The sequence below is a fragment of the Schistocerca nitens genome, chromosome 9 (genome assembly GCF_023898315.1).
Source record: "Schistocerca nitens isolate TAMUIC-IGC-003100 chromosome 9, iqSchNite1.1, whole genome shotgun sequence".
Classification (NCBI taxonomy): domain Eukaryota; kingdom Metazoa; phylum Arthropoda; class Insecta; order Orthoptera; family Acrididae; genus Schistocerca; species Schistocerca nitens.
In genome coordinates, this window is record NC_064622.1 from 3,527,963 (window position 1) to 3,816,320 (window position 288,358).

The following is a 288,358-nucleotide window of genomic DNA, read 5'->3' on the forward strand; positions in this document are numbered from 1 at the left end:
TAAAACATTTCACACCTGCTGTAAACACTGTTTGCCTCTCGCATACCCGTGTTGCCATGTCTATTTCCTCACATCGAATTGTCAGCTGAATGGCCAAATACAAATCTTTCGGAGTCGCTTCACCCACTTTCCGTTACATATGCGCCGGTAACCCTCTCAAAAATACATCAAGTGCCCTTTGCCCGGCCTCCTGAAACATAACACTATTCGCTTCATCGCTCTGACCCATCTAGTAAGTACTCTCATTAATTTCCCTTATCATGTCCACAAATTTCTCCACCGTCTGCCCCTGTCTCTTTGACATTGTACTTAAACTCCCTCTAAAGTACCGAGCGCTATTCTGTTTTTTGTACCTTTGTAAAAGCCCTTCCTTTAACTGCTTAGACTGCCCTGCCCTCCTTAAGGCCTCAGAACACCTTACATATGCTTTCGCATCACCTATTAATCTAATCTTGGCTATATGTAACAACTGCTCATCAGACGAACCATTCATAACCGCTGAAGTCTCCAAGTCCTCCACAAACGAACGCACATCCTCAGATGCCTTGCCAGAAAGCGGAATAATCAAACTCGCTGCGGCTGGATCAGTCTCCTGCACCCTAGGCAACAACGACTGATCAGATGCAGTTTCCCGCTCACCTCTAGATGTTAATTCATTTCTCAGCTGCGTATTGTCTGCTGTCAATTGTGCTATTTCTTCCAACAAAATCGGTACCGCTTCTGGTTCCGACAAACCTCGCTTTCCTGACTTTGCCATTGTGTTGCTTTCGTTACCAGTTAGTCCCGAAACAAAACATTTAAGTACAAGACTAACCTGACTCCACACACCTCAGTATCATCATACTCGGTAATATAATACTCAAACCAATACGAAACTAATTAAATGCCACCAAAAAAGTAATAAATCTTATTGCCTCAAATACACTAACACCTATTCTGACAAAAAAAAATAATATGCCTACACAAAACATCTAAAATTGTCTGCCATAAGCCATACTCAAAAACACACAAAGGCAAGCAAATGTCCAATACTCAAAAGAAAACTGGTCAAAACTCACGTCTTGTGAATGTAATGTGGGCGGTGGGCTCGAACGTCGTACCGGACAGATGACGTCCGCTATTCTGACACCAAATGTACTGGGAACTTCTGCCACCGAATGTAACAGCAACACCAAATGTAGTGGGAAGAGGTACAAGGCACCGTATTAAAACTCATCTAAGCTGTCCAAGTGATTTATGGTTTCCAACTACAGTGCCCCCATTCCCCTCGATCTGCGTCACTGGCTCCCGCAATGCTGAGGACACGACTTCGCTGTCTGTGAAACGGCTTGGCGCGGAATGGCTGCCTCAGTGACCTGTGCACGGACTCTGTGTCGGCCTTCTACACCAGTGGAGTTGCAGTGTCGCCAAGATGCCGGCAGTCTAATGAGTGGTCTGCGTCCCTGCTGACACAGCACCCCTCGGTGTGAGTTGCAGGCGGCCAGCTGTGCCCTCCTCACTGGCGTGGCTGAGATTGCGGTGACAACAAGCGCCCCCGCGATCCGCCGTTCGAATCAGCGGCCCTCGCCTCGTGATTAGAGATGGGGGATCCGCTCCTGAACTGTTTTATAGAGTTGAATCTTTCAAAGGAGTGAACAATCAGTGATTCAGAAAAAAAGAACGGTAGCTCCAAACGTTTCCCACAGCAGAGAGAGAGACGGAGCATATCAGCAGCGCCTCTGCTGGTCAGAGCACAGTGCACGCCACACAACACAGCCAGCGCCGGCCTCTGCCCTGCTTCTGCCTTGGCTGCCTGCATTGTGCAGTGCCCCATTGGATTTTGTGTTTCACATATCCCGTGCCATCTCTGTGCTTCCTCTGCCGCGTGCAGTGTCTGGCGCACCTTAGCATCGCACTCCGTCGGCGATCGTTTCAGTCGCACGTCCTGCCCTCTGGGCAGTTGATGCGGGCAACAGGACAGAGAGCCTCCTAGCGGAGAACATAAGAACTACTTGCAACAACCTGCTCGCAAGAGAGCGGACGATTTGTCTCGGAGCGGGTGACTGGTGGCCGCTCACCGCTCCCCCCACCCTCGGAACTCGCCCGCTCAACGCTCACCCCACCGTTCTCGACTCTAGCCAGAGCGTTGAGCAAAGCAACTCAGGTGTCACTCTGGTCTCTGCGGTCTTAGCTCACGCAGCAATACAGCTCGCGGCTCGACCAGCTTGACTCAGCGCCTCTGCATCGGAGTTCGTCTATACTGGATATTGTTCTTCGTACTAATACCGATGTGTATATTACATAATTATGTTATGTATACATCATTTGTTTTTATTTTATTTTTATTTGTTTAAAGTGATCAGATGAGGTTCCTGACGACTCCTCTTACTATAGGATTTTTTATTATGGACACTCGAATTTTCACTTTAATTACGAGCGAACCAATAAACGTATCGCAAAACGTGATACACCAATATTTTCCTTGTTTTATTCTGCATAAGGCTATATGCAGCTCTTTGGTCTTACAGTCAAATTTATATTTTTTTTCTAATTGTAGTACGGATTTTGCGATTTTGGACGTCTTAGGAAGGAAATGTTCACTTTAAAAATATATGGCTTGGGATATATTTGTACGAGGTTAATGAAATTTTAATACATTATAGCCAAATACATTGTTAATGTAAATCTCAAGTTACAAAATTTTCCGATCACCCAAAAAACCACGATAGTGCAAAATAAATCGATAGTCAAAAACTTTGTCATATCGTGGAAATTTCAATAAACAATACAAAATTCTTACTCATTATCTGTGTTACTTCAAAATAGGATCAAATAAGATCAAAATACAGGTATACTGCTGGAATAAACCAAGTTTAAAGGGCAATCTGCCTTCCATTTATTTTCTATTGTGAATGAGTGGTGAGTCATGAAAAAGACCTAGTTCATTTCAGGGAGTGAACAGTTCGGATCCGATCTCTGAAAAGAACAGTTTTGCCCATCTCTACTCGTGATGCCTCTGGCGTGTGTTGGAAGCCAGGACGACTGCCCGTGGCAGTAATCCGTGGAGCGGCCCACCTCTGGCTGGCTACTGACCACGCGTTGGCCACAGAGGGTCGAACCAGCGACCCACCGTGGACTGGAACGTTGGCGCCCCATCTGCTGCTGCGTGTAGCTGGTGGCGTGACACGCCCCGCCGTCCAGGAGGGCCGCCACGCTTGAATGAATCTCATTAGAATCCCGTACCTATTTATACATGGTTCTGCGCCTCTGTTTTGCCATACGCGTCGCTTCGCGTCACTTACTCGTAACATGCTACGTTGGCCGCTGTGCCCCTTCTGTCTGTGATTAGCGACATGCAAAACTGCTACGTATACTCTTTCAGCAACTTGATGGCCCTGTGGCCTCTATTCGACTTCGCAACTGTTGGTATGCGTAACTCACTGCAATCCGGCCCGCACTTGGCTGTAACTTGTGCTCAGAATACTGCACAAAACTAACTTTCCCTATCCTAAACGGTGGTGCCACTACAAAACTATACCACAATTGTATTCTAACCTCGACTGTAGGATACAGGTCAGGAGTGAGGGCACACAGGCTCACGAGGGTCATGCCCACCATTGCCGTAAGAAGGGTGCAGCGAAATACGCTCGTGCGTTCTGTAGGGGGCATACAGGACAATTCTGGGAGGGGGGGGGGGGGGGAGCACTACTAGCATTTATGGGACTTTGTCCCCTTAATATAAAAATTAGAGAACAGGCGGCATGGTACTTGGTGAAAAAAGAGATAAGGGACAAAATAGTTGAAATAATGGGGATTCAAGTAGAGGATAAAATTGGAAATAAAAGAAGGTGGAGGAGTTATGGCAGAAACAGTGGAATAATGATGAAACGGGTCGAAGAACGTATGGGTTGCTGCCCAACATTAAGGAGCATTTACAGCTGAAATACATCAAGCCATCAAGAGGACTGCTAGGCTTTCTTACTGGACATGGACCCTATCCGGCATACCTATGCCGGTTTGGAAAGCGGGCTACATCAACGTCTGACTGTGATGCCGTACAGGGCACCCCGGACCATGTGGTGTCTGAGGGCCCCCGTCTTCAATGACGTAGCAGCACAACTAAGACAACAACTTCCACATCACGACATGTACCAGCTGCTAACGAAATAAACTTGCTAACGAAATATCGAGCAGAGTTCTAACAGAGTTTCAAAGGAACAATCAATAATAATTTAGAGCCCAATTCAGATTTCGTGCACCTGTCCTGTTCCGCTTCACGGCTGGGATCCGCCACGTCTCGCACTAAGGGGAGGGGCACATTCCAACCGATCACGACACGCACCAGAAATGACAACAGGAATTAGAATTAGGTTAGATGTAGGATAGGATAATCCCACTAGGATAGAACTGCAGCGATTCCAACATTTTGGGCCAGCCCGGTGCCTGGGGCATGCCCACTGGGATTAGCTCGGTGGGCACGGCCGATAACGTGGCTTTATAACACGCTGGCACACCTGTAACGCTGCAGGTAGTGTAGATTATTTAAGCATAGACAAAGTAGCATATAAAGAAACACACCAGTAGTGAAGTAACCATAAGAAACATAGCAATAAAAGAAACATGTAGCATAAGGTAACATTAGAACTTAGTAATGCCCATAGTGGAAATAGAAGTAGCACTAACACTCCTGTAGTAACAAAATAAGATCAGCTGCAGTATATGTAACATAAATATAAATTAGGACCCACTAATGTATTTAGGTGGCCGGCCGCTGGTGGCCGAGCGGTTCTGGCGCTACAGTCTGGAACCGCGCGACCGCTACGGTCACAGGTTCGAATCCTGCCTCGGGCATGGATGTGTGTGTTGTCCTTAGGTTAGTTAGGTTTAAGTAGTTCTAAGTTCTAGGGGACTTATGACCTCAGCAGTTGAGTCCCATAGTGCTCAGAGCCATTTGAACCATTTTGTATTTAGGTGGTGGGTTGAACATCAATCTTGTATATGAAGTCTTCACGGGTTGTCAGCCGAGTAGCGTCGTCGTCTCGTAGCAAACTTCGCCTGAAGATGATGAAGACGCATTCCATCGAAACGTTGCTGCGAGACGACGACGCTACTCGGCTGACAACCCGTGTAGACTTCATATATGAAATTAGAGGAGAAAGCCTGCACTCACATATGAATCTTGTAGTTTCTGAATAAAGAATTTAAAAAAAGAGAGAGGAGCGTATTTATCAGTTTGAAGTTTGTGGCAAGTTCCTATGGAACTAAATTGCTGAGGTCGTGGGTCCCTAGACTTACGCACTACTTAATCTAACTTAAACTAAATCACGCTAAGGACAATACACAGACATATGCCCGAGGGAGGACTCGAACCTCCGACGGGCCTGTAGCTTGAGATATTATGACACTCATTTGGTTATTAATGAGAATAATATTAATTAGTGTGTTTCACCAACGATTAGACTGTCTTGTCCGAAGTGTAAATTACCTGTCTTCGTATACGAGATGGTCTACTGAGCTTTGCAGTGAACAACTGCCCGTTGTCACAGGTGTGAAGAGATGGCAAGTTTCCTCCCCTTATCGGGAGCTTTTACATAATTGTCGACCGCCCCAAATAATAACTTCACTCCTTGTTTTATACCGCGAAATCCTTCGCACGACAGCAGCTTGTTGACGTAGTTCCGCAGCCGACCACCAGAGCGCTGCCCCGATCACGTAGCTCGTCGTTAGATCGACAGCGCGAAGATCCTGCGTCACGCGAAGATGACGACGCTCGCATCTGTCCTTCAGAAGCCACGAAATCCACGATACCTTCATTTCTCAACTTCCAGTATTCAAAGGGTTCGTAAGATTTTCACAGGTACTCTTTCGAAAATTTCGTTATAATACAACATGTAAGTTCATTCTGCGTATTCCAGCAGGTGCATTCTACTGGAATATGCACAGTCGTAAGATCGTTCCTTCACCATCCGAGCGGACCTCCAAGTACTCATGGCGTATGATCTATTATTGAGGCACTTATATTAGGACAGCGACAATCTTGTCTTTGTGACGCAAAGGTAATTACTCTGTCTCGCCGCTTAAGGACGATTAATACGACTAATGAGGAATTTGAGGAATGTAGGCTCCGTATGTCGAAGTTACCTCCCTATCCGAGTGAAAAGGTGACTTACAAGAACGCCATAGGTACAAACAAATGATGAAGGAATACTTATTGTACAACTTAAACATTCAATGTATTAGGCTGAATTTTACGCTCAGTACCATTGATACCAAGTCTCACAAACCTTCTGAGTTACCTTTGTAAACAGTTAACGATCCTATACTCAAATCTATATGTAGGCAGCAGAGTAACGGATATTAACTGATCGTGAAAAGGATCGGAATGCTACTAAAATTGCTTTAGAAGTAACTACTCGAAGTTACTGAAATCTGATAACGGAGATCTTTTCTCCTCATTATATACTGTGTTATTGTTGTTGTTATGTTGCTGCTGCTGCTTCCTTGCCTACAGTCTGAAGACCGTTTCGATGCAACTCTCTGATGGGAATGTCAGCAGCTACATACAATCTCCTAGCGCCTACGTTGTACGCTACCCACACTGCGTCACGACGGAGCTGGATGCATACGATGTAGGCGTACTCCACGAGGACACTTGTTCTACAGCGCAGTCTAACTTCACTACACTACATTTAAACAAACCTTCAAAAACACGAAACCTTTTCTATTTTTACTATAGCGATGAGCTTGAGAAATGGGTGCAGGCTATTGTTCATCCTCTGCAAATTTGTTCAAGGACGAATTATTAGTGATAGTGCCAAGTTTTCCGCCTACCGTACAAGCTCTAATATTATATAGCTTCTCCATTCTAGAGGTATGGAAGTGCACTACAGTTAAAGGACTAGTCATCCCACGCTTTTCAGTATGCCAGGGCGCTGCACCTGGCGCCATATTGTGAATCACACTCTGTAATACGACTTCCCTAGTTTCATCACAATGAACCGTGTCTTCGTGGAACTCTCAGTTACACGTCAAATGAATAGCCCAGCGTTCATGTGCGATGCGAAGGTCCCTATTCTTGTGGCGTTAAATAACACGGGTGGCAGGCGGTCAACATCACAAATGGTGTTGTACAGCGAAGAACAGGAAGCTTTACGCACAGTGGAAGAAATCTAGGAACAGTCATTTAAGATCACCAGTTAAAAGTAATTTCGTTGACGAGTACAATTATTATACGATGAAGTTTGTTAAACTTGCAAACCGAAGGAATGATCGCACTAAAGAATACGAACTAGTTGGTTCTGTACAATAATACACCAGCAACGAGTGATTAAGACGAGAAAGTCTACATACATCTGGCCCAAAAACGGCATCGGCTTGTCGTGAGGAACGGAAAGGCGTGTTTTGCACCAGGCTATGCCAATGAAGAGCCAGCAAACGAAGAGGAAACGTGTAAACACTTGCCAGTACGACTCTGTCGTTAAAAGGTATGTACAGTATACGTACGCGACTAATTCGAAAAGGGGTATAATGATCGCGCATCTAAATTGTAGATTGTACAACGCTGAGGCACTAATGCAAGTGCGTAACCAGTAACAGCAGTAACCAGCAACGAGCGGGTACTGCGCTAAACTATTTGACAGACACAGGATGACCGTCTTACGGCACGCACGACCACAAGAGAACGTGCACAATTTTGGTTCGACATCAGAGCACAGCAACTGGTACGGTTGTGTCTATGTCATAGTTAGATGCCTAACGCGCGTGCTGCCCTCTCTTGCCGCGCGTGTTCGAGTAATTCTTGACATTGACCGTTCGGCTCATTAATTCACCTACCGAACAGAAATTTTGCGACAGTATTTCTTTTAGCTATAATTATTTCAGTAACTCTTATTATTCTCTTCCGATCCACGTGGTACCCCTTCTCGTTGGCACAGTACGTGAATGATAGCACAAACCTTTCGAACAACCATACTAAATTTTACAGTAATTAAGTAGGCGGAATAAGTTGTCCTAGAAGGCATGTTGTTGTTAACCTCCCCCTCATTTATCGACTTTAAATTGAATCTTCGGAACGACAGCCTTTTCAAAATTTTATTCCAATTGTTTAGGCACATGCTTACACGGTCATATATTTCTAACACTGTCGATAGAAGGGAAGGGGGACGTTAAAAGTACGCGAACAAATGACCAACTTTCCCGTTTCGGATATGCTCGTTCCGACGCGCCAGGTCATAACAATCTGTCCTTTGTCAAAGTCGCTTAGGATTTCCCGATTTGCAGCCGGTATCGTCACTATAATGATTACCAAGAGTCATTTAAGCTCTCGGTGGGCAGTGTTAATAATGTTTTGGCTCATCAGTGTAATTGGTAATAACACAAATTTGCAGCATCGATGATGTTTCTTTTGAGCCATACCTCATAAACGACATTTTCCTTGGAGTATACGTCCGTTACGCATGCAAAGCGTTGATTAATTTACATCAAACTTTTTAGAACACACAGTTAGTCATTTTGGAAAAAAGTAGTAGCGCACTAAAACAGATTCATTCTATTTCGAAAGTCTGGCAAAGGCCTTGCCGCAGTGGTAACACCGGTTTCCGTTAGACTGCCGAAGCTAAGAGCTGTCGGGCTATCGGGCTGTCGGGCTGGGCTAGCACTTGGGTAGGTGACAGTCCGCGTCTTGCCGAGCGCTGATGGCAAGCAGAGTGCACGCAGCCCTTGCGAGGCCAGTTGAAGAGCTACTTGAACTGAGAAGAAGCGGTTTTGGCCACGAAAGCTGACTATGGCCGGAAGAGACGCGTGCTGAACGCATGCCCCTTCATATCTGCATCCGGCGAAGGATAACACGACACTCGGCCCGTACCGTTGGGCCTTCCGAGGCCTGGGCGGACAAAGTTTATTTCACAAGCCCGTATCTTCGAATAGAATGAAGATAGAAACTTAGGATGAATTTTAACTTTCGTAAATTAGCACGATTTGTAAGTTGCCGATTCATCTGGTTAGCAGACGGCGCCTTTCTGGCGCCGCTAGCTTGCTTGTCCGTTCTTTACATTACGTGCGCAGAGTAGAAACAGGAATAATGCAACAACAACAGCCGTTTCGCGTTCTCCTTTTCGACAGATGCAGTTCTGTTACAACTGTGACGTGCCATTTAAGTCACACGGGACCACACGTCGAATTTCGTAAGTCAAGTACGAATCTTGCAATTTTTTTTTTTGGCGGGAATTTATGGAGGACTGTCTATTTGGCTACTCTTCCAGCAACTTTGTTTGATCTGCGCCGCGGCATAGCAGCAGCAGCAGTGAAGGCAGTAGCACCAGACCTGCTCACAGAAGTAACGGACGAGATTCCTTATCGTCTGCACGTTTGTTGTGTGTCCGATGGAGGGGGGGGGGGGGGGCGCATTTATCATTTATGATGGGTAAATGTATTACTGACACTAAACGTAATTGACAGTGTTACCCCAAGGCTACATGTTGTCATTTAGCTGGCCTGTTACAAGAGCGGTATAATGATACGTAAGATACAAGGTTCATATACGAATAAGTGACACACTTATCAAGTTACTTATGAGGTATAACATATTTTTATTACGCTGACCTACGTTTGCGACTATGTTTCTCACTTCACGCCAATGAATCGTTTATTAATATCACAAATAACGGATTGTTCATTTCAGGTAGAATTACGAAATCACGATGCATGAATTAGTTCAAATGGTTCAAATGGCTCTGAGCACTATGGGACTTAATATCTTAGGTCATCAGTCCCCTAGAACTTAAAACTACTTAAACCTAACTAACCCAAGAACATCACACACATCCATGCCCGAGGCAGGATTCGAACCTGCGACCGCAGCAGTCCCGCGGTTCCGGACTGCAGCGCCTAGAACCGCACGGCCACCGCGGCCGGCCCCATGAATTAGTATACGATCGACCAAGCTCAACACATCGATTGCGTAAATTTATTTCTACAACTAAAGATATCTAGATAATTCTAAAATGAAGTACCTACCTCACAACCAGTAGTGACTGAATGAACATACAGGGAGTGGACAACAGATTAACATGCCTTACGGAGTACCAGTTGGCATTCAAAATATATTACATGCGTTCCCTAATGCATAAATACAGGTCGTGTATGGTTTCCAAGACGATGTTGCGCCATTCTTCCTGCAAAATTGTGACAACATCAGGTAACAACACTAGAGATCGAAAGCAATCACGCACACTTGTGTTCAAAGTAGAGCAAAAAGGTTCAGTTATGTTGAGATGAGGTGACTGGTGACCAGGGGAAGTGCGATAGTTCATCCTCATTCCCAATTCCCAATAAACCAGTCCTGCACTAATGTGTGAACATTGGCCCTGTCGCCTTGGAAGTCAGCAACACCACCGGGGAAAAAATATTGTACCATAGGGTCGGCGCACCATCGAAAATGGTCACATAATCCTTATCACTAAAGCAACCTTACAGTGTAACTGTGGAGACCATGGAATACCGCGATGTGGTTGCCCAAACCATCGCCGAACCCCTGGCATGTTTCGCTCTTGTGACGTAAACTCAGCCAGAAGTTGGAAACTGTAAAAACAAGACTCATCCGACCAAATGACTTCCTTCCACTGCTCCATAGTCCTGGTTTTATTACTTCGGCAACACCTTTTCCTGCTACCAGCAGTAGCATAACTGATGAGGGGTTTTCGAATTCCAGCTCGCCCTCCACTTCCCTTTTTATGCAGCTCCCTTCGTGATGATGTGGCGCTAATAGGTTTGGCGAGTGAGACCTTTTTTTCCCCTTCGTCACTATCCTCTTCAACGATCGTATGTCACGATCACGCAAGACACCCTTTCGTCCGCGTTGTGCCTCATCGGTTGATTTATTTGCGCTTTCCTATTATTCGGCACAGAACTTGGATATGCTACCTCTTGAAACACCTAACATTTTGGCTACTTTAGTTACGAAAGCACCCACCATACGACCACCAACAATTTTCCCCATGTTCGAATCCAAGTTGCCCAAACAAAATGCACTCACAACTACACATAACATTATTCTGACCTCGGCTGATACTTGAAACGTTTCGAGCACATTGTATCGGTGCCTTTCGTGCTCAAATACGCATTTCTCGCGGCGTTACCGCATTTTTGTTCAACCCCTGTATCGAACAAATGTAACTTCCGCAACATTTTTTCCTGTGGGTCATTATAAACTACGGACGCAAGTTCTTTTCACCAAGATGAAGAGAATCGTGAAGAATATCTCTCAAAAATCGTATGTAATTACAGTTATTGCCTGAGTTTCTCTTACTGTTACTGAGATAATAGCACGCATTTGATAGGACGACGGTTCCATCCCGCGTCCGGCGATCCAGGTTTATGTTTTCCGTGATTTCCGTACATCGCTTCAGACAAATGCCGGGACCTTTCCTTTGAAAGGGCACAGCCGACTTCCTTTCCTTTGCTTGACACCATCCGAGTTTTCTCCCCCTCTCTAATGACCTCGACGTCGACTGGGCGTTAATTCCAATCTTCCTTGCAAGTGAAAAATAAGCGTAAATAGACTCATATGTTCCATTAGTTTCCCATTCTACGTGAATAACACGGGAATCACCGAAAATTATTATAAAATCAGTTTAATTTTTTTATTTTTAAATGATATCATGAATTTTTATTTTTGCGCTGCAAAAGTGCACAAATTATTGAATTTAATGTAGAAACACTCAGGAAGTTTGGCTCTGAGCACTATGGGACTTAACTTCTGAGGTCATCAGTCGCCTAGAACTTAGAACTAATTAAACCTAACTAGCCTAAGGACATCACACACATCCATGCCCGAGGCAGGATTCGAACCTGCGACCGTAGCGGTCGCGCGGTTCCAGACTGTAGCGCCTAGATCCGCTACCTTAACAATTGTGCTTGAAAATCCTAGAGCTTGCACTGATGGCTGACGAGCGTTATGTACGGCATGGCTTAGTGGTCCCTTGTTAACGCTACTTCGTTTGATGCTGGTTCTGGGCGTGGTGCCTAGTCTGTTGTTCCCGTAATTCTTGAGACAACGGGCAGCCTTACTGATACGTAAATTTTAATTCTTTAAGTGGCTCAGGAAGTAACTCATTTAATGGAATTTTATGTAAGGTTTTAACTTGTTTTTAACTTTGTTAGTGTCTTGCAACTTTATTTTGGTCACTAGTAAATTTCGCCAACGTAACGATCTTTTGGCTTGTATTTGCAATCATTTTCTGGAATTTTAAGTTATCTGAGCAATTCAGTGTTTAAAAGAACTGTGTTTTCTTCTGTAATGCTTGTTTTATTAAGTCCAGTGAGGACGTTATCAGTTAAAGGTACAATTAATATGCTGCTTATCGTCCGGGAAATTTTACCTGTAATAAATGTGTTTTAAAGCATTACGCGTTTATTAGCTAATCCAGCCCATCACCACTCCCCCACCTACCTTCTGGCTATCGCGGTATTTCAACAATATTTAACAAACAGAAATAAATCTTTGCGAATAGTTGGAATTCCTCGTGCAAAACAGACCTATTTAGGGACATGAGATTTTCTAGGAATTACAGATGACAGGAAGAAATTAGTAAGTCGCATTCCAACGTACATGGGTAGTTTCACAATATGTCAGGCCCATTTCGCGAACCTCCACGTCGTGCGTAATCATTGGTGGTCGATCCGGGTGCGCCGAAAGCGCGAAGACGGTGATGGCTGGTGCCGGGTGGTACCGGCGGAACCGGCGGAACGCGAGCGAATCTTCGTGCTCCGGGACCGGAACGCCATTCCTGCAGCTATGAATCATCAACACCTCGTTAAACCCACTGGTTTTTTTTATCATCCAGTTAACCCCACTCCACCCTTAAACTCAACAGGAAACGTCCAATAACTAATGTTTCTCGAATAATTTCTCGAGAATATCTGTAAATCAAACACTAGCATATGAGGTGGAATTTCTGTGATAGTATCTCCGTCTGTGCCACTGGCTGGACAGAAGCTCACCTCGGAGGTTTTTCCCAGAACCAGCTCCCAGCTATAGGTGAGCACTGGTATGCAACAAAGGTAGGCTAGAAATGTCTGCCGATATAATAGGGAAGTGCACAGTGACCACGGAGAATGATAAATCCATTAGAGATTCCCCTCTGCCAGCTGCATACTACAAGAAACGAAATCGGCTCTGTGAATTGTGACGTTTTCTGTGTCGTATGATATGAAATCTACATATGTTTCTTACAGTCTGCTAGTAAACAGTGAGGTCAGATGCATATCTATTCTGGAAAGTATGCACTGACTACTCTCTGTTTGCCGTACAGTAATAGTATCTGAAAGCTATAATTGAAGTACAGATACAGAGGTCGAGTAAGGGCTTAATTATCGTATGGCAGTGAAACTTGGTAGATATTCTAATGCGTTAATACGGAACCGATTTACGCCAGAAAAAAATAATTCCAATTTCGGCCACCAGGTGGAAATCTGGGTCTTTGAATGCAAGAAACACCTACGGAAATGTTACCATATGAAACGGGTTAGGAACGGGACGTAGGCTGAAAGGTCAGATAAGTGAGAAAGTATAATTTTCATTTTATTATTAATCTCCGCATCTACAGTTTGTTCAGTATGAACGTCGGAGACGTCGACGAGATACTTCATCCGTAAAACGACGAGGTCAAGAGTTGCTCGCAGCAGTCTGTGTGAAATCTGGGCAACGAGTTGCTGTATATTGGCCTTCAGATCAGGTAGAGACCGAACGTGCCTCAGGTAAACGCAGTCTTTTGGATACACCCAGAGCCAAAAATCACATGGACTCAGATCAGGCGATCCTGCGGGCCATACATCTGGAAAACCTCTGGATATGACACATTCGTGGAAGGTTGCATTGAGCAGGTCTTTCACTGGGCCGACGAGAAGAGGTGTTGCCCCATCTTGCACGTCAACACTGGTTTGTGGTTTCCACACTGATGCTCTCTTCCATAGCAGGAATCACATGCTGTACAACGAGGCCTTGATAACGTGCAGACGTCACAGTCACCTCACAGGCCCTCTGGGGAGGGGGAAGGGGGCGGGAGTGTGTTCTCTTCAAAGAAGAACAGACTTGAATGAAGATGCTTATGAATCCACAACACCCAGCCACATACGGCGAGTGTAATGGCTCTTCATGCACAGTAAGTGGTTTAACGGTGCCCCAAATTCACTGCACCCTGTAGTGTAAAATGAGCCTCGTCACTCCATTGAATATTTTCGGGTCACGGGTCATCAACTTCTGTCCGTGCCAGAAACCGAAGAGCAAATTCAAAACGTTGCCGCGGATCATGAGGCTTCAGTTGTGCACTTGTACGGATACCAGTGTAAAATAGACTGCAAAACCTTCCGTACTGTTGACGACGGGAGGGACGAACTGTCGCCACACTGCAGGAGGACTAACACTTCGCGGGGCACGGGCCGCACGGTCAGTTGCAGCAGCGGCACAGAACGCCTTCCTCTTCTGGGTGTCACACCAACCTCACGCGTGTTTTCCACTCTCATTATCATTTCCTTTGAACCATTTAATGGCATTGGGCCTCTCCTCCGACCTCTCACTCCGCGGTACTCTCTCAATTTCACTAACAGCGGACGGCCTCTCTTCTCGATAGCCACACTGTCTAGTCACGTTACGGCCTGTCAAATAACAACGCACACGTCGTACAAACAGAGTACAGCGCCAGATTTGCACCTGGTGGCCAAACTCGGAATTACTTTTCCAAGCGCAAATCGGTTCCGCATTAACATATTACCATATATACCAAGATTCGTTACCGTATGATAATTGCAGGCCATAAGGGGTCTCCGTGAGTAGCGACACTTCAATTGTAACCCCCCGGTACGTCGTCCCGAGGCTAGCTGTGTGTGCATCGTCACCGTGATTCGTTTCTCTCCCTCTTCTCTCCTTCACCTTTGCTTCAAATAGGTGAATGACTTCCTGTCTGCAATCTTTTCGATGACTCGTTTACACCTGACCTGTCCAGACAAACACATGTGCTCGCGTGAATATTTACGGCTGTATTTTGCCAATACTGAGAGCGGTTTCACTCCTCAAGTTGCCATGATGGTCCTCATCGCTTTTTGTGTCATACTGAATAATTTTACATTGTCTTAGACGTCATCTTCGAATTCTCTCTATATATCTACGTTAATCAATCTGATACACAAAATGAGAGCAGAAACAGCCATGGGAAAGGCGTTCATACTTGTAAATTTGGAAACAAAATGCAATTTACGAAATTTTCAAAAGACCGAAACAATTTCTGTCAGTCAGCGCATCAAAATGATCAACTGATTCTCTCTTTGGTTAGAAAGATGTTGAAGAGGAAGATGAAAAAAAGGCAGAAATTTGAAATTTTGTCCTCTTCATTCTGTTTTATCTCGAAATAACTCTTTCACAGTTACAGATTATTATGTAAAGTAAGTCATATTTGGACATTCTTTCGATCGCAGAAAACATACAAAAAAATCACTGGATGATCAAGGAATCACAAGTAACGGTAGTTTGTGTGTCGATGTTGCGACAGAACTCGATTCTCTTATATCCGTGTATCCTAGATGCCTTGAGTAAACACAGACTGAAGAGAAGTTCGCGCACTCTCAGTCTGCAGCGCGATTTCTCACATACTAATGATCATGATGATGATGTCCCATACTCCGAGGAGCTTTGGGGACGATGCGGGAGACCCGCACCGCCTACTAGGAAAGGTCCTAGCGGAGTTGGTTTGCCATTGCCTTCCACCGACCGTAATGGGGATGAATGATGATGAAGACGAAAACAACAACACCCAGTCATCACGAGGCAGGGAAAATCACTGACCCTGCCGGGAATCGAACCCGGGAGTCCGTGCGCGGGAAGCGAGAATTCTACCGCAAGACGACGAGCTGCGGACTAGCAACACAAAATTTAGTCCTGCGTATATTTCTGGCTGTAAATGGACGTTTAAGATTGGCAATCTAGCAACGCTGTAGTCACATGTACGATAACTGTCTATGTCAGCATGTAGCAGGAGTGCAGTGCAGTTGGTGCACTGGGTAATGTTTTGGGTTAGCATGCAGGAGGTCAAGGGTTCGAGGCTCTTTCGGGGCGTATTGGCCTGTATTTGCTAAATGCAGCCTGTGTGGTACAGTGTGTCATAATATTCATACGGCGATTACAGTGGATCTTCTACGAAACATTTACACTTACATGCTACACACACAGAAATAAAGGTACAATCGTTTCCTCCGGTCAGCTTTTAAAGAAGCCTTTTGCACGTCGTCGACGCGAATTGTTTCACACCAACTGCATCTACTACATTCCAAACCCGTTTTCTATGTACCCTCCCCCAATGATCCCATCGATTAGTACCAACAATTATTATTGCCACGTTCACGTCCATTACATTTCTTTTAGGTCTTACGTCACCAGTGGGGCTAGCAACGTGCTTTGCAAATAATTTCCAAACATGTACTATGTAAATGTCGGATACATGGGGCTTAAGAAAGGGCGCATACCACAGTATTATATGGCGGAATGAAATTGGCAAATAAAAAGACACACGCCTCGACACAGAACAAAACCCTCGACCTGCTGCGTGTTAACCCAAAACGCTGTCAACTGCGCAGCACAGCGCCTACCTGCTGACAGCGACTGTTACCGTACGTGTGACGACAGTGCTGCCAAATTTCCAATCTCTAACGTCCATTTACTGCCGGAAATATGCGCAGGACGAAGTTCTGTGACAGGCACTTTTGTACTGCAAGTATGGGAGGAATCGCCCTGCGTAGTCCGAATGCGCGAATTTGTATTCACCCTATACATTTCGTTAATTCGATCATGAAGGCTGCACACACCGAAATTAAGTTTTAGGCTTATTTCTTGGACTCTGGAGAGTCTCCTGCAAAGTTCCCTACTGCGATTCAGTAAAGGAAACGCGCACTTCCGGAATATCAGACCACGTAATGGATTCAACTGAAGTCTAGCAAGCAAACATCGTCAGTATCAAACGAGCATCAGATGCGCCGCAGGGAAGTGTGTCAGAACCGCGCGTCGGCACCGCTGTGGGACGTAGTTGTCACTGGAAGAACACTAAGAGCTATTAATTCACGACGGAATTATCTTCCAGAGTTCTTGTTTCACCGAAGGATTACAACATTTGGTCCCATAACACCTTACAACAAAAATACCGTCCAGACATTCATAATTAATGCGATGGAATGTCACTTCTGGATTTTCCGCGCAATATCTGTCTCCATATGTTCGTATTCAACGTGTAAAAGGCATCTTGCAAGTGCTTGACGCGTAGGTGGCTCATAATTAGACCGTTTCTTCTGAAAGTATCTCTCCGCTATTTGGAATCTGATAGTCAAAGCGGTACACTTGCTGCATACTGTGCTGTAGCCAATACTTTCTTCAACTTCTTATACATGGAAACGGCGGACGATGGCATGGGAAATGGTAGAGGGCGTGGACGCCTCTGGTGACCATGACGTGCTCTTTGATCTAGAAGGCGTAGACTCAACAGAAACTGAGAAAGCCAGGCTTACTTAGCACCACAGAACAATATGGTTAAAGAAATAGCTGATAAATCGAATGCGTTCCATAATGTAACCGAAAAACCATCTCGCTGCTCAGTTGAACGCCTGGGACAAGTTTTGCTGCATAAAAAATTCTCAGTAACTTTAGTATTAGGTTTTATCACTGGCCCCTAAGTATACGATTCATCAAAGAAAATTGTTTTAAGACCCAAAGTGATTTTCATCATGGTCGTGAAAACGATCCAAGCTACACTTGCATCTGCTTACGTATCAGGCGGCACCGCTCCTGAATATAAGCGAAATGAACGGTACGCAGGAGGATTAGAAAGTATGATTCGCCGAAGGCTACGAAGTCGCCTGTGGACATCACTAGAAGTTGCTTCTGGTTAGAAAGTAGCGCCACTGCATTCTCTGCATATACGAGGGCTATCCACAAAGTACATTACGTTTTGGAATTAAAAATAAATAAAGTATTGGAAATTTTTTTAATTATATACAGATGAAAGCCACACTTAAATACTACTTTTCTACATAGTTGCCATTTAAATTAAGGCACTTATCGTAGCGATGGACGAGCTTGGAAATTCCTTCGTCGTAAAATTCGGCCGCCTGCGCCTTCAACCACGTGGTTACCTCTTCCTGAAGCTGTGCGTCGTCATCAAAACGCTGCATCGCCAACCACTTCTTCATTGCTGGGAATAAGTGGAAGTCGCTCGGTGCCAGGTTGGGACTGTACGGCGGATGAGGAAACAACTCCCACTTAAAAGATTCGAGAATTTCACGAGTGGCATTTGCCGTGTGGGCCCGGGCGTTGTCGTGAATCGGCTAGATCTTTTGAGCCAAACTTTCCCCTGCGCTTGTTTTGTATTGCTCTTCTGAGGTTGTGCAGAGTTTGGCAATACCTTTGAGAGTTTATTGTAATGCCTCTTTCCAGGAAATCCACAAAAATCACACCTTTTCTGTCCCAAAAGACAGTCGCCATCACCTTCCTTGCCGACATTGTCTGCATGCATTTCTTGGGTTTTTGGGGGGCAATTTGTGTGCCCCCACTGCATTGACTGCAATTTTGTCTCGCAGTTCACATGCTTAGCCCATGTTTCGTCACCAGTAACGATGCAATCGAGTAATTAGTCGCCATCTTTCTCGTAAGCGTCCAAAAACGTTAACGCTGCAGCCATTCGCTGATTTTTGTGAATCTCTGTCAAGATTTTTGGCATCCATCTTGCACAAAACTTGTGGTAACCAAGCTTTTCGGTAATGATTTCGTGCAACAAACTTCGTGAAATTTGTGGAAAACTCATAGAAAGTTCCGTTATTGTGAAATTACGGTTTTCACCGACCGCGGCATCGACTTTTTCGACAAGTTCGGCAGAGACTATGCTGGGTCTTCCACTTCGCTCTTCGTCGTGAACGTTAGTTCGGCCATTTTTAAATTTTATGACCCATTGACGCACTCCACCTTCAGCGATTATGTTGTCCCCATACACTTCACAAAGCTGCCGATAGATTTCTATCGGTGTACAGTTTTTTGCAGTCAGAAACCTTATCACAGCACGCACTTCACACTTCGCGGCATTTTCAATTAACGCTGACATTTCAAACTGTCACAGCAACGCAACGGAGTACAGCACGAACCTCTCACTAGCACGGCAGGGTGGCGACTGAGCGGCGGAATGCCATGACACCGAGATGGCCGCGCTAGCCCCGCCGCTAACGGACACAAACGAAAACGTTATGTACTTTGTGGATAGCCCTCGTAATATGCGTACTTACTTAGATTTACACCTGCGGTAACATTCAGCCAGGCGTCTAAGGAAAGTGGTTGAAGAACGGTGAAACCGCGAGTCGGCCCAAACGGTGATGCACTGTCGCGCTTCATCACAGAACGTGAAGGTCAGCAGCAATCTGAGGCAGGTATGACGACAGAGCACACAACCCTGGTATAGGCCTACGTGTTCTGGAGCACAATGTTCACTGCACACTGTCCAACATACGCCTCCAACGACTTCGTCAGTTACGAATACAGTGCGCATGCGCTCATCGAGATTCGACCGTGGATCAGTGGAACCGTATCGGCTGTCGAGCGTTCGGATATAGCGTCATGCACACAACGCCTGCTCGAAACATGGACCGCGCCACAGACTCCGGGCTATGAGAGCAGTTTTGTGGTATCCGCGACATTCACCTGGGCTTCCATGCGACCTGTGATAATAATCGAAGACAGTGTCAGATATGGAGTACGTTGACGTTGCTGACCTCTCGGATCGCTTCATGCTTCGTATCTTCCTCTACGGCGATGGTGTCTTCCAGTCCTCCGGATCTGATTCGGATGGAACACTTCTAAGACACTATCGATCGTGAGCTCTGCTTCTACAAATCACCGGCGCGTAATTTTCACAAGTATTGCGGAAATTTTGACTTAGTAGTATTCTTCAGTGCATTGCCTCTGACTGCATCATATTTTCTTCTCATCCCGTGGGAGCTTCCTAGTATGGATCCCTTTTGCTTGTAGTATTGTTGCACGTAGTCGAGTGTAAACGGTATCTTTTGTGGTCCGTTGGCGCTGTTACGGACTCTGGTCTCTGTTTCTCCAACAAGACGACTGTCACACGGGACGGTTGGTTTCTGTGATTTTGAAGTCCTTTGCATCAGCAAGGCGGCGCACTTCGACATTAATGGAGCAGGCAGAGGCCTTGTTCTTCTGACTTTAGTGTGCGTGTGGTGTACGCGACCTTGAATATGTCTCCACGTAACAGTAGACAGTAGACCACTTGTATTATAGCTCAACCAGTCCTTTCGGAAGGTCTAGAATACGGGCGATAAACCAAGTTTTTCATAGAAAATATATGTTTATTACCTTTAACTTTCTTGTCAATAATAGGTTTCTTGTTGAGTTTGCCTTAGCTAGTACTGTTGTAGAACTTTTTCACCAGTTGTACACTACCTTTTCCTTTGTTTTTGCATGTTGGCTTATACATGCACTCAGACGGTTTTGTATTTCTCTTTTATTACGTACCAAGACCGCTGAAATTTTCTTGTGTTTGTCCCTATGGCAATCAGCACAGTTTTCGTAGGATTTATCGCTGCACCCGGTACTCTTTCGTATAGATTTAAATCTTCCTTTAGCTTGCCCAAGTCTTGGACATTTATAGTGAATATCGCTAGATCATTCACGCAAGCTTTAAAAACTGTGCGTGAGTTTTCCACACACAGATCCATGCGGAATGAGGATGTTTTCGCAAAGTAATGAAACCAGCGAGGTGACAAATGGTGCAACACATAATGTGCATTTTACTGAGCATTGATAGGAAAAGTACCAGTCGTTTCTCCGCTGATGAACACTCAAGAACAGGAATTTGTCAGCAGATTAAAGACTGAAGCTCTAAATTTCTTTTTCTAGTCCTAAATCGTGCATGAGTGTCATGAGATATTCATGGCTGAACCTGTCGAATGCTTTTTTTAAAGTCTATTGATATTATTGCCGTGGGGTGTGCGGCTGGCTGTTGCATATCCAATCGAGTCGCGGGCACAAGTGTGATTCACACTACTAGTATTTTTCATGGCGCTCCTGAGGTGCTCGGCAACACATCGGGTTTTATAGTCGCAGTGTAGAAGTGTGATTGGTCGAAGATTTTCCGTTTCGTAGTTATTTTGACTTTTGGGATTAGGACAACTCGACCTTCGTGGAATTGTGTTGGGACGTATGTTCCATTTGCGATTCCGTTGGGGATCTTTCAGGCTGTCCCAGTATTCCAAGTAGAATTCCACTGGCAGGTCGTCTGTTCCGGGTAGTGAAAAATGAAATGATCGTATGGAATTGTTGGCCGGGAGGCCCCATTCGGGGGATTTCGGCCGCCGTATTGCAAGTCCTCTTTAGTTGACGCCACTTGATCGTCTTGGACTCATGAAGGTCGTCGTCAGTGTAACGTTGGTCAGATGGCATCTGCCAGTTTCCTTAACTATTCGCGGCACGTGGCGCAGCAGACAAGCATCGCGTTCTTTTCATTTTCCTCTGGAAATTTTCTGTAAGACATTATCGTATTTCATGTTAAATGGCGTGTTGTGTTTCGATGCTATCCTCGTTCCGCTTGCATAACTCGGTGTTTTCCTTCTGTCGTTCCGTAGTTCTCTCGCGATATATTTTGTGTATCGATACGCCTTCTACGTCAAAAGAACCTAGCGGTAGACTTCTCAGTGCCATCCTCTGTGTGCGTGATTCTTTTATACGTAAATATTTCGCTTTGTTCTCGATTATTTGTGTCAACATAACTGCGTTTGCTTGTTTACCGCGCGTCGCAGGCACTACATGCAGAACTGCGAAGTGCTTCTTCGCCAGAAAGCTTTTCCTGTGCTGTAGCTGAGACTAGCTCTTGTCGTGTTGGCGGCATCGCACAAAAGACCACCGCATCAAAGTACTGCTGTACGTCACTTTTTTCTGCAAACTCTGTTCCCACAAAATGAAAATCGTACTACGAGGACTAGAGTCTTGGAGATGTTGCCTGGTTAGTTTCTCGACTCCCTGGCGGGGGTATTTCGCTACGCTAGGGAGATGTACGCGGCAGAAGTACGGTGGTCTGTGGAACTGGCTGTTTGGTGGGAACAGGACCGTGATATGTAGAGACTGCCGATTCTGCTTCGTCGTCGTGGGTAATGGAAGTTCATCTCTGTGTGGCGTGGGCGGAGCTTCCAACAGGTGTCCACGAGGTACAATTTGTGCACCAGAGTCTGCAGTTCGCGACATTGGTTTGCCATGAGGACCTGGTCTTCTTCCGATAGCACACAGTCTCCTCGCTCCAATGTGGCTTTAGAACAGTTCGCAAAATTTCTGTACTGACGAAACGACCGCGCGCTTATCTGTTCTCTGCACCTGACGGCGCAGAAATGTTAACAAGGCGCGTGTTGTGATGGTGCAAGCAGTTTCTCGTCCACTAGGTGAAGCAGTTACATGTGCGACTTGTAGGTGGGGTTTGACTAAAATATAGGTTCCATATTTTGTTTCACGGTCTGTACTTAAGTGAGCGCAACGGACCAATATCTTTTTATTGCCATCATTTGTTCCCGCCCGTAATAACAAGACGTCTGTTCTGGTATAGACGATGAAGTCTGCTAGTGCTAATACCTTACAATGCGCTGTTCTTTTGTATATGTTTACTGAAAGGATAGAACACCCGTGAGGTTCAATTGGAGGCTGCTTTAAAATCTTGCATCACAACTTTACAGAGAAAATACAGGGTGTTACAAAAAGGTACGGCCAAACTTTCAGGAAACATTCCTCACACACAATGAAAGAAAATATGTTATGTGGACATGTGCCCGGAAACGCTTACTTTCCATGTTATAGCTCATTTAATTACTTCTCTTCAAATCACATTCATCATGGAATGGAAACACACAGCAACAGAACGTACCAGCGTGACTTCAAACACTTTGTTACAGGAAATGTTCAAAATGTCCTCCGTTAGCGAGGGTACATGCATCCACCCTCCGTCACATGGAATCCCTGATGCGCTGATGCAGCCCTGGAGAATAGCGTATTGTATCACAGCCGTCCACAATACGAGCACGAAGAGTCTCTACATTTGGTACCGTGGTTGCGTAGACAAGAGCTTTCAAATGCCCCCGTAAATGAAAGTCAAGAGGGTTGGGTCAGGAGAGCGTGGAGGCCATGGAATTGGTCCGCCTCTACCAATCCATCTGTCACCGAATCTGTTGTTGAGAAGCGTACGAACACTTCGACTGAAATGTGCAGGAGCTCCATCGTGCATGAACCACATGTTGTGTCGTACTTGTAAAGGCACATGTTCTAGCAGCACAGGTACAGTATCCCGTATGAAATCATGATAACGTGCTCCTTTGAGCATAGGTGGAAGAACATGGGGCCCAATCAAGACATCACCAACAATGCCTGCCATAACGTTCACAGAAAATCTGTGTTGATGACGTGATTGCACAATTGCGTGCGGATTCTCGTCAGCCCACACATGTTAATTGTGAAAATTTACAATTTGATCACGTTGGAATGAAGCCTCATCCGTAAACAGAACATTTGCACTGAAATGAGGATTGACACATTGTTGGATGAACCATTCGCAGAAGTGTAGCCGTGGAGGCCAATCAGCTGCTGATAGTACCTGCACACGCTGTACATGGTACGGAAACAACCCGTAGCACTCTCCATACAGTGACGTGGTCAACGTTACCTTGTACAGCAGCAACTTCTCTGACGCTGACATTAGGGTTATCGTCAACTGCACGAAGAATTGCCTAGTCCATTGCAGGTGTCCTAGTCGTTCTAGGTCTTCCGCATTCGCGAGTCGTAGGCTGGAATGTTCAGTGTTCCCTAAGACGCCGATCAATTGCTTCGAACGTCTTCCTGTCGGGACACCTTCGTTCCGTAAATATGTCTCGATACAATCGTACCGCGCCACGGCTATTGCCCGTGCTAATCCATACATCAAATGGGCATCTGCCAACTCCGCATTTGTAAACATTGCACTCACTGCAAAGCCACGTTCATGATGAACACTAACCTGTTGATGCTACGTACTGATGTGCTTGATGTTAGTACTGTAGAGCAATGAGTCGCATGTCAACACAAGCACCGAAGTCAACATTACCTTCCTTCAATTGGGCCAACTGGCGGTGAATCGAGGAAGTACAGTACATACTGACGAAACTAAAATGAGCTGTAACATGGAAATTAAGCGTTTCCGGACACATGTCCACATAACATCTTTTCTTTATTTGTGCATGAGGAATGTTTCCTGAAAGTTTGGCCGTACCTTCTTGTAACACCCTGTATATTAAAATCTGAGTTAATCTCGGCTGTTTGTTTGTTCACTCTTAGTAGTTACATTTTCGATCTGAGATGGTTGTAATTAATCCACGTATGTTATTCAAAGTAAAACTAAAACCATGTAAAACGCTACACTACACAACATAAATGAGTCCATATGTTGGCCGCGCGGCAACCCCGCGCGGTCTGGGGCGTCTTCTGAAGATCCGTGCAGCTCCCCCTGTCGGAGGTTCGAGTCCTCCCTCGGGCATGGGTGTGTGTGTGTGTGTGTGTGTGTTATCATCATAAGTTAGTTTAAGTCAGATTAAGTAGTCCGTAAGCTTAGGGACCGATGACCTCAGCAGTTTGATCCCATAAGACCTTACCACAAATTTTCATTCCCGTATGTTGATTTATAGAACGACTGTAACTGTGAGATGTGAAATCGCTTTCAGGTTTAAGTGTTTGAATACTCTTTTGGGTCGTCTGCTCAGACGTATTTTTTTGGAGTCTCCCTATAATGGCTCTGAGCACTATGGGACTCAACTGCTGAGGTTATTAGTCCCCTAGAACTTAGTTAAACCTAACTAACCTAAGGACATCACAAACATCCATGCCCGAGGCAGGATTCGAACCTGCGACCGTAGCGGTCTTGCGGTTCCAGACTGCAGCGCGGAGTCTCCCTGTCGGCGGTGCGTGTCTCATTCTGTGACGCGCAGCAGGTTGTCGAGAGGGACGCCTTTATCTTTATTCGACTGACAAGCGACTCGGCCAGTTTGCGCTTTGTACTCTGCGCTACCGCCTCGAGCTGCGCAGTTAATGTTTTTCTCTCGTCCTTGTTTCTTACGTCTCCTGCTTCCCGCTGTCCGTGTAGATCTTTCACACTGTCACGTTGGTTTGCTGTTTTCGTCTGCAATTATTTTGGACACTTCCGTGGCGTCTACGGCTTTAACAGCGGGGCTGAAGGTTTGGGCGTCGCTCGACTGCCTGGGGGCTCATCTGCTCGCAGCGGTGCAGCCGTCTGCTGCGTTGTCTGTTGTCGTGCGCACCGTCAGTGGGCACTTGGAGGGACCGCGCTGTGGCGGAAGTGTGTTCGGTTTTCCTTGCGCTGCCGTCGCTGTGTCGGTCGGCTGCCCATCTGCGATTCCTGGGGCTGGTGGGACGCGCCACTGCCTCGTATGTTGTTGCAGTGTCGCGAGAAAGTTGTACTGGCTTTCTTTTCACACGATTTCCAAGTACATGGTCGGGCGAATTACTAGGACTTGCTGACAAGTAATGGCTTCAAATCTTTTTATGCGAAATCTCGTTAGCTTTTTAAATAAACACAAACGTAAGTAAAATAACGATCTTCATTCTTCACGCCTACATATTTATTTCTCGGCATAGTCACCCCGGTGACTAATATTTTTCTCCTTACGAGAGAGCAGTTTCTTGATACCGTCACTACAGAGTGTCTGACTCTGTTCGACGGAGCCAGAACGTCACCTCAGCTTGCTCCGCTTCATCATTATCAAAGTGAAGACGTCGAAGATGTTGTGTAAGTTCTAGAAACAGATCGTATGGGGCGAAGTCGGGACTGTATGGAGGATGATCGATGCGAGCGAACCGAGGGCATCGGGTTGTTGCAGACGTCGCAGCGCTCGTGTGAGTTCTGGCACTCCCATGCTGGAAGAAATGGTTCTCCAGGTATGGACGGTCTCTTAGAATTCGAAACTCAGAGCACGCCGTTTCTCACGCATCGGCACAGTAACGTTACACGCCACGCAGAGACAAAGCGTGTTAATAATATTGGTTTTATTTAAAAAGCTTTAACAGTTTTCACATAAAAAATTTGGACATAAATCGTACATATTGCAGTCCATGGCACGAAATGATAACCATATGTCCGGCCATAGTTAGGAACACGTGGATATGTCTTTTTTTTTCTTTTTCAAATCTATACTAATGTCCCTGACGCCGTTGTCTCCTTTATACCTAATTGCAGCATCCTGTATTTCATTGTTTACCGAAAATACTTTTCCAGACTGTGCTAAGTAGTCGCAGTTGTTTAATTCGCACTTCGAGCGAGAAGTTGGAAAACCTCACAGTTATAATTCCTTATGCAGCATGTAATACAGGCACGTCACAGAGAGAACCGTCAGAATGTCGAACTTGCCTCTTTCCGCCGTTATGTGCCACCACTCTTTCACAAGTCGTCTTTTCCAGTCTCCATAAATCCCGTATTTTGCACGAAACCCAGCTGGAGTCCTGATATGTTATACTCTGCTACCTTGAATTGCAGATTTATCCATTCGCGAAATCGTAGGCAGACTGGCGGGCCGCGCTCCTATTGAATACTTGTTATCTTGACGCAGGAGTCCGTGGTACTTACTGAATGTCTGCAAACAGAGCGCGCGATGGCCGCCCCAGCAGTCACCTTACAGCAGCCCTGCAAAACCAGCTGTCGCCCCAGCGAAACGTGGAGACGGTACAGTACAGCGCCCGTGGTCCAGCACTTCCCCAGTCAACGCAAATAATCCGAGACTTTTACAGCAGCAGACTTTGATGTCGACTTTCACAGAACGGCCATTGCGCAAATGATTGTAATGGCAGTTCACTGTATGGATGAAAGACGTACAAACTTCTGCTTGTGCCAGGTAGAATCCTTTCCAAAATGACAGTGTTATTTTCAATGCTTTTACAGCCGGTAGGCTCACAACTCACAAATATTTCGCACTAGATTTACTCCTAAAGTCCTTTTAACTCTTAGTATATATATTACTCATTCCTCATTAATCTGCGTACAACGGCGAAAGACCAAATCAATAGGGTATTTTATTTAAGCCTTGCAGCACAGTGTCATAAAAAGGAACAAAGGCGCGGTTTCGCAGCAAGAACAGAGGCAGATAAGAAATTTGGAAATTGGTAAGGTCTTATGGGACCAAACTGCTGAGGTCATAGGTCCCTAAGCTTACGCACTACTTAATCTAAACTTACGCTACGGACAATACACACACACACACACACACACACACATACACACACACACACACACACCCATGCCCGAGGGAAGACTCGAACCTCCGACGGGGTGGGGGGGGGCGAGGGGGGGGGGAGGAGAGATCAGAGCTCGATGTCTGGCGAGATCGTGTCCATCGTACTGACGCTGTCCTGGCTCAGACCGTGAAGGAATTCCGGCAACCACGCTGAAGGAATCCGGCCGACAAAAGCAGAAGTTTTTTTTAGGAAACCCAAGGCCATATTAAGCCAGGAATGTTTCATGCACTTCTGAACTACGCTTCTACGTTTCCCATACGAGCCGAACCATCACCACCACCTGAGCTGTAGAAGTATTGGTAGGGGTCGTGGTCGTGGTCGTGGTCGTGGTGGTGCAGGTAGTGCTGGAGGAAGTGTTCGGTGTTTGGTGACCTATAGAGATCTTGGTGTCGGTCAGTAGCTGTTGTTTCTGTTGTGGATTCCAGAAACGGGAGCACTGCAGCCGGGACTGGACTGGACCGGACTGGAGTTGTCTGAAGGTCTGGGCCGCTGCTCTGGCGCTAAGATGCGGCGGCGGCAGCGAGGCCGACACGGAAAGCGAGGGTCTCGCCACACTCCGAGTACGTTCAACATTTCTCTCACGCCACAATTGGCAGGTTCTGCGAGGTTTAATTACCAGAAATGCAACTACACGCAACGTTTCGCTTCCTTGAAGATCAAGATTTAGAGTTGTAGCACGGGCGGATGAGTGGGACTGAGGGAAAAGCTAGAAGATTTCTCGCAGGTCGAAGAAACGAACGCTGTCCACTCGGCAAAATCCCGCGAAGTCTCTCCGCTTGGTGATGTTCGCTACTGCTTATGAGTCATAGTATCTGTGGGCGTTACACGGAAGTGCAACGTGTTCGTGTAACGTAACTGCATGGCTTGAATTTTTGCTTCTGTACAGATCTCTTGAAACCACGCTGAACAAGCTATTGTTACATGGCCGAATCGCGTTATTACAACGACCACCTTAGTTAATGTTTTTTTCTTCCTTAATATTAACTCTACACAACGTACCTCATGACTTGCGTCACCTGTCGCGCACTGACGAAGTAGCTACGTAAGGCAGTCAGCGTGCATATCGTTAACTGCTGTTATGGTTGAAATAAACGAACTATCACGACTACAAAAAAGGGTAATCATAGGCCATTAAAACTTGTGAACTTTTTGTGTACCTCTGTGTGCAATTGAAACTTCTTAATTTAATTCTGAAACTGCTGAGTGAAACTGAAGTACTGTATCTTTGCTTGTATTTATGTTTTCATATCTGACCTACAGAATCTGCCCTGACTAACAGAACTCAAACTTTGCCTATTCATTAATTACCCACAATAGTCAACGGTAACGCGATCTGATTGCTTTAAAATTAACTCAAAAGAATGGCCCTGAATTAGAAAAAATACTAATAATGACCCATACATATGTCACTTATCTCACAGAAAATCTTCATGACACGAACTACAGCAATGCCACAAGCACCAATACTGCCAGCTACATAACAGATTGTAACTACTGAAAGCTCTAACTACTAATAGGCATGTGGTTAGCAAAGGAAAGATGTTGTTGCAGAGCAAACAATGTGTTGAGCAGACTTATACCTTAATCATGTGACAACCAGTTAAAAAAAAACGCATACACACTCAGACCGTCCGCTCGCGCAAATACTGCAAACCTCCAACACTGCTAATTATTAACCTCTAACCTCCATCACTGCTGACTACTCACTCCCACCTTCCATCACTGCTGCCTGTTCACCTCCAAGTGCGAGTCCGACCAGCCACAGAGTGTCTCTTACAGAGTTATCAATGCAGAGCGCTACATAGCGCTGCCAACATACAAACACACAAACAGCCTACTTACATAATGTATATCGTTGGTGAAGCAGTCCCTCTTGTAAAACTGTCGTGAAAACTGTGAAGCGCGTAGTACTGTGGACATGAGGCGAGCGTTGACTATGACTCCTGAGGATATACTGAAATGCTACGGTATGAGAAGTAATCGTAAAAATAAATCAGAATTTAGCCCAACTTGTGTCTGCACCAACAGCTATGTGGCCCAGACTCCTGCATAGTGCCTGCTGTGCGGAATTCGCCCTGCAGTGTTCGCGAATTGCGCTTCGTAACTGTCACGCCCTAGTCAGCCCGTTACACATTTGCCGCGAGTACCTCCGGATCGCTGCCTACGTGTAACATTCCTGCGAATATCTGGACATCCCCGTGGTCACTTCCGTGGATTTCTGAAATTACTGGAAAAGTGTCTGTAGTGCCTGTAGGTAGCAGTTTCTCATTCTTGATGGTTTTTGTCTGAGGTGGCATTCCGCTGTGGGAAAGATGGAACCTGGCGGTTATGTATACCTGAGGCAGGAATCCAACAGGTTCGCAGTTCTTAACTTGGAGCTCATCTGGAAGACAATTATAGTACGCACAAAAATTGATTAAAATCTGGAGACTGCCACAAAACCCACACAAAAAGTCGTGCAAGTGCGTTCGCGCCGCAAGCATCTTTAGCATTCTCACTACCACATGGGATGGTGACCTCCACAAACAGTTCTTGTGTCTGCGGAGTCACTGTCAAATGAGTGACCTTTCCAAGAGAATGGTGACTGAAAGCCTGTCTTCATGCGTTACCGCCCGGAATCGACATTTCTGTGATAGTATCTGCACTTCAGATTTATTTAGAGCATTGTGATTGTGAACAGTTCCTCGCCATTTGCGAACCGCCCCCGTGAAATGTTCAACATGTCTCAGAAAGACAGACCATTGTTCCAGTGTTTGTGCCCCAAGACTTAACTGGAAGTAAAACATGGCGACTGCCTGGAATTACACGTTGCTAGTTTAAGACGGTGAATATGGAGCTCAGCTGAGATCTGTAAGTGCTTTTTAGGACGCATTTTACAACATTCAGTCCAAAAACACGTACAATGGGAACAAAAAATCTTTACCTATTACACCATAACCACAAAACACATAACGTAACATAAACCTGAAGCATCGATACCACATGGACTTAAATGTGCAGGTACGGAACGTCAATGAGAGGAAGACAATAGACAAGGGGAGAAAGAATTCTGAAACGTAATGGAATTTGTAAACCTCGAAGGTGAATGTATATAATTCACGACAGTTAAAAATAACAAGAAAACTAAAAACGTTGGAAAAACAGGGCGTCGTCCACACATTAAAAAAACGGAATATGACGCAGAAGCAGTGTACGATGAAAATCACCAAATTTTTAATCTTTTGTCTGGAAGTCACGAACGTATGAAACTTTAAACAGTGTCAACGTTACAGTTAGTGAGAAAACTGGCGTACAGAGAGAGAAAATATGGACGACATTCAAACTGGAAATGACATGATAATCCAGAAAATTAATTTTTTCTAAATATAAATAGCAACAGTATCAAAACCAGGAAGAGGTAAAATATGAAGTTCATCGCGGCGATTTTCTATATTACTCAGTCGCTTATCGCTTTTAGAGAAAAGCAGCAATTTCGATTTCTACGTTTAATAAAGGAAATTACGGAATAAAAAAAAATAGATTATTTCAGAAGACTTATTTTGAGTTGTTTTAACATTGAGGTTAAGCTGGCGTTGAAAAAAAAACTGACGTAAGCGAAAACCGATTATTTCGGCAACAACCGCCGTCCCTAGTTTCGGTGTACGTCTCGGGCAGCGGGAGTAATTACAGGACTGCTCCGTGTAGGGACGGAGTCCTCCGATATACTTTCCAGTCCTGTAAAAGCATTTCGACGTGGGCTCGTCTTTCAAGGCGATAAAACAGGATCACGGTGTGCTCAACTCGTGAACTTGCTGCAGGAGGCAGTAACCAGGAGAAGGGAACAAACTGCACTACCTGATGACATGAGTCTGACTCGAGGTATTCGGTACCGGTCGAAACTTGCCGTGTGGCATCGCAGGAACCCTCTCATGCTACGAATCATCTCTGGAGGACCGCCGTCGAAGGCTTGAGCAGCAGCGCCTCGACCACTTTGTGGGTAGTATACCAAGGAGGATCCAAGGACGTCACAATGGACATGGCGGATGGGCATGATGTTGTTTGTAACCCAGCAGCCAATACTGATTCAACATTTTAGCAGCTCCCTTAATTTTGTTTTTTGTCTTTTATTAAAGTTATTTTTATTTTCGGAATTACAAATGCCACGTATCAGGAGCATTTTAATTGTGAAGTAGATACAAAAAAAAGGAAAAAATGAAGAAGAAACGGCGCAGGAACAACGTTTCTTTAATATCTGTCCAAGAAGAACGAACAGCTTCATGGACCATACACAAAGGAACCAAAGCGTGTTGAAATATAATGAACATGATGAACATGCTGTAATCAGTTAGTTTCGGAGTTCGACTCTTCTCAACTTCAACATAAATTATTCGTGGAAACATGATGTAATTAAACCGAAATAATAAAATTACGGGAAGCTCCAGTTATGTGGGAAGCTCCCAACTAGACCTTTAAGTCACGTTACAGTGAGGTGACAAAAGTCAGGGGACACCTTCCAGTATCGGTTCACACGGTCTTTTCCCAGCCGTAGAGCGGCGACTCCACGTGGCAACGACTCGACGAGTCGTTGGAAGACCCTCCACAAATATTCAGCCACGCCGCCTCTAAAACCGTCCGTAACTGCGGAAGTGTTACCGCTGCGGAACTGACCTTTCGATTATAGCCCATAATGTTCGATGGTATTCACGTCAGGTGATCTGGGTCGCCAAATGATCAGCTCGAACTGTCCAGAATGTTCTGACATGGCGCAGCGCCATCCATAAAAATTCCATCGTTGTTTGGGGAACATGACGTCCACGGATGGCTGCATATAGACTACAAGTAGCCGAACGTAACTGTTTCATTTGAATCAGAGGACTCAGTCTACTCCATGTAAACACAGCCCACGCCATTATGCAGCCATTATCAACAGTGTCTTGCGGGACTGCTACGGTCGCAGGTTCGAATCCTGCCTCGGGATGGGTGTGTGTGATGTCCTTAGGTTGGTTAGGTTTAAGTAGTTCTAAGTTCTAGGGGACTTATGACCTAAGATGTTGAGTCCCATAGTGCTCAGAGCCATTCAACAGTGTCTTGTTGATAGCTCGAGTACATGACTTCGTGGGGTCTGCGCCACACTCTAAACTTACCATCAGCTCTTACCGACTGAAATCGGGGCACATATGACCAGGTGACGGTTTTCCAGTCGTCTAGGGTCCTACCGTCACGGTCACGAGACCGGCAGACGATGCCGCAGGCGATGCCCCGCTGTTAGCAAAGGCACTCCTCGCGTCGGTCGTCTGCTGCCACAGGCCGTTAACAAAACATTTCGCCCTAACGGACACGTTCGCCGTACGCCCCACACTGATTTCTGCGGTCATTTCACGCAGTATTAATTGTCTGTTACCACTGCAACTCCACGCAAACGCCACTGCTCTCGGTGGTTAAGTGAAGACCGGGGGCTACTGCGTTGTCCTTGGTGACAGGTGATGTCTGGAATTTGGAATTCTCGGCACATTCTGCACACTGTGGAACTCTGAATACGGCATTCCCTAACGATTTCGGAAATGGAAGGTCCCGTGCGTCTACCTGCAAGTACCATTCTCTGCTCAAAAGTTTGTTAATTCCCATCGTGCGGGCACAGTCATGTCAGAAATAATTTAAAACGAATCACCAGAGTGCAGATGACGGATGAGCCGATGTACTGCCCTCTTACACCTCGGGGTACAAACGATAATACCGCCACCTGTGTGTGTGTGTGTGTGTGTGTGTGTGTGTGTGTGTGTGTGTGTGTGTGTGTGTCTGTGTGTGTGTGTGTGTGTGTGTGTGTGTGTTCACATCGCTCTCCCACGACTCTTGTCACGCCAATGTATATGGAGCATGTTCCTTCCTCCTTCCCACAACGCTCAAACTGCTGTGAACAGGAAGAATGCCTCGTGCACCTGTCCTCGAAGTAATGCGCAAATATTTGCTATTAAACATTTCTCCGCCTACTGGACCCCTGCTTAGTCCAGACTTGATGGATACAAAAAGAAAAATCGAGGAAGAGACAGTGGAACAAACATACGAGTAAGTCAATTTAAAAAGCAAACACGCGCACGCCTCCATAACTCAGGTAACTGGTGACACCGCGGGGCTGACTCACGATACACCGCTGTCTTGGAGCTGTTTGTATTGTAAACAGGTGTGAATGCGTGTCTGAGTGGCGGGGCGGGACAGTAGCCGCTGCAGTCGAGTGCCGGACCCTGGACCCTGCGACTGCAGCGTCACGCTGGGTGGGCGACACACGAAGACACAGTCCATACTCTCACCTCGCTGCCGACGAAATATAGCTAAACTATCCCGAATAACGAGATTTCGGCGACAGCGCGGGAAGAGCACGGTGAAAAGTGGGTAGTGTGTGTGTGTGTGTGTGTGTGTGTGTGAGAGAGAGAGAGAGAGAGAGAGAGAGAGAGTGAGTAGAAGCAAAAAACCGCGCCCGGCTAGCCGCGCGGTCTAACGCGGTGCTTCCCGAGCGGGAAGGCGTTCCGGTCCTCGGCCCGAGTCCGCCCGGCTGATTAGTGTCGAGGTCCGCTGTGTCGGCCAGCCTGTGGACAGTTTTTAAGGCGTTTTTCCAGCTGCCTTGGCGAATTCGTGCTCGTTCCCCTTCTTCCGCCTCAGATACACTATGTCGGCGATTGCTGCGCAAACACTGTCTCCACGTACGCGTACATCACAATTACTCGACCACGCAAACACTTGGGGTTACAGTCGTCTGGTTATGAGATGTTCCCGGGGTTTGTATGGGGGGTTATCCACTGGGGGCTCAACCGCACAGTAACTCTGGGTTCGGAGAGGGGCGGCGGTGGGGTGGGTGGCATTACTCAGTCAAAAGAGCAACTGGAGGACAACAGTGCATTAAAGGAAGCAGTCCTCGAGTCCTCGATAAATAGGTTATTAGGTTACCGTTGTACAAGCTGTTCAACTGCTCTTGGCTAAAAAATCTAAAGCGAAACAGAACAATGAGACCACACTTCTTGTGAGAAGTTCATTGTTATTTATTTGCTGTCACGTGTGATCTCAGCTATGTCTTCTTTCATTTACTCAACTCTTGACAGCACAATAAATGGTGTCTTACGTTCCTTCGTCTGCGCTCTTTTCCTTCCAAGTCACACGTTACAAGAGAACTTGCTGAAAACTTTAACTAGTTTCATAGCGTTAGAGGGATACACATTTACTTATTTTTAATAATTTATTTATGTATTTAATAATAAATAAATATGTATCATGAAGATGTGGTTCTAACGCCTTGAACCCAGTCGTTTCATAAATAAATATTTAGCACACACCTGAAGCGGTCTACCCCATCATGATAGAACTTTACAGTTGTGGATGCCGACAATACAAAATTTTCTGCGAGAGAAAACTTTCGGTATTTGCAGTCAACACGGTTTACATTGTTCAGCAACGTTAAATACGCAGGTTACTACCTTAGCAGAATTCTAAAACAAAACGTAAATTTTTTCATATGCAGACTTGTTGAGAAACGCTGCTGCAATGCATATAAAAATATTAACTTAGGAAACAGCATAGAGGTAAGAGTTTACCTTAACTCTTTATTTAAAGACGCACCACCATCATTTACGGACTGTGAAAGGTTTTAAGCGGTCGTCTCGTGGACCCTGGAATCACGATGTACCGGTTGGGCGTCATAGTTTGCGATGTGGTCCACAGGCACCAGGAATTCGCTGAATACCACACTTGATGTCGCTGGATTTACTGAACCGTCCTTTCCTTGCAATCGTTGCTGAGCAGTTACGGCTGATTTAGACAGAGCCGGTTCCATAATATTTTTACGTACAGCCGAATTATCGTTTGGTGCCCCTAATCCCCCGTACAACTTTGACCGTGTCATATTTTGTTACAGTGGTACGCATTGTTTGTACATCTTGCACTTGGTCGCCCCTGGCGCCTCTGTCAATTTCGAGACCCAAGCGACTAACTGCGATGCGTCCTGTCACTAATTGCGATACGTCCTGCATAAAAACCTTGAACAGTAGAAAAATCAGATACCAGACAGAGATCCATAGAAAGAAGGCTCGGCACACCTCGTCACGGAATCCTTTAGTCGGCTCAGCTTGGCGCCCCAAGCAGCGGCTTATGGCTTGGGCCTTCAACCGGCCCTGCATTTTGAAATGACTGTCTGGTATAACATACATGAATACAACTACGAAAATACTATTACTTGTTTAGCCGAAATAATAGAAGGCGAACTTTCACAATATATTTCACCAAATGGTCTAGTATGCAATAAAACGGAACGCAATCTCAAGGGCCTGTAATATTTTCTTCTACGCCTTCGTCAGTCTCCAAGTCACATATGTTACATATGTGTATTTCTTTAAAAAGAAAGACGCTGTTGTCACCTCTCCGTGGTGCTCAACGCCCCTCTTGTAGCGTCTGCAACTGGAGTTTGTTGGGCATCTCTGTAACGCTCTCACGCCGACTAAACGACCCCGTGAAGAAACATGCCGCTTTTCCTGTGTGTTCTCTATCTCGTCTATCAGTATTACCTAGTAAGTGTCCCAGACTGACGAAAAATATTCACGAACCGGTGGAACAAGCGCCTTATAAGCCACTTCTTTAGTGGGTGAACTACATTTCCTTAACATTCTTTCGCTGAATCTCACTCTGGCATTTGCTTTCCCTACTATTTGTTGTTTCATGTGGTCATTCCACTTAACGCTGCTCTGGATAGTTCCTCCTAGACATTTTACGGTAGATTCGGTTTTCAGGATTTTTGTCACCCATGGTGTAGTTGTACTGTAGTGCCATTCTTTTCCTGTACATGCGCAATGTGTTACACTTATTTATGTTCACGGTCTACTGCCAAAACCTGCACCATTCATCAGGCCTCTGTAGGTCGTCAGCAAATCGATACTGTTCTCCGCTGTTGCTACTTTGTTACCGACAACCGCGTCGTCTACGAACAGCCTTAAACAGCTTCCGACGCCTTCTCCTAGGTCGTTTACATACACTGTAAACAGTAGTAGTTCAAATGGCTCTAAGCACTATTGGACTTAACATCTCAGGTCATCAGTCCCCTAGACTTAGAACTACTTAAACCTAACTAACCTAAGGACATCACACACAGCCATGCCCGAGGCAGGATTCGAAGGTGCGACCGTAGCAGCGGCGCGGTTCCAGACTGTAGTGCCTAGAACCGCTCGGCCACAACGGCCGGCAAACAGTACTAGTCCTATCACACTTCCTTGGGGTACTCCCCAAATTACCTTCACATCTGTTCATTTTGTTCACTTAAGAACGACTTGTTGAGTTCTATTTGGTGGTTATAATTAAACTTTCCCTATTTAACACTTTATATAACACAGAAGCTAATTACCGTACGAGTAACAAACTTGGTAGCATTAATGTCCAGAGTATGGGGTGTATGAATTCCATGCGTCATAGCGCCACCGTCCGCTTCCAAATACGGCCACCAGGTGCTGTGATGAGTCACCGTGATTCACAGTCTCACACACCTGACCTGTCGCAGTGCACTTGTTGACATGTCAACATGAGCTTGGGCACAAGGAGCAGGGCATTACTGGTGAAGCTCTGTTATCAAAACGACAGTAATGCTGCAGCTGCACTTGCAGAATATCGCCGGCTGAAAGGGTTACGGAAGGGTCCTCTCTCTCTGTCCATCTGCTGTGCGGAGTATGATGATGAAGTTCGAATCAACTGGAGAACTGGGCGTCGCTCCGTGTGAAGAGGCCGGCGACCGGCTGCACCACAGGTGGTTGATGAGATCGGTCTTGCTAGGGCAGACAACGCTGCGTGCAATTCTCGATCGTGAGGCAGTGCGCGTGCCGTGCCACGACAGTCGAACATCCCGTGGATCACTCTACGGAAGGTGCTATGAACCACTCTCAAATGGTATCCATAGAAGATCCATATCGTACAGAAGCTTGCACCAGAGGACGCACAACGGCGTGTTGACGTCGCTCTCCACTTTCTCGCAAGAACTGAAGTTGACGAGCGCTGGCCCTCGGCCATCCTATGGACAGACGAAGCTCATTTATCTCAGACGGGTGAGGTGAACGCACAGAATTTGCCGAATGTGGGGATCTTCACCTCCAGTCAGTGTGCATGAAGTTCCCCCGTATGGTGAACGTGTCATCGTATGGTGTGGTTTCACGGCTACGTTCAACGTTGGCCGATTCTTTTTTGAACAGGTTGGCGCTCAAGGACCAAACACGTGTAGTGTGACTGGTCAGCGTTGCTGCGATAAGCTTCGCCCTCTAGGAGAGACACGTATTGAATCCAGCAGTTTTCGTGCAAGATGGGGCCCCACCGCACATCGCTCGTCAGGTTTCCCTGCTTCTCCGAAACACATTTGGAAACGATCGAATTGTCAACCGATCGTTTCCAAATGCTTGGCCGGCACTATCAGCTGATCTCACTCCCTGTAATTTCTGGTTGTGGGGCTACCTGAAGGACAGGGTTTACCAGGGGTACATTCACACAGGTTCTGGTCTGAAGCGCGGCATATCAAGAGAGGCAGCCATGCTTCTTTCCGCTGTGCAGAATGCAATCCTACGCTTTCAGACTCCTCCGAATACTAATGGGTGTCATATTGAGCGTCTTTTGTAACAATAATGGTACCGGTATGTAATGGTATGAAGTAAGTAGCAGCACATTAAAATTTTTGAACTGAAATGATTCGACATTATTTCTCTTCCCCATGTCCTTGACATTAATGCTACGAACTTTTGTCCTCGTATGGAAATTACTTTCTGTGTTATAACGTGTTAAATAGGGAAAGTTTATTTATAACCACCCGGTATTTGCATGGAAGCCTTGAATGCTTTACAGTCCTTACGTCGTGTAGCCGCTTTTAGTTTCCTGGTGAGGACATGACTAAACACTCTGTCCTGATTGTAACAACGAATCAAATATGTGCCTTCTGTGCATCAATTGGTTTCGTCTCTGTAAGTTCGCATCAGGTGACAGTAACTGTATGAAGAGTCAGGATGTTTTCGAAAACAAAAGCAATTTGTTCGTTTTTTAGGTATTTTGAACTATAAGGTGTTTAGAGGGAGCTCTAATATTCTACACTCCTGGAAATTGAAATAAGAACACCGTGAATTCATTGTCCCAGGAAGGGGAAACTTTATTGACATATTCCTGGGGTCAGATACATCACATGATCACACTGACAGAACCACAGGCACATAGACACAGGCAACAGAGCATGCACAATGTCGGCACTAGTACAGTGTATATCCACCTTTCGCAGCAATGCAGGCTGCTATTCTCCCATGGAGACGATCGTAGAGATGCTGGATGTAGTCCTGTGGAACGGCTTGCCATGCCATTTCCACCTGGCGCCTCAGTTGGACCAGCGTTCGTGCTGGACATGCAGACCGCGTGAGACGACGCTTCATCCAGTCTCAAACATGCTCAATGGGGGACAGATCCGGAGATCTTGCTGGCCAGGGTAGTTGACTTACACCTTCTAGAGCACGTTGGGTGGCACGGGATACATGCGGACATGCATTGTCCTGTTGGAACAGCAAGTTCCCTCGCCGGTCTAGGAATGGTAGAACGATGGGTTCGATGACGGTTTGGATGTACCGTGCACTATTCAGTGTCCCCTCGACGATCACCAGTGGTGTACGGCCAGTGTAGGAGATCGCTCCCCACACCATGATGCCGGGTGTTGGCCCTGTGTGCCTCGGTCGTATGCAGTCCTGATTGTGGCGCTCACCTGCACGGCGCCAAACACGCATACGACCATCATTGGCACCAAGGCAGAAGCGACTCTCATCGCTGAAGACGACACGTCTCCATTCGTCCCTCCATTCACGCCTGTCGCGACACCACTGGAGGCGGGCTGCACGATGTTGGGGCGTGAGCGGAAGACGGCCTAACGGTGTGCGGGACCGTAGCCCAGCTTCATGGAGACGGTTGCGAATGGTCCTCGCCGATACCCCAGGAGCAACAGTGTCCCTAATTTGCTGGGAAGTGGCGGTGCGGTCCCCTACGGCACTGCGTAGGATCCTACGGTCTTCGCGTGCATCCGTGCGTCGCTGCGGTCCGGTCCCAGGTCGACGGGCAGGTGCACCTTCCGCCGACCACTGGCGACAACATCGATGTACTGTGGAGACCTCACACCCCACGTGTTGAGCAATTCGGCGGTACGTCCACCCGGCCTCCCGCATGCCCACTATACGCCCTCGCTCAAAGTCCGTCAACTGCACATACGGTTCACGTCCACGCTGTCGCGGCATGCTACCAGTGTTAAAGACTGCGATGGAGCTCCGTATGCCACGGCAACACGGCAAACTGGCTGACACTGACGGCGGCGGTGCACAAATGCTGCGGAGCTAGCGCCATTCGACGGCCAACACCGCGGTTGCTGGTGTGTCCGCTGTGCCGTGCGTGTGATCATTGCTTGTACAGCCCTCTCGCAGTGTCCGGAGCAAGTATGGTGGGTCTGACACACCGGTGTCAATGTGTTCTTTTTTCCATTTCCAGGAGTGTAATATTCTCTACACTACAGAATAAGTGCTCATTTAGTCCATCAGGACAATGCAGCGACAGATCCTTTCCCAGGTAGCACTGGGTCTGTATTTGGCGACAGCCTATAGTTTCACGCTGCAGTGGCACCGTTTTCATAATTTTTAGGTGTTTAATACTGAGCTTTCGGAGTTCTATATATATTACAGTTACTTTCTAATATAAATGGTATCCGCTTTGAACATATCCCAAGGTTTTGGTGAAAAACACCAATTTTTAACATTCAGTATTTCAGTCTTATTATCGCAATTAAATGCACTGATTACCAATATAAACATCGGTTGGCAGAAATTTAAAATCTCTGAGGAAAGTGTGTAATCGATCCGACATACGACCAACCACTTTGCGAACCAGCGAACAGCGAACTAGCAACCACTGCTTCCTTGCTGGAACGTGATCGTGTCGTACAGGCGGCAGCCAAATAAACCAAACACAAGTTTATCTCATAATCCTAGTCAGTTATATGCGTTTGATTCGTAATTGTTGTTTCGATAGTGTGTTAGCTAGACGGCGGCCACAGCAAAAGCGACACCGTGACAACAGCGTGCGTTTACAGTACGTAGCTCCTCATTGGTGATTGCGGTAGAAACGAGCTACAGGAGTGGCAGAATTTACGTTGTCTTCTCACCCGCCGCTTTGACTTGAAGGGAACATTAAGTCACGAAACGACAACATCACGTTTTAAAAGCGGCTGGTTCACTTTATACGTGAAGTTGACACTACAGCACTGAATTTTGGTTTAGAAGATACGAAGGACCGTCCACTCTGACGAATGTCAGGATTTCATCGAAGCACGCTGAAACTAGAGTAGTTGGTCGTTTGATATAACAGCATCCAAATCAAAATTTATAATGGATGGCGATGATTAAACTTATACGGTATATCTTATACATTAGTCAGAAAAAATAGAAAGAGTGTCGTACAAGCATTGAGACAACATTTACTTGCTTCAGAAAACATGAAGCAAAAACATTTCCTTCAAGGCACTACATACTACCCTTCAGGTCATCGTTTGCGTTCTCTCTCTAATTGTGAAATAATGCAAAACAGACTGGCAGAGAAGCCTTGACGTGACCCGATGCTGAAGTTTCGTGCCACTCATTTGCTTCCCAGGTTATTGCGAATGCTCTGCGGGATGTTTTGATGCGACGTGACTAGACGCCGGGTGTGAGTCGACCTTCAGTGGAATGTCCCCCTGGCATTACATTTGCGAACTTCCGACTTGTGGCACGCAGCAGCAGTACGTCTACTTGAGCCCCACGCTGTGCAAGTCTGTGGTGGTGGTGGTAGAAGAGGCGGCTGCGCGCTTTCCAGACGGGTCGCGCTGCCAGCTAGAGCCGCGGTGGGCAGTGCCTCAGTGCCTCTCCGGCAGCGGCAGTGGGCGCCTCTGCACCAGGGCGGGTCGGCTACGTCGGCGACATGACAGGTGGGTGTAGGCGGCAGGTGCTCCGCTGGCGTGGGTGCCCGGCGCCGTAACTCAACTTACACTGGTCTCCTCGGCTATGTAAATACAAATCTTGCGTGCGGTGGTTGCGAAAACAAGGCAGCGTGTGGAGGAGCGAAAGTCAAGAGCTGCATATGCGAAGTGTGGTGGTACGACTGTAATTCGAAATGCATTTTCGGTTTCTTTATAACTGTTACCTGAGTGTGTCGAAACACGACAGACGGACCAAACAGCAAAGACGTAAGCTAAACACAGCCCTCTGAAATTATCGATACAGTGGTATTTTTGTACAGTTCATAGAAGGCGGCGGACTTCCACCTGTCATGAACTTCACTACACCTCTGAGGTCAGCGACTGTCGTCACTGCAGTGTTATAGTGTGAACTACTACTATACAGCGCGTTCCAGTGCTTGAGAAAGGTCACCAGCGAAGCGTTAAACATATGACATCACGGTGTCGAGTAGATGCGATACCTGTCGCCTATAATTGTACCTTTCACCGATGCACATGTAATATAAAGTGCTGTTGAGATTAAGAGACGTTAGCTTCCGCCTAGGAGATACGGTAGTATAGGCCTATACCTATTGCCAGCCTCATGCATAAAAGAGATGCGCCCGTAATAAAATTTTTCTAACTAATTATTTTGACGATATAGTTCACTAGTCTCTTATTTTTCCGCTTTTCTCCTTCCACATAGTCTGCACCTTGTCTGAAAGTAGACTTGCCCGTACGGAGGGCAGACAGCCGAAACAGTTTGTGCTTGTCTTGAATAGCTCTCAAATCTTCCTGTAGCATCCCCAAGTAAGCAAAATTTATTTTTCGACAAGACTATCAGCACTACATCAGTGTACGCCTATTTTCACTATTTTTCTGCTGGGGAAAATCACCAGAAAATGAGTTCTAAAATTTTATATACTCTGAAACTGACGCTCGACCTCTTATTACCGGACCTCAGCGACATCAACTAAGACATGAAAATATTCTGAGGGACAAAATTGTCTGAATCATCGAGATTATTTTCCTGTCACACTTCTTATTACCAGTTACCGAGAGCATACATATCACATTACTGAAGGCGGTTTCATATGCAACTTCTACAATTTCTTTGAACTCACTTTGTTGTGCGTGCGGGAAAGAATTTAATTGCAAAAGAAACTGAATTCCGCCCGAACAGATCACGAAGGACCAATGTTACCGACCGGCCGCCGTGTCATCCTCAGCCCACTGGATGCGGACTGGAGAGGCATGTGGACAGGACGCCGCTCTCCCGGCCGTATGTCAGCTTACGAGCGCCCAGCCGCTTCATCTGACTCAACTAGCTCCTCAGTTTGCCTCACAAGGGCTGAGTGCACCCCGCTTACGAACGACGCTCGGCAGACCTGATGGTCACCCATCCAAGTGCTAGCCCAGCCCGACAGCACTTCGGTGATCTGACGGAAATGGTGTTACCTCTAAGCGATTTTGTATATGTCTAGTCATTAAAATTACTGGCTGAAACAAAATATTTACTGCTATACCAATCAAAATTTTTTCCTCAAAAACTGCCGCTAGCTAGTCAAAATTTACGCCATTGATGACGTACACCGACTCTCTAACAAACACCAGAGTAATCGGCAGTTCCGTACACCGCTCATGAACAGTCATAGCGAAAGAAATATTCTTTCAGTATACACTAACTTTTCCGTACTTACGTAAAACGTTACCCACAATAAAATAAAAGCAGTCAACTTTTGAAACTCCAGTAGACTGCCGTTGCACCTTTTACATCATCCGTTTAATACGAAACGCTTTCTGCATTTACTCAAGAAGAGGATTCCAGCAAATTGCTGCCGACCTGCTAATTGCGCCTCCTTCGCGAGAAGCGGCGACAGAGCTGAGGCACTCGTGACTCGCCCGCTGGACGAGCGGCGGCGGAGAATTCCAGCGCGGCGCTGCGTTCGCAAAACGCACGACGCTCCAGCCGGCCTTCCTACGCGCTCGCCTTCCGCCAAGACTTTCTCCCTGGAGGAGGCGTGCCCGCCGCCGTCGTTCGCCGGCGCTGCGCAGAAGAGGAAAGTGTGCGGCCTGGCGGCGGATTGCAGCCGCCGGCGACGCACGGTCACCACGGCTGTCGTTTACCCGACCGTGTGGGCGCCACAGTGAAGCTCCGGCGTCGTTAATTCCTAAGCGGCATCACGAAGTTCTTACTTCCTGTCTTATACAATGTACGACTTACAATAGTAGTAGTAGCGGACACGTGGATGAACTACCCCGCTACATTGACAGGATACAAGCGTTAACACTATCCGCTATACGGAAATTTCTGCGTTTCGCGGTACGAATCGCCAGTCACGAAGGTGTGAAGCACAGTTGCTTCAAAAGAGAAGGGATCCATGTTATAGGAATACGACATTGCAGTGGCTGTGTTATTCAGATTACGATGCGAAGTTCCTTTGATTTGCTAAGACGTAGGCGGGCGCCATCAAATCTCCTAATTCAGGTATAGTTTACCGACGCCCGAAGTTACGTAGTTTTTACTAGTTATTCCCTTAGAAATGAGTATGTCTGACAATTATTTTACATTGCGAATACTTTTAATCGTTAATCGCTGATTTACGAGTTACAAGATTTATACGCTTATGCAGTCTTCTCCAGCCTTGAGTTCCATAAATCAAAGTGCAAATATATTTGGTAGTGAATGCCTCTCCTCACTTGTTCAGTTGTACTGTGACGGTTTACTACCTAAGGTAGTCAAGTGCCTATAGCTATATACAACTTTCTAGTAATTTTCCAGAAACCTTTTTCCTTTCGTTTCAAGCAGACCATCTCATGACGACTCTCTAAGAGAAAGCGGTTATGACAGCATTTGTGTGACCAGATGTTGGTCAAACAATAAAGATGTGGCTTTTGAATAAATTTCTTCAGTCAGATATGCCATTCTGCTACTCGTTCCTCATCGCTCTTTCGTAGTTCACACCTTGGAACAAAGTATTCCCCGTAGAAACTTTAGCGATAGTTATCTGACATACTGTAATGCTGAGCAAAACTTGAGGATGAAACTGATTTTCGCAATATGTGTCGCTGCCAAGCAACGTAGTTCGATTAAACTTTAAGCATACTTAGAAAGAACTGATACGGTAGAGCACAGAAGGTAACTGAAAGAAATACGCAGTGAGTCCAACAGAAAGGACACTTTTATTGGAAGACAATAATTACATTAAAGTCACCGCAATTTATGATGGACACCGAGACATTACAAAAGGCCATATAAGTTTTTAATAGGGTGTGTGGTCACCATGGACGGCAATGCATGCTCCTCAGCGTGCTCACAAGCTGGTCACAGGGTTGGTAGGGAGTTGTTGGGGTAGAGCGTCCGATTCCTCCACCAGCGTGGTTGATAACTTTTGGGTACTGGTTGGTGCATATGCACCTATTGCAATACGTCTCAACGTCCCATCCCGTACGTGCTCGATGGGATTTAAGTCGGTGTAATGGGCAACTAAGTCCATTCACCGAATATCCTCTCGTTCCAAGAGCTCGTCGACCTGTGCACTTAGATTCGGTCGCACATTCTCATCCATAAAAATGGAGTCAGGGCCGAACGCACCCCTAAAAAACGGGCATAGGAAAGGAGAATACTGTCACAATGAAGTCGATCAGTGAATGTACCGTGTTCAAGGATTTAGAGGTCAGTACGCCCATTCCTCTCCACGTAAGGCCTGGACCACCAAAACTGTGATATTCGAGAATGCTCGACTTACCCTCATATGGTGAGAGATGGAAACACGTGAAATACCCAAGAAAGGACTGTAAAGGATTCAAGGCTTCTGATAGAGTCTTTACGTTACACCTATTTCAGAATATGACTGCTGATGTTATTTATGAGTACTTTGAGTGAACGTTTCTGAACTAGTTTCATATTCTGAGCTGTTATGATAGACGATGGCGTTTATTTAAATCAGTGGGAAAATCTTTATCCACTAGGTTCGAATTTCAAGTCCCGGCAGTTTCTAACATCAATTAGGCTCGAGATTTCCCCAAGGTCTCTGCACCTGCACTACGCAGTAGGATCTCCAGTCACGCAAAGAGAGACGGTGAGTCACGACACGACACTAGCACTTGGTGTAACAAAGCGAAAATCACACAGTAATTTCTTGTGGAGCAAGGAAAAGAATCCTTTTCGTTTCACAGAAAATCGTTGAATAATTAACAGACTTCTAAACACATTTCTCAGTAAGAGGTAATTGTCATTCGTCCTCAAGCTTCAATAAGTCAACTAGTTTATTATCGACAGAATGACTGCGCTGTAAAACATTTTGGAGTTATTTGAACGACGTTAAATGTCGCAGCGCGAGGTAGCCGTGCGGTCCAGGGCGCCTTGCCACGGTTCACGCGGCTCCCCACGTCGGAGGTTCGAGTCCTCCCTTGGGCATGGGTGTGTGTTGTCCTTAGTGTAAGTTAGTTTACGTTAGATTAAGTAGTGTTTAAGCCTAGAGACCGATGACCTCAGCAGTCTGGTCAAAAAAAACCTAGTGCATTTTGGTGCAGATTCTTCATAAACGGCTACCTCTGTGTTAAGTTTTTTCCCTCCCAGGGCAACGGATTACGCTATACGTGTAATAAGATACGAGTTTTACCCCACAACTATAATTGCAAGTAGTTGTGCTCATGCAGTGCTTAGATAAGTCAGCCAAAAGCGACATTTTCGCCGAAATAGTGATTCTTTGGAAATGAGTATCGATGGAAGAGGCGAAAATATAAGGTTGGTGCATAAGTTCGTAGCGTTTTTGTTTTACTTGTTTTTATTGAGGTTGCTATGGGTTTATTTACCGATTGCCATTTCTTATTTGTAGCTCATTGTTTCTATTTGAGTTTACGTATTGTCATTTTGTCATTCGGAGATAGCGATTGGAGCTGTGGCAAGTGGAAAATCGGAACATTTCCGACATTTTCTTCTGTTTGAGTGCAATACAGGGGTGACAGCAAATGAAGCAGCCAGAAACATTTGTGTCATGCTTAGGGTAAAAATGAAATGATGTATGGCATTTATTGGCCGGGATATCACCTTAGGGATTCGGCAGCCGTGTTGAAAGTTGACGCCGTATTTAGTTGACGCGGCTTCGACGACTTGCGTGTCAATGATTATGGACACACAACATCCAGTCCTCTGCCGGGAATCGAACCCGGACCACCTTGCGTGGTAGGCGATAACGCTACCGCTGCGCTACGGAGGCGGACATGTATAGGGTAACGCCTTTGCACAGGGCATGGCAAGAAAATGGTTTTCTCGTTTTACGGAAGATAGTTTAGACATCAGTGACCCTCCATGTTCAGGAAGACCTTCGGGGTTTGATGAAGATCACTTAAACGGATTAATCCACAAGGGTCCACGTCACGTTACTCTAAAACTGGCAATGGCAATGTTAGTATCCCTCGATCGTGCGACTTTTGCGTGGAATGAGGAAGGTTCAAAAATCGGGTGTATGTGTACCACATGCTGTAAACCAAAATCACGAAAATCAGCGGGTGGCCGTAAGTGCGTTCGTGAACAACGCCGACCATTTCTATCTTGTATCGTTAGCGGTGACGAGAAATGACCACGCTAACATAAGGAATGGATGCGTACAAATAAAGCAGGAACTCCCCGTACAAAGAACTGAGTGCATCCAATAAAAGATAAAGATATGCATCTGGTGGAAATGCTTCCCCGAGATATAACCATCACTGCTGAAATTTATCAACTAAGACGTCTTGCAGACGCAATCCAAGAATAATGACGAGGAAGACTGTGCGCGAAATGAGGCCACTCCGCGATAATGCCCGAACGCATTCTGCTAGACTGACAAAACAAAAACCACCAACAGGAGTTGCGTCGGGAAGTCATTCTGCACCTTATTCACTTGATCTTGCGCCCTCAGATTTTCACCTTTCCCGCTCTGCATCGAACAACCTTCAGTGAACTCTCTCTTTCCGGATGAAAATGCGCTCCGAACACTGCTCGACGAGTTCTTCGCTTCAAAACCACCTGATTTCCACAGTCGCGGAGTCGGAAAGTTACCACAGCATTGGCAGACATGCAAATAGTGAAGGAGAATATTTTATTGATGCCTAAAGTCTCTGTTATGTGCATCTGTTGAGTTTATTAAAACAGAAAAACGCTACGAACTTATGCAGTAACCCAATAAATCACAAATGAAGCAAGACGTGACGAACACAACGAAAAAATTAAATAAAGCTCTCTTTCTCTCTTTCTTTCTGTTTTTCTAAACAGTATCTATAGGACTTACAGTTTTCTTGGTTACATTCGACCACCCCACGTTACACTCCTGGATGAAGCTCCTCTTGGCCTAGTGCCAGGTTCTGAGCAGCTCGCTACCTTTAGCTTGCCCTGCCACATCCCGGCGAGGTGGCACGCTTCACTGGTGCAGCCCTGCTGCAGAGCGCACAGTGGCGGGACCTGTTGCGGCCGGCAGAGACTGCGCCCGCTCGCTCGCTCGCTGGCGCCCTTGACCGCCGTCGCGGCCCATTACGGCGGCCAGCGGAGCAGGGATCCCCGCCAACACTGTGTCATGGGCCCGCCGGCCAGCTCAGACGCAGCCTGCCACAATTTTTACGTTCGTGCCTCAACTCCTGGCGTTACATTCACTGCTCCACAGGCACGACGTAACTGTAGCACGTTCACGAGTCGAGGACGTTTCTTGTATTTCATAAACTTTTCAAGAGATCGAAAAAAAAAAGGTGCATGACAGTACGTAAGATGGGCAGTATGTTTCTATGAGCTTAACACTCCTTCGCTCTTGCAGAAGAAGGAAGAGACCACCATACTGTCGCTTTCTCTGCCACCTTCACCAATTTTGCAGCCTTCTCAATTTGTTCCAGTTCCCAAAAATCGATATAAATAAAAATCTCAGACTCTCGAAAGTCCGAAAGTTCTTCATGGTTTTCTTTGAAATTTTGACACAACTTTGCATTCGAATATTTAAGAGTTTTTATATACTGGAACACAATCTGTTAAACACGTACTATGTAAGTAATAGAAGGGGGAAACGTTTCAAAATGTAAATGCTGGTTTGTTCAAAATCGTTTATCTGTGAAAGTGCTTGACCGGTTGCTTTGAAATTTTGACAACGTTGAATTCTAATACGGGCGTGTTTTTACGTGTCCAATTCTTTAACATATGTGTATTTTAATACATATGTGAAATATATGTAATACATAAAGGGAAAATATTGTTTCCAAGAATCTCAAAATGTACCTTTCCGATTGATTGCATATTTTTACATGTTAATGTAACAAACGTTTGGACTAATATAGTCAATATACTTTTTAATACATATACATAACTGTTAGCGAACAACGAAGTTGTACTTACGGTTTATTGGTTCATGATTAGAATACTACAACAGAATCTGAATATGCAATAACAATAAACAAAGAGCAAGGTCAGGGAAAGGGGAAAGAGGAAAGAGGAATTGGACAGAGGAGTGGGAGGAAATGGACATAGAAAACGGGAAGGAGGAAGTAGACAGAGAGAGAGAGAGAGAGAGAGGGGGGGGGGCAGCAGGAGATCGATGGTGAGGGGGGGGGAGGGGGGAAGAGAAGAAGGACAGAGAGAGGGAGCAGGTGATAGGTAAAGAAAGAAGGAGGGGAGACATACAGAGGACAAGGAGAGAAGGAGATTAGGACGTATATCCAAGTCCCATACATATTAGAAACGTGTGCTTTCTTTCTTTCTTTCCCATTTAAGCAGATTGAGCCACAGCGAAATGTGCCCGCGTGCGGCTCACTCTCCTCTTGACTCTAGAGCTAAGACACTAAGACGGGCACAACATTCCCACGTACCTGATGTGTTCTCATTTGTGCTTCCAATAACTGAAACCTACGGTGTCAAAGACCTTTACCTTCAAGTGCATGCATCTCCGTTGGGAGGCATTTCCGGCCATACGTCCACACGGCCTTTTTAGCGCCTTGTCCTCTCAGTGGCCGTCTCCTGCAGTTTTTTCCCACTCAGCACACCCGGGCTGTATACGAGAGCTTGGACGGCCGCGCCTCGCTGCCCAGGGACGGGTTTATCGGACGCCTGTGGCGGCGGAGCGACCGGATCGGAGCACTTTCTCCGCTGACCCTCGCGAGAAAGCCGCGTGCGATATTCACCGGCCCCCACCACTCACGCGTCCCAGGCACCTACCTCGCCACTTGTCCGCGGAACCAGAGCGCCACTTTCACGACCACACGACCACCTGACCACTACCCGACCGTGGTGCCTCCACTTGCTGGCAGCGAAATCGCCGATTAAGCCGTCCCTTTAACGTGTTTCTTTCGTTGTAGACGTAATGGAAGTCGCTTGTAGTAAGACGTACGTAATCTTTTTTTTGCACTGCTTAGCAGTTAAGTCGTCCTCCACAAAGCACGCCTTAGCATGTAGCCATCCTCACACGAAACACTGCCTCGAAAGATGAAGTGGTTTCCAGTGTCATTAGTAAACATTCGTAAGCTGCTTCTACACGGTAGCCAACTGAACTAATTACACTGGCACAAAAACTACGGGGATTAATTGAATCAAAATGTCATGATCAATGAAAAGCAGTATCTGATTAACAAGACAGAAAGAGTCGAACCTGGATCTCTAACTTTTTGCCAGAACTCGCCTTAATCGTGAGGCTACCTGAGCACCCTCTGGCGACTCTCAATGTCACTAATGGTTCCTCCCCTCGCTTGCGAACAAACACACACACATGGCTCGCCATTCCGGTCCATCAGAAATTTTGGAATTTTATGGTAAGGTCCTATGGGACCAGACTGCTGAGGTCACGCGTCCCTAGGCTTTCTCACTACTTAATCTAACTTAAACTACCTTACGCTACGGACAACACACACACACCCTTGCCCGAGGGGGACTCGAACCTCCGACGGGAGGGGCCGCGCGAACCGTGGCAAGGCGCTTCAGACCCGCGGGTCTATCAGAGGAACGCACATAACGCAGTATCGTGGGTCACATTCTCAAGGGATTCATTGCAATTGATTGAAATCACTAAAATGAAATGTATGCAGTCAGTAGAAACTAAATCAGTGTCGTCTGTCGACATCGAATTAACAGGAATACACAAGCGACAAACAAAGTTTATTCATGTTTTTATCGAATGGATAAGGGGATTGCTTGCGAAAAGCAAGATATCTGCATTCGAGTCTTGGCTTTTTACAAATTTTCGTTAGCCGCCACGTATGTATCACATCGATGTTGCTCCTGGAAAATAATTCACATGTAGTAGGTCCATTAGCGTTACTTACTACTGACGAGGGAACGGGCGCTTATGACCGCAGCTGGTTTGCGACCTAAAGCGACAACCAACAAACTGACGATGGGAAGAAGATGGTGGAGAACGCTTCAAGGTAATTTATGATGCCGGCGAGAGAGCAGCGAAGAAAGAAGAAGAAGAAGAAGAAGAAGAAGAAAAAGAAGAAAAAGAAAAAAAAGAGGCCAACTTTTGAACATTTGCGACAACCTAAAAGTATGTGTCCGGCCTGGAATTGATCACGGATCTCTTTTTGCTCGAGGGCAATATACTACCAAACATAAACGCTAATCATACATGTCTCATCAAAAACCTCTGTGCTTGAGACATGTTTTCCTAAATATCTGCCCAGTTCTTAAACAACGTGTAAAGCCTATTTATATAATCAATGGAGATGATTCTGCCACCCCTTGTGTAACGTATACGAAGAAGATTATATTTGTAAGCACAAGTTACTGGGCACACACTCTAAGAAGACCTTCACTGACGCGGGTGACGGGATTAGCAGAATTGAATGAAACCTGTTAATCTCCAGAGGCGTTTTTTACTAATCGCTGACAACTTCAGCTACCAGGAAAAGCACTATTTACTGTGTCTAAAATCTCAATACATTGCGGAGACTCACAAACTCGATTTACGCACAAAGTCTACGCTTTCGTAGTCTCTGACACAACTGGGCACTGTGTTGCCTGCTGACTGAAGCTGGCAGCTACCAAAGAGACGTCAGCACTGACCGACGCCATTTCACTTCCTGCCCGCCGCGAATTCGTGTTTCGTGCCTCAACCACTGCGCTCTTGTAAGTGAAAAAGAATTTCCCGGCAAATCCGCAGATGATCTGGAACCGTGACGTGAGGATTGTTGGCACCGCAAGTGTGAGCGAGCGTTCCATTGCTGCCAGCCGCTTCTGGAACAGCCGCCACGAAAGAGAGCGGATGACGTCACCGCGTTTCTTCGTCGCACACTGTACGCATGGCGACTATTTCATGCTCCATCACAAAAGCACCATTTATTTTACCATGAATTTAGCCTCCCCGATTAAAAATTTCGATTCCAGCGTCCTTCTCTAACACTAGAATGAAACATGCGACTTGTCGTTAAAGCCAGTTTTCGGAACTGGTAGAAAATAAATTTATTTGCCGATTTAGCTCTTCACACAATTGTGTAACGTGTATAATTTTTAGTAATTTTGGTTCTCTGGCAATCAGCCATTCTTTGTGATTTACTGTGAGTCGGTTTCCTACTTTTATTTTCAATTATTCTACGCTGTCAGATAGTTTTTTCCCTGATAAACAGTTTGCGTTTAAATGGTCAACGCTTCGTTTACTTGTTGACGAGTATCTACCAAGCTGTTTAACGATAGTGCACAAAAATGACTGAAGGTCGAATTTTCATTCTCAAACTGTCGTCCCGAACGATGATATTAGCTTCACTATTCTCGTTGTAGACCGAGTATTATTAAACAGCCCAGGCAATGCCTATGACGTCTACTCGCCGAGCACAAGTTTCTTATGACAGTTCAGTATGCTACGAAGAGTGACGTTATCTGCTCAAATAGTTATATACTTTCAGGAATGTCTTCCATACTGCCGTTTGTCTACGTGAACTGTTTCAGAATAGAGGTGAAGTTGAGACTCGGCATTCTGGTATGTATTTTGCGAATCTAAAACGTAATTCGACGGCTTCTCAACTGACCAAACTACGTTCCGAAAGCTCATTCCGACTGTGACGTTCGGCTTCCACACTGTTACGTCGCTGAAAGACTAATTCTCACCACCGTATTATGGGATTTCGATGAACTTTTACCTTACGGGAGAGCGAATATTTACGACATTTTCTTCGATACGGTGTTTTAAACGAGTTACATAAAACAAAAAATAGTCAGTCAACTGTGGGTAGGCTTCACTCTCACCGGTCAGGACTTTCCTCAAAGAGTGACACAGTCGGCGCAATAAATCGCAGTAGCCTCAGAGCAACTTTCCCCCTATTAGCAATTCCACTGGACCCCGTTAGCAGCCATGACTGACACATGAACACAGTTCTGCCCCCCGTAGATCCCGTTTATGGGCTTACTTTCTTGTCTGGATTATAACGAGCATATCAGTCGTCCTCCACTGATGCCGTGATGGAATTTTGTCCTGAAGCCCCCCCCCCCCCCCCCCCCCCACGTTCTGTACATTCTCGGATGGTAGTATGAATACTGGCTGATAATCGCATGTATGATTTTTTGAAATTTTAAAATTTTGTAAGATGCAAATCCATCTCTTGGTTTTGCGAGGATACCAGGCTCTCTGTTCATTGAATATCTCTCGGACCCGTACACTTTAAAGTGTTGGCGCCTTACAGCTGCGACGAGGTGCAGCGTAAACGCGATGCGCACGGAATATACGTCTTTTCATATCTTACTGCTACGTAACGCGTTTAGATAGACAGGAAGAGTCCAAGTTTTATCTTAGTTCACTTGATCATGTACCGACAATTTATTTAAAACTACAATAATTACTACAAATCTATTTGATTAACAGAGCAATAATTTAGCACTGTATTAATGTAAAAACCATTTTCAGTATACTCTGTTCCTATCAAATAATATAACGATATCACTTTCAGATTCGTATAAAATTATGCACTACAAATAAATAAGAACTATAAAATAAGTCATCTCGCTATCGTATTGGGAATTGACGTTACAATATTAAAATAAACATAATTATTTCTACTCACCTTCTTCGATTCAACTAGCAAGTGTTACAGCAGAAATAACGCTAGACGCAATGAAAGTCTGAAGCCATAATACGAATTTTCCCAGTGCACTAAAATATCGAGAGTCTGCAGGCGTAATTTTTAATCCACGGAGTGTTTTTCCAGATAATTTGTCGTGCCACAACTCCGTGAGCATTTGACAGCAAATCATTTCATCAGTGCATCATTGCATTGAACTGCTAATATTTCACATTGTGTTGATGTGAGTCTCTTACTATATCCTACATTTTTATTATATAAATGAAGGTGGAGGGGGAGAAAGGAAAGGGAAGGGAGGGGAAGTAAATAATGATATCACCTGCACAGGGACTTTTTCGGCAAAAAGCAACGACGAGTGAAAGTGTGTACCGGATCGGGACTTGAACCCGTGATCAGCTGCGTAGCAGGCAGCTCCGTTAGCCACTGCGCCACCCGGACACACAGTGTTTGCCTCAGACGCGCGGCCCGGTCTGCCGACCCTCCTACCTAGTGTCACATATCCGCGGTCCCCGTCCATGTCCCCCACGCTCGCTACTCTGAGGTCGGACGTCGTTGTGCATCAGCACTGAACGTAGTGGATTAACTTCCCGCCGAGGCGAATCCATTCTATGAATAGGAGGTGTCTGTTTTTTTTAGACATGTGCGAAACAACAGACACCACACATTCATATAATCCTACATTTTTGACAATACATGATGGATCACATTTTGGCCTCAAAAAGTGGTCATTTTACATAGCATTATGGCTGATAACCGCGAAGTGTCCTATGTCCAATAAGACTGCAGTCTACTTTCCCGGTATGTTACTCAAAATGGCTCTGAGCACTATGGGACTTAACTTCTGAGGTCATTAGTCCCCTAGAACTTAGAACTACTTAAACCTAACTAACCTAAGGACATCACACACATCCATGCCCGAGGCAGGATTCGAACCTGCAACCGTAGCAGTCGTGCAGTTCCTGGTTTTATGAAAACCATCTGACGACGACTTGGTAACACGTCGAAAGCGGCACTGATATCATCTTTGTGAGCGAGGCTGTGTACCCTACGACAAAACGTTGCCCTGTGGCGCTTCCACCGGCCTACGCATCGCACCATTATGCCAGGGCAAAATAGCGGGATGGTTCATTAAGACAAGGGCATGGCAGGATTCCTTCACCTGTCCGAGCTTATGCTCAGTCTGTAATGACGTCCTTATGGTGACCACAGAGCAACGCATTATACTATTCACATATTGCGATCTATTTGGGACTTGGCTGGTTGGTTCAATGATTAAAGGGACCAAACTACTAGGTCTTCAGCCCCTTTTCTGCAGACTGGTCTACAGGACTGTAGATCAGACATAGCCTATTGCACAAAACACAGGGGAAGAAAACTCGAAGGTCTACCAGAGGTCAAAGAAGGCGAGACAACGAATAAAAAGAGTGAAGGGAGACAAAGGAAGAAGAGCAAGCAAGGTGCCCCATTCAGGGAGTGGCTCCCAAAAGCTGAGTCCAATGAGGGGCATATATCCCCCAGCCCCCACCACTTACTAGAGGTAGACCACTCAGAAATTGCCTAGGAAAGACTAGCAACATGGACAGCCACAGAGAGACAGAAGACTAACAAGTCGAATACACTAAGAGAGAAGGGGGAAGACTGTTAAAGTGTCAGGATTCGCGACGAAGGGAAAGCAGTGGGCATCTGTTGAGGTGAAGAAGTCAAACATGTTATAAGAGCATGGTTGTTTAACGCAGTAAGAAAGAAAGGCAGGCCTAGAGAAGCCGCCGAAACTGAAGGGCGACTGCCCAAGACAGCAGGAGAGGACAGCGTCTGGTCGGGTCGGCAGCTGCCAGCGGAAGAGAGCGGACGGCGTGTCCGCCCCCGGCGGCTGGCCGCGGTTCCACCCCACGCGACAGCCTCCAACCCTCCCTATTGGACAGCCGAGTTGTAGACGCGCAGTTCGGTAGCGTTACCTCGTCAGCAACACTTCAGCTGCTCATGGTTCAACACGTGAGTTTCAAAGTGGTTCTGTCCGGTTTTGTACAACGTGACTGATACGCTGCAACTAGCCGCCAGGCAGAAGGCACTGACGAACATCAAGTGAAAAATAAAAACAAATTTTTATACTATTAAATCCATTCAGTAACGGCCCCCACTGTACAAGACTAAAAGACAAGGTAGGGTAAGGACTGGGCTGGACTACCAAGCCCTGACAGCTGCAGCTGTTCTGGGAAGAGGACGCAACCTAGTGTTCTGTCAATCCCTCAACGGACCGATAAGGATAAGTGGTCCTCCCTTAAAGAGAGTGGTGAAAGGCCCGTTCACGAGCAAAACATAAGACTGAGCCAGCCGCTGAGGTATTGGCTCCTAACACCAGTGGAAAGAAGTCAGGGTGATTAAGAGTACGCCACAGGGTGGCTAGGTTGAGACAGTTCAGCATAATGTGGCCCAACGTCAAACAGGAAGCACAACGACAGTGGGATGCGTCCTTGCAATGCAGGAGGTGACCATGAGTCAACCAAGTATAGCCAATGAGGACCCAGCAAACAACAGTCGAGTCCTTGCAAGAGGCCTGCATGGAGGACCTCCAGAGATTCGTACTCTCCTTTACCGCCCATATTCCAGATTTCTAAAACTTTACAGCGTAGTACCAACTGGAGATCTGTTTCCGGAATCTCAAGAGTCGGTTTCCTGTTAGCCAATTTGGCCAGCGAGTTCATTCTCCAGTATAGCGACATGGCTTGGCGTCCAGATCCAGGTTACTGAGTATCCACATTGTTCAAGGGTATACAGGGAATCCTGGACAGCAATGACCAGGCGATGGTGAGGACAACAGTGATCAAGACTTGTAAACTGCTCAAGGAATCACTGTAGATGAGAAAGAACCCACCGGTGCAGGAACAGATATGCTCAAGAGCACAAGAGATGGTTGCCAACTCTGCAGTGAAAACACAAGAGCCATCTGGCAAGGAGCACAATTCAGTACATCTCGTGTGTGTATAAGTAAATCCTAAAGGACCAGCAACCATCGAGCCATCAGTGTAGACTACGTCTGAACCTCAGGATGCACCAAGGATGGAGAAAAATCGGTGGCAGAGGGCTTTGAGATGAGTCGAGTCTTTCAGACCATGTGAGAGGTCAAGATGAAGCCATGGACTAGGGATGCACCACAGTGACGAATGTGAGTGGGCCCAGAGAAGAGGTGGAAGATGTTATAACTGAAGTTCAGAGAGAATGGACCAGCTGCAGATTTCAACCATAATCCCTCATCTGGGCTGCTGTTACAGGAGATGGATTTCCATGTTTGGAAAGAGGAGATGATAGTTTGGATGCTTAGGGGAACTGCAAATGTGGGTAGCATAATTGACAAACAGCAGCTGGTGCCTGATCCACAATCAAGGGACTCCAGCCTGCATGAGGAAGCTGTTCACAGGGCTAGTATGTAAGACTCCTGTTGGAAGTTGAACCCACAGTGGATTCAATACGTGCAATGCTCATTGTGATGCTGAACCATATGCCAGACTTCTGTAATCAAGATGAAATTGTATCACAGCTTTGAAAAGCTGCAGAGGGATAGTGCATCTGAACACCAGCTCGTGTTACTCAGGTGCTAAGTGTATTAAGGTGCAGCCAGCACTTTTGCTTGAGCTCGTGAAGATGGGGAATTCATGTCAACCGAGACTCAAAGACAAGTCCTAAAAAGTGATAAGTCTTCACCACACTGAGTAGTTAGTTGTCGATTTAAAGTTCTGGTTGTGTATGAACACAAGTCTTGGTGGCCAAAAACCAAAAGACATGGATGAGGGCCCAGCCCTGCATCTTTCGTGTGGCACCTTGTAGTCAATATTCAGCAACACCCACACTAGGTGAGCAATAGTAGAGGTAAAAGTCATCAGCACACAAGGAGGGTGATACACAGGACCCCACAGCTGCTGCTAGATCATTGATGGCTACTAGAAAGAGAGCACTCAGTACTGAGCCCTGTGGGGCACTATTCTCTTGGATAGGGGTGGGGGTACTGTGGGGAGCACCAACTCAAACCTGGAAAGTACAGTGGATTAAAATTGGGAATTGACCCAAGAGACCCCAACCATATAAGGTAGCAAGGACGTGGTGTCACCATATGGTGTCATAAGACTTTTGCATGTTGAAGAAGGCAGCTGTCGCCATGTGGTGTAATAAGACTTTTACAGGTTGAAGAAGACAGCTATAAGGTGTTGACATCAGGTAAAAGGATGGCAGACACCAGGTAAACCAGATTATCAGTAGTGGAACAGCTTTAGTCAAAACCAGTCTGGGATGGAACCAGAAGACCCCAAGGCTCAAGGAGCCAAAGCAGCCGCTGGCCCACCATGCATTCAAGCAAATTACAGAGAACATTTTTGAGGTTCACTGGGCGATAAATATCCAATCTAGAGGGTGTTACCCGGTTTCAGTACTGGGACGATGATGCTTTCTCGCCAATGAAATGGAAAGTCCCACTCACTCTAGCTGCTTTTAAAGAGGGCAAGGATATGACGCTGACAATCCATCGATACGTGCTGATCATTTGGTTGTGGATGCTGTCCAGCCGTGGGGCTGTACGAGGGCAGTGCACTAGGACACTAATTCCCACTCACTGAATGGAATGCTATATAGCTACAGGTGGCTTGTAGTAAAAATTAATTGCTTTCACTCCACCCACTGTTTTAGGACATGAAAGGCACGTTGTTAATTTTCAAATGCTGAGGCTTGAGCATAATGCAGAGCAAATGGTGATGGCATCTTGGTCAGTGTAGTTAGCCCCAGGTATACCTGCAGGAGTCTGGTATCCCTTGAGACATTTACAAACCTGCAAAGGAGAGGTGTATGGTCTGTTGGTTGAAACATAGTGTTCCCAGCATTCTCACTTCCATTGTTTTATGAGGTAGCAGACCCAGACACAAAGCCACTTAAAGGCAATAGGGTGTTCCATCGACGGGTGCCCCTTACGATGTTGGAGAGCCCACCTACAAGCTCTGGTGGCCTCTGTGATTTATGACGACCATCATGGTACTGTCTTCCATTGAAGTTGGTCCAACGAAAAGGGGATCACTAAATCAGATGCTGAAAGAATGGCTGTAGTTGAACTCTGGACTGCCTCATTGGTGTTTCCATGTGGTGGGGAGCCAAGGGCGACAGCAGAGGCAAAAATCACCTCAGACAGCACTGTTGCTAGCCAATATGGGCAGCTGTCTAGGGTAATGATGCTGAGGGAGAGACAGGAAGATCAGAAACTGGTCACTACCACAGAGGGTATTGTGGACACTCCAGTGGATGGATGGGAGAAGACAAGGGTTGCAGATGGAAAGGTCAATGGCAAAGAGAAAGTTCTGTGTACCACACTCAAGTGTGTGGGGGCACCAGCATTCAAGAGGCAAAGCTCAAGTTGTGCCTGTAGGTATCTGAGGTCCTTACCATGGCCAGTAATTGTGGTTCCATCCCACAAGGGTTATGGGCATTGAAGTCACCCAAGACTAGGGAAGGTGGGCAAAGGTGATAAGTCAAGCAAACAATATGTTCCGTGACACTTCCCCATCAGGAAGGAGGTAAACATTGCAGATGGCAATGTCTTTAAACGCCCTTACCCAAATAGCTACAGCCCCCAAAGGTATATTAAGAGGCAAACTCCGCTAGACACCCTGTCAGAGGTACCATGATTCTTATATCACCGGTATCCACGAAGGGCCCTGGTCCACATTGCTGGAAACCAAGTCTTGTGAAGGGCAATACAGAAGGCAGAAGGAGTGATTAAAAGATGTCATAGCTCAGACAGGTGGTGGAATAAACCACTACAGCTACACTGTAGAATAATGTTGTCAATGTACTGTGAGGCCATGAAGGGACCAAGGAGACTACTTCTGCCACTGGTTGAGGGGTTATGGCCTCAATACACATAAGTTCTGGGTTCCATTGTGTGGTATGAACTGAGGCTTCAAGGGCCGCTGAAATCTTCATCTCGGTAACGGGAGTGGAACAGGCGCGATCTGGTGATGTGGGGCCACCAGAACGTCATTCTTCTTGGAGGACTTTTTTTTCCTTTTCTCTTCTTTGAGGATTTCAATTATTGTGAGGGCTTCTCTAATTCAGTTTCAAGCAAAGATGATGATTGTGAAGTCCTGAAACCAGCAGCCTGTGACTCCTTCAGCCACTGGCTGGTGTCGATTTGTAGACTAATGTAAACCTTTGAAGGAAGTGTCCTCAGGGACCTCTTCCTGGCGAGAGGAGCCACAGGGAGGTGATTTGTATCTGGCTTTGAGGTGGGGACCAATGTCCCTGGTAGGTAGGAAGCTGACGATCCCAAAGTAGGTATGGCGGAAGCAGCAAGAAGGGAGCCCCCAACCATTACAGGGTTGAACAGCCCTGAGGGCCCACTGTAGGAGGTGCAATGTGCAGGAGTACCGTCGCCAAAGGGGCCGAAGTCGTCGTAGCTGTAGCGTATGACACCATTTGACATGCTGGGTGGAGCCACTTGTACTTCTTCTTGGCCTCTTCATAAGTCAGTGTATCGAAACTTTTGTGTTTTCTTCTCTCTCTGGAAAACAATGCAGTCTGATTAGCAAGGGAAATGGCAATTCCACAGTTGACCCAGATGGGGAGAAGGACACAAGGATAGTTTGTGTGCAGCGCTCAGCCAAAATCTCTACAGATGGGGCTAGCTTTGCAACACGAAGACATTTGCCTGAATTTCAAACACTTGAAGCACCACATGGGGGGGGGGGGGGGGGGGGGGAGCACAGCATTCGGTTTCACATCGCATCTATATACCATCACCATGGCCTTTTCAGGCAATGAATCGCTCTCAAAGACCAAGTTGAGGGCACTGATAGCAACACTATTGTCATTGGCCCCCTATGTACTCGACAGACAAAGTGTACACCTCATGCTTCAAGTCGGCACCTAGCTCATCATCAGGTGCCAAAAGCGGATTTACCACATTCGACAGTCATTGGTATGTCACCTAGCTTGTTACAAGCAAGCAGCGCCCTTGACTGGGCAGGAGATGTTATTTTGATCAAAACTGATCCACTTTTCATTTGAGAGACCGCTGCCACTTTCCCGAACTTGTCTTCTAAGTTCTGCACAAAGAATAAGGGCTTTGTGGCGAAGAAGGAATCACCATCAGTCCTTGAGCAAATAAAGTATTGCGGGGAGTACTTCTCTGCTTACTGCTTAGCCCTGTGTTCCTCCCATGGTGTACCCAGAAAAGGGAACATTTCAGGATTTTATCTCTCTGCATTCAATGAGGACTTTCCTTCCATAGAGACTGCTGGGGCTGTATGGCCATCAGTGGGAGATAACTTCATCCGCTTCATCAGCAACTCATCCATGATGGCACCACCTCGTCTGAACGGGGCTCTCTCCGTGGGCACCATCAAGTCTCTTCAGCAGTGGCTACCTGGCCAGTAGTCTGTTGCTCAGAGTCCCCTTGCCCCAGTCACGATGGTGCACGCTCTCCTTGGCGTACAAGGCAAGTTTCCAGCTCTGCGTGCTTAGAGGGCTAGCACTGTAGAGTTACTTGCCGACGCCCAGCCCCCACGATGGTATGGGTTTCGACGTATTGCCCTATTTAAGGCAAGGGTGCAAAGATGGAAAGGCACAAAGGCACCGCATTGGGCGACCTTTCCTGCATGATCCACGCTTCTGGAGAATTTTGAAAATTGGTGGCACTCAATAATGGGTACAATCTGCTTATTTAATGGAAAGTTGTAGGAAACGCCGGAAGTGGAAACTCGAGTTACAAGTCATAAACCAGGTCCAAGCAGGGTCTGCACCAAGAAAACCACCCAATGGAGAGGCAGAGGGGAAAGGGATACCAGAAGTACAAGTTTACAGCATGGGAAGGTAAGTAATGTTGCAAAGACCGGGGCGCCGTGCAGCGAAGCGCACGCACTCAAAAGAGGAGCTGTGAGCCACCTTGGGTGTGGGGGTTGCGATTTGGTTGCATCCGGTAATGTTGCTCTGTTGCGCAAATGGCTATGATATACAACATCAAAGCATCCTGTGAAAGCGCATGTCTTAATGAATTTTCGCCACCTTGAGTGCCTACCAAAGTAAAGGTGATGTTCTTTTATAGCTCTTGTAGAATTTAATGGAACGACACAAACCGGGTGTCAATACGTTCCTCCACATCAAACTACGCAGTACGCTATGTTGATAGGCACAACTCGAGTTGCGCACTACCAAAACTACGTTTCTGTAGTTTTCGTGCACTCCATAAGTGACGTAGTAAACGGTAAGATTACAGGTAGCATTGGTAGAACTGGTAGGGAAAGAAACATAACTGAATGTGTACGACAGAGAATGAGAGCCGGTAGGTTGTTTTGCACGTAATTACAACCACACATCATTCAGTGTTAGCCAATTGTGTATTTTATATCCTTACAGATTATAAATTAGGTGACTGCGTGATTTCTGCGCTTTTATGAAACCAAAGCAATTACTTTTGACGCAAGTACTGCTTACATGCACAAACATGGAATATTCTGTCGGATCTTGGAGGAAAACAGCCATAGTAATAACTGTAATACAAAGTATTACTGTGGCAATAATTTGTAATCAAGTTATTAATATAGAAAGATTTATATATAATTATTATCGTTATTTTGTACTCAATAGAAAGTTCTTAGTCACGATCGAAGGCCAGACTTTCCTGTTGTTACTGGTCAATACGAAAGTTGTAGAATAGCACACACGTATCTTCGACGAAATATTTAAGCGATATTCGATATATTTTTGTTTTGCGGTTTTGTTTCCTTATTTTACCTTTCTGTTGAGAAAAATTGGGTTTTATAGTGCTATATGATTGTTTTCAGTGGAACAACACTCTGTTTCACGTTGCCAGTCAACAATTTTCGAATAAAACCTGAGTTACATCTGCAGCTACATAACTGCTCTGTAAGTCACATTTAAGTGCCTGGCAGAGAGTTGATCGAACCACTTTCACACTAATTCTCTGTTATTCCACTCTCGAACATCGTGCAGAAAGAACACCTATATTTTTCCGTGCGAGCTCTGATTTACCACGCTTTAATATGGTGATCGTTTCTCCTTACGTAGGTTGAGTCCACAAATTATTTTCCATTCGGAGGAGAAACTTGGTGATTGAAATTTCGTGAGAATATCCCGCTGCAACGAAAAACGAGTTTGTTTTAATGACTTTCACCCCAAATCCTGTATCGTGTCCGTGACACTCCGTCTCCTGTGTCTCGATAACACAAAATGTGCAGCAATTCTTTGAACTTTCTCAATGTTCCCCCGTAATCCCGTCTGGTAAGAATCCCACACCGCGCAGTAGTTCTCGAAAAGAGAACAATCGTACTGTTGGCAGTGTCTTCATTAGATTACACATTGACAATTGCACTATAAATACTGTTTATTCTTAAGTAACAGACAGGAGCGTAACTATGTAGAACATTTTCTAGACCGTTCTTGGGTAATCTAGTAAGGCGATGATCGCATACGCAAACAAAGCAATCGAAATGAGGTAAGACCCGTAGGTAAGAAACACACGTAACGTACAGGTAGCGCGGCTATGATCTTAACTGACTAAAGCTACTAGGAAAATTACCGTGGTCTACGCTAACTTGTGGTAGTCTACAGTAATTCTACAACTCTGGCCACACTGCAAGGCGCTTGCAGACACATCATTACATTACTGCAGCGTCACAGCGGATCACTGCTGTACATGAGATCGAAGGAAGACATACGACTTGTACGTAGAGTATGCCTATGTCTCAAAATTTGTACGGAAAAGTCGGAAGCGGAAGGTCTAATGCAAACAAGTAATCGATCATGGAGGAAAAAGAGTAATGATAATGAGGAAAAGGGTAAAGGATACGTAAGTAGTGAAACAGTTTGATAGATTTTTTAGCTTCCAGGACGAAGAATAACTTCAGTACGCTATAGAAATATACGACTCCGCAATGTAAAGAAGGTGGTGACGAAGACGAGGCATGTGGAAGTGAAAGAAGGAAATGGACAGATGTGAAACAGAAAGAAATGTTTCAGGTTTTGACATAAATGTGTAACTTTTCTAGGTCTCGTATACAGTACAAATCACCTGTACTGGTGCATATGCCTTACCAACGAGCTGGCCATTCTTACGCTGGGCCAGGTACAAGAGACGGGCTGTTTTACTCGCCGTGTTTGGTCAGACTGTTAGCACCTTCCACGTGTTGACTTGTGGGCCCCGTGACGTGTTGGACTGCTTGCTCGTGACTGGCCAGTATGAATGAGATACAAGTTTGCCTCTAGAGAGAACAACTTGGTGTTAACATCTGCGGTACTTTTCCCCAGTAGTGAAGTGAATGCTGATTATCTTCTAGGTAAGAACGATGGAACACTAATCAGTCGTAAAGATGCGAATGATGTGAGCAATTAAGTGTAACCCACTTCGAACATGACTATGTCCAAGATCTCTCAAATTATTTACCGTACTGACTCGAATGCTGGCGTCGGAACTAGTTCCACTCATTGTAATTCCCCCCCTCCTCCCCCCCCCCCTCCTCAGCCCCTCATCACCCTGCGTCTTTCACTAACAGCGCGAACGGAGAACGTCTGTCTGGCAGCCTCTGCGCACGCCTAAGTGTGTCTAATTTTACAGTCACGCTCATTAGGCAATTTTCGGTGTTTGATACGTCACTTGAAACCTCTCGAAAGAAGTGTTCTCAGGATTTTGTTGAGCATGGCAGTCTCGCTGAGACTGTAGAGACCCGCGACGAATTGCGCAACACTGCTGTCAGTCTCCCACATTGTCTATTCCGTTAACTTGCTGGGCGCTGCAGGTTGCAGGCAAAATCCGAGTTCCCGGTCACAGTCATAGCCAGACGCAGACACACACAAGTGCCCCTTCAATAGGTCTTACTAAGACAATGCTACATCACTTACATTTGAAGGAAGGTCAGAGCTCAATAATTTCACTGAGAACTTACTTCTGAATACATTGTGGGAGTGAACAAATATTTAATATCAAAAACAGTCTTGATCACAATTTATTTATTAAGGTGACAGGAATCAGTACTGATTTACCACCAGAAGGAGGTTCTTACTCATTGGTCTGAAGATGACCACAGTAGTGGTCGAAACCGGTCACCGCAATAAATAAATTGTGATCAAGACTGTTTTTGATAGGAAATAAATCATTGAGAACTGTCCAGGATTTGGTAAGACAGGGTTGAAGAGGGGGAAGTTACCCAACGAAATCGCCCTGACTCTGTAGTATTCACCACGACCGACTCACAACACGGAGCTCCTCTTCCGGCTCCGTTGCAGTTAAGTACTGGGGTGTCGCACGTCGACGGTATCTAGGAAATTGCTTTCTTTAATTTCAGAAACACACAAGGTGAGCGAGGATTCCGCTGACAAACTCTCAAACGTGTTAGTATGGGCAAAAACAAGAAAAAAAGTCTAGTGAACATGCATACCCTAAGAGCTATGTGCACTTGTTCAGTGGAAGACATGTGTTTCACAGTGACGAAGATGGGCAAGTACTCGTAGCTCTTCAGGTAAGCATTTATAGTGCACGTCTACTTGACATTTTTTCCTTGGTTGGTCCACACAGTCAGCTCTGAAACTTTGCCGATGGGGTTCGGGTTCATCCTATATATTCCATTTCCATGAACGTTGGAATAATCACAAAGGACATACCATGTTTTCATAATTTTATTTTTCTTGTATTTACAGTTGTCATTTCAGACTTTGGTTTGCAGTACTCCGAAGTCGTTCGTAATTCCCACTGGAATAAACATTAAGGACCATTATTCCTAGCGTGTTCCGTACGGATACTGAAGTCTGTGTGTTTTGAGTCGTTTTCAGTGTCATATATCAACTGGCTGTCACCATATTACAATCCAGTATTACCTTACTACTTCGTACCCCAAATTATTACATCAGCGTCCTTTTCTTAGCTGTCGGCACTGATATGTTACTAGGAGAACAATTTTAAACATGTGATAATTTAATTTTTCTTGTACATGTAAATTGTCAGAGAACGTTAATTTATGTGAATACACTCGACTGTTCAAACGTCAAAGCTATCTACTGTGGACTGACGATCGTTTTATTTGTCTAAATTAACTAGCTTCTTACTAATTAAACCAAATATGTCTGCACTTATTCCTTTTCAGTTCTGTTGTGATTCGCATTATGTTTTACATTATTAAATATTATCACAGGAATGAACTGTACGTGTAATATCTGTCATATTGGCAGAAATTGTACACGCACTACGATTCGGCACCAGTGCCTTTAATCTGGGCATAGTGACTTGAACACGTTGTTGGGTATAATATTATTTGAAATATCATTAAGGGTACGGTGAAGTGTTAAAAAGTGGTTGTTTAATTTGGAAAAGCAGTACTGGTATAGCAAACTTCAGTGTGAAAGTGGAGTTAAATTTAACTGCTGATATGAGCGTGGTTCGGTTTTTAAGTTACGAATGGACTAAGTAAATAGTATAAACTGTTACTTTTTCAAAGCAACCTCTTTCACCTAAAATCAAAGAACTTTGTAGAAGTGAAGGGAGCCGGCCGCGGTGGTCTTGCGGTTCTAGGCGCTGCAGTCCGGAACCGCGGGACTGCTACGGTCGCAGGTTCGAATCCTGCCTCGGGCTTGGATGTGTGTGATGTCCTTAGGTTAGTTAGGTTTAAGTAGTTCTAAGTTCTAGGGGACTGATGACCTAAGATGTTAAGTCCCATAGTGCTCAGAGCCATTTTTTTTTAAGTGAAGGGAACAGACACACGTTTTCGTTTTAGGCAACACGGACAGGTTTCGTAAGAACCGTGTTCTCTCTTTTAACCATCTCTTACCCACGCCTGATCACCGCGAAGGATGTCAATTAAGAATCAGCAAAATACAGGGATAGTGAGGTCCCGACGTTACTTTTCCGAAATTGGTCAGCCGCAGGAACCGGGTACCCACTTGAAGTATACCCCACCGTTTCAGACTAAAAGGGATAGACCGCAGGTCAGATGTCCTTGGTGTATTTCGTTTTCGTTTTATTGGCATTAGGGCGTGGTCCAAGGTATGCTTCTGTACCGAACTTATGGACCCCTAATGCTGGGTGTATCATCAGACTTCCGTAGCATTACGAGACGAAACGTCAGCGACATTTACAGCGTAGTCCATTGATCGTGAGCGGGCCAAATATCTCACGAAGTAAGTGTCAAACGAAAAAACTACAAAGAACGAAACTTGTGTAGCTTGAAGGGGGAAACGAGATGGCGCTATGGTTGGCCCGCTAGGTGGCGCTGCCATAGTTCAAACGGATATCAACTGCGCTTCCCCCTTCAAGGTAGACGAGTTTCGTTCTTTGCAATTCTTTCGTTTGATGTTTATTTCGTGAGATATTTGGCCAGGTCACTATCAATGGACCACCCTGTATACGTCTTGGAGCACGGCCTGATGCCAATAAAAGAACAACAAGGACACAAATACCGCCCGAGAGGGCAGGCATCCTATCAGCAGCTGAAACATTTGGAACAGCGTCACAGGAAACCGCCATCTCAGAGCCCCCGCCCCCCGCCCCCGTCACGTTATGTAAACGCCGCCCGCAGCATGTGCCGGGTGTTTGCGCGGCTGTGGCCCCGTTTTTTCTCCTCTCCGGAGTCCACCTGCAGGCCGTGCCGCTGCCGGCGCGGGTTGCGCAACAGGTGCGGCGGATGTCTGCGCGTGCCTCTGCCCCTGCGCCTGCCCTCCCCGTCTGCCAGACGCTTTCGCGCCGCGCCGCTTGGTACGCACGCGCCACGCGCCACACGCCACGCGGCCGCAAGCTCGCGTGACGCACGCAAGGGCGCGCGCCGCTTTGCGTCACCGCGCGAGCCGGCGCAGGCGTAGAAATCACGGGCGGACTCCGAACGGGGCTATCGGGACAACTCCCGTATCGCGGCGTTAACGTAATTGTTGCGAGCGTATTCTTTCACGGAATAAACGGCGTACGGCCCCCCAGGTTAGCTGAAACCATCACACTTCACGTCCTCCTACTGTCGAGAAGCGCTACGAATCCCGGAGACGGCAAGCGTGATGGCCCGGAAGAGCGATCTATCACCCTTTCGTCGGGTCAGCCAAACAGCATCATGAACACTTACTTCAGTGCGGCAACAACATTGACACGCGATGGAAGTGTGGTCCCAAGAGTACGACTTTTTCTTTAATGAGTTTGTTTGACCTCCGTTACACACCATTTAGCTAACTCAGTTTATAATAAAAACATTACAAATACACGGCCCAGGCTGGCCGGAGTGACCGAGCGGTTCTAGGCACTACAGTCTGGAACCGCGCGACCGCTGCGGTCGCAGGTTCGAATCCTGCCTCGAGCATGGGTGTTTGTGATGTCCTTAGGTTAGTTGGGTTTAAGTAGTTCTAAGTTCTAGGGGACTGATGACCATAGCAGTTAAGTCCCATAGTGCTCAGAGCCATACACGGCCCAGTCACACTAATGTCACCACGGTCACACACTGCAGCTGACAGCATTAGCAATGGAGGATGTACACTCCTGGAAATTGAAATAAGAACACCGTGAATTCATTGTCCCAGGAAGGGGAAACTTTATTGACACATTCCTGGGGTCAGATACATCACATGATCACACTGACAGAACCACAGGCACATAGACACAGGCAACAGAGCATGCACAATTTCGGCACTAGTACAGTGTATATCCACCTTTCGCAGCAATGCAGGCTGCTATTCTCCCATGGAGACGATCGTAGAGATGCTGGATGTAGTCCTGTGGAACGGCTTGCCATGCCATTTCCACCTGGCGCCTCAGTTGGACCAGCGTTCGTGCTGGACGTGCAGACCGCGTGAGACGACGCTTCATCCAGTCCCAAACATGCTCAATGGGGGACAGATCCGGAGATCTTGCTGGCCAGGGTAGTTGACTTACACCTTCTAGAGCACGTTGGGTGGCACGGGATACATGCGGACGTGCATTGTCCTGTTGGAACAGCAAGTTCCCTTGCCGGTCTAGGAATGGTAGAACGATGGGTTCGATGACGGTTTGGATGTACCGTGCACTATTCAGTGTCCCCTCGACGATCACCAGTGGTGTACGGCCAGTGTAGGAGATCGCTCCCCACACCATGATGCCGGGTGTTGGCCCTGTGTGCCTCGGTCGTATGCAGTCCTGATTGTGGCGCTCACCTGCACGGCGCCAAACACGCATACGACCATCATTGGCACCAAGGCAGAAGCGACTCTCATCGCTAAAGAGGACACGTCTCCATTCGTCCCTCCATTCACGCCTGTCGCGACACCACTGGAGGCGGGCTGCACGATGTTGGGGCGTGAGCGGAAGACGGCCTAACGGTGTGCGGGACCGTAGCCCAGCTTCATGGAGACGGTTGCGAATGGTCCTCGCCGATACCCCAGGAGCAACAGTGTCCCTAATTTGCTGGGAAGTGGCGGTGCGGTCCCCTACGGCACTGCGTAGGATCCTACGGTCTTGGTGTGCATCCGTGCGTCGCTGCGGTCCGGTCCCAGGTCGACGGGCACGTGCACCTTCCGCCGACCACTGGCGACAACATCGATGTACTGTGGAGACCTCACGCCCCACGTGTTGAGCAATTCGGCGGTACGTCCACCCGGCCTCCCGCATGCCCACTATACGCCCTCGCTCAAAATCCGTCAACTGTACATACGGTTCACGTCCACGCTGACGCGGCATGCTACCAATGTTAAAGACTGCGATGGAGCTCCGTATGCCACGGCAAACTGGCTGACACTGACGGCGGCGGTGCACAAATGCTGGCAGCTAGCGCCATTCGACGGCCAACACCGCGGTTCCTGGTGTGTCCGCTGTGCCGTGCGTGTGATCATTGCTTGTACAGCCCTCTCGCAGTGTCCGGAGCAAGTATGGTGGGTCTGACACACCGGTGTCAATGTGTTCTTTTTTCCATTTCCAGGAGTGTATAAAGAGCGACGGGGGACGCGGAATACCGAGCAGTCATCGTACTGCGGAAACACAGCGATTCATCTGACGTCCAAAAGGGCACTGTCAGGGGTGGAACCATTTCCGAAACGGCTGAGTATGTAACCTGTTCGCATCGTCATGTGGTTGAAGTAAACCGTGTGCCGAAAAATGGCACCGAGGTAACTTTGGTCCACCAGGGGCCATTGATGACAGTGGTGAATGACTGCTGCAGAGGTCTGTGCGGGTGAACAGAGGTGCCACTACTGAGCACCTGACCGCCCAGAGGAAAGAAGGGTCTGTCAACGGTGTCTCCTGAACGGACGTTGCTGTGTACGGGCCTCCGCAGACCGTGGAACCGTGCTGACCGCTGTGCATCCACGACGAAGACTGGCATTTGCACGCCAGCGCCGCAACTGCACGTCCACCGGGAGGCGAGACGTCGCCTTCCCAAGTGAGTCACGTTTTATGCTCCATCGGAGGGATAGCCGTTGGAGTGTACGGTGTGAAACGTGTGAAAGCAAACACCTTGCAACAACTGTCTGTGCGGTTACAGTCTTCGGAAGATTTTCGTGGCACTTCGTGGGTGATCTCGTCATTATGGAAGGCACGATGGGTCAACACACGTACATGCAGTCTGTTTCTTCTCGGCACGATGGCATCTACCAGCAGAACAATGCAACCTGTCACACAGCATCCACTCACTGTACGTGCGTGTTTAGAAGAGCACCAGCATGAGTTTCAGTACTCTCCTCGGCACCAAATCTCCCGCATTTAAAGCCAATAGAGAATGTGTGGGACCACCTAGGAACCTGGCGCAGCTGTTGGCGGTACTAGAGTCTGCATGTCTCCTGCACACCCCTGCCTGCACCTTCCAGAAGCTCGCTGTCAATCCTCTTGCGCGTCTCGCAGCGGTTAAGGCAGCAAAAGGTGGTTGGTTATTCACGCTTTTGGCAAGTGCTCACGATAAATGTGACTGCACAGAGTATAATCTATGCATTTTTTTGGTTTAGCTAGTCAATGTCCGTCGTAGTGTAGCATCGATAGTTGCATCTTGACACTTCCGGAACACAAAACATTAATTATAATTTTGTAGATGTTTATTTCGGATGCAAATAAGAGAGGATTGACCGACGTTGGGAGCGTTGTATCGTTGTTGTTGTTGTTGTTGATCAAACATGTTAGGAACACAGACATGGCTTCTTGATATTTCGAGTACTGGAATGAAACACGATCTGGGTCTCCGTACGTCCGCAACAGTCGTAGGCAACGAAGTGAATTATTTGCAGTCGAAATAATCGATGATTTATTCTGCTTATCGTAGAGATAGTTTTTAGGCGGCCTTTAATGAACCACGACAAGTCGGTTCAGAATTTGTGGCTAGATTTGATGACATTCACTTCCTTTGATCCACGAACTCTAAGATCATTCCACTTGCTTCGTATCGAGCGCTCTTTTCTGAGCGAAAGTCTACATTCTGCCTAGTGACGTTTCGTTCCGCACAGCTTGTTTAGCGAGTCGTCTGCTTTTCCATTTCCTTTGACCTCCCAATGGGCTTTAATCCACAAGAAGTAATTTACTTTTGTCTTCGTGGGTCTTCGTACCACATATATCGAATTATGAGAAGATGTTCTTTAGCAGCGTTCGAGAATTTAGTCCTAGATAGCGCTTGGGGTACACTCTTGCAGTCTTAGAGAATTAAGAAGGATGAGTAATGCAGGTAATTGCAACACTGAGTCGCTTTCAAAACCGCACAGTCTCAGCGAGGTAAATCGAGATGTTTGCTGGGTACTGAATTTTTTTTTTGATATGTGAAGCTGATGACAAAGTAGGATACCTTGTTTCGTTTGCGCCGGCATTCTTTGAACAGTCTGTGTATATGTGAATAACATGGATCTCACATTCCTTGAACCAAGCTGGGGACCACACGGTATTCTCTTCAACAATTCGCAGTTACGCTGCGTGTAGCGTAACTGTACTGAACGAACGGTACACGAACACTTCTGTCACCGTCACGCCCGCCACTTCGTATTCGCGATACGTTCGGCGCTCACTCACAAAGAGAATCAATTCTGTTAAATGCCGAGAAACCCTACTGTTGCACCCACGTGTCATAGTTGTGAACGCATATGAAGACGTCCTTCGCAAACTAAAGCGCATGCATGCTTAATATTAAACAGTTGTCTGTGTTAATCCCGGACACTTTCTCTTTGGTCCGCTACATGGTGTGAATCGCAAGTGAAGGGAGGGAGGAAGGTGTAATGCCAACTGGTGACGGTAACTGTGGACATGGTTCAATATTACACTGAAAAATGGCTTTTTTTTTTACAGCACAATTGTAATTCCTATTAAAAAAGTGTCGACAGTGTCTCGGTTAACTTCAACTCCGAACCCTCCAAATCACGCCTAGTGTCAGTACCACCGAAACATGCGTGAAGACCTGAACGAAACTACGAGGATTGGAACTTAAATAGTGGCAACTATCTATTCACAACCGATACAAAAGAGTTACATGTTTGCACCTGTTACTGTCCTTCAAAGTAGTCACCAGCGTTGTGTAGAACCCGTTGTCAGCGATGTGGAAGGCGTAGTATACCGTTAGCAGAGCCTGTTCTGTTGATGGTGCGAATGGAGCGGTCTACTGCCTGTCGAATCTCTGGAACAGTTCTGAAGCGAATGCCACGAAGACAATATTGAAACGCCAGTCTGACGAATGGCGTCATTATGAGTCGCCGCGAAAGTCGAAAGTGCGTCAGAGCCCCAGTATGGTGAAAGATATGGTGATTCTCGTGTACGACTGTGATGGTGTTATGCTAACGAAGTAAGTTCCTCCACGGCAGACCGTCAGTGCACGGTATTACTGTTCGTTTTTGGAGCATCACCTGCGACCAGCTTTGTGAAAGAAGTGGCGATACTTTCCGGGCAACCCACCCATCATTTTCCACGACAATGGGCGAGAGTATACAGGGTGAGTCACCTAACATTACCGCTGGATATATTTCGTAAACCACATCAAACACTGACGAATCGATTCCACAGACCGAACGTGAGGAGAGGGGCTAGTGTAATTGCCTAATACAAACCATAAAAAAATGCACGGAAGTATGTTTTTTAACACAAACCTACGTTTTTTTTAAATGGAACCCCGTTAGTTTTGTTAGCACATCTGCACATATAAACAAATACGTAATCAGTTCCGTTTGTTGCATTGTAAAATGTTAATTACATCCGGAGATATTGTAACCTAAAGTTTACGCTTGAGTACCACTCCTCCGCTGTTCGATCGTGTGTATCGGAGAGCACCGAATTACGTAGGGATCCAAAGGGAACGGTGATGGACGTTATGTACAGAAGAGACTGGAACAGCACATTACGTCCACATGCTAACACCTTTTCATTGGTCTTTTTCACTGACGCACATGTACATTACCATGAGGGGCGAGGTACACGTACACACGTGGTTTCCGTTTTCAATTACGGAGTGGAATAGAGTGTGTCCCGACATGTCAGGCCAATAGATGTTCAATGTGGTGGCCATCATTTGCTGCACACAATTGCAATCTCTGGCGTAATGAATGTCGTAGACGCCGCAGTACATCTGGTGTAATGTCGTCGCAGGCTGCCACAATACGTTGTTTCATATCCTCTGGAGTTGTAGGCACATCACGGTACACATTCTCCTTTAACGTACCCCACAGAAAGAAGTCCAGAGGTGTAAGATCAGGAGAACGGGCTGGCCAATTTATGCGTCCTCCACGTCCTATGAAACGCCCGTCGAACATCCTGTCAAGGGTCAGCCTAGTGTTAATTGCGGAATGTGCAGGTGCACAATCATGCTGATACCACATACGTCGACGCGTTTCCAGTGGGACATTTTCGAGCAACGTTGGCAGATCATTCTGTAGAAACGCGATGTATGTTGCAGCTGTTTGGGCCCCTGCAATGAAGTGAGGACCAATGAGGTGGCCGCCAATGATTCCGCACCATACATTTACAGACCACGGTCGCTGTCGCTCTACCTGTCTGAGCCAGCGAGGATTGTCCACGGACCAGTAATGCATGTTCCGTAGATTCACTGCCCCCGTGGTTTGTGAAACCCGTTTCATCGGTAAACAGGTAGAACTGCAACGTATTCTCTGTTAATGCCCATTGACAAAATTGCACTCGATGATTAAAGTCATCACCATGTAATTGCTGATGTAGCGACACATGAAACGGGTGAAAGCGGTGACGATGCAGTATGCGCATGACACTACTTTGACTCAGTCGACCGGCTCTCGCAATGTCCCGTGTACTCATGTGGGGGTTCATGGCAACAGCAGCTAACACACCAACTGCACCCGCTTCTCCCGTGACGGGCCTGTTACGGACCCGTTTGCGTGCTACGACCATACCTGTTGCATACAGTTGGCGATAGATGTTTTGCAATGTGCGGCACGTTGGATGCTCTCTGTCCGAGTACCGTTCTGCATACACCCTGCAGGCTTCAGCTGCATTTCGTCGACACTCGCCATAGATGAGTATCATCTCCGCCTTTTCAGAGTTCGAATACACCACGGTCACAGTTCCTACAACACTACACTATCACAGACGTCTGGTAACACGGTGTACTACAGTTGGTCTGCGTGCGGAGACGAATGCAGAATAACAATAGCAGCAAGCGCTACATGCGGACACTGCGACAGCTAGACCAAAACACAACAGTGCACTACAGCCACACTCGTAAACACGGTCGTCATCGTAAACATGTCCCTGCCGATGCTGCTCGCCGACCGTGCCCGTGTTTGTTACAACAAGCAACTGAACGTCAGAGGTTTCAAGCGTCAACTTAAGGTAATTAACATTTTACAATGCAACAAACGGCACTGATTACGTATTTGTTTATATGTTCAGATGTGCTAACAAAACTAACGTGGTTCCACTAAAAAAACGTAGGTTTGTGTTAAAAAACATACTTCCGTGCATTTTTTTTTTATGGTTTGTATTAACCAATTACACTAGCCCCTCTCCTCACGTTCGGTCTGTGGAATCGGTTCGTCAGTATTTGATGTGGTTGACAAAATATATCCAGAGGTAACGTTAGGTGACTCACCCTGTATAGCGCAAGCTGTGGCTGCTCTGTTTGGTCGATGGGACTGGGAAGTACTGTACCATCCACAATACTCCACGGACGTAAGTCCTTGTGACTGTTGTTTGATTCCGAAGATGAAGGAACCACATTCGCTTCATAACTGTTCCAGAGATAGGACAGGCAGTAGACCGCTCCATTCGCACCATCAACAGAACAGGCTCTGCTGACTGTATACTACGCCTTCCACATCGCTGGCAACTGGTTCTGCACAACTCTAGAGACTACTTTGAAGGACAGTAACAGGTGCAAACATTTAATTCTTTTCTATCGGTTGTGAATAAATAGTTGCCACTATTTAAGTTCCAACCCTCGTATGACAGACAATCAAATGAAAATGAGACATGGAAAAAAGTAAGTAAACTGTTTACTATTTCAAAAGCAGTCGGTATAATTGTTAATATATTTATCCCATTGTGAGACAAGGCGGTCAGTGTCTTCGTGGGAAACTGCTTTCGATTGCCTACGTAATCATTATTGTACTGAGGCGCGCACCTCTCCGTCCAAGGCAAATCGAGGGCCACGAATGTGTTTCCTCAGGGATCCAAAATTATGGAAGTGGAGAGATCGTTACTGTATGTAGGATATGTAACGGTTTCCCTGCGAAACTTCTGCAGCGTAGTCGAAACAATCTTGGCAAGGTGTGGTCATCGATTTGGTAGTCTGGTTACAATCATGGTTCCGTAGGGAACCGCAAACATTTTTCCATGAAGTCATCGACCATCTTGTCACAACGGTAGCATAAACGTATTGATAGTTATGGTGATTATTTTCGAAATAATGAACAGTTTAGTTAATTTATGTCCATCTGTCTACTTTTCATTTGCTGCCCCTTGTATCTCTGAATAATGGTTGATATGGAATTCCCGATTAATATTTTTTCAGTTTTTCCGGATATCGATCCTTAACGCACGTTAACTCTCTTGGATTCTCGATAAATTGTTTTAATATCTCGGAGGCCCATCCGGGAGCCTGATGCGCAGATTGCGTGTTGGGATTTCGCGAGCCGCCCTCCTCCCTTCTCCCCTCCCGACAACCAGTCCAGCAGCCTCTGCGGCGACGTTCGTCACTTTCACCGCCAGTCTCATTTCGGAAACCAGCCACGAAGCCTAATTTTCGTAATTAACGAGTGAAAGTGGCGATGCTGCGTTCCTCGAAACACAAACATATTGCCTGGACACGAAACTAACGGAAATGTAGCGCTAAATTATTTGCATCATCTGCAATGGTACTGACTACAAACTACACACTGCATCCCAGTAAACGCTTTTCTTCGCAGTGTTGCAACAGACTAATTCTTATTTCACTGATAGTTTTGTTCAGAATGCTGGATCCGGAGTGTAGTTTCAGAGTGAACCGTGTGATCAGAATTGAACTTAACAACGCACAAAGTAGTGTAGCATGCACAAAGCGGTATCTATCAGCCAAGGGTCACTTCCATTACTTGCGGATCATAGAGCTGTTGTGAACTAGTAACAACGGAACAGATGACTGCATTTAGTTTTCTCATCGGAACAGTACACGACTTACTCTGCACAAAACGATATTATGGTTAATCCGTCTCATTATTTCGTATAACTACCAGAAAAAAAAGCTAACGGTCTTTGTAATATCACTACAAATAGGCCTCGTGACTCGTGAGTACAGTACGGTGATTCACTGGATTGTACCAATCCCATTGTTCATTTGAGACATGTTTGGTCTGTGTATACTCACTGTTATTTTTAGGTACTGAGAGGTTAATAGTTTGAAGTGGTTGTGTACCGCACCAGTGACTGTAAAGAGCACGCGGAAGTTTGTGAACAAACTGAAAGCAGTCGCGGGCGATATAGTAAACAGTGGAAAAAAAAGTTGTACTTCGACAGTGCAGACAAACACAATACGTACAAGTCCATTTTACTGCTCATTTAACTCATGGTTCTGCCGTGAGGAAAATCTGTTACAGTGTTTCCTGTCTCAAAATGACACGCTTATCATCCTCCACCATCCCAGAGAGTGTATAGTATTTATCATAATCACGAAAACACCCCAAGCAATCTTTTGTTCGTATTATTCGTGTTTCTGCGTATTCGATTTCTTTATTATCTTATTTGAAGCACTTATACGCTTGGTTTTTATCGATGTGACCTAATCTACAAACGACACAAACCTTTTAAGTTGGTTCGCACACTCGAGAGTCTACAGAATCTTAGCATATTTCTGCAGTCTCCTCCTCGGTACTACTTCGAGAGTAAACGACCAGTGCAGTCTTGTGATGAGGCAATCGGAAGAAATGAGTCTGCACGATACTCAAGCAGAAGACGTAGTTTCCATTTCGCTTCGCTAAGACAGTTTACTGTGACGGGAACTCAGTTATTATGCACAAGTCGTAGCGAATGTATAATCACACAGCGGTAACCGCAAACAAGATGTTTCCAGCGTTATTCTCTTTACACTGTATAATGCAAATAATTCGAGTGAGAAACCTTAAGTATCTGTACATTTACGATACTCCGTCCAGACACTACCTTTCGCCATTATGTCATGCCAAAGCTTACCTCTTCATGTCTTCATAAGAAATACTAAACAAGAACAAGTTTCTCCTTACCACACGTATTAGGTACTTGCGATCAATGTAGTCAATTGCTGCAGAACTTTCTTGCTAGAAGAAAGTAATCGTCTCTCAAACTTTATCAACACATAAACGCTGTCCACGAGTGATCTCATCTGGCCCGCCGCTGTGGCCGAGCGGTTCTAGGCGCTTCAGTCCGGAACCGCGCAGCTGCTACGGTCGCAGGTTCGAATCCTTCCTCGTGCATGGATGTGTGTGTGATGTCCTGAGGTCAAGTTAGGTTTAAGTAGTTCCAAGTCTGGGGGAATGATGACCTCTGATGTTAAGTCCCATAGTGCTCAGAGCCATTTGAACCATTTTTTTTATCTCATATGATGTGATCTGTCCCTAGCGAACTGACAGAAAATAAAGGCGTCCTCCATTGAACTGTCTCAGACCGTCTCCCTTCTATGGGAACCATAAAGGTATGGCAGTGAAATATATCTGCTTTCCCTTTTACTCATTCAAGCAAATATGCATGAGTTGGAAACGCCACCCGTTTCTTATACTGAACACAAAATGTTCCTCTCGAAATGTCTTCTACCTAATCCGCTTTTCGACACCTTTGCTGCGATCTTCATCAGGATCGTTTGTGTTCCCGGTTAGCTGAACACTGTGCCAGAATGTTGCAAAAGAAGAACTGGGTTTAGATTTTACAGGGACTGAAGCTCACACAGGCATATTCGGAAATGAACTTCCCGCTGCCGAAAGAGGCATCCAGATTACAAGAGGAAGTTAGCTACATCAAACGTCCCAACACCTTCGTGGACCAAATATCACGAAACGTAGCTCTGGCAGAAAGAGAGAAAGAATGACAACAGACTACAAAAGAAATTATGCATGGGGGCTTAATTAAAATAAATGCAAATAATTTTAATTTTTTGGTTTAGTAGCTGTCTGTCCGATTACGAAGTCTCGTAAACGGTTGGCCCTGACTAGTATTATTACGCAATCTGACTGCATAGAACAGCAACAAAGAATGCAATGGAAATTTTCATTAACACAATTAATTAATTAAGTCCCCAGCAACTATAAAACCTACGAAACCGAAGCACAAGTGTAACTGTTCTGTGTGTGGGAGTATGACTCAACGTACGCATCTGGCACGGTTCTTCTTCAACAACACAAGAAATTTTAAATATCATTTATACTGAATTAATTAAAGGAAATAGAAATACCATAATTACTCAAGAAAACCAGAATAACAGTCTAATCCCAGAACACAAGCCAGATGCTTTGTTGACTGAACCTGTAATGAAGCATTATTTACGACATTAAATAATGAAAAATAAATCAAGTTTCGTTACCTTCATATATTAACCAAAATCACTCTAATCATTACAATATATCTCCACACCGTTTCGCTATTACCACATCTCAACAAGAACTTTTCAGTATCACATCTCAGCAAGCACTCTCTACTAGCACATCTCAACAAGCACTCTCTGCTACGAGTTCTTAACAAGCACACTACCACGAGCTCTCCCCAAGCACTGACTACTACGACATCTCAATAATCACTGCCAGTGGAGGCGGCGGAAGAATACTCTCTAGCGCGATCTCTGGCGCTGTGGCTCAGTGTAGCCACCTTTCAATTATTACAAAAAAATATTTCCCAACGGCGTAAGAAAGACTGGAGATAAGATTACCGACCTCTTCCAGTTTCCTAGCTATTAACGGGACACGACCATCGATTGAGAATAACCAACGACGCCACGTGTAGATCTAGTTGAGGTAACCAAGCTGTAGACCAGATGTTACTACAGTGTAGGAATTTGGACAGACAGAGAAACGTACAACTGAAAATTTTAGTAATGAAAGGGAGATTGGACAACGGCAAGAATGCAACTGGTATAGCTCTTTTTAGATGTGTGTGAATTCCTAAGGGACCAAACTGCTGAGGTCATCGGCCCCTAGACTTACACACTACTTAAACTAACTTACGCTAAGGACAACACACACACACACTCACACGCATGCCCGAGGGAGGACTCGAACCTCCGCAGTCCGCGACATCATGGCGCCTCAGTCAGCGCGGCAACTCCACGCGGGAAAGCTCTTTTTAAAATACTTCAACAGAATTTACAAATGTAAGAATTTCAATCACCAATCGGTAAACGAGCTCTGTACTAATTTTAATGCAGGAGCCAATGTAAAAGAAATTATGTAACAGTTAAATTACGTTTTTGTGTGTACAACAAAAGTCGTAACTAAGTAAACCAACACATGCAGTATTACTATATGTAATACAGCTTGTTAATAGTAATAACAAATGTCACACTCAGATACAGTTCTTGTGTTGACTTCTGACCTTTCCTCTCAGCCACCAAACAACTAAATCGGACAGCTATCCACACGTTCACAATGTAGACCACGTTCGGAAGAACGGGCAAGTTTCTTTGTGTTTATGGTGACTGTCGCAAAATTATTAGGGCTGCAGTGCGATTTTACGCTGAACGGTATCCTGATCGCGCCAAACACTTGCGATCTGTCTTTGCGAGGACTATAAAAAAATCAATAAACTGTGAGTTTAAGGGATAAAGTACGTCAACAAAAAGTAAAAGTAACTGATGAGAGAAATGCAACCAACATTTCAACAGCGTAACGCAGAAATTCACACGCCACTACGTGGCAGCGTGAATGTGCGAGACACATCAGGGAAAGGAGTGTCTTAAGAATACATCCCAACGCATTTCATTCCTTTCATGTTAGTTCCATGAACAACCTCGTGACAAAAGCTTTCAGAATCGGTTACACTTTTCTCTACAGTGTTTACGATATGTGCAAAGTGGTGTGCGTTTCTATGCAGGATCTGTTGACGCATGAAGCAATTTTTACAAACTATTGGTAAATTAATGTTCGGAATATACACTACTGCTCAGTCAAAAATCCCTCACTAGGTGACAGAAGTGGATAAACACCGCTGTCGCGCCGGGTAGCCGTGCGGTCTCAGGCGCCTTGTCACGATCCTCGCGGCTGCCAACGTCGGAGGTTCGAGGTTCGAGTCCTCCCTGGGCGCGCGTGTGTGTGTGTGTGTGTGTGTGTGTGTGTGTGTGTGTGTGTGTGTGTGTGTCGTTCTTAGAGTAAGTTAGTTTAAGTTAGATCAAGTAGTGTGTAAGCCTAGGGACCGATGACCTCAGCAGTTTGGTCCCCTATGACCTTACCACAATTTTTTTTTTTAAACAACGGCCTTGGTCTTTCAGGGAATGGTTTTTGAAGAAGCGCATCATTGGTCCCTACTGTGAAGGTACTTATCGGCTACTGCTGAGATATTCTTCTAAACAGAATTCCTTACGAGCACACCAGCAGCGTCTCTACCTGCGGTTACTCGTACTTTACGTACTGCGGCTATGCACGGCACTGTTTAGAAAGAATAGCTCGATGTGGTCACAGGATCGAGCCTCGCGCGTCCGCTTTCATGCCCCGCAGACAATTCGCTGCAGTTGTGATCTTGTGCTCGAATAGTCTATGCATTGGCTAGAATTGCGAGTTAATAAAATACACAGAAATACGAAATGAAAGTTAAACGAATATTTTATAATAAAGTATTGTATTCCCACTCTGGAGCACATTCAGACCTCTCGAAATACACAAAGGAGCCAAAGAAACTGGCACACCTGCATAATATCGTGTAGGGTCCCCGCGAGCAGGCACAAGTGCCTCAACACGACGTCGCATGGACTCGACTAAGGTCTGAAGTAGTGCTGGAGGCAGCTGACACCACGAATCTTGCAGGGCTTTCCATAAATCCGTAAAAGTACGAGAGGGTGGAGATCTCTTGTGAACAGCACGTTGCAAGGCATCCCAGATATGCTCAATAATGTTCATGTCTCGAAGTTTGGTGGCCAGCGGAAGTGTTTAAACTCAGAAGGGTGCTCCTGGAGCCACTCTGTAGCAATTCTGGACGTGTCGGGTGTCGCATTGTCCTGCTGGAATTTCCCAAGTCCGTCGGAATGCACAACGGACATCAATGGATGTAGGTGATCAGACAGGATGCTTACGTACGTGTCACCTGTCAGAGTCGTATCTAGACGTATCAGGGGTCCCAGCTGCACACGCCCCACACCACTACAGAGCCTCCGCGAGCTTGAACAGTCCCCTGCTGACATGCAGGGTCCATGGATTCATGAGGTTGTCTCCATACCTGTACACGTGCATCCGCTCGATACAATTTGAAACGAGACTCGTGCGACCAGGCAACATGTTTCCTTTCATCAACAGTCCAATGTCGATGTTGACAGGCCCAGTCGAGGCGTAAAAGCTTTGTGTCGTGCAGTCATCAACGGTGCATGAGTAGGTCCTCGGCTCCGAAAGCACTATCGATTATGTATCGTTGAATGGTTCGCACGCTGACACTTGTTGATGGCCCAGCACTGAAATCTGGAGCAATTTGGGGAAGGGTTGCACTTCTGTCACGTTGAACGATTCTCTTCAGTCGTCTTTGGTCCCATTCTTACAGGTTCTTTTTCCGGTCACAGCGATGTCGGACATCTGATGTTTTATCGGATTTTGATATTCACGGTAGACTCGTGAAATGATCGTACGGGAAAATCCCCACGTCATCGCTACCTCGGAGATGCTGTGTCCCATCGCTCGTGCGCCGACTATGCCACCACGTTCAAACTCAGTTAAATCTTGATAAACTGCAATATAGGGGCTCCCGATCGCAGTGCCGTATTCTGCCTGTTTACATATCTCGTGTATTTGAATACGCATGCCTAGATTAGTTTATTTGGCTCTTGAGTGTATTAAGTCCGTTCAGAACTTAAAGTACGGTAGCGTCCGTTCACCGTCCAGAATCACACTCCTACATGTTCGAATATCACTTGTTACACTGGCGTGTCTGCCTCCTTCCAGAACTCGCGTAGAATTGTTCAGAATCCCTCCCTTGATCTCTTCATTAGATAAAGTCCCGATCTCCACTTGTCTCCCGTAGTGTTCCACTAGTATCTGCTTTTCCATTGGCTGATTTTCCATTGGCTGAAGGCTGTCCCCCACAAAAAGTACATCACCTTTATGTTCTACAGATATCATCATTTGACTCAACGACTTCCCAGACTAAACTAATATATTACACCAATATTTAAATAAAGAAACGTTATAAACATTGCGCCACACTCAGATGATTCACAATAAATATAGGTTTGTCCGTATCAAAATAAGCCAGCATTCTTGTGCAGGTGCACTCACGAAAATGTGAATATATTGTCATTAAATATTGTTTAAACCATTATTTAGGCCTGTTTGTCAAATGCATCTTTTGGCACTCTTATGAAGTGGTGTCAGCCAACAGATGTCACTAACGACCTCCTAAATTATCATGTTTTTGTGTTCTAAATTGTAATTAATATTTAAATAAAGTTACTAGCAAAACACAAATTGATCATTAAATAAACACACAAGTATGACAGAATATGAGGTATTCGTGCTGTATTTATTTGCTGTTGTAATATATGATGTTCTGAAAAACGTCTGCGTAATGGAAAGATATAAAAAACGTAGTAAATCAAGAAATATAATAGATACAGGTATGTACCTTTCAGCGATGATAGGTATAGTGCAATGCTATCGCCTGAGATAACGTTATGATGAAATCGCGCGAAGTGTTTAAAAGTTGTGAAGTTGTCGATTCGCCGCGAAGTATTAACTTCTGTAGTGTTAAAGATATTAAAATTATGCTGTGTCGCTGGCTGCACCTCATTTTTCTGAGATCGCAGATGTATTCAGATTTGCTTTACTACTTGAGTAGGGAATAGTACAGATTTTGAAGATCTGTGAGAAGCCATCTTTCAGCCTGTCTGGCACTCCGCCACTTCTTGGAGGAGGAATGACTCCTGCACGGGGGCCATACGAGCGACAGCCGGCCAGATTCCCAGCTCTGGAATTTACCCATTTCCGGTGACGCAGCCCGCCTCTGTACCTCGACTCGTCGCGCCCTGAGCCCTCAACCAGCTACCGTTCAGCCGCACAACGGTTTCACCTCTCTTCATACCACTTGCACGTGACCAAGTCGCTCGCCTAGCAGTAATGTTACATTATTTTACTGATGGGACAGTGAACTATCAGAAGTATCTACAGCTGTGCGAAAATTAAAACAAACAGAGATACAAGGAAACACTGACAACTTCCAAATTCACAAATGCCGTATAACACGGGCCCGCACAGATGAAATTGAAAGTGGGTATTTTATGTCGGGACTCGCTTCGTAGCGTTGTTATCTTGTTACTCTTTCATCAAGAACCACACAATATGTCGTTCAAATCCTTTTCAAAGGTTGTTACCAATGCACAAAAAACGGTATATGGCCCCATTCGGGGAACAACACAAAATCGAGGTCAAAATTCGGCGGCTGTAACAGTGACATATATATTTTCCACATTGTCCGCGAACGCTGCACCTCCGCCAAATACAACTGTGTCGGTCGCACTCGGCCTGGAATCTCACAGAGTGGAGAAGAACTGTCTTCAGTAACAACGAGTCCCGCTTCGAATTGAGGCTAGATGACCAGCGAAGACAAGCCTGCAGACGCGGTAGGATAGCAAAAAAACTGTCGTCCGCCATTACGGCCCGACGACATCGACTGATGGTCTGGGGCGCCACTTCCATTCGGAGCAGCAGGACCGCTTCGGTCGTCATCCGCCGCACCCTTACAGTACAGCGGTACGGCGACGATATTCTTCGCCCTCTTTTGTCGCCCTTCATGGCAAGCCATCCCGAGCTTACATTTCAGCAAGATAACGCCCGCCCGCAAACGGCGCTAGTACTTTTCTTCGTGCTTGCCAACGCCACCTTGGCCATCGCGACCGCCGGATCCCTCCCCAACTGAGTATGTTTCGAACATTACCGGCAGGTAGAGGTCTGCGCGGATGCGGATATCCGCGGTATTTGTTACTTGGCGGATAAAATCGCTACCGGCGTGGATATCCGCGGGTCATCTGCGGGTAATGAGCAAGGCATCTGCCCAGTACGGAGTCCAAACGGAAAACATGAACAAATCAGACACCTCAGACTGTAATCAAATCAAACGCAAAATAACTCTCTCTAACTCATTGACAGAGGAAGAAGACGACGTCTATTATTGCCCTTACGCCAGAGATTGTAGTGTTCATAACAATGATATTCGAAACAGTAATACCGACCTTGAACAGGCCACAGCGCCGGCAGACATCACGAATGCCACACAAAAAGCCGCAGCAACAACCGCAACAAAAGTCTGCGGAGGGTCTGGCAACAGAGGCGATAGTGCGCATAACATACCAAAAGCTGTTATGTCTGTCACAGGTAGCGTAGACGAGCAGTCAAGTGGGAACGAAATCACGTCATATCAATGCAGAATGGAGGCACAAACAACCGACACATCTGATACACATCAAGACTGCACAAACGAAACACACACAAAAAACAAACGAATCATCGCAGCCTTTAGGAAACTAAAACCGCATAGGAAACCCAAACAGCCTAAGAGAGTCCCGAAAGTGAAAGCGTGTGACGACCAATCGCGGCAATCGCAGGCTGCGTCAAAACCTAGTGATACGAAAGTGCATTCCCCTGATGATACCAACACCTTCGCAGCCTCCCAACCAACAACCTCAATGCCGACGCCCAAGGAAACCCCCACAACAACCAACGAGGAAGTCAACCCAGCGCCCCCCGCAGAGGTGCACAACAACGCCACTACACCATCACGACACGTCACGGCTGCAGAGACGCCAACACACGCCATCGACACCGATAGTTTTAGTTACGACAAGCTAGATATAAATGTAAAATTAAGTAGGCTAGAAAAAAGAGACATCTTAGAGACGGCACAGCGGATGCTCATCCGCACCCTACACCCGTACGGCCAATCTGTTTGTTTCCGTACATCAGAGCAAACCGATAGACTGATTCTCAAAACGGAGAATATTCCAACAGATCCAGACAGCCTACTAGACCTGCTCATGCAGGTGTGCGCCCGCAGGGAGGAACCATTCGATATGGACAAGCTTTACAAGGATCACGTAAGGGCTCATGGGAGAACATACTTCGATTACAGTCAAACTGGCAGCAAGTGCTACGCCACAGTTAAACGCCCAAACTGCTAATAGCACAGCTTAATGCTATGCGGAGTATACTTGTAAATTCGGAGCTCCCACGGGTCCTACGTGAACTAAAAAGTGACATTCTGTGCATACAGGAGCCCTACACTAGACAAGGGCATATCCCCAACTTTCCTCCAAGTGCGGTGACAGTTGCGGAGGGGACAGGCTGCATGGCATCTGTCATAATCCTAAACAAAGAAATACATCCAGTCAAAATTACAGAACTCTGTTCCGAGCACCTAGTTACAGTTGAAGTCACACACAAGGGGGATACTTGGATCATCGCGTCGCTGTACGCCAAATTCTGTCATTGCATCAAACCATACGCAGACCTCATCAGAGATGTTGCGCAATACGCTGGCAACAAAAAACTTCTCATCTGTGCAGACATAAATGCCAGATCAACCCTGTGGCATTCAGACAGAACTGACGACAGAGGTAGAATAATAAACGACATCATCCAAGAAAACAGACTACACGTACTCAACAAGGAAGGACATCACCCGACTCACATCGGACACAACGGTCATTCATCAAACATAGACATCACCCTCGTTAATAATGCCGCCATCAACCACGTACGAGACTGGACCGTACATGACCAGATCACTGCTAGCGACCACAACATCATCACACTAACCTTAAGTGGCACACCAAACGTCAACACAGAAACACTACCAAAAAGACTATTATTTGACAAAACAGACTGGGACAGGGTCAGACAAAAAAATACATGAGCACATACCGCAAGACATCACCGGCAGTGTTGATTACAGAGCACACATGCTGACAGATATGATCACACACACACAGAACACCTGCATACCCACACAAAGAATGACAAAACACCAAAATATTCCCTGGACTACACAATTAACACGACTCAAACAAGACTCAAAACGTAAACGTAAACTTTACCAACGAGCAATTTCAGATAGAGAAAGACAATTACGACTACACGACTACCGGCTTGCCAAGGATAAATATAAACTTGAGCTGAATAAGACCAGGAAAGACCATTGGAACAGCCATGTAGCAGCACAAACACAACTAAACATTTGGGGGGAACCATACAAAATCGTGACAGAGAAAATTAAGAGCCCACTGGTTCTGGGAACGCTGCGACAGGAGGATGGTGAGATGACTAAGGGCTGGAGACGCACAGCGGAGTTCCTGCTGAGCAAACTCCTGCCCGACGACATCGCATACACAGACACACCACAACATGCAGCACTGAGACGCGAAGTAGGCACAGTATACACCACACCAACCGTCACCTGTCCATTTGCGCAGGAAGAAGTGGCGACAGCGATCTCAGAACTCAAAAACAAAAAGGCGCCTGGACCGGATGGTATCCACTCTGAGGTACTGAAACAAATTGCACCGCAGATCACCCCGTTTCTCACAACGTTGTTAAACGATGCATTAAGGCTGGGCCGTGTGCCTGCAGTGTGGAAGACCTCGAAGGCGGTTATCATAAAAAAGGCTCCAGACAAAGACCCATCAGACCCCAAGTCATACAGACCAATTTGCCTTATCAATACACTCGGTAAAGTACAAGAAAAACTACTCTGCAAAAGACTACAAGCACACCGAACACTACGGGGACTGACACCACACCAATACGGCTTCAGGGAAGGGAAATCTATAGACGACGCAATTAACAGAGCACTCCAAATAGTACACGACACACCCTCCAAATACACACTTGCAATTATGATAGACATCTCAGGTGCCTTCGACAACCTCTGGTGGCCGGCCTTGTTCAAGAGGCTCAGACACCTGCAGGTACCGGAGTCTCTGTATAATAGTTTCATGGACTACTGCAGAGACAGAACGGTCGTTTGGCAAATGGACAACCAGAAAGTGATTAAACGAATTACAAAAGGCTGTCCACAAGGGTCGATCTGCGGCCCCATCTTCTGGGACATAGTTATAGAACCGCTCCTACAGTTACTAGAGGAGCACATCTTGACAGATGGAGCTGTCGCTTATGCTGATGATCTACTCGTCGTAGTTTCAGCAAATAACCGTGCCCAGCTAGAAGAAAGAGCCAATGGAACACTTAGGACAATAACCCAATGGTGCACAGATAATAAATTAAAGATAGCAGGAAACAAAACAACTTATACATTGCTAAAGGGTATCCTGCGCAGGAACCCAATAGTCAAAATCGGGGACACAAACATAAAAAGACTAGCAGTCACACGCTATCTAGGAGTATACATTGATGAACGATTGAACTTCCACGAACACATGCGAATATGCACAAACAAAGCAGAAAAGATACTACACAAACTGGCTAGGCTAAATTCGGAACAATTCAGACTACCCCTGTCAGTGACACGAACATACCATTGCGCTCTCTTCGAGTCAGTACTATGCTTTGCTGCCAGTACGTGGGCCCACAGGTTAAATCTCTCAACCAACAGAACCATTGTACGTCGAGGCCAAAGAAGTGTTCTACTTCGACTAACAGGGGCATTTAACACAACATCAAATGACGCACTATGTGTCGTCATGGGAATTTTCCCCATAGATATCACCATCAGGTACCGCGCAGCAATGTACTGGCTTAGGATGGGGAGAATAGACCAGGTTCGGCAGATCACTGGTGTACCGATTGAGACAACACGCCAACTCAGAGCATGGCGAGTGGATACCTGGCAGAGCGAGTGGGCCAACAGCGATAAGGGCCGCCGTGTCTACAACTTCTTCCCTGACATCCGGGAAAGACTAAAACTAAAACATATTGATCCCAGCCGCGGTATGGTACATTTCATCACAGGACATGGCCCTTATCCCACGCACCTGTACCGCGTGAGTCTGCAGCAGACTAATAGATGCACATGCGGGGAAGAAGGTTCCCCTGAACATACTGTCTTCTTCTGCGGACAACGCACGAACATAAGACACACAGTACACATAAATCGCCTGAACACACAGAACGAACTACATGCCATAATACGCGACCCGGAAAGGTGGACTGAACTCAACAAACTAACGGACGAAATCTCGAAGATCCAACAAATAGAATACTTGCGCAACAGACCCTACCGAAGGCAAGTCGGTCCAAACAGACGTCACGATGCCCAGGGGGATACAGATATGATTAGCACCACGAGTGATGAAGAAGAAACAGATACAGACCAGGGCACCAACACAGATATTGAAGCGTCCAGTGCGGATGATCCATAGTGTCAACCAAGTCAAATTCAAAGAACAGAGTGGAACAACCGACAAGAGGTGCACAAGTCACACACAATCCTAAAAACAGATTGCACCGTATATATAAATAGTTAACAGCATCTCCATGTCCAATAAGAGCTTAAAGCTAGGTACCTCTACAAGGGACCTACACCTTCCGTTAAGAGGCAGCGCACAGTCTGTATGGAAGTATCTTAATTGTGGTCCCTCTCTTTTGAGCCCAACCCGACGGATACGTATGGTAGATCGGGGAAAACCACCGCTCAGGCTGTGTTGCTGGCGGGGCCGGAAGGTGCTAACTGCCACACCAAGTATCATTGTAAGTCTCATTGGCTCAGTGTGAACTGTTTGTACAACCAACCTACACAGCCTATACCTCAACCTCCACTATACTAAGAACTTCTCATCTGAAGCTTAAAGTTGGGCACCTCTTCAAGGGACCCACGCCCCCCTGGTAGGAGGCGGCGCACGTCCTGGATGGAAGGATCTTAATTGTGGTTCCTCTCTTTTGAGCCCAACCCGACGGATACCTATGGTAGATCGGGGAAAACCACCGTTCAGGTCGTGTTGTCGGCGGGGCCGGGAGGTGCTCGCGCCTGATGTACTCTACTAGGAGCCTTGCAGGCTGAACACAAACCGTTAGCGTCATTACCTTATTACTTTTACCACGAGTACCCTTTCATTAGCAACTTTGAGCCAAGCACAAAATCAGTTACCTCTCTATTGTATACCGTAAATAGTTTAGCCGGCTGGACATGGAGGTCTTAGTCTTAGTTTCTAGCTTTAACGTACCCTAATCTCTTCTAGTTAAGGTAGTTTTCAGGATGGTAGATGTTAAAAGCATGGTGAGCAACGGCCAGCGTCTTGAGGGTCATTCCAAGACCCGGGCCGCCGCCCACAACCAGGTGACGGGCCATATTATACCTATAACTTCTCTATTCAGTTCTCTTCCTTCCTTCTTTCTAAATATTTAATTTCGTTTTGTTTATTAATATCTTACTTGATTTTGTATTAGTTATAAGTTTTTCTAATGCTGCACAAAAAAAAAATCAAATGGATCTAAACAGAGCCCGCCTCCACGTGGCGGGACACGGGCAACGGTGTGAGTGGGGACGGGAGCCGGTGTGGTGTTACTTTCAGTCACTGCGGACCCCGGACCCAGTCACAGCGGCTAAGTGGCAATATACGACCCACCATAAGAAATTAGACGGTGGGTCATAAAATATAAGCAGCTAGTGAAAAAAAAAAAAAAAAGTACGTATGTTGCAATGTTTGTTGAAAACTTCAAGAGCGGATGTCTGTTGTCCTCAGGCCCTGGCTACGACCGACGTAGCTGTACCCAAGAGACCTGCACCTAATCCGTTTCCGAGACCGTGTCTTTTGTGTGGCCTGTGAAGTGCTCTCTGGGTGGCAAACCTGCCCACTGTCTACCAGACAGGTGCCCGTTGCAATTTTCCGCTGACTTCAGTTAGCGTTTTGCAGTGACCCAGTGACAACGTGCATCGTATCAAATATCAGTGAGAGTTCTTTTTTCAAATGATCACCATATCGATGGATACAATTTCGTGTAAGGTGAAAAAAGGTGATTTTTGATTAGTGAAGGAAAAAAAATTGAAATCGCCAATTTGGAAAAAGTTCGCATACGTATTTGATGGCAACGAAAAGATAATAGATATTGTGGCTTGTTTTGCATGTAAAAAAGTATATTCCTACACTGGACACGAAAGTGGAACTTCAAATTTGCTAAAACATTCGTGTGAGGCTCGACAAAGTAGCATAATTACTTATTTAAATAGGAAGAGGGACGTGAAAGTTCTTGAAGTTCCGCCATATTTGAAGCCAGCCGCGACAGAAAAACTTATCAATCTTGTCAGCAAAGACATTTTACCATTCGAAGTTGCGTGTGGATCTGGGTTTCTCGAGACGGCACAGTTTGTTATTGATGTGGGGGCCAAGTACGGTGCAGTGAGTGCTGAGGAACTGCTACCTCATCCAACCACACCTAATTTCTATAACCACTGATTTTGTTGTCACTCTTCGGAAGACGAGTTATTTCTTCCAGACAACGTCAATTGTTGCTGGCAGTTTAACTTTTTCACAGGTGCGCCAGCGTTTTGCAGTGTAGGCCCAATACCGTAAATATTTTCACCTGGAAATGAAGAGGACTGAACGCGTAAGCTATAATATAATCATCAGCTGACATGAATGACTTCAAAATTTGACACATCCAAGCAGTGAGCACAAAAAAACTGTCGGTAAATGATGCAATGTGCTAGTAACAGTTTAAAACCATCGTCATTTTCAGCTGCCTTGGAACAAGAACAGCCAAATATAATTGTTTCTATACACGTATTTTCATCATTTAATACTATTACATTGAATTTTATTTTTTTAAATAGCGTTTCCAATCTCACGAGATCCGAGCCGCTACTGTGTGTGCTCCGGAGCGTCAATGCTTTCCTGTTAGGAATGGTGTGCTTTAGAGTAGGTACAGAGCATTTCCTGTGATTTAAGGAGGCAAAAGTAGTTAAGTTGTCGCAGAAATGGCACCCTAACAATAACTATGTCATTACATAACATAATTATAAGTACAACTGTCTATTACTACTAATTACTGATTCAAAACTTAAATATATGCGGATGCGGATAAGGAACTTGCGGATGCGGATTAATTGCTGCGGTTTAGGACCTTGCGGATGCGGCTGGGGATGCGGGTTGCACTTTTCTTATCCGCGCAGACCTCTACCGGCAGGGCCCTGCCATGAGCTCGGGATTTGGACGATCTCACGCGCCAACTGAAGATAATTTGGCACGACATCACTCAGGAGGAGATCAAACAACTCCGTTAATCAGTGTCAATCCGAACAGCTTCTTTGATAATCGTCAGAAGTGGACCAACGCATTTTTGACTTATTTTCTGAACCTCTTTCTCTTGAATAAATCATCTATTTTTTCTGAAATTTTAATCACTTGTTCGTTTGTACTTGTACATCGCATCTACAGATTACCGTCCCATTCGCATAATTCTTTTGTTGTGAGTCTTTTTTTTTGTCTTAGAATGCATTTAACCCTGTTTGAAGGCACTGCTGCTGCGTATACGCAACGCAGCGCAACTCCGATGCGGGATATAAGCGCCGACTTGATGGCAGGTGCTTGTTGTGACACTCGTGTCTTTCCGACGTGCGTGCGGTAAATGCGGAAAAGTCAACTATGGTGACGTTGTTACCAAATGCGTCCAAACAGGACCATCGCGCTGCTGTTCTTCTCTTGGCTGCTCAAGTACAAAGCCTGGTAGTCATCCATCGGAGAATGAAGAATGTGTGTGGTGCAGCGTGCCTGTCGAACCCCACCGTATTGGGAATGCTGCTGCTTCATGAAAACGCACGCCTCCATATTGCTTATGTCGTAACGCAGAAGTTACATCAACTCGACAGTGAGACATTCGAACACCCGCCCAACAGTCCTCATCTGTCTCTCTCCATCCCTTCGGTCCCTTAAAATAGGCCTCGTAAGGTCGACGATTCCTCTTGACGAAGCTGTGCAGGAGGCATTTACAGACTTCTTCACGCAGTAAGACACGGTGTTTGACCAAACTGTTATCTTCAACATGGTGTGTCGCTGGGATGATTGTCTCAATGCTCACGGTGATTTTCCCTGATTAGGATACCGATACTGGACTGTACGGCCCTCGAATGGGAAATATTTGATCTCCCCCTTATTTTTGGCGTATCCTGCCGCAGAAACCTCATCTTGGATGTATGTCATATCGCAAATCTGTTAATTAATAAGACAATTACAAGTTGGGCAACACGATACCTTTTACCGTTGATCAAATCTGTGTTGCAAGAACAAAACGCTTTTCGTTTCTCGCGTACGCAGCACTGCGTTATGTCGACAGCTTCCTTAATTTCGGTGCCTCATCTTTTTCTTCTCCGTTTTGTAACCCTAAAATCTACAGTTATTCGAAAATTCCATTTCTCCAACTGTTGGACTGTAGCTACATCTTTAGTAGTCTTATGTCTTTTCAGTCAGTCCATCCTATTTTCGGTTGTTCCGAATGTTTCGTTTCTTTCATTCACATTCTCTACAAGCCGCGCAACTGCTCCTTAGTGACGCTGCAGAGGGAGAGAAACTGCGAATATGACTCAGCCAGACCCGACATCAAGTAATCACACAGCAGCTTTCACCAACGAGTCAAATGAGCAACGAAGGGGAAGTTGCTGACAGTATGTGCAGGAAGTGATGCCGGACACACGCGCATGGCTATTTGTTGGCTGTAAAAAGTACTGTCCGTACACAGCGCGCCATGGGACGACAAGGCTGAGAAGTATTGTAATTACATTCTCTGAACTTTTTACCTGGTTCTCATACAACACAGACTTGCTTCACAACTTCAGTTGCTTGAAATGATTTATTAATCAGTGGAGTCCAAAAACATTTGTAAAAACGGAAGATTGTGACGACGTTTCTTTGCCGTTTGTTGAAAGACAAAAGTCGCATTGACAACTCAAGACCTCAATACCACTACAACGTCATTTCTGTACGTTTTACATGAAGATCTCCTAAATAATTGGTTAATATATGCCAGATCAGAAATCGAAAGGCCCGGGGTTCAGTCCACGGGCAGTCCCATTCACTATTGCTTTTTTCCCTTATGACGATGATTTTTAAATGTGAAAAAATGCCAAGTTGCAGAGTAGTACGGTGTCCACATTAAACTGTTGGTCCCACGGTGTCTAGCTGGTAAGCCAATTCAAGGGTCAGAAGAAGGGGCATTGCATATCATTTGCAACACAACAGACCACAGAATGCAGACGCTAACTGTAACTAAGAGAAACATACGAAAACTAAATCGGAATGGTCGGACAGTGATTTAAGCCCAGCTCCTCGAGGAATTCCAAACCAGTGTTTTGGTACTGCTCCACCTACATCTCTTCTAACTGAAATGCGTAGCTGTTGCACTTTCACTGAACACGTGCATTGAGCGCTCGGGTCATTTTGCATCTCAATTTCAAGCTGAAAAAGAGTAAAGTGATACTCACGGAAAACTTATTCCATTCGTCGTTCGCAATGCTGAACTTCTCATCAGCGTCGCAGGAGGAAAAGAACAGAACGAACAGCCATTCAAAGGGTGTTGTATCTTACTCTGCGTGAGACGAACCGTGTACTGTTTGCTGCCATGTACTCTTTTGAGATGTGATCACGACGACACAATCACAAAAACTTTCTGAAATACAGACAGGCGCTGTAGGTGCCAGGGACACCGCGGTGGCGACTTTCTTAAATGAAATGCAATCTGTAAAGGCAGCAACATGAGTTGCAGTGATCTTGACTGACCATTAAATATTTGGTGTTCCTTCCATATAGTATCGCCCACGTAAACTGACAGTATTAGAATCAGAATTTAAGAGAGCTTTGCAAGACTTCAAATCAAATAAGGCAGAAGGGGTCGCTAACATTTCATCAGAATTTCTAAAATCATTGAGGGAAGTGGCAACAAAACGACCATTCACGTTGGTGTGTAGAATGTAAGAGGTCTGACAATATACCGTCTGACTCTTGGAAAAATATCATCCACACAATTCCGAAGACGGCAAGAGGTGACAAGTGCGACAGTTATCGCACAGTCAGCTTAACAGCTCATGCATCCAAGATGCTGAGAAGAACGATATACAGAAGAATGGAAAAGAAACTAGAAGATGTGTTAGACGACGATCAGTTTGGCTTTTGGATAGGTAAAAGCACCAGAGAGGCAATTCTGACGTTGCGGTTGATATTGGAAGTAAGACGAAAGAAAAATCAAGACACATTCATGGGTACTGTCGACCTAGACAAGGCGCTCGACGATGTAAAATTGTGCAAAATGTTCGAAATTCTGAGAAAAATAGGGATAGGCTATAGGGAGAGACGGGTAACATACAATATGTACAAGAACCAAGAGCGAATAATCAGAGTGGACGAACAAGAACGAAATGCTCGGATAAAAAAGGGTATAAGACAGGGATGTTGTCTTCCGCCCCCTAATGCTCAATCTGTGCATCGAAGAAGCAATAATAGAAACAAAAGAAAGATTCAGGAGGGGAATTAAAATTCAAGGTAAAAGGATATCAATGATACGATTCGCTGATGGCATTGCTTTCAAATGGCTCTGAGCGCTATGGGACTTAACATCTGAGGTCATCAGTCCCCTACAACTTAGAACTACTTAAACCTAACTAACCTAAGGACATCACATACATCCATGCCCGAGGCAGGACTCGAACCTGCGACCGTAGCAGTCGCGCGGTTCCGGACTGTAACGCCTAGAAGATGGCATTGCTATCCTGGGTAAAAGTAAAGACGAATTACGTAATCAGCTGAATGGAATGGGCAGTCTATTGAGCGCAGAATATGGATTGAGAGTAAATCGAAGAAAGACGAAAGTAATGAGTAGCAGCAGAAATGAGAACAGCGAGAAACTTAACATCAGGATTGTTGGTCACGAAATAGAGGAAGTTAAAGAATTCTGCTGCCTAGGCAGAAAAATAAGCAATGACGGATGGAGCGAGGAGGACATCAAAAACAGACTAGCACTGGCAAAAAGGGCATTCCTGGACAGGACAAGTCTACTAGTACCAAACATAGGTCTTAATATGAGAAAGAAAATTTTTAGAATGTTCGTTTGGAGCGCATCATTGCATTGCAGTGAAACATGGTCTGTGGGTGAACCGGAACAGAAGAGCGTCGAAGCATTTGAGATGTGGTTCTACGGACGCCTGTGAGCCGAGGATGACACCGCTGCCGGTCGGTATCGTTGGGTCTTCATGGCCTGTTCAGGCCGAGTTTAGTTTTTTCCCTACAGCATCACATCTGCGAAAGTATGGATGCTTCAATTGTTTAGTTATTAAATGTTATGCCAAATAATATCGAGAGGGAATGTTTGCTGAAATATTTATATGTTGTTTTCTATAGACAAAAGCCACTAAATATGCCAGACAGACTACTACTTTTTCGGAATTCACTTTTCTGCATTTGGAGTTGTCACCTGGACTACACCCTTATTTATTTTCTACGTAGCTTGCAATGAGTTATTACCGACTACAGCTAAACCTTTCGGTGCGGTATCGTGTTCATTCTGCGCGAACCTTAAGAAAAGAAATGCACAGTTTTAAAAAACCTTCGCACAGAGTTAGTAAAAAGGACACCAGGTCACACGATAAAAGTCGTGGATACGAACAGTCGCCGCGCGGGATTAGCCGAGCGGTCTAGGGCGCTGCCAGTCATGGACTGTGCGGCTGGCCCCGGCGGAGGTTCGAGTCCTCCCTCGGGCATGGGTGTGTGTGTTTGTCCTTAGGATAATTTAGGTTAAGTAGTGTGTAAGCTTAGGGACTGATGACCTTAGCAGTTAAGTCCCGTAAGATTTCACACACACTTTTTTTACGAACAGTCGTGGTCTGTTTTCGGAAGCATCGTTTAGGAAACCTCTATAAATCTAATTCAACAAGACCATGGGAGGATCTGAAGAGGCTTCTCCAACATCCGCCTTCGCTCAGTCAATTACTGTGCCACTCACTCTGTGAGATTTATTGGCGTCAGCAGGCAATCAGCTTACGAGTTGTTCAACAAAAAATGGAAATATATCGATTCTATTCTATTACAAGGGTTGAAATCATGACCTAAATTAAGAACTTGTATAGTTTTATTGGAGAGGTGTCTGGTTCTATCAACAATCATACACTCGGTATATACAATTCAACGTAGCTTTTACAAAGTGACATCTTATTCTGACACGTAATCTCGGTTCAGTAAGGTCCTCATGAACATCGTATACGGAAAAGGCATCTATAGATCCTAAGTGCTACGAGATTTTGTTAGCAATTAACCAGTAACAGCCTCCGCCATGTACTGTAAGCTGACGTACGAGACAGGAATAGACGAGGACGTAACGTAATCCCAAGATTAAATGTGGCAGGGAGACATACCCAAAGAATCCAGGTGATTCTCAAACAATCCGCCATCAAACCGTTACGTAAAACGTCAACATGCGCGAGAGCTGATTGCGGAAGCAGATCGCTTTCTCGGGAAGCTGAAAGCGAGAGCTGATGGAAGCAGGTGAACATGTGGCCAGGTTTTCGGCAGGCACAGGCCGACATCAGACACCGTCTGGTGAAATCTGGAGCAGGCGTGCACCCGGAAACATCGGACCGAACGCAACCGAAGACCTTACGGAGTATGCTTGCTCTTTTCTTCCCAGTTCATTAAAACTGTTTTCCTTTTCCTTTACCGTCACAACGCGCACATCGGACTTTACTTGAAACAGGCTTCAGTTCGAAAACAACACTTCCTCACAAGCACAATGAAGTGATCAGCTGTCCTCAAACGAGATGTCGGCAGAAGAAATTTTTGCCAGCTGGCAGGCAGCGTATTAAAGATTGCTGATTATCATACCGTGTGTATATATACCGAATTAAATTAGGAACTTCTCTGCAAAGCCGCATGCACTGTGTGCATGTTAACATTGTTGACGGCGACCCGTATGGTACCGGATGGCGCCGTCGAACTCAAACGACATTCTTAGTGCCACTCAAGAACAGAGGTCCACGTGCTGACTCATCTTACCATTCACATCATTATTCCTAGGAACACAGTAAACCACAGGGTTGGGCAAATAAAAGTGCGGCCGAGTGTATACGATTTGTGGCAGTATTAACTGAGGAGGGAAAGACCTACAATTACTTCCAACAGGATGGAGCGACTGCCCATACTGTAGTGTCACCGCCAGACACCACACTTGCTAGGTGGTAGCCTTTAAATCGGCCGCGGTCCATTAGTATACGTCGGACCCGCGTGTCGCCACTGTCAGTAATTGCAGACCGAGCGCCACCACACGGCAGGTCTAGAGAGACGTCCTGGCACTCGCCCCAGTTGTACAGCCGACTTTGCTAGCGATGCTACACTGACGAAGACTCTCTCATTTGCCGAGAAGATAGTTAGCATAGCCTTCAGATAAGTCAATTGCTACGACCTAGCAAGGCGCCGTATTCAATTGATATTTATTATATGAAACATGTATCATCAAGAGCAATGTTCTACAATTATGGATTAAAGTTATTCCAGAAGCTACGTACTTTTCTTTATAGCATTCATTACGTATCCTGTTTCAGACCTCACGCCAGCCTGCGTGAGTTTAAGCGCGTGCCTTTCGGCTTCCTTTGATTGTGTCTAGGCTGTCTTGTCTAGACACAACACATACAGCCGACCGAACCCTGGAACACATTTACACTATCTTCACGCCTGACATAGTTGTTAGCAGAAGTCATTTTGCCCACGGCCCTAGCTAATCGCCAAGGTCACTTGATCTATCAATCTGCGATTACTCTGTGTGGGGAGCCCTCAAGTCTCAGGTGTATGCAACAACCGTAATAGTCTTCAAGAACTGTAGCAGAACATTTCGGATGACACTGCGGCAATTCCAGCAGTTCAGCTTCGTTCCGCCTTCAGCATCTTGCTGACCAGGGCTCGAAAGTGTCCAGAGATGAATGGTGGTCACTTTCAACATCTGCTGTAGTCGGGTTAGCACCTGTATTTCCTTTCGTCTGCTGTTCTTCTTTCAACTCTGGAACGCTGTTCTCTGGGCATTTTTAATTGACCCATCCTGTATATTGCATTGTGCAAGAACCAACACGGACCGTCATTTACTCAATAGAGTTCCTTCTCTTGACAGAATAGCAGGTCAGAGGAAGCTAAGAACAAATCATCTGCATTAGGTCGCTAGGTAGCAACAGCAAAGCGGGGTTTCTCCATTGACCCAAAGACTCATTACCTGAGTATGGATCGGTCTCTCATATTACTTTGCACGTGGTACATATATTTGGTCTGAAGTTTTAAAAATATATTTTGCATCGGAAGTAATACATTATCTCGAGTTACGAAACAATATGAACTTCCTTGAGACATGACCTCTTCAAGAGAAAAATTTCCCCTCCAGTGAACGCATTTCCAAGTTGGGGCAAAGATGTATTCGCGAGGATACAAATAGATGTTCAAAGCGTAGTTTGCTAAGTTCTGCAATGGCAGAAGCAGATATGCGCTTATGTTCAGTGTTGGGATGGCTCAGAATTTTTTTCCTTCCATCAAGTGAAATTACTTTTTTTTAAAAAAATTTCATTTTTAGTTCAGTGAACTATTAACCATAAGAAGAACAAGCGGTCGCTATTCTCTTTTCAATAAATTGGTAAATGAAAACTGAAAACAGATATCGGTGAAATGCTACATTGTTGCAATTCGTAGTTTAGCGCGTAAACGGATGCAAGTACCCATTGGCGTACTGTGATGTGGATTTAAAGTTCAAATTATGTTTAGAGTTAATTCAAATGCCGTGAGAAGAAAAATCACACGCTACGTTTTTTGCTGTCATTTTGAGAGGAAAAACGGCCGAAGTGTCAGCCGGAGCGCATCAAACACTTATCGTAAGAGTAACTGCAATCGAGTTCATACTGTCTGCATCCGTATACCTACATGTACATTTACAATCCGCAAGCCACCTCGGTGCCGGGTACTCTGTGCATCACTGTCACTCTCCCGCCCCCCCCCCCTGCCCCCCCCCTCCACCGCCCCTCTCCTGTTCCAGTCGCGAAAGGCGAGCTGGAGGAAGGAATGTTGGCAAGCCTCCGAGCTGGAATTTTTCTAATTTCACCTTGATCGTCTTCACGCGAGAAATGCGCCATGCACTTAAATGTGAAGTGTAGAGTAATCACGGAGACGAAGAAGCAATATATTGGTCCCGTTTCCTAGGAAACTATGCTCTCTGAATTTTAACAGGAAAACCGCACTCTGATGTAGAAAGTCTCTCTTCTTGTGTCCGCCACTGGAATGTCATCTCGGCGATAGTTTCGCGTTTACTAAATGAACCTTCTAAACATATTAATCAGCGGATATGCTAAATTAACTTCCTCTATCTGTACTGAAAATATTCGGATGACAGTCCAAATCAGTCTTTCTTGGGAAAAATTTTTCGATTGACTGATGATACTTGTTGCTGGCAGCAGTAAGGCCCAATTAACTCAAGGTTGCATTCCGCGCTGCTCGCTTCCGTCTCGGCAGCGTCAGTTATATGTTAACAGTGATACACAGTAGTATGGGTAGGTTTACTGAATAAGAAGTGGCTGATATGCCTCTCGTGTACGGGTTTACTGAATGCATTGGAAGGACAGCACAATGGCGCTATGTTCAGCTCAGTGCTTCGTGAGACGGATGTTCAATTACTCCGCGTTTTCTGTCGTACGGTTTGGTGACTGCAAATTACGGGTTTCTTCCACCGCTGTGAAGGTGGTTTCACAGTAAGTAAACTGCGATCAGTCCGAAGACTGGTTTGAACACAACAGAGCTTTGCTAGGCGTGGTCCTCTTGTAGGCGGTATGCCGTTGGCACCATCCGAAGTTTGAACCGATTTATCCAGCAGGTTGTAGGCGGAGCTACAGCTTAACGTGGCCTCCAAATCACGATGCAGTTCGGAATACTTCAGATCAACAAACATTGCCAGAGGACAAGTAAGTGATTGATATAAATCCTAGTAGTGACCGGGCACTGAGAATGAGAACCTTGGATCCAGAGTCTGGCACTTATCCACTGAACCACCGCGGACACACGCCAACGACGGCAACTCCAGAAACGAAACGGGCAAATCGTAATCACGTGTTATTACTCTGTAACCAGCCACCGGAGGCCACAGACCGCTTATACCAAAATACTCAGAAAACACCGCTGAACAACCTCAGTAATTTTGGCGGTGGAGTATACAGGGTGTTACAAAAAGGTACGGCCAAACTTTCGGGAAACATTCCTCACACACAAATAAAGAAGTTATGTGGACGTGTGTCCGGAACCGCTTAATTTCCATGTTACAGCTCATTTTAGTTTCGTCCACCTACGCTCAATGGAGCACGTTATCATGATTTCATACGGGATATTCTACCTGTGCTGCTAGAACATGTGCCTTTACAAGTACGACACAACATGTGGTTCATGCGCGATGGAGCTACTGCACATTTCAGTCGAAGTGTTCGTACGCTTCTCAACAACAGATTCGGTGACCGATGGATTGGTAGAGGCGGACCAATTCCATGGCCTCCACGCTCTCCTGACCTCAACCCTCTTGACTTTCATTTATGGGGGCATTTGAAAGCTCTTGTCTGCGCAACCCCGGTACCAAATGTAGAGACTCTTCGTGCTCGTATTGTGGACGGCTGTGATACAATACGCCATTCTGCAGGGCTGCATCAGCGCATCAGGGATTCCATGCTACGGAGGGTGGATGCATGTATCCTCGCCAACGGAGGACATTTTGAACATTTCCTGTAACAAAGTGTTTGAAGTCACGCTGGTACGTTCTGTTGCAGTGTGTTTCCATTCCATGATTAATGTGATTTGAAGAGAAGTAATAAAATGAGCTCTAACATGGAAAGTAAGCGTTTCCGGACACACGTCCACATAACATATTTTCTTTCTTTGTGTGTGAGGAATGTTTCCTGAAAGTTTGGCCGTACCTTTTTGTAACACCCTGTATAACCAACATTACCGTATTTTTGACTACTACATACTGAAAATATCCCTCAACATCTGCCGGCAGGGGTGGCCAAGCGGTTCTAGGCGCTTCAGTCTGGAACCGCGCGACCGCTAGGGTCGCAGGTTCGAATCCTGCCTCGGGCATGGATGTGTGTGATGTCCTTAGGTTAGTTAGGTTTAAGTAGTTCTAAGTTCTAGGGGACTGATGGCCTCAGATGTTAAGTCCCATAGTGCTCAGAGCCATTTGAACCTGAACATCTTCCGTAATTTTGTTGGTGGAGTATATATATCGATCATCACCATGTCTTTAACTACTACATATTGTATAGTATGAAAATCCGCAACTCGTGTTTCCACAAACTTACAAACAGTTAGTGGTAAAATGTTGCCGGATCCTGTTTTTCCTTTCAATGTAAGTTATTCCTCAGCCACGGAGGTCATCCTCCATTATCCTGGACAAAATAACGTAAATTCAGTAACCTGGTGACGAGACACACCGTTCGATGCAGCAAAGCCACGGTAACAGTTTTCAAGCTCTTGGCGGTCCTACTCGGTCGTTTCGCACGACTCAGCAGTGCAGTGCAGTGCAACAGCTGTGCCGGCTCCGAGGTTCGCTGCGCGCACACGCAACGCACTAGGCCAAGGTCGGCCAAGGCCTGCCGCCGCCCCCGCCTCCGCACCGACCTGTGATGTGAGCACAACAGGTGCTGCCTCCACCCCCACCAGCGCGCCGCCTGTGTGCGCTAAGTGTTAGCGGCCGACAGTTAAAAGCCCGGGGCCGAGGGGGCAACAGCCGAGCTCTGCCGTGGGAGCAGCGGTAACTGCTGGTTACCTGCCGGCCGCCCTCCTTACTGTCAGCACTAAACGTTATCTACTTTACCATTATGTAGCGGTTGAACTGCTCGATTCAGTTATAGGCTGCCAGAACTACTTGCATTTACTGCTATGCCCCAAGCAGCTGCGACACCCTCTTTACTTTTGAAGACTTGAGTCTTATGTCTGAAATAGGTTTCGGGCAGACACAGACGTACTATGGTTCGAAACAAAATGCATTTCTTTCTAGAATGATTCTCTTGTTTCACTCGGACACCAGACGTATGTCGAGTGTTCGGAAATTTCCGTTACGAACCTCTACGACTTGTAGAGAGAAGTAAGTACACAATGTTTGGAATAAAACCCATGTCCGCGAGGTCATCCAACAAAGCGTCAGATTTACAGGTCCCTGCGCCTGTAAATGTATATATGAACAGGATGATTCCGTGATGATGTTACAAACTTTCCAACTAAACGCCCATAACAGCAGACTTGTGATACAGGAGTTACGTAAGGAAGTGGAGGAGAGGAGACTGGATCTGGTCTGTCTGCAAGAGCCGTACTCCCTAAATGGAAAATTAGTTCTCACACCTGCAACCTGGCAAGTCATAAGCAAAGGAGAAGACCCCAGATCGGCAATAATCATAACAAATAAACTACTAAGAGCCATAGTTCTAACACAGTTCACTACCAGCCACTGCAACGTCGTGGAGCTGCAGTCTCCATCTGGAACCATTATTCTCATCAACATGTATTTTCAATATGGAGATGACATTGAAAGACATCTGGCACATCTTACCACAGTTATCACGGCGTTGCGGGGGCGAAAAGTAATTGTTACTGCGGACATAAACGCGAAATCCCCCCTATGGTACAGCGGCACCAGGGACTCAAATGGAGAAAAGGCAGAAGAGGTCATTATGGCCTTGCAGCTGGTAGTGGTAAACATGCCTGGCAACCCTCCGACCTACGTGGCGGGAGGAGGCCAAGGCACAAACATTGATGTGACCTTGGCTACGCCTAATGCTGCGCATTTAATCCATCAGTGGGAAGTGGTAGAGAACGCCACCACGAGCGATCACAATCTTATCACTTTCAGCGTGGGAGATGAGGAGAGCCGCTGGGCCATGGGGTGGTAGGTGCAATATAACTACAGAAGAGCCGACTGGGAGAAACTTGCTAGGGAGTGCGACATTCCTGCACTACCAGAAGGTGACGGACACCTGGACATTGACGTTGACAACAGAGCTGAGGAACTGACGACAGCATTAACTCGAGCGGTAAAGGCTGCTGTACCTACTAGGAGGAAGGCCGTGGCGGCCTCTCCGTCACCATGGTCAGCTGAACTAGAGGAGATGCGTCGGTCTGTTAGACGGCTCAGGAGGCACTACCAGCGCAGTGTCGTCTGGCTAGAAAGACAGCGATGGCTGCAGCTATACCGGGAAGCGAAAGACAATTTTCACAAGCACTTACGTGAAGTAAGAACTAAAAGTTGGGAACACTTTGTTCTAAACCAACTTGCCTTAGACCCCTGGGGAGTTCCCTATAAGCTTGTCCGGGAAAAAACCCGCTCTCCGATGGAGCTCTCAACCGTCAGGCGGGGGGATGGGATGACGGAGTCTTGGCAGGAAACTGCTGAGGTCCTTCTCGAGTCCCTGCTGCCTGATGACACAGCGGATGGGGAGACAGATGAACAACGGCAGCTGCGAGAGAACTATAATAATAATGAGTATGAAAACGATACGGCAGTCTACCCTTTCTCCGAAGAAGAGGTGGCTGCCCACATAAAATCCCTGAAGATAGGGAAAGCTCCCGGGCCAGATGGCATTGTGGCGGAGGTGGTGCAATTTCTGGCCCCCCAGATAGTTGCCCCTCTGACTCACCTATATAACGAGTGTCTCAGACAGCAAAAGTTCCCTCGAATCTGGAAGAGGGCAAATGTAGTTATTATCAAAAAAGGAACGGATAAAGACCCAGCAGAAGCAAAATCCTACCGACCAATCTGCTTGCTTGATCTGCTTGGGAAGGTTCTGGAGAGACTGCTGGCTAACAGACTGGCTGCGCACCGAGTGCTGTGCGGGATGAGCAGCAGGCAGTTCGGCTTTAGGCCTGGGCGATCGGCATCTGATGCAATCGCCCTGGTGGCTGAGGTCTGTGGCTCTACCCCGCAAAAGTACGTTGTCGGCATCATGGTGGACATAAGTGGCGCCTTCGACAACCTGTGGTGGCCTTCGCTCTTCTCCTGTTTACGGGAGAAGGAGTGTCCAGGGCCGCTATACGGCTGTCTGAGGAGCTATTGTGAGGATCGGGAGGTTTGGCTGTCATCCCCTAGCACAAGGGTTAGGAAAACAATCACTAAGGGATGTCCCCAGGGCTCCGTACTAGGTCCCCTGTTTTGGGACATCCACATGGAACCCTTATTAGACCAATTACAGCAAAGTGATGAAGTGCTAGAGGTGATAGCCTACGCTGATGACCTCCTCCTACTGGTCGGCGGCCGAAGCCGAGAAGACTTAGAGCCTAGGATTGAACGAACAATAGAAACACTGCAACTTTGGTGCCGTAATACAAAAATGACGATTTCACCAGCTAAGTCCACATATCTCCTTCTAAAGGGACAACTTGTTCGAAATCCAACAGTCAGAATAGAGGGCTCACCAGTTCTTAGGCGACGTGAGACTCGATACCTCGGCATCATCATTGATGAAAGGTGGTCATTTGGCAGGCACATTGAAACTGTAACTCAGAGAGCTTTACAAGTACTCAACAACCTCATCTCCATCGGACATAAACGCTTCCATCTCCCACCACATCTCATCAAACTATATCACAACAGCATACTCACCTCCATAGTGGGTTACGGTTCGGGAATCTGGGCACACAGGCTCACGAGGGTGGTGCCCGCCATGACAGTGAGAAGTGTGCAGAGGAATATGATTATGAGATCAGTGGGGGCATACAGGACCACACCGGGAGGAGCCCTGTTAGTAATAATGGGGCTCTGCCCCTTAGATATCAAAATTCGGGAGCAAGCCGCTTGGTTTTGGGCAAAAAAGGGGAACTTGCAGAAAATAGAGGAAATTCTAGGAAGTAGGAGTGAAAACAAAATTGAGATTAGGCTAAGAGGGGATCAGTTGTGGCAGCAGTCATGGGAAGGCGAAGAAACTGGACGTAGAACCTATGACTTATTGCCAGATGTGAGGGAAAGAATGGGAATGCCATATTTCGAACCAACCAGGGGACTGATTCACTTTCTCACTGGACATGGACCCTACTCGACATATCTATGTCGATTTGGGATAAAGGCGACACCTGCGTGTGACTGTGGTGTTCCGGAGGGTACTCCTGATCATGTAGTCTACGAGTGCCCCCTTTTCAATGATGTGGCCTCAGACTTGCGTGACCAACTACCTCATACAGACACGTACAGACTGCTGAGACAACAAGACACGTTTCAGACTATCAACAACCTGGCTAACGCGGTATCACAGAAAGTCTTAAAGGACTACCTGAGAGAACCAAATTAGCATTCAGTAAAGACCTAATCAAACACTGATAGAGTCAAGCACCCTATTCCCAAACCGCCTGGCTGCGGACAGGCCGACCTTGTAGTTTGGAATCCGCCGTGACTCGGGATAGGGGGAGTGGGGTGCAATCCCACGGATTAGACAACGCACCTAAATTGACCTTAGGATAAGTTAGTTGTAGGACCTAGATTATAGATACTAACCTTAGAAACCTGCAGCGACTAACTCCATGGCCAGCCCAGTGTCAGGGGCATGCTCATTGGGGTTAGCTCAATGAGCAAGGCCTTATAGTAGGTTTATATTTTTCAGCTGACACATCTGTAAGCTGCAGGCTTTAGTGACTAGTTTATAGTTAATCAGTTAGGTTACCACATAGTACTCACACACCATACTAATTTGCCCATTGTAGTTTCACATACTTTGTCTACTAACTAGTTACTAAATTACACTTAGAATAGCTGCAACCCACATAAATGTAACATACCTTGGCCCACTAATCATATAAGGCAGTGGGCTACTTTGTATAATTAATATGTATTTTGGAAATAAAGAATTTAAAAAAAAACTTTCTAGGATGATACATTTATTCTAACGTATCAGTTTCAGATAAGGGCCCAAGCAATTTAGACGAACGAGTCGGAAGCTATCCGCGAAAAACGTTCTGGTATCTCTGACAGTGTGCTGGTACTGATGTTGCTGAAACTCTAGGGTATGCAACTTTCAGAGGTGGCATTATGGACGAAGACAAGAAAAAAGTCTGCTAAAGATAGGCTCTAAAATCCATGCCTGAGGACCTATAAGTATTTGTTCATCTTCGCTACTGTGAAACGCTTCTCCTCTATTGAACAAGTGCTAATTTATGCATTTTAGAGCGCATAGTTCCTGAATATTTTATACTGTTTTGGTAAGTACTACCACCTCTGAAAGTTACCTACCCTACAATCTCAGCAACATCAGTACCGGTACACCTCGGAGACACTGTCAGAGTGTCAGAACGGTTTTCGCTTGTAACTTTCGACTCGTTCGTTTCCAGTACAGGAACCGCTACTTCAAATTGATAAATTTATCTTTCTCCATCAACCTAGAAAGTATGTATAGTCATCACGCTGCATGTATATACATTTGCAGGCGCCGGCACCTGCAACTTTGATGCTCTGTAACGGCGTTGGACGAAACTTCCGGCCTCGGTTCCCTGTTCAAAATATTACGCACCAATTCGCCTTTACAAGTCCTAGAAGTTTGTAACGGGAATTTCCGAACACCCTATATAAGGGACACTGAAATGAAAACGAGACAGATGGATAAAAGTTAGTCAGCTAATTATTCTTCAGGCTTTCCCCGCGATCTGTTGACATATTTCATGTTTCGGCTATTCTGATATCAGCGTCGTTCTTGCTCGATATTCCGACAACATAACTCGGTATCTTCATCAGATGCTGCGCATTTATTCTCAAGTAGCACCTGATGAACATAACGAGTTATGCTAGCGAAATACAGTGCAAGAACGACTCTAATATACGGCAGAATACCCGACACCTCAAACGTGTCAGTAAGTAAGCTGTTTATTGTTTCAAAAGTAATCGCCGAAACTGTTAACACGTCTGCGGTTGTCTACATGTTCATATGTCGCCGAGGTTGTATCAATTACGATGCAGGAGTTTCGTTGGGAACTCCTTACACATACTCCAAAGAGTTGACATCTCTCACCATTTGATTTCCATATTCGTGGTGGTCTGCAGAGAAGGAAAAAGAAGAAGCAGCAGAAGAAATACATCCGTGGCCGTGGATTTGCATAGGACGAAGTGGTGCACGCCTGGGCACAAACATGGTTCCGTAGGCAGCCGCAAACATTTTTCCATGAAGGCACTGACCGTCTTGTCTCACAGTGGTATAAATGTATTAACAGTTAGGCAGATTACTTTTGAAATATTAAAAAGTGTGCTTGCTTTTTTTCCCCATTTGTCTCATTTGACTGCCCCTTGTATGTGATGTTCTTACAACAAAATTAAATTACCACATGGTAGAATGGTATTTGTAAGTGATGTCATATTATTCTAATAGTAATTAACTTTTCCACTTACCAAATAGCTGAAGGGATTACGACACAACGACAGTGAATCAGGATTGGTCAGCAACGCTCTCGAACCCAAGATCCAGACGCTAAATATTCTGTCATCAGATGATGACAGTATCAGTCCCCCCCCCCCCCCATTCGCCCCCCTACCGTCCCCTCCTTCTCCCGTCCATGGAACACTCAGGAGTAAATCTTTGTGAATGCAAAAATGCACCTACTGCAGAGAATCGAATGTAGTACAACGCCCTGAGCAAACATCAGAACCAGACCATGTTGGCTCACAACACCCACAAACGAAATACAGTAAGCAATAACTTAAGTGTTACTCTCGTAATTACAGCTTCAAGTATTTTTCGTGTGTTAACAGTATCTGAGTTAGATAAAATTTTGCATACAGCTCCTCGTACATACGGTTACATACATACACTGTCTGCGAACCACCGTGAACTGCATTGCAAAACGCACAGCATGGTACCACATGTTTGAGTTTCTTCCCGTTCAATCGCGTACGACTAATTAAATTTATCTGTGCCTGCTGTAGTTAGCCTAAAATAGTCCACACGGTGCCTAAGGGAGCGGTTCATAAGATTATAAAAAATACCTTTCGATTATTCACTTAATATGGTTCTTCAACTTTCGTACGTAGGTTTTCCCGGGATAATTTATATCCATTTTCAGGAGTCTGCCAAATCTGATTTTTCATCATTTCCATTTAGCTCTCCGTTATTGAAAGAAACTAATTAGCATTTTTGCCGCCCTTCTCTGTATACGTTTAATATTCCCCTCACAGTCCCATTCGGTATGGGTGCCAGAAGTGATTTGTCAACAGTTTTCTCTGTAAACTGGCGGCATTTTCCCAATATCCTGCCACTGAATCTAAGTCTGCCACCTACCTGACCTACGATTGAGCCCAATAGCGTGTCAGATTTCCTTTTGCACGGCGCTGTGCGGCAACATGGACTCAACAAGTCGTTGGAGGTCCTCTGCATCTACATCTGCGTCTGCATGCACACTCCGCAAGCCACCGTACGGTGCGTGGCGGGGGGTAGCTTGTACCACAACTAGTCATTCCCTTTCCTGTCCCACTCGCAGAGGCCGGTCGGTGTGTCCGTGCGGTTCTAGACGCTTCAGTCTGGAACCGCGTGACCGCTACGGTCGCAGGTTCGAATCCTGCCTCGGGCATGGATGTTTGTGATGTCCTTAGGTTAGTTAGGTTTAAGTAGTTCTAAGTTGACCACAGGTGTTAAGTCCCATAGTGCTCAGAGCCACTTTTGAACCACTCGCAGATACAGCGAGGGAAAACGACTGTCAATATGCCTCCGTACGAGTCCTAATTTCTATTATCTTGTTTTCGTGGTCCCTAACGCAAAATGTATGTTCGCGGCAGTAGGATCGTTCTGCAGTCCGCTTCAAACGCCGGTTCTCTAAACTTTTTCAGTAGCGTTCCTGGAAATGAAAATCATCTTCCCTCCAGGATCTCTCTCTTGAGTTCCCGAAGCATATCCATAAATCTTGCATGCTAGTCGAACCTACTGGTAACAATTCTAGCAACTCGCCTTTGAATTGCTTCGATGTCTTCTTTCAAGCCGACCTGGTACGAATCCCAAACACTCCAGCGTACTGTTTTTACGGATGATCCACACTTTCTTAGAATTCTCCCGATAAATCCAAGTCAACCATTCGCCATCCCCAGCACACTTCTCGCATCCTCGTTCCGTTTCATATCGCTTCGCAACGTTACGCCCAGATATTTAAACGACTTAACTGTGTTTCGTACGCCCCTGGTAGCTAAATGGTCAGGGTGGCGGACTGTCAGTCCTCTGGGTCCGGGTTCGATTTTCTGCAGGGTCGGGGAATTTTCTCCGCCCAGGGACTCGGTGTTGTGCTGTCATCATCATCATCATCATCATCATCCTATCATCGTCATCGACTGCAGGTCGCCAAAGTGGCGTCAACTTGAAAGACCGGCACCCGGCGAACGGTCTGCCCGACGGGGGGCCCTAGCCATACGCATAAATAAATAAATAAAATAAACTGTGTTACGGAGGACACTAATAATGCTGTATACGAAGATACGGGTTTGTGTTTCTGTTCATCCGCATTAACTTACATTTTACTAAATTTAGAGGTACCTGCCATTAATCACACCAACTAGAAGTCTTGTCCACGTCTTCCTACAGTCACCCAACGACGACACCTTCCCACACACCACAGCATCATCAGCGAACAACCGCAGATTGCTGCCCATTCTGTCTGCCAGATCTTTTATGTCTAGAGAAAATAGCAACCGTCCCATAACACTTACCTGATGTTTCCCCTGTCTCCGATGGACACACTGTGTTCTGTTACTTACGAAGTCTTAGAGCCCTGTCACATATCTGGGAGCCTAGTCCGCACGCACGCACCTTCGTTAACAGTCTGCAGTGGGGTAACACGTCGAATGCTTTTCGGAAATGTAGAAATATGCAATTTGTCCTGTTGCCCTTCATCCATAGTTCGCAAATATCATGTGAGAAAAGAACAAGCAGTGTTCAGCGAGAGCGATGCTTTCTAAACCCGATCTGATTCGTTGACATCAGCTTTTCGGTCTCTAGGAAATTTATTATTTTCGAACACAGAATATGCTCTAGAATTCTGCAGGAAACCAACGTGAAGAATACTGGTCTGTAATTTTGCGGGTCCGTTCTTTCACCTTTCTTATATACAGGGGTCACCTGCGCATTTTTCCAATCGCTTGGCGCTTTGTATTGGTCGAGAGATTCTCGATAAATGCAGATTAAGTAAGGGGCCAATAACGTAGAGAACTCTTTGTCTAAACCGAATTGGGATTCCATTCAGACCTGGCGACTCATTTGTTTTCAAGTCTTTCAGTTGTTCCTCTACGCCAGAGATGTTTATTACTATGTATTCCGTACGGGACACTTTGCGATGGTCAAACGACGGTACGTTTGTACGATTCTCCTGCGTGGACGACGTGGAAATTAAATCTTCGGTCTTCCTTTTGCTGTCTTCTGTTGCCAAACGAAACTGGTCAACGAGTGACTGGACGGACGCCTTAGACCCGCTTATCGATTTAACACAAGTCCAGAGTATCTTCGGGTTCTCCGACAGATCTTTAGCCAAGGTAATGACGGTCGTAGGTGCTCTATGCGTCACGCGTAGATCTTGTCACAGACGCACGAACCTCTACTAATCTTTGCCTGTCGTCATTTGCGCGTCCTCTTTTGAACCGAGAGTGCAACAGCCTTTATTTCCTTCGAATTTCGTTGCTAAACCAAGACGGGTATTTTCCGTTCTTAATTCATTTACTAGGCACACACTTGTCCAGAGCACGATTTACAATCTGTTTAAAGTTTGCCATAATTCCGCTACGCCCATCATTATGGAAGTAAATGATTGCCGTTCATTGCCTGAGATGCTAACAACCGTTTATCCGCTCTTTCTAGCAGAAACATTCTCCTAGTGCTCTCGACTGATTTATTAACTTTTGTAACCATAGTTGCTATGACGACATCATGATCTCTAATCCCCTATCTATACCGACACCATCGATAACGCCCGGCGTATTTGTAGCTAAAAGGTCCAAGATACTTCCATCGCGTGTGAGCTGCCGAAATACCTGCTCGAGAGAGTTTTCAGAAAATGTGTTCATATGCACTTCACAAGACTGTCTGTCTGTAGCCCCTCCAACGATTTCGTCTCAATCTATACTCGTTAGGTTAAAGTCACCACCAACTAGTATTGCATGATCTGAGTATTTATGTACGACTGACCACAGACCTTCTTTGAATGACTCTAGAACTGTCACACCGGAGTCAGGTGGTCGGTGGAAACATCCAACAATTAACTTGGTTTCATCAAGACCTGTTATGCTACCACACTCAATTTCAACCTAAGGGATACTCGGTGCATATGCGTATCTCGCAATGTATTATATACCTGTGCTCAGTGTTAGAAAAGAGACAAAGTGTAAAATACGTGAATCAGGTAGGAATCAGTACGCCGTACGTACGTGAGGTTGTCCGTTTCCAGTCTCGCAGAAGAGAGGCAAATCCAACATTCTGGCAGCAGCTGTGTTTCTCGTGATCATTTTTTGTGGTAATCCTGAGTTACCTAACCAATAGACATCGGTTAGTCTTTTGCGCAACTGGTGCCTACTTTATTTCTCTCTCGAATCTAGTCCAACGTGCGCTTTCACTAGTCTCGAAAGGAAACTATTACGTCCAGAGCGTTTCTCATTCACTATCTCGCCCCACCCAGGCTAAATAAAGGACTTGTAGTAAAATACGACACACGCACAAAACAGGAGCTCTCGCGTTCCTGCTGTGGCGTACAGACGATGCTAACCCGGAAGCCAGACGCGTGTTCCGTACGAGAACGTCGACACACACACACACACACACACACACACACACACACACACACACACACACGGGCCACTGCCTTTTGAGACAGAAAGGGGCCTGTCTCGTCCAGTATACGCAACGAGGTACGTCAGTCACTACAGCAGTCTATAGTGAATGACCGACACGACATATTGAGTTCCACTATGATTTTGCCGCAGGTAATGCTGTTCAACGCACGACGTAAAAATAAGAGAAGCTATGTGTTTCGTTGAGAGATGCCTGATAATCCTCTTCACAGCTTTAATACTGTTCCCAGCGACTACCAACTCTTCCTAATAATACGAAAAGAAATACCTATACAATGTGACAAATTTCTCAGTATATTCGTGAAAATTTGTATCGTGAATGGTAATATTGAAATTAAATTTAAAGAATTCGAAAGAATTTGGATCTAAGGTGCAGGTGTAATTTTGGTCCCCTCGCCAACAATGGAAATATCACGTGGGACTGGATGCGTCTCTACGGTCTCTTCAGCAAATCCGCAATGAAATTCAGAGTCACACATGCCACAGAAACAATTGGTGTCGCTGGAACTGCCCGAACACGCTAACGTTGTTTGTATTTACAGCAGTGCAGGGCGAAGTATTTAGGTCCATAACAGTTGTTTACAGAGACTCTGTCTGAAATTTTGTCTACTCTATTCGTATCGAATTTTGATAATTACAGTTTTTCCGTATCTTTCATACATTGCTACATTTTAACAAAGTGCAAAAATTTTCAAACTTTTTCAAATTAAATGACTCGTTCCTTTTTGAGCATTTGCGAATAATCAGTTCAAAATTGGTTCAAATGGCTGCGAGCACTATGGGCTTAACTTCTGGGGTCATCAGTCCCCTAGAACTTAGAACTACTTGAACCTAACTAACCTAAGGACATCACAAACATCCATGCCCGAGGCAGGATTCGAACCTGCGACCGTAGCGGTCGCGCGGTTCCAGACTGTAGCGCCTAGAACCGCTCGGCCACACCGGACGGCAATAATCAGTCTCAAAGACATAATATTGTTAACGTCAGTGGATTCAGTTTGCGCACATGCAGTTAGTGACGAAAGACCGACATGGATATTGAAGAGGTACGAATACAAACGTTCATCCTTTCTCTTTAAGGAATGCAGGAAAAAAGATTGGGTTTTAACGCCCGTCGACATCAAGGTCATTAGAGACGGTCCTCCCTCTTTTAAAGAGACCAAGATGACTTTTTTTTGTCTGTATCACTTCCTGTATAAAACAATTTCGAACTTTTTCACGCGTCAACTTAGGGTAAAACTTCGAGCTTTCGACGATTACCTCCATTGTCTTCTTCAGGAATGAACGTTGCTGTGGTGGCTTTATATATCACATAGACGGCTTGTCACTGTAATTACGTAATTCTGTCGCAGATGGCGTCGACGTCTGCGCTGGTGGCGCCACCGCTCCCGCAGTAGCGTAAACATTCCGACGAATATCTCTGCCTCTCCTCGCTTCCATGCCCTGCCAAGACTGTATCAGCGGCCACAGTTGAAGCTCTCAGTCTTATTTCTGCAGCCTCTTTAATTGCAGGATCCCAGCAGTTTGGACAGTCAGCTGCTCCTGATGAAGGCGATGTTGCTAATCGTCTAAAGCTCAAAGTTTAAAGGTTTCAACCTGAATTGACGCGGCAAGAAGTCCGAGAATGATTTATACAACAGAGCCGTCGCGAAAGACTTCGTTCTCACGTGTCAGCTCCTAGTCCTCGTACCATCAAACCTTTGCTGTACAGATATTGTTCATATTCAGGACTGTTTTTCTTTTAATACTTCGATGTCAATTGCGAGAATGTTCTGTCCGTAACGACGGAGTGACCCTGTACCACTTCCAGCCATGTAACACGACCTACGGATCATCGTCCCGCAGGTCCTGCCGGAGCCTAGTAACGAGTGTCACGCCTTGTCAATGACTGTAGGCTCCAAACCGGAGAGAAACGGGTGCTCAGTGAATGCGGTGCTGTCTCAACCAGTTTCTGAAGGGAACTGCATGCAGTGGAGTGTGGTACTGCGTAAATGGTCATTACTGACAGCTACACACAAAACTGCACGTCTTCGTTGAGCCACATCACTCAGAAACTGGATAGAAGCCGACTGAGGGAATGTAGTGGGTATGATCCCATTTCCAACGATTCAAGGCGTGGACTGCACGGCCGACTCAATGATCAGCGACCACGCGAGGTAGCCGTGCAGTCTGGGGCGCCTTGCCACGGTCCGCGCGGCTGCCCCCGTCGGAGGTTCGAGTCCTCCGTCGGGCATGGGTCTGTGTGTCGTCCTTAGCGTAAGTTAGTTTTAGTTAGGTTAAGTAGCCTAGGGACCGACTACCTGAGCAGTTTGGTGCCATAGTCCTTACCACAAGCCGGCCGCTGGTGTCCGAGCGGTTCTAGGCGCTTCAGTCTGGAACGCGCAACCGCTACGGTCGCCGGTTTGAATCCTACCTCGGGCATGGATGTGTGTGATGTCCTTAGGTTAGTTAGGTTTAAGTAGTTCCAAGTTCTAGGGGACTGATGACCTCAGAAGTTAAGTCCCATAGTGCTCAGAGCCAAGCCCGTACCACAAATTTCCAAATTTCCAATGATGAGTTGTTTTATGATGTTTCGTTCAATGGCATACTGCCACTCATACAGATTACGCGATCCAGGATGTTTATGTCTCTATTCTCGGTGATTAAGGGTTGCCCTCCTTGCAGCCCCGATCACAGGGCTGCGCGCATACGTTGCTGGTTTGACGGACACTCAGGCACGATCTCGCATCTCGACTGCGCCGCTACTTCACCGGATGTTAATTCCATAGAGAATGTCTAGCACTGTTTTGAGTACAGGGTGAAATGCAGCAGTTAACAGCTCCAAAGTTTCGTGCCCCTGTAAGATCTAATCAACCACAACAGACTTCAGCTAGATGTGACGTAACAGAAGAAACTTTAGAGCAATCTTCGTCGCGGAATCCAGACCATTATCCAGGCTAGAGCCGACGTTACACGGTATTAGTGTGGCGAATGCTGGAGAGTCGCACTACATTTACACTTTAAGGGAACAAAAAAACACTACGAGGGAATCACCTTAATAGGACGAAAATCGGTAATTGTGGTGTACGTGAACAGACAAACAAATGTCTAGAATTTCAGAAAAAAATTGGATGATTTATTCGAGAGAAAGAGCTTCATAAATTGAGAAAGTCAAAAACGCATTCCCCCACTTCCCGCCCTTATGCACGCAGTTATTCGGCTTGGCATTGATTGATAGGGACGTCCGGTGTCCTCCTGCGGGATTATGGTGCGAAATTCCGCCCAACTGGCGCGTTACATCGTCAAAATGGCGAGCTGTTTGGAGGGCCCTGCCCCAGCTGCTCCAGGCGTTCTCAACTGAAGAGAGATCCGGAGACCTCGCCGGCCAACGTAGGGTTTGGCAAGCACGAAGGCAAGCGAGCAGTAGGAAGTCTCGCCGTGCGCGGAGAGGCACTGTCTTGCTAGAATGTAAGCTCAGGATGGCCTGCCACGAAGGGCAACAGAGTGGGGCGTAGAATATCGTCAACATAGCGGCGTCTCCGAGAGTACTGCTGCGGTCGACGCCCAAAGGCGTTCTGCTGTGAAAAATGGGATCCCAGACGGCCGCTCGTGGTTCTCGGCCTGTGTGAGGGACGACAGCGTGCTACCTCGCAGCTGTCCGGGGCGTCTCGAGACATCCTCACCCACTGCACTGGAGTGGGATTATCTTGAGTGATGAGTCCCGCTGCGAACTCAGCCCCGATGATCATCGAAAATGTGTGTGGAGGCGCAGTGGACGACGGCGGCGGGGTAACGAGCTGACTGTCGCCCGCCATACGGCCCGACAGACAGGAGTCAAGCTCTGGGGCGCCATTTCATTTCATTTCATAGGATGACCTACGTGGTTGTCATCGGCGGCACCCTTGCAGCACAGCTCTATGTCGACGATATTCTACACCCCGTTCTGTTTCCCTTCATGGGAAACCGTTCACGGCTTAACTTTCACTAATACAATCCTCTCCCGCATATGGTGTGAGTTTCTACTATTTGTCTTCGTGGTTACCAATCCCTACCTTGGCCAGCAAGATCACCGGATCCCTCCCCAGTTGACACTGTTTAGACCAATAAGGTCAGGGCCCTGCAACCCTGTCTAGATTTTGAGGAGCTAGCGCACTAACTGGACAGAACGTGGCACGCTGTCCCTCAGGAGAATGTCCCGAGAGCTCCAGCAATCACTGCCAAGCCGAGTAACTTCTTCCATATGGGCCAAAAGTAGACCAACGCGTTACTCACTTCTGACCTGCCCAATCTGTAAAGCGCTTCCTCTTGAGTAAATCGTCCATTTTTTCTAAAATTGTAATCGTTTGTTTGTCTGTACTGTCCGATTCGGACAACTCCTTCGTGTTGTGTCGTTTTTACTTTTACAGTGCCATTTGTTAGCGAATTAAGCTATAAATAAGTGAAGACCGTGCCTTCCGATTTTCGCCGAGTCATCGAGACGAGTGTGAGACGGGAATTACATAAATTCTTTCCTCCGTAAAGGAGTAATTTTAGGCAAGAGAAATTTTAATGTAATGCACTTCACATTTAATCGTTGGTGGTCGCCAAGACGCGGTGACAAAAAGTTCTTTAGCTTGATGAAAGACGCGAGGAGCGTCCTGGAAGGTTGTTCACGGGTAGGACCAGTCAGGTGATGGCAACCTAACAGATCTGGAGAGTTCTCATGAGCAACAGAAAATGGTGCCTACCCTGACAGTCTTCTGCTGTTTCCTTACGGGACAGAGTTGTTAAACAGTACTCAGTCGGATAAGTGATCCACAGTTTCGTCGCTGCCCCGTACCAGGCAGTACCTGGTGTCCGCCTAAATCACAGAGGACTTGGCAGGCGGCAGTCAGCAGCCGTCAGCACCACATGAAGACGTGCTTCTCACTACAGGCTACGTAACGCTCCATCGTGCTCCACTATTGCTATCTCTATTGCTCAACTAAGTTCACTGATTGCATTTTTTTAAAAACTTTTCTTTTAACTGATTCTTGACAACCTGTAAGATTGACTTTCAACAGAAGTACACCTTTTCTTCCCTATTCCTCTGCTTAATATTCGACTTATGTCGCTTTGTAAATCCTGGATTAAGAGCATATCGCAATTATGGAATGGAATTTGAGATCTCACTACCGTTTCGATTGTGGTACTGTCCTTCCCGTTCATCTATAGCCCCAGATTAGCTTAGATTATTTAGTGTTGAATGACCATCACCACGGTATGCCAGTTGTTAGTGAAAGCGGTGGCCAGGCGAGGCGCAACACCGCATCAGGATTATTATCTTTTGTCATGTGTGCTTAAGTAAACGGATCTGCGTGCGGCGTGACGAGAAATGTCACATTAGCTCAGTCAGTTGACAGGTCCGAGGAAGGCAATGACATTGGAGGGCTATTTTTTTTTCCGCCTCCGATAGAAAACAACAGTGAAATGGAAACCAAATTGAAAATCGAAAATGGTTTATTTGCAGCGTTTAGCCACACCTCGTAAGTACTTCTGTCTTAGTGTCGTACCAACTTTCCAATACCCTCGTCATAGAAAGCAGCTGCCTACGATTTCTGCCAATTCCCTATGTTGTCTGTGCCAAAATGCTTTCCTCACGGCCAACGGTTCACGTGAGCAGATACGAACATCAGGGGGACCCAAGTCAGAGCTGTATGGTGGTTCATCAAACACTGCCCATCGAAAACACTGCAGGAGCACATTCATTGCCGTTGAAGGGTGCGGGCGGAAACGTCGTGAACGAAGCCCACGACAGTTACGTCATGTGGGCCGCATCACATCAGGCAAAACCCCTCAGCAGAACTTCACAGTTGGAGGGAGAGACTATTTTGTAGGCATCCTCATGCGCTCACTTTGCGCTTAGATCCGAAAAGAGCGCCGTGACGCGATAGACAGCCATACTAAAGTCACTGTGACACTGATCTACGTGAAGCTTCACCAGACTTCGGGATTTATCGAAGGTGAAAAAAAAAGCCCTCTTATTACATGCGAAAAAGTCATATGTAACAAAAGTCATCAGGTAGAGGACAGGTTCAGTAACTTAAGGTAGCAGTTTTAATACGTAAATGGAAGTTATTACATGTACTAACATTCTACTAACTACTACGTCCCAGCAGAAAATGACAGTAATGGCTCGACTGTCTAAAGCTGCAGTTTTAATCTTGTCATCTTATTATGAGGCCCCACATGCGACAACACCTCTTACTATGAGGAGCACTCAATAAGTAATGCAACACATTTTTTTCTGAAAACAGGTTCGTTTTATTGACGATTCCAATACACCATATTATTTGCCTCTCTTTTGGGTGCAAAACCCTGTTTTTCAACCATGATCTCCGTTCAATGTGACGGCCTTACGCCACCGTACTGGGAGGCCTGTATGTGCGCATTGTACCAGTCCACTGGTCAACGTCGGAGCCAACGCCTTGCTGTACGAATAACCTGCCCATCATCCATGTACTGCTTCCTGCGGACTGCACCCTCCATTGCTCATTCTGCTCAGATGGTACTTCCTTGCCCCTTATGGTGTCCTGTTAGGCGGCGAGGCCCAGCGAGCAGGCACCTTTGTGTACCAATTGGTGGAAGAGCGTGTCAGCACTAGCTACAGGGGCTTCCAGTTGAGCAGCGAGGTGTTTGTTTGTGATCCGTCGATTACCTCGAATGAGGTGTCCGCACATTGTAACACTGCCGGAGTCGCAGCTTTCGGCGTCCAGCCGGCAGGCGGCAGATCCAACAGCTTTCTGCGACGTTGTTGCGATGGCGGCAGGCGCCTCTCCCAACGACTCTCCGTGCTTTTGTTCACCACTAGGTCTTCATAGACATTCCGCAAGCGCCTATGAGTATCTGCGATCCTCTGGTTTTCCGCCAAAAGGAGCTCAATGACAGCTCTCTGCTTGGATCGCAACTCTGTTGATGGCGCCATTTTTAAGGTTACGTACAGCGCCGCCACTCATCGGCACTTCTTGAAACCGTAGCAGCTGAAGCGGGCGGATTCCACACTGTTCCACAGCAAAATCCGCATTCTTTTCAAACGAAACTGGCCGGTGAAAACATGAGTTGCATTACTAATTGAAGGCCCCTCGTGTTTGTCTGCCACTGAGAAGGTTCTGAGACGCTGGCTCTGTCCTGGTGCAGGGCTGGCGGCAGCGCTGGTGGCGGCGGCGGCGGCGGCGGTGGTGGCCGCCCAGGGGCAGGAGCCGAGCATCCTGGAGGCGGCGCTGCGCACGCTCCAGCAGGGCACGCGCCACTGGAACACGGAGCCGCGCGACGTGCCCGACGCGCAGCTGCTGGACGAGTACGACTTCGTGGTGGTGGGCGCGGGCACGGCCGGCTGCGCGGTCGCCGCCCGCCTCTCCGAGGTGCCGCACTGGTCCGTGCTGCTGGTGGAGGCCGGCCGCCACGAGAACTTCGTCATGGACATCCCCATAGCCGCCAACCTGCTGCAGGTAGCGTGCCGCGCCGAGCCGTGCCGTCTGGCGCCGCTGTCCAGCGCTTCACTGCCCTCTGCGACGGATATTGTGCCCGCCAGGGAAAGAGGTTGTCTGCAGCCTGCACGCAACGCGCTGCTCTTTAGCTAATCACGCTAAATACAGGGTGTTACAAAAAGGTACGGCCAAACTTTCGGGAAACATTCCTCACACACAAATAAAGAAAAGATGTTATGTGGACATGTGTCCGGAAACGCTTAATTTCCATGTTACAGCTCATTTTAGTTTCGTCCACCTACCCTCAATGGAGCACGTTATCATGATTTCATACGGGATACTCTACCTGTGCTGCTAGAACATGTACCTTTACAAGTACGACACAACATGTGGTTCGTGCACGATGGAGCTACTGCACATTTCAGTCGAAGTGTTCGTACGCTTCTCAACAACAGATTCGGTGACCGATGGATTGGTAGAGGCGGACCAATTCCGTGGCCTCCACGCTCTCCTGACCTCAACCCTCTTGACTTGCATTTATGGGGGCATTTGAAAGCCCTTGTCTGCGCAACCCCGGTACCAAATGTAGAGACTCTTCGTGCTCGTATTGTGGACGGCTGTGATACAATACGCCATTTTCCAGGGCTGCATCAGCGCATTGGGGATTTCATGCGACGGAGGGTGGATGCATGTATAATCGCTAACGGAGGACATTTTGAACATTTCCTGTAACTAAGTGTTTGAAGTCACGTTGCTACGTTCTGTTGCTGTGTGTCTCCATTCCATGATTAATATGATTTGAAGACAAGTAAAAAAAATGAGCTCTAACATGGAAAGTAAGCGTTTCCGGACATATGTCCGCCTAACGTATTTTCTTTCTTTGTGTCTGAGGAATGTTTCCTGAAAGTTTGGCGGTACTTTTTGAAACACCCTGTATACTGCCAGAAAAAAAATTAGTGCACCTGGAAAGAAGACGTTGATTTTCATCTGATGACGGCATACCCACCTCAGGGATAGCAGATGTACTGATAATTGTTTCAAAGTCGTGCACCAACACAGCGTAGTAGCATGATTACCAGAGCGCCATTTCTGTCTGCCCTTTAACAGGGAATGCTCACAGGCAGAAGACTCATTTTGGTGCAAACGTGTGAGGCGGGCAGGCAAGCATGGCACGGAGACGCATTTGTGCTTCCTGCAGCCAACTGAGCCATTTCTTAAAGTTGAACTGCTGCGAATGATGGCCTTCCGAGTGGCGGATGGTCCCATCAGAGAACTGCCTCACAAGTTGGACGTACTACGTCGTAACGATGCTGCTATCAGTGGTCACGTGAGCTTTTCTGATCTGCAGATGAGGTTCTGGTCGTTCACACAGCACAAACGCACACCAGGACCGTCGCATTGCAAGGGGAGCAGTGGCAGATCGTACAGCAAGCACAGCACACATAAGAGGGCTCGTGACGTGTTAACACGAACTGTAGAGAAGCGGTCATTAACAGGGAGATTACGGCCACGCACACCTCGGCTCCGTCTTCGACCCAGGCCATTGCATCGACGTGCCCGGCTCGACTGCTGGCGTTAGAGCATCGCTTGGAAGGTGGTACGGCGAGCCGCGGTCTTCTGCGATAGAAGCAGATTCTGCCCGTGCGCAAGTGACGGTCGTTTGCGCGTACGATGTAGAGCTGGTGAGCGCTGATTCGTAGAGTACATTCCTCCAACAGACATTGGTCACACCGCAGGCCTAATGGTCTGAGGTGCGATGAGCTACAACTGTTCTTCACCTTTATTGTTTCTGGAGGGGACGCTAACCAGCATTTGGTATGTGAAGAATATTGTTAGATCTGATCTTTTGCCTTTGTTGGAGCAGGAAGGTGACATGTTGTTCCAACAGGATAATGCTCGCCCACACACTGCCCGTGAAACTGAACGTGCTCTGCAAGCCGTGAAGCAGCTTCCCTGGCCAGCACAATTGCCAGACATACCTCCAATAGAGCGTGTGAGAGATATGACGCGACAGGATGCGACTCGTCAACCGACAACTCTTAAAGAACTATGTGGACAGATTCAGGAGGCGTGCGACATCATATCCCAGGACAGTGCCCGCTATCTGTACGATCGGCTGGATGCGAAAGTCAGTCCCTGCATTGCCGCATGAGGAGACTACAACACTTACTAATACGCGTCTTTCACCTGGTACCTCAGAACTGGTTGTGCTATTGATCTGTAAATGCAGTCATTGCATGTATGCCATACGCACCGTTGCAACATAAATCTTGAGTGAATTGAAAACTTCTAAAAGAGTTAACCAATTTTTTTCTGACAGTGTAGATAGTGGTCGAAGCACACGAGACCTGCCCCAAACTGAGTAATTCCCTCGTGACGGGCAATATTTTCCAACGTTGCGGAGAAACTACTGACTCAAGGAAGTAAGCAGTACCTTACGGAAGCGTCATTAGCCTAATAGAAATGCCAGCATTCTGCTCTTCAGTCAGACTGCGTGTAAGCACTAATTGTTAAATAATTTCGTGCTGCGGTCTGGAGCTCGCGAAATCGAGAACTCAGGAAGCAGCTCCCGTGGGCTGTAGAGGTCATGCGCCCTCTGGTGCGGACATACAGGTTGGACAAAAACATGAAAACATCACATTACGTGCCCAATACGGTGTAGCGAAACCACTGGCATTCAAAACAGCTCCTAGTTGTTTCGGAATCGATAAATACGGTTATTGTATGCCTTCAAACTGAATCTCACACCATTCTTCCTGCAAAATAGTGGCAAGCTCAGGTAAAAATGATGGAGGTGGATAGCGATCACGTACCGTTGTCTGCAAACTGGACCATAAAGGCTCAATAATATGCTCAGAAAACCAGTCCTGGACGACATGAACTGTGTAGACACGCGCCCTGTCGTCTTCCAATACAGCATCATCATTGGGCAACAAACGTAGTACGTTGGGATGGATTTGATCACCCAAAATGGTCAAATAATCCTTGACAGTAATGCGACCTTGCAGCACGACGGTGTCCTTCGTTGAACACCGACATACGGCTGCGAAAATCGTCACCGGACCCTTGTCATGATGCATTCTTGAAACGTGAACTCGGCTAGAACCCAGAAACAGCGAGAAACAAAACTCATACGACTAAATTACGTTCTTCCATTGCTCCATATTCCAGCTTTTGTGGCTTCGGCACCACAGTTTTCCGTTACGGGCATTTGCATCACTGATAAATGGTTTCGGAATTGCAGCTAGACCTGCAGTTCCTTGATTATGGAGCTCTTTACACGTCCTTTCGGTGCCGACAGGATTCTCGAGTGCGACAGTCAGCTCTGCACTGACTTTCGCTGCTGTGTCCACTTTTCTTCGTCACAATCTTCTCGAACGACCGTCTGTCACGACCATTCAGCACACACTTTCGCCCGCGTTGTGACTTGCTGGAAGCTCCTCTTCTGTTCTCCTTGTATGCGGCATAAATCTTCGATTGTTGTTGAAGCACCTGACACTCCGGCTGCCATGGTTACGGAAGCAGCCACCAAAGGAGCGCGAACAATTTTCCCCAAGTACCGAACCGCTCATCTCCGACATGAAGCAACACAACTACGCAGCACATCGTTCTGACCGCGACTGATACTTCCGAGGCACTGAGGATGTTGCACAGCGCAACCTGCAGGCTACTCTAGCATCTGCATTTTCTTACAAGAATGCATTTCTCGCCGAGCTCCCGTATTTCTGTCCAACCGATCTAACGCTTTCGTAGTGAACTTAGGAACTCTGGAGCTGGTGATCTTGAGGGATGAATAAGGTTACTGAGTGCAATACGGAAGAGAGAGACAATTCGCAGTGTGAATTTCTATTCTGGCGCTTTCGTGCCTTTCTCGGCGACTGTTTGGGCTGTTTGTAAGGGTGGACGTTTTCAGTAAATAGAGAGACCTCACAGCATAGCGTGGAGCCGTTAGCTGGCTGAAGGCGATACTGGATTAGCTAGCGTTAATTCATGCCAATCAAATTCATTTATTTTCGTATTAAGTTGCGAATGTTGTTCTATGTGCATCTTTCCCTCTTGAGTTTGAAGTGCATTCCAGCTTGTTGCTGTGCTGATTAATGGCGAGAGTGGCCAGCCCGTTGAAGGCGGTAAGTAGAACTGTTAGCGGTCAACACCCCGTAGCTGCCAATTTTCTGCATGTATAGTTAGTTATCTGGTGCTGCTTGACCGTATCCAGTCAGTGACACGGGGTGTATTTCCTGGCAGGCTTAAATCTGCTGTACTAACACCCGTCTATAAAAGTGGAAAAAGCAAACCGCCTCTAAATACAGACCTGTTTAACACAGTGCAGCGTTTTCTAAAATTATTTAAAAAATACTGTCTCATTTATCTGAGAATTTCCTGATGGCCTCAGTTTGACTTTCGTATAGGATGTTACGCACAGGAAGCAATAAAGCAATAAGAATATCCTCTTTTATATAAGTGTAAGTGTGTGTGTGTGTGTGTGTGTGTGTGTGTGTGTGTGTGTGTGTGTGTGTGTGTGTGTGATGCTGCCAACATCTTTAATTACGTAGATTCTGAAATTCTACTTTCCAAACTAAGGTACAGCGGAATTATTGGCATTCCTCTGGCATAGATGAGGACCTCCTAACAGAAAACCAACAACCTTTTTCAACAAGTGCAGTAAACGAATTACACCAACCCCAGGAAGGGGTAACATGGTATGTGGGGTCCCACAGAGATCAGTACATTGTCTACTCTTCTGCTTAACGGACATAAATTATATTTCAGTGACTTTCAAGAATGGTCAAGCGAGAAACGATACCAGGTTGTCTAGGATCAAGGGACACGTTATCATCGTGAAGAGCCGCTGCAATGTTTGTAATTTCAGCAAATTTTTTTGCAGCTTTCATTCGTGGCTTGCTCTCGACACGCTGAGGAAGAGTACCGTGGTTCTTTAATAATGGCGAGAAAATCCCTGTCTTGAAACACTTGAGTAACACTCCTAGCGAGGAAAGCAAATGTTAGTCTTGCAGAAAAATATACAGCGACCTGGGAACTAGGCCCCGGACGCGACAGCGGAAATATTCAGCTGCTGCACCTGCGAGCAGTCGGCTACTTCTCAGCCACGTGGGAGAGCAGCCAGGTTGCGCGACCGCTGCGACGTACACGAGTGTTACGTACCAACCTTCTACACGCGCAAGTCAACCATATTCGATATTCTACCAACTCGGGCACTGTTTTTAAGCGATTTTCTGCACAGAGTTACTCCAATATACAGCTTGAGTCCCATTACATTTTCATATGAACGATGTGAAGCATGTAGAAAAAAAAAAAGAACGCACTTAACAATAATCACATTGCACACAAACAGATATTTGTGCACGACTTAAGCTGGTGCACTGTCAGGCGCCAACGCTGTCAGAAAATGTGCTTCAACAACACGTCGAAGAAGGCGCAAGAATATCATCATTAGATCGATACTGGAAGGAAATGCATGAAAGTCACCTGGAATAATGAGTTGCGATACTCGTTGTCACAGTTCACTGTAAGGGTAATAATACGTCGAAAGGGGGCATGCGATGTGATTTCACTGATTACGAAATTGAGTGCTGTATCGGGTGGGAAGGATGGCAAATCCATTGTCTTCTTCCCTGAGGTGACCTGGCCCACAAATGCTGTAACTGGTCTCTGTGTATTTATTGTACAGCTTTAAAAGTAAACAGAAGAATCTACAACCAAATGGAAATGTTCAAATGTGACAACCAGTCCAGAGCACTCTGAGCCACTTGGCGCAGAGTCCTCACAGATCACCGTCAAATGCCTGAAGTGGGCACTTGTCAACTGCGAACAGAAAGCCCACTTCTTGAAGGTGTAACCGCACCTCCCTTGACCGCTGTAATGCATCTCAGCCTTGAGCAGGTTTGCTGCGATAGTTGGAATTCCTCAACCTTCTCTGCTGGATCTTGAACCAGGTGTGCACTACTGGCTGGATGTTCATTCCACTTGGAGGTCACTTCGAGAGAACTCATAATTTCTGAGTCAGCCAAAAGTGGTTTGCGGAATTTCAGACGAGCTGTTGGTAGATCTCGTAAAACATCGTACAAGGGAGAGTTCTTATGAGATGTGACCTTCTTGAGCAAGATTATCTTAGCAGCTTTCCTCCGTAGATCTTCTGGAGCAGTATTAGCTAGAACAGGTAATCTTTATATGAGGGTAGATCTCACAGTCCTATTGTCAACACTCATGGCTTCATTAAGGTGCAGATCAATCTTAGTTGTGTGGGTACTGTTTTCCCCACTCAGAAACGCAATATTCGCCAGCAGAATACACAAGAGCGAGTGCAACACAAAGTAGAGTACTGCTTCTGCCAATCTTGCGCAGTAGATTCACTCTTGAGCCAAATTTTTTAGTGAAATGGATACATTGTTGTCGAATGTCAAGGACTGGTCCAAAGTGATCCCTATATGTACTGGGTTGTAGTTATGCACTGCTCCGATTCCGTCGAATGTCGCATGTACGTTCTTTGAGCTTATTTGTTATTTAGATGGAACGCATTAACCTCACTTTTATTTGGGTTAGGATGAAGTTTCCATTTACTGAAGTAGCTATTCGACTTCGTCACATCACTTGCCAGCACACTCGCCCAGTGCACAATATCTTTATTGAGGAAGGCTGACGGTAGGTCATCAACATACGGATTTTTACAGAGTCCGTGCTGGACATGTCATGGATGTAGAGGTCAGAGTGTAGACCATTATTTACTGTCCACCGTCTAGTAGCTTATCCATTCAGTAACACCTTAAAGCGCGCTCTGACAAGAGAGCATGTTGTTCACTAGAAACGTCAGCTTTTGGCATGGGATGATTTCAGTAAACTTCAGTAAACTTCGACACCAATTTCTCCCGTCACACAGTGTCATAGGCTATTGTAAGATTCTCAAAAACTGTAGCTGATTTGAGACCTCGTTGAAATCCAGCTACTGCTACAGCTGTCAATGTTAAGACCTCGTCGCAGGAGCTCCGGTGTTTTCTGAAGCCATTTGTTCGACGAGGATCAAAGGCTGCTTGATTGCGATTTAGAATTAGCCATGATAGTACGTGATAGGTCATGCTGAGCAGCGATAGCGGTCGATACTGAGAAGCACGGGTTCAGTCTTTATCTGGTTTCAGGATGGCAATTACCTTAGACTGTTCGAAAAGCTTCGGTAATTTTCCAGCTCTCGGAATCTCCTGAAAATTCAGTGGGTCACAATTTTATTTTATTTAAGAAACCCTGGAAATGAGCCATAAAAGCGAACAACATTATTTACTAATTCTGAAACGTATTCGCCAATTGCGATTTACTAGAAAAATACGAAAACTTACGGCAGTCCATGACTCAAACCCGGAATCTCTTCTTGCACCGCGAGAGCGCCTTAACCACTTCGAATCTCCGAGCATGCCTCCAGGACAATACTAAACTTCCATAGGTCATAGTGTCTACACTCCACAGTGCTCGCACATAATAATTCATGCGATTCCCGCACAGGGAGACATATTGTGTTTCTCGTCAGATTGCCTTTCTTTGACATGACACACACTAGTGTAGCGTCTGTGTATTTAAGAGAGTCCATTTAGTTCGGTGCATGCGTGTCCAAAGGAAGAGACACCACTGAGGATTGACAGCATTATTAAATTACAGAAAGTATTAGCAAATTGCGCATGCGATTATGCAACAGCTACGCAATTTAATAGAAACTTATGAAAATTTTCACGTGTGTCATTAGCACATAACCAACGGTAGTTCAGACACCTCAATTTCGATAATTATCTGTGTACAAATTTTAATGCACTTATAGCGCAATAAGGCTAAATTTTGTAAAATTGGTGCATACACGTTACGATTATCTACTTGCAAAATTTAATTAGAAGTCAGTTACAACAAAAGGTATATTATTTCAACTAAATAACTGCGCACAATTACGCTTCAATTTATGTGTAGTATAACCGCATTCGGAATTCACAAATAATTTGCATAATTTAACATGGCCTTTGTTCCTTTGGACATGCATGCGTGTCCGAATGAATCCTGCATCGACAGATACCGTTAAATACAGAGACAGCGCTGCTGAAATTCATTACCCATTAGTGTATTCAAGGCTATATGAAATTCCTCAATACAGAACTCCCACGAGTAGCCTGGATCTAATTTTAGATGGGAACTCTAAATGCAGAATTCATTTTTCACAATTCGTGTGTGCGCTTCGTCTATTTTAACTTTCGACAGCATTGGCATTCACATGTGTAACTGTGCTTGACAACCCTGGGTCTGTACTTGCTTATACTGCTTCTGGCTTTCTCGCTAGAATGTGTGAAGCTGAATCCTTTCCTCTTGAGAGCACTCTAGGTGCCACTAACGATTGTGCCATTGTGATGTTCCTGATAACACACCGCATTCTCGGTATCGTGGAACCTGACACTCAGGCTGTTCCCACACATGTTCTGTAGGGGACACATCTGGAGATCTTGCTGGCCCCGGAAGTACCTCGGCATCCCGCAGACATTTCATAGAGGCACGTACCTTGTGTGGGCAAGCGTTGACGTGTTGAAAAATGGCACCACGAAACCCGTCGCGTGAAGATGCAGGATGTCCGTAATGCATACACCTCACCACTCCTGGTAAGAAAACTAAACACAGAGAACCCTAAAGCATTCTGGTGACCGTTCTAGCTGTCAAAAAGAATTGCAGCTGTAAATATTTGCGTATTTTGCGATGGCGTGTACGTGTACTAAGTTATAATAACTTTCGACCTTTCCCACGGATGCTTCACTTTTATTTGGTCAGGCAGCGTATGTGTGCCGCTGCGAGGGATGGAGGGAAAGAGGGAGGAAGATTAGGGTTTAACGTCCCGTCGATATAAAGGATATTCGAGCAGAAGTTCGGAATGGTTGAAGAGTGGGGAAGGAAATCGGCTGGGCCCTTTCGAAGTAAAACATCTCTGTATTTGCCTGGAGCGATTTAGGGAAAATCTCGGGAAACCCAAATCTGGATGGTCGTCCCCCGAATGCGAGCCCAGTGTGCTAACCACTGCGCCACCTCGTTCGGTTAACACTGCATTGCGTTAGCCAGCAGGCCACTGTACAGGCAGGTGGTGTACGTAATTTTATGCGGCCTACATTGACATGAGGTGGGTTGGGGCCCACAGGGCGTCTGCCATCGTCTCTTGCCGGCGAACAACACTGACTCGATGAACCCTCTGCCAGGCACTTAAATGTGATTTGCAGAGTATCCATGAAGATGTACATTCACATTTCTTTGTCCATCGAACGCACCCCACTGACGACCTGTACTTTCAGCGCATTATCGGATTGATCTGGTAACACTCCATGGACATGAGGCGTCACAGTCCCCGTGCCCCCCGTCTCTCTCTCTCTCTCTCTCTCTCTCTCTCTCTCTCTCTCTCTCACACACACACACACACACACACAGTATATATATATATACTGTGTGAGTGTGTGTGTGTGTGTGTGTGTGTGTGTGTGTGTGAGAGAGAGAGAGAGAGAGAGAGAGAGAGAGAGAGAGAGAGAGAGAGAGAGAGAGAGAGAGACGGGGATTGTGAGGCTGTTGCGGAGTTAAGAGTCAAGTTGGCTCTTCAACGCATGCTGTGTCTCGTCAAGTCTTTCCCATTATACCTTGGATCTATCGTGAGAGTTTTAGAAGTCGCTTCGCGTTCCTGGGTAGGTATGTCTAATTCAGCTATCGATGAATGTAATGGCATCTCGGGAAAGACTACAATATACCACCGTCAGCCCAAAAAGTTTCGAGACCGGTGTAATAAAAAAAATAGAGAAAAATTAAGAAGCGTTTTTAAGGCTCCAGGTGTTCTCCCTCAAATACAACGCACAGAACGTTCATGCAACCATGTGAAACTTCTAGAAAAATCTTCCAATGAAATGTTGTTCATCTTGCCTGTCACATTCGCACCCTCTTCGATCTTGGCGAACCATCAGAGATCCTGTCTGCACGTTGTCGTTTCATAATAGGTTCTTATTGGTATCATCAAGTCTCGTTACCTGTGATGTTTTTTTTTTCCACAAAACATATGTTCGAGTGCTTATAACTGGTTAGTCGAATGCACTTTTTTACGGTTACGGTTGTTAGTTCGAGCTGTCAAATGGTTCAAATGGCTCTGAGCACTATGGGACTCAACTGCTGAGGTCATCAGTCCCCTAGAACTTAGAACTACTTAAACCTAACTAACCTAAGGACAACACACACATCCATGCCCGAGGCAGGATTCGAACCTGCGACCGTAGCGGTCGCGCGGTTCCAGACTGTAGCGCCAGAACAGCTCGGCCACCAGTGGCCGGCCTGTTCGAGCTGTCACAGTACTTACTGCAATGACGTCAATTTATACGCCAGAAATAAAATCAGTCTCAGAACTTTTTGGACGGACGGTGTAGTTGCTTGGAAAGACAGGAAATGTTTGCCACCATTCTTGTTGATTAATTCACGATTTAATCCTTTACTTCTCCCTGTATGGATAACAACAGAAGAATTCATAACTTTCCAAGGTACGTACAAACGTTCACTGGCTGTTGCTGTATGTAACGGTGGGAGCGGTCGTGCAACAGCCATATGGGTTTGTTAGGTTAAAAGCGCAGCCGCTTTTCTCGTCAGAAGGGGATTCTGTCCAGCGAGTTGGTCCAACTCGTGACGTGCGATTCTGGGTCAGCTACTACCTACCTGTAATTGCTCTAACATATTTCCAATAGCAAATTTCTTTAGACATGTGGATACGTGGAGGTCAGAAGGGCCAAATATCGTTAGTATTGTGGCTGTTCCAACAATTCGAACACGAAATCTCTCACTTACCGTTGTCAAAATACTCTTGTGGTAAGTGCTTTGTACTGATCAAATAGGATTTTTGCATTGTAGGATGTCTTTTTGACATCTGCCGAGAAACTGATGAAGATTACGCTGCGTGACTAACAAGAGGAATCCCTTTTGCAACCCTGTAATCATTGGCTATAATCTAGCAGACCTCTTTTCTGTGTAGCACACTATCCTGAGCCCACTGTCGAAACTGGTGCTTAGTTTCTCTCGCGAAGCAGCACAATCACGCCGCATTTACAGAAAGAAATTGCGTCACAAAATCAGTTGGTTTTCATTTTGCAAAACACTGCGGAGGAGGTCCTTTTAGTGTTTCCTGTTGCCAGCATTCAACAAATGCGTTTTACATATTGTATGAAGCTTTTCTACATATATCAGCTTTTTTCACACTTCATTCGCCATGTAAGAAGTAGACCACTCTCCTTTGACAGTCTTACTGCGTCAGTTTATCACATAATCATGCCATGTCCCACAGCAGCAACATAATGGACGTTATCTCGCTATTTTTACTTGTTTTCTTTTTCTGTTTGGGAGAATCAAATGGTTCAAATGGCTCTGAGCACTATGGGACTCAACTGCTGAGGTCATTAGTCCCCTAGAACTTAGAACTAGTTAAACCTAACCTAAGGACATCACAAACATCCATGCCCGAGGCAGGATTCGAACCTGCGACCGTAGCGGTCTTGCGGTTCTAGACTGCAGCGCCTTTAACCGCACGGCCACTTCGGCCGGCTTGGGAGAATCCTTGAGCTATATGATGATCGAAAAATGTGCGGCTGCGTTTGAATTCTCACTAGTTTTTTAAGGGCTGAAATACGAAGGACCATAATCATTGATCATTACGAACTGTGCAGAAATTTTCGTTGACGGTGTACCCTTCAAAACAAAGAATCCCAAACATCAGCGTATTCCGGTTTATCTATTTGAACGAAAACACCAAGACACTACTTCAGAAAGCCGTACTAACAAAAATATCCCGCAGATCAAGTTTTCAAATTGCGCAGGGTGTACCGAGATAAGAAATATATTTCACTGATGTGAAAGTTGTCTCTATGCTAGGCAGACCGAGCGAGGTGGCGCAGTGGTTAGCACACTGGACTCGCTTTCGGGAGGACGACGGTTCAATCCCGTCTCCGGCCATCCTGATTTAGATTTCCCTAAATCGCTTCAGGCAAATGCCGGGATGGTTCCTTTGAAAAAGGGCACGGCCGATTTCCTTCCCCATCCTTCCCTCACCCGAGCTTGCGCTCCGTCTCTAATGACCTCGTTGTCGACGGGACGTTAAACACTAATCTCCTCCTCCTCTGTGCTAGGCAGAGAAATTCTCTCACGTTTTAGCCAGTCGGTATCCCACTTGCGAGACAAGCTGTGTGCGTGAGTGCGCGTTTCCATGTTCGTGTTCATACACATAGTAGTGTGAGAAAATACTAGGGAGTAATTTATTAGTTCGTTTGGTCGTCTGCTGTTTTATTCTCTCCCCCCCCCCCCCCCCGGCCGTCTCTCTCTCTCTCTCTCTCTCTCGCTCTCTCTCACATACACACAAACAGACATGCACAGTCACAGTCCATTCACCTTCCCGTCGGGAGTCCCCATCCAAGGCTCCAACAGACAAAGCGTAGCCGACGCCCAGTGGACTGAAATTTCCATCTGCCCAACGCCTGCGGGCGAACCATTCATTTCTACGGCCGTGTCATCCGCGCGAGGAACGGCCACGTCTGAAAGTGAAAAGGCCGCAGAAAGCGCCAGTGGAATTCTCCTGCTGCTTATTCGGAGGGCCGCTCGCGCAGTGTGGCCATCTTGTCCCAGGGAAAGTAGAGAAAATCTGTAGGTAGCAGGTCTGCGCGGAAGTAAAACCAGGCGAATGTGGTTTTTCAATAGGAGAGAGCAACTTCCGTGTTTACTTTCAATAAAGGTGGCCACATGTTAACATCATTTAGGAAATGCAGCTGCACATAGTGGCTAATCCAGACCCTAACTGAGCTTGGACTGCTATTTTGGAGAAACAATGTTCAAATCCTTGTATAACGATTGCAGCGATTTTTCTTGATCATTTGAGACGAATACCTTGGCTCCTTAAACAAATCAATTTCCTCCTTTTAGTTCGATCTTTAATTCAGTCTCCGCTGACCTCGACGTTGACGGGATGTTAAACACCAATCCTCTCTCCTAGTCAGGTCTGCCATTTTGAAATAGCATAAACAGTGGAAGCTCGAACGTCAAATACACGGACGAAGCGAAACTAATAGCTCCTGTAAGCCCCTCAATTGTGTCAGGCGTGACAAACGGGGATGGATTATCACCAGCTGTGTGTCATCTGGCACTCGAGAAAATATAAGTAGCAAGTGACAAATATAATTACGACGGCATTTATTTGGGCTACAGACACTTCGCGTATTAGACTAAGCAAATAATTTTCTTTTGGGCTGCGACACAGTTCCAGGGTGAATGACGTCACGCAGGTATCTAACGTAGCAGTGAAAAGCTGCTGGCAGGATCACTTCGACCCATACTTGTACATGGTCTTCGTTTTGTTCACCTTTCATGGCCGACGACCTTCTCCATGTTCCGTAAACTATTCTCTAGTCTTACAATGAGACTACACTTTCCATCCTCAAACGAAACTATGAGACTGATTGTTTCATGAAATGATCTGTTGTCCTGTTTCAGTATTGTCTCTCTGAGAGAAAGTTACACCAACTGCAGCGGTGCAAACCATCCAGTACCATATTATTACGGTTTCTGTAACATCACGTGCGGTAAAACAAAGTTTTTTTTTCTTTCTTTCTTTCCTTTTGGTGTCCAGAAATATTTCGATATCTGTGTACCAATTTATTTAGGATTCGCCTTATTTTTGAAGTTTCACATGATTTGAACATCATCAACGTCCATGCCCAAAGACAGTCGGAGTCCACCTATTCCAAGACAGTGCTTCCCATTCCCACATCCGCCCGGGGCAAGCGGTTCCGCCGGTCACCTGACAGCAGTGAATGTCCCCAGTGTCCCGTGATGCCTCAGGAGAGACGCGTCATCTTCCGCTGTATTTTCAGACATTAGATCTGGTCTACTGCCTTCTCCCGTTCGTACTAAAAGGCTACGACGGAGTGCCTAGCAGAATATTTAAGTACTGTGCTGCACATGTTAGCCCTGTACTTAGCATTATTTGTAATTTTTCCTTTAGGAATGGTCAGTTACCTGAACGATTAAAGTACTCAGTAGTAAAGCCGCTTTTTCAAAAGGGTGGAAGGGATAATACAGACAATCTTAGACCTATTTCTATGCCATCAGTGTCTGCTAAAGTTATTGAAAAGGCTGTATATGTAAGGATAATTGCCGGCCGAAGTGGCCGAGCGGTTCTAGACGCTTCAGTCTGGAATCGCGCGACCGCTACGGTCGCAGGTTCGAATCCTGCCTCGGGCATGGATGTGTGTGATGTGCTTAGGTTAGTCAGGTTTAAGTAGTTCTGAGTTCTAGGGGACTGATGACCGCAGATGTTAAGTCCCATACTGATCAGAGCCATTTGAACCATTTTTTGTAAGGATATTTGATCATTTTATATCACACGATTTGCTATCAGTACAGTTCGGCTTTAGAAGTCGTTTAAGAACTCAAAATGCTACATTCTCTTTTCTCTGTGAGGTACTGGACGGGTTAAACAAAAGGTTTCGAACGCTAGGCATATTGTTTTAATGAACTAAGGCGTTACATTGTGTTGATCACAAAATGTTGCTCAAGAAGTTGGACCATTACGGGATACGGGGAGTAGCTCAGAATTGGTTCACCTCTTACTGTAGCAACAGACAGCAAAAGGTCATTATTCACAATGTTGAGAATGGCTGTGATGTGGTGTCTGAGTGGGGTAGAGTCAAGTGGGAAGTGTCCCATGGATCAGTGTTGGGGCCACTCCTGTTCCTCATTTATATAAATGATATGCCCTCTAGTATTACGGGTAACTAAAATATTTCTGTTTGCTGATGACACTAGCTTGGTAGTAAAGGATGTTGTGTGCAACATTGGCTCGGCTTCAAATAGTGCAGTACGTGACCTCAGTTCATGTCTTGAAGAAAATAAACTAACGTTAAATCAGAGTAAGACTCAGTTTTTACAGTTTCTAATACACAATTCAACAAAACCTGACGTTTTAATTTCACAGATTGGGCATATGATTAGTGAAATTGAACAGTTATAATTTCTAGGTGTTAAGATAGATAGAAAACTTTCGTGGAAAGCCCACGTTCAGGATCTTGTTCAAAGACTTAATCCTGCCATTTTTAGTATTCGAACGGTTTCTGAAGTGAGCGATCGTTCGACACGAAAATTAGTCTACTTTGCTTATTTTCATTCGCTTATGTCGTATATTATTATATTTTAGGGTAACTCTTCCCGTTCTAAAAGGATATTTTTGGCCCAGATACGGGAGGTTCGGGCAACAAATGGTTCATGAACGTCTTGTCGACCCCTGTTCACGAGTCTGGGTATTTTGGCATTGGCCTATATATTCCTTACTGTCATTTCTGGTTCTGCTGCATCCATTTTCAATAAGCTCCCACTCGAAGTCAAAAATCTTAGCAGTAATCCACAGCGCTTTCAAATCTAAACTGAAGAGTTTCCTCATGGCTCACTCCTCCTATTCTGTCGAGGAGTTCCTTGAAAAATTAAGCTGATTCTTGTTGTAGTGTGTATTGCGTTTACTTAAACTTATGGACTGACTTTTTTCGGGTTCATAAAATTTTACTTTTATTTGTTATTACTTTTATGTTGTAATTTAATGTGCTGCTCCTCAGTTTGGTCCTACGGAAATTGACGTGTAAATAAAATAGTCTCTCCGACCGCTGACATGCTTATCGAGAATCGTTTTCGGTGGCTTCGTCGTCTGCCACGATAGCAAATCAGGCGCGGCATGTTGAAAGACTGGACAGCATGCAAAGCCGCTTTGCCCCGTTCACGATTACAGACACTACACTTCCTACGGAACGGCATCGACAAGGCAGTTTTACTCTTACCTCCGCTATACAGATGGCGATTTCCTACGGTCAGAACAGCACTGAGAAATAGTTTCTGATAGGGAAAGAATACCGCGAACCATTCAAGTCATAAGATTGGTACTAAGCTTTTTGGAGTAGTTTACTTACTCCTTACTATGTTAAGAACATATTTTCAGATGATGGACCAAATACTGAGATTTCCAGGAATGATACTGTAATAGGATCCTCAACTATGAAAGAAGAAATCGAAAAAGCCTTCCTCTCCAGTCATTAACCATCAGGTTGGATACCAGCAGCTCGTCATGCATTTCTGCCTTCGATCTTCCTCTTGAGAGGGGTATAGATGGTGCATCTGGTGTTCTTCATGCTTCTGTTGATGTACTCTAGTCTCCCTTCTACTGTTCCTTCAATGAAAGCTTTTGATGATGCCATCATGTCTCAGCAGACGGCTCACCCGTGTGTTGTTTGATGAGCTTCAGGAGACAAGATTTCCCTTCCTCCACTCTGTAAAGCCCCTCTTCTTTTCATGCCTGCCCAGGAAATCTTCAGCATTCTGCGGTAGCACCACATATCGAAGGCGGTTATTTTATGTTTTGTGCTTCTCTGGCTGACCATGTTTCACTTTCGTACAGCTTAGAACTCCAAAGAAACGTCTTTATGAGGTCTTTCCTGAGATGTTTGTATATGCTTTTACATGTGAAAAGGTTTTTTCTCTTCTAAAAAGCAGCTTTTTTTCAGTGGATTCGGCTTGCACTGTCCTTCCTTGATCTTCCGTCCGATGTAATTTTACTCCCGTTGTAAGCAAAGGATTTGACAATCTCCAGTCGCTCATTGTTAAGTGGTCATGTGCAATTTTGGGCGATTTTTTTTCTTTTACCCTCGGCAATTTTCATATTGTAAGAAGAGCTGAGTATGGTTTTCATCTGGAACGCTTTTAATTGTTCTGCATCTTCACTTAACACGATGATATCATAAGCAAATCTCAGCATGACTCTTTTCTCACCATGAATTCCAATTTCTCCTACAGCTCCTACTTTCTCCCTAGCTTCACCTGTTCCCCTCTGAATATAACCACTGAACAAGACAGGAGAGAGTGAGCAGAACTATCGTACACCCTTCCTACTAGAGTCTCCTTCTCCGTGTTTTCCACATTTTATCACAGCCACCTGTTCTCTGTACAGTCTTCGCACCACACTTTTGTCCTTATACTTTACGCCAGTCTCTCTCTTTCAGCATCTTCAAAACTGTCGCCAGTCTCACCTGTCAAATCCTATTTCTAAGTCGATGAAAAGCCATTTTCAGTCTTTCCTCGAGTTTTAATTGTAAGCACGGTACTGCTTCTCTTGTTCCTACACCTTTGCTTCTCAGGTGCATTCTTTGGTATTGGTACTGTGATGCGTTTTTTATAAAGTCTGTTGGGAGCTTCCTGGTTTCGTATACAGCTTATATGAGACAGAACTGCTTTGTCGATGCTCTCCTCCAGCAGTTCTGCTGGTGTGTCATCAACTCCAGCAGCTTTCCTAGATTTTAGCTGCCTGGCTGCAAGGCCAAACACTTCGCGCAAAGTACAGTCTCTTCTTTCGGATCGACTTTCTAGCGTTCTCCAGTTCCACACCTTAATTATTTTCTGCACACAGTTTTTTCACGGGATTGTTTCCACCTTCTTGCTATTCTTTCTGCTCATGTAATATTGGTCCATCTTCATTCTGAACTCCACTGAATTTTATTAGTCTGCTTCCAAAGAACTGTTTAACTGATTTATACGCACATTCCAGTTATTCCTGCCTCAATCATTTCATTCACCTTTTTGCATTCCAATAAAGTTGAGTCTCACTTAACCAAAAAGTAATTAAGCAACAGGGTCTGACGAAATCTCGATGGAACGGATTAAACTTTTAGATGAAGAAGCTGCATCTACATCTACACTCCGCAAGCCACCTGACGGTGGGTGGCGGAGCGTACCTTGAGTACTTCTATCGGTTCTCCCTTCTATTCCAGTCTCGTATTGTTAGTGGAATGAAAGATTGTTGGTGAGCCTCTGTGTGGGCTCTAATCTCTCTGATTTTATACTCATCGTCTCTAAGCGAGATATACGTAGGAAGGAGCAATATACTGCTTGACTCCTCGGTGAGGGTATGTTCTCGAAACTTCAACAAAAGCCCGTAACGAGCTACTGAGCGTCTCTCTTGCAGAGTCTTGACATATAATTTTATATATATGTACACTCCTGGAAATGGAAAAAAGAACACATTGACACCGGTGTGTCAGACCCACCATACTTGCTCCGGACACTGCGAGAGGGCTGTACAAGCAATGATCACACGCACGGCACAGCGGACACACCAGGAACCGCGGTGTTGGCCGTCGAATGGCGCTAGCTGCGCAGCATTTGTGCACCGCCGCCGTCAGTGTCAGCCAGTTTGCCGTGGCATACGGAGCTCCATCGCAGTCTTTAACACTGGTAGCATGCCGCGACAGCGTGGACGTGAACCGTATGTGCAGTTGACGGACTTTGAGCGAGGGCGTATAGTGGGCATGCGGGAGGCCGGGTGGACGTACCGCCGAATTGCTCAACACGTGGGGCGTGAGGTCTCCACAGTCGGCGGAAGGTGCACGTGCCCGTCGACCTGGGACCGGACCGCAGCGACGCACGGATGCACGCCAAGACCGTAGGATCCTACGCAGTGCCGTACGGGACCGCACCGCCACTTCCCAGCAAATTAGGGACACTGTTGCTCCTGGGGTATCGGCGAGGACCATTCGCAACCGTCTCCATGAAGCTGGGCTACGGTTCCGCACACCGTTAGGCCGTCTTCCGCTCACGCCCCAACATCGTGCAGCCCGCCTCCAGTGGTGTCGCGACAGGCGTGAATGGAGGGACGAATGGAGACGTGTCGTCTTCAGCGATGAGAGTCGCTTCTGCCTTGGTGCCAATGATGGTCGTCTGCGTGTTTGGCGCCGTGCAGGTGAGCGCCACAGTCAGGACTGCATACGACCGAGGCACACAGGGCCAACACCCGGCATCATGGTGTGGGGAGCGATCTCCTACACTGGCCGTACACCACTGGTGATCGTCGAGGGGACACTGAATAGTGCACGGTACATCCAAACCGTCATCGAACCCATCGTTCTACCATTCCTAGACCGGCAAGGGAACTTGCTGTTCCAACAGGACAATGCACGTCCGCATGTATCCCGTGCCACCCAACGTGCTCTAGAAGGTGTAAGTCAACTACCCTGGCCAGCAAGATCTCCGGATCTGTCCCCCATTGAGCATGTTTGGGACTGGATGAAGCGTCGTCTCACGCGGTCTGCACGTCCAGCACGAACGCTGGTCCAACTGAGGCGCCAGGTGGAAATGGCATGGCAAGCCGTTCCACAGGACTACATCCAGCATCTCTACGATCGTCTACATGGGAGAATAGCAGCCTGCATTGCTGCGAAAGGTGGATATACACTGTACTAGTGCCGACATTGTGCATGCTCTGTTGCCTGTGTCTATGTGCCTGTGGTTCTGTCAGTGTGATCATGTGATGTATCTGACCCCAGGAATGTGTCAATAAAGTTTCCCCTTCCTGGGACAATGAATTCACGGTGTTCTTATTTCAATTTCCAGGAGTGTATATAAATTTTCGGTGCCTATAGTGTCACGTCATTCAGTGTCACACAAATTTTTATTTTTAAAGGGGATCACTTAAGACTATTTCCATGGGTTCGCCCCTCAAATTTCTCCCTCATATCACAAAATTGTCGTCTGATGTAGTACAAACTGAAAAAATAAATTCCTTTTAAAGCACAGTTTCGTATTAAATTTATATTAAAAACCTTACCTGTGTCACAGAACAAATCCTACATCGAGAATACTTTACACAAGTTTAAGGGAAGAAATGCTTCCGATAATTACAGTATTTTAAGAACCTCAAAAGATAAACAGACTGAAATGAACAAACAGTACATGAGACTATGTAAATCAATTCAACTGTAAAAAGCTAATTAGCATATTTTTAGCAAAATGAGAAATATGCAAAAGTGAAATGCGAAAATGAGCACTTCTCAATTGGGAGTAAATCAAAACAATCAGAATGGCGGAAAGAGAGCACAATAACATGAGCCATAAACGAATAAGAGCTAAGCAACTAAGCAAATAAGAGAATAGGCAGAAATGAGATGCCAACAAAATGAGAGCTGGCCGAACTCCGTCGGCACTTGTATACGGTCGCGCTGGTTGCGGCACACGTACGCAACACGCGCGCCCGCGACCGCAATGCACTCTCAGCGCTCGCGGCGGCGTCTAGCGGCCCGTACGCAAGTTGTGCGATTGCTGTCGCAGGTCGACCCTTAGTCTATGGTGTTACAGTCTTCCACTGGAGTTTATCTATCATTTCCGTAACGCTTTCGCGATTATTAAATGATCCTGTAACGAAGCGCGCTGCTCTCCGTTGGATCTTCTCTACCTCTTCTATCAACCCTATCTGGTACGGATCCCACACCGGTGAGCAGTATTCAAGCAGTGGGCGAACAAGTGTACTGTAACCTACTTCCTTTGTTTTCGGATTCTTCCAATGAATCTCAGTTGGCATCTGCTTTACCAACGAGTAATTTTATATGGTCATTCCATTTTAGATCACTCCTAATGCCTACTCCCAGATAATTTATGGAATTAACTGCTTCCAGTTGCTGACCTGCTATATTACAGCTAAATGATAAATGATCTTTCTATGTATTCGCAGCACAGTACACTTGTCTACATTGAGATTCAATTGCCATTCCCTGCACCATGCGTCAATTCGTTGCAGATCCTCCTGCATTTCAGTACAATTTTCCATTGTTACAATCTCTCGATATACTACAGCATCATCTGCAAAAAGCCTCAGTGAACTTCTGATGTCATCCACAGGGTCATTTATATATATTCTGAATAGCAACGGTCCTACGACACAGCCCTGCGGCACACTTGAAATCACTCTTACTTCGGAAGACTTCTCTCCATTGACAATGACAAGCTGCGTTCTGTTATCTAGGAACTCTTCAATCCAATCACACAATTGGTCTGATATTCCATATGCTCTAACTTTGTTCATTAAACGACTGTGGGGAACTGTATCAGACGCCTTGTGGAAGTCAAGAAACACGCCATCTACCTGGGAACCCGTGTCTATGACCCTCTGAGTCTCGTGGACGAATAGCGCGAGCTGGGTTTCACACCATCGTCTTTTTCGAAACCCATGCCGATTCCTACAAATGGTTCAAATGGCTCTGAGCACTATGGGACTTAACTGCTGTGGTCACCAGTCCCCTAGAACTCAGAACTACTTAAACCTAACTAACCTAACGACATTACACACATCCATGCCCGAGGCAGGATTCGAAGCTGCGACCGTAGCGGTCGTGCGGTTCCAGACTGTAGCACCTAGAACCGCTCGGCCACTCCGGCCGGCGCTGATTCCTACAGAGTAGATTTCTAGTCTCCAGGAAAGTCATTATACTCTAACATAATATGTGTTCCAAAATTCTACAACTGATCGACGTTAGAGATATAGGTCTATAGTTCTGCACATCTGCTCGGCGTCCCTTCTTGAAAACGGGGATGACCTGTGCCCTTTTCCAGTCTTTTGGAACGCTACGCTCTTCTAGAGACTCTGTGTAAAATCGAACTGGTATCCCATCAGGTCCAGCGGCCTTTCCTCTATTGAGCGATTTTAATTGTTTATCTATCCCTCTGTCGTCTATTTCGATATCTACCATTTTGTCATCTGTGCGACGATCTAGAGAAGGAACTACAGTGCAGTCTTCCTCTGTGAAACAGCTTTGGAAAAAGACATTTAGTATTTCGGCCTTTAGTCTGTCATCATCTGTTTCAGTACCATTTTGGTCACAGAGTGTCTGGACATTTTGTTTTGATCCACCTACCGCTTTGACATAAGACCAAAATTTCTTACTATTTTCTGCCAAGTCAGTACACAGAACTATACTTTCGAATTCATTGAACGCCTCTCGCATAGCCCTCCTCACACTACATTTCGCTTCGCTTAACTTTTGTTTGTCTGCAAGGCTTTGGCTATGTTTATGTTTGCTGTGAAGTTCCCTTTGCTTCCGTAGCAGTTTTCTAACTCGGTTGTTGTACCACGGTGGCTCTTTTCCATCTCTTACGAGCTTGCTTGGCACATATTCATCTAATGCATATTGTACGATGGTTTTGAACTTTGTCCACTGATCCTCAACACTATCTGTACTTGAGACAAAACTTTTGTGTTGAGCCGTCGGGTACTCTGTAATCTGGTTTTTGTCACTGTTGCAAAACAGAAAAATCTTCATACCTTCTTTAATATTTCTATTTACGGCTGAAATCATCGATGTTGTAACCGCTTTATGGTCGCTGATTCCCTGTTCTGCGTTAACTGTTTCAAATAGTTAGGGTCTGTTTTCACCAAGGTCTAATAGGTTATCGCCTCGGTTCTCTGTTTAACTGTCAAGGTAGTTTACAGATAATGCACTTGAAAACATTTCACTCGATTCTTTGTCCCTGCCACCCGTTATAAGCGTTTCAGTCTCCCAGTCTATATGTGGTAAATTAAAATCTCCACCCAGAATTATAACTTTGTCGGGAAATCTACTCGAAATATTTTCCAAATTTTCCTTCAAGTGTTCTGCCACAAGAGCTGCTGAGCCAGGGGATCTGGCTATTAGAGCTTTACACTAACTTTTTAACAAAATTTACTATACAGATCATTACACTGCTTAATGGTTATCAACTTTCATTTTCTAAAAAAAAAATTAAAAAAGAAATTTAAAAATGTGAAGATGATAGGCTCATTAGACCTAAGAGCCACTCCCTTAAAATATCTCTGAAAGTCATACGTTAATGTTTATGGGAAAAATGTGAGAAATTCATTGGTATAGGAAAGGTTGCGGTATAAACAGAGCAATACCAGCACTACATGTTTCGTGGGAAACCGTTACGATCGGGATAAAAATGTAGGTCTCTGTTTTATTGATCATGGAAAACCTTTCGATAGAGTAAATCATCGTAAACTTATCAAAATTCTCAAAAGAATGAACAGATCAGCTGTATAAAGAATAGGTATGGTAATCAGGCAGTACAGATGAACTTCAATAATGAGGTCACCGACTTGGTTAATGTCTATGGAGGGGCCCGACATGGAAACATTCTCCCACCCCTGTTATTCAATCTGTACTCAGGAAGTACTTTTCTGGAAGCACTTGTTGATGTACAAAGGGGCACAATGGTTAATGGAGTCTTCAGCAACAGCATCTGCTAAGCTGGTCATACAGTAGAGATCGCTGATAATTTACATTATCTTCAAGAACTCGTCAACATAGTAGGAAACTGTAGTAGTAATGTGGGTCTGAATATCAATACAAAAAGACGAATCTTACGACGGTCATGCTTGACTCCTTTACAAACGCATATCTACGGTTCAATGACACCTTAATACAAAGATTAGACAGGTTTAAGTAGGTGGCCGGCCGAAGTGGCCGCGCGGTTCTGGCGCTGCAGTCTGGAACCGCGAGACCGCTACGGTCGCAGGTTCGAATCCTGCCTCGGGCATGGATGTGTGTGATGTCCTTAGGTTAGTTAGGTTTAACTAGTTCTAAGTTCTAGGGGACTAATGACCTCAGCAGTTGAGTCCCATAGTGCTGAGAGCCATTTGATTTGTTTAAGTAGGTTGGAGCGTGGCTCTGTGAAGATTGGGAATGGGATGCGGAGATAAAATGTCACATAGGGAACACACGATACGCTTTCGTAAGAGCATTGTTACAGGTGCAAACCTATACCTAAACCCTGGGGGTTCGATTTGGAAGATGCTTCATATAGTCCATGCTTCTATGTGGTTGTGAAGAATGAACACTAAATAAGACAGCGTGCTGGAATGTAAAGCCTCTGATATTTTTGTCAAAACTCGGAACGTTTTTTAAATAAAAAAAGTTATTAACATTCTTCATCTTTATTCTTCGAGTCTACACATTTATTTTTCACCATTGTGCCTCTGGTGACAAAAAAATGTCTTCCAAAGAGAGGCCAGTTTGTTGATACCGTCGATGTAGAATGTTTGCCTTTGTTGACTGATCCACTACCTAACCTCTGCTTGCATCGCTTCACCACTATCAAAGTGAAGTCCTCGAAGGTGTTCTGTAAGTTTTGTAAACAGATGAAAATCGGATTGGGCCAACTCGGGAGTCTGTGGAGTATGATCTACGACAGAGAACCGAAGCGCTCGTGTGCGGTCACATACTGTTCCCCTCAATAAAAGTTTGTTCCATGTGTGGACGAACACTTACAAGGGAACCTCCCCATCGCACCCCCCTCAGATTTAGTTATAAGTTGGCAGAGTGGATAGGCCTTGAAAAACTGAACACAGATCAATCGAGAAAACCGGAAGACGTTGTGTGGAACTATGAAAAAAATAAGCAAAATATACAAACTGAGTAGTCCACGCGCGAGATAGGCAACATCAAGGAAACTGGGAGCTAATGAGCGCCATGGTCCCGTGGTTAGCGTGAGCAGCTGCGGAACGAGAGATCCTTGGTTCAAGTCTTAATCCGAGTGAAAAGTTTACTTTCTTTATTTTCGCAAAGTTCTGATCTCTTCGTTCGTTCATTGACGTCTCTGTTCCCTGTAATAAGTTTAGTGACTGTGCTTTGCGACCGCACCGCAAAACCGTGCGATTAGTAGACGAAAGGACGTGCCTCTCCAATGGGAACCGAAAACACGTGTTCGAAAGGCCATAAGTCAACCGATTCCTCCACAGGAAAACACGTCTGATATATCCTATACGACACTGGTGACGGCATGTGCATCACATTACAGGAATATGTTGTCGACCAACCTAACTTGTACACTTGGCATATAGGTAAAAAGGTTCTTCTACCTTGCCCTATTTAGGTTTTCTTGTGGATGTGATAATCACTCCCAAAAGACGGACAGATAATAATTGTCTGAAAACAAACAATTAAACTTTTCACTCGAGGGAAGACTTGAATCAAGGACCTCTCGTTTCGCAGCTGCTCACGCTAACCACGGGACCACGGCGCTCCTGACCTTACACTATCCTTGAGTTGCATATCTTGCACATTGGACTACTCAGTTTGTATATTTTGCTTATTTTTTTCACAGTTCCACACACCTTCTTCCTGTTTTCTCGATTGATCTGTGTTCAGTTTTTCAAGGCCTACCCACTGTGCCAACTTATAACTAAATCTGAAGGGGGTGCGATGGGGAGCTTCCCTTGTTAGAATTCGAAACTCAATTACAGCACATTGTTTTTCAGTACGAGATAGTTACCTTAAACACTACGGTTATAGAAGACATGGGAAAGCGATATGCACAAATACAGATGGCGTTAGTATCGCGAACACGAAATATAAAAGTGCAGCGGGTTGGCGGAGCTGCCATTTGCATTCAGGTGGTTCACGCGAAACGGTTTCCGACGTGATTATGGCCGCACGACGCGAATTAACAGACTTTGATCGTGGAAGGGCAGTTGAGAACACCAAATTTCAGGCATTACCTCTCACCAAAGACAACGCAGTGGCAGACGGCCTTCACTTATAAAGACCGAGAGCAGCGGCGTTTGCGTAGAGTTGTCGGTGCTGACAGACAAGCAACACTGCCTGAAATAACAGCAGAAATCGATGTGGGATGTAGGGCGAACACGACCGTTAGCACAGTGCAGGGAAATGTGGCGTTAAAGGGCTGTGGCAGCAGGTGAGTTGACGGACGCGGGTGCCTCTGCTAACAGCACGACACCGCCTGCAGCGCCTCTCCTGGGCATATCGGTCGAACCCTAGACGACTGGGAAACCGTAGCCCGGTCAGATGAGTCCCGCTCTAACTTCGTAAGAGCTGACAGCAAGGTGTGAGTGCGGCGCAGTTTCCACGAAGCCGTGGACCCAAGTTGTCAACGAGACACTGTGCTAGCTGGTGGTGGCTCCATCGTAGTCAGGGCCACGTTTACATGGAACCGTCTCGTCTGGTCCAACTGAACCGCTCATTGACTGAAAATTGTTATGTTTCCTTTTCATATTGAAAATGGTTATGTTCCCTTTTCATGTTCCCCAACTACGATGGAATTTTTATGTTTGACAGTGCTCCATGTCATCGAGCCAACCCGATCGGTTTGAAGTGCGTTCTCCAATATTCGAGCAAATTATTTGGCCATCCGGATCACCCGACACGAATTCCATCGAACAATAATGATAAGGAATGGGGAGGTCAGTTCGAGTGCAAAAACCCTGCTTCGGTCTACTTTCGCAATTATGGACGCTACAGAGCCACCGTGGCTCAATAGTTCTTCACGGGACTTCCAATGACTTGTTGAGTCGAGTTACTCCACAACGCCGGGCGAAAGAGAGTCCGATTCGATATCAGGAGTTGTCCCATGACTTTTGTCACCTGTGTGTACACCATCACGTTACACGCTGTAATTCGGAGCCCTCTAGCGGTTGTCGGGTGCAAATGTCTTGACATGAAGAGTTTTTTTATTTAAAAAGTTTTAAGAGTTTTTACATAAAAAATTCGGAGAAATTACTTTTCAGCACGACCTTGTACGTGAACAATAAATATGTCCGAGGCCTTTCAAATCTGCATTTAATGTACTGTAGAATTCTTAAAATACCGCGGGAACCGAGAATAACTTCACCAAAGTATTGAAAAAAACACACAAACAGAAAAAAACGGTAACAAAGTTAGGGTATAACTTAAAAGAAGGACAACTGCATACATAGGACGTAACTTCTGAACATCAAACTTCCATTGTCGATAATAGAAGGGAACATCGAAGACAAAAAAAGAAAAAGGCGAAGAAGGATACCTTGGTTAGATAACATAATGCACTAGACAGGATTACCATTCCAGATCAACTACTACATACTGCGGTTCATATAATGATACATCGCGTGGTCGTCAGCATCCATTAAAGGACAAGCAGAAGAAATTACACATTTCCTCTTAGATGTAGCCGGCCGAAGTGGCCGTGCGGTTAAAGGCGCTGCAATCTGGAACCGCAAGACCGCTACGGTCGCAGGTTCGAATCCTGCCTCGGGCATGGATGTTTGTGATGTCCTTAGGTTAGTTAGGTTTAACTAGTTCTAAGTTCTAGGGGACTAATGACCTCAGCAGTTGAGTCCCATAGTGCTCAGAGCCATTTTTGAACCTCTTAGATGAGACCAGGAAGTAAGTTATCTTGTGACGCTAAATAGAAGCATAAACAAACTGAATGCACTGTGAGAGAGCAAACTATTGTGAATTAGCTACGTGATTCTAGAAGGTTAAACATATCGTTCCGCTTCTGTCAGGTATGTAACTCAAAGAGGTCAACCATTTTCATACGGGCTTAATTCGGCACTAAGACTTAATGTATCATCATGTATAGATTTGTCAAATGCTGATCGAATAGGCAGCTGTAAAACATCAATATTTCTCAGAAACTGGAGAAACTGCAGTGCAACTTGAAGCTGTTGCAACTCTAGATTCGTGGCGCGGTTTATTCAGGCAGTGCTGCACTTCTGAGCAAAACTTAATGTCCGTTACAGAAATGTTGTACCTGTAGAACCAACCGGCGAAATGCGCGGCGCCGGTTCGTAGATAAACATACGACGCTGTGAGCCTATCGTGATGCGTAACGTGTTTACCACGTAGTTCGGGCTATTCCTAGTCTTGGCTTATAGCAGGAACCTGTCAGCCAAGACGGTGCCTGCCGACTGGACTAAAGCATCGGCTTGCGGAAGCATCTCGTTAAGAAGTCGCCGACGCCGTCAATGACTTTAAATAGTGGAGCTAAGAGCACAGCTTTCTCGCTGGAGCAGGTTTCGCAACATCTCTGTGCCAGCATTGGGAAGTGTAGGAAGCAATGCGCTGATCACAGCACGGTGACAGGTCGCTAGACAAGTTCTCAAAGCACAATTCCCTCCAATACTTTACATAAATGCGTGATACTTCCACAGTATCAAACGAAGAAAACTTTTCAAACCGGTGTGGCCGTGCGGTTCTAGGCGCTTCAATCTGGGACCGCGTGACCGCTACGGTCGCAGGTTCGAATCCTGCCTCGGGCATGGATGTGTGTAATGTTCTTAGGTTAGTTAGGTTTAAGTAGTTCTAAGTTCTGGGGGACTGATGACCACGGATGTTAAGTCCCATAGTGCTCAGAGCTATTTTTATGGCTAGGATGTAATGCCTTTCCCGCAAGGTGTTTGACGCACCTCTGATACGATTTTCGTGGTGCCGTAGCTGTCATAAAACGTCGTTTAAACCAACTCGAGTAATGTAAATTTGCCCGTGGCGAAGGACCACAGGAAGTAGGAAATCAAACGCAGAGCTGAACAGTGGGTTTGTCAGCTAAATGTGGTACCTGCGAACCAAGCGTGGCCAGTTGTCAACTCCATCTGCTTTGCCAAATGTTGTAACAGTTCATCCCTACAGCATAGTTTTCATGACAGACACAATATTTAGTTGCTGCCTAGTAGATCATTCGCACGTTTTTCCGTTGTGTGATACCGGATTCAGGTACATTCGGGTCGTTACAGTTGCAAAATGCACGTCTGTAAGTCAGTTTTTAATGCTGAGATGAAAAGGTCAGCTTATAATATGACCTGTCATTTCATTTGATTGGTTTTATTTCTACATTCTTACAGACAAGTACTGATCATATGGGCAAGCGTATTTAATAATGTATTCAATGACGTGTGCTGACGGCATATTTTCATAGGACGTCCGTCAGATCACTTCATTATTTGGTGTGAAATTTTAGTTACATGTATTTCTGGATAATGATGACGATGATGATGGTGATGTTTGGTTTGTGGGGCGGTCAACTGAGCGGTTATCAGCACCCTTACAAATTCCCAACCTTAGCTCTGCCCAATCTCGCCAGTTTCATGAGTGATAATGAAATGATAAGGACAACACACACACACACCCAGTCATCTCGATGTATTTCTGGGGAAGACATGTTTACATCCTTCGAAACCGTCGTGAATAAAATCACCTTTTCTCGCAACTGGTTGGCAGCTTTGGATCCATTTATTATTATTATTTCTTTCCTTTCTCAGACGTTATGTCTGGTTAAAAATGGAAAGTGACGCGGACCTTGATCAAGCGTGACTTCCTTTTAACTGTAAGGTATATGTTACATTGCATTTAGGAACTTTCGGATAACTGAACATGTATCAATAATTACAGATTTCTGTAGTTGTATGTATACGTTTGGATGTAGCCGTATTGCGTTGATGTACTGGTGGATATTGTGTGGTATGACTCCTGTAGTTGATAGTATAATTGGTATGTCAACTTTATCCTGATGCCACATGTCCTTGACTTCCTCGGCCAGTTGGATGTATTTTTCAATTTCTTTTCCTGTTTTCTTCTGTATATTTGTTGTATTGGGTATGGATATTTCGATTAGATGTGTTAATTTCTTCTTTTTATTGGTGAGTATGATGTCAGGTTTGTTATGTGGTGTTGTTTTATCTGTTAAAAAGGTTCCGTTCCAGTATAATTTGTATTCATCATTCTCCAGTACATTTTGTGGTGCATACTTGTATGTGCGAATGTGTTGTTTTATTAGTTTATGTTGTATGGCAAGTTGTTGATGTATTATTTTTGCTACATTGTCATGTCTTCTGGGGTATTCTGTACTTGCTAGTATTGTACATCCGCTTGTGATGTGATCTACTGTTTCTATTTGTTGTTTGCAAAGTCTGCATTTATCTGTTGTGGTATTGGGATCTTTAATAATATGCTTGCTGTAATATCTGGTGTTTATTGTTTGATCCTGTATTGCAATCATGAATCCTTCCGTCTCACTGTATATATTGCCTTTTCTTAGCCATGTGTTGGATGCGTCTTGATCGATGTGTGGCTGTGTTAGATGATACGGGTGCTTGCCATGTAGTGTTTTCTTTTTTCCAATTCACTTTCTTCGTATCTGTTGATGTTATGTGATCTAAAGGGTTGTAGTGTGTATATTTAGTGTAGTGATTGCTCCTACATAAACCAGTAGTTGTAACTCTTCCATAGTTGTGTATTCATTTATTTTGTTGTGTATGATTGTGTTGATAGTTTTTATTGTTGTTTCGACTTGTGGGCTATTTGGCGGTCTATGCAAGAATGGTCTAATGTCTGTATTTGTGTCTTTGTATTCTATATATATCAGCTGAAATTTTTCTTCTATATCTAACATGTGTGTCACTTCATGTTCTATTTGTGCTTTTGCTGGTGGCTGTCTTAAGATTTCGTTTTCCTCTGATTGTTTAATTGATGCGTGTTGTTCTTTGTTTGTTTGCTCTGGGATGTTTGAGTCCATTACTGTATTTTCTTCTTCTTCTAATTGCACATTATTTTGTTCCAGTATTTGTAGTACCTGTTGTTTGATGTTTTCTAATTCTGACTGGGGTATCCTGTTATTTTTTATTATTACACGGATCTGATCAGCTAGTTAAAAATTTTAATTCCGGGTATCTGGTAATAAATGTTGTGTATACTTGTGATCTGTGACCGAGCGAGGTGGCGCAGTGGTAAGACACTGGACTCGCATTCGGGAGGACGACGGTTCAATCCCGCGTCGGGCCATCCTGATTTAGGTTTTCCGTGATTTCCCTAAATCACTCCAGGCAAATGCCGGGATGGTTCCTCTGAAAGGGCACGGCCGACTTCCTTCCCCATCCTTCCCTAATCCGATGAGACTGATGACCACGCTGTCTGGTCTCCTTCCCCAAAACCAACCAACCAACTTGTGATCTGTATCCAGTTGTGTTGGTTCCTAGGTTTGTTGCTTGGTAATAACAGAACATGAGGTGTCGATTAACTTCATCTGACCATCTCATCCTCTGTCTTTGTTTTCCTTCTAGGGTGATTACAGGAAGCATATCCTGCAAAACACCTCTATTTGGATTTAAATCATTTTCCAGTTGGCTAGCAGTGTCATTACCATTGTGGGCGGGCATAGGGTTCAAGCGTCGTCCCCGACCATGACGGCGCTTGTCCGAGGCTTCTTTAGTTCTGTCCTGAACCAAGTAATCACACTAAAAGGGGGGTTAGCCCTATTAGTGGTTTGTTCTTTCCGTCGCCTTTTACGACTGGCAGAACATACCGGAGGCCTATTTTTTTCCCGGGCCTCCACGGGGTATTATTATTATTATTATTATTATTATTATTGTACTTCATTTTTCGTTTTGTCCATTTAAGGAGCGCGTTTGAACTTGCCTTGATGGTTTCCGTCCTCAACATTTCTTCTTGATGCCACTACAGGTTTTTATTCTTTTCTTCTGGCCATTAGTTGCCAGTCTTCTTCTGAAGCTTCCAAAATCTCGACGATTTGTTATGTTTTCTTCTCTGATGTCCACGTCTCGTAAATCTTGCGCAATTTCTTCTAACCAGTTGAGAAGGGGAGAGTCCCTGCAATTTAATGCGACTGTATGCTAAGAAATGCATGTAACGACCGCGAATCACACCAAATTTGACAGATGCCAATGGAACGGCACTTCAAGATCATGAGCTGTCCGAGAATGAGTATCGCCAGCACTGTCCATGAATCATTTGCCTACTTCCGGTGGGGCTGGTTGTTCTCTTACTGTCCTTAAATAATCAGTCCACCTAACTGGATAGGTTTCAGGTTGTCTGCCCCTTCACTCTGCGATGGTAGATGATGATTTAGCCGACAAAAGCAGTGTTTGACGAAAATTCGTCTAAATACCTACCACACAAAGGCCACATTAACTCTAGTCCATGGACAGTAGCTGAAAGTTATTTAAACTATTGAGCGTTCAGGATTCTTTCATGACTCGTTTGAAACAATGTCTAAAATTTCCTTGATCTTGGTTTATTGTCTTTAAAACACGGAAAGTAGCTACCAGGTCCATATTTAATTTCCGACATAAATTACGCAATGGTATCGACTGTCTCTGTTACAAGTTCACACCTGAAAGCAGCCAGAAGACATTTAGTTCGACCTGATATATTGAATGTCCTCAACTGTCACTGACCCACGGCTACTTGCGAGTTAACACATTCAGTCGTTCAGTAGGTTTCTTGTAAAGAAGAACCCGCAGTAATGTCTCGTAAACCGCGGGAAACACCCCACGTGGAGTTTATATACGACATGAAATGTTTACACACAAATATCTTCTTAAATGAATCACTCACAAGTGTCAAAGTTTCACAAAATATTCAACACTGTAGTCGCTTTTCTTCTGCGATACGAGAACCAATCAAACGCACGAAGTTTTTCATTTTGGTACAAATTTGATCAGCGAGGTTTAAAACGGGAAAACGGCTACCGAGCGACTATATTGACTCATAGATCTGAGGCAGAAAGCCCCATTCAAAAGCGAGGAGAATGTAGAATTCCTATTGGCTAATATGTTAAGCAGCCAATCAGATCATCTCGAACACATCTATACTCGCAATATTCCTAATGTCAGCCAATCAGACTACCGCAAGTAATTTAGACTAGAAATTTCGTAATTCAGAAACTAAATAAAATTTAATGAAAAAAACACGATTTCTTTTCAGAAAATAAATCACTAATAAATTTAGTAATCTGGCTGCCTTTTACAATGTCAAGCTCACTCGGACATATGTTACAAATTCTCCTATTACACAACAAATTTCTCACGCATACATTTACATAGTTTTAATAAAATATCACATTCTCACTTTACGTATGTCCTCCATTCACTCTCTCGTTCTCGTCAAAACTCTCACACAACCAAAACACGATGAAATAATTTTCCAAATCTGTTGTAATGAAACTAAAGAAAATTAGATTATATGAACCTATTCTCTTGGTTGTAGTTTCAGTTGATGCTGTGGATGAATGCATTAGAGTCCCGAACTCAGTTTCACAATGCCAACACGATTATTACGTGTTTTACTTAAAAAATTATATCTCCGAAAGTATTGGAGTTAATGATTTGAAATTTTAACAATATGGTTGTGTTTGGTATACTAAGTGTGAGAAAGATCGCTTAATATTTAATAGTACTTCTTCAGATTCACTGAGAGTATGCATAACGTATTGCACGCAGAATATGTGAAGTAGACGGCTCGCTCGGGCCAATAGCCAGCGTCAGCTGCGCCAGCGTGAGAACCAAAATCAGCTCCACGGCAAGCTACGCTTTCAATGCAAGGCGACAGCTCGTAATAATTTGCTTCTTTACATACTGACAGGTTTCAGATAGATTATATGATGGTAAGACAGAGATTTAGGAAACTGGTTTTAAATTGTAAGATCTTTCGAGGGGCAGATGTGGACTCTGAGCTCAATCTATTGGTTCTGAACTGTAGATTAAAACTGAAGAAATTGCATAACGGTGGAAATTTAAGGAGATGGGACCTGGATAAACTGACAGAATCAGAGGTTGCAGGGAGTTTCAGGGAGAGCATTAGGGAACAATTGACAGGAATGGGGGAAAGAAATACAGAAGAAGAATGGGTAGCTTTGAGGGATGAAGTATTGAAGGCAGCAGAGGATCAAGTAGGTAAAAAGACGAGGACTCATAGAAATCCTTGGGTAACAGAAGAGATACTGAATTTAATTGATGAAAGGAGAAAATATAAAAATGCAGTAAATGAAGCAGGCAAAAAGGAATACAAACGTCTCAAAAATGAGATCGACAGGAAGTGCAAAATGGCTAAGCAGGGATGGCTAGAGGAAAAATTTAAGGATGTAGAGGCTTATCTAACTAGGGGTAAGATAGATACTGCCTACAGCAAAATTAAAGAGACATTTGCAGAAAAGAGAACCACTTGTATGAATATCAGATGGAAACCCAGTTCTAACCAAAGAAGGGAAAGCAGAAAGGTGGAAGGAGTATATAGAGGGTCTATACAAGGGCGATGTAGTTGAGGACAATATTATGGAAACGGAAGAGGATGCAGATGAAGATGAAATGGGAGATATGACACTGCGTGAAGAGTTTGACAGAGCACCGAAAGACCTAAGTCGAAACAAGGCCCCGGGAGTAGAAAACATTCCATTAGAACTACTGACAGCCTTGGGAGAGCCAGAGAATATAATAATTCCAATCCCAAAGAAAGCACGTGTTGACAGATGTGAAAATTACCGAACTATCAGTTTAATAAGCCACGGCTGCAAAATACTAACACGAATTCTTTACAGACGAATGGTAGAAGCCGACCTCGGGGCAGATCAGTTTGGATTCCGTAAAAATGTTGGAACACGTGAGGCAATACTGACCCTACGACGTATCTTAGAAGAAAGATTAAGGAAAGGGAAACCTACGTTTCTAGCATTTGTAGACTTAGAGAAAGCTTTTGACAATGTTGATGGAATACTCTTTCGAATTCTGAAGGTGGCAGGGGTAAAATACAGCGAGCGAAAGGCCTTTTACAATTTGTACAGACACCAGAAGGTAGTTATAAAGAGTCGAGGGGCATGAAAGGAAAGCTGTGGTTGGGAAGGGAGTGAGACAGGGTTGTAGCCTCTCCCCGATGTTACTGAGCGAGCAGTAAAGGGAAAAAAAGAAAACTTTGAAGTAGGAATTAAAATCCATGGGGAAGAAGTAAAAATTTTGAGGTTCGCCGATGACATTGTAATTCTGTCAGAGACAGCAAAGGACCTGGAAGAGGACCTGTCTTGAAAGGAGGATATAAGATGAACATCAGCAAAAGCAAGACAAGGAAAATGGAATGTAGTCAAATTTAGTCGTGTGGAATTAGATTAGGAAATGAGACGCTTAAAGTAGTAAAGGAGTTTTGCTATTTGGGGAGAAAAATAACTGATGATGGTCGAAGTAGAGAGGATATAAAATGTAGACTGGCAATGGCAAGGAAAGCGTTTCTGAAGAAGAGAAATTTGTTAAAATCGAGCATAGATTTAAGTGTCAGGAAGTCGTTTCTGAAGGTATTTGTATGGAGTGTAGCCATGTATGGAAGTGAAACATGCACGATAAATAGTTTGGACAAGAAGAGAATAGAAGCTTTCGAAATGTGGTGCTACAGAAGAATGTGGAAGATTAGGTGGGTAGATCACATAACTAATGAAGTATTGAACAGAATTGGGGAGAAGAGGAACTTGTGGCACAACATGACTAGAAGAAGGGATCGGTTGGTAGAACATGTTCTGAGACATCAAGGGATCACCAATTTAGTATTGGAGGGCAGCGTGGAGGGTAAAAATCGTAGAGGGAGACCAAGAGATGAATACATTAAGCAGATTCAGAAGGATGTAGGTTGCAGTAGGTACTGGGAGATGATGAAGCTTGCACAGGGTAGAGTAGCACGGAGAGCTGCATCGAACCAGTCTCTGGACTGAAGACCACAACAACAACATACTGACTACAGTAAGGTTGAGACGGTGGAGTAGCAATCATGCTTCTACTTGCTAAGAATTCCATTACGAACAGCAGTTGTGTTTAGTGAAGCTGTGTGTGTGTGTTGGGTGCAGTTCACGGACGCCAACTGGAACTACCGGACGGAGCCGTCGTCGACGTCGTGCCTGGCCATGGAGGGCCGCCGCTGCCGGTTCCCGCGCGGCAAGGTGATGGGCGGCACCAGCGTGCTCAACTACCTCATCTACACCAGGGGCAACCGGAGGGACTACGACCACTGGGAGCGGCTCGGCAACGACGGCTGGGGCTGGGCCGACGTCCTGCCGTGAGTACGGCCGCGCTCGCCTGTGTTCGTTCTGCAGCGCTGCTAACAGCTCGGGGGACACAAAACCAACCCCGAGTATTCGTGGAAGCACACAGCACCACACACGCTCTCTAACCGAAGTGTCCGAACACCTATTAGTGGACATTAATATGGAGTATTTCCACCTTCACGACGGCTTTAACTTTGCTGTGGACACTTTCAATGAAGTGTCTGAATGTCTGTAGAGGAACGGTACCCCATTCTTCCTGAAGAGCTGAAACCAGAGAAGTTAGTGATGTTGGATGCTGGATGCTGCGGTCTGGCGCGAAGTCGACGTTCTGTCTCGTCGCAAAGGCTCGATGCCGACACTGTCGGGAGTCCAGTCCATCACGGGTCATGGCGCATCGAACACAGGCCGGTGTCAGGTGGAGCGTACACCATTAAGTTAAGTAGTGGTTTTGAGTTTGTACATATGTACTCTTTGTGTTTTCCTTTTTTTTCGTTTATAAATGTATAGTTAATCATTGACAAAGGTCTTCTTAGGCACTTGTGGGTTTTATTGTTCTGAAGAAGCTGTAGTTATCTACGACGAAACCTAGGTTAACACTAGGTGCTTCTTTCGCAATCGAGGCGGGTCTCTAGTTTTTTTAATATATTAACCAACGATTGCTGACGCGGTGCGATGTTGAAGGTTCTTAACATCGCAAGAATGATACTGTAAACAAACTAATGCCTCACAGATGCTGTTTCACGACAGGGTGCATTATCGTGCTGATATGAACAGTATCCTGTCCGAAAACTGATTCCGTAACTGTAGATTTCCAGAAGGGTGTTGACACCTTACCTCACAAGAGGCTTTTAATCAAATTACGTCGTTATTCAATATAGTCTCAGTTTTGCGATTACATTCGCGAGTTCCTCTCAGAAACATCACGGCTCGTAGTAAATTACGGAAAGTCATCGAGTAAAACAGAACTGATTCCTGCTGATCCCCAAAGGGATGTTGTAGGCCCTGTTATCTATATAGACGATTCAGGAGACAATCTGAGCATCCGTCTTAGGTTGTCTGCAGATGATGCTGTAGTTTATCGACTAGTAAAGTAATCAGGAGATCAAAACAAATTCCAAAACGATTTACAAAAGGTATTTGTAAGGTGCGAAAGTTGGCAATTGACACAAAACAACAAGGAGTGTGAGGTCATCCACACGAGTGCTAAAAGGAATCCGTTAAACTTCAATTACACGATAAATCAGTCAAATCTAAAGGCCATAAATTCAACTAAATACCTAGGAATTACAATTACGAACAACTTAAATTGGAAAGAACACACAGAAAATGTTGTGGGGATGGCGACCCACAGACTGCGTTTTATTCTCAGAGCACTTGGAAGATGCGACAGACCTGCTGAACAGACTGCCTGCACTACACTTCTCTGCCCTCTTTTGGAGTACTGCTGGGCGCTTTGGGATCCTACTAGATACGATTAAGGGAGTACATCGAGGAAGTTCAAAAAAGAGCAGCACGTTTTGTATTATCGAGAAATAGGGTGGAGAGTGTCACTGACACGATCCAGGATTTGGTGTCGAGATCATTAAAACAAACGCGTCTGTCATTACGGCAACATTTTCTCACTAAATTTCCATCAAAAACTTTCTCCTCCTAATGCCACAATATTTTGTCGACGCCGACCTACACAGGGAGAAACAATTATTACAATAAAATAAGGGAAACCAGAGCTCGCACGTTTTTTCCACGCGCTGTTAGAGAATGGTATAATAGACAATTATTTTGAAACTGGTTCCATAAACCCCCTGCCAGGCACGTAAGTGTGATTTGCAAAGTAGCCCCGTAGATGTAAATGAACCGTTCGTTTACCGTGCGCAGTATAATATGTCTTCATTTCCTTCCGCATTTAGCGTTTTTTTTCTTTTTAAAGCACAATAAGGGCATCACACCCTCACTAGGAAAAATTGCAGTTCTCTAGGCATTCACCAAACCCAAACCGTTCCATCGGGTTACCACAGGTATCGCGTGGTTCACCTCTCCACATCACTACCTTAAAGTCATTCAGTGCCGTCGCTCTTTACACCACCTCAATCGTCGCTTAGCGCTGACAACAGAAATGTGGGCGTTGGGAGGAGCTGCTCGAAAAATGTAACCATTCTTTTCAGAGTGTTAGCTGGACTGCTAGTAACACCGATACTCACGAATGATTCCTTCCGTCGATTTTATGCAACTGTTGACAACGAGCCCCGAAAAACTCGGCGGTCTCTCTCCGACAGTACACGAAGTCTGCGTGGTTCTGGTTCAGCCGCGGTGGTTCTTCCGGGATTCCATTTGCACAGCGACATCTCCAACGGTGCCATGGGCAGCGTGACCGACCTGTGACATCCAGTGCCTAGACCACGTTCCAAGTTACTCAGCTACTTCCGTGGCTTCGCGAGAAATACCAGTAGCGGCCGCGGCCGGAATCCACTCACTGCTGGCGAGACAAATTTCGCGACACACTACACCGCAGATTTACTCGGAAACTTTTTTCGACAGGCCCGGATTAATCCTCTGCACTACTACACTTAAAAAGTCAGTCTAAATGAAGGTCCCCAGCCTCGCTGTGGTCCCAAATGCTCTGTACGAATCTGACCATTTCCAGAAAGATTCCGAAATTCGATCACTGAAATGGAAAATGTACATCGCTATCGGTCAATACACAGCACCCAGATGCCGCCTAGTAACTGTTGCACCGAAAACGAAACAGGAAAAAAAAACATCTCACTCAAATTTCCACGGAAACAAATGGATGGAACGTAAAAGTTTCAACTAAACCTCGCTACTGGAACCGTGGTCTGCTGTAAGGCCTCCGTTTACGCAGCGCGTGCACGCTTGCATAAACACAAAACTCACCCACATAACCAGAAAATGATTAATTAAAATTGTATATAACTTGACAACACTTTCAAGTTTTCCGTACTGTATGAACAACTTAATTCAGCTCTGAGGATGACTCAGTCTAGACTTGATATGCTGGACACACTTAAAACATTACCGCCTGCCTCACGGGTCATACGCCCCTCTACGGCCGTGTTGGGAGCCGCCCGACTTCTAGATTTCGTGAGCTCGAAACCACTGCACGAAATTAGCTAATTACCATCGTTTACAGTCAGTCAATGTCAGCAGTAGAATGGAGGCACGTTCATAGGCTATATAAAGTCTCTGCGAAGGGTTGTTTTCTGCCAGCTCTTCTGGAAAGTTTAGTTCCATCAAGTGGTGAAGAAATACGTTCCGCAATGGGAAAATCTTTAGTCATTTGGCCAGCACAGCAGTCCTCATTCACAGTTCCAATGGAAGGAGTATGGAACGTCAGACCCACCATTTCCAGGCTGGACAAAGCGCACTGCCATAGGCTACTGGGAATTGTGCCTGTCTTCACAACAGCCAGGAGAAGTCTACAAAAAGCACTCCGCCTTCAGGCCACAACTGGCCCATTGGGACCATTCGACCGCCGTGTCATCCTCATGTGAGGACGCGGATAGGAGGGGCGTGTGGTCAGCACACCGCTCTCCCGGTCGTTATGATGGTTTTCTTTGACCGCAGCCGCTACAATTCGGTGTTGTAGGTCCCCAATTGGCATCACGAGGCTGTGAGGTAACGGGCGAGTTGAGCAGCCTCGGAGATGTTCTAAGTTGGGAGCTGGCGCGACCGCACGGCAAGCCGGGGCCGGCAGCAAACACGTGGTGCTGAACGTCAGCTGCACAAGAGGGGCGGCCCCAGTGCGTGGTCCGTGCCGAGCACGTGGCTGGGAATCCCTCAGTGATGCTGTGTCGATGAAGGAGACTTGTATGCCGAGAGCGCCACCGATGGCGCACTTTGTGAAACCATCATGGCAGACATTTCTCAGTTCGTATAGAAATTAATAATAGTCAGATGAATCATGATACCTCAAAAAGAAACATGTACATTACTACTATTATTTCCACGGCGATTCAGATGGTGTAATCAGATTTTCAATATCTTTATTAGTTTAAGGTTTAGTATCTGACGGTAAATTATACAAGTAACATCCAGCAACGAATTTCGAAAATCGAAACGCTTCATCCGATTTCGTCGACCGACGTGTGTTTAGAGAGCTATTAGTGTAAACCTAAATTGGTATATATTACAAGCATGTAACTTGAATAGTACATGAGTTATTGGAGGTCGAAGTTGCCGATTACTATCGATCGCGTCAGGCCATAATTACTCCACTGTTACACGAAAAAACGTTAGCAGCATGCTATTAAATATATTTATTCATCTATGTCTTTGTTTATATCCGATATATACTATTCGTGAAGAAATTGGTTAAATATTTACGGTGTTTTAGAAAGCACAGAGACATCCGACTACTGGCCTATCTTTTGTTGCTATTCCTTTGATATATGTTTATTTAATTTGTTTATGTATTTAATAATGTGTGTTAGAGCTTGTTTATGCTCCAGCCGTAGGTTCAAATGGCTCTGAGCATTATGTGACTTAACTCCTGAGGTCATCAGTCCCCTAGAACTTAGAACTAACCTAAGGACATCACACACAGCCGTGCTCGAGGCAGGATTCGAACCTGCGACCGGAGCGGTCGCTCGGTTCCAGACTGTAGCGCCTAGAACCGCACGGTCACTAAGGCCGGCACAAAGAACACATTTAGCGACGCGGTCTCTGGTAGGCTGCTCGAATTTGAATGCGCAACAACCTCTTTGGCAAACTTCAGTGCTACGTAACTCGGAAACGGCGCATCGTATGGATTTTGCTTTCCTAACAGTTATTTCTCAACACAACCTACCTTCTAACACTCTTACAAGCTTCTTAGACTCTTTCCGACCACCCAGTATAACCGTCCCCATTTTCACACAATTTATCCGAGGCTTCGTTGATGTCTGCTCGCCATCGCGTTCACTCCTTAACATCACAAAAACGCATTCCTCGCAAAGAGTACTGAAAACGCAGGATCGTAACACGTTCTTTGTGCAACGGTAAATCTCCCCACTGACCTAATGGCATTCCCCTGTAGTCTTTACTCGTTCATTAGTTACATGCATATTTTATAAGTACCATTTAATTGTTCGTTCCATATACAACATAATTTAGGTACTAAACGTCTTATGCACTGAAAAATAATATCTGAAACACAGTACAGTATGTAGTTAATTATTTACAGCCTTTGGCGCTAGATGAGAAGGAAACTAACATCCTTCTTTCTCCAAATGTGATTTCTTTTATCCTCGTAACTGCAGTCGACAAGCATCATAATTAGCGTTACTTCACGTGCATTGAGTACTTCGCTACCGGATACATTGTGTGGGTGAGAGCAAACCCGAGCACTGATAAATGTTTGTCACTAAAATAGGGTGTCTTCTGAGAAGTACACCGTTGTTTTTTTTTCCAGGAGAAGACAGCTGCAGACGAACATGTACTGGTGTGTACCGTTCTTAAGGCAAAGTCTCGTGTAAATAGATGCTCCTTTCTCACTCAGTGCTGAATAGATAATGAGTTCTGGCGTTCGTTCTTCTCTACAGTGCGCACAAGCATTGGAAATGACAACAGGCAATGAATCTTTGTTTCTATTTTTGTTTTGCTTGCTAATGTATTCGACCTTGAATCGCAGACAGTAATCTACAGAAAAAAAAAGAGAGAAAAAAATACGTTGTGTAATTCTCAGGTTGAACGTGCCACAGATATCTCCTCTGTTAGTAATGGTTACAGTACAATATAAAAATGTTTTAATTCATTAATAATAATAATATAATTATTTACACTGCTATAGTGCAACTACCTAGAAACTTCAGTTCACTAAAATAATGGATTTGAACAGTATTCGTCCAAAAATTTTTAAAAGTATATCTTTCATGGAACTGATTTATGAACTTTAACAGTAACAAACTGTTATAACTTTGACGACGTCATAATTCATACTATAGACAATCTAATAGTTCACTCGCCGTTGTCCCTGCTATCATTCCGGTCGCGTGAATGGGAGCGAGTGCGGTTTCTTTCATTAATCTCCACCTATGTTCGGGATGCCATTATTTCTATTACTTTTGTTCTTATTGTAGGGTCTTCCCCTTGCTATGTTCCTTTACTCAAATACTGGTCGTTTGCCGGTTCTGCTTGTGGACACATGAACTGTCTCGGGTTTGTGGTTGACGGTAAGTACTGTCAGTTTGTGAGTGGTCGCCTTTAGCATGTACACTATGTGATCAAAAGTAACCGGACACCCCCAAAAACATACGTTTTTCATATTAGGTGCACTGTACTGCCAACTACTGCCAGGTAATCCTTATCAGCGATCTCAGTAGTCATTAGACATCGTGAGAGAGCAGAATTTGCCGCTCCGCGGAGCTCACGGACTTCGAACGTGGTCAGGTGACTGGGTGTAACTTGTATCATACGCGCCTGTACGCGAGATTTCCACACTCCTAAACGCCCCTAGGTCCACTGTTTCCAATGTCATAGTGTAGTGGAAACGTGAGGGACATGTGCAGCACAAAAGCGTACAGGCCGACCTCGTCTGTTGACTGTCGGAGACCGCCGATAGTTGAAGAGGGTCGTAATGAGTAGTAGGCACAGATCTATCCAGACTATTACACAGGAATTCCAAACTGCACCAGCGTCCACTACAAGTACTATGACAGTTAGGCGGGAGGTGAGAAAACTTGGATTTCATGGTCGAGCGGCTGCTCGTATGTCACACAGCACGCCGGTAAACGGCAAACGACGCCTCGCTTAGTGTAAGGAGAGTAAACATTGGACGGTTGAACAATGGAAAAACATTGTGTGGAGTGACGGATCACGGTACACAATGCCGCGATCCGGTGGCAGGTTGTGGGTATGGCGAATGCCCTGTGAGCGTCATCTGCCAGCGTGTGTACTGCCAACAGTAAAATTCGGAGGCGGTAGTGTTATGGTGAGGTCGTGTTTTTCCTGGAGGGGGCTTGCACCCCTTGTTGTTTTGCGTGGCAAATCACAGCACAGGCTTACATTGATGTTTTAAGCACCTTCTTGCTTCCCACTGTTGAAGAGCAATTCGGGGATGGCGGTCTTTCAACACGATGGAGCACCTGTTCATAATGCATGGCCTGTGGCGGAGTGGTTACACGACAATAACATCCCGATGTCCACGAAACGGTTTACGAATGATTCAGAGGATTTATAACATCCAGGAATTCAACGATTGGCACAACGTTCTGCCGTTTGTTTACGGAGACCTGGTAATTACGTTGACAATACGAGTGACGTTCAATAACTAATGCAACATATTTTTTCTCCGCAAATTTCGGTTAGAAAAATGCGGCATTTGTTGTGGAACGTCTAGTAATACTCCTGCTTCAGCCCCTGTAGTTTCACGAAGTTCCGACAGGTGGCGGCACTATACATAGCCTTCAGCAGAGGAGCGTTCCAAGCAGAGAGCTGTCACTGAGTTTCTTTTGGTGGAAAACCAAAGCAGCGCAGATATTCAGTGGCGCTTGCAGACTGCCTACGGCTACCTGGCAGTGAACAAAAGCACGGCGAGCCGTTGGGCGACGCTTCTGTCACGAGGTCGCGCAAAGCTGTCCGGCCTGCAGAGCGGCGGCCGGCCGCACCCAGCCAGCTGTGACTCCTGCACTGCTGGAACGTGACGACACTCTGATTCGAAGTGATCGACAGATCACAACCGAACACCTCGCTGCTCAACGGGACGCTTCTGTTGGTAGTGAGGTACTCAACTCTGAAGATGTTCGCGCTACTCTCAGGAAAATGAAGAAACGACTGCAGTGTGTTCATCGCCACGAAAATGTGAACGAACTGCTACTTCTCCATGACAACCTAAGGCCTCCACAAGTCCGCACACCCGAGAGCAGCTCACAAAACTCTGGACTGTTCTTCCTCATCCTCCGTACAGCCCGGGTCTCGCAACTTCCGTGTTCCATCTGCTTGGCCCAATGAAGGATGCACTCCACGAGAAGCGATACGTGGATGGATTATATGGAGGTTGCTGATGCAGCAACACGTTGCTTCCAACGTCGGCCAGTGGAGCGGTACCATGCCGGCATAAAGGCCTTCTCAGTAAGATGGCGTAAGGCCGTCGAATTGGACGGAGATTATTTTTGAAAACTAGGATTTCGTAACCAAATGAGTGGAAGATAATATGGTGTATTTGAATCCTGACTGAACCGAACTGCTTTCAGAAATAGAATGTATTGCGTTACTTAATGAACGAGTCTTCTGTATCTGCCTCACTTTGAAGTGTAATTCAGTATTTAATAAAAGCTCCTTGACCAGCCATAATAGTACGTAACTTACTTTTAGAGGTCTCCTCGTATATCTAAATATACGAACACTTCTAATAAAATGGTTTTTTTTTTTGGGGGGGGGGGGGGGGGAGGGATGCCAATTCATGACCCTGCCCCCCCCCCTCCTCAATAAATGTCTAACCCACTTACGGTACCAGTAGTACTGAGGAGTGTGCGGTACTCTAGTTTGTTACAAGTATATTCTGGTACATCAACCTCACAGCCCTCTGCCAAAAGACTCTCCGAGCGTCGCACATCCCGTTGCCGAGTCAGATGGCGCGCTGGTAAGACTTCGGATTTGCATTTGGCAGGATAGCGGTTCAAATCTCTGGCCAGACGTTTCCACTTCCCCTTAATCTGCAATAGTAAATGCCGGAATGTTATAAACAAAGTAGATTTCCTTCACCATCCGCACCAATTCGAGCTTTTCGACACGACGTTACAGCTTAATCTTCCTCCCTTTTGAATATTTCATGCTCCACCGACAAGGGACAAGGGGAAGGCCTCATCTAACACGAACAAACCGATTCGGCTTATATTTGGCTCTTCGCTTGTGTACAACCTGAAAACAAAGATCATGAACGATCAGCCTATTTTCCATTTATTTTTAATAGTCAACCTCCTCCTGTAATGCAATAAACTTCATTCATTATTAGTTTGTTATTGTCATTATTATTATTGTTATACGTTCACTCGCAAGAACTTTCAAAAATGGTTCTCTGAGCACTATGGGACTTAACATCTGAGGTCATCAGTCCCCTCGAACTTAGAACTACTTCAACCTAACTAACCTACGGACATCACACATATCCATGCCCGAGGCAGGATTCGAACCTGCGGACGTAGCGGTCGCGCGGTTCCGGACTGAAGCGCCTAGAACCGCTCGGCCACCGAGGCCTTTCCTCTTCCTAGTTTCTACCGATGCACACGACCAGTGAATCTGCAAGAATGCAGTGTTGGATGTTCCGCGTAGTGAATGCACACGGTAACCACGGCAGCTCGTGGTTTTTTTTCTTTTCTTTCCTTTGTCTTAAGAGTATACTTAATGGACTACAGCTGTGGGAACTTACGTAACATTTACAACAGAGGCAACAGAACTGCTCACAGACCGAGCGAGGTGGCGCAGTGGTTAGACACTGGACTCGCATTCGGGAGGACGACGATTGAATCCCGCGTCCGGCCATCCTGATTTAGGTTTTCCGTGATTTCCCTAAATCATTCCAGGCAAATGCCGGGATGGTCCCTCTGAAAGGGCACGGCCGACTTCCTTCGCCATCCTTCCCTAATCCGATGAGACCGATGACCACGCTGTCTGGTCTCCTTCCCCAAAACAACCAACCAACCAACTGCTCACAGAAATAATTATGATTATAACTATTTTTTTACAAATGTTATGCAGTCATTGGACGTGTTGTCGGGAAGCTATCATGCAAAGTTCAGTTTTTCACTTTATGAAGCCAGTCTCTCTCAAGTGTGTTTTTATTTGAATAATTGTGTGTTCCCTCACTGAAATTGATCTTATGTGTGTCATTACGTAAGTATTGAGTGTATCCTGATCCTACGTTCCATGTGCTTCAAGTGTTCTGTGTTTAACAGCTACGGATATAGAGTGTGTGTGTGTGTGTGTGTGTGTGTGTGTGTGTGTGTCCCTGATCATCCTCATATTCACATTAGCTCACATCCTGGAAGATAGCGTCAAAACTGTTCAAATGTTCTAAAACTGTTAAGTAAATCTAAGAAAGATAAGAAGAGAGTTAAAATAGATAATTAGATACACAGGAATATTTGACTGGCTGATCACTTAGAAACAAACGAGGATGAGCCACTCACCCTTGTAACACATTAAAAACATCGTCCTAAAATCTGATGTATTCTGTAATCAACTAATGCATCACACTTTTATAAATAAGGAACCAACATGCTTTAGTAAATGTACCAAATGTTGTGAAACATACGACGAAACTGACTCCAAAACGTAAAATGCCAAATTCAGTCTTACTCAGTACAGGTACTGTGATGAATAAAGTCTAGTTAAAACAGTACTTTTATTGTGTGTGACGAAATTAAAGTTTTATTGAGCTCAATTACATTTCTCGGATCGGGTTCAGTTAAATATTGTTTTTCAAACAATTGCTGTAAAGTGAACTGCTAGAAACTTTTTTTATGAAATTAATTGTTTTTCACACTAATACTTAAATGACCGTTTACCACAGGAGGGCATTTTGTCGTCTGTGAAATGCAGACTAAACGTATATTTAATTACTAGATTTGTTTTATATAAATGTTTCTCAATCCGGTCTCTTTTAAATGTCAACCAGTATGTGAGTGTAAATACAGATAGATTGAAGTACTTCAGCTAACGTGTCACATTTGTTATGTTTGTGTCCAACCACCTGTCATCTCGAAGTTAGGAAGTAATTATCAGTACAACAGCTTATCAGCGAGAAACTTCTGTGTGCGATCATTACGGATTCAGTCCGGCACCTCACGGTCAAATAAAAATTATTCCTAATTAGAAAACTGCTAATGCGGAGAAATGATACAGTAGAATCGCATATTACTGAAAATACTCTATGGAATACAAAGGATAAATTAGAATACAAAGGATAAATTATTCCACACAGATACTCCGATATCCCCTCTAGTTAGGGACAGGGAAACAGTTTCATTCAAATGTTAACTGTTAAAATGTTGGCTATGTATAGAGTTAAAAACAATTGTCTGGAAGTTCAAGCTCTCATAATCAGTATTGCTGTATAAAATCCTCTAAAAGCGACCAATATAAAGCATAAAGAAGAACAATAAAAATTAACTAATATGGCTACTTCCCTTGCAGCTGTGTCTCCTTAAGATGTGCGTCCACATCACAGTCAGCGGGTAAAATCTGCTAACTACTTATCCACAGGCAATCGCAGCATGGACATCATTTGCCATGCCACTTTTGTGTTTTTCATCAGTTGACAGTGATTTGGACTTATACTCTTTGACATAAAATCTGGCCGATGGCAAGCCGCCCTGGAATCTAAGTCTGCAGCTCTCGTAATATGGACAGAAACTGACCACGCTGACAATACTCCAAGTCCGGCTATTTGCACAATATGGCAACACGGTAGGCAGCGACAATTCCTTGAGAATGTCTTGTCTTCTGCTGAAGTCGTTATGCTACGCCTACACCCCTGGTCTACGTGTAAAAAGCGCGTCGCCCGAATGCGATGTCTTGTGGTCGAATCAGCTCGTTACCTAAATTTTATAGCGCCTTTAGTCTGAATACTGCAATCCAGAGTTTGATGGTACCACACTTACTCCGTATTTAACGTTCCGACACACCGGTAATAACACTTCCGCCCAATAACATTTCTGCGAAAGATTTCTCGGCAGACTATCTGCCTTTCAACGCCACATGTGTCAGACCTTTCTAGGACCCACCTGCTGGCACCAAATGCCGCGGCGGCGCAGCGCTCACTCGCCCAGTGACTGAAGCCTCAACCACCACTAATCGCCTTGGAGTATAAAATGCTTCACTGTTGTTGAGTTATGCTCCACAAAAAATGACTAGGATTTGTCTCTCACGCTCGCTATCAACAGATGATGAATTTTATATACTCTAATATGCAGGACTTGAGAATAGCCCAAAATTAATTTTATAGTTTGTGATCCAATCAGAATAACAAACTTCATTGAGTAATGTTAATATTAATGCTTTATAATTCGTCTTTTTTCCGTTTTAGAAGACATTCTTCAAGCAATTTTTTCGTCAGGAATCCTTATGTATCTGCCAAGAAACAGTGAGTAACTCTAACGTAATCAGCTTTACTGTCGTTGTTCGATTTCTGACGGTAAATGTACGAGATAAACTGTAAGCATGTTCTATACCAATGCAGGCTTTACTGTCGTTATTCGATTTCTGACGGTAAATGTACGAGATAAACTGTAAGCATGTTCTACACCAATGCAGGCATACTGCAGATTTTTAGGTCCTGGTATCGAATCGTGGAGTTAGATTTAAATCAACAGAATTGCCCATTTTTGAAGCTACCCACAGAGGAAGAAAGTTGTTAAGGCCTGTGTCAGCAGACGTCTGCAGTGGTGCCTAATTGCTACTACACGGACTTAACAAAGACTAACTGCACTGAAGAGCCAAAGAAACTGGTACAACTGCCTAATACAGTGCAGGGACCAGGCGAGTACGCGGAAGCGCTGCAACACGACGTGGCACGGACTCGACTAATGTCTGATGTAGCGTTGGAGGGAAGTGATACCATGAATCCTGCAGAGCTCTCCATAAATTCGTAAGCGTACGAGAGAGTGGGGATCTCTTCTGAACAGCACGTTGCAAGGCATCCCAGATATGCTCAATAATGTTCGTGTCTGGAGAATTGGTGGCCATCTGAAGTTTTTAAACTCACAAGAGTGTTCCTGGAGCAACTATGTAGCAATTCTGGCAAGTGGTGTGTCGCATTGTCCTGCTGGAATTGCCAAGTCGGTCGGAATGCACAATGGACATGACTGGACGCAGGTGATCAGACAGAATCCTCATCTACGTGTCACATGTCATGGTCGTATGTCGACATATCAGCAGTCCCATATCACTCCAATTGCACACGCCCCACACCGTTACAGAAACTCCGCCAACTTGAACAGTCCCCTGCCTACATGCGGGGTCCATGGATTCATGAGGATGTCTCCATACCCGTACACGTCCATCCGCTCAATACAATCTGAAACGAGACTCGTCCGGCCAGGCAACATGTTTCCAGTCATCAACAGTCCTATGTCGGTGTTGACAGACCCAGGCGAGGCGTCAAGTTTTGTGTCATGCAGGCATCAAGGGTAGACAGGTGGGCTTCTGGCTCCGAAAGTCCATGTCGATGATGTTTCTTTGAATGGTTCGCACTTGATGGCCTAGCATTGAAATCTGCAGCAATTTGGGGAAGGACTGCACTTCTACCACGTAGAAGGATTCTCTTCAGTCGTCGTTGATCTGTTCCCGCAGGGTCTTTTTCCAGCCGCAGCGATGTCGGAGATTTGACGTTTTACCGAATTCGTCATATTCACGGTACACCCGTGAAATGGTCGTACGGATAAGTACCCACTTCATCCACGGCACGTGCGCCGACTACAGTACCACGTCCAACCCCGTTAAATCTTGATAACCTGCCATTATAGCAGCAGTAACTGATCTTACAACTACGAGAGACACGTGTCTTATACAGGGTGTAAATTTTAAGTTGACAAACTATTCTAACTCGAAAAATAAGCTTCACACGAAAAAATATGTAGAATCCAAAGTTGATTATTTTGGTGGGGGACATCTGCTCGTTCTAAAATTAGCTCACCACCCCAGCCCCCTGGGGGTGGGGCGGGAGGCAACTTTAAAATTTCAACTGGGAACCCCCATTTCTTATTGCAAAAATCAGATTCTACATAAATAACTACGTACATTTTGTCTGAAACATTTGTTTTGATTCTTGCTAGTTGGCGCTGTAATTCAAGAAAATCCATGTTATCATTTTTGCGTGGAAAATGGTTACGGATAAATAAAAACACTTATTTCCTTAGTAAATTTTGAGTCGCTAAAACTAAAATCTCCCTCTCTCCCCATAGGGTGGGGTTTGAGAGAGGAATTAAAGTTTTACAAAATGTTGACCCAAATGTGTTCGCGGGGGCGCTACACGATATTCGGCAGGTGTACCAGTTTCTTTGGTTCTTCAGTGTATATACGTAGAGAGTTACCGCCGCCTTCCTTCGTGCTTGTCAAACCCTACCTTGGTCAGCAAGTTCGCCGAATCTCTCCCCAATAGAGAATGTTTGGAGCATTATGGGCAGGGCCCTCCGACCATTTCGGGAATCTGACGATCTGACGCGCCAGTTCGACATAATCTCAGGAGGACATCTAACTAGTCAGTCAAATAATGCCGACCCGAGTAATTGCTTGCGTATGGGCCACAGGTGGACCAACGCGTTAATGAATTCGTGTTTGTGAAGCTCTTTTCTAGAATAAACCATCCAATTATTCTTATGAAATTGTAATTATTTGTTTGTCTTTACGTGGACGTCGCGTCGGATAATTCCTTCGTGGTTTTTCTATTTTTTTTCCATAAGAGTGTATACGCTGCAGTAATACCATGGTGGCCGGCCGGAGTGGCCGTGCGGTTCTAGGCGCTACAGTTTGGAACCGCGAGACCGCTACGGTCGCAGGTTCGAATCCTGCCTCAGGCATGGATGTGTGTGATGTCCTTAGGTTAGTTAGGTGTAAGTAGTTCTAAGTTCTAGGGACTGATGACCTCAGAAGTTGAGTCCCGTAGTGCTCAGAGCCATTTGAACCATTTGAATACCATGGTGGTGATGGAATGTATGGGGCTATGTCCACGCAATGCGTCCCTTATGTTGGTGTGCAAGGTACAGCGTGCTGTCGCACTGCGCAGGTACTTCCTCAAGTCGGAGGCGACGGCGATCCCTGAGCTGGCGGCGGACCGCGTCTTCCACAACACGGAGGGCCCGGTGGCGGTCGACTACGCCCCCTACCACACGCCGCTGGCCGAGGCCTTCCTGGAGGCCGCCGCGCTGCTCGGCTTCCCGCAGAACGACTACAACGGCGCCACGCAGATCGGCTCCTCCTACCTGCAAGGTAACATCTCGAGCCACCCCACCTCACTGCTGCTCTCCTTGACATGGACGTAACGTGCACACAGACAACTGTCTTATCTTAGAGCGATGTATGTGTCGAGCTGGTACCAGGCCGTCATGCCACACTCCACCGCTGACCTAAGTCACGGTAATCGAGTGGTGCGTTATGGCCGGACGGCTGTACTGAATCAGTGCTGGAATATGGGTCGACCTGGAATCGTGGCAGCGTGGCTGCACCATCTGGACGTGCCCACGAACGAAGCCTTCATAAAGTTAGTGCATCAGAGAGGACTGCCCAAAACGTCTGCAAATAGTTGTGTCACTCATAGGCACATAATACTGCGTAACACCACTGATCGCAAAAAAAAAAGAGCCTAACCGACAGGGGCCGGGGACGAGTGTCGCAATCACTTTCAAACCCGCCAAGAATTGCTGCTGTCAGGGAGTGCAGGTCCATCTCGACCAGTTTCTCAGCCAACACCGCACTGTGAAACGCATGAAATCGACATTTGCAGCCTGGTACCGTAAACCAGGTATACTTCACGGATTTTCACGTTCAAACACGATTATCACGACCGCTTTTAAACCTCTGTTGATATTTATGTTAGTGAATATAAGGGCTTGTGTGAAAATTTTACATAATAATTAGTACAACACATTTTCTAGACTGCAGACGAAGTAATTGAAGAGAATGTAGATCGTCAGACTTAACATCCATCGATTCGGGGTACATTGACCAGCCTGTACTTCCACCACAGCTGTAAGATACCATCCCCTTTGTGGTACATACTTCCGAAACACGCTGAAACGTTGACTATCCAGAAATAAATACATTAATCTAAATTTTTCTTAAGTGCTTTATTAACCCTCACAAAATGACGTAGTATTGTACACAAATCAAATAGTGTGATTCATCATCAAAATTATAAATATACACACACATCAAAAAACATTTTGCGTCACCCTGGTTCCTACAACTCCTGAAGATAGACGTTGACTGTGGATATTGTATCGCAGACACAGTCCCTTTGACTGTTCAGAGATGTCACTAAACCCGTCCAAACATGTAAACAATCGTGCATGAGCAGCGCCTATTAGACAGAGGGAGTCCGACAGCCAGTCAGTTCCAGTCATTCCAGCAGGAAGGAGGTACACGGCTCGTGTTGTCTGTAGTTCAGCCACGCCTACACGGTCAATACCGCGGTTCGACCGCGTCCGCACCGTTACTTTGTGTGAGGAAGGGCTCTCAACAAGGGAAGTGTCCAGGCGCCTCGGAGTGAACCAAAGCGATGGTGTTCGGATGTGGAGGAGATACAGAGAGACAGGAACTGTCGATGACATGCCTCGCTCAGGAAGCCCAAGGGCTAATACTGCAGTGGATGACCGTTACCTATGGATTATGGCTCGGAGGAACCCTGATAGCAACGCCACCATATTGAACAATGCTTTTCGTGCAGCCACAGGACGTCGTGTTATGACTCAAACTGTGCGCAATAGGCTGCACGATGCGCAACTTCACTCCCGGTGTCCATGGCGAGTTCCATCTTTGCAACCACGACACCATGCAACGCAGTAGAGATGAGCCCAACAACATGCCGAATGGACCGCCCAGGATTGGCATCACATTCTATTCACCCATGTCTCGCATATGCCTTCCACCAGACAATCGTCGGAGACGTGTTTGGAGGCAACCCAGTCAGGCTGAACGCCTTAGATACACTGTCCAGCGCGTACAGAAAGGTGGAGGTTCCCTGCTGTTTTGGGGTGCCATTATGTGGGGCCGATGTACGCCGCTGGTAGTCATGGAAGGCGCCGTAACGGCTGTCCGATACGTAGATGCCATCCTCCGACCGACAGTGCAACCATGTCGGCAGCATACTGGCGAAGCATTCGTCTTCATGGACGACAATTGGCGCCCCTATCGTGCACGTCTTGTGAATGACTCCCTTCAGGATAACGACATCGCTCGACTAGCGTGGTCAGCATGTTCTCCAGACATGAACCCTATCGAACATGCCTGGGATGGATTAAAAAGGGCTGTTTATGGACGACGTGACCCATCAATCACTCTGAAGGATCTACGCCGAATCGCCGTTGAGGAGTGGGACAACAGTGGCTTGATGAGCATGTGGATAGTACACCACGACGAATATAGGCATGCATCAATGCAAGAGGACGGGATACTGGGTATTAGAGGTACCGGTGTGTACAGCAATCTGGACCACCACCTCTGAAGGTTTCACTGTATGGTGGTACAACATGCAATGTGTGGCTTTCATGAGGAATAAAAATGGCGGAAAAGACGTTTACATTGATCTGTGTTCCAATTTTCTGTATAGGTTCCGGAACTCTCCGAACCGAGGTGATGCAAAACTTTTTTTGATGTGTGAAGATACCAGTATGGAGTACCACACGCATGGCACCAAATTTAGCTGAACATAATACCTCCAATTTCACCCCTGTTAGACCCAAGTCCACGTTTCAAAACATCCATTGCATTTTGAATTGAGGTTACCAGTTCTTCATTTATCTGGAGTTTGTGGCCAAACAAAATTCATTTCTTGTTTCCGGAGATATTTGACGTTATATGTTACACCTAAATCACTGTCTGGACCACAACAGCTTGCAATTTGAGCTTCCAAATGAGCCTTCGTCTATACACCGATGGTTAATGTACGTCTTCCTTAGTTCCACACTGTCATTGGCATCAACGCTGTGTAATAAATTGTGTATCTGTAATACTGGGATAACAATGACCAGGGGTCAAAGTAACACCGAAAGGTAGGATCAAGCAGTTGACCTCAGAAATCGTAATATAGAGACAGAGATACAGGGTGAACGTTGATAAAACTGTGTCTCTAAACCTGGCAGAAAATCTACAGAGATTCTGGTCGTACGAGAAGTATGCTACGGGCAAGATGCAATCAGTACCTTCTCTGCGCGATAGCAATGGAGATACTAACGAAGACAGTGCTGCCAAAGCAGAGTTACTAAACACAGCCCTCCGAAATGCCTTCACAAAAGAAGACGAAGTAAATATTGCAGAATTCGAATCGAGAACAGCTGCCGACACGAGTAACGTAGAAGTGAATATCCTCGGAGTAGCGAATCAAATCACTTACTAAAAGCAAGTGTTTTGGAAATTTGTGGTAAATTCTTATGGGACCAAACTGCTGAGGTCATCGAACCCTACTCTTACGCACTACCTAACTAAAACTAACTAACGCCAAGAACAACATACACACTCATGCCCGAGAGAGGACTCGAACCCCCGACGGGGGAACCGCGCGGGCCGTTGGCAAGGCGCCCCAGACCGTGCCGCTACCCCGCGCGGCAAAGTCTTCTGGTCCAGACTGTATACGAATTAGCCCACTTTTAGAGTATACGGATGCAATAGCTCCATACTTAACAATTATATACACCGTTCCCTCGACGAAAGATCCGTACCAAAAAATGGAAAGTTGCACAGGTCACATCAATATTCAAGAAATGTGGTAGGAGTAATCCACTAAATTACAGGCCCATATCGTTAACGTCCGTATGCAGCAGGATTTTTGAACATATATCGTGTTCGAACATAATGAATTACCTCGAAGAAAATAGTCTACTGACACACTGTCAACATGGATTTAGAAAACACCGTTCTTGTGAAACACAACTAGCTCTTTATTCGCATGAAGTGCTGAGTGCTATTGGCAAGGGATTTCAGATTTATTCCGTACTTCTGGATTTCCGGAAGTAAATCGAGCAAACGTATAGTTGTGACGACCACGGCGGACAGAGCCATCACACCGACGTCATCTCAGACGCCGTCGCAATCTGCTCCACCGCGCGACCGTGGCGCGGGGCGCGGACGGCTGAGTGAGCGCGCCGCGGGCGGAGGGTATTTAAATCGGCCGCCGCCGCGACCGAAACCAGTTCCCCCTGAGCAGCCATAGCGTACGGATCTCCGTGCCGGCACGTTCACAGGAGCTCAGTCCGTCAGTTCACCTGATGATGGCGACATGTATGATCGCCGAAATATTGTGCCCGTTGGACACTGTAGACCGGCAGTATACCCGTGGATATTTTGATTATCAAATACGCCGGGACAAACTCAAGAATCACAACAAATTTTTTGACCAATGTGCGTATCCACTCAATACAGATTTTCCGTTCTTATCGCAACGTCTGTCATCCTATTTCACTGTCAGCTTCACAACGAGAACATTGCGAGATTTTTCATCTTTCTGGCGGTTTGGGAGATCCACAGATCAATTAAGAGGGTACTTCAAGAAGTAAGTTACACATTGTTATGACAGGCCAGGTACACTTTGTTGTATGATGTCTTAGACTACACACAGATAAAGATACGTGACACTATTTTTCAACACAATCGCCAAATCTCTGCAAACAGCGGTCGGAACGTTCTACGATCGTTCAGTTCCACGGCGACAGAAATCCGCTCCTCGCTCACGGAGCCATCCGAGAACCGCTGTGCGTTCCCATTGTCGGAAAATCTGTGGCTGCTGTGAATTAGTTCAAAAATTGTTCAAATGGCTCTGAGCACTATGGGACTTAACATCTGAGATCGTCAGTCCCCTAGAACTTAGAACTACTTAAACCTAACTAACCTAAGAACATCACACACATCCATGCCCGAGGCAGGATTCGAACCTGCGACCGTAGTGGTCGCGCGGTTCCGGACTGTAGCGCCTAGAACCGCTCGGTCACCCCGGCCGGCACGAATTAGTTCCTCGATTGTATGGATACTTCCGTCTGTGGTGGATGCCGATTGCCATCCTTCCCGATTTGGCATCAGTTCACTTTGCCTGGACGCAACATCGGTTTTGGTCTACGTGCAGCTAGAACTTCACCGTTAATTTCTGCAACTTGCACGATTTTCTCACAAGAATCGCACTTTCCCCGCGTACTTCAGAATTTGGAGTACGTTTCCAGTTGCCGCGTCATTTCACTCCCACACCGCGGTGCACATGTTATCCGTACCATAGCAGAACTGTGTCTGAAGAGAGCAACACTCTAGTTGCCCAACGGCGTTAAGCTTGGGACGACGGGAATAATTATCCCTTTGAAGTCCCCTCTTATTTCCTGAATAAGTGAAATAAATCCTATAACAGACACTGTTAGTGCTTCCCGTCTCATTCACTAATGTTACGAGAACCATTTCTTCATATGGCCGTAAATTAGACGAAATGATACAGTTCACGTTCTGAGGGGTTTTTGCTGCGAACCGTTTGAGTACCTTACAGCTAAGCGTCGAGAATTGATGCAGTTCGTTTTCATATATTGACTCCTGCTGATGGTCGGAACTTACAGGAAAAGCATGTTAATCTGCACAATATCAGTGTTTAATTTTTGGCCACATGACGTAAAAGTTCCACATTTCGTAATGAGCTATGATGTTCAGAAATCGGGCTCGTAAAAAAAAAAAGGGGGTTCTACTAACAGAGCTTTTGGTAGAATTTGGACAATGTATTCCTGAAAGAGAATAGTAACAGTAACTTCAGCTTTTCTGCGGGTGAGGTGATACATTTCCTTGTTTATTGCAGCATTCTTATTCCGAGTGCGAATTACTTGGTTTATCGAGTGTAACAAATGACAGTCGGAAAGAAAATCCGTTTGGTTTGCTTTGAATGACTGAACGTGACTTGCGAATCTGTATCCTGGCCTTATCCTGTATCTTCACGAGGTCGGCAAGTTAACTGGTAATGTTAATAGTAGAAGGTGGTCGGGTGCCGTTCCTACCGGCAACTACCCCCCCTCCCTCCTCCCCACCCCCTCTTCCTGCCCCCATATGTAAATTGTGTGCCCCCTTCTGTGGGTCGACGTAAGCGTGAGAAGATTTTCGAAATATTTGCATATCGTGTAACTGAGGCGAGACGTGGGAACCAGCATGATATTCACCTGGTGGGATGCTGAAACCCGCCTAAAACCAAATCCAGGCTGGGCAGCACACTAGCATTCGTCGCTAGTAGGCTGGGCGGATTTGGGGCTGGCGCGTCTCCCCAAATCTCGGAAACAGCGTGCTAACGCGTGCGACTATCCGGGCAGTAACTTTGGCATTCATACAGCTTAGAGTGTGTGTTGAGAAGCCGGCGCCTAAGTGCTTGTAGTCTGAAACCTTTCACTAGGAGTACTTGCTTTTGCTTTCTCCGTCCTCGCAGCAGTTCAGCTTCTTCAGCTGTCTTCCACGTCCTCCAGTTTACTCCTCACTTTCTTCAGAAGGAAAGCTACTCCACTACTCGGTTTAACTTGTAACCTCCCCCTCACTTATCGACCTTAATGACAGTGAAAAATTAAACCGCGTGTACCTAATGGAAATTTGGGAAAAGCAATCGTCACCGAAGTTAATTTGTCGGTAAAGAGGGAGGAAAAGGTTACATCTAAATGAAAGAAAAATGTAAATGAAACTGGTGGAAATTAATTTTGAAAAGGGGTAAAGTTAATAAAGAAAGTAAATGTGCGGCCGTTACGTTAACAATTAACTAGCGGTAATTAGGTATTTGAGATTTGGGGGAAATTACGGTCGCCAGTCCTATGAACAATTACTATAGTAACTGAAAAAGAAAGGTTATTACACATATAATTAGCACTAGAAGCGTGGCAATTGAAGGTTGACACGTGTAGTGTGAAAACTGAAAGTTTGTCAGAAGTAATAAATTTCGCTACACTCTGACTTAAGTTAGCAAAAGAATTAATAAAACCGGAAAATCGAAAGTTAATTTAGTGACTGAAATTAATAGTGAGCTTTCTTTCTGAAGCACATCGAAATCCAGTAAAATACGGTTAGTCTTGCGCTACCTGAACAATCATTTCAAAAGCTACTTGAATCTACGCAATTTAGAAATAAGAGATTTAACTTTGAACTTGAATTAAATGATTCTGAACAATTAACAATAGTAAAATTTAGTACGTACCAAGCTGAGCTGTAGTCACAGGTAAGCTAAAATACGGTAACAAAACTCGCACTCTTAATTTGTGCTTGTGTAATCTAAATATTGTAGCCAGCTATGAATACCTTAACTGAACTTTGAATTTAAAGCAGCGAAATCGAATGTTGCTGGCGTTTGAATTTCAACGACACTCGGGTTCATTCCGGAAAAGGAAGGGACCCTGCTTGGTAATGCAATTAGGACAATGAGCAACAAAGGTTCATGCTAAGTTGCTTAATTAGGTGAGCCAAATGGAACAATTTTAAAAGCTGAAGTCTGCCATACAGTTCTAAAACTTTACGTGCTTCCAGTCTTCCTTGTTGGTTGATTGAAGGTTTGAAGCCGTCGATCGAGGAGGTGGCGACTGTCACTCATTGTCGGCCGTCGCTGTTGCAGAAGCTGGATGTTGGCGCGCCTTCTTCTCGACACCGTCACCAGGCGAAACGGGCTCTTGATGTGCGCCAGCTAATGCTTCCCGTCCGCGACACCGTGTCAGAAACTACCATAGCCAGTCGAGCGCAATTACATGCTGCCAAACCCCGAAAGCGCGGCAACTCGCGGGAGCGTAACACAACACACCTGCTCCACTGCACCACCCCAGCCAGACTCTCTCTGCTCTGCCCGCGCTCCACGCGACAGAGTTAACACTACCAAAGATCCTAAACACTTGGGTTCTCCACACGACCTATCGATGTATTCGTTCGATAGCATAGTTTTCCCTAGGCCAGACCCAACGTATAAATACAAATAATATTCACAAAACAAACCAATTATAAATCGACATAAATGCATATATATATATATATATATATATATATATATATATATATATATATATATAGTAAAACAACTACAATATACAAAGACACAGAAATGTTATATCTTCAGGTAACAAAATAAGGAAAAAAATTTGCAGTGCAATAGATGGAAATAGGAAGATATGCATTTCCGGCATTACAAACTACTTGGGCTGTCATACCTGCCAGAAAGCACCTCGCAAATCTTAATTTGTGATTTATTAGGTATAATCTGTATAATTAACGTGAACGAATATATAACAAGCGGAAAATAAATGCCTAAATACCCCATACTCCGGCAAACAGTCTTACGTATTTAGGTTGGAAACTGCATTTTGTTGTTCTTGGTATCGCGCTTATTTTCCGGATAGTGGTAACGTTTCCGGAGGAATATAGCACTGGTCCAAGAAATATTAGCCTTTGTTACAGCGCTAACGAATACGGTGAGCACGAATGTACAAGTCGCATGTAATACGCTGTGCACTAATGTTTGTGAAAGCTGAATCGTTGAGAAAGAATTTTCTGAACGAAAACAAACTCCAGAGGATGTGAAACACAGTGAAGTGGCAGTAGCTGCTTAAGATTACGTGGAGATAGTTTACACGAGACGCCAGCAGTTAACTCTTGTGCGACTGATGACGCACATTTATGCACTTACAACATATGATCATTCAGTAGTGACAAAAGTACGAACCACTTGAGTTTACAGACTTCGACATTCGTTACCTCTACCTCTAAAACATCTCTGCTTGAATTCTATGAGGCTCCACGAAAGCTCAGCCTTTTTACCTTATTACATAGCGCAAAACCACGCATAAAGTGGACTGCAAGTTCAGTAGTATACACTTGGTTGAACACAGAGACAGACCAAGGTCGGAACACACAAGCGGCAATGAAAATGCGGTAAACAGTTCCGTGGTACTGCAGGCAACAGCGTTTTCTTTTGTGTCTCGTAGTAGGGTTGGCATCTGGCAGCTTAATTAACCCTACAAATATAATGTTAATTCTCTTTGGAACTGATACAGGGTGTTTCAAAAATGACCGGTATATTTGAAACGGCAATAAAAACTAAACGAGCAGCGATAGAAATACACCGTTTGTTGCAATATGCTTGGGACAACAGTACATTTTCAGGCAGACAAACTTTCGAAATTACAGTAGTTACAATTTTCAACAACAGATGGCGCTGCGGTCTGGGAAACTCTATAGTACGATATTTTCCACATATCCACCATGCGTAGCAATAATATGGCGTAGTCTCTAAATGAAATTACCCGAAACCTTTGACAACGTGTCTGGCGGAATGGCTTCACATGCAGATGAGATGTACTGCTTGAGCTGTTCAATTGTTTCTGGATTCTGGCGGTACACCTGGTCTTTCACGTGTCCCCACAGAAAGAAGTCACAGGGGTTCATGTCTGGCGAATAGGGAGGCCAATCCACGCCGCCTCCTGTATGTTTCGGATAGCCCAAAGCAATCACACGATCATCGAAATATTCATTCACGAAATTAAAGACGTCGGCCGTGCGATGTGGCCGGGCACCATCTTGCATAAACCACGAGGTGTTCGCAGTGTCGTCTAAGGCAGTTTGTACCGCCACAAATTCACGAAGAATGTCCAGATAGCGTGATGCAGTAATCGTTTCTGATCTGAAAAATGGGCCAATGATTCCTTTGGAAGACATGGCGGCCCAGACCAGTACTTTTTGAGGATGCAGGGACGATGGGACTGCAACATGGGGCTTTTCGGTTCCCCATATGCGCCAGTTCTGTTTATTGACGAAGCCGTTCAGGTAAAAATAAGCTTCGTCAGTAAACCAAATGCTGCCCACATGCATATCGCCGTCATCACTCCTGTGCACTATATCGTTAGCGAATGTCTCTCGTGCAGCAATGGTAGCGGCGCTGAGGGGTTGCCGCGTTTGAATTTTGTATGGATAGAGGTGTAAACTCTGGCGCATGAGACGATACGTGGACGTTGGCGTCATCTGGACCGCAGCTCCAACACGGCGAACGGAAACCCGAGGCCGCTGTTGGATCACCTGCTGCACTAGCTGCGCGTTGCCCTCTATGGTTGCCGTACGCGGTCGCCCTACCTTTCCAGCACGTTCATCCGTCACGTTCCCAGTCCGTTGAAATTTTTCAAACAGATCCTTTATTGTATCGCTTTTCGGTCCTTTGGTTACATTAAACCTCCGTTGAAAACGTCGTCTTGTTGCAACAACACTGTGTTCTAGGCGGTGGAATTCCAACACCAGAAAATCCTCTGTTCTAAGGAATAAACCATGTTGTCTACAGCACACTTGCACGTTGTGAACAGCACACGCTTACAGCAGAAAGACGACGTACAGAATGGCGCACCCACAGACTGCGTTGTCTTCTGTATCTTTCAAATCACTTGCAGCGCCATCTGTTGTTGAAAATTGTAACTACTGTAATTTCGAAAGTTTGTCTGCCTGAAAATGTTCTGTTGTCCCAAGCATATTGCAACAAACGGTGTATTTCTATCGCTGCTCGTTTAGTTTTTATTGCAGTTTCAAATATACCGGTCATTTTTGAAACACCCTGTACTTTTATTTTATCGGTACATAAGGCGTTTAGAGTGCTCACAGGACAGTAATTTAGAATTTAATGTTTTCACTGATCATTCTGATGTACATATGCCTGAGTCACGAAGATGTCCCGAAAACAAGGTGACCAGTTTAATTTTAAATTTAGTGTGTGTGTGCAGGTCAAGGGGAAATCGTAATGAGGGAGGACAAAGAATAATAGTTTATGTTTTTTTCTCTTAATAGTTACTACAAAGTGAGCGAAAATGTAACCGGTCTTGTTGCTTTAAACAGACAACGCTTCAAGGCAGTTGCATATTAGAACGTTGATAAGCTCATCCAACAGTCAGCCTACAAACTTTCATTTTAAACAGCTAGGTGCTGATTTGTAATCATTAACCATTTTTGTTCGTTTACAACATGTTTGGAAATCAGTTACGTGTGGTAATGATTCGATGGATTCAGGTCGATGAGTGCTATACGGCAGCAGTTCGCGAGATGTGTATACATGCCACAACCATTCCGCATTTTGTTACGCTAGCAGTGCCATTAGGTTCAGATATTCGTTTAATTGTCGGTAGCTTTCTGCAGCTGAAAATTCCCGGCAGACTTAAACTATGTACGAGAGACTCGAACCGGGAACCTTGCCTTTCGCGAGCAGTGCTCTTAGTGACAGCCACGCAGCTACGGCCCACAACTGGCAGTGACAGCTTTACTTCGACCTGTAGCTCACAACTACTTTTCTAACTTCACATTAGTTGTTCTACATATCCTGCGGGACTAGGAATACAGACCTGGAAGCAAACATTTACATGATCACTGTGCAGTTGACAACGAAGTCTTTGGCAGAAGGCAAGTAGAATCACTTTCAGATTTCTTTTCTACCATTCCACTCTCTTATAGTATGAGGGAAAAATGAACACCCAAATCTTCCCGTGGGCGAGTTCACATTTGTCTAACATCAGCACCACTCCTAAAAACGAATAGCTTGGCCACAATTTAGCGTTGTTTCCAGAACGAATTTTCAGTCTGCAGCAACATGTGCTGGTCCGACACACCGTTTTAAATCTGACACGAAGTTTCAGACTACCGCACATTCCGCTGCAGAGTGGTTGTTCACTCTGGAAACGACCCTCTAGGCTGCGGCGAAGCCCATTCCCCGCAGTATATATTTTACAGTACTACGTGTTGCAAAAGGTCTGGATGAGAAATCTGCAAACTAGGAGAGAGTTACTAGAAGAAGAGAACAGCTGTGACAGCAGTTTGTGAGTCGTGACTGGACAGTTCATTCGGTAAGAGCATTGCCCGTTTAAGGTAAGGTTCCACGTTCGAATATTGTTTCGGCACACAGTTTGAATCCACCATTAAGTTTTGCTTTAGTTATTTTAAACTTTCTGTAAATTCTATTACTTTCCAGCACCGTGAAGTACGTTCAGTATTTTAACAGCCCCTTTGAATAACAAAAATCTGTCTATTATGATGCAGCCACTGCAAAGACGTTCGTCATTTCTAAGTGACATTAGAAGACAAGTCCACTCTGATAAATTATGGATTTCGTAGTCAGGTGATTCTTTCGCTGGCCTCGTTGCTTCTCCTCTGCGGTATCATTTTTGCGTGTACGAAGAAACTGTACTATTACCACTGAGAGACTAAGTACAAATAATAAACATCCCACTGTAACTCATATCTATTTTGAAACCACCCTTTTAATAATGTTACTTAAAATCCGTCTTGATTGCAATTTTTTTTTGTTTTTATTATTCATATGATCGGTTTCGGTTCATTCAGAACGATCTTCAGATCTGATATTACAGTTACAGAAGTAACCAGTCCAAATCCAGCAACTTTCACATGCTACGTCACATCACGTGTGAAAGTTGCTGGATTTGGACTGGTTACTTCTGTAACTGTAATATCAGATCTGAAGATGGTTCTGAATGAATCGAAACCGGTCATATGAATAATAATAAAAAAATTTGCAATCAAGACGGATTTTAAGTAAAATTATAAAATCACTGATTGCTGTTATCCCATAAGACATTATGTCTGTTTTTGCAAACCCTTTTTACAGTTTAACGCATCACAGAGAGGTGAGAAACGTCAAGGGATAGCGATATGCACCTATACAGATGGTGGTAGTATCACACGTACACACAGGGTGCAAAAGGGCTGTGCATTGCCGGAGCTATCATTTGCACTCAAGTGGTTCGTGTGAAAAGGTTTCTGATGTGATTAAGGCCGAACGACGGCGATTAACGGACTTTAATAGCGGAATGGTAGCTCACGCTCCATTTGGAATATCACTAAGGAATTCAATATTCCGATGTCTACAGTGTCACGAGCGTGACGAGAATACCAAATTTCAGGCATCACCACTCACCACGAATAACGCAGTGGCCAACAGCCTTGACGTAACATTTGAAACCAGAGGCCGACAGACAAGTAACACTGCGTGAAATAACCGCAGAAGTCAATGTGGGACGTAAGACGAACGTATCCGTTAGGACAGTGCCACGAAATGTGGCGTTGATCGGCTACGGCAGGAAACGAGCGACACGACTGCCCTTGTTAACAGCACGACGTTGCCTGCAGCACATTTCTGGGCTCGTGACCGTGTCGGTTGGAACTCAGACGACTGGAGAACCGTGGCTTGGTCAGGTGAGTCCCGATTTCAGTTGGCAATAGCTGACGGTAAGGTTCGAGTGCAGCGCAGAGCCCACGAAGTCACGGAGCCAAGTCGTCGATACGGCTCTGTGCACGTTAAGTTGGTGGTGGCTCCATAAAGGTGCATGGAGTGGACTGGGTGCTCTGGTGCAACTGATCCGATCACTGACTGGGCATGGTTATGTTGGGGCTACGTGGGAGCCATCTGCAGCCAGTCACGAACTTCATGGTCCCAAACAACAATACAATTTTTATGGATGACAATGCACCATGTCACTGGTCCACAATTGATCGCGAATGGTTTGAAGAACTTTCTGGATGATTTGCCGACCAACTGAACTTTAATGGGACATAATCGAGCGCTCAGTTCGCGCACAAAATCCTGCAACGGGAACTCTTCAGCAATTATGGACGGCTATATAGAGGCAGCATGGATCAAAATATCTGCAGGTGACTTCTAACGACTGTCACAAGCTGCGACATCGTCGAGAAAAAAACAGTGACCTGTATATGTAATAAGTTTCCTTTAATTTACATCTATGGTCACAAACTTTTTGATAACAGATTACCGGTTTCGGTCTTTAATGACCATCATCAGATCTGTAGTGCCACTATGGCTGCAGTACATTAGGACTTTGTTTTTATGAAACAGATCTGATGAGCCGGCCGGAGTGGCCGTGCGGTTCTAGGTGGTACAGTCTGGAGCCGAGCGACCGCTACGGTCGCAGGTTCGAATCCTGCCTCGGGCATGGATGTGTGTGATGTCCTTAGGTTAGTTAGGTTTAAGTAGTTCTAAGTTCTAGGGGACTTATGACCTCAGAAGTTAAGTGCCATAGTGCTCAGAGCGAAGCCAGATCTGATGATGGTCATTAAAGACCGAAACCGGTAATCTGTTAACAAAAAGTTTGTGACCATAGACGTAAATTACAGGAAAGTTATTCTAACGACTTGTTGAGTCCATGCTATGTCGAGCTGCTGCACTACGCCAGACGAAAGTGGGGACCGAGACGATATTAGCAGGCAGTCCGTGACATTTGTTATGTCTCTGTTACATTCACACACACACACACACACAGGAAAATTTGTATCCAGTAGAATTGCATATCAGACGCTGTATTGCCAAGTAGAAACTGATTTTTATACGAAGATACAAATGATGTAATCGATACCAGCCGGTATCTGAGATTTCATACTGTGCGTTAGGCAAAACATGCCGTACAGGTAGTATTTCATTTTTTTATGTCATATACCTGACAGCGAGAACCAGCCGGAAACGCTTCCCCCCCCCCCCCACTTTCAATGAACTCTCCCCACTCCTCTCTCTCCCTTCTCTTTACCTTTCTCACAGCCGCCCTCGCCGCCATGCTCAGTCGCGCTACACGCCTCCTCCCGCTACTGAACCCCCCTCCCGCACACTCCCACCACCCCAGCAGCGACCCGCTCCGCTGCAGCACCCTCCCCGCACGCACGCCAGCTGAGCCCCAACGTTGCCCCCGCAGTGACGCTGCGCAACGGCACGCGGTGGTCGTCGTCGCGCGCCTACCTGCACCCGGCGCGCGGCCGGCCCAACCTGCACGTGCGCAAGCGCTCGCTGGTCACCAGGGTGGACGTCGACCCCGAGACGCGGAGGGCGCGCGGCGTCTTCCTGGAGCGCGCCGGCCGCCGCCGCTACGTGCGCGCGCGCCGCGAGGTGGTGCTGTCCGCCGGCGCCATCAACAGCCCGCAGCTGCTCATGCTGTCCGGCATCGGGCCCCGCCGACACCTCGAGGAGATGGGCATCCCCGTCATACAGGACCTCGCCGTAAGTCTCACCTCCGTGTCTCTCACACTGTGGGGCGGAGGCCCGCTACTGGCCTTTCCCCTCACATTTCATCCCGTTTGCCAACGGCGCGTGCATACGAGAAATTCTTACTTCCTTTACTTCCCGGTTCAACTATCTGTCGTCTTTCCACTTGTACAGCGTGTTGTTTACCTGAGTGGCTAGGGAGCAGCGTGTAGCAACGTCTAACATTTCATTCTTGTGCTACGTTTTCTCCATGAAATGTGTCTGGTGTTGACCACGCGACCTCCTTTTCGCTGGAGCGAAAACAAGATGAACTTTCGCATGCTCTGGAACAGCTGCTGGTCACTGAGTGCAGAGTGTCACGCCAGTTGGGTGATGCTGAGGGAATTAGATTAGGAAATGAGACACTTTAAAGGAGTTTTGCTATTTGGGGAGCAAAATAACTAATGATGGTCGAAGTAGAGAGGATATAAAATGTAGACTGGCAATGGCAAGGAAAGCGTTTCTGAAGAAGAGAAATTTGTTAACATCTAGTATAGATTTAAGTGTCAGGAAGTCATTTCTGAAAGTATTTGTATGGAGTGTAGCCATGTATGGAAGTGAAACATGGACGATAAATAATTTAGACAAGAAGAGAATGGAAGCTTTCGAAATGTGGTGCTACAGAATAATGCTGAAGATTAGATGGGTAGATCACATAACTAATGAGGAGGTGTTGAATAGGATTGGGGAGAAGAGAAGTTTGTGGCACAGTTTGACCAGAAGAAGGGATCGGTTGGTAGGACATGTTCTGAGGCATCAAGGGATCACCAGTTTAGTATTGGAGGGCAGTGTGGAGGGTAAAAATCGTAGAGGGAGAACAAGAGATGAGTACGCTAAGCAGATTCAGAAGAATTTAGGGTGCAGTAGGTACTGGGAGATGAAGAAGCTTGCACAGAATAGAGTAGGATGGAGACCTGCATCAAACTAGTCTCTGGACTGAACACCACCACAACAACAACAACGTTGCTGTCGAAAAAAGTAAATCCAGAACAATAATAATATACTATTCTCTTGCTTACATAAATAAAACTTTACTAAAATTATCTATTAAAATACATTTGACTTCATTTTAACGGCAGATCAAATTAAAAATACAAACCACGTGATTTTTGAACTTCTGCACCAGCAGAAGTGCGTTATTTTACCATAGATGAGACGCACACAGCGGCTGAAATCTAGCTAGATCTGCAATAAACAGATTATTTGCGAGTGACTGCTATAAATGTATCAATTTCAACAGTGCTTTTACTTTTCAGGACGAAAAAATCCCCTCCACTTGTACTTGACAAACCCTTTAATGCTACACACGACATTGGTTTCAGAGTGTAAATCCCGTATTCAGACGGTACGAAAAAACATAGAAAGCTAAGAGGGTTTATTCATAGAAATTAATTAATATTAAAAGGACCCTCACAAGTCCTGACATGGGGTTGTACCTTGACTGCGTACGAGAAAGTCGTAACAATCACGTAAAATATCCAGCAAATTTATCAAGTATCACGCGAGATCCCGTGCGGATGACACATGAATAGGTTCTCTGAGGCAACAAGTACCGCACCGAATAAAAGAGGCCTGACCGAAAAAAAACATGAATGTAACAGCAAAGAAGCAGACACTGGCAGCGCATTGGAATCTATGAACCAACTGCGTTTATGTTAATTAATTTTACGAAGAATGCCTCTTAGCTTTCCTTGTTTTTTCTGTAGCGCCTGAAGATGGCGTTTGCATCCTGAAACACGCGTCGTTTGTATGATTTTATCGGAATAAAGGATTTGTTAAGCGTTTATTCATCAAGAAATAGTTTAGCGGCGGTTGTGGATGTCCCTTAAAGAGAGTATTATGCCAGCTCTTTTACAGGGTGACAATTACTGAAGTATATGAAACAAAATCGTCGTAACTTCGGTTTGCGTTGGGACGTTCAAAGTGCACGGTTAGTCGCGGGGCATGACGGGAATTAGTATGCGCATGCATAGTTTGGTTTAGCGACGGAGTTCTTTGGATTGGTTCGTCAGTAAGCAAAATTGGCGCATTTGGGGGACTGAGAATCCGCATTTCTCGATCGAGAAGTGTGTTCACCCTGAACGGGTGACTGGTTTGCAACGTCCAGTCACGGAGTAATCGTTGCGGTATTCCTTGATGGCACGGTGATCACCGAATGGTACTTGAAGGCTTTGCAAGATGATTTCATCCCCATTATCCAAAGTAACCCTGAGTTCGACAAGATATGGGTGATGCAAGACGGAGTTCGACCCCATCGAAGCAGGAGAATGGTGTTTGGGGGCCGCATTCTGCCTCTGGGGTAGCCAGAGGAGACGGCATGGGCCCCGACTGGCCGCCATATTATCCGAGTCTGAACACATGCGACAACTTTTTGTAGGGCTATATGAAATGATTCTAGTGGCTCTGAGCACTATGGGACTTAACTTCTGAGGTCATCAGTCCCCTAGAACTTAGAACTACTTGAACCTAACTAACCTAAGGACATCACACACATCCATGCCCGAGGCAGGATTCGAACCTGCGACCGTAGCAGCAGCGCGGTTCCGGACTGAAGCGCCTAGAACCGCACGGCCACTCCGGCCGGCAGGCTATATTAAAGACTAGTTTTACAGCAATAACCTCAAAACCATTGCTGAGAACAACCACTTAGGAGATCATGACAGCATCAACATTCAGACACTTCAGCGGGTCATGCAGAATTTCACCATTCGTCTGCGCCACATCATCGCCAATGATGGGAGGCATATCGAACATGTCATAACGTAAATAGGAATATCTGTAGTGACGTTCACGTGTTGAATAACGTGTGTGCACGCCGTAGTTTCTAATTACTTTACGTTTTTTTCATGTAGTTCAATAATTGTCACCCAGTATATTACTGAGGGAAGAAAATACAAAGAGAATAGTACAAACGAAATAGTTTGTTATGAAGTGATACTACGACATAAGAATCTCGTTTACTGTGGTAGCACAACGTAGAGTTTGGACAATATGTGGATCGATGGGATGAGGCATAAGCTGTCCGTGAGAAGAGACGCTGAGTTCAGTATGCTGGTTACAACCTGTTAAGAATTCAACGGTGATTCTGTAAGTTGTACGTTCTGATAACTCTTCCGCAGGTGGGCTACAATCTGCAGGACCACGCGTCCATCGGCGGCCTCATGTTCGTGGTGAACGAGAGCGTGTCGCTGCGCGCCGAGGACATCCTGGGCCGGCGCGACAACTACGTGCAGTTCCTGGCCTACGGCCGCGGGCCCATGGCGGTGCCCGGCGGCGCAGAGGCGCTCGCCCTCTACGACACAGAGGACCCCACCAACCTGGACGCGCACGCCGACATGGAGATTGAGTTCCTGGTGAGTCGCTCTACTACGCGTAAGCAGGGAGGGGGAGGGGGAGGGGGAGGGGGAGTGGGACGGAAAAAGATGTCGTGACGTCAAAATACAGATGTTTCTTCAGACTAGTATCGACATATGCTGTCGGTATTTAAATTATCGATATAACGCTTGAGCTGTATTTTAGCTGAATTTCGATAGCGATATTTCTTATTGTCTGTCTTTTATTGATTCTAAGTCACTACAGTTGTCATCAGTAGATTTCTTGCCCATTCCAACAACAACCAATCTTCGTAATCTCACAGTAAGTGTCTTACAATGGCTTTAATTTCATATTCAGTACTACAAACGAGCGCCACATTTGGACATGAATGTTTCTATACTGCATATTCATGAAAGCGTGTTACCTGCGTGTGTCACTTCTACCATTTCAAATGATAGGTACAAGGTGCAAAAGGCACACGTTTGCTGACAGCACTGGGTGAGAATAGTGGAAATTATCACTCCCTACTCCAAAATATGAGGCAGAATGTGTGCTTCTATTACCCCCTGAATGCCTGGATCAAGAAAAGATACGTAGATGCACAGTAAAAGCAACGTACACTCGGCACAAATATCGCACACATTACTGCACTGGTATTTAATGGAACATGAGCTTTGTAGTCTGAAATGTGTATGGTAAGTACAAGTACAATATTTCATGTTCAGAACAAGTTCAGAAGTGTTTCACTCGCAAGAAGCCGAGACTACTTCCCGTCAGTCATTTCGCTTCTGCTTGCTCGTCGCTTGTTAGGCACGTCTGGCACGAACAGTGTTCACAAGAATGACGCGTGCCGTCTATTGACGAGACAGCGAAGCCGTTCACGCGATACCTGCAACACACACACACCGAACAATGACGCAACCTGACGCCCTCCAACCAGTCGTTTAGGTGGTCCAAGTTGAGTTTCCAAAACAACCATGTCTGCAGGAGAACACATTACACAAAGAGCCCTATTAATGTCTACCGCTGAAGATTACTGGTTTCATTAATTAGTTTTTTTCGTAAATAAGTCCTTCTGTAGTACACTGTGTGTCTTTTATTCATTAATGTTGGAGACAATGAAGTAATTGTCAGTTTTTAAAAGTTTGTTCATCATTTCTGTGACTCCGATCAATTTCTTTTTTTTTTTTTAATTCCTGTGAATACTGAAAATACCGACCGATATATCGATATTTTCGTCTCGATAATTATGATATCTTCTAGAAATATCGATATTTTTGAGAATTTGTACATCCCTACAGGGCGGGGGCTGGCGTGCTGTGTAACACTGCAAATTCACTATCTAGATAGGCATATAAATCATCGAACTTAAAGGAAATCACACGCTCTATTTTCCGAGTTATTTCGCCATCCTGTTGCAGTACCAACAAAATCAAAGAATCTCAGTGCTATAATGGATGGCAGCCTTAACTAAGCAGTAAACTTTAGCTTTAAGGACGAATTTTCAACACAGCCGGAAAAGGCTTGTTCCATGAAACATCTTCTGGACTTTTAGACATTGTGAAGCTACTCTACACCGTGTCAAGAGTGAAAAATGTTGAGGTGTATAACATCTGCAATAACATTACCTTTTTACGTAGGTAGTCATAAAATTAACGAAATCTCTTCAAATTTATTACATGGCCAAAATGTTGTCGTATGTACATTCGATTTCTTCCTACGTTGTTGTCCTGAAAGGCATGAAACCAGAGATACATAGACTAAACGTATGTTATTTATACCGGGCTGAAAGATGGTTAAGCAGTAGCTCCTACTTGCTTGTGTAACTGAGGTTGCAACCGACACTGGAGTGTTTTTCTTTGCTTATGGTGCCTGCCTCTCTCTCTCTCTCTCTCTCTCTCTCTCTCTCTCTCTCTCTCTCTCTCTCTGTGTGTGTGTGTGTGTGTGTGTGTGTGTGTGTGTGTGTGTGTGTGGTTTTTTTCTTTACATATTTTTTCAGTATGATAAGTAGTCTCATTACAAAGTGTTGTTGCCCTTCTGGCATTGTTCCCCGTATCTCCAAGGCTTCTCCAATGGTAAGTATTTGGATCCACATACTTTTAACACTGTTTCTGTTTTTGCTGGATGAAAACAAATTACTTAGCTCAAGCTTTTCAACCACCATTGTTGTTAAAGACATATTAATAATAATAAGAAGAAGAAGAATCAACTACAGGAGTCATACCACACAATATCCACCAGTACATCAATGCAATACAGCTACATCCAAAGTTATATATACAACTACAGAAATCCGTAATTATTGATACATGTTCAATTACCCGAAAGTTCCTAAATGCAATATAACATATACCGTACAGTTAAAAGGAAGTCACGCTTGATCAAGGTCCGCGTCACTTTCCATTTTTGACCAGACATAACGTCTGAGAAAAGAAAGAAAGAATAATAATAATCCTCAACAGCAGCAATCATTAGATATCTACAGCTCCATGAACATGCCACTGTTCATATATCTACATATTACTCTCCAGATTATGCTCTCATGTCAATCCTATACGTTTGTAAGCACGTTGTCCAGTCTTAAAAACGGATTACTTACGAAAGTAAGTCCGAAATAGGCCCTGAATTGAAATGCATTCTGATATACAAGGTTAAGGTCCATTAATTTACGAAATGTACAATTACCGTAATATATCGGACATACGACCAAGAACAGGAAAGGCTAATTTTGCGCAACAGTTTTACATTGGGCATAGCAAATAATTAATTGATTTACGTCGATCTGATTACTCACACCAAACATCTACATTTACTTAAAAATGTATAAACAACGGTGCTTATAGCACTGTTGGATGCAATTGTCAAGGTGTACCCAGACTGTTGCCATACCTCATAAATACGACATAAAACAGTCACAGTTTACATAGGACGACGGCGCGTAATGTTCACAGTAGTGGCTGAATAGCAGGAAAGTATTCGAAGAACCAGTTTGAGACACGAGGAATTCTCTCCGCTTATGGCGAGTCCACGCTATGTCGAATGTAGTTGTGCTAACTGTAAAGTGCAACTCCGCGTAATTTCGTCTGAATAGGAAAATGATGGCAACAAAATTCAATATTCGAGCAAAACAGAATATAATTACTTCCAAAATGAAGTTAAGTCACGATAACGCACACAACGTTGCTCAGAACACGTGACACAAGAGGTACTTGAAACAAAAAATGTTCAAATGTGTGTGAAATCTTATGGGACTTAACTGCTAAGGTCATCAGTCCCTAAGTTTACACACTACTTAACCTAAATTATCCTAAGGACAGCCGGCCGAAGTGGCCGAGCGGTTCTAGGCGCTACAGTCTGGAACCGCGCGACCGCTACGGTCGCAGGTTCGAATTCTGCCTCGGGCATGGATGTGTGTGCTGTCCTTAGGTTAGTTTGGTTTAAGTAGTTCTAAGTTCTAGGGGACTTATGACCTCAGCAGTTGAGTCCCATAGTGCTCAGAGCCATTTTGAACCTAAGGACAAACACACACACACACCCATGCCCGAGGGAGGAATCGAACCTCCGCCGGGACCAGCCGCACAGTCCATGACTGCATACTTGAAACAAAAGGAAGTCTGTGTATATAGAATAATATTTAATGAAGCCCCTTGACTGGGAGTGTAACGAATTTAAATGCCGTACTATTCGGATGGACTGATACCAAAACATATTCTGTACTGCGCATCGAAGATTACTCTTTTCGCAACGACACATAAGTAAGATCTCCAGATGAAGACACTCTTTGAAGTCATGAAACATTCCGTGAAACTGTCAAGTCTAAATTTCGGAATACAAAGCATAACTATCGGTACCTGTTAACTACCGATATCCGTGAATGACTAACGAACTCACACTGCAAAAGTTCTCAACCTCTGCTCAACCATGCAACATCTTACCAAAACCGTAGTGCCTATTAAGCGAACGAGGCAGGGAGACCATGTTGGACTAGACTCGACACGCTACTGCACCACCGTTCCACACTTAACCATGCGGCTGGCTGGAACCTCACTGGCTCGCAGGACCACTTTACGCATGTGCCAGGGACGACTGCATTTCAAGAAATCTATAGCCTAGTGCAGAGCGCGGCTTTGCAGGGAACCTGAGAATTAGCACTCACGAAATAATTTAGTACGAAAGTTGCAAGCGTGACGGAAAATTTTCAAGTTCTCTTTCACCTTCCATTGAGGCGTCTTCTCAGTCTTCTCCTGTCTCTCGGCATCCACCAGTGTACTTCGTTGGTTCGATCACCACGGTTCACTTGACTACATGTCTCTCTGCCATCCCCCCCCCCCCCAAAAAAAAAAAATATATCCCACCCCATCCGTTCCATTTTGTTTTCATTATAGTTGTAATTACCTCTTCCACGCTAATCTGTTCTCTGGCCCATTTTCTGCATCTTTTGATCTTTCCTAGTATTTTTCGACATGTCTCATAGCATTCTTGTTCCATTATGAACCTTTATTTGACTGAAAAGTCGAAACTTGTCATACACGCTAATTGGAAGTTTTCCTTTTCAGGCACGTAGAATGGTTAGTATAGAAAACTTTGTTTACTTTACCGAAAGCTCTGAAGGCAATTTTTACTGTTACATTCGAGGCTCCTTATCCGAATATCCTTTCTGTTCCGAATTTCTCATTATTTCAATGAAATTGTCAGAAGCTGTCTCATATTCTTTAGTGAACTACACAGTTTGAATCAATATCCTTTTTCTCAAAGGCTGTTAGTGCAAATTTTTGTTGAAACTGAAGCAAAACGTTTAACAATCAAAATATCCACGGGTGTACTGCCGGTCTACAGTGTCCAACGGGCACAATATTTCGGCGATCATACATGTCGCCATCATCAGGTGAACTGACGGACTGAGCTCCCGTGAACGTGCCGGCACGGAGATCCGTACACTATGGCTGCTCAGGGGGAACTGGGTTCGGTCGCGGCGGCGGCGGATTTAAATACCCTCCGCACGCGGCGCGCTCACTCCGCCGTCCGCGCCCCGCGCCACGGTCGCGCGGTGGAACAGATTGCGACGGCGTCTGTGATGACGTCTGTGTGATGGCTCTGTCCGCCGTGGTCGTCACAACTATACATTTGCTCGATTTACTCTTGATTAACCCAATCGCTGGTTCCCAAGCCTTGCTAAGATTATAGCCACAGTCACGGTTTATGAGGTCGTCATTGGTGCGAATTTCGATGGCCTCTCTAACAACGCTGTCCCAGTATCTCGACGTCTGTACCAGAATCCTCGTGCGTTCATACTCCATAGCGTGATTTTCCGACAAACAATGTTCAGCGACCGCCGACTTGCTCGGATACATCAGTCGAGTGTGCCTCTGGTGTTCACGGCATCGATCCTCGACGGTACGCATCGTCTGACCAATAGACGACTTGCCACATTGACACGGAGTCTGGTACACGCCGGCCATCCTCAAACCGAGGTCATCTTTGGCGCTCCCCACCAGTGCACGAGTTTTATTCGGACAAAACACAGTTCCGACCCGGTGTTTCTTCAAAATGCGGGCGATTTTCCCCGAGAGTGCGCCTGTATATGGGATAAACGTAGTGCCTACCTCCTCCCTCGTGACTTCATCCATCTCAACAGGTTGTGCTGCAGTGGTTGGGCGGAGAGCACGTTGAATCTGCCACTCTGAGTACCCATTTTTTCGAAATACAGTTCTCAGATGTTCCAATTCCTGGGGTAGACTCTCTGCGTCAGAGATAGTGCGCGCCCTATGTACTAGAGTTTTAAGCACCCCATTCCTCTGTGAAGGGTGGTGGCAGCTGTCTGCGTGCAAATACAGATCAGTGTGCGTTGTCTTCCGATACACCCCATGGCCTAGGGTGCCGTGAGGCCTTCTCTTGACCAAGACGTCAAGGAAAGGTAGTTTACCCTCCGTTTCAGTCTCCATGGTGAATTTGATGTTGGGGTGTATGGAGTTTAGATGTGTAGGGAAGTCAAGGAGTTTATCCATACCATGTGGCCAGATGACGAACGTGTCGTCCACGTAACGGAAAAAGCAAGTAGATTTCCATTCGGATGACGACAGGGCTTCCTCCTCGAGGTTCTCCATGTACAAATTAGCTACCACCGGTGAGAGTGTGCTACCCATGGCGACTCCCTCCGTTTGTTCGTAGTATTCTCCATTAAATTGAAAATACGTGGAAGTCAAGACATGCCTAAAAAGTTCAGTGGTCTTCTCGTCAAACTTCTGACTAATCAATTCTAGTGACTCTCGCAGGGGTACCCTCGTGAACAAGGAAACGACGTCAAAACTCACCATGATATCTGACTCACCCAACGTGAAGCTATCAAGGCGTTTAACAAAATCCACGGAATTACGGATGTGATGAGGGCATTTACCCACAGAAGGACTTAATATTCCCGTCAGGTATTTGGCCAACAAATATGTAGGTGCCCTGATGTTGCTGACAATGGGGCGTAATGGTACCCCCTCTTTGTGAACCTTCGGGAGTCCATATAGTCTAGGCGGTAACGGACCTTGGGGTAACAATTTCTTAGCGTCACCCTCCGGTAAATCTGCGTCCTTGAGAATCGACCTCGTCTTGTTGTCCACCTTCTTTGTAGGGTCAACGCTGATCTTCCGGTAGGAATTGTCATTTAGCAGGCTGTGCATCTTATCAGTGTAGTCCTTATGGGAGACAACAACTGTAGCATTGCCTTTGTCAGCCGGTAAGACAACAATTTCAGAGCGCTCCCTCAGATCACGAATGGCCGCCCTCTCTTTACTAGTGATATTTGACTTCATCGGCTTGGATTTCGTCAAAGCACAACAAGTTTCACGACGTATTTCCTCAGCTGATTCAGGCGGAAGTCGAGCTGCAACCTATTCAACAGCACTAACAATTTCTACGACCGGAGTGAAATCGGGGGTGGGAGCGAAGTTGAGACCTTTCTGCAAAACCGAGACCGCATCATCACTTAACACCATGGCACTCACATTGATGACAGTCTTGCCCGGAACCTGCAGAGATGGTTTGTCAAGGAGACGTGAGAACTTAGCTGTTTGACGTCCCGTTGCCTTCTTATGGGCGGAATCAGCTGCAACCCAGGTGACACCATCAATCCAATCCCAGGAAAAAGAAGTGAAATTACTAGCCAGTTGCAAATGTAGTTTGAGTAACTCCTGTGAGATAAACTCAAGGCTCCGGCGGGTGAATTGCACTCTGTCACGTACCAATGCGAGGCTGGCGAGAAACTCAAGAATCACACCAAAACGTTTAATATTTTTAGACGTCTAGTAGCAGTAAAATCCTACTGTGTTGACACACACGCTGAAACGTATTTGCACGAGGTAATTCGGAAGTGTCAAATCAAAAAGACCTTCAGCTGTCTATATCTACAATGATCCATTGGTCGACCTCGTTATCGAATTGACTGTTCCCTTGCATTCTGTCCTATTTCATGATAGACAGATGTTTCCAGCTAACTCTTGATTCCGTACGAAGTACGTATGAGGCCTTAAAATATTATTCCCCGTACGTACTTTTACATCTAGTAGACACGGTCGTTTGTCCTCTTTACCGACATTGCCCTTTGACGTGTTTCTTGCATATTTTGGGTAAATTACAACTTAGATAATTATATATGTATATCAGGTTCTGTAGCACATCTGTTGATACTCAAGGCGTAACTTTTGCCTTTAAAAGCAACTTGATATTCTCCTCACTATTATGCTGCATTTACCACACGACATGTGAATTTGTTCTTTATTGTAGGTCCATTTTACTGGTTTCTTTTCATGATTGTAGGTCGCACTATCCTCTGTCTTACCCTGTACAAGGGCTATCTGTGATGTAGAAGCGTTTGTCTTTGGTTTTTTCTGATATTTCCTGCTTAGTGGGAATTTGTTACGGTGTATTACATTAGCTTCACAGTTATCATTCATTAATAATGATCTCATTAAATAGGCCGCACCTTAAGAATCTGTGATTGATAGATTATGTTGACGTAACTTTATGCTCTTCTTTTATTAGTTATTACTAATGTATAGTACATGACGATGCAAGCAGTTAACATGGGATTCACCTCGAATAAGTGGTTTTACATTTTATTATTAGGTGACAACGTATAAATAAATATTTTACCTTCAGAATGTAGTCATGAGTATATGACTTTGATAGTTTTGCTTCAGTTGATTCACGGGCATTCACATTACCATTACATACTGGTTGTTTGCTAATATGTAACACCGTGTTTATCTATGCATAACACGTAATTTTGAACTCCGATCAGAATGGTCTCTTTCACTATTACATGGCATACATATTTTGTTTCCTATTTTATATTCATAGAGCGTGCAACTTCTCTCTCGTTTCATTCCTTAATTTATCTTTCATGTCACTCCCTGTACACTTTGTTTTTTGTTGTATGTTTAGGACATTTTAGCGTCGTATGTAAATTAATTTCTTAAATTTTAAGCAACCCTCCCCCAACTTTCGTTAGATAGTTTACACATTATTGTTGTATCTACACAGGGTAACGTCCTTCGGATCTTTAGTCTTGGTTAACACTCAGCGGTAGAGCAATGAGATTGTTATTTCTTATGTACGGTATCGACGTTACAAACAGAACATTGATGAACTGAACTCGCGACTTGTGCGAGATATTTACTTCACAAAATGTCGTAATTAAATCGTTTATAATCGATGGTTTATCAGTTGCTATTTAATTAATTAATGATAAGTTCAAATTAGTTCCAGTGACAGAAAATTCCATATAGACTGGTTGTAATCTCAAATCTATAATCAGTCGCAAGAGTGTTACTAATTCCTAAAGTCAAGGAGTTTCTATATAAGCGCCGAGCGCTTCAGTCAAATAATATTGCAGCACGTCATCTCTGTAAATAATATTGTAAAACGTCAATGATATATGCGTGAATTGACACGATGTGCTGGTTTATTAGACAATGTTAGTCACTTCCTAACAGAGCCGTGAGGAAGAAGCTCTCCCAGGTGTTGGGGGGCATTATAAATTATATGCTTCGTAACTATCGCCAAGTTCCATAGGCCATTAGTTATTACGAATGAAATTGTCTATCTGTGTTCACTTCCTAAATAGTGTTAACTTCAGGTTATGTAATTAAAAGTCACTTCTGCCTCATGTAAGCAAGTTCTCTATCTGAATTCTAAATAACGTAATATTTGAAGCCAAAGTATCGTTTCACTTCGTCGTAGTAGATCGCAATAATCAATTCTGAAAAAAATTGCGCCTACATATACGAGCATTCAAAAGTATGACCTGCTTCGGCTAACTCTCGTAACGTAGTGACAATGGATTCAATTATCCTTAGCCATTACTCACTAATCTCAAAGAGTACTCACACGGAGTATTCTTTGGGAAAGTTGGTTCTACTTTGCGGGTTTTAATCATAATGATTTTGCGATTTACAACGATTTTGAATTTTGAGTTTGATTTTACTGTAATCCTATCTTTATTTCGTATGTTAATAAAGTACTAAGTGTTAGATTCCCGATTCAGTTACTGGTTAATATCCAAATAGTGGTGTTAACTGGAAATTTGTTTGCTCGTTCAATTTTCATGGAATTTGGAACTTAAGAACCTTCAACATCGCAGCGCGTCAGCAATCGTTGGTTAATATATTAAGAAACTAAAAACCCGCCTCGATTGCGAAAAAAGCACCTAGTGTTAACCCAGGTTTTGGCGTAGTTAACTACACCTTCTTCATAACAACAATAAAACCCACAAGTGACTAAGAAGACCTTTGTAAATGATTAAAAGAACACCATAGCTATACATTTACAAACGAAAACGAAAAGTAAAACACAAACAGTACATATGTACAAAGTCAAAACCACTACTTAACTTAATAGTGCACGCACCACCTCACATAGGCCAATGTTCGATGGGCCATGACCCGCCATAAACTGCAGCTGCAAATGGTCGCTCACTTACAAGCCCGACCCGCTACCTATGCACATGAGGTGGAGCGTACACTATTAAGTAGTAGTTTTGACTTTGTACATATGTAGTGTTTGTGTTTTCCTTTTCGTTTTCGTTTTCGTTTATAAATGTATAGGTATGGTGTTCTTTTAATGATTGACAGAGGTGTTCTTAGGCACTTGTGGGTTTGATTGTTGTTCTGAAGAAGATGTAGTTATCCACGGCGAAAGCTAGGTTGACACTAGGTGCTTTTTCGCATTCGAGGCGGGTTTTTAGTTTTTTAATAAATTTGGAACTTGTTTTGGGGAAAGCTTTGGAGCTAATTTTTGATTTTCATTTCTCGTCGGAGGAAGTGGCATTACAACAGGGGCCTGAAGTCGCTGTATAGTTAAGCCGGAACTGGTGTCAAAAATTAATTGAAATTGGTAGTATAGACGGCTGAAGGTGTTTTTAGCTCGACATTTTATATTGAGTAGCCGAGGTGCTGCAACCATCCTGTGCGCCCGCAGGGCGGCTCGGTGGTGTCGGAGCCGACGCTGCGGCGCAACTTCGGGATCCGCGACGACGTGTACGAGGCGATGTTCGCGCCGGTGGAGCGCGCGCACACCTGGATGGCGTTCCCGCTGCCGATGCGCCCGCTGAGCCGCGGCCGCCTGTGGCTGCGCAGCCGGGACCCGCGCGCGCCGCCGCGCATCCGCCCCGGCTTCTTCAGCCACCCGCGCGACGTGCTGGTGTCGCTGCGAGGCATCCGGCAGGCCATCCGGCTGGCCGGCGCGCCGCCGCTGCAGCGCTTCCAGTCGCGCCTGCACGACCTGCCCGTGCCCGCCTGCCGGCACCTGCCCTTCTCCAGCGACGAGTGAGTGCCGCAACCCGCCCAACACCACACTACACAACAGTCGCGGGCTGCCTCCCGATATCTCGGTCGAGCCTCTTTTAGCGCGGCCTAGTGCAGCATCTCGACACGGCACGGACTCGAGTCTTAGCCCCCTGCAGAAATACTGAGCCACGCTGCCTCATCAGAGTGATTTTTTCCGCCGTGTACAAACTCTAGGGATTTATCGATGACAGGATTCGGATCAAGAAAAGCCTAATGAACTTGTGTCCGGAAACACATTGTTTCTATGCTAGAGACCATTTATTCAATCATACATTGTTACAGAGACTCCGGGTAATATGCGCTGTACCATCCAACCATAGTTACAGTATGTTGTGGTTGGCAGGAGAGCCAACACCGTGTTACTAGAGGAGGCCGAAATGCACGCGTTGTAGCTCACGCAGGCTGGCGTGAGGTCTGGAACAGGACAAGGAAATTAGAATTTAGAAAAACGGACGTAGCTGGTGGAATACTTACGTTTAATCCCTTAATGATGAACGTCGCTCTTGACGGTACATGATTCACAATATCAATGGTAACTGAATATGGCGCCATGTTAGGTCGTAGCAAATGACGTAGCTGATGGCTATGCTAAACTATCGTCTCGGCAAATGACAGCGTATTTTGTCAGTGAACCATCGCTAGCAAAGTCGGTTGTACAATGGGGCGAGTGCTAGGAAGTCTCTCTAGACCTGCCGTGTGGCGGCGCTCGGTCTGCAATCACTGATAATGGCGACACGCGGGTCCGACGTATACTACCGGACCGCGGCCGATTTAAAGGTTACCGCCTAGCAAGTGTGGTGTCTGGCGGTGACACCACACAGTACGTGTTGAAAATGGTTTTCATGTGCCTCAGTGCATGCGTGTACGCGCAGTGGTATGTTCTGTCTCTTACATTCACATCGGCCAGCTGCATTCGAAGAGAGTCACAGACAACATGAATGCTCCAGTGTCTCCACATCTGGAATGGGCTCTGCATACACGATACTTTGGAGACGACCCCATAACCAAAAATCGCACAGGTTGAGATCTGGTGAACGAGCAGTCCGTGCAACTGGACCCCCTCGTCCGATCCATCGACCAGGGAAGACAGGACTGAGATGCGTCCACACGTTAACGGCGAATTGGGCTGGAGCACCATCGTCTAGCACCGACAAAACCTTTCCAATCATCAATAACACCTCTTCCAGCAGGAGAGGCAAAAATCACCTGCAAGAAGTTGTTAGCAGACGTGGAAGGCAGACTGGTCCCAAAATGTGGTCGCCAATTATCCCAGGCCATTCATATCTGGCTGCACCGATGTTGTTTGTTCGCTGTCACCATACCATGGCAGTTCTGCATACTATCCCACAATGACTGTTACGAAAGTTAAAGATATCACACCGCGTAAAGGTGGCCTCATCCGTGACAATGATGGATGACGCAAATCTCGGAATCGTGGTTGTCTGGTGAAGACACCAGTGGCAGAACTGCTCTCGATGTGGAAACTCTGTCGCTAGTGAGCCCTGCACATGCTGTAAGTGATAAGAGTGGTATCAACTGCCACGGAGAACGCTCCACACGGTCGTCTGGCTTACCCCGTACTGAGGGGCCAACTGCCTGGTACTGACTCGGCGATCGCCTTCCACAGAGATAACATTTTCCTCCACGTCCGAACATTTCGGGTACGTCCTTCATCATTTCCTGCTTCCTGAAATGACCCTGCCTCAGACAAACGGCGAAACGGTGTTGCAAACACTGAATGCTGTGGTCGTCGTCGGCGGGGACAGGTCTCCAGATACAACCTTGCTGCCTGCCGACCGCTGCCATTTGCCTTTCCGTAAGCAAACACGGTGTCGGCAAGCTCTCGATTCGAATACGGAACGATTGTCTGCGACGCTGTATCACATCCACTACAGGGTGAGTCAGCCACAGAAGTGAATCGCACACAACTTTATCAATTAACTATGGCAGGAGAGGGCGCTAGGGCATGACATTTGAGGAATAGTACCACCATATAGGAGGAAACCATGCATACTATACCTGTGACTGCATGGTACAGCGCGTATTAGACCGCAGTCTCTGTAACAAAGTATGATTCAATAAACGGTTAGTAGCATGAAAACCATGCACTTCCGGACATAATTTCCTTACACGTCGTTTGTTCCGTATCCTCTCATCGATCAATCCATAGAGTTTGCACACGGTGGAAAAAACAATCACCCTGTATAGCCTCACATAATTGCGATAGTGTTGCCGATGCACGAACTGACCTGTTAGTTATGTCCCATCAACGTTCGGTGGGATTCATGTCGGGCGACCTTGGTGGCCCAAACATTTGTTCGAATAGTCCAGAATGTTCTTCAAACCACTCGTGAACAATTGTGTCCCAGTGTCAAGCCGCATTGTCATTCATAAAAACTACATCGTAATGTGGGAACATGAAGTCCACGAATGGCTGAAAACGGTGTCCAAGTAGCCGAACATCACCATTTTAAGTCAATGCTCGGGTCAGTTGTAACAGAAGACCCAGTTTATTCCTTGTAAACATAACCCACACCATTATGGAAACATCACCAGCTCGCTCAGTGCCTTCTTGACAACATGAATTTGCGCCACACTGTAACCCCACCGTCAGCTATTATCACGTGAAATCAGGACGCACGTGACTAGGCCGCGGTTTTCCAGTAGTCAAAGGTCCAAGCTGTATGATCACGAGCCCATGGGGAAGTGCTACACCGATGTCGTGCCGTAAGCAAAGGCATCCATGTCTGTCGTCCGCTGCCATAGCCCACTAACGAAAAATTCCGCTGTACTGCCCTAACGGATACGTTCGTCGTATGGCCCACATCGACTTCTGCTGTTATTTCACGCAGCGTTGCTCGTCTGTTGACTCCGACAACTCCACGCAAACGCCGCTGCTTTCGGTCGTTAAGTGAAGGCCGTCAGCTACTGCATTGTCGGCGGCGAGAGGCAATGCCTCAAATTTGCTATTCTCGGCACACTCTTGACACTGTCTGTCGGAATATTGAATTACCTAACGATACCTGCTACGGGATTCCCAAGCTTGTAGCTGCAACTACCATTCCGCGTTCAAGCTCTCTTAGTTTCCGTCTTGCGGCCATAATCACGTCGGACAGTACAAACCACAGCTCCGGCAGTGCACTGCCCTCTTATACGCTGTGTACGCGACTCGCATATCTTTATTCCATGACTTTTGTCACCTCACTGTAGGTCCAAAAGCTGCCCTCGTTCCAGTCCCTCGTCCTTTAGCTTACAAATAAGGTGGTCTTTCGGATTCCCTCTTCCAATGACGGAGATGGCGTTTCAATTGGCCAGGGAGTGACTTTATATTTGGTCGTAATCAGCAACACCGTCTGTGTTTAGTTGTTGCCTCCATCCACTGCCTGCACTGGAAAGCGACTCTGCTCTCCTTTATTTTCTTGCCTTTCGCACCAGCAGACCCAACTGCCGCTTCTGAACTCTAGACTGAAGTATCGGCAAGCACCGAAGCCTGCTGTCGTCACCAGTCCTGAGTGATACCGAATGTATGGGGTGTGTGGGAAAAATAATGAGACTAGCAGCAATGCGAGCGATCTGGCGACGCTGTATCGTGCTACTTGTGTAGACCGGTGTTTTGTCCCTTCCAAACGCTCAGTCCGAGGTAGTGCACCCACTAGGTAATTTTTGAGTACGCCATCAGTGAAGTTGTGTATTTGTTTGTGTGTTACTAAAATGGAACAGAGGAATTTACAGAATCATTTTCCCATCAGCTTCTGTATTAAACTTGGGGAATTCGCGAGTGAGACATTTTGAAAACTTGAAACAAGTGTATGGGGAAGTTTTTCAGTGGCATAAATCAGTTTTGGAAGGCCGAGAATACGGTGAAGATGACCGTCGCTCATGGAGTCCTTCAACTTCACAACCTGACGAACATGTCGAACGTGTGCGTGCCCTTCTGAGCTCAGGCCGATGTTTAACAAACAGGACGATGGGTGACCTGTTAAAGGCTCTGGACAAGGGTAAATCGAGTGAGACCGAACGTTAGAGACAAGTGAATGCTGCATCATGAGAAGGACGTTCTGTACTGACTGTTGCTTCGATTCTGCGTTTGCTTACGTCTCCGACCCCGTAACAATGTGGAGAAACAAGTGATCACAGTCTCGTTGATAGCCGTCAAAAATGCTAGTCCTCTTGACACTCCTTACACTGTATGTTTGCTAATAAGGATTTACGGTACGCGCCTTGCACAGGATCTGCGACATCCAAGCTCTGCCGCGACAATCTCGTACAGAGTGATGCGTCCGACATTAGTAAACCTTGTCAACCGGGGCAACAGTCACCAGATGTGGATCGGATGGCAGGTTTTCGTTCATTTACCTCTCGATTTAATTGGTCTCGATTCTGGACCTACCAATTTGCTCTTTACCGTGCGCATTAGTACGGCTACTTTTAAAGTGTCAACACCATTATCCAATATTTTTTACTCATTACCACACGCCTATCAACTAGACACAGTCCTTATTCAGTAGAGCAATTCTAGATTTTTTTGTACCCAAAATTCCAAGTACAGTATGTACTTCGCAGCTCGCTTAAATACTGACTTTCGAACCCATTATTGTTTGTTCCAACAGTCAACGATTCACTTCGACATACACCGAAGCGTCTAAGAAACTCGTACAAGCATGCGTATTCAAATATAGAGATAGGAGGATTGGAATTTTAATAGTGACAACTATTTATTCCCGACCGATACAAAAGAATTACTTGTTTGCACCTGCTACTGTCCTTCAAAGTAGACTCCAGTGTTGTGTAGAACCCGTTGCCAGCGATATGGAAGGCATAGTATACCGTTAGCAGAACCTGTTCTGTTCATGGTGCGATTGGAGCGGTCTACTGCCTATTAAATCTCTGGAATAGCTCCGAAGCGAATGCCACGAAGTGGTTCCTTCATCTTCGGAATCAAATCAAAGTCACAAGAAGATGGTACAGTACTTCCCAGTCCCATCGACCGAACAGAGCAGCCACAGCTTGCGCTGTATGCGCCCTCGTATTGTCGTGCAAAATAATGAGTGGGTCGCTTCTTTCGCAAAGCTGCTCGCAGCTGATGCTCCATAAACGAACAGTAATACTGTGCGATGACTGTGGCATTGGCTTCAGAACTGTTTCATGGATTCGACAGGCAGAAGGCCGCTCCATTCGCACCATCAGCAGAACAGGCTCTGCTAACGGTATACTATGCCTTCCACATCGTTGGCAACGGGTGCTACACAACGCTGGTGACTACTCAAAGGACGGTAACAGGTGCAAACACGTAACTCTTTTCTATCGGTTGTGAATAAATAGTTGCCACTATTTAAGTTCCAACCCTCCTATGTAAACAGGCACAATACGGAGCTGTGGTCGATAACGCCTATACAAGACAACAAGTGTCTGGCGCAAGTGTTAGATATGTTACTGCTGCTACAATGGCAGGTTATCAAGTCTGAAGTTTGAACACGGTGTCTTAGTCGGCGCACGAGCGTTGGGACACAGGATCTCAGAGGTAGCGATGAAGTGGGGATTTTCCCTTACAACCATTTCAAGAGTGTACCGTGATTATCAGGCATCGGGTAAAACACATAATCCCCGACGTCGCTGCAGCCAGAAAAACATCCTGCAAAAACTGGACCAACAACGACTGAATGGAATTGTTCAACGCGACAAGTGCAACCCTTCCACAAATTGCTACAGATTTCAATTCTGGGCTATCAAAAAGTGTCAGCGTGCGAACCATTCAACGAAACATCATCGATATGGGCTTTCGGAGCCGAAGGCCCACTCGTGTACCCTTGATGACAGCACGACGCAAAGCTTTACGCGTCGCGCGGGCCTTCAACACAGACATTGGACTGTTGATGACTGGAAACATGTTGCCTGGTCGGACGAGTCTCGCTTCATTGCCCCGATCGGATGGATGTGTACAGCTATGGAGACAACGTCATGCATCCATGGACCCTGCATGTCAGTAGGCGACTGTTCAAGCTGATGGAGGCTCTGTAATGGAGTGGGGCGTGTGCAGGACCCCTGACACGTGTACGGACTTCGGCAATTCCAGCAGATCAATGCGACACCCCTTATGTCCAGAATTGCCACAGAGTGGCTCCAGGAACGCTCTTCTGAGTTTAGACACTTCAGCTGGCCACCAAACTCCCCGGGAATGAACATTACTGAGCATATCTGGGATGCCTTGCAACGTGCTGTTCAGAAGAGATCTGCACTCTCTCGTACTCTTACGGATTTATGGACAGCCATGCTGGATTCATGGTGTCAGTTCCCTCCAGCACCACTTCAAACGTTGGTCGAGTCCATTCCAAGTCGTGTTGCGCCACTTCTGCGTGCCCGCGGGAGCTTACACGATATTAGGCAGGTGTTCCTGATTCTTTGGCTCTTCAGGGTAATACAGTGCTCCAGAGGTACTGTCTCTGAAATGCCTCCCTCAAATTAAGGCCTATGTTTGGTATTAGTGGACTTCCTTCAGCGAGAACCTCTTTATCTGTGCTAATCTGGTTTTTATGTGCTTCATGTATTATTTTGCTTACATGATGGCCCACAGTCCAGATGTTCAGTTAGTCACTACCGTATTGCAATTTAAGCTAGAAGTTAGAGCTCGTACAGAGACATATTGAGAGCTGTGTTTCCCTCGCTCTGCTTGCGAGTTGAGCAGGAAAGTTAATGACTGGTAGTGGTATAAAGTACCCTCTGCCGTGCATCATATTATGGCTTGCGGATTATGTGTGTAGCTGTAGATGTACAAGTAGTATCTAGTCAAAAATCCATTTACCACCTTTAGTCATCCCCTGCGTTATTACACTTCAGTACTGTCGTCCACACCACAGCATACTTACTCGCTGTGTTCCCCGCCTCCTGTCTCTCTCTTCATGGCGAAGTGTCCCCCACTAACAGCCGCGATAGTCTAATGCCGATCAGATTTGTTCCCTCACGTTAAGATGTAATAGCTAACAGCTAACTGAGCGAAGGCCGGGTCAAAACCTCTACGACGCGAAAATTATTCTCATACACGGGACAATTCTATATAATTAAAATGATTAAATATACAGCAGCGTTTTACTACGGCAATGATTCTCAATTTTTCTGAGAACGTTATCCGTGAAGAACATCAGACAATAGGCCACAACTCATGACCCAACACCGCAAAAACACTCTGCATCACACTAAACTTTTTAGACTAAAAAATTAGATTTATGTTTAAATTAACTAAGTAGAATGGCTAAGCCATGTCTCCGCAATATCCTTTCTTTCAGGAGTGCTATTTCTGAAAGGTTCGCAGGAGAGCTTCTGTAAAGTTTGGAAGGTAGAAGACGAGGTACTGGCAGAAGTAAAGCTGTGAGGACGGGGCGTGAGTCGTCCTTGGGTAGCTCAGTTGGTAGAGCACTTGCCCGCGAAAGGCAAAGGTCACGAGTTCGAGTCTCGGCCCGGCACACAGTTTTAATCTGCCAGGAAGTTTCATACAGCGCACACTCCGCTGCAGAGTGAAAATCTCATTCTGGTAACTAAGTAGAGTTAACGATCAGACATATAAAATTTACTCTTTTCATTAAACCAAGGAATCATGAGTTAATTTACATGGTTCATTCTGCTGATTTCTCACTACATCTTTTATTTTCCATTTGGTGTCGAGGAATATACATCGGAATCCGTGCCTCAAGTTCATTCTTTTTCACGTTTTTCATTGTTTCCATAGCTCAGAACGTACTTCACACCTACAAGTTGTAGAAAATTAAGTTGGTATACCTTAGGGGTGTTCCGACAGACTGGCGAAGAACGTCCATTATTTTCCCGAAAATGTGACTGTTCTGTTTTAACAAAATCTACTTTCACCGCCTTTTCTTAGCGGAGTCAAAGAAACGGTTCTTAGAACAATGTTGATTTTCTAAGAACCAAAGTACTGAAATTACTATGACTACGGGTTGACATACAGCAAAGTAGACAAACAGAAAAGTAAAAATGGCTTGGAATGCTTTTGGTAAACTTAACAGAATTTTCAAATCTAAGCATCTGATTCCTCTGAAACAAAGTTTACAATTCACGTGTAGCATCAGTTTTGGCTTTGTACATTATAAGTAGTCTTTCAAAGCGAAAAACATTAAAAACAAGGGCTTGGTCAGCGATCAATGGAGAGGCGTATGTTGTGTGTTACTTGGACTCGCAGTAGAAGGGACAAATTAGCCAGGGAACAGACTGGAGCAGAAAATCTCATTATACGTAAATGGAAACACGCAATCATTCAAATGGGGAACAAGGAAGATCTTTGCTGCACGTCATGAGATAAGAGAAGCGCTAGACGATGACGTAATGGAAGAAGAGTATGTGACATTAGAAAACATGCAAGATCAATATGGATGATTATAGTTGAAAAACATAAATCCTGGAGAAGTACAGAGAGGGCCTTTACCGAGCTGGTAATGACGATAATACAATAAATATTGGGTATTAGTTATTACGTAAATTGAAGGTGGAAGGGGGAGAAAGGAAAGTCATTTTGATGTCAGTTGCATCGGGACTTTTTGTGGAATCAGTGGTGACGAGTGAAAATGTGAACCCAGATCTACTTACTAGTCAGTTGCGCTAACCACTACGCCATTCGGACACAGTGTTTATCGGAAATTTGAGGACTACCTGGGCTCGCTACCCGGCCGTCTCTCACCCCCACCTGTCTAGCAGTCCCCGTGCATGTCCCTCCCTGCGCTAATTTTTAGTTTCCCGCTGGAAGTCCGTCGGAAATGTGCATCCACTCTGAACATTGTGGATTCATTGCCCGTCGAGGCGAATCAGTTATATATGGATGCATGGTGTCTTTTCTTTCGGACTTGTCTCAAACAAAAGATGCTACGAATTCATATATAAATACTAGATCTAACGAAATAATGGCAATTGAGATTATTTTTTAAATAAGATTCCTGACTAAATCACAGCTAAACCATTATTGTTTCTGCTTACAAATAAGTGTCATGTCATCCCGAAGGAGTAAGTACCTCCCCCCCCCCCCCCTCCCCGGTTGGGAAACACTGAACTACGAAACAAGAGATAGTCGTATTGCTTTGATGGGTGGAAGACCGCGAGGGATGGATTCCCATTAATCGGAAAGGGATTTCGTCTTTTGTACAGAATGGCCCCTTTTCTCAGACTGTGGAGGAAGGAAACAAGCTTATTGTATAACATTCCGTCAACAACGAAGTCATTAAGGTCGGATTAAGCAGTGACGGGGAAGGAAATATTCTGTCCTTTGCCTTAAGTGATTTGATGAAATGACATAAAACCTTAATGTGGATGGTTGGACAGGTATTTAAACCATCGTCCTCCCGAGTACGAGAAAGTGTGATAACTCTCATGGCCGAAGCGGAACAAAGCACGTTAACTGATATTCCCAGGCAGCCAATTACAAACACACGCTTTTATTTAGATCACTATGAAATCAGTTAATAACGGCGCAGCAGTTAGCTCGAACGCAGGTCTACACAACTAAAAATGGTTCACTTAAGGGGTCAGAATTCAGAAGAAGAAACATACGCTCACTTAATCAGTCAAGTCTGAATGGTTAATCAGTTACATGTACAGTAGGTCAGCTTGAAATTTTATCACTCAGACTAAGTCAGACTAGGAAATTCCTCCTGCCTCGCGATGACTAGGTGTTGTGTGATGTCCTTAGGTTAGTTAGGTTTAAGCAGTTCTAAGTTCTAGGGGACTGATGACCGTAGATGTTAAGTCCCATAGTGTTCAGAGCCATTTCAACCATTTTAGGAAATTTCTCAGTGTGAGACTAAGTTTCCTGTCCATCAACATAAGATTCCAACGAGCCAGTGGTGAGTGGCAAGAGCGACACCCTCCCGCTTGTAGATTCCTTGGCAACTTGTTGAACATACCGGAGATGAGAGAATCAGAGTCTGCTCTGCAACTGGCGTAACCATTTCAGTACCTATTGCCCGAAGGATTACTTGTTCCGTTTCCTGGCGTGCACGTGACTAATGTAGAGAAATAATCCGGAATTGTAGCACCGCCTGTGGTGGTGGTGGTGGTGGTGGTGGTGGTGGTACCATGGAATATGTTATTTACTGATGTTAAACGCTACCTGATGTTTTACGCAAAGGCGATTGACGCCTGCCCAGATCGCAACCCACCAGCCCTGGCTGTGCTGCAGTGTAGCCGATGTCTTAGGATACAGCACTAACCGCTGCGGCACTTCGCTCACCCCGAGACTGCGTGAATTGTGCCTTAAATGTATCTGCTGAATGCAGTGACGATAATGTAAGTGTGAGTGTGTGAGTGTGAGTGTGAGTGTGAGTGTGTGTGTGTGTGTGTGTTATACGATGTTGTTGTTGTGGTCTTCAGTCCTGAGACTGGTTTGATGCAGCTCTCCATGCTACTCTATCCTGTGCAAGCTTCTTCATCTCCCAGTACCTACTGCAACCTACATCCTTCTGAATCTGCTTAGTGTATTGATCTCTTGGTCTCCCTCTACGATTTTTACCCTCCACGCTGCCCTCCAATGCTAAATTTGTGATCCCTTGATGCCTCAAAACATGTCCTACCAACCGATCCCTTCTTCTAGTCAAGTTGTGCCACAAACTTCTCTTCTCCCCAATCCTATTCAATACCTCCTCATTAGTTACGTGATCTACCCACCTTATCTTCAGCATTCTTCTGTAGCACCACATTTCGAAAGCTTCTATTCTCTTCTTGTCCAAACTAGTTATCGTCCATGTCTCACTTCCATACATGGCTACACTCCATACAAATACTTTCAGAAACGACTTCCTGACACCTAAATCTATACTCGATGTTAACAAATTTCTCTTCTTCAGAAACGCTTTCCTTGCCATTGCCAGTCTACATTTTATATCCTCTCTACTTCGACCATCATCGGTTATTTTACTCCCTAAATAGCAAAACTCCTTTACTACTTTAAGTGTCTCATTTCCTAATCTAATTCCCTCAGCATCACCCGACTTAATTTGACTACATTCCATTATCCTCGTTTTGCTTTTGTTGATGTTCATCTTATATCCTCCTTTCAAGACACTGTCCATTCCGTTCAACTGCTCTTCCAAGTCCTTTGCTGTCTCTGACAGAATTACAATGTCATCGGCGAACCTCAAAGTTTTTACTTCTTCTCCATGAATTTTAATACCTACTCCGAATTTTTCTTTTGTTTCCTTTACTGCTTGCTCAATATACAGATTGAATAACATCGGGGAGAGGCTACAACCCTGTCTCACTCCTTTCCCAACCACTGCTTCCCTTTCATGCCCCTCGACTCTTATAACTGCCATCTGGTTTCTGTACAAATTGTAAATAGCCTTTCGCTCCCTGTATTTTACCCCTGCCACCTTCAGAATTTGAAAGAGAGTATTCCAGTCAACATTGTCAAAAGCTTTCTCTAAGTCTACAAATGCTAGAAACGTAGGTTTGCCTTTTCTTAATCTTTCTTCCAAGATAAGTCGTAAGGTCAGTATTGCCTCACGTGTTCCAACATTCCTAAGGAATCCAAACTGATCTTCCTCGAGGTCAGCTTCTACCAGTTTTTCCATTCGACTGTAAAGAATTCGCGTTAGTATTTTGCAGCTGTGACTTATTAAACTGATAGTTCGGTAATTTTCACATCTGTCAACACCTGCTTTCTTTGGGATTGGAATTATTATATTCTTCTTGAAGTCTGAGGGTATTTCGCCTGTCTCATACATCGTGCTCACCAGATGGTAGAGTTTTGTCATGACTGGCTCTCCCGAGGCCATCAGTAGTTCTAGTGGAATGGTGTCTACTCCCGGGGCCTTGTTTCGACTCAGGTCTTTCAGTGCTCTGTCAAACTCTTCACGCAGTATCTTATCTCCCATTTCGTCTTCATCTACATCCTCTTCCATTTCCATAATATTGTCCTCAAGTACATCTCCCTTGTATAAACCCTCTATATACTCCTTCCACCTTTCTACCTTCCCTTCTTTGCTTAGAACTGGGTTTCCATCTGAGCTGTTGATATTCATACAAGTGGTTCTCTTCTCTCCAAAGGTCTCTTTAATTTTCCTGTAGGCAGTATCTATCTTACCCCTAGTGAGACAAGCCTCTACATCCTTACATTTTTCCTCTAGCCATCCCTGCTTAGCCATTTTGCACTTCCTGTCGATCTCATTTTTGAGACGTTTGTATTCCTTTTTGCCTGCTTCATTTACTGTATTTTTATATTTTCTCCTTTCATCAATTAAATTCAATATTTCTTCTGTTACCCAAGGATTTCTATTAGCCCTCGTCTTTTTACCTACTTGATCGTCTGCTGCCTTCACTACTTCATCCCTCAGAGCTACCCATTCTTCTTCTACTGTATTTCTTTCCCCCATTCCTGTCAATTGTTCCCTTATGCTCTCCCTGAAACTCTCTACAACCTCTGGTTCTTTCAGTTTATCCAGGTCCCATCTCCTTAAATTCCCACCTTTTTGCAGTTTCTTCAGTTTCAATCTGCAGTTCATAACCAATAGATTGTGGTCAGAGTCCACATCTGCCCCAGGAAATGTCTTACAATTTAAAACCTGGTTCCTAAATCTCTGTCTTACCATTATATAATCTATCTGAAACCTGTCAGTATCTCCTGGCTTCTTCCATGTATACAGCCTCCTTTCATGATTCTTGAACCAAGTGTTAGCTATGATTAAGTTATGCTCTGTGCAAAATTCTACAAGGCGGCTTCCTCTTTCATTCCTTCCCCCCAATCCATATTCACCTACTATGTTTCCTTCTCTCCCTTTTCCTACTGACGAATTCCAGTCACCCATGACTATTAAATTTTCGTCTCCCTTCACTACCTGAATAATTTCTTTTATCTCGTCATACATTTCATCTATTTCTTCATCATCTGCAGAGCTAGTTGGCATATAAACTTGTACTACTGTAGTAGGCGTGGGGTTCATGTCTATCTTGGCCACAATAATGCGTTCACTATGCTGTTTGTAGTAGCTAACCCGCACTCCTATTTTTTTTATTCATTATTAAACCTACTCCTGCATTACCCCTATTTGATTTTGTATTTATAATCCTGTAATCACCTGACCAAAAGTCTTGTTCCTCCTGCCACCGAACTTCACTAATTCCCACTATATCTAACTTTAACCTATCCATTTCCCTTTTTAAATTTTCTAACCTACCTGCCCGATTAAGTGATCTGACATTCCACGCTCCGATCCGTAGAACGCCAGTTTTCTTTCTCCTGATAACGACGTCCTCTTGAGTAGTCCCCGCCCGGAGATCCGAATGGGGGACTATTTTACCTCCGGAATATTTTACCCAAGAGGACGCCATCATCATTTAATCATACAGTAGAGCTGCATGTCCTCGGGAAAAATTACGGCTGTAGTTTCCCCTTGCTTTCAGCCGTTCGCAGTACCAGCACAGCAAGGCCGTTTTGGTTAATGTTACAAGGTCAGATCAGTCAATCATCCAGACTGTTGCCCCTGCAACTACTGAAAAGGCTGCTGCCCCTCTTCAGGAACCACATGTTTGTCTGGCCTCTCAACAGATACCCCTCCGTTGTGGTTGCACCTACGGTACGGCCATCTGTATCGCTGAGGCACGCAAGCCTCCCCACCAACGGCAAGGTCCATGGTTCATGGGGGGGGGGGGGGGGGTGTTATACGATAAGAACATCGAAATGGCAGATATTGAGATAACCGATACCGGAAATGTAAAGCAGCTACAATTGCTTAGTACTGGAAAGGCTTCAGGACCAGGCGAAATACCTATAAGATTCTGTACATATTATGCGAAAGAACTAGATTCCCTTCTAACAGTAATTTATCGTAGATCGCTTGAGCAACGAAAGGTACCTAAGGACTGGAAAAAAGCTAAAGTCATTCCCGTTTTTAAGAAAGGCCATAAGACAGATCCACATAACTATAGACTTCTACCATTGACGTAAATCTGTTGCAGAATTATGGAACATGTTTTATGCTCAAGAATTATCACGTTTTTTGGAAAATGAACGTCTCCTCTACAAAAATCAAAATGGATTCCGCAAACAGAGATCCGGCGAAACTCAGCTCGCTCTGTTCCTCCGTGAGATCCACAGCGCAGTGGACAACGGTGCTCAAGTTGGTGCCGTGTTCCTTGATTTCAGTGAGCATTTGGCACCGTCCCGCATTGCCGTTTAATGAAAAAAATACGAGTTTACGGAGTATCGGAGCAGACCTGCGATTGGATTCAAGACTTTCTTGCAGATAGAACTCAACACGTCGCTCTTAACGGAACTAAATCGACAAATGTAAAGGTAATATCCGGAGTACCACAGGGAAGTGTGATAGGACCGTTGCTGTTTACAATATACCTACATAAATGATCTGGTAGAAAGCGTCAGATGCTCTTTAAGGCTATTCGCAGATGATGCAGTTGTCTATACCAGAATAGCAACGCCAGAAGATAGAATTTGTAGAACGACCTGCAGAGAATTGATGAGTGGTGCAGACTCCGGCAGTTCACCCTGAATGTAAATAAGTGAAACATATTGCGCATACATAGGAAAAGATATCTACTACTGTACAACTACAATATTGATGACAAACATCTGGAGAGAGCGTCTGCCGTAAAATATTTAGGCGTAACTATCCATAGTGACCTTAAGTGGAATGACCACATAAAACAGATAGTGGTAAAAGCAGACACCAGATTCAGATTCCATCGGAAGAATCTTAAGGAAATGTAACTCATCCACGTAAGACGAGGCTTATAAGGCGATTATTCGCCCGATTCTTGAATATTGGTCATCTATCTGGGATCCCTTTCGGGTAAGACTCATAGAGGAGATAGAGATCCAACGAAGAGCGGCGCGTTTCGTCACGGGATCGTTTAGCTGGCGACAGAGCGTTACGGAAATGCTTAACAAACTCCACTGGTAGACGTTAAAAGAGAGGCGTTGTGCATCACGGAGAGATTTACTATTGAAATTTCGGGACAGCAATCTTCCGGAGGCCCCGGATAACATATTGCTTGCCCACCCCCTCCCCCCCATACATACATCTCGCGTAGTGACGACGAGGAGAAAATTCGAGGAATTAGAGCCGACACAGAGGCTTACCGGCAGTCATTCTTCCCACGCATTATTCGCGGGTGGAACAGGGTTGGATGGATCAGATAGTGGTACCGAAAGTACCCTCCGCAACACAGCATTAGGTGGCTTGTGGAGTATCAGTAAATGTAGATGATGGAGATGAGAAAAGCGAAACAGTGATAACTAGGGCCGCTAGACAGCCTGCTCCAAGGCCAGGATTAATGTCCCCTCTCATCCTCCTCCTGCCGCCGCCACCACCACCAACACAACCACCACCACCGCCACAACCGCCAATTCGACAGATCAATCACCATTAAGTATGTCACATGCCTTCACGAGACAGTGCAGATTTTAATGTAGGATATAGGGACAACGTCTGGTTAACAGGAACATTGCGCCATCCTCTGTTCTCCACTTGTAGTCCAAATACGGGCGATGACAGTTTATCGCACGCTGCTCCGCGCTCTTATCGCCAGCTACAGCGAGCCCGCTCGCCCGTCCGCAGGTACTGGGTGTGCGCGATGCGGCAGCTGACCTTCACCAACTACCACCAGTGCGGCACGTGCAAGATGGGCCCCTCGTGGGACCACACGGCCGTGGTGGACCCGCGGCTGCGCGTGCACGGCGTGCAGGCGCTGCGCGTCGTCGACGCCTCCGTCTTCCCGGCCATCCCCACGGCGCACACCAACGCGCCCACCTACATGGTGGCCGAGAAGGCGGCCGACATGATCAAGGAGGACTGGGGCGAGCTGCGCCGCTAGCCGCCAGCCGCCGCCCGCCGCGCGCCACACTCCGTACCTGAAGACGCCGCCGCGCTGCGTCGCGAAACGTCGTCTCCACTCGTCACATCAGGGACTCTTATTTATAGTGCTGTACTCGCCCTCAGTGTTTGTCATACTCTCAATAAATACTCCCTTTTCTACCTCACTCGCTCTCATTTTACTTTTACAGCAACCACCCATTTCTCACAAAGATTAGCCACCGACAGATCGACCGGTATTTATTTTGTATCATTTAATCGAGCTCCCATTAGTAGATGTCCATATCTCCATCTCTCGTGTATACATTTATCTCGGATGGTGTGGTTTCGTTCAGGATTCCAATTCACAGCTTGAAATGACATCTGACTCGGTACTAAAGTTTCAATAACAAGGAAAAACTTTACGCAATATTTCTTTGCTATGAGCATCCAGCACAAACAGAAATATATAGCGCATAAATTCTGGTAAGGCAAGCAATCAGAAATGAAATTGCGCCATCTGGAGCAATATAGAGCTGCAGCTGTCAAACCAACCACCACATGTTGCTCCCGCGTTCTGCTAATGAATTACCACTCCATCTGATGTATTACCTTTTACAACGTCGATCTTATATCATTTACCAGGCCTCACAATACGTCTTTTCAATCAGATTATCTTTTGCACAGATGCAAGTTATGAAATTACGCTGAAGGCAAGTTTTAAGCGAGATTCAGGGCACCAAAACAGAATTCAGAGACCTGACAGATTGTTGGTTCTGTACCCATGCAAATCTTGTTTATACTATATTGAGAAACACAGTCACTGTAAAAAGGTCAAAATAAAAAAGGTTTTAATTAATATTGTTTTGGGTGAAATTAGTTATTCAGATCGAGGTACACTGAATTTGTACTTCGACTGAGATACCTCCATTGCTTCAAAATAATTTTTTACAGAAAATGTAAAAGAATGAGCTGAACAGTGTTCTCGTACCAGGCTTGGTGGAAATTATTGATAGACACTATCTCCCACAAAATCGATTATGTCCGCGTGAACGGAAAGTGTTTCTGATTTTCAGTAAATGTTGGCAAATCAGGTAGGTGGTCAGTCAGTCAGTTAGTTAATAAAGTATGTTTCGTGAAACATAATTGTGATCTCTCGCTACGATATAGAACGAGTGAGTTTTACAATTATCATACACCATCTCATCGGAAGATGTGGATGCCACGTTGCTGACCATTTACATGATTTTTTTTCTTATATGCAGTGGTTTAAACTCTCGAAATAATCATACCAACACTTTCATAAATTCTTGACTGGAGTAGGAGAAGTTTGTCAAGTAAATACGATTTCAATTTGTGTTTGAAGCTGATCGTAATTTCTAAAACAGAAACCAAAAGCAAAAATTTTAATAACACTGTGGGAGCTCACAGAGAAGGTCCTTGTACAAAGAATGATAAGAAAAGAGACGTATAACTTTTAAGTAAGTTTTACTATTTCAAAATGTAGGTTATAGAGAAAAAAAAATTTTACCGCCCGAAGAAATCGATTAGATAAAGACTGAGTGCTTGCAAGTGATCTTTGATTGACCAAAACTCAACAGACTTGTACCACAATCCTATGTATATAAAATCAGTACCGCGAAGGAATCATCAAAACCTAAGGCCTTCATGTTCAAATGCGACCTCCAGTGAGACAAATATATAATCAAACGAATGTAGTGGTGTAAGAATTTTACATGCAAAAGTCAGTGTTTGACAAACGCTCCTCGTGTTGCATTAGCCCCACTGCACAAGTTTACCCTTCGTCTCAGACGATCGTAAGCTAGTGGCTTCCATCCGATTTCACACATCTGTCGTATTGGGTGCTGTATGAGCGACAAAATCGCTGAGTGACCACCGTGAAACAAGTCTACTGGCCACGTCACGTAATAACCTGTAGTGGAAGGTCCACCCTGAGACACGACTGCACGAATGCAGCGAAGAAAACATCATTAGTGTTTAACTTTTCAACGACAGAGGGATCAGTATAAATTGCGTTTAATGTCAGGTTTGAGGATTGGTCGCTAAATTAGCCGTCCCTGTTTCACAGAAACCGCCCCAGTATTCGTCCAAGTGATTTAGGTGAATTACTGAGTACGTAAACCTGGAAGGCAGGACTGTGATTCGAACCTTGCCTGCCCGGTGCCTTCATCATTGCGTCACGTAACACCGCACGAATATTGAAAGAGAAAAGAACAGTTTCAGGTTATTCCTCCGATCACCGGCTTGGAGTTCAGTAACACTATCTCATGAGTATTCAGCCATCGATGTAATTGGCAAACATGAATCGCCTTGCAAATTTTCGCAACATTAACCCGAGATTTTATTGCATCTAAACGCCGCGAAAAACTTCACATGGAAAAAGAGAGAGAGAGAGAGAGAGAGAGAGAGATTTGTTCACTGAAATCAATCGCTACCCTCACCAGTAACATTGTTGCTTTATTCACACAACCTGTTTAGATTCAGTTACCTGTTTTAAGTGTTTATGCCTAGGACAACAGGTAACACATTTAAGAATTATTTGTGAAACAAACGGCAACACTATTAACAAGTGGAGCGTTTGATTTCAACGAACACGCAGTCAACAATTGAGGAACAACTCCGGTGCTTGCAACAGTGGCTAACCGAAAACACTCTTATAAGCAGGAAAAATTGTAAGAGCTGTTACATGTACATGAAATTAAGTCAATGAAACTTCACAGAGACATTGAGGGCGTATAATCACAACTTCCAATGCGAGAGGTGCCGAAACATTGCGATTTGCAGAACTAGGAGAGGCGTTCAGTAACTAACGCCCACTTTTTTTTCTCGGCAAATTTCGGGTTTAAAAAATGCAGAATTTGTTGTGGGACGTCGTGGAATATTCCCCTCTCAGTACCTGTAGTTCCATGACGTTCCAACAGATGGTGGTGCTCTACGTAGCCTTGAAAAATGGCATCTGTAACGGAGGTGCGTTCCAAGCAGATCTCGTTCATTGAGTTTCTTTTGACGGAAAACCCAGTGCGTTGCAGAGATTCATAGCCACTTACAGAATGTCTGCGGAGACCTGGCAGTGAACAAAAGCACGGTGGGTCGTTGGAGGAGGCGTTGTCACCATCGCAACTAAGGTCGCGGATACCCGTCCAAACTGTCGCGCGCAGGTCGGCCGTACACAACCGCGACTCCTCCACTGTTGGGACGTGCGGACACTCGCATTCTATGTGATCCACGGACCGCAATCAAACTCCTCGCTGTACAACTGGACGTCTCTGTTGATAGTATTGACACTGGGGTACTCAAAGGTGTGTGCCCGCTGCTTTCCGCGCCGCCTTACAGAAGACCATAAAGATGCAGGATGGACTCGGCGGGAAGCAATACGTGGGTAGCCGGGAGGTTACTGATAGCGTCAAGACGTTGGATCCGACGTCGACTAGAAGAGTGGCACCGTGCGTGTTACGGCGTGAAGTCAAGCACCGCCGCGCCAGTCGGGAGCGACAGGGAGGACAAGGCTGTGAGAAGAGGTCAGCCAGTCGCACGCTGAGCGGACCTCCTTCCAGGACGACAACGCGACAGCAGCGAGGACATAAGCGCCGCGACCGACTGGAGGCGGCGCAGTTCTATAGCACCGTCATAAATACCCATTTCAATAGCAGCTACAAAGTTAGGAATTTCGATAGCAGCGTCAACGTCTCTGTGTTGCACAGACTTAGGATGGTCTGTACTGAAGAAGACTGATTATTTGGTATGTCGCCCTTTGCTTGCGACACATCTGTGTAACTGCCAAAGTATTGTATCTTTTCTTATTGTAATAAAACTCGTTAACACGAATTGTCTGAACGTTTGTTTAGCGAACGCAGTATGCAGGCTTCCTGAACACTACAATGCTTCCATACAATCCCTCCCAGTAAGCTGGCGTAAGGCCGTCGCACTGAAATGTAGGATTTTGTAGCCAAAAATTAGTGAATAATATGGTGTATTGGACTCCTGAATAAAACTAACCTTCTTTCAGACAAAAGTATGTATTGCATTACTTACTGAATGCCCCCGTATATCATTCGGTTGAATGTACGTACTTTGTCCTCATCAGTCTTCCTTGTTAAAGTTTTCAGGATTAAGTACACCACAAATAGCTTGAAAGTAGCAGCTGATTTTCTCAAGATGTGCAGAATCAATCTCCAGCGAAAAGTAAACTCTAGTGGAGCTTCCAGACAGGTAAAATGTGTGATCCAAATGCAGGAGAATTTCATCTTGAAATCTGTTCCCATGGTGTACTCGGACGGGTCAGAGTTGCGCGTACAGACCAACTTCAAGATTTCGTAATTACCAGGAAACTTCAAAAGACATGTTCCACTTACAGCTTACAGGGAGCCACTCTTGCCCTCGCTTCAACACGGACCACAGTAGCGTACCTGAAACAGAAATGCTGTAATCAACTTCTGTAAGTGAAAGTAGTAAAACGCTGCTTGACGATTGCTGAGGAAAAGAGACACTGTTGGACAGGAATAATCAGAGGCAATGACGGATGACATGAAACACAGTACATACTTAACAGAGGTGGAGTGTTAAATGGTACAGATTTTACTACGTGGTAGGATAAGTGACATAAATAACTGTCGTATTAACACAGGGCAGACTTCCAACATAAAGGTCGATATCGGTGTCTCAGTAAGGAATATTCCCTCCTTGGGCACTAACGCACATTTTGCACCGGTTACTCATGCTGGCTGTTGAGGAGTCCTTGAAGGATATTGTCCCACTCCGCACGCTAGGCCATTTTCAGTTCCTGCACTGTTCGGGGAGGGGGGTGGGGTGGGGTGGGGAGGGGGGTTCGTTGACAAACACTTCTGCCAATAGTATGCCAGGCATGCTCTATAGGGTTCAGGTCTGGTAAGTACGCAGGGCATTCGATATGTTTAATATCTTAACTTTCCAGTGCGTCCGACATCTCAGCGGTCCTGTCTGGGCGGCCATTGTCGTCCATAAACAGAAAGCCAGGACTTACCGCAACCCTAAGCAGAAGCACATGCTCGATCCAGAGTAATCTCCCTGCAGTATCGCTGTGCTGTAACGGCAACTCGCACAGCGATATACAATGGTGTTCGGCCATTGTGCATGAGACCTGTCCACACCATAACGCCTGGGCCACGCCGATGACGTTCAGGAACATTCTGTGATGTGTAATGTGTTCTCCTCTCCCTGCACACTAACAGGTAGCCAGAATAAACCTGCCACAGCGAAGCGGAATTCGTCGAAAACATCACTGTGGACCACCGTTGCTGACCCCAACGGACATGCACCCTTCACCAACGAACGTTTTCTCGACGATGGTGTGGCTGAAATGGGATGCGTTTAACAGGTTTCCGAGCACACAAACCAGCCTGATTTTCGCCGCGAAATGGTTCTGTCAGACTCGCGTGTACAGGTAGCGCTGCGAGACCTGCAGCGATATGCCAAGGACTGAGGTGCCTGTTCCTTTTTGCCACCAGGGCTACGTATAGACCCTCCCCTCTTGCGGCGTGGAGGTCCGTCCTACGATCTCCGGCAAGCTTTCACATAGCATTTCCACCTTCAGCGGCCTCTCTTAATCGCGACGTGACACTTTTGGACACACCCGTTACTTCGGCCATAGTAGTGACGCTTTGACCGGCTTCGAGCCGTCCAACTGTTCGTCCACGGTTGTACGCACTCAAATGTCGTCTTACAGACAGGTTACCGTACCATGCGGAATGTCGAACTAATCAGATACACAACAACCTTCGTCAGCATGAACTATCGAATGCATGCAGAGTGTTCGTGCCCAGGTTTCGCTCAGTTAACACATCCAGCCTTCTACATTTCCTTTCAGTATCGTTTGTTTGGTGTTCCGTAGCAACTGGCAATTGCTCCTTAGCAAGTGTCAAGCAGTGTACATTGTAAAGTATCATCCAGAACTTTCTGTCTGTTCGCACTCTGGTCCAAGGCTCACTGACCAATCTGGGTATAACAAGAAGAATGACTAATTTTATCATCTTTCTCTGCCGTTCACAGCACACAGGCAACATCCAGATCTGTATTTTCCTGGTGAGAAAATTAAGAATATCTTTCTCCTCTACTGCGAAACATTTCCCTAACTTAAGAACATATAAATGAATGCGAGCTAGAATAGACTGTATCATGATGAACGACCTCTGATAAGACATTTCGCGTCTTTCCCGGTGGCTACGAGCGTAAATAAAAGGGTACAGAGATCAGTCAGTGATTCTAGATGGTACAGACGATAGACTGCACCGCGATTGCAAGGTTGCGTTAAGCTGTTGGTCCTCCTATAACTGGCATGTACATTAGTTCAAACCCCAGAGGAAGGCATGGGCATAGAACCTTCGGTAGCTTCATGCCGAGCGAAGCACTGCTGCTTTCAAACCAGCCTTCAGACTGATTACAGTTTTGACTTTTATTCTCATAATGATGCAAGCCTGGCTTTCATTGATTTTGTAAATACTAATATAATAAAATGAGTTGCTCAGAAAATTCCGTTCGTAGATAGCTGCCAGTTTTTGTAACGACACATTACCCAAAAAAACTTGCAGCTAAAACTAAAGAATTACCTAACGCGTAGACAGAAGCTAAACGACTCGCTCAGTTTCTAGAAACGGTGCGCACGTGAGGAAATCGACTCAATGCAGACAGCACATCATCAATATCAGCAGTTATCAGGCCGTAACACATTTAAAAATACTATGCGCATCGTTGTGAACGGAAGAAAAAATAGTTACTTGTCAGAAATACGGACCCCTTAAGCTGCATGTACACACAAAGCATAGACCAGTATCCATACATAGTATAAAAATGGACACACAGAGAGAGAGAGTGTGTGTGTGTGTGTGTGTGTGTGTGTGTGTGTGTGTGTGTGTGTGTGTCCCACTCCTCTTCCTAAATCAGTGGACCGATTTTAACCAAACGTGGTCCACATATCCCTTACTGCCAGGTAACAATCGTTGTCGTTGTCGGGTTCAGAACGACCTACCTGTCATAGTGCAGGAGATATGACATCAAACTCTGAGATGCATTAAAACATGCCGCATCATGCCTGATGTTTTAATACATTTCTTCTTTACTACTAAGACACTCCCACTCAAGGAAATCCCTGGCACGTGGCAGCGCTTTTGACAGCTTTCAACTGCTAAGCGCAAACGGCTGTAGGGGAAAACAACTGCCGTCTACTGAACTATGAAGAGCCGTTGCCATGGAGGCGTTAATAAAATCCCGTTATAGACATACGGAGCAGCTGTACTTATACATTTGTACATTATACATATTTCTTCACACGATTCTTTCACAATGTCAGAGGTACAGTATGTTCACGAATACAAGGAGATGAATTTCTTTTCGATACCATACTACAGTTATTTTTTGTTTCCGTTTCTAATAGAAAGTTGACAAAATGAGTTGCCGGGCATTCCCGGGTCTGTCAGCTACTAGTGTTGTAAAATCAACCTAGTGGGTGAGATGGAACATTGCGGTCTTGGAATCCTAAAATCGTCGTCTGTAACAGATGATATTCCTCCAATGCAATTTTTTTTCTTCATAAATGTGGCTTTACTTTGAAAGTGGTGTGTGCACATTCACAAATTTCAATTACGAATTTCTTTCGCAAGTTCCTAAATCGTATATACTTTGCAAAGAGATAGTCTGTTCAGAGATACAGATCTTTTACGTCATCACTGTCTTTGCACGTTCAGTCGTGTGACACGAGGAAACTCTGAAGTTCCTGCACACGCGAGCCAATGAGAAACGGGTGCGGTACGTGGCCAACTAGAGGGAGGCGTTTTTAGTGAACAAAGCGGGTCGCTGTGTGGAGTCTAGTTGGCCACTGCAGCTTGAGCAAGTGTGGTAAGACGCTTTATAGTACGGAAAAAATAGAGTACGGCTGAAGTCAGAGTCTGCCGCTCGCTCGCAGACATCGTGCTATTAATGTGTGCGTACTTCCAAACTGCGAACCTTAGAGTGGCAGTATCCTCATTTTTCAAAACTTCAGCTTCCAGTGTTGAGATGTCACTTTTGTGGCTCTGTAGAGTGGGTTAATTTCAAAGCGCGGTACCGAATCGGGTTTCCATTAAGCCATCCGAATATTACGGTACCTAACTGCCCAAGTCCGTCGGAATGCAGGATGGACATGAATGGACGCAGGTGATCAGGCAGGACGCTCACGTACATGTCACCTGTCAGAGTAGTATCTAAACGTGTCAGGTGTCCCGTATCATTCCAACTGCACACGCCTCACACCATCGCAGAGCCTCCACCAGCTTGAACAGTCCGCTGCCGACATTCAGGGCCCATGGATTCCCTTCAGTCGTCGCTGCTCCCGTTCTTGCAGGATCTATTTCCAACCGCAGCGATGTCGGAGATTTGATCTTTTACCGGATTTCTGATGTTCGCAGTACACTCGTGAAATGGTCGTACGGGAGAATCCCCACTTTATCGCTACCTCGGATATGCCGTGTCCCATCGCTCGTGCGCCGCCTGTAATACCATGTTCAAACTCACTCACGTCTCGACAACCTGCCATTGTAGCAGCAGTAACCAAACTGACAAGTGCGCCAGTCACTTGTTGTCTTACATAGGCGTTGCCGACTGCAGCGCCGTACTCTGCCTGTTTACAGATCTCTGTACTTGAATACGCTTGCCTATACCAGTTTCTTCGGCGCTTCAGTGTATTTCAGTGAGTAACCTTGCAAGATCACAGGCCAATTTAAGCGCGAGATGAGCCATTGGAAATGTGAAATGCTGTTACGTTAATAACTGGTTAACCACCAGAATGCTGAGTGCAAGCTTGGAAATGTGCATGCACTGTGTTGTGCAGTGGAGTTCCACGCCCGGTGCACTTGCTCAGGGACGGCTAGTGGTGTTGTTAGACGAAGCAGTACTTGTCGTCCGATGACGTCCCACACATGCTCTGTAGGAGAAAGATGGTGGTCGAGCAGGCCGAGACAACGTGTCAACACTCTGTCGAGGTGGCGCAGCGGTTACCACACTGAACTTGCATTCTGGAGGACGACGACTCAAACCTGCGTCTCGCCATACAGGTTTATGTTTTCCACGATTTCCCTAAATCACTCCAGGCAAATGCCGTGAAAGTTCGTTTGAATGGGCACGGCAGATTTTCTTCCCCATCCTTGACACAAACCGAGCTTGTGCTCTGTCTCTGATGACCCCGATGTCAACGGGACGATAAACCCAATCTTCCTTCCTTTCCTTCCTTCCTTCGACGCTCTGTACAACATATTGGGTTACAACAGCGGTATGTGGGCGAGCGTTATCCTGTTGGAAAACACGCCTCGGAATGCTGTTCACGAATGGCAACACAACAGGTCGAATCACCAGACTGACGTACAAATTTGAAGTCATGGTGTGTGAGATAACCACGAGAGTGCTCCGGCTTTCATAATAGTAGCAGTCCACACCACAGCTCCAGGTGGGGGTCCAGTGCATCGAGCACACAGACGGGCTGGTTGCAGTTCGTCAACTGCCCTCCTGCTAAGCAACACACGGCCATCACTGGTACCGAGGCACAACCAGCTTCCATCAGACCTCCACCCTGCCCCTACAATGAGCTCTCGCTTGATGCCACTGACTTCGTAAATGGCGCTAGTTAGGGGTCACTGGAATACACGCTACATGGCGTCTGGCTCGGAGCTGTCCTTGCAGTGACCGATTTGTAACAGTTCGTCGTGTCACTGTGGTGCCGACTGCTCCTTAAAAAAATAAAAATAAAAAATTAAAAAAAGGCTCTGAGGACTATGGGACTCAACTTCTGATGACATCAGTCCCCTAGAACATAAAAGTACTTAAACCTAACTAACCTAATGACATCACACACATCCATGCCCGAGGCAGGATTCGAACCTGCGACCGTAGCGGTCGCGCGGTTACAGACTGAAGCGCCTAGAACCGCTCGGTCACCACGGCCGGCCGCGTTGGTCCAGCCCTGGCCCTTATGCAACCAGTTATCCGTTGGATGTCGTCCTGATGGATATAGAACCAAATTCAGTCCAAGATTCCAAACTGGTTGGAACGCCCCGCCATTAATGCTCCAGAAGTATCAATTGAGAAAGAAGAGTTCTGGCGACCCTGATGCCCAATGTAGGGCTCGAAAAGCAAGACGCCAAGCAGTAGAAACTCTCACCGTGTGCAGGAGGGCATTCTGTTCCTGAAATGTAAGCCCTGGATGGCTTGCATGAATGGCAACAAAACGGGGCGTAGAATATCGTGGACGTACCGCTGTACCATGCACGACAACTCAAGGGGTCCCGCTGTGGAAAGAAATGGCGCCCCAGAGCAACACTCCTGGTTGCCGGGCCATATCACAGGCAACCGCCCGGTTGATACCCTACAGCCGTCCGGGGTTTCTCCAGACACGGCTTCGCTGGCCATCGCGGCACTTTTCTCAGCGGCTCTCACCTCTGAAGACAGTTCTACAACAGTCAATGAGACTCCAGGACGCGGTGAGCTGTGAGGACGCGTCTGGAGAGGGCCCGGACAGCGGCAGGATGCCGACCGGTGACTGCCACCCGCCACAAGGCCCAGCGACCACGAGTGACGGTCTGGGGTGCCGCTTCACTTCCCAGTAGCACCTCTTTGGTTGTCAGTCGCGGCTCCCTTACAGCACAGCGGTACGTCGACGATACTCTACGCCCAGGTTTGTTCCCCTTCGTGCCAACCAATCCTGAGCTTGCATTTCAACAAGGTAATGCCCTCCCGCACACGCAGAGAGTTTCTATCTTGTCTTCGTGCTTGCCAAATCCTACCTTGGCCAGAAAGGTCGACGGATATCTCCTCAACTGTGAACGTCTGCAACATTATGGGCAGAGCTCTCCAACCGCCTCGGGATTTTGACGATCTAACGTGCAAATTGGACTTAGTTTGGCACGACAGACCTCACGAGGACATCCAACAACTCTGCCAGCCAATGCCAAGCCAAATAACAGCCTGCGTAAGGGCCACAGGTGAACCAATGCGTTAACGACTTCCTCAAGTTGTCAAGCTTTTTCTCTCGAATAAATGAGCCAATTTTTTTGAAATTGTAATGTCCATGTAAGTAAGTTTCATCTATCGATTTCCGTCCCATTCGGAAAATTCCTTCGTGGTGTGTCCTTTTTTTTTTTCCTTGTAGTGTATTTCTAAACCCCGGGCCGTGTACAGTAGGCATGCTTGACGTATCTGGACTATCGGTGTTGTAAAGGTGTAAACCTGAGGGTTTTTAACAGGTGTTGTAACTTTATCTTAGGTACCTCTAATTAAATGTAATATATGTACTATTGTCGTTACTTATTCTGTCTGATGTGTACAAGACAAACGAGAGGCTTAAGAGCAATATGTTCAACAAAAATACAGACACTCTTGTGTAGGATAGCGCTCTTGCAAATTTTTCCAGGTGGAGCCTTAAAACTTCCCATAATTTACGTTGAAAAGGGCAAGAACCGAGGGGCAATCGTGAATTAAACCTTCAAACATGTTGTTAGTTCCATTGACACAGAAAATAAAGAACAGTTCCACGAACTGCAGATACCTTTTCATTATCGCCTGCATATTATACAGCATACATGTACAAGTGCTCGGATTTCAGTCTCTTCGTAGAGAGTTAATTCGTCATAAATAATGCGTAGCAGGAAACAGCGATCAAATACTGATACCAAGAAACAGATCACTTTACAGCTACATTTCTGGACACATTCTGCAACACTCAAATGCAGTGATGGAAAATGTTACGCAGTCTTTCGGAGAGAAAAACCACGAAATCTACAAGCGACCGGCAGTGGTACGCAGTGGATTGGTTTGCTCGTGCCTCCTGCAGCAGCCACAGTGTCCGGTGAAGCCCGTGCGTTCACCCCTGTACACGGTGGAAAGAACTGGCAACAGTATTTCTCGATTTCCGGAAAGCATTCGTCTCATTACCACATTCACGCTTATTATCAAAAGTACGATCGTATGCGATATCAAGGGAAATTTGTTACTGGAGTGAGGATTTTTTGGCAGGAAAGAGGCAGCAGGTTGCCTTAGATGGAGACTCGTCGACGGATGTAGGAGTAACTTTGAGGTGTTGCCCCAAGTAACTGTTCTGCGACTCTTGTTATTCATATCGCAGCCAACGACTTCGCCGTAACATTAAAACTTCAGACTTTTGGCAAATGATGCAGTTATTTCTATGTAGTGTCTGAAGCAAGCTGCATAGATATTGTACCAGATCCTGATAAGATTTCATAGTGGTGCGAATATTGGCAACTTGCTTTAAATGTACAGAAATGTAAAATCGTGCACTTCGAAAAACGAAAAATGTAGTATTCTGAGACTATAATATGAACGAGTCGCAGTTACGATCGGTCAAGCCATACAAATACCTGCGTCTAACACTTTCTAGGGATGTGAAATGGAATGATCACAGAGGCTGAGTCGAAGAGGAAAAGCACGTGGTAGACTTAGGTTTACTAGCAGAATACTTGGGAAACGCAGTCAGTCTACAAAGTAGGTTACTCGTGCGGCACATCCTACAAAGCTGCTCACTTGTGCGAGACCTGCACCAGGTAGCACTGACAGGGGATACCGAAAGTACGCAGCGAAGGGCAGCGCGAATGGTCACAGGTTTGTTTAACCTGTGGGGGACTGTCACAGACGTACTAAAGAAACTGAACTCCCGGACTCTTGAAGATATATCTAAACAATTCGGAGAAAGTCCACTAACAAAGTTCCAAGCATCGGCTTCAAATGATGGCTCTGGGAATATAGTGGATCGTGAGGACAAGATTAGATAAGTTACAGTAGGCACTGAGGCATTTGAACAGTCATTCTCCTAGCACTCCATACGCGAGCGGAACGGGAAGAAACCCTAGTAACTGGTACAGTGCGGCGTGCCGTCTGCTATGGAATTCACAATGGTTTGCAGAGTACGGATGTTGACGTATGAGCCTTCCTATTCTTCGTAGAAGTTGTGTCTAGACAACCCTCTTCCAAGAGCCATGTAGCCTGACACGGATGTCGCCGTGACATAACGGGAAGTGATCCCTTGTGCAATGCAAAGTGACGGGACCACTGGCTCAGCGCAGCGGCCTCCTGCTGGGTGACACAGGCGGCTGCCCTGGACTGCGCTGCAGCTGCCCCAACAACATTCGCCCGTCAGGTGTCAGAAGGATTTTACAAGTGATAATGCCCGTTGCTCTTTGTATCAACAGTCTTGAAAAACGCATGGCTGCTCAGTACGTCAACTGCGAGTTTCATCACTCGTTCACTTGAAAAGGTAATAGTAACAGTCAATACTACCCAACTGCTCGGATTTGCCTAATTACTTTTTATCCCAGTTTTACCATAATCACACTGTCAAAGTTGAAAAGGTGTCTGCTTTGGAATAAAACACGTTTCATGCTGTACATTAGTGCGTGCGACGATATGCACATTATAACCGACCTATACTTTCGGATAATTGAGAGAACTAACACGTGTTCCTCATGCTCTGTTGTCTGGAAAATAGCATCGGTTCCGAAGAAAAAAATAAATGCAAAAAAAAGTAGAATCAATTATAACCGAATCGTTATTGCGAAACTACTCCTACACAACAACAATCAAAATTATTTTGACAAACGACAAGAACTGCACAGTATTTGTAGTTCGTGAAATTTCAGATAACGAAGTCAAATATTTTTTTTAGTTTGGATTGCAATGGTACGGAAAACGGTTGTTAGCGCACGGGTTGAGCAAACAGTACTGTACAGTTGTAAATCAATTTGCAAAAGTATTTACGTAATAACTGATACAAGGCAGGAACGGCTCCAACAACACTGACTCCATCTCAGATTCAAAAGCACAGTTAGCAACGTGAAATAAATCTAGTAGTGAAATCAGTACAGCAGATTGCTCTAAGCGTTTGGCACTTGACTGCTAATTGTTTGGTGCTCAGTTTGCGTAATAGATAACTTCGCGCACCCTATCATAATGCCTACTGTTAATATTTCTATTACTGCAACAGTTCGTAAATAAATATACACATAAAAAATGTTCTGCATCACCCCGGTTCCCAGAACTCCTGAAGATAGACGTTGACTGAGGATATTGTATCACAGACACAGTCCCTTTGACTGTTCGGAGATGTCATTAAACGCGCCCAAAGATGTAAACAACCATGCACGAGCAGCGCCTATTAGACAGAGGGGGGTCCCACAGCCGATCCGCTCCAGTCATTCCACCAGGAAGGAGGTACGCGGCTCGTCTGTAGTTCAGTCATGCCTAGACGGTCAATACCGCGGTTCGATCGCGTCCGCATTGTTACTTTGTGCCAGGAAGGGTTCTCCACAAGGGAAGTGTCCAGGCATCTCTGAGTGAACCAAAGCGATGTTGTTCGAACGTGGAGGAGATACAGAGAGACAGGAACTGTCGATGACACGCCTCGCTCAGGCCGCCCAAGGGCTGCTGCTGCAGTGGATGGCCGCTGTCTCCTCCTTTACTCCAGCGGATATCAGTGGGACTAAGCTGGACTAGTGTATTTTGGAGTTTCCATGTCGACAGAAGACGGAAGGAAAGTCAGCTGATAAAGATATGAAACACGTGTATTTCTACTGCCCTCTTTTCCTTTCTGTTATTCCACTCATCTGTATCTATTGATATCAAATTACACGCTACTGATTTCAGAGCCAACTAGGTCCATTTCCAGGGACCTGCGCACCCGTTCAAGGTATGTTACATATAATTAGCCTACTGCAATTAGAATATGAATTACTAATGAGTAGCGGGCCGGTGCGGCCGAGCGGTTCCAAGCGCTTCAGTCTGGAACTACGCGACCGCTGCGGTCGCAGGTTCGAATCCTGCCTCGGGCATGGATGTGTGTGATGTCCTTAGGTTAGTTGGGTTTAAGTAGTTCTGAGTTCTAGTGGACTGATGACCTCAGATGTTACGTCCCATAGTGCTCAGAGCCATTTGAACCATTCGAACTAATGAGTAATAACGTATCCATACAAGTTCGAAATAAGCGTTTAGTAAATATAAAAGTAGATACAGGATCAGAGGAGCATTCGAAACTTAAGAAAACATTAGACAGCTGAACGTTTATTAATCTTGCTCCTTACATGCACTGTTGGTTTGTGCACTGGCCGAACACTACGATCTGGTAAGTTTCTCAATGACTATTTGTACCATTCAGAACGCAATATTTCACATCAACATTTTTCTGGCTATTTTTCTAGCGTGCCTTGATCACCTCCACTGCCAGGCGGTATAGTAATTTTCTTATGTGGTGCTATTTGCAGAGTATACTATTTTGGACGGTAAATCTTAAATTTTCTGTCGAGAAAATTATTTTTAGCTCTTTTATTCTACTGCTATAGTTTCTATTATTGTATTTAATCTGTTTTCTATTAATAAGTGTGTTACACTTTTATGATTGTAAATTATTCTGATTCTTAGTAGTCAGTACCATTGGAGGAGTTTTTCCAATATATGTTTAATAAATGTAACTTAGTGTGTTCTGTTAAAATAAAGAGAAAAGTCACAACACGAATGATGTCCAATCTCCTGTTGGCCCTGCCCTTCCCACCACAGACAGCCCGACGCGGCTATTGCGTACTACTGGTAACATCCATAAATGGAAGGTACTGAGGAAAAAATGGTGTCATCTCGGTCTGTTGAGAGTCTATCCCTTCGTACCTATTTTTTCTTCAGTTCTAACTATCTCGAACATGCATTGTACCTCTCGCCGAATCGGCGGTAAAAATGCACTACGGATAAACGCAGTTCTGTATTAATGTGTGTATGTAACCGTCCTAGTGAGAAACTAATAACAATGCATTCTAGACATCAATACATGTCTTTGACATATTTTTACTGGCATGACCTGGCAAAATCAAAGTTACAAGGGTAAAAATGGTGTCACATATTTCACAGCATAAACTTACGCATGCATGCATACGTGCACACGAGCACTAGCAGTTTTTGCTCGGTACGCAAATCTTCGCGAAGAGGAACACCAAGGAAAAAACATGCCGCAGATTACATCCATGAGAACACACAAATGACTAGTATTACAGAAATGTACATCATCTTTTCAGTACCGATTGATGCACCATTGTGTTGCTACCGGAGGCTCTTAAACGTAGCACGAGTGAATCAAAGAAGGCACGAACGTAGCTCTGAAGTAACTCTTACGTGGAGTTTATCTGTGATATTGGTTTTGGAGGACCACAACTTAACAAGTTGTCAATCATCTACAAGGTGCGTCTGAAAAGTTCGGTGATCTCAGAAAATAAAGGAAACAACCAGAATGAGATTTTCACTCTGCAGCGGAGTGTGCGCTGATATGAAACTTCCTGGCACATGAAAACTGTGTGCCGGACCGAGACTCGAACTCGGGACCTTTGCCTTTCGCGGGCAAGTGCTCTACAAACTGAGCTACCCAAGCACGACTCACGCCCCGTCCTCACAGCTTTACTTCTGCCAGTACCTCGTCTCCTACCTTCCAAACTTTACAGAAGCTCTCCTGCGAACCTTGGTAGAGCACTTCGAATCTTGGTCCGGCACACAGTTTTAATCTGCCAGGAAGTTTCAAAGGAAGCAACGTTTATAAACAAAATACCTTTACTAACTCTCAAAGTAATCTTCATTACCTACAACACAGTGCTGATACAGGTTTTGGAAACCGCCAGCATACGCTTCTTGTGGAATCGCTCGAAGCACGGAGGTCACGCGTTGTTGGTTATCTGCAACACCTGCGAATATTCGCGAAGAACAGGGCTCACAGTGTCTTTGCTTATCTTCAGCTCTTCTGCTCTCGTTCTCAAAGACAGCCGCCGAACCCCGCAAGCATCTGTCACACTCGTTGTGTGGTTGTGTGGTTGGTTGATTTGGGGGGGGGGGGGGGGAGACCAAACAGCGATGTCAGCGGTTCTACCGGCTTAGGGAAGAATGGGGAAGGAAGTCGGCCGTGCCCTTTCGAAGGAACCATCCCGGCATTTGCCTCGAGCGATTTAGGGAAATCACGGAAAACCTAAATCAGGATGGCCGGACGCGAGTCCAGAGTGGTAACAACTGCGCCAGCTTGATCGGTGTGTCACACTCGTGTTATTGCAAAATGGAGCAACACTAACATGAAGTTTGCTTCAAATTAGGGAAAACGGTGTGTCGGAGACTCGTGGAATGTTAATGCAAGCATACCGTATTCAACCAGTGAGTAAAAAGTGTTTGAGTGAGCGGTTTCTAGATATGGAAATGACGGTGTGTATAATGAACCGTGTCTGGGTCAACACACACAATCCCAGATAACATCGAACGAGAACGACCTAGGCTTGCGGAAAACGGCGTCTGTCTTTGAGAATGAGGGCAGAACAGTTGAAGATAAGCGAAGACAGTTACTGGCACTATTGTTCGCGAGCATCCGCAGACGTTTCTGATTTCCAACAAGGCGCCACAACGGTGCTTCGAGAGATTTCACAAAACGCGTTTGCTGACAGTTTCCAACAGCTTTACAGTCGAAGTTAGCAGTGCGTTGTAACAAACAGTGCTTTCTTTGAAAGCTAGTAAGTGTATTCCATTTACAATTCTTGTTTTTTCCGAGACCATCCACCGAAATTTTGAGATGCGCCTCGTACATTCCAGACCTATCAGGCTAACGTATAGGTCCAAGAGAGGCACGTCGTTCGGGAAGTGGCTTGCAGATTACTGGCCATATTCCAGAGAGAGAGAGAGAGAGAGCGTGTGTGAATTTACCTTAAACCACTTAGAGCTCAGACTAAATTCACGGTGAATGTTCAGCTGCTCACTAATCTACTGTCCAGTGATTGCTGTCTTCTAAGGCATGAGAACAAGGTGTCAAAATACTTTAGACCAATGTTTATAGGCCACTAGTCGTTGCGACATCCTAAGCTTACAGAAATGGCGTCTCACTGTGACGAGAGAAAAATTAGAATCTTGCACTGGACGAAACCTGTTAGCCCACGTGACTGTTCAGCTACCTATCCGTTTGTGTAGTCGTGAAGAACAGGACCAAGAGAGAGAAACAGCGAAGGGGAATTAAGGAAAGAGTGGGAGGTAGGGGAGGTGGAAATTTGAAGGTAATCGTCTTTCACTCGGCGAGCAGAAGTTACGTGAGCACAAGTCCAATCCCGTGGCGGCAGTCGCAGGGGATTGACTGCTGAGCAAGGAGGGGCGTGTCTGCGCTGTCCATAGTAGGTACGCACGCTGGCGCTCTGTACACCAAGCGGTGCTCTCTCAGCCTGCGGCTTCACTCACGCGCACACGCACACGCACGCAACAGCAGCACTCTTTCAACTGTCAACTACAGAAAACTTCACAAGCTAAGACCTCTATGAAAGCATTTTATTGGTTGACCGCCGCGCGGTTAGAGGCATAATGTCACGGATTGCGCGGCCCCTCCCGCCGGAGGTTCGAGTCCTCCCTCGGCCGTGGCTCTGTGTGTGTTGTTTAGTTGTGTGTTAATTTAAGTAGTGTATAAGTGTAGGGACCGGTGACCTCAGCAGTTTGGTCCCTTAGAAATACACACACATTAGAACATTTATTGGATGACCGGTTCCAAAAGAACTACGCTGTCATCCTCGGATCTAATGTTTTACAATAAACCTGTCATCCTATAAAATGCTTTTTTAGCGACCTTGGCTTGTGAACTTGTCTTCGGTCACCGTATACTGAAGATCGTCCCCATATCGACAATGTTAGAAATATACTATATGAACTGTTTTTAAAACAAAATATGAAAGATCAGGGTTTTCTTCTTAGTTATTAACTGTATTGCGTGTACATCAATTTTTTAAGTTTAATCCGATATCTCTAGCACTTGTGGAGATTCTCTTGACTTGACTCCTATAACATTTTCGAGTGTTTCTTGTGATTTTTTACTGATGCTAGCGTGTACGATAAGTCGCTAGATTCGTGTATTTGTACTCTGTGGAACTGAAATTTACTATTTTTATCTGCGCTGTAACTGTTTCGCTGTTTACTTTCCAAGTATTATAAACTCAGTACACGATAAAACCACGCTTCCATGAAACCAAAGAGAATTCGTGGCTGGAAGAGTGTGCCAGTAACAAACGTCAGAGTAGCAAGACCCGGTGTATAGAACACAGCTGGAAGACATTTAAAGCCAGATATAAATGGCATATTAATAAATAAAAATAGGAACAAAACAACGACGAAAAATTTAATCTCAAACCGAATAAAGGAAGACGTCACATCTAGAAGTATAAGAACATGATATGAAAATAGTCAGGAAACGTCCATGACCATAGAATCCGACAAAGTCTACACGACAATCAGGAACTTCCACAGGATAGGTAAAATAAATCAGTAATGAATGACAATTTTTTTCTCTCCCTCTCTGACTACACCCACGTGATAGTATTTCGACAATGAAAAATCTAAATTTCGCAAAAGCAGCGAAACATTAGTTGTGTCAAACTGCAGCGTTAGACTGCATTAGAGTGCACCCGTCTGTAGTGATGCTGTCGGAATACAGTCGCCTTTTGTTGTAAAATTAACTGCCAGATTTCACTAAGGTAAATGAAAGTGACTGCAGAATATTGTAAGCGGCAACTGAAACGATCGCGCAACTTCACAAGCCACATACACTATTTTACATTCCTGGTCAAATTCATAGTTATATCGAATCGGGACTAGTCTAAATATCAATCTGCTCCAGTGACTGGTGAATAGCTCTTGATGTAGATATGTGTATAGTTGTGCAATTGCCAAAATATAAGAATGTAGTACTTTTTGACTACACAACTAGTGACAATTAGAGGCACTAATCGTGCAAAAATCTGAGAGTAATGTTGTGGCGGTGATGTGGAGTCGACAATCACTTATGCCCCGTCCGTAGGTAATGCGAATGCCAGTCCTCGGCCTCTTACTAGGATACTGGAAGACTGGAGCCTTCCTGCGCCGGGACTTGCTTGCAAAATACTTCAAGGGTCGAAAATGGGCTGTTAAAAAATACGAAACAAATTAACTTCCGAGGACACGGGATTTACACAAATACATCGCTGTAACCATCACAATTATTGGGATAAATAAGGGTGTTATCTCTAATTCGTTCATTGCCCGGGCGGTGCATATTACCTTGGTACTGCAAGTAGGTGCCCGAAGTGTTCAGTGACACTGCTCTTGGCCTAACTTTGCATCACTTGCTACTTAAGATATATGAGTTTCAGGAAGTTGATTTAGTTCTGAAGTTGTAAAATGCCTCAGGAATGGAAACGAACGGCACACAAAAACCGTTTACATAATCTGGCCAACTTCACACGTTCTGGAAGAAAGTTTTCAGTTCATAAATTTTACTTTCGTCTCGTAAGACATATTTTGGAAACTTATCGTGGAGAAGGAGAGGAAACAGACAATAACTAAGCTCCATTAAGTGCACCGCACCTTGGATTAAGCAACAACATTTTCCAAAAAGAATCTTCAAAAGAAAAAAGCAACGCACATGTGTTGCGGAGCCGAAATAGAAAGCAAGTAGGAGAAACACTACTTTTCGTATAAGAAGTGGGATCGTGCAGAAGCACTGCTAGGTTGAGCACATGACGCGAGGGACCAGTTATACCACTCCCCCTCCCCCCTCCCTGTCTCACCGTCCAGTCCTCCCATCACTCCAGTCTCTCCCACCACTTAGGATTTCTTTCTGCGCCTCTTCCTCTTCTTGTTCTTCTTTTTCTGCTCCTCCCTCCTCTTCTACCTCCCCCCCCCCCGCACCCTCCTTCGTCTTCCACCGCTGTCTTATGGTGATCTGTATCTGGAGCAGACAACAGATGAATAATACGTGATCCCTGAATATATTCAAATACTGTCCACGTTCGCGATACCCATCACTATTTCGGTTGATACCTTTCAGCTGTCTTTCAATTGGTGTTACTTTGGCAACTGTTCTTGGTTCGTTACTTAAAACACGTTGACCCAGTTACGGTCCACTGCACAGCAGGAAAGTGTAAGGGCTGATACGATTCGGGATTCATTCTTCGTTGGGCAATTATGTCATCCCACAGCGATGCGCTATTCCAGTGGCTACGTTATTGTACTCGTAACAGTATTCAAACACAGACATACGTAAACAGGCAGAAAACGGCACTGAGACCGGCATTGCCTACATAAGGCAACAATTGTCTGGCCCAGTCGTTACATCGGTTACTGCTGCTACAGTGGTAGGTTATCGTGATTTCAGTGAGTTTGAACGTGTTGCTATAGTCGGCGCACGGGCGATGGGACACAGCATCTCCGAGGTAGCGATGAAGAGAGAATTTTCCCCTATGACCATTTCAAAAATGGCTCTGAGCACTATGGGACTCAACTGCTGAGGTCATTAGTCCCCTAGAACTTAGAACTAGTTAAACCTAACTAACCTAAGGACATCACAAACATCCATGCCCGAGGCAGGATTCGAACCTGCGACCGTAGCGGTCTTGCGGTTCCAGACTGCAGCGCCTTTAACCGCACGGCCACTTCGGCCGGCTATGACCATTTCACTAGTGTACCGTGAATATCAGGAATTCGGTAAAACATCAAATCTCCGACATCGCTGTGGGGCGAAAAAGTTCCTGTGAGAACGGGACCAACGGCAACTGACCAGAATTGTTCAACGTGACAGAAGTTCAACCCTTTCGCAAATTGATGTAGATTTCACTGCAGGGCCATCAACAAGTGTCAGAGTGCGAACCATTCAATGAAATATCATCGATATGGGCTTTCGGAGCCGAAGGCCCACTCGTGTACCCTTGATTACTGCACGACACAGAGCTTTACGCTTCACCTGCGCCCGTCAACACCGACGTTGGACTGTTGATGACTGGAAACATGTTGCCTGGTCGGACGAGTCCCGTTTCAAATTGTATCACGGGGATGGACGTGTACTGGTATGGAGACAACCTCATGAATCCATGGACACTATGTGTCAGCAGGGGACTGTTCGAGCTGGTGGAGGCTCTGTAATGGCGTGGGGCGTGTGCAGTTGCAGTGATATGGGACCCCTGATACGCCTAGATATTACTCTTACAGGTGACACGTACGTAAGCATCCTGTGTGATCACCTGCATCCGTTCATGTCCATTGTGCATTCCGACGAACTTGTCCAATTCCAGCAGGACAATGCGACACTCTGAACTTCTTGGATTGCTACAGAGTGTCTCCAGGAACACCCTTCGCAGTTTAAACACTTCTCCTGGCCACCAAACTCCCCAGGCATGAACATTATTGAGCATATCTGGGATACCTTGCAACGTGCTGTTCACAAGAGATCTCCAACCATCTTACGGATTTATGGACAGCCCTGCAGGAATCATGGCGCCAATTCCCTCCAGCACTACTTCAGACAGTAGTCGAGTCCACGCCACGTCGTGTTTCGTCACTTCTGCGTGCTCGAGGGGGCCCTACACGAGATTAAGCAGGCGTATCAGTTTCTTTGACTCTACACTGTACTTAGCAGTGACGCATTTCGTGGTTAATTTAGTTCATTTGCCTTGTTAATTAATACACTTAGAGAAGCAGAATGCTATTTTCGATATTTTGTAACTAGTAAAACCTCGAAACAAAGTTGGAAAAGAGGTAAAAGAAGAGAGTAATCAGAAGCGTTCAGTTGTCAGTTGGAAGAGAAGACCCACAGGAATAAAAGGGTGAGTGACGAAAGAAAGTCTTTAACTGTAAATTATACCGATAGCACGGATGGAATAACAATTCTTGTATTGAGCTGTAAACCAGAAGCTGAAGACATCCTAGTCGTGTTTCTTTGACAGATTGCATTCTGTCATTCAGTGTGGTTTTCAGAAGCTTCCGTAACTGTAATGTAACGTCGATCTTTAAAGGTAAGTACATCACAATTTGGTGGTGACGGTGGCTGTTATTCTAGTTGGTGTTGGTAAACAGGGTGAACTATAAGACCACAGACAAAATTTCGGAGGTTCTTCCGGGGAAAACGAGCTGTTTTGTCCAGCGGCTCGTAACAGAGTAATGAGATAATTATCATTTATTCATCTGCGTACCTGCTCCGCAAGCGACTGTATGGCGCTTGGCCCGGAGTATCCTGCATCACTACTAGTCATTTCCTTTCCTGTTCCACTCTCAAATAGAGCGAGGGAAAAGCGATTATCTATATGCCTCTGCATGAGCCCTACTGTCTCTAACATTCTCTTCACGGTCCTTACGCGAGATGTACGTTGGTGGCAGTAGAATCGTTCTGCAGTCAGCTTCAGATGTCGGTTCTCTACATTACCCAAAACTGTTCGAAATGAACATCACCATACCTCCAGTGACTCCCATTTTGAGTTCCCGAAGCAGCACCGTAATAGTTGCTCGTTGTTCGAACCCCCCCCCCCCCCAGTAAAAAAAATCCAGTACTTCGCCTCTGAATTGCTTCCTTTAATCCGACCCGGTTCGGATCCCAAACACGCAAACAGCACTAAACAGTGGGTCGCACGAGTGTCCTATATGCGGTCTCCTTTGCAGACGAACCACCCGTTCCTAAAATTTTCCCATTAAACCTAAGACGACCATTTTCCTTCCCCACTGCAGTCCTCACACACTCAGTCCATTTCGTATCGCTTTGCAACGTTACGCCCAGACATTTAATCGACGTGATTGTGTTAAGCAGCACCCCACAATGCTGTATTCAGAACATCACAGCTTTGTTTTTCCTACTTACTGCATTAACCTACATCTTCTACATTTAGAGCTGGCTGCCATTCATCACATGAACTAGAAACTTTGTCTTCTATCCTCCTCCGTCACAGACTGCTGCTTACCTTTCCCGCCAGATCATTTATGTATACAGAAAGCAACTGTGGTCCGCACTTCCCTGGGCACTCATGATCATATCATTGTCTCTGACGAGCACTTGCCGTCGAGGACAACATACCTACTTCTGTTATATGTTGGCTTCGGTTGTTTGTGGAGTTTGTCGCACCAGTTACTTTTATTTATGGGAAAATACCTTCAGAACATTGGAAATGACTTTAATACAACAACAGAGATATGCACTCTCGCAGACCCAAAAGCGTTTTACTGCGGTTGCTTCGATGGGAGAACACCTCAGCTGAGCGTTGTCGTGCAGTACAACATGGATACAAAGACAGATGAAGCAAGAAATTAAAGGAAATGCAATTACTGTGTAACGCGCCACTGGAGACCACTGGTCTCTTTGTATCAAAATACTCAGGAAAAAATCCCCGAACAACTTACAAATTTTGTAGGTGGAGTTCTGACTCACCTTGTATACACCATGTTCGGGAATTCGTGGTATAAGCTTCTAGGACTTGTAAAGGAGAGTGAGTACATAATATTTTGAATTGGAACTCATGTCCGGTGTCATTCCGTGATACAACCAATTGAAAACATGTTGGTAACGCGACCATTTTTGCAAGTAATCGATTAGTCGTCACGTATTACTTGTTTTATAATTCCACTCATTAATAACCAAAGAAATTGATAGTGTAGTCTTTGACGGAACCTCTTCAACGTGATGCGGTACGCCCCCTTCCAATTCGGATGTGCGGCGTCTCCTTGGAGCACCACATCCACGCCTGCTGACGGTGAATGTACCTTTTCTCGAAGCCATTGCGTAATTGTGGCGAAAAGGGTACGCCAGGCGGCGCACTAGATAGCACACTGGACTCGAATTCGGGAGGACGACGGTTCAAAGCCGCGTCCCGCCATCCTGATTTAGCTTTTCCGTGATTTCCCTAGATCGCTTCAGGCAAATGCCGGGATGGTTCCTTTGAAAGGACGCGGCCGATTTCCCTAACCCGATCTCATGCGCCTTCTCTAATGACGTCGTTGTCGACGGGACGTTGAACACTGGTCTCCTCCTCCTCCTCAAGTTCAGAAAAATCATGTCGGTGAATTCTGCGAACGTGTGCTCAGCCACGTAGCTCTAACACTCACAGACACGTGAATGAGGTTTGAACCATGGCAGAGAGGTGGGACAGGCATCAAAATACATCAGCCGATCCGACGTAACCGCCGTCCACCACGAATACCCTGTTGCTTACTCACCTAGCAAACACGTTTGCAAACACGCACGGAAACGGTAAGTTTCCGAACATTTCCTGTTCAAAATGTTACGTACTCACTCCCCTCCGCAAGCCCTACAAGTTTGTAACCGGAATTTCCGAACGCCCTAAGCTTGAGCTGTTTAAAAAGGGTTCGCCACTTACTCGGCAGCTCACGACCCGAGTATTGAATGAAAGTTAGCTACGTTAGTCTCAATAGAAACACTTCAATGAGACAGCAAGTTGACATGGAACAGTTGTGATGTCGATTGTCGCATCTGGTGACCTAACTAGCTCCGTTGCTCTATCTTCAGGTAAATATCAGCTTACCGGAGACATCTTTGTCTCAGCGGCCAAGGCAGCATTGGAGAACGAAACCTACAGGAGGTGTTTCAGCCAGAAAGCGCTGCAGAATAAGGGACAGGGAGAAAGCCACAGAAGCGGAACAGGTAGGCAGAACCTCAAATAATTTTTTCTAGATATTGAGACATTAACACAAATGAAAAGCGAGGAAACCTTTACAAACCGGGACAGTGCCAATTCTCAATGCATTATTGTCCACAGTAAGCGCCGATTATCTACGGGATTATGAATTAGTAAAACAACACGAAAGATGAATCAAAAATCGTCCAGCCACTATAGAGTTGTAACTTGTAAAAAGAGTAAGAAACAGCCTTCAGAGAAAAAGAGGAGACATTGTTGTCCATGAGGATGAATGAGTTTCGAATGCAAATGCTAGCATGCGCGGGAACTCTTAAGGCGCGTACAGACTAGGCTCACGAACGACAGCCGACATTTTGTTGGTGAGTAGGGGCGGCAAGTCGGAGCCAGCGAAGCGGGTGGCCTTGGTGGCAGTAACATCAAAGCGTTGCCGGTCGGTAGACGTTGGGACTCGTCTCCTCGTGTGGACACTGTGTGAATCTTCTTTGGTTCATTAGCCATTTGTTGTGTCTCTAGAACGGGTGCCTATTTTTTCAGAACGGGCACAATTCGCACTTATTATGTTTTTACTTACCATTTTCACTATTTAACAAGACGATCATGACAAACTGTGGAATTTACAGTTCAAAGCACATCAGCCGGCTGTTAAAGAGCGGAAACAGTCAATGAAACCTGCTGAGTGAGACCTCTGGCTGTCCTGGAAAACTTAAATCAACAGTCGCTGTTTCCCCTGCAGGCAGTGCCTCCTCTCGCTAAGGGTGTCTATTTATTGTGTTTAAAAATACTGGAGTACAGAGTGGAATATGGAAAGAGCATTGAGTTTTAGCGTGAACTGGAATGTTTATGGCACCAACGAACTGCGGTTATAAAAGCACAGTAAAAGACTAGACGCTTGGAGGAAAGTAACTCAGATGTCAAAAAGTGGTAAGCACGATGTGAAAAAGAATATTGTGTCTTTACTGAGATCTTTTCGACGTGAGTGACAAAGAGAAACAAAGCAAGACTGTGAGTGACTATTAACAGTTCTCCTAAAACAGGTGTTATCCTTGGAAATTTTAAGGCCTACACAACTCAACAACAATTCGACATCTGTAGCTTTCATTTGGAAAAAAGTTTTTAAATAGCCCATATTCCAATAACAACTTTAAGGTAGACATTAATTTTGTCACAACACACCACCCCCTGATCTTTATAAGGGAGGTCGTCCACCAGCGTCCTTTGTTCTTGTTCTTTTTCTGATGATCACTTTCTTGCAGTGAAATAAACGCTGTACATGCGACTACTGCTAAATCTCGTTGCTCCCTCATAATACGGGCCTACTAAATTGTAATTACAACGCTGTTTTATAACAATAACGAAACGGGAGCAACGTCGGGAGGTTACCACAGCCAACTGCGATTCCACATGGCCGAATCCCTTGGCCCCAAGCCGTTCGTTTGGTGTGGATGAGAAGCCCAACGCCAACGCACTGGCGACCAACGTTCGGTCGAATCCACTCTCTGACGTTCGTCGGCCTCCTCTGGGACGGTGTGTGCAGGCGCCTCACTGCAGCAGCATCGTGGCTTGGTGTGCAGCCTGCTCTCTCATTCAGAGCAGACTGCGTGCGCTCTTCATTCGGGGGATCGCAGTGGTCGTGTCCATTCTCTCGCGACACGACCTGATTCTCACCACGATGACTGTGTGCACATCTGACTCCAAGATGATGGGAGTCAATACATGCCAATAGCTAAGATAGCGGCAGACTTCCCCGCCAATTTTCACGAACGAACCGAAAACAAACAGCATCTATGACAGCCCGCGTCAGAGTGGATCTGGAGAGTTTCCAGTAGTTTCCGTGTCCAGGCGGCGTGCATCCACAAAAGACTAAAACGTTCCTGGAGCGAACCTTACACGGAAAGCTGCACTCAGGACTGTCAGATTTCGCCATTCTGAAGTGGTCCCACTCGAGCACACGAACGGGGGGGAAAAAAACGTCTTCCCCTGAGCCGAAGTGGCCGCGGAGCCAATTTGAACTGAACAGTTCTTTTTCTTCCAACGACTTTTTTGGCCATACACTTCGCAACTGTCAATATTACTTTGACCTTAACATCCAGTCTTCCTTTACTTCAACAACACATCGGTTCAGAATTCTGAACAAAATTGATTTTATAGGGGAAATTTGCACTTTTTTGTCGATTGAAGGCTGGATAACTCGGTACTCTTCCTTTGTAAGGGCTGGACCAAACGGTCCCTAAGGCACCTCCACGTGGGTCGGAAATATCTAGAAGAAATCCCACATTCGTAACTAGCACTTAACATGTGGCGCCAGAGAACTGACTAAAGCGACACGCGAGTCGCATTATGCAGGACCCAGTTTGCCTAATGACATTTACCTCTAGCACCTTGTTAAGCCGTGACAAGACTTTTCTTACGCAATACTGAGTCAGCAGTTTCGCAATAAAGCATTAATCCTTGGTCTGAAAGTTGGAAATTTTCCCGACTGCACAGAGAAAATACGCATGGGGTTGCCATACATCACGTCGTAAGCATCATCTGCGAATGCATACACGACACAGAAGTATCTCATTCAGGTCCCCTTTGCTTCCTACGACTCGTGGTCACTGCAGATTATAGATTATGGATGAAGTTCTGTTTCTAAAACTCATCGGCGCGGAGTGGCCGCGTGGTTTAAGGCACCACGTCACGGATCGCGCGGCGCCTCCCGCCGGAGGTTCGAGTCCTCCCTCGGGCATGGGTGAGGGTGTTGTTCTTAGCCCTAGTTAGTTTAAGTAGTGTGTAAGTCTAGGCACCGATGACTTCAGTAGTTTGGTCCCTTAGGAATTCACACACATTTGAACATTTTTTCTAGAACTCACATAGTTGTCAGACTTTCCTTTCAGTTTTCACAAAGCAATTTCCTTCTCTTCCCTCCTTGTTCATAGGTTGTCGCTTAACAGTTCACACTGTCATTTAAATTAGCTTTTCGCATTGTTATTTCTTATTACACCCAAGAGTCTTTTTTTCGATTGAAAAACTTGAATTTTGTGACCAGAGCTGTATGCAGTCCGTTTACATAACCGGATATTTACCGTAACCTTTATCCGCAGTAAAAATCTAATTAGGACCACAACGAAGATGAAATGGAGATGGGCGCGATACGTAGCCAGGCGAATGGACAGTAGACGCACCAACCAAGTTCCTTGCTGATTACAAGACTTAAGAGAAGACTGGCAACGAGCGATGACCTTGTATAATTATTGTCTGTTTAGTTGCGACCACAATTCTGCAACATTTTAGAAATCACATTATTTTCCGCGGGAATCTTTATTAGAGGGGAATATTTATTTACGATCGTTATTTCGGTTATAGTGCGACTCCCAAGTAACAGTTCACTACGATGTGTGTCAGTTCAGATTCGTTTTTCTCAAGAGGAGGACATCACCCGTGTGTCATTCTTGATATTTTTCATATGCATAACAGAAGAGGATTCCTCGCCTATGTAACAGGATGTAGGAGTTCATATAATTCGATCAGAATAATTATGTGACACGCTACAGCCTCTTAAATAGATGACTTAAGCCTTTCTATTACACTATTTGATCAAAAGTATCTTGAAACTCTTATGTGATGCGCAGTTGACCACTATATGTCACGAGATGCGGACCCGCCATTATTAAAGCAGGTACTGATTATTGTGACGTCAACAGAGAAGCAGCAATAACAGAACCGTGAGGAGAAGTCAGTGGTCTCTGATGCGGGCAACAGATCCATCAGCGACATTCCAACCTTTCTGAAGCTGCTCAAGTAGACTGCTGATAATGTGATTTTGAAGTGAACACGCGAGGGGATGACCACGGATACACCGAGACCAGAAAGATCTCACGCACTGACGAACAGGGAGCAGCAGGGGCAACCACTCGTGAGTTGCAGCAGTCCACGTAACACGATGACTGTGCGTAGGGAGATGGTGAGCATGGGACACAGTGGTCGAGCAGCTGCTCATTAGCCACACATTTCTGTGCTCCAAGGTGAGCCAAGCTTGAGGCGGTGTAAAGAGTGACGCCACTGACCTGGATGACCGGAAACGAGTCAGTCCGAGTGATGAATCACGCTATACCCTGTGGTAACGCGATGAAATTATTTGGCTCTTGCCAATGACTGGAGAGTGTTACCTGACATCACGAGCAGTGCCAGCAGTGAAGTACGGAGGAGCTGGTGGTACGGTACAGGTGTGTTTTTCGTGTCAAGGTGTGGTTCGCTTAGGTGCGACTAAGAAAACGCTAAACGCGGAAGGATATAAATACAATTTTTGAACATTGTGACGTTCGTGCAGTAGAGAGACAGTTCGGAGAGGATAACTTTATCAGCATGACAATGCACTCCGTCACAAAGCAACATCTGTGAGGCAATGGTTTGTGGTCAACAATACTCCCGAAATGGACTGGTCCACCCAGAGCCCCAACCTGAACCCAATGGAGTGCCTTTGGGTTGGGCGAGAACGCAGACTTCCCCCCAGACCGCAGCGTCCCACGTCACTGCCTGCTCTGGTCTCGGCTCTTCAGCACGAATGGCAGCCACTCCTCCGCAGACATCCAGACCTCCACCGACAGCGCCTCCCCACCAGAGTTCAAGCCGTCATAAAGGCGAAGGGTTGGACACTCGTCTTGTAACGTCCCCTTAGAAAAATTTCTGAATTACTGTGCTGATAAACCTCTTACATTACTTGCTTTTCAAACAACTGAGCAAAACTGAACGTACTCAGACATTCACTAAAGTGACACACAATATTTTTAGCGCAACGCAATCTGACTTTCAAAAATCCCTACAAAAGAATGGCCCTGACTAACATTAACCTATACCTTTCACAAATCACTTACCTCACAAAAATCTTCGTTACTCGAACTACTGCAATACATCGAGCGCCACTACTGCCAGCTAAATAAAAGATTCAAACTACTGAAGGCACTAACTACTGATAGGCCTAGTTAGCAAATGAAAGATTTTGATAGAGGACAAACAATGTATTTACCTCAATAGTGCTGAAAAATCATAATATACATAGCAGTTCATGACATCCAGTCTTACAAATTTCAAAACTCCGCCATTTCTCTCCCCACATCCGCCACTGCTGGCGGCTCACCTCCAACTGCGCAACGCTACGCGCTGTTAACATCCAGCGGCCCAACACTACAATAGCCAACAACAGTGCAAACCAACCACAGACTGCACAAGCACAGCCAGTGATTTTCATACAGAGCGCTACGTGGCGTTACCAATATAAAAACCTGAACAACCTATGCTCCCTACAAAAAATTTTACAAATTGTTTTGGGCAGTGGCCAGTAATGATTCGATAGAATTTTTCATAATTACAATAACAAAGATATCAAATGCACACACTTATTGATACAATGTTGGTCAAAAGCTAAAATTTTCTCACAGTCCATAAAGACAGTCCTGATCATTCATCACAGTAAAACTGCAGTGGCTTTCTCAAAGTCTCAGCAGTAAAAGAAAATGCACACGGAAGTAGTGGATTTCCATGCAGTCTTGAAGAAATAGCGCTGTCCTTCCAACGGAAAGACAGTGCTAACTCCTGACATGGGCCACAACAGAGCAAATCCACAGCAGAGTCTGTCGACGTTTTGAAGAATATTGGTAGGTAGGTCATCACAGAGCAGACCCACTGTAGTCCTAGTAGAGATTATGGTATTGGTGGGTCATCAAAGGTGCAGACCCACTGCAGTCCTTGTAGAAATAATGGTATTGGTGGGTCACCAAAGATGCAGACCCACTGTAGTCCTTGTAGAGACGACCAGCAGCCATCTGTTGTGACTGTGCAGGTGCACAATCACCATTGAAGAGTCTTGCGGATAATATAGCAAGTCCATAACCACCACTTGTGCACTCACAAAGTTTTTGGAATTGTCCTTAGAACCAGCAATGCTGTTATCCAGTCCCTTGCTGAATTATTAACACACGTGCAAACACTAACAGTCCCTACTTCTCACATATTGTCCATATACTATGACCAACAGAAACGTGTGCAGTGAAATGGAACTTACAAGTTAATAGTATGATGAACTGGTGTCAATTACAATTTTATAACATAAGAATACAATTACAAAGGTAGAAAATACATCATTAAAGAACATAACAATACAGATAACATTTGTAGTACAGGTTTTACAAAAGAATCGAAATAACATATACATCAGTGTTACAGGAATTATGACATGAGTACATACATAAAAGATCAGAATAACTTTCGAAACATCAACTTCACACATGAGCATTAAAACAGAACAGAATAAATAATGTCTAAACATCTTTACAAAGAAAATAACATATTATCAGAAAAATTCTACAACATTACTCTTATTAGCTAAACACATTAAGACAGGAAAAACACAAATTCACATAGTGTAATAACCCAAAAATACAGGACAGGATTTGTTTTCAGTGTGACATTTGGTACTGCAGTCCACCCCGAAACTTCATTCCATATATCTTTCCTCTTATTTCAACATTTGTTTCCACCAAAAAAATTCTATCCAAGCATGCTTTCTGTATTTACATGTTCACACATTTCTTACCTCATTATTTATTTTCCATTATCTTACCTCATCATTTATTTCCAAGAAAATCCTACCTAAACCTGTTGTCCCTAAACCCTAGTTTTTTTGTTCATATCCTCTTTCAAAATACTTTTTTGGCAAAACCATTTTCTTATAGCTTCTCAATGCATTTCTTCCAATTCATCACAACTTGTTCTCTTATATGGCCTACCCCATCTTAAGCTAACTTAAATCTACTGAGCTCAGATGCTAAACTAAGGGACGAGGCAGTGCAGCAGCACAAAACAATTAACACAAACAGCAATGACAAAAAAATGGAAATTGGCAAAGCAAGCTACAGTAAATCTAAATTACCAAACAAATGCAACATTACAACTAATATGAGCCAATGTGCAGCAACAAGAAAAATCAGTAGTAAAACTGGCTTAACAGAGTAATACAAAGTGAAATTTAGCAGCACTATGCCTGGCAAACAGCAGCAGCAAATGCAATAACTTATATCTAAACATGACAAAGCTCAAGCAGATAAAATATTACAGTAAAAATGGCCATGTTTAATACCTATGTCACATCTTAACACTAGAGTGATGCATCACAAAATCTTACTCTGCAAGAAAGTTACCAAGTTGTTAAAAAAATTATTTATGCAATTCCTGTGAAGGGGAATGTCTATTTGTGCTCTCTTTTCTAAGAAAGTACATCATAAACGTATTCTTTACTGGGTCTGTAGACAGAAAATAGTGATATTAGTACATATATTAAATTTTATTTTAACAAGTGCTGCAGTGCAGCTAGAAACTAGATATTAAACGAAATGAGCAAATATACATATAAAGCAACATATGAAACATCATTCACTAGGCAAATGGCGTCTCCAAAGGCAAAAAAATCATCTCAACTAGAAAGACAATAGATGTAAAATGTTTCTCATCATTTCATTAGGCATTTTAGTAAATATCGTAAATTAAGAGCTCCACAGTGTAATCATATATTTTCAAGTTTGAGCGTGTCTAATTTAGGATGCTTTCTACAAAGAAATGTCAATAGCCAGGATAATGGCCTCCTTTTTTCTCCACCTGTGCCTCTGAAAGGCACACACTAATGGCTTTTTTCCAGGCGACTGTCGCGCAGCTGGGTGCCCACGACGCATTACGTGCAGGAGGTCACTTAACTTTCTTACCAAAATATCTACGACAGCAGTTTGCACTACAGTGACAGTCTCATATTAAAAATTTCACAGGTCGAGAATTTGCATTGCAAATGTGTAGAAACAAAATCCTGTGAACATAACAGTGTGCAAAAAATTTTCGCCTGCATTGTGATACATTCACGCATTTACACACATTTCATAAGTCTTAAAGTACGATTCTTGGTTTCCAACATCCATTTTCACAAGTCAGAGTCCCTAACCACTACTCATTACTCCTTACCTTATTACACATATACATATTCGTCGACACTTCTTCAACATTTCATCTTAATAAATACGTAGCATAATCAAATTCCTCATATAATATAAGCTTATTGATCATAAACATACCTCAACAGCATAATACACATCGTCGTCGTAAAAATAACATCATAACACCTCAGTCAAATCTCAAAAACGTCGTAGCTTTCTGCAATAATGTCAAAACCTAAAAAAATTCTCTGCTCATTTCAATAGTGTCATCTACCTCAATCGTACTTTAAAATCATGCTCCCTTACCAAATACATCATTCAAAGCTCTCATAGTATCACAATGGTTCCGAAAAAATATGAACAGTTCACAAAGTACAGACAAAATACAATTTCATAAGTGTGAAGTTACCCAACTGTGTAATTGCGTAAACATGTGTCACGGAAAAGGCTGTCTCATTGTAGCTATACCACAAAAGTTACTACTAAAACATGTTTTACTTTCCAGAATAATACAGAAAAACTGTGCAGATATAAAACAGAAACATCGCAAAAGCAACAATGTAAACTGTATCACATATTAGTAGCGTCGTGACATAATCGTGTTGATGTCAAATAAACTAACCACTGTGTCATCTGGAATCTCTCAGAAAGTACTTTAAATCCAGAATGTATTTTCAAGTAAACCAAAATGTTGCATTAAAATCTCATTAGCAGTACCAGTATATGTCCTAAGTATGTCAGCCTTATAGTAGTTACGTAATCGTGCAACTAACAAGCAAGAATGAACACACACAGTAACACTGTGTCATCTGTTCACTATAACAATGCATTCGTAATTACTGTCTAAATATGTTCCCCAGGTTCTAGACTGGATAGTTAACTTTAAAACATAGTTGCGTGTTAACAGTTTCTAAGTCTGACGAAGCGTACTAGTAACGTGAAGTGAAAATTTTTATAGCAAAGGCTAAGTTAAAAAGCAGATTATCTTTCAATAAACGGTTTTTACATGTGAAATGTGGTGCAATCCTTTACTCTTCCTAGTATGCAGGGTTTCAACCTGAACGCAATTATCATATGGTATACGTCGGTAAAGAATACTGGAATTTTTCTGAAGGTTAGCGTCTATGTTATTTTTCTCTGAGCCAGCCGGCGCACGCGGTTGCCTGCGGTGCGAGTCATTGTCTGTCTCTTTGTTGGCGCGCGTCGTTATTAGGATTAGGACACCTAACTTATGCAAATTCACCTTGTCGAGAAGGCCCTGCCCTGTTTGAAGCTCGCCAGTTCTGATGGAATTCATGTCTGTCGTTTTGTCGGTAGTTTACATATTTTCTTGTTTGTCGGTCATGTGGTGGAGAATTTCTCCCAGAATCCTAACTGCGTGGTGGACCGTTATATCTGAATTTATTCTGTCTCCCTTGATATTAATTATTTTCGTTCCCATATTGTCTGTTTCTATGGTTATCTCTGTCATATTCATTACTACGGAAATGCGATCTTTCTCTGTAACTATTACTCTGCCAGTGGTTGTCATATGGGTGGTGTCTGTTTTGTTCACGATTTGCGTTGTAAGAATAGCCTTGTCGTGTCCAGTTATTATTTCTTTCATCGCGAAATTGTGACGGATGTGACCTGTAATTCTTGTGTTTCTGTTTCCGCATTCCGCGACTGTCAGTGTCAATTTCCAATTCTTGTAACAGTCCCTGAAAAGCTTCAATGTCATCTTTGCAACGTCCTGCCAAAATAATATGTCGTAAATGTTCAGGTAATTTGATTAAGCAAATGCGGATGAGTTCTGAGGGGCTGTATGGGTTTGACAGGTACTGATTCTTGTGCAACATGTCTTCAAAATATTTCACAAGACTGGAAAATTCAGATTGTTCGAAATGTTTCATCATTATGATGCTATGTTTTACTCGGTCTTGTGTGGCTTGAGACCAATATGCTGAGAGGAAGGCATGGTAAAATTCTCCTTCACTGTGGCAATCGTGAATGACCGATCGCATTCTTACAGCTGGTTCATTCTCTAAGTAGCCACACATAAATTCTAACCTGTACTCTAATGACCAGTTGGGAGGAAAACAATGAGAGAATTGATGGAGCCATGCTTGTAGATGAATGTCGTTGCCAGAATTCTTAAATGTTTTGAATTTACGTGTAGTAATGAACAGCTTATAGTCAAAATCATCATGTCGGCGAGTCGCATGTCGGTCATTGTTACGTCGTTTCGGCGGTTCCATCTCAAAATTCGGTGCACCTTGCCAATTTCTTTCATAATTTCCAAAATGCGCTGTGTTATTATTTTGTGGCTGTTCCGTATTTCTATGTCCCTCTTCCCGTATTGGAGCGCGAGTGTCCTCTGAAATACGTAATTCTTGTATTACCTGTCAGCTGATCTTGTACTTCCCGGATTTCTCTTTGGTGTTGCGTATTAATTTGATTCTGATTTTGTTTGAATTTCCTAATTTGTTCGCACTCTTCTGTGTCATTAAAGACTACCGGTTTTGTGTCCTTCAGATTATCGTCTACCTTCGTAGATAAATTATTTAGCTGATCCGAAAGTTCAACTACTTTCTCTGATAATGAACTTATTTCCTCCATGTGTCTTTCTGAACCAATTTTCAGAGTATCTACTGTGTCCTTTAAGTTTTCCTGAGATTTTGCAAGTTGCGTAACCGAATCGGTAGATGCAACTGAGTCAATTTTAGCTTGCAAGGTCTCATGATTTTCATGAACAATAGTTTGCAGTTCTTTTATGGCTGCTTCGTGATTCTGTAATGCATTTTCATGCCGCGAAAAAATAGGTTGAAAATGCTCATAAATTTGTGTTTTCACGTCATTACAGACTTTTTGACATTTAGATTCAATGTTATGTAACTCAGTAGTTAAATCTTCACGTGTTTGTTCAAGCGTGGTGTCTAACTTCCGAAGATTTTGTCCCATTTGTTTCTGATTTTGTTCAAGCGTTGTGTCTAACTTTTGTAGCCTTTGTCCCATTTGTTGCATTAACTGTAATAACAATGCACTGGTGTCTGAAACATGTTCCTCAGTGCTTTTCGGCAGTGAATTTGCACCGGCAACATTCACATTTTGACAAGCAGAAAATGTGTCTTGACTTATTTGAGAAAACGGTGAGGACCCAAAACCTGTATCTACAGTATTTGCAAGATTGTGTCCTGTCCTTTCGGATTCCTGAAGCGAGGTATTGCCGACCGATCGATCGATAATGCTTCCCTGTTCACTAATTGTTTCACTGTCTACGCCATTATTTGCCGCCCGCTCCATTTCCCTATGCACAATCACCAAATTATTACTTTGAACATTAGTTGATTCATTACTCGGCGGCGCTAACACACTGCTTTCGTCTTCACTGTCATTTCTCAGTTTACTTTGGAGCCTAGTATTACGTTTTTCACACGCCATTATTGTCACAATATTTCACACGACAACACAGAAAAGCACAATTTGAAGAGCAAAATAAGAAAACACATTAACATAGCATTGAAAATAATATCTCGTTAATTGCAAGCGCAGCTGCGAAATACTTGGTGCAAATCTACATGCATGTCACAACTGTTTTACTGCACAACAATGAAAGACTGCAACTACAAAGGAGATTCTCTCTACAATTACGCGTTAGCAATAAACAATAGCTACACTAATTACGGAAACTACAAGAAAAAAAATCAGAAGATTCCAGTGAGGTATCCTCGGCTAAGGGTCGACATATGAAACGTCCCCTTAGAAAAATTTCTGAATTATTGTGCTGATAAACCTCTTACATTATTTGATTTTCAAACAGCTGAGCAAAACTGAACGTACTCAGACATTACTCTCTTTACTTATTCTTATCAACACTAGACTGACACACAATATTTTTAGCGCAACGCAATCTGACTTTCAAAAATCCCTACAAAAGAACGGCCCTGACTAACATTAACCTATACCTTTCACAAATCACTTACCTCACCAAAAATCTTCGTTACTCGAACTACTGCAATACATCGAGCGCCACTACTGCCAGCTAAATAAAAGATTCAAACTACGGAAGGCACTAACTACTGATAGGGATAGTTAGCAAATGAAAGATTTTGATAGAGAACAAACAATGTATTTACCTTAATAGTGTTGAAAAATCATAATATACTCGTACATAGCAGTTCAAGACATCCAGTCTTACAAATTTCAAAAATCCGCCATTTCTCTCGCCACATCCACCACTGCTGGCGGCTCACCTACAACTGCGCAACGCTACGCGCTGTTAACATCCAGCGGCCCAACACTACAATAGCCAACAACAATGCAAACCAACCACAGACTGCACAAGCACAGCCAGTGATTTTCATACAGAGCGCTACGTGGCGTTACCAATATAAAAACCTAAACAGCCTACTTACAGTCTGACAAATGTGCACATGCTACTTATCAGGCAGTTCACAATTCGATAAGAATAATTATATGAAGTGGTACGTCCCGTTCTGTTACGTATATAAAAAACATTAACATGAATGATGTGCTCTTAAGAGAAATAAGCATACCTCCACGCACTTCTTAATGTGCTGATCTGTTACTTGAAAATGGCTCTATAGCCAAAAATCCGATCGTAAATATATAAATCCATTTACCGACGTTGTAGGCGAAAAAGGTTTTCGCTTGTAAAGGACTTTGCGCGATGTGGGCAGAGGGCACTAGAAAACCTGTAGGAACAACGTGGATGCGTGTTGTAGGAAACCGCTGTGCACGGAAAGCTACTGCAGAGGCCTTTATCCAGAAATGGATATTAAATAACCACTACTACTGCTGCTGCTCGTGATGCTGATGAAGGTCAAACATTAGGTCATTTAGTTTCTACGCAACTGAGAGTGAACATTACACGAGGTAATGCAAGTGTCCTATCACTTCCGGCTTCTCCTCATCCAAGTCTCATGTTACTACACAGCTGAACATTACCGCTAGCAGTAATACCATTTTGCTATTTTTAAAGTATGGTCTTAGCAAGGACTGTTTAAAATAATCGCAAATACTTTATTGTTCTTGGCTCTGAGCACTATGGGACTTAACATCTGTGGTCATCAGTCCCCTAGAACTTAGAACTACTTAAACCTAACTAACCTAAGGACATCACACACATCCATGCCCGAGGCAGGATTCGAACCTGCGGCCGTAGCAGTCGCGCGGTTCCGGACTGAGCGCCTAGAACCGCTAGGTCACCGCGGCCGGCTTTATTGTTCTCTTCTGTTGCAGTACGCATTACGGAACAAGTGAACCTCTTTACTGTGCTACCGCTTCCAGTCTACAGAACTTTCATCAAGCCACCAAACAACGCATATGAATTTACACTGCCAGTCAAAAAAGTGAAGCGCCCACTAGGAGAAGAGGAAACGAAATGTAACTTGTCAGGTTGAGAGGCTACGTGACGTCATTTCAGCGATAAAATATGTCTCGGCGTAACATGAAGGGCCGGCACGTCGGCGTGGAACGTGGCAGCAGAGAGGGCAGAGAGAGACGACGTCGGCCGGTATTTCGCTGACTAGGACGACACCACGACAGGAGCGGCCACTATACCAAGAGACCGTAAGCACGTTCCGACTAGCCGCGGCCGCACTAGAAGACCAGCCGTCATCCAAAAGCTTTAGCCGCGACTTAAACCATGACTTACGAATTGTTGTGTTTTGCTTGCATTGAAACTATATATACCAAAGGGCATTGATAATTTACATGTCGCCAACTGCTTGCGACACCTCTTTGTGGAAACGGAAAGTTAAGTATTGTCAGTTTAACTTACTATAATAAACTCCATTAATAAGATTTGCTTGAACTGTTGTCTAGCTATCCGGGAAAACAGCTTCCTAAGCTCCTTAGATTAGATGAGTGGGCAGGATACGACAAAATACACGAAGAACTCCGCGGTAGTATGAGTGCACCGCCCTGGCCTGGACGCATGCATGTTTCGGTTGGCGGTGACGTCAAAGCCGTCGTATCCTGTCCTGAGGCAGCTGTCCTACACTCATACTGCCACTGGGCTGCTGTTTACTAGTCCGACATTTCACAGAGACACGTTCTGCGTGTAGACGAGTGCTGTGCAGTTGAAAAATGGCACCACGACACTCTCGCACGAGATGTAGAACGTGAAGACCCAACATGTCCGACGGCCCCTCCGCAAGCCACCTGACGGTGTGTGGCGGAGGGTACCCTGAGTACCTCTATCGGATCTCCCTTCTATTCCAGTCTCGTATCGTTCGTGGAAAGAAGGATTGTCGGTATGCTTCTGTGTGGGCTCTAACCTCTCTGATTTTATCCTCATGGCCTCTTCGCGAGATATACGTAGGAGGGAGTAATATACTGCTTGACTCTTCGGTGAAGGTATGTTCTCGAAACTTTAACAAAAGCCCGTACCGAGCTACTGAGCGTCTCTCCTGCAGAGTCTTCCACTGGAGCTCATTTATCATCTCCGTAACGCTTTCGCGATTACTAAATGATCCTGTAACGAAGCGCGCTGCTCTCCGTTGGATCTTCTCTATCTCTTCTATCAACCCTATCTGGTACAGATCCCACACTGCTGAGCAGTATTCAAGCAGTGGGCGAACAAACGTACTGTAACCTACTTCCTTTGTTTTCGGATTGCATTTCCTCAGGATTCTTCCAATGAATCTCAGTCTGGCATCTGCTTTACCGACGATCAACTTCATATGATCATTCCATTTTAAATCACTCCTAATGCATACTCCCAGATAATTTATGGAATTAACTGCTTCCAGTTGCTGACCTGCTATTTTGTAGCTAAATGATAAGGGATCTATCTTTCTATGTATTCACAGCACATTACACTTGTCTACATTGAGATTCAATTGCCATTCCCTGCACCATGCGTCAATTCGCTGCAGATCCTCCTGCATTTCAGTACAATTTTCCATTGTTACAACCTCACGATACACCACAGCATCATCTGCAAACAGCCTCAGTGAACTTCCGATGTCATCCACAAGGTCATTTATGTATATTGTGAATAGCAACGGTCCTATGACACTCCCCTGCGGCACACCTGAAATCACTCTTACTTCGGAAGACTTCTCTCCATTGAGAATGACATGCTGCGTTCTGTTATCTAGTAACTCTTCAATCCAATGACACAATTGGTCTGATAGTCCATATGCTCTTACTTTGTTCATTAAGCGACTGAGGGGAACTGTATCGAACGCCTTGAGGAAGTCAAGAAACATGGCATCTACCTGGGAACCCGTGTCTTTGGTCCTCTGAGTCTTGTGGACGAATAGCGCGAGCTGGGTTTCACACGACCGTCTTTTTCGAAACCCATGCTGATTCCTACAGAGTAGATTTCTAGTCTCCAGGAAAGTCATTATACTCTAACATAATACGTGTTCCAAAATTCTACAACTGATCGACGTTAGAGATATAGGTCTATAGTTCTGCACATCTGCTCGGCGTCCCTTCTTGAAAACGGGGATGACATGTGCCCTTTTACAGTCTTTTGGAACGCTACGCTCTTCTAGAGACTCTGTGTAAAATCGAACTGGTATCCCATCAGGTCCAGTGGCCTTTCCTCTTTTGAGTGATTTTAATTGTTTATCTATCCCTCTGTCGTCTATTTCGATATCTACCATTTTGTCATCTGTGCGACAATCTAGAGAAGGAACTACAGTGCAGTCTTCCTCTGTGAAACAGCTTTGGAAAAAGACATTTAGAATTTCGGCCTTTAGTCTGTCATCATCTATTTCAGTACAATTTTCGTCACAGAGTGTCTGGACATTTTGTTTTGATCCATCTACCGCTTTGACACAAGACCAAAATTTCTTAGGATTTTCTGCCAAGTCAGTACATAGAACTATACTTTCGAATTCACTGAACGCCTCTCGCATAGCCCTCCTGACACTACATTTCGCTTCGCGTAATTTTTGTTTGTCTGCAAGGCTTTGGCTATGTTTATGTTTGCTGTGAAGTTCCCTTTGCTTCCGCAGCAGTTTTCTAACTCGGTTGTTGGCCCACGGTGGCTCTTTTCCATCTCTTACGATCTTGCTTGGCACATACTCATCTAACGCATATTGTACGATGGTTTTGAACTTTGTCCACTGATTCTCAACACTATCTGTACTTGAGACAAAACTTTTGTGTTGAGGCGTCAGGTACTATGTAATCTGCTTTTTGTCACTTTTGCTAAACAGAAAAATCTTCCTACCTTTTTTAATATTTCTATTTACGGCTGAAATCATCGATGCAGTAACCGCTTTATGATCGCTGATTCCCTGTTCTGCGTTAACTGTTTCAAATAGTTCGGGTCTGTTTGTCACCAGAGGGTCTAATATGTTATCGCCACGAGTCGGTTCTCTGTTTAACTGCTGGAGGTAGTTTTCAGATAAAGCACTTAAAAACATTTCACTGGATTCTTTGTCCCTGCCACCCGTTATGAACGTTTGGGTCTCCCAGTCTATATCCGGTTCTAGGAACTTCAGTCTGGAAACGCCCGACCGCTACGGTCACAGGTCCGAATCCTGCCTCAGGCATGGATGTGTGTGATGTCCTTAGGTTAGTTAGGCTTAAGTAGTTCTAGGTTCTAGGGGACTGATGACCTCAGATGTTGTTAAGTCCCATAGTGCTCAGAGCCATTTTTGAGCAAGATGTCCGTGTCGTACCGACTACCGTAGTGCCGTCAGAGTACAGTCACTCACTGCCGGCCGCGACCTGAAATCATACCCGGTGAATTCGCACACCACGTTATTAAGAGTTCCATCGCTGTGCCCTTCCGTAACACTGGAGGGTGAGGCCTTTTCCCAGGGCGCCACCACACTCCCCGACAATGGCCTTCTGGGGCAGTGCAGAAACGTGATTCATCGCTGAACACAATGCGACGCCATTCATCGGCAGTTCATGCTTTCCAGACACGGTGTTAACGTCGGTCTACACATGGGCCAATAATTCCCTAGACCAGCTGCTGTTAGTCTCCGACAAATGGCTGCACATAATGTTGCAGCGAGCCCGAGATGTGAAGGACTGACGATGTGCTTGGTGCATGAAACGGCGACCCTCCCTTGTGGACATCAGACGTCGTCGACCGGAGCCTTGAAGGCCAGTATGCCTGCCGTCACGTTCACATGCAGGACAACAACAGGTCACTCTCACATCCGAAAGCCGCACAAACCGGGGCAGTGTACGATCCGACCGAGTTGTGATCCACGGTGAGGTACCTTTCAAACTCTGCGACGTGCTGATGGCACTTTCTCGTTGGAGTTCGTGACGTCTCCGTGTCCTTCACAGCGATCACTCATCATATGACGCTGTTCACATGCTTTAAATACAGTACCAGGCCTGCTAACACCACTGAACAAGAGCAATAGCAATGCGCTCTGGTGGCCGTCCTACCAGAGAGAATTGCAAATCTAGTCGTTTACGTACCAAGCGATGGTATGTAAGTCTACCACGGTACAGTGACATACGCCCATGTTTTCTACGTGCTTCACTTTTCTGTCAGACGATACACCATCTGGGAAATACGTTTTTATAAAAGCGATGTAAGATACAGCGGTCATCATTGCACTTATGTAACATAATTTTCCTGTCTGCGTTAACATCGACTGAAGTAAAATAGAACCAGTTGTACCGGGTGGTTGTAACTGAAGCGCACTGCTCACGGAGTTCCAGTGTGGGCTGTGATTATCGTATGGCAGCGACACTCGGTATGCACGCTAATACGTCAACGCGGGAACTACTTACGCTGGAAAAAAGTAGCTCCACTTTCGGCCACCAGGTCAAAATCTGGCGCTGTAAATGCAGGAAAGACGTATAAAAATGTTTACATACGTTACGGATTAGGAACGACACGTGGGCAGAAAAGGTGAAGCAAGTAAGAAAGGCGTATGTTGATCGTATTATTAACTGCCGCTTACACAAGTTGATCAGTATGGGCACCAGAGACGTCGACGAGATGCAGCATCCCAACGATTGCCCGCAGCGGTTCCGGCGGAATCTGATCAACGTCTTCCTGTATACTGGCCTTCAGATCAGGTGGAGACCGAACGTGTTGTTGCGATATCCCCAGAGCCAAAACTCACTTGTGTTCAGATCAGGTGATCTTGCAGGCCATTCAACTGGAAAACTTCTAGAGATAACATGTTCTTGGAAGATTGCATTAAGCAGGTCTTTCACTGGGCGAGCGACGTGACCTGTCGTCCATTCTGCATGAAAATACTGATTCCCACACAGCTGAGCTTCTCCAAAGCAGGAATCACGTGCTGCACAACGTCTCGATAACATCCAGACGTCACGGCACATCCGACAGGCCCTCTTCAAAGAAGAACAGACAGTAAATTAAACTGGTTGTGTATCCCCACCACAGTACAGTACCCGACAGTGCTGTTCTGTATATCCAATGCACCCTCCAGTGTAAAACGTGGCTCGTCACGCCAGTGAATATTGACCGCTCACACGTCGTGAACTTCGATCCGTGCCAGAAGACGAAGAGCAAATTCAGAACGTTGCTTCGGATCATTAGGTTTCAGTTGCTGCATCGTCTGGATCTTGTACGGGTACCAGTACAGTACAGACCACAAAACTTTCCACACTGCTGCCCATGCGATGGACAATTCTCGTGACACTGCACGAGCGCTAGCAATACACGGGAGACGTCCTACACGGTTGGTTGGTTAGTTACAGCAACCGCAACCTCGTCTGTTAACATCCACCGTGACAGGACGCATTCCTCTTCCCGGCGCCACAACAAACTCAGCCGTGTTTCCTTATTTCACTGTCGCCTCCTTTAAAGCATTTTATGATATCTGACCCCTGCTCAGTTCTTTCAGTCGGCGGTATTTACTCAATGCAGCACTGCAATTGCTGCCGTTCACAAAAAACAGCTTCACTAACAGCGCACGGCCCCTCTTCTCGACAGCCACACTGTCCACTGACATTACGGTTTGTCAAAGGAAACCGTAGATGTCACACGGTCATACAGACAGTATACTGTGCTACATTTGCACATAGGGGCCAAAATCTGGACTATTTTTTCCCGTTTAAATCAGTTCCGCCCTAACTCATTACTATATCTACCTTGTTTCGCTGCCGTACGACAATTGCAGCGCGCACTGGGCCTCAGCGAGTGATTGCACTTTATTTACAACCGCCCGATACATCGCTTGTGCATATCATCATAGTCAGTTTATCTGTGCTTTCATTTCATTTTGTTCCGTGTTAATGCAGATTTGCAACTAGTTGATACTGAATGTTGTAATGTTACTTCTGTACTGTGCACTGGTTTTTGTACCATTATATTTACAATTGCGGCGTGAATCCGTGTACGTCACCTGGTCATGTGTGTTATGTTACTGCCAGGTTACCCGTTTCACTACAGAACTTGTGAAACTCTACGTATGAGTTATGGACTTCAATTTGCGTAGCACTTTAGTTGTTAGTGACCTTTCTGTTGTATTTTAATCGAACCTACAGAAGTAATTCCTTTTCGCATACAGTTTAAACGTTTGGAATGTGTGTGGCGTTGACATGTCACGGATTTACAAACGTTTGTCATTTCTCTTGGTTCCTGTTGCGTTTCTCTGCTCGCTTATTGCACTCTCTCACGTGGCATAGAAAATCGTTTTCCTGTCGGACACTGATTGCCATATTCTTGATGTCTGCACATACGCTTCACAGCATTAACTGTGGCGATTCGCTTTGTATTTATTTTGGTTCATACTAGGTCAGAATTTATTTTTGTTAATATGGTTTACTGGCTTACTTTCTCTTTTTTACTTTATTCCTTTTGCACAGTCCTTCGAAGATGTCCATTGTCTGAAACGTGGAAGGAAATGTCGTTCACTCAAGATATTTGTGTTGAAAATAACACAATACGATTGCATAGTATATTCAACAATGAGTTCATGAGTGACTAATAAAGCTTAAAACATTTGTAGGTTGAATCAGCTTTCAAAATTTGCTCTTTATAATGGATATGAAGTAAATTAGTGGCGTAACTTACGTGATGGACACCATTAAACACCCTAATCTGAAAAATTAAAACCTAGTCAAAAATGGTTCATATGGCTCTGAGCACTATGGAACTCAACATCTGTGGTCATAAGTCCCCTAGAACAGAACTACTTAAACCTAACTAACCTAAGGACATCACACACATCCATGCCCGAGGCAGGATTCGAACCTGCGACCGTAGCAGTCGCGTGGTTCCTGACTGAGCGCCTAGAACCGCTAGACCACCGCGGCCGGCTAAAACCTAGTCAAACACTTCTCTATTGCACTTAGATGCCACAAACTAGGAACAAGATGTACGTATGAATCGTGTCACTACGTGGAAAGTCAAATCTAATTACCAGTGCCACAGTGCCGAAGGGTAAATGTTTAGATGATGTGAGAACGTATGGAATTTGCGTGTGCATAATGGAAAGTATCGCTGAGCACCTGCAGGTGGGTTTTGCAACTACACTTACGTCAAATATCGAATCTGTCCTTTCACTTTAACTCACACCAGGAACAAAAATATTTGTTCTGCAATAAGCCAACAATTTGCGTAATATGAGACATAGTGAACGTCAAGTTGGTACGCGTGTTAAAATGCAATACAGTTCCCAATCCATTCGAGGCATTTTTTTTTGCTTCCTACAGAACATGTAGCACGCATATGCGTGCTGCTAAACCCCGACCAGCTCTGCTTCTAGTTTTGCTCTGCTTCTAATTTTGTGGTTGTGCAATGTGGGATGCTGATAATTATACGTTAATTAATACAGGACGATGATTACCTGCTAACTGGCAGATAAGAGCGACACCCGAGTCGTTGGCAGCGGCAGGCGCGTACTGTTTATATAAGCGGTCGGGGTCAGCGCCGGCTGCAGTCCACGGCTGTTCGTGCAGCAGCCGAGGTTTCCGTCCGGCCATCTTGAACAACGCGAGTGGAAGACGAGCAGCGTGTGTGTGCTGCTCGATTTCCGCGGCTCTGAGTGCATTAAACCGAAGGTAGGGCGACACGGCAGCGCAGAAGGCGCTGGCAGCGAAATACAGTTACTCAATACGCTTGTCATTCGTTTCTTGAAGATTTGAAGTGCCTACTGCTTTTTGTTTGGTATGTCAGTGAGTTTACATCAGACAGCGAATATCATTTATACCGCACATCCTACACTGTAACGCATTACCTGTCCACTACGCGGAGTGTTTGTTGTGTGTCGTTACCTGTCGTATATCGCATTTAAATTGGCAGGTGATTTGACACAGAGTCTATTTTAGAGAATTTGTCAAAGTTCTTCTATATATGAAATATATTCGCAGTTGCGAATATGGACAACCATCACCTGTATAATGGAATGACGATAGTGAAAATTTGTGTCCGAAGAACTTTGCACCGTAATTCGGAATAACACAAGCACTGTAATATCTTATTTATCCACCAACACCTGGCAAGCGACTTTCAAGTAAAATGTCTCTTCTCTACGGGAACATACATAACGGATGTACGAGTACAGGTTGTAGAGACACATGGTTGACGACATAAGGATGTTTGGGTGTGGCCGTGAGTCGTGCTCGCACAGCCAAACGGTAAGGCGACCGCTCGCGGTAAGCGGGGAACCCGGGTTCGAGCCCCGACCCGGCACAAATTTTCATTGTCGTCAGCCAGTTATACAGCTGATGGTTATTCATATTCGCAAGTGCGAATATCTTTCATGTATTCATAAAGGCTGTAGTCGCAGTGCCTGTTCATTCCGACATACGTGCATATCATAAGGAACTTTGGATCGTAATTCGGAATGACACATGCACTGCAGCATCGTAAGTTGTTCTGTGTCGCGAGTGATGCGGTACTTTGAAAAGCGACAACGGTAATCGACATTTGTTTGTTCAGCTTTTCCTCAGTGCGGATACTATAAGCTCTGTAGCCTATGGTGCCGTATTAACAGGGTGCTGGGTAATAACTTTATTAATGAAATCTCTTGGCTGATTAAAACTGTGTGCCGGACCGAGACTCGAACTCGGGACCTTTGCCTTTCGCGGGGAAGTGCTCTACCATTTGAGCTAACCAAGCACGACTCACGCCCCGTCCTCACGGCTTTAATCCCGCCAGTACCTCGTCCTTATCTTCCAGACTTTCTGGGAACTTTATTAATATTGGTACTGTCTATGAACGCACTGAAAGTGTTTTTCCGTTGCCACGCGTTTTCCCTTTTGTTGAGAAGAATCTTCGCCGGCAGGTCTGGATATTAAATGTAGACTGCCAAGATACTTTCAAATGCCAAAATCTCTAATAAAGCGGTTTCGGCAGTACTATGTAACTATCTTCGGATCTGCAATAGGATAGCACCGAAATTGACAGGAAAAATATTTAGGTAGCATGATACAATAATGAACATAAATATTTCGTTTTCTTACTATTCTTTCGTTTCCCTCTCTTTGGGGTACGCTGGATCAATCATTTCTTTGTGCGTTGTTCTTTTCTTAGCGCCCAGTATTTGTACATTGTTTCTGACCTCCTTTTCCTCTCTTCTTCCGAGATGAAGGCTTTGGACTTTTGTATAGATTTGTCGTGGAACCTTATGTTTTCATCTTTAGTAATTAATTTAGCTGTTCTATCGATAAGTGAATTTTCTGAAATCTTTAATTCTACTAGGTCTTTCTCAGTTTATTTAAACCAGTTGAGTTTCGTTTTGCGGTTATGGAAAAAGTCAAACATTTGTTTGGTTAATCTCTTGTAATTCATTCTGAGAAGATGACCATATAAATGTATCCTCCTTTTTAGCATAGTATCTGAAAGTTTTTCAATTTTCTTATGGAGAGTTTCATTTTTTATGTATATGATGTTATTGTCTTTAAATTTTGGTCCTATAATTTTTCTTAAAATTTTTCTTTCCTGTGGCTCAAGTTTCTCCATTTGGCCTTTGACATTCATGTTTAATGTTTCTGCTGCATACAGTACTTCAGCCTTAATCACTGTCTTGCAATGTGTAATCTTGGACTTCCATGAAAGGGATTTTTTGTTGTATGTATTTCTTATTGGTTGGAAGACCAATTCTAGTTTATTTTTTCTGGATTCAATTGCTTTGCTTTCCCCAGCATTCCAACTAATCCATTCTCCATGATATTCGAATTCTTTTACTATTTCAATCTTTTGTTCTTGAACTTCGAGGTATTTACACGAGTCCTTGATGTTTGTCAATATCTTGGTATCTGCAATGGAGAACTGAAGACCTATTTCACCTACTTGTTTCTTAAGTTCAAGGATTTGCTCCCGTACTTCTTCCATTGCTTCAGCAAACAGGGCCATATCATCTGCGAAAGCAATGAAATTTACTTTAAGGTTGTTCTTTTTGCAACCCAGTCTTATACCACTCTTAATTGTGAGCGATGGTCCCATTCACATATCGAAATTGTAGGGTGGGTTCTTTGTATCTTGGTAATCTTTGTATGAAAGGTCTGTAAAAGCTTCTTGTGTTGGTTTTAGTAAATTCTTCATCAATTTGGAGAAGAGTTTTCTTTTCAAGTGTCTTCTTAATCCTTCTTATATTTTTATCTACCAGTTTTGTAACTCTAATGAAATTCAATCAGCTTTCTTCTGTTTTCTGTGATTGCCAGTTTTGCCATGCCTGTTTTCTTGTTTCAAAGATGACGTATTTCGTTTTACTACAATACGTGGAACAAAAACATACCTTACACTTTATAACAGGCCGGCCTGTGTGGCCGAGCGATTCTAGGCGCTTCAGTCCGGAACCGCGCGACCGCTGCGGTCGAAAGTTCGAATCCTGCCTCGGTCATGGGTGTGTGTGATGTCCTTCGGTTAGTTTGGTTTAAGTAGTTCTAAGTTGTAGAGGACTGATGATCTTAGATGTTAAGTCCCATAGTGCTCAGAGCCATTTGAACCATTTTTTTTAATTTTTATTTTTTTAATCACGTGAGCAGAACAGGTTGTGCGCCATTTGCAGGCCTCCGAGCAAGTGCCTTACTTCGTCGAGTGGACAATAGGCAGTTGCGTTCACCAGTAGCTCTTCTTCCCAGCGACGGATATGTCCCAACAGATGCGTGGTAACGTGGGACATGTCAATAACAGACAGGAGTCGACCAGGAATTGCCTGCACTGTGTGAAAGTAAACGATCGGTGTGACTGGGAAACGTAAATTACTTCCTACACAATGGGGACCAGACACGTTTTTTTCTGCAGTTGTATGGCTTGCAGCAAGAAGCGCTGAGCGCTGCCGCGACTCCATATGCGTCATCCAGATGACAAGTGGGAACAGAATTGACAGCTAGGCGAGCGACGTAGATAGCCGAGTCGAGCTCGTCCATCAGGCGTAGAGGCAGTCTTTTTCTAGAGGCAGTCTTTTTGTAGTAAGTGAGAGCGCTACGCCTGTGCGTAGTAAAAACTGGTCGTATGGCCGATAATAATTATTTATTGTAAAATTGGGAAACTGGGTAGCCACTAGGGAGACCCTCTCAAAACAAAGATTCATACAGAAGTGGTGGTCGTTCTTTCAGAAATGTCCTGCAGCCACTATGAATCACGACACAAGGGAAGTAAAGACATTAGCTGCGACTGGGCATTGATCAGAAGGGTCAATAGCTTATGGAAAACTCATTGTTTCGGGCTGCGGTAACGTAAGACAAGAAACCGCATGTTTATTTTCATAGTAGCGAATTGTCTTTCCAAGAGCTGTCGAAGAATCATAGGTAAATTTACAGTACTGGATTGAAAAAAATAAAGAACATAGCTTCTGCTGTATCGCCATAGATAAGAAAGTTCTGGGTGTTAACCTTACGGAAAAATACTCTCCTCTTTGCGTGCTATCACTTGTCAACACCTTGTATCGATATCTCCAATGGTTTAGAATATTTGAGGGATATTATGAGTATTTCATTCACGTGCGTGTGGTTGGTTGGTTTGGGGAAGGAGACCAGACAGCGTGGTCATCGGTCTCATCGGATTAGGGAAGGATTGGGAAGGAAGGCGGCCGTGCCCTTTCAGAGGAACCATCCCGGCATTTGCCTGGAGTGATTTAGGGAAATCACGGAAAACCTAAATCAGGATGGCCGGACGGGGGATTGAACCGTCGTCCTCCCGAATGCGAGTCCAGTGTCTAACCACTGCGCCACCCCGCTCGGTCACGTGCGTGTGTAGTCGGAAGCGAGGCCGTTATATAAATTCTATTTTCTCGAGAATGGTGACAGAGAGAGACATGCCAAGCCTTAAAAAAAAATTCTTAGCTAAATTTCATTCACAGGAACGTATAGTGTAATATGCACCAAACAAAATCATAAAAACCTCTATTTTTCATCAAAAATTTTTCTAATTTCGCACAGTATCGTACTTAGATGCAGAAATCGAGTAAAATATGACCATTGTCGAAATTTTGGGAGCTTCACCCAGAAGCTGACATGTAAAGATACAGGTAACGTCAAAATCTTTTTTTTCTTTTTGGCGATTAGTTTCTGTGAAATCTTTCAGAAACGTTGCAGGGCGTGCGACTCGATTCTTTCAGCAGGTGTCGCCAAGCAGCGTGCAGAAAGTGGGCAACGAATGTCTCAGTCATTCCAGTTAGCTGCCATTCTGTGCTGCCTCATTACACGAGACGAGGATATTTTCCGTGATGGGTCAAGCTGCCTCGGACGGGCAGCACCCTTCTGTGCGCACCTTTAGTGTTACGTTGCTCGGCTAAGGATATCTGATCGGCACTGCCAGTAGCAGACCCCGTGCTGACGGAGACGCCTCCACTGTGCTGGTGTGCAGAGCGATGCGCGGGGCCGTGCTGGGCCGGCTGGCCGCCGTGCTGCTGCAGCTGCTGCTGTCCGGGGGCGGCGGGGCGGAGAGCCAGTCGCTGGCGGGGGCGGCGGCGCGGCTGCTGCGCGAGGCCCGCGAGTTCGCGGAGGCGCAGCCGGCGGACGCGGAGCCGCGCGCCGAGTACGACTTCGTGGTGGTGGGGGCGGGCTCTGCGGGGGCGGCGCTGGCGGCGCGGCTGTCGGAGCGGCCGGGCAGCAGCGTGCTGGTGCTGGAGGCGGGCGGCGACGAGGCGCTGGTGCCGGGCGGCGTGCCGCTGCTGGCGCCGCTGCTGCAGCTCGGCCCGCAGGTGTGGCGATACCGCAGCCACCCCGACGCCGCCGCCTGCCTCGGCTACGTGGGCCAGCGGTGCAACCTGCCCAGGGGCAAGGTGCGTGGCTGCCCAGGCACTGCGATACACTCTACTGCTGTCCTTCAAGTTACATGTCTGTGCAGGCCACGGTCTGATATGTCATATACTGAGGCGGCAAAGGTCACAGTGTCTCTCCTAATACGGTGTGCACCTCCTTTTGCCTGTTGTAGTGCAGCAACTCGACGTGGTGTGGACTCCACTACTCATTGGAAGTCCCCTGCTGAAGCATTGACCAATGTTGCCTGTATAGTCGTACAAAATTCCGAAGGTGTTGCCGGTGCACGATGTTGTGCAAGACCCGACCTCTGGATTATGCCATATAAATGTTCAATGGGATTCGTGTCGCGTGACTTGAGTGGCCAAATCATTCACTCTAATTGTGCAGAATGTTGTTCAAACCATTCGCAAACGCCGGCCGCAGTGGCCGAGCGGTTCCAGGCGCTACAGTCTGGAACGGTCGCAGGTTCGAATTCTGCCTCGGGCACGGATGTGTGTGATGTCCTCAGGTTACTTAGGTTTAAGTAGTTCTAGTGGACTCATGACCTTAGAAGTTAAGTCCCATAGTGCGCAGAGCCATTTGAACCAACCAATCGGAAACAATTGTGGCCCAGAGACATGACTCTGTTGTTGGGGGCCAAGTCCACGATTGGCTGCAAATGGTCTGCAAGTAGCCAAACATAATCATTTCCAATCAAAGACCGGTTCAGTTGGACACAGGACGCAGTCCATTCCATGCAAACACGAGCCAAAGCATTATAGAGCCACCGCGGGCTTGCACACTCCCCTCTTGAAAACCTGTGTCCGTGCTTCGTGGGCCCTGCACCTCACTCAAAACCTACCGTCAGCTCTTACCAACTGAAATCGGCAATCTTCTGAGCACGCCACGGTTTTCCAGTCGTCTAGGGTCTAGCCGATACGGGTGAGCGCCCACGAGAGACGCGATCGGCGATGCCAAGCTGTTAGCACTGGCTCTGACGTCATTCGTCTGCTGCTATAGCCCGTTAACGCCAGATTTAGTTTCACTATCCTAATGGATACGTTCCTCGTACATCCCACGTTTATTTCTGTGGTTATTTCACGTCGTGTTGCTTGTCTGTTAACACTGGCAACTCTAAACGCTAACACTGCTGCTGTCGGTCGTTAAGTGAAATCTGTCGCCCACTGCATTCCCCGTCGTGAAAGACAATGCCTGTAATCTGGTATTCTCAGCACACTCTTGACACTGTGGATCTCGGAATCTTCAATTACGTAACGACAGCCGAAACTGGATGTCCTACGCGTCTAAGTGCTACTACCACTTCGCATTCTAAGTCTGCTGCTCCCTGAAGTGCAGCCTTAATCACGTTGAAAACATTTTCACACGACTCACTCGAGTACAAACGACAGCTCAACCAATGCACTGCCCTTTTACACCTTGTGTACTGGCGCCGTCTGTATGAGCACATATCCCTATCCCATTTCTTTCGTCACCTCGGTGTAAACTGAAGTTCGCTGCGGCGTTTTCTGCCTGTGTATGAACGTATTTTGATACGGTTTTCAATAATGGACAGACTGATCCATGTAAAAACAGCACCCACCATTATTGCGGCCACAATCAGCTTGCATAGCCCCTTGCTGGCAAGCCAGGTCCATGGCTTCGTGGGGTCAGTGCCACATTCCAACCCTACCATCAGCTCTCGCCAGCTGAAACCAGGATTCAGCTGAACGCGCCACGGTTTTCCAGTCGTCTAGGGTCCAACCGATACGGTCAGGAGCCCAGCAGAGGCGGTGCAGGCGACGTCGTGCTATTAGCAGGGGCGCTCGCGTCGGTCGTCTGCTCCCATAGCCCATGAAGTCCAAGTTTCGCCACACTGTCCTACGGATACCTTCATCGTACGTCCCACACTGATTTCTGCAGTTATTTCTCGCAGTTTTGCTTGTTTTTTTAGCACTAACAACTCTACGCAAACGCCACTACTGTCGTTGGTTCAATGAAGGCCATCGAGCACTGGGTTGTACGTAGTGAGAAGTATTCCCTTGATTTCGTGGATTGCAACAATGAATTTCCTAACAATTTCCAAAACTGAATGTCCCATGCGTCCAGCTCCAACTACCATTCAGCGTTCAGAGTCTGTTAATTCTGCATGAAAATGACAGCTCCGCCAATGCACTGCCCTTTCATACCGAGTATACGCGATACTACCGCCCTCTGTATACGTGCTGTCCGCCCCCGGTAGGTGAGTGGTCAGCGCGACAGAATGTCAATCGTAAGGGCCCGCGTTCGATCCCGGCTGGGTCGGAGATTTTCCTCCGCTCAGGGACTGGGTGTTGTGTTGTTCTAATCACCATCATTTCATCTCCATCGACGCGCAAGTCGCCGAAATGGCGTCAAATCGAAAGACTTCCACCCGGAGAACGGTCTGCCCGACGGGAGGTCCTAGTCACACGACGTTTGTGTATGTGCATATCCCGTGATTTTTGCCACCTCAGTGTGTTGACACGCTACACTACAGAGACTCCCTTAGAGACGCCACCTGCGCCACTGTGTGGGGCTAAGACCCGCGCCGCCTTCCAGGTGCTGGGCGGCTCCAGCAGCGTCAACTACATGATCCACACGCGCGGCAACCGGCGCGACTACGACGGCTGGGCCGCGCTGGGGAACCCCGGCTGGAGCTACGACGACCTCCTGCCCTACTTCCGCAAGCTGGAGAACGTCTCCGGCGTTCCAGACCTGGGTGAGTACTGCCACGAGCCTGCCACCCTGACGAACACCAGGGGGGGGGGGGGGGGGGTTACAGTACTGGACTGAAAAGTCTGGCGAATCGTTACAGAATCCTCTCCGTGCATTACATGACGCACCAGGCATATTGCAGTTTCACATTTATGTTCAACATGCACAGTACGCTAGTACAGACCATTAGCAATCGGCCTAAGCTATTATAAAGTCATACTTAAATGAGAATTACAAACAGGAACAAAAATAATACACTGCTACAACAGAAATGCAGTAACATGATTAACAAAAATAAATCTGAAAAGATCCGAAATGGAAAGGATTGCCGCTTAATAAACACCGTCCAGCACATTAATGTGAGCACCTGTTGAAAGCCTGGATAACCAGCTTTTGCAGAGCAAACCTGCAGAAAGAGTCAGTGACGTTCTTGGAGGTACCAACAGAGACGTGCAGTCAGGCCAAGCCCAGTGCTATGGCCAGCTGCGATAGATTTCTCGGATGAGGATCCATGGTGCGAACAGCCCGATCCACGATGTCCCACAGATTCTCAAGTGGGTTTAAATCCGGGGGGGGGGGCGGGGGGGGCGTATGGTGGCTAGGAGAGTACGGCAAACTCCTCCCGATGCTCTTGCAACCACGCAAGGACACCGTGAGCTGTGTGACACATTGCATTGTCTTCTTGGTAGATGCCATCGTGCTGAGGAGAAACAAACTCCACGTAGACATTGTCCCCAACGACACAGTGCCTTCCAGAATGACGGAATCACCCACTAAGTGACACAAAATCACTCCGCAGAACATATCGCTCCCTCCTCTGCCCTCGATTTTTGCCACGATTGTTGAAGGGCCATGTCCACCAAAAGCCATCCATCCGATGGAGCATAAGACTACTGTTTCATCTGAGACGGCCACCTGTCGCCGTTCAGTGGGCGTCCTGATGCGGCATTCGCGCGCAGACTCCAGCTTTCGTCGACGGTGAGCAGCTGTCAACGTGAGTGCGTGGATCGGGCGCTTCCTGCAGAGGCGCATACGCAGCAACGTTCGATGACTGGTTTCTGACGAGGCACTGTTGGCAGCCCCTCGGTTCATCTGGGCTGTCAGTTGCACGTCTGTCCGCCCGTGCACATCTCCGCAGCAGTCGTTCATCCCCGTCACCTGCGGCCCATGTTGCACCGAAGTTGCCTCGGTGGCAGTTTCATAAATAGCACCATTTTCCCATGCACGGTACATTTTAACCACGGTGGCACGCAAACAGCTTACAAACTTAGCCGTTTCGGCAACGTTTCCACCCTTAGCTCGAAAGACAGTGATCGTGCCCATTTCCGAATTTTGACAAAGGCTGCATATTCTTCCGCGTCCCGCTCTCCACCCCGACCCTTTATACAGGGTGTTACAAAAAGGTACGACCAAACTATCAGGAAACATTCCTGACACACAAAGAAAGAAAAGATGTTATGTGGACATGTGTCCGGAAACGCTTACTTTCCATGTTAGAGCTCATTTTAGTACTTCTCTTCAAATCACATTCATCATGGAATGGAAACACACAGCAACAGAACGTACCAGCGTGACTTCAAACACTTTGTTACAGGAAATGTTGAAAATGTCCTCCGTTAGCGACGATACATGCATCCACCCTCCGTCGCATGGAATCCGTGATGCGCTGATGCAGCCCTGGAGAATGGCGTATTGTATCACAGTCGTCGACAATACGAGCACGAAGAGTCTCTACATCTGGTACCGAATTGCGTAGACAAGAGCTTTCAAATGTCCCCATAAATGAAAGTCCAGAAGGTTGAAGTCAGGAGAGCGTGGAGGCCATGGAATTGGTCCGCCTCTACCAATCCATCGGTCACCGAATCTGTTGTTGAGAAGCGTACGAACACTTCGACTGAAATGTGCAGGAGCTCCATCGTGCATGAACGACATATTGTGTCGTACTTGTAAAGGCACATGTTCTAGCAGCACAGGTAGAGTATCCCGTATGAAATCATGATAAAATGCTCCATTGAGCGTAGGTGGAAGAACGTGGGGCCCAATCGAGGCATCACCAACAATGCCTGCCCAAACGTTCACAGAAAATCTGTGTTGATGACGTGATTGCACAATTGCGTGCGGATTCTCGTCAGCCCACACATGTTGATTGTGGAAATTTACAATTTGATCACGTTGGAATGAAGCCTCATCCGTAAAGAGAACATTTGCACTGAAATGAGGATTCACACGTTGTTGGATGAACCATTCGCAGAAGTGTACCTGTGGAGGCCAATCAGCTGCTGATAGTGCCTGAACACGCTGTACATGGTACGGAAACAACTGGTTCTCCCGTAGCACTCTCCATACAGTGACTGCACGAAGAATTTCCTCGTCCATTGCAGGTGTCGTCGTCGTTCTAGGTCTTCCCCAGTCGCGAGTCATAGGCTGGAATGTTCCGTGCTCCCTAAGACGCCGATCAATTGCTTCGAACGTCTTCCTGTCGGGACACCTTCGTTCTGGAAATCTGTCTCGATACAAACATACCGCGCCACGGCTATTGCCCCGTGCTAATCCATACATCAAATGGGCATCTGCCAACTCCGCATTTGTAAACAGTGCACTGACTCCAAAACCACGTTCGTGATGAACACTAACCTGTTGATGCTACGTACTGATGTGCTTGATGCTAGTACTGTATAGCAGTGAGACGTATGTCAACACAAGCACCGAGTGACTGCGTGTGAGATCGCTCTCTAAGTTTTCATATATTTTTAGGTTCCAGATACATATTTTAACGGTTTTTGTGATAATATTTACTATATAAGTGACGTATTAGTGGTTTCTTCATTCAGCTCTGCCTTTCTTCTGTTGTGACGTGATATTTGTGAGTGTTTCGTATCGAGCAACTTAACCTCTTGCCTGTGTTTACATTCCGCGCTGACCAGTTGCAGCTGTAGCGGCGCATCGAAAGCTAAGTACTAATTAATTGTTTGTGCATAGTGATTTATTTAGGAACTTTAGTAGTCTTCAACCGGTGTTCGTGGTGTTTTCTGGTGAAATAATTTCAGAAGAACCTTTTGCGAACTGTTTACAGATCGTTACTGTGTGATTAGACGTTTGATTCTCTTTCTGTATTAGTCTTTTGTTATATTCACATTTGTTGTTTATTAATACTGTTAATAATAGTAGTTACTTCCCTTGTAGAGTAAGTTTGTGATTATTGTAGTCAGGTTTTTAGCATCTTCTTATTGTAGTAGCGGAACTTAGAAAAAGTAAAATTTTACCATGAGTGAGAAGTGTGGGCTTTGCCGTAGGTTCGTGAGTAGTGGATTGCGGTGTGACACTTGTTCGAACTATTTTCACTGGGGGGAATGCAGTGGGGAAGCCAGTGGGCATTCTGGTGAGATCCTCTCCTGGAACTGCAGGTTATGTAGCAAGAGTAAACTGATAGAGGAGCAGGAGCGTAAGATCTGTGCCCTTCAGGTGCAGTTGAAAAACGCACAGGAGGAGCTAGATAGGATGAGGAGGGAGAAGGGGATTGGGGAATGGGAGCTGGCTGTTGGCAAGAGATCTGCTAGGAGAAGAAGATTTTCAGATAGTTTTACTATTGGTGTTTACAATAGATATGACCAACTGTCAGAGTCTAGTGGAGAGGAATCTCTAGTAGCTGTAGATGTAGGAAGTATGCAGCAGACCTCAGTAGTTACTGTGCCTAGAACAGTTGCAAAGTCGAAGAGGAAGAAGAAGGTTCTGCTGTTAGGTAGTTCACATGGCAGAGGTGTAGGCCAGCAGTTGCAGGAAGTGCTGGGAAGTGAGTACCAGGTCACCAGCATTGTGAAGCCTAATGCAGGGTTGGCTCAGGTGACTGTTAACATAGGGGGGTTATGTAGGGATTTTACTAAAGAGGATCAGGTAGTGATTGTGGGTGGGGCTGGTAATAGTATTGGTAGGGATGGGGAGTATAACATTGATGGTGACCTGGAAAAGATAGCCACTCAGACTGGCAACACGAATGTGCATTTCGTGGAACTGTTTCAGCGTCACGATCGGCCTCATCTTAATACAGCCGTCAGGCGTAATAACATGAGACTTGGGGGTGCGCTGATGACAGAAAGCATGGGTCACATTTCAGTGGTGTCGGTGGAGTCTATCAGCAGGACGGGTTTCACTAGACACGGCCTGCACCTCAACAGGTATGGGAAGGGGAGGTTGGCAAAGCTTATAGGTGACAGCATAGGTGGGGGTGGTGGGATCACTCATGGGAAAATTCCTGCAGTAGTGTGTGTTAGAGCTGCACCTTTTTTAGATTGAAGTCAGCTGATAGGTATTCCTGCTTAAGGGAAGTCTCTCTAACAAGGGAATCACTTTTGACAAAGCTTAGGTATCCGAGTAATGAGGGAATTAGTATATTTCATCAAAATATACAAGGTATTAGGGATAAAGTTAGTGAACTGCTTATAGATGTTGACTCTGAAATTATTGGTATATCTGAAGACTTCTTAAATAAGGAGATAATTCAGAGGCTTCCTTTACCAGGATACAGGTTGGCTGGCTGCTTTTCGAGGAGCTCTTTGCGGTGTGGGGGAGTAGCCATGTATGTGAAAAACGGCATCGCATTTGAGTCAATTGATGTTTCAAAGTACTGCACTGAAAAGGTGTTTGAATGTTGTGCAGGTGTGGTTAAATTTAACGGAGTTAAACTTGTAACTGTTGTTATTTATAGATCCCCAGACTCCGATTTCACAGCATTTTTGCTAAAGCTAGAGGAGGTTCTTGGTTCACTTTATAGGAAATACAAAAAGTTAGTTATATGTGGTGACTTCAATATTAATTGTATAAGTGATTGTGCAAGGAAGAGGATGCTGGTAGACCTCTTTAATTCATATAATCTTATGCAAACCGTATTCTTTCCAACGAGAGTGCAAGGGAACAGTAGAACAACCATAGACAACATTTTTGTTCATTCCTCATTACTAGAAGGGCATTCTGTTAGAAAAAAGGTGAATGGCCTTTCAGATCATGATGCGCAAATTTTAACTTTAAAAGATTTTTATGCTGCAACTCGTGTTAAATATAGTCTTCAGCTGTTCAGGAAAGCTGATCCGGTTGCTGTAGAGACCTTTGTAAGCCTTATAAAGGAACAAGAGTGGCAAGATGTTTATAGCGCTGAGACAGTAAACGATAAATATAATGCTTTTCTAAAGACCTTTCTCATGCTCTTTGAAAGTTGCTTTCCGTTACAACGTTTAAAACAGGGTACTAGCACAAACAGGCAGCCTGGGTGGCTGACTAGAGGGATAAGAATATCTTGTAGAACAAAGTGGCAATTATATCAAAACGTTAGAAACAGTCAAAATCTAAATGCAGCAGCCCATTACAAACAGTATTGTAAGGTGCTTAAAAATGTTATTAGGAAGGCAAAAAGTATGTGGTATGCAGATAGAATAGCTAAGTCTCAGGATAAAATTAAAACCATATGGTCAGTCGTAAAGGAAGTTGCTGGTCTGCAGAGACAGGTCGAGGATATAGAATCAGTGCGTAGTGGGAATGTCCGTGTTACTGATAAGTCGCATATATGTACAGTATTTAATAATCACTTTCTGAATATAGCAGGTGAACTAAATAGAAACCTAATTCCTACAGGGAATCATATAGCGCTCTTAGAAAAAAGTGTTCTGAGACTGTTACCTGAAATGCTCCTCCATGATACTGACAAGAGGGAGATTGAGTTAATAATTAAATCACTAAAGACCAAGAACTCTCATGGATATGACGGGGTATCTAGCAGAATACTGAAGTATTGTTCTATGTATGTTAGCCCAGTACTTAGCCATATCTGTAACTTTTCCTTTAGGAGTGGTCGGTTTCCTGATCGATTAAAATACTCGGTAGTGAAGCCACTTTATAAAAAGGGAGACATTGATAATGTTGACAATTTTAGACCTATTTCTATGCCATCGGTGTTTGCTAAAGTTATCGAGAAGGTTGTATATACAAGGTTACTGGAGCATTTAAATTCACATAATTTGCTGTCAAATGTTCAGTTTGGTTTTAGAAATGGTTTAACAACTGAAAATGCTATATTCTCTTTTCTCTGTGAGGTTTTCGACGGATTAAATAAAAGGTTGCGAACGCTAGGTGTTTTCTTTGACTTAACGAAGGCTTTTGACTGTGTTGACCACAAAATATTACTGCAGAAGTTGGACCATTATGGAGTAAGGGGAGTAGCTTACAATTGGTTCGCCTCTTACTTTAAGAACAGAAAGCAGAGGGTAATTCTCCGCAATATTGAGAGTGGTAGTGATGTTCAGTCCCAATGGGGCACTGTTAAGTGGGGCGTTCCCCAAGGGTCGGTGCTGGGGCCACTGCTGTTTCTTATTTATATAAATGATATGCCTTCTACTATTACAGGTGATTCAAAAATATTTCTGTTTGCTGATGACACCAGCTTGATAGTGAAGGATCTTGTGTGTAATATTGAAACAGTAACAAATAATTTAGTTCATGAAATAAGTTCGTGGCTTGTGGAAAATAATTTGATGCTAAATCACAGTAAGACTCAGTTTTTACAGTTTCTAACTCACAATTCAACAAGAACTGACATTTTAATCAGACAGAATGGGCATGTTATAAGCGAGACGGAACAGTTCAAGTTCCTAGGCATACGGATAGATAGTAAGCTGTTGTGGAAAGCCCATGTTCAGGATCTTGTTCAGAAACTAAATGCTGCTTTATTTACCATTAGAACAGTATCTGAAATAAGTGACAGTTCAACACGAAAAGTAGTCTACTTCGCATATTTTCATACGCTTATGTTGTATGGTATTATTTTTTGGGGTAATTCTTCTGATTCAAAAAGGGTATTTTTGGCTCAAAAACGGGCTGTTCGAGCTATATGTGGTGTAAGTTCGAGAACCTCTTGTCGACCCCTATTCAAAAATCTGGGAATTCTGACATTGCCCTCACAGTATATATTTTCTTTAATGTCGTTTGTTGTTAGCAATATTAGCCTATTCCCAAGAGTTAGCAGCTTTCACTCAGTTAATACTAGGCAGAAATCAAATCTGCATGTCGAATGCAGTTCCTTGACTCTTGTGCAGAAAGGAGTGCAGTATTCTGCTGCATCCATTTTCAATAAGCTACCACAAGAACTCAAAAATCTTAGCAGTAGCCCAAACTCTTTTAAGTCTAAACTGAAGAGTTTCCTCATGGCTCACTCCTTCTATTCTGTCGAGGAGCTCCTGGAAGAGCTAAAAAATTAAGCAAATTCCAGTGTTACATTGTTGATTGTCTTCATTTAAACTTATGACTTGTCACTTGAATATGTTTTTTTTTCTATATTTCATTTTATCTGTTTCTAATATCGTGTTATAATTTCATGTATTGACTCGTTCCATGACCATGGAGGTTTCTCCTTAATTTGGTCCCACGGAACAATAAATAAATAAATAAATAAATAAATAAAAAGTCAACATTACCTTCCTTCAATTGGGCCAACTGGCGGTGAATCGAGGAAGTACAGTGCATACTGACGAAACTAAAATGAGCTCTAACATGGAAATTAAGCGTTTCTGGACACATGTCCACATAACATATTTTGTTTATTTGTGTGTGAGGAATGTTTCCTGAAAGTTTGGCCGTACCTTTTTGTAACACCCTGTATACCCTCCAGTGGTGGAGCTGCGACCTACTGTCTGTGAGTGGTCACTGCAAGTTGACATCGAACCCAGGCGGTGGTCACATTAATGTGACTCGACCGTTGGTTGTTTATGAACAGCAACCTCAGTTGTAGTTGTTGCTTTGATTGGAACACGCTAAGTGTTCCTTCCTGCCACTTTTCTGTAAATTGTGGTTCATAAACGGATATTGAGCAAGCACTCGACTACTAAAACCGAACGACCACTAAATTAAGAACAGCTACAATATCCAGAAGATGATAAGACGCTAGGCCCAGTGGCAAACCGCGAACTCCCGTCTTACGAGAAAACTGGGAGCGCTTCCAAAAAATCCGGCCAACAGACGCACTGGACGGCTCAAGTGTCGCACACTGCTGGCTTCTCTCCCCGGCAGAGGACTGCACGTATCGAAGTGGGGAATGTTCTATCTGGAGACGTGTCAGCAGCAGTGGCTGGAAGCTGTTAAGCCACGGCTGGGGAGCAGCTTGTTGTCACCAACGTCCTGTCATTCTTCCTCCCAGTAACGTATGGTCCTGTACCTCACATAACTGAACCCAGTATCAGCAGTCAGTGGGGGAGCGTAAATTTTCAGGCCGTGGTATCCCGACGAAAACATAAATTTGAGACACGAGTGCCGGCAGAGATTATCACAGAAACCTATCATTAACGTTGATAGATTAGTTTATAAGGAAAATCGTCAGTTTGACTTAATTCCAGACAATGGAGCCCTCAAGTTAATGTTGTCGATGACAATGATCAGGCGCACGAAAACCTAAAAACATAAATGAATACATGCTTACAGCTAGTATAAAAAAAGGCTGCCACATACTAAAACTTAGAAATAAAATACCGCATACTGCTATATACTGAAATCCATTGCAAGCGTGATATCAAAAACTACTCCAACAGCTGAAAATTAATATGAAAACCAATATTTGACCTGAGTCGATCGTATTCTACTGAAGCTGTAAACTAGATCTGTTTTATCGATGGCATCAAACAATAGTTGTAAAATCCGATCGTATGTGTTTCTCTCACTATACAGCTACGTTCTTTACCGCTAATTTATTTGATACGCTCCTTTCAGTTGACAAATGGCTCACGCTCTTTGCACGTAACAACCTTAGAACCTTTCAAGAATTTAGTGTATAATCTCATAAAATAATACTAAGAAAGAGTACACTAGCGTATGATGACAAATACACAGAAGAGCCAAAGAAACTGGTACACCTGCACAACACCGTGCAGGGCCCCTGAGACCACGCAGAAGTACCTCAACACGACGTGGCGTGGACTCGACTACTGTCTGAAGGAGTGCTGGAGGGAAATGACACCGTGAATCCTGCAGGGCTGTCCATAAATCTGTACGAGTATGAGGGGGTGGAGATCTCTTCTGAACAGCACGTTGCAAGGCATCCCAGATATGCTCAATAATGTTCATGTCTGGGGAGTTTGTTGGCCAGCGGAAGTGTTTAAACTCAGAAGAGTGTTCGTGGAACCATTCCGTAGCAATTCTGGACGTGTGGCGTGTCGCATTGCCCTGCTGGAATTTCCCAAGTCCGTCGGAATGCACAATAGACATAAATGGATGCAGATGATCAGACGTACGCTTACGTATGTGTCACCCACCAGAGTTGTATCTAGACGTGTCAGGAGTCCCATATCACTCCAACTTCACACGCTGTCACGTAGCAAGTCAATACGCAACAGCATTTACTGCACTACTTTTCAGTACGGCTCGTAGCTTTGGAGCCGTTGGCGGTGACAGAAACAGCCGCTTGTATCTTAGCGTGACTCGAACGCACCTGTCGCTAGCCTAGCTGTGGGAAGCGGTACCTGTGTCAGTTCGAGCGACAGAATACTCAACCACTAAGAATCTAAATAAACTATATTAAATATTATTCAATTTAGTTAAAAGTCAATATGCTGCCCTTTGTTATTAAAAAGAAGATTGTGTAAAAATCTCAGCTTTCTAGCTGGCATACTTTCAGAGTTAGAGAAAATTACCTAAAACACCCCAAACCGAGACTTTTAAGATTAAAGTCAGTTAGGATTCATAACAGTTTGTCTTTTAGTGTCATTTGGAATCATTACTGAATTTCACAAAATGCTAGGTCAATTTGTTTGAATTTTCGTAATTAAAAACGTTATCTATTTCTCATTTTCTTAATATAAAATGCAGAAAAGATCAGTATTTATTTAATGTGTTGCTACGTGAGCAAATGAGGATGACAGAGTGTGTATGTGGGACATACGAAAAAATTCATCATCACCTCATGTTAAACATTACGTCACTATGTCACGGGAAAGTGTTAAGCAAGCAAGTTGCAATGAAAAATGTAATTTCCCCACCGTGCTGATGACGTATGCCCAAGGGTACTTGCTTTTCTAAGAAGGCAGCCACAATAGCCATTTGCGGAGTAATAGTTTTCTAAAGTTATTTGAAGATTAGTTTTCTTTTCGTTTGGTTTTGTTAAACATTTTTTATTTGCATGATGAAGTGTCGCAAATGCATCTGTGAATGCTGATAGGCGTACGACAGTTTTAGCGCGAGAAAGAACTCGAACGATTGTTCTGATTGTCTGGTCATTTTGTACAACGAATCAGAGTTAATCGTTTCCCGCGCATTGCAAGTAGTTATAGGCCCCGGAAGGAACGGCAGCGAGGAGTGTCCAGTCAGCTATCGGACGTGCAGGTCATGTTGAACGCTTCCGTCTTTGTTGTGTGTAAAATGAAGAAATAATTGGCTTTTCGTGTCCAGATTGAGTGGCCGTAATAGCAATTGCATTTACGGACAGGTTTGTGAAGTTTGGAAGTTTTTGGATTGTTTTGTTGGAAAGAGAACCGCGTGTGAACTTTGCGCCTTTGTAAAATTCCGCGTGACATGTTTCATATTCGTCTATGGAATATTTAGCGAGCAATTTATTAGAAATCCACTGAAAAAGGACCAAATGGGAAACTCGTATATTGTAGCAGAGTAATGACTGTAAATCGCGTAGTAATTCAGGTCGGGCTTAAGTACATTCCTGGCTGTCTTGTGTGTACTTTGTTGTAAGGACTGTGATCTGAGGACACTGATATTATTCGTTAATTAAATACGAGCTGATGGCAAGTGTTTAGTTCTGAACCTAAAGAAATTAAAGAACTCGTTGCAGAATTTTGCCATTTTTATAAAGAGATGAAGCAATCGCTCTCCACAGGAAACTTGTTATATTACAGGATAGCTTGCTACCAGAGTTTACGCGGACTTGCAAACGGAAGTATTGACGGTGTTTCCCTTCAGCACTGCTTTTAACATCGTCTGAACAGTATCTACGTATGCAGAGAAACGGGCGGGTGATCTGTCGCCGTAGTGAGGTAGGTGGAACTTTTGTAGTGAACAGTACGACGAGAGACAGTAATGGAACATTTACGACGAACGAATCATCGCTAACCCGCCACGCCGCAACGCCCCATATCGTTACAGAGGCTGCACCAGCTTGCATAGTCCCTTGCTGACATGCAGGGTCCCGGGTTTCATGAGGTCGTCTCCGTACCCGTACACGTCCATCCGCTCGATAGAGTTTGAAACGAGACTTTTGTCCGACAAGGAAACATGTTTCCAGTCATCAAAAGTTCAATGTCGGTGTTGACCGGCCCATGCGAGGCGTAAAGCTTTGTGTCGTGCAGTCGTCAAGGGTACACGAGTGGGTATTCGGCTCCGAAAGCCCATATCGAAGACGTTTAGTTGAATCGTTTGAAAGCTAACACTTGTTGATGGGAGCAATCGGCATCAATTTGCGGAATGGTTGCAACTTCTTTCACTTTGAACGATTCTCTTCAGTCGTCGTTGGTCCCGTTCTTGCAGGATCTTTTTCCGACCGTAGCAATGTCGCAGATTGGATATTTTATCGGATTCGTGATATTCACGGTACACTCGTGAAATGGTCGAACGGAAAATCCACACTTCATCTCTATCTCGGAGATGCTGTGTCCCATCGCTCGTGCGCCGACAATAATACCACGTTCAAACTCACTCAGATCTTGACAACCCGCCACTGTAGCAGCAGTAACCGATCTAACAACTGCGCCAGACACTTGTATAGGCGTTGCCGACCGCAACACCGTATTCTGCCTGTTTACATATCTCTGTATTTGAATACGGATACCTACATCAGTTTCTTTGGCGCTTCAGTGTAGCTACATGTAAAGATACGACATAAGACATATCTTTCATGGCGAACTGACCGTGGGTAATGGTCTCAAGTGCCATGTCGAGGACGTAGTACCAAACTTGCACTGTGCAGGAAAACAATAAGCCCCCGACAAATGTAACCGAGTTCTTCAGTGAGTGGTCTGTTATACCGAGTTTTGTTTTGAGTTAGTATATGGTAAGCATGTCGTCATGGAGCTGACGACCACAGGTATTTCAATCCTGCCGAAGTGTTGGCCGGTTGGAAGCTGAATAAGCCTTCCGACTAGATGCCAACACCTCGGACGAGATGGGTCAGCTGATTATCAGATTTGCTGCCGACTGCCCATCGTCGTGGGCCACCAGGTGGGAGGAGCAGCCACTGCTGACCGCACCGAGAGCGCAGCACCAGTGGAGACTGCGCTCGGACCGTCACCTGAGACCATCATGAGCCGTGTTACGGAATCTGGTCTACGAACAAAGCCTCCAACATAATCGTGCAAGCCGCTCTTGCTTTGTACGAAAAAGACGCAAATGGAGTAACTAATGCCAAAGAATTGTATTTAATTGTGACAAAATTATTTTCTTTCCGAGTACAGTATTCACCAGGACGACAGCAAGCGCCGAAATGTATCAGGATGCGACCAAGGCAAAATAAAATATCACACGGTGGGTGACCTATAGGGCACATGGGAGTGCCTTTCAGGTGTGCGTTACGCAAAAGTGGAAGTACAACTATTGAATTGTCTTGCGATTCAGAAAGTGCCCACCCCGTCTGAAACTGTGTCATTCTCACTTTATGGTGCATTTATTTCGTCCATAAGAGCACTTTAGTTGAAGCACAGACATCTGAGAGATTCTTGTACTGGACATTTAAGGAAGCACGGTTATGTGAAAAAAAAATGTAATACGTCACACTAGATTAGGAACGTTTAAATGGGTACCACACTTAATACATTTATTCTTTTCACCACGGAACACATTTCTTGATAGCAGCTACATGATCTGGTGTTGCGTATTTGAAGTGAAATATCGTGATAGTTCGAATTTCATACTGACAGATATACCTGTAATGCAGTCATAATTAACAGGTTCTCTCGTTCGTGTATATTCCTTTAAATTATCAGGCACTGAAGTAGGAACGTCCTTGATTTGTTGACGCGCAGGGAAGCCCTAATTAAGAGGCGTGGAGGCTGCTGGTTATGAAACGTTGATCGACATGCGTAGGATCTTTGCGAGACACAAACGAAGTAATTCGTTGCATGGAACGTAGCGTAACATCTGCGAACAGCAACAACAGCTTACCTGCTAGGACGTCGGACATCAAGTACAAGAAGATTCTGACGATGCGGTCATATGCACAACTGAGAGATAACGCCCTTGCAATGTTCTCGCGCACCAAAATTGTTGCTGTGATAAGATGTTATGTGCCTAGTGATGTTTATATTAAAGCAATTACACACAGTCCGCAGCTCGTGGTAGTGCGGTAGCGTTCTCGCTTCCCACGCCCGGGTTCCCGGGTTCGATTCCCGGCGGGGTCAGGGATTTTCCCTGCCTCGTGATGACTGGGTGTTATGTGATGTCCTTAGGTTAGTTAGGTCTAAGTAGTTCTAAGTTCTAGGGGACAGATGACCATAGATGTTAAGTCCCATAGTGCTCAGAGCCAATTACACACATATTGATAACAGAATAACGCAGATGAATTTTGTGGAAAGTACGTGTTGCGAGATGCTGATAAAACGTTTAAAGCAGTGCTCCTGCACTAGCTGACAAACTAAAGATGCGATTTCAAACGGCTTCTTCGCCAGCCGGGGTGGCCGAGCGGTTCTAGGCGCTTCAGTCTGGACCGCTACGGTCGCAGGTTCGAATCCTGCCTCGCGCATGGATGTGTATGATGTCCTTAGGTTAGTTGGGTTTAAGTAGTTCTAATTTCTAGGGGACTGATGACCTCAGATGTTAAGTCCCATAGTGCTCAGAGCGATTTGAATCATTTGATTTGAACCAAACGGCTTCACATGATTCTGTCCAGAATATTTTCACAAACATTCGCACGGAACGAAAGCGCATGTCGACACATACGACGGAAATTCAAGGTGTTCTCCGTCTGAAAATCTGTTTTATTTTCAGGCGGAGAGGGTGCGACGGATAATGTAAATGGGCGGTGGTGCGTCGGATACAAGCTACTGGACTCCCAGGAGAGATTCAATGATGTGATCGTAGCCGCGTTAGTCCCTTGTCGAAAACTTGACTTGGAGCCTGTAATTTTCAATCTCGATGCTACTTCTGTGTCGCATCATTATGATATTGCGAGGAATAAAGTAAATGGGCAGGTTAAGGTTCCCATTTTTAATACATGAATATGGTCATCTTGTACACTATTAAATTTAGTCCCCCGAATTTTTAATTTGTCAGTGCGACCAGTACATTATTATTTTTCCACAGGAGCAAAAAATCAGTCTTTCTCTTCTACATCATCATTTGATGTAGGTCTTTGTCGATCTTGTCTTTCGTTTGCTTAAGTTTTGATAAGGCAATGTAATGCATAGAAGCAAATCCGAAGAAGACGATGACATGCACCATTCGAAGAGACTGCCCCGGTGCATTGCACCAAGTGTCCGAGCCGTTTGCAATGGCACCTGAGTGTTACGGCAGGTGGTATCCGTGTTTGTAAATTGTTGGGTTTGGCTTGAACAGCATCCTTTCACTGATTATTAGCAGGCGGCGGCCGGCGGAAAGCACTGCCATATCCAAACCGTAACGTTATATGTGGTAAGCACGGTGTGTCGGTTTCTTGGGTATCTCAGTGCGAGTTCACCTAACGTCAGCCGGCAATTAGTACGTACGCCGCTATGGATTTTTGCCACAATGACGGCAGTCGCACACGTTTTATCACGTTGTGAAGACCTAACTTTCAGTGGATACACGGACACACTGCAGAAAACAAAGCGGAAGACTCCTTTAATGTCAACTAAGTCCCCTTTTATAATAATTAGGGTTGGACTTCGAAAAACGTACAATTTTACCCCAACTAATAACTCCGTATTATCCCCTTTCTTGAAGAAAGTAAAACTTCAGTGGTTACAAAATCGCCTGAAACAAGTAACTACACGTACCCTGTTTTCTACACGGTTACTGGGTCGCAAAAGCCACGAGAAGGCGATACGGTAACGTGCAGACTGGCATCGTCGGAGACCACGATTTGACCGTCTATTCTCCCGGGTCGACTTCACCGTCGCACGTATCTCCTATTCCTGCGACAGGTCCAGTCGGACACGCTGAATGATGTTCCCATGCGATTCGACGCCGAGACAAGTGAGAGCACATCTGCACGCCACCTTTCCCGGTCGGCGGATTGGTCGCGGTGGCACTGTCGCACGGCCGCCACGATCAGCCAATCTGCGTCCAATCGATTTTTTCCTGTGGGTGTATCTGGAGGGCCTTGTGAATGAAACACCTGCTACATCGCCAGAGGACCTATTGTGCAGGATTGTTGCGGCAGCAGGAGCTCTTAGAGATACATCAACAGCAGGGTATCTTCGAGGTACATCAAGTATCTTTCAGAGGATAAGCTGCTCAATGCAGCCTCGATGTGAGGCGTGTCTCGATGTATCTGGGCAAAACTTTGAGCGTCTTGTGTAGCGAGAGTCAATTTGTGGCACATGACTGACTGCAACGCCATTTAGTAGCCCCGGACGGACTTTGCGACCCTTGTACTGATCCTTGTTGCAGTCCGATGTGTCATGCCAGTTTGTAATTTTTTTTTTATTTTAATTACCTTGTATATCGTCTTTGGTTCCTTAAGCCGCTAACTTGATAACTGCTTCTTCGTGTGCAACATTTGTCTCAGCGACTAAATACAGAGCTTTTATACTGTCAGTCATATGCGTTTTGCCCGTTTTAGTTTTGAACACACTTTGTGTCCAGTAACATGTAATTTGGTTTTGGTGTGTTTATAAAATAGGTACACATTAAAACATCTTTAAACGCATTTCTAAATTAAACTCCTATTGTCAAGTTAATAAAAACAATTACAGAACTTTTTAAATAATCCACTAAGATTAAGTGTGTACTTTCCTCAAAACTATGCCGCTGTGCAATTGAATTTGGTTATATCCTACGATCTAGGCTGTCCTATTGTGAGCATTTATGTGCATGTTTTCCTATCCCCGCTACACGTTTTCCGTTTTTACGTGTATTTACACTGTATGAGGAAGTATTGCCACCTAACGAGGTGGATCATTCTGTCACGGTATTTGTGCTTTGGTGGCAATATTCATTTGAGTTTTTGACTGTTTACAGGGCGTGTAAGTTATGGTGAGGCAAAAGTAGGAGAGAAAGTGACGGAGGAGTGACTAGTAATTAATATTTAGCTTCTAGCATTACCTGTGTGCGTCCATTATCTTGGATGGCACGCAGTGCTACATTTATCTACAAAACTCAAACATACCTTCCATCTGCCTAGTGTATGAATCTAGTAAGAAGCCCAGTTTGTATTACAGCTTTCGAAAATAAAGAAAAGGCACGCGTGTGGCAGACGAACAGCCTTTCGCGTATAGCGGAAACTGACCTCAAACACGATGGGGTAGCCACGACTGTCCACCCAAAATACGAACAGGCTGTTCGGTTGGTTGATTTGGGGAGAGGGTACGGAACAGCGAGGTCATCGATCTCATTGGGAGGGATTGAGAAGGTAGTCAGCCGTGCCCTGTCAAAGGAACCATCCCGGCATTTGCCTGCAGCGATTGAGGGAAATCACAGAAAATCTAAATCAAGATTGCCGACGTGGGTTTGAACCGCCGACGTCCCGAATGCGAGTCCAGTGTGCTAACTACTGTGCCATCTCGCTCGGTATTACGCCCAGAGTGAGTAAATCTATCGAGGTGTAGTTTGCGCTAAGTTACAGCATGCAGTATGGGGCATTTTCTGTAGTACGCAAGCAATATTTAACGGTTATAGCTGCCGAATTGTGAAACCGACACTGCTTCTTCAAATGGAACTACAACATATACACTATGTGATCCAAAGTATCCGGACATTCCCAAAAACACACTTTTTCATATTAGGTGCCGGTGCATTGTGCTGCCGCCTACTGCCAGGTACTCCATATCAGCGACCTCAGTAGTCATTAGACACCGTGAGAGAGCAGAATGGGGCGCTCCGTAGAACTGACGGGCTTCGAACGTGGTCAGGTGACTGGGTGTCACTTGCGTCATACCTCTACACGCGAGATTTCCACACTCCTAAACGTCCCTGGGTCCACTGATTCCGATGTGATGGTGAACTGGAAGCGTGAAGGGAGACGTACAGCACAAAAGCGTACAGGCCGACCTGTCTCTTGAGTGAGAGAGACCGCGGAGTGTTGAAGAGACTTGTAATAGGCAGACATCTATGCAGACCATCACACAGGAATTCCAAACTGCATCAGGATCCACTGCAAGTACTATGACAGTTAGGCGGGAGGTGAGAAAACTAGGATTTCACGGTCGAGCGGCTGCTCATAAGTCACAAATCACGCCGGTAAATGCCAAACGACGCCTCGCTTTGTATAAAGAGCGTAAACATTGCACAATTGAACAGTGGAATAACGGTGCGCGGAGTGACGAATCACGATACACAATGTGGCGATCCGATGGCAGGGTGTGGGTATGGCGAATGCCCGGTGAACGTCATCTGCCAGCGTGTAGTGCCAACAGTAAAATTCGGTGGCGGTGATGTTATGGTGTGGTCGTGTTTTTCATGGAGGGGGCTTGCAGCCCATGTTTTTATGCGTGGCACTATCACAGCACAGGCCTTCATTGATGTTTTAAGTGTCTTCTTGCTTCCCATTGTTGAATGGTTACACAACAATAACATCCATGTAACAGACTGGCGTGCACAGATACCTGACCTGAATCCCACAGAACACCTTAGGGATGTTTTGGAACGCCTACTTCGTGCCAGGCCTCACCGACTCACATCGATACCTCTCTCCTCAGTGCAGCACTTCGTGAAGAATGAGCTGCCATTCCTCAAGAAACCTTCCAGTACCTGACTGAACGTATGCCTGCGAGAGTGGAAGCTGTTCAAAAATGGTTCAAGTGGCTCTGAGCACTATGGGACTGAACATCTGAGGTCATCAGTCCCCTAGAAGTTAGAACTACTTAAAGCTAACTAACCTAAGGACATCACACACATCCATTCCCGAGGCAGGATTCGAACCTGCGACTGTAGCAGTCGCGCGGTTCCCGACTGAAGCGCCTAGAACCGCTCGGCCACACCGGCCGGCGTGGATGCTGTCATCAAGGCTAAGGGTGGGCTAACACGATGTTGAATACCAGCATTGCCGATGGGGGGCGCCACAAACTTTTCAAGTCATTTTCAGTGAGGTTTCCGGATACTTTTGATCACGTGGTGTACCAACAATCGACGGATACACAGCCGCTGTGGATTTCCTGAGCGAAGTTATTTTCCTGCGTAGGCTGTTTAACTTCTGTAATAACCAGTTTATTCCATAATTTAGCGATTAGCTAATTTCACCACATTAAAAAACTGTAATGTATGTAGCGTGAAGTTGCGTTGTATCAAAGCTACGGTTCTGTAGTTTTGGTAGAGTACATGAATGACGTAGTAAATTGTAGGATTACCGGTAGCATTGGTAGGGAGAGAAATGTAAAATAAAATGTGAAAGAGAAGGAGGGGACCGACGTCTTATCCTTGTTTGTTCTCCACTTAATTAGAATCGCACATCGTTTAGTGTTAGCTCTTTAACTTCTGCACTTTTTATGTAACCAAATCAATTGTTTTTTATGGAAGTACTGTTTACATGTACAAACATTAAAAATGTACGTAATTATTGTTATTTTCTACTCAATAACAAGTTATTCATCATGACGAAGGAAAGAGTTTCCTGTATGACTGGCAAGTTTCCTTAGAAGGTTATTACACGAGTGTTTTTATCAAGACAGGAGATGCAAGGGCGTTATACCAATTGTAAAATTAGAACTGGGTTAGACTATAACTGTCATACATATATTATCTAATAAATGCGTGTATGGTATCTTCAGGTATGTTTTTGAATTCTCGGATTCTTATATTTCATTCTTATATCAGTTCTTAATTCTCCAATTCTTATATTTCATTTATATGCTTATTCTTCAGGACGACTCGGTGCATTCGGTTCGACGATATTGATCGTACAAGCAATCGACACAGAGAAATTCCCAACAGTACGAGCATCGCGCGAAGGCACGTTTGCCTCTACTCGTACGAATTTCACTCGGGAAAGAAACGTCATTGACACTGCTGAAGACTGCACGCGTTGGCAGTAATTTAACTGCTAACGTCGCATAATGGATCACTTCTCCGAAAACTGGCGCATGCAGTTGATCATGAATCAGTGTACACCACAGGAATTTCACCGAAAACAATTCTAAATCTTTTTCCATAGTTTTTTTTTTCAATCTTTCACGAGACATATAGAGATAGTAAACGAAAAGAAGCAACATTGCTTCAGTATACATTGGGAAACATTTGTGTTTTTATCTTCTATGGACTTGGTTAGATGAATGAACGACAAAAATAAAAGTAATAATCGGGTATCGAACAATGGACGCGAAACTGTGAAGCCGCGACTCTAGCCACTGTGCAGCAGCTTCGGCTGACTGTATATTCCGTAAAGGGCACAGAAATTATCTCGAAAACTTCGACGGTCGTTTTCTCGAAAACGGCCGATTATCTGTGGATACGCCGGGACGAGTGTTTGCTTATGTTGACCCCTCTTCCGCTGAGCGGGTTGCGGCACTTGACTTGTCGTCTTCGTCAGAGTGTGCTCCCTAGTTCCGCAGCCTGCGCCTTGCCTCGCCTGCTGCTGACCCCCTGGTCTCTCTGCCCCTCTGCTACTGTGCGCAGCGGCGGACGTCGAGTTCCGAGGCACGTCGGGCCCCGTCTCCGTGGAGCGGCCGTCCTTCCGCACGCCGCTGGCCACGGCGTGGGTGTCGGCCGCTCAGGAGCAGCTGCGGCTGCCGCTGGCCGACTACAACGCCGCGGACCAGGCCGCCGTCAGCTTCCTGCAGGTACACCACTCAAACCACACGCCTCGTCTGGCACAGCGTTCTGAGGTGTGGGGTTGATCTATTATTCTGAGCAACGGCTTAATCTGAGATGTACCCTTTACCCTGT

At 45.3% G+C, this 288,358-nt stretch overlaps 1 protein-coding gene across 1 annotated transcript; it reads left to right on the forward strand.

Moving 5' to 3' along the window:
* Positions 1-66,686: 66,686 nt before the first annotated feature.
* On the forward strand, positions 66,687-214,201 carry LOC126203456 (glucose dehydrogenase [FAD, quinone]-like). The gene is made up of 8 exons (XM_049937773.1): positions 66,687-67,050; positions 118,758-119,068; positions 154,307-154,515; positions 169,221-169,423; positions 183,865-184,166; positions 187,310-187,543; positions 197,970-198,316; positions 213,904-214,201. Exons 1-8 carry the CDS (start codon positions 66,687-66,689, stop codon positions 214,157-214,159), a joined length of 2,226 nt encoding a protein of 741 aa, XP_049793730.1. The 3' UTR covers positions 214,160-214,201.
* The last annotated feature ends 74,157 nt before the right edge of the window (positions 214,202-288,358 follow it).

Excerpts from the sequence above, each read along its gene's own strand:
- LOC126203456 (XM_049937773.1), top strand. The coding sequence starts at position 66,687 with ATGGACCACCCTGTATACGTCTTGGAGCACGGCCTGATGCCAATAAAA. Across the intron at positions 119,069-154,306 it reads TAGCCGCCAACCTGCTGCAG|TTCACGGACGCCAACTGGAA; the intron begins GTAGCGTGCCGC and ends TGTTGGGTGCAG. Across the intron at positions 198,317-213,903 it reads CTGCCCTTCTCCAGCGACGA|GTACTGGGTGTGCGCGATGC; the intron begins GTGAGTGCCGCA and ends GCCCGTCCGCAG.